The sequence below is a fragment of the Dryobates pubescens genome, chromosome W, assembly GCF_014839835.1.
Source record: "Dryobates pubescens isolate bDryPub1 chromosome W, bDryPub1.pri, whole genome shotgun sequence".
NCBI lineage: Eukaryota > Metazoa > Chordata > Aves > Piciformes > Picidae > Dryobates > Dryobates pubescens.
The window spans coordinates 3,306,014-3,594,371 of record NC_071656.1 but is presented as its reverse complement, the minus strand read 5'-3'; the positions used below and the strand labels follow the sequence as shown (position 1 = coordinate 3,594,371).

The window sequence follows — 288,358 nt, the reverse complement described above, 5'->3', positions numbered from 1 at the left end:
TTTTTCTTCCTTTTCTGGAGCAGCTACTGGTCAGCAAATTAAAATGGAAAACAGATAACTCAGTTTGGGTGGGACAATGTTTGCTCAGACAAAATAGGCTGCAAGTCGTTAAGACCCTAATAGAGAAAAACAATAGTAACTAGGGTACACCTTGCTAGCCACCCCCACCCCAACCACCCCCCCAGGACAAAGGCCAAATTTATGGTACGACTCTTGTCGACAACAGCTCTTCTCCGATTTAAAGTTCCAGTACTAATTTCTTCATTTCTTCATTTCTGATTGCAATGTCCTCAAGAGATTTGTTATTTAGAGTTTTGCTAAGTTTTCCTGGTAAGCATAATGAATGGTACGCATTTGGTACTTATAGGTGGTTAATATATAGTAATTGTACTAAGGTGTAAGGACTTAGTGATGAGTTCACCTTGTAAGATTTTCTTTTGGTTCGAACCTTCTTAGTTGTGTGCCTAGGCATTTCAAAGGAGCTCCATGTAATATTGTAATAATGTTAAGGTTTGTAGTGAATAGGTATTCATTTTCAAAGGTATTCTTTAGCTAATGTAACGTCTTTAGATTTCCTTCTTAGACATAGATTACAAAAAATACAAAAAATAAAAAAAAATGGTGAACAAAAAAGGTAACAAGTGCAAAGAACAAGAAATTTTAAAATGGTAAACAAAAAGGTGACAAGTGCAAAGGAAAAGTTTAAGCAAACCAAAATATAACAAAAGTCCAAAAACTCTGGATATAAAAAATAGAGTACTGAAAACAGAATAGAGTGCTAAATACCAAAAAAGAATAGAGTACTAAATAACAGAATAATAAACAAGAAGAGCAACAATAAAAGTAAAAAATATTAAAAACAAAATATGACAAATGAAAAAATCATAAGGATTACTGACAAAAATAGCTGTTAACAAAAACATAAGAATTGTCAGCAATAAATAAATAAAATAAGGATTATCAAGACTATTAGATTAAAACAAAAACTCTATAAAAAGAAGACATCAAGGCAGTTAAAATGCACAATAATAATAAAAAGCATTAATAGAAAAGCAGAAGGTTACAAAATATAATAAAAGGCAACAATACAAATTAAAATAGAAAATAGGTTAAATGAACTAAACATGCAAAATAAAAAATAATTACAATAAAGAATATAAGATCAAGCAAAATAAAAGATTAAATACTAGATAAAAAAAATACATTAAAAAATTAAAAAATAAAAATTGATTAGAATAACAAATTAGAATACAGATTAAAAATTACAACAACAAAATAATAAAGTAAAAAACAATAATAAAGTAAACAAGAAATAAAATTTAAAGAACAACAAAAATTTAGCCTAAAATACAAAACAACAAAAAATAATTAGAAATAATAAATATTTAAAGAATAACAACAACAACAAAAATTAGAGTAAAATATAAAATAACAAAAATTAGAAAAACTGTATAAAAGTTGGATTAGAGTTAGAAAAAAAAATAGAATAAAAAATGAATATGTCAAAATTGGGTTACAATTAACAACACAAATTAACAAAGAATAATTAAACAGTATAGATGAAAAATGAAATACAATGGAAAAAACAAAAATACATCAAAATGGTATAAAAATAATAAAACAAGCAAAATACAAAATTAAAAAAAAACCACATTAAAAATTACAAAATTAGCTATACAAATAATAAAAATAAATACAAAATTAGCTATAAAAATAATGAAAGCAAAAAAACAAAATGGTAACTAAAAATGACAAATAACAAGAAAAAAAAATACATTATAAAAGAAATACATTAAAAATACAATAGAAAATAAAATGAACCAGATTAGAATTAAAGAGAGAACAGATAAAAATAATTTACAAAAAATAAATTGGAATAAAAAGAAGCTGAAAATTGAACAAAATAATGAAAACTATGCAAAAATATTGGAAAAGACATATTCAAATTAAGCTTAGAAAACAATAATACTATACATAATGAAATCAAAACAACATTAAACAGGTTTATTAAAAATAGATTTTAAAATATACAAAAACCCCCAACCAAACAAAAAAAAACCAAAACACAAAATTAATTCAAAAATTTGACAATAGCTCACATTAAAAACAAACAAATATTTAGCTACAAAATATGTAGAATCGTAGACTCGTAGAATGAGTCAGGGTTGGAAGAGACCACAAGGATCATTTAGTTCCAACCACACTGCCATGGGCAGGGACTCCTCACACTGGGTCAGGCAGGCTAGAGCCTCGTCCAGCCTGGTCTCGAATACTTCCAGGCATGGGGCCTCGGCCACCTCCCTGGACAACCCATTCCAGGGCTTCACCACGCTCACGGTGAAGAATTTCTTCCTCACATCCAGCCTGACTCTTCCCATCCCCAGCCTTGTTCCATTCTCCCTAGTCCTGTCATTTCCTGACATGCTAGGATGTCCCTCCCCAGCGTTCTTGTAGGCTCTCTTCAGATACTGGATGGCCACAATTAGGTCACCTCGAGCCTTCTTTCCTACTACCTGCGATCATCGCAATGAACAATGGCAGAAGAATCAAGACCATGAGGAAACAGCATTTCCCATGAAGCTGAACATTGATCATCTGGGATCACAAACATCACTCAGAAGAATGTACCATGGCACCATGTGAATTAGGACTGAATATTATGGTTGTTTGATAACTTTGTGTTCTCTCTTGTTAACTAAGTGTGCCTCTGAATGCAGACATCCTAGGGGATAAAGTTTCATCTTTACATTTTACAAACAACCACCGAACCAAACCAAACCAAACCAAACCAAAACAAACAAACAAAAAAAAAAGGGGGGAAAAGAGAGAATACCCCATAGCAGAAAAAATTAGCTCATGATAACCCTAGAGATGCTGTAACCCTAGAAACATCAACCCTAGAAGTGCTGTAACCCTCTCACCACAAGACACACAGCACAACTGTCATGAAAATGACAACCAGCAAACCTGCTTAGCACTGACCTCAATGACTGTCACGATGATCCAAGATGTCAACAGAAAGCATCTAACTTCTAACCGAGTGTCATGACTGCTTAACTGTTGCGTGAACATTAAGAGATTAGAATTACTAGGATGAGCAAAAACACAGTATTATGTGTAATTTTTGGGCAAAGCAATGAAGCTCTTTTTGCTCTTGCTGTTTGCCTGCAAGTTTTCTGTCTGTGAAGCTAGAGCCTGGCCAGATCTACCTTTACAGATCAAAGAAATCTTGCTACCATTAAACAATTGATGATTTTTGACCATCCTAGAGAAAATAAAGATGCAACATAACCCTAAGGCAGATTGTAAAAGACAGTGCTAAGGATTACATTTGTGCCTCAATCTCTGTATGCAATGTGTTCAGGCATAATCAAGTCTTCTCTGTCTACAAGAGGAGTGAAATGTAAAGATCGGAACTATCAAGATCTAAGTTCTTCTTTACAATGTCTGTTATCTTTGACCATGTATTATGCCAGCTCTGTTAGAACGATGTAACTAGCTCCACTTAAGCTTTGTGCCTTGTGCAGGTTACATCAGTCTGTTAGACATGCTGCACTGCAGAACTCTTGCTTTTGCTCTACCGCTTAGCTTTACCTTGCTTGCTTCTGTGTATGCAAGTAATGTCCTGTATGGGATGAGAATAACTCCCTTGACCAGATTGCTCACAAAAACAAAAGGGGGATTTGTGGGAACACCAGTTATGAGTGGTGTGAGCAATCTGGCAGTTCCGGCCTAAGAGCCTGACATGGTGGTAGGCCATGCTCAGCAGAAGTGCAGAGCCAGCTACCAGTACGCCAAAACAGTGCTGTGCCTGCAGCACTGTAACTAAAACAAGACGCTGGTAGCTAGAAACATAGCGAGTTATCTCGGGACAACAGGACATGCACCTGCATCAACAAACCTCGTGTGTCATCCATAGTTGGACCAATAATCTACAATAATGTTGATGTGTGGTCACTCATAGAGGACCAATGAGTCCATGCCAACAAGGCATACCAAGGTTATATAAATTGTAGCAGTTTCCTTGCTACGCACTTCTTTCTTTTCCTGCCTGTCCTGTCTCTTCTCCTTCCATGCTTTCACCACAGGCCTGAGCCATAGGCCTGCAATACTGGAACAATAAAGGATCAATACCCGATCATATTGGTCAGCCGTATTGATTCCAAGAACCTCTGTCGTCGCCATATCTGGCTATAGTAGACTACATCCACAGGCCTCCCCACGTCCACCAGACGGGTCACCTGATCATAGAAGGAGATCAGGTTGGAGAGGCAGGACCTGCCATGTTGGCTGGACCTGAGCGATTACTCTACTGGACGCTGATACTTTGAACTGAGTGCTAGTGGATGGAAAGCACGTGGAAGATACTCTGTGGCTGTTGTTTGTAGCAAGGTGGAGATCTGGCAGAGTACTGTCACTGGACTGGTTCCTAGTCAAGTTGTACAGCGGTGTTGGGTTACTGTCTCCTCTCTCCACAGCAGTGGAGAGGGAATGATGGAACCTGGGCTTAGCGTGGAAGCAGGTTTCCTTCAGGACTCGGTCGATTCCCTCCAGACAATAGGGATCGGTCCTGGTCAGGGTCGGCCCGTGGGCTTGGCCCTCGGAGTCAGCTCGCACGGCAGGGCAGGGCGACGGTTGCCGGTAGGTGGGCTCAGAAGACACGGCAGCAGGTAGAGGCTACGGGGTCGACTGGCTATGGCGATTCTCGGGGCTGATGTAAACAGCCTCAGGGAGAGAATGCGGCTGCATTAGGCAGCGGATTCTCATTTACTGAGCTTAAAGGAATAGCGGGACGTTCGGAGTGGTCCCGGGTTTGGTGCAGTATAGGCACAAACAGTGTTTTAGTCTTCCCTGAGGTTTACAGGGCTCAGAGTGGCACACGTGGCGGCTCCTCTCCCACTACAGCTGGGCTAGGCATACGTGGACTCGGTCTTGATCAAGTCCCTTCTCCGCAGCAACTGGGCAGATCTTACCCTCGGGGGTTGGTCCAGTCCTCTGGTGGCACGGTGGGCTCTCCCGGTCGATATGACTGGCTGTAGCGACGCTAGGCTTCTCGAGCTCAGTGAAGGTCCTCCCTCTGGAGATGATCCTCACGATTGCTTCTCACGATGCAGAGGCTTTCAGTATGCGTGCATGTATGACAGAAGCTAACAACAATAAGCTCAATGGCAGAGGCTATGGCTCAAGAGTTGTTCTCTCGAGCAAGCACAGAGACAAAGTGAAAGTGGGGCAACTTGTTTACCAACTGGGGTGATACTTATAGATTCCGCAAGGCTGGGTTTGACCAATGGGCACTCTCATAAACAACTGGCTTCAGCCTATAGAAAGCGTGAAGCTAGAACTGTGCCCATACTTGGTATTTGCACGAGCACTGCATGCACTGTTTGCATGCTGGACTGGCTAATGCCTTGGCTTTTGTCTTCCTCCTGAAGTAGGGGGAACTTGTCCACATGCTGGGACAAGAATAGATATCTGGGCATAATGTGCCTTCACCACAGGCATTCAATACTAATCCAGATTTGACTCATGCTATGAAGGTAAAAACGCTGAATATTCTGGCATTTGACAATGCTAATGAAAAAAAATTAAACAGGTGCCACTGTCTCACGATTGCTGGATGCAGCAGAATGAATGAAGCACCAACAAACAGCAACATATCTAGCCACGGCCATAGAAGTAGTTGTGAAACCACCAGTACGACCACCGCACAAGGGAAACAACCTGGGTGGAAAACATTGTACTTCTGGAAACCTAGGTACCTTAAATCAAATTGTCCTACTGCTGGACAGACTCAAAAATGCTGTGCTCACTGTCACAGACCTAATAATTTTACTCAAGGTTGTCGTAGGTAGGGAAACTGCTCCCGCAGCGCAAGTACACCCCACGCGATGACACCAAACCAGGGTGATTGGACCGCCCCGCCCCCCCCCCCCCCCCCCCCCCGCAGCCACTGGCAACATGGAGCGGACCTGGCAACAGCAGTGGATATCACTCTTGAGTCCACAAAATGTTGTTGTCGAGTCCAATCAGCACGGTCCTCTGGGTCACAGACCCTGTGCTCTGTTAATTGGCAGATCGTCTACCTCTAGACAGGGCATCCTTATAATTCCTGGTTCAATAGATTCTGATTATGACTGGGCTATGAAAATTATGCTCTATACCATTACCCCTCCTGTTAGCACTCCTGTTGGGACCAAACATTGCTCAGCTAATGCCATTTGAGTCCCGAGTGCCTAAAACTTCTAACAAGATCCGAGGGCAAGAAGGCTCAGGTTCCACCAATATGCCTGATATCTCATTGGCCCTAGAAGTCCAAAAGGGAAAACTAGAACAGATTGTAACTATCAGACACCCTTATGGCCAAACTATACAATTTTCAATGATTGTGGATATTGGAGACGATGTCACTATTATACCTCGTCATAAATGGAATGGTCACTAGCCATTGCTCATGGCAAATGCTGGAGTCATGGGTTTAAAAGGTATCCAAACAACCTGGGTTAGCAAAGAGCCAGTGCAATTAGCTTTTAACGATGGTAAATCAATCACTGTAAGACCATACATGTTAACTCTTCCAGTTGCTCTGTTGGGCTGAGATGCCTTAAGCTAGCTAGGAGCAAAACTCGTTACTGTTCCTTTTCTGTAGCGGCTACTAGTCAGCAACCAACCCTCAAATTAAAATGGAACATGGATAATTCAGTATGGGTGGAACAGTGGTTGCTCAGACATGGTAGGCTGCAAGTTGTTAAGACCCTACTGTGCAAAAAAAAAATTGCAACTAGGGCACACCTTGCTAGCCATCCCCCTCACCCCACGCCCCACCCCACCCCCCTTTTCTGGTACGACTCTAGTCTACCAAAGCTCTGTTCTGATTTAAAGCAACAGTGCTAATTTCATAATTTCTGATTGTAATGTCTTTCAGAGATTTCAGTCAGTATCAGTCAGTCAGGGTTGGAAGGGACCACAGGGTTGGAAGGGATCATCTAGTTCCAAGCCCCCTGCCATGGGCAGGGACACCACACACTAGATCAGGCTGGCCTGAGCCTCATCCAGCCTGGTCTTAAACACCTCCAGGGACAGCATCCCAACCACTTCCCTGGTTTGTTATTTAGAGTTTTGCTAAGTCTTCCTAGTAAGCATAATGAATAGTAAGCATTTGGTATTTACAGGTACGTAGTACATAATAATTGTCGCAAGGTATGAGGAGTTCAAATTGTAAGATTTTCTTTTGGTTCAAACCTTCTTAGTTGTGTGTCTAGGCATTTCAAAGGAACTCCATGTAATATAGTTAAGGTTTGTAGTAAATAGGTATTCATTTTTTAAAAGTATTCCTTAGCTAATGTAACATCTTTCTATTTCCTTCTTAGACGTTGACTAGAAAAAATATAAATAATACAAAAAAATAGTAAAAAAAAAAGCAAGTACCAAAAAAATTTTAAAATACAAATATATAAACCAAAACAAAACCAAAATATTACGACTTAGATACAAAAAGGACAATTATAAAAAACCCAACAAAATAACAACAAAAAAGATACAGATAATAGAGTACAAAATAAAAAATAATAACAAAAATAATAATATAAAACAAATTAAAAACAAACAAACAAAAATTTAAAATAAAAACAATTTAACAAGATAATAATAAAGAACAACAAAATAAACAAACTAAAAAATCATAAGGAATACTAACAAAAAATAGCTATTAACGAAAAACATAAGGATTATTACCAAAAAACAAATAGGAATTATCAAGACTACTAGATTAAAACAAACAAAAAAACTATTTAAAAAAAGTCAAGAAAATTAAAATGAAAAATTATTTTTAAAAAAGAATTAATAGAAAAGAAGGTTAAGAAACAAATAAATAAAAATAAAAATTAATTAAAATAAAAAAATAAAATAAAAATTTCTAAAATTACAATAACAAAATAAAAGTAATAAAATTTAAAAAGTAAAAAAAAATAAAAATTGACAAAAAACTAAATTAAAATAATAATAATAAATAATTTTTAAAATAAAATACAAAATTAACAAAAATTAATTAGAAAAGAAAATTATAAAAATTAGATTAAAATTAACCATAAAAAACTTAACAAAAAATAATGTAAAAGTATAGATAAAAAAATACAATGAAAAAAACATTAAGATGGTATTTAAAAAATAATTAAAAATTAAACAAAATAACATAAAAATGGGATTTAAAATTAAAAATATTTAAAATATATTTAAAATTTAATTAATAATTTGAAAATAAAATAAAAAATAAAACAACTCAAAATAAGAATTAAAAAATAATTTTAAAAATATGAAAAAATAAATTACAAAAAATAACATAAAATGACCAAAAAAAAAAGATAAAATAAATTAAAGAAACTAGAAAAAAAATTAAAATGTGTAAAAATAATGAAAAAAAATTAAACTACAAAAATAATAATTTTTTTTTTAATGAAACACATGTATTAAAAAAATATATATATTATTTAACTTTTGAATCATCTACATTTTAGATTGCCTGGATGAAAGATGAACTGAAAATGTGAACTTTGTTACTCGTTATTGTATATACTGTTTTACATTAGATGGATAGTATTAGCAACCAATGGAATTATTTAGAAGGCATGGATTGTGGTAATTCTAGGTTGTGACTAGAAAATTTTCCACAGATCTTGAAGAGAAACTGGTAGAATGTAAATAAATCACCATTGAATGTGAAATGGAAAATAACTATAAGCTCTAAATAATGCCATTTGAGAAACAAAAACCCATAAGATAGTTGTGGACACTAACTTTTGCTCTTTATGCTCCCTCCACTCTGGCTGGTGCTTCTCCTGGCTTTGATGACCTTGGCTGTGTTATTTGTTCTGGCTAAGTACTAACAACCAACTCTCTGCTCTGTCTCTTGTCCCTTGTGTACAGGGGGGTAGAGGGAAATGGGCAGGGAATGGGGAAGCTATTATTAGCCCCCTGGTTTTGAACAGGGGGGTTCTTGTGCTGTTTAAAAATTGTAAATACCTGTAAATATATGTAAATATAATATATTTTGTACATATTTGTTGCATTTAATTTTAGATATTTGTTTTGCTTGTAAACGCAGTTTCATTTGCTTCCAACTGAACTGGTCTGGCAATTTTATGTTTTGGGGAATTTTCAGTCCACCGCAGGTGGTCAAAGGCTGCTTGTTGCTCAGGACCCCACTGGAAAATGTTTCTCTTTCAAGTCAAATCATAAAATGTTTTAACAATCTGACTGTATTCAGGAATGTGCACCCAAGAAAGAAAGAGTGTCTTCCTTATTTATGGGATTTGCCATAGTGGAGACTCTGTTTATCACATCCAGTGGAATGTGACAGTGACCATCCTGCCACCACACTCCCAGAAACTGGATTTCCCTAGCAGGTCCTTTTACCTTGTTCACTTAATGACAAAATGGTCTTTCAACAGAATGTCAATTAGTTTGTTACCGTCCTTGAAGACTTCTTCAGCAATTTTACCCCACATGATGACATCATCAATGAATTGAATGTGTACTGGAGCACCACATTTCTCCAAAGTATCATGGATCACTGCATGACAAATTCTTGAACTGTGTTTCCACTTTTCCACCCCTGGGGCAAACAACTGAATGAGTACTGTACGCCTCTGCAGGTTAAGGCAAACTGAAGCCTGTATTTCTCTGCTGTGGGAATAGAAAATGTTATAAATGCAATAGTGGTTTGTGATTTGTGTTACAAAATACAATATTCAAGGGGGGTAGTGGCAGTTGGTATGTTTTGAGAACAGAGGGTAAATGTTCAGATTGTTTTGACTTCAGACAGGAGCCTTATGACAACTTTCTCAGGACTGCAGAATGTTTACCTTAGATAAGTCCTGTGCTGTAGCTGTGCCTGTGTGAGAAGATGAATTGTTCAAAGGATACAGGAGAAAAACCTCCCCTGCCTCATCTGCAACCCCTACCACAAGGAAGAAGCATGCTCAAGAAACCTGAGAAGTTGCTAGAACTTATCATATTCCTGCCTTCTATTAAGCATAAGCATGCATATGTAGATGATGTAGCTATATAAAGAAAAGATAGTATTTATAAGGTGCTTTTTGGCAGAGACTGGAGGTGTCTGTGGCGGGGGAGTCTCTGCAGCCCAGCATGCTGCTTCCCTGCTGCTTGCTTGCTTCTTTTTTTCAATAAAACAGCTCTCACAAGAAACTTAGAAATTTTCTTGTGCAGCCTGTTTATAACAGAGAAGAAATCATTAGCAATGTCTATGGTATCATACCCTTTGACCTCTTTGGATTCCAGCTCATACTGGAGTTTCAGCATGTCCAGTACAGCCACAGTCATGGGTGGAGTTACTTCATTCAGGGCACAGAAGTCAACTGTTAGACACCATTCTCCATTTGGCTTTCGCACAGGGCAAATCGGACTGTTGAAAGGTGAATGAGCTCTGCTCATCAAGCTTGCTCCTTCTAATTATGCAAACATTCTGGCAAGCAGAATTGTGGCAAGAAATTATGGTGGAGCTCCTCCTACGGTTGGCCAATTCACCGATCAACTAAGACAATTGGATGATAGCATGACACGTGTTTCTTTGGTTTCAGCCATTGAAACTCTGTCTGGTGAAATAAAGAATTGCATGAAAGAGCTGAAGGATGAATTTAAGAACACCATATCCCAATTGGCACAAAGAGATAATTCCAATTCTTCCAGGTGGATGCAGGAGGAATAGGCGTCCTTCAAGGAGGTCATTCCATAACAGGCCAAACCAAAACAGACCACCAAGGCAATGACGTAAGACTATTTGGATTACCCTGCGTGATCAGTTTGGTGAGAACATGAACAGATGGGATGGTAAACCAACTTCTAATCTTTTCAGGAGACTGAGGGAACTGCAAAGTGGCAGAACCCGAGGTAGCAATACCAGAAGGGTAGCTGTTACTTCTACAGTTCCCCAGGACAACTCTAGTAGCTCCAACAGTGGCTCCAGTTCTAACACTGCACAGTGTGCTCGTTGCACCTGTGGACATGTTCCCCATAATTAGGGGTGCCCTGCCTCCCGCCAGGGGGGGGAGAGGGGTAATAGAGATAACAGAATCTATTGGGATGTGTACATCCAGTGGCCTGGCACTTCACACTTTCGGAAGTACAGGGCCTTGGTTGACACAGGAGCTCAGTGCACCATATTGCCATCAAATTATCAGGGATCAGAGTCCATAACTATTCTGGGAGTCACTGGTGGATATCAAGAGTTAAGTAAGGTGGAAGTTAATATAAGCTTAACTGGTAAACAGTGGAAAAAGCATACAGTTGTGACTGGACCTGATGCACCTTGTATTTTGGGAATTGATTTTCTGAGAGAAGGGCGTTTCAAGGACCCTAAAGGTTACAAATGGGCTTTTGGAGTAGCTTCTGTAGAAATTGATGGACAAAAGCTGAAGCTGTCAGCAAGACCTGAACTTTCTGATGACTCTGCAGTTGTGGGACAACACAAGATTCAGGACATTAAGTTGCCAGTTGCTTCTCGGACTGTGCATCACAGACAATACAGAACCAACCGTGACTCTTTGTTGCCCATTCAGAATCTGATTCGTCAGTTGGAGAGTCAGAAAGTCATCAGCAAAACTCATTCACCTTTCAACAGTCCAGTGTGGCCTGTGCGAAAGCCGAATGGAGACTGGTGTCTGACAGTGGACTACCAAGCCCTGAATGAAGTAACTCCACCTATGAGTGCAGCAGTACCAGACATGATGGAACTCCAGTATGAGCTGGAATCCAAAGAGGCCAAATGGTATGCTACCATAGACATTGCTAATGCCTTCTTCTCTATTCCCATAGCAGAGGAATGCAGGCCTCAGTTTGCTTTCACCTGGAGAGGAATCCAGTACACTTTCAACAGACTGCCAATGGGCTGGATCCACAGCTCCAGCATCTGTCATGCAGTAATCCACGATGCTCTGGAGGAAGGTGGTGCTCCAGAACACATCCAGTTCATCGATGATATCATCGTTTGGGGTAAAACTGCTGAGGAAGTCTTCGAGAAAGGTAACAAAATCATGGACATTCTTCTGAATGCAGGTTTTGCCATCAAGAGAGACAAAGTGAAAGGGCCTACCACAGAAATCCAGTTTCTGGGAGTGCAGTGGCAGGATGGACGCCGACACATTCCAGTGAATGTGGTAAATAGAGTCTCTACCATGGCAAATCCCATGAACAAGAAAGAAAGTCTATGTTTCTTGGGGATAGTGGGATTTTGGAGACTACACATTCCTTGATACAGTCAGATTGAGAAACCTCTGTATGATGTGACTCGAAAGAGGAACAGTTTCCACTGGGGACCTGAACAGCAAGCAGCCTTTGACCAGATAAAGCAAGAGGTAGTTCAAGCAGTGGGACTGGGACCTGTCTGAGATGGTCCAGACATTAAGAACATTTTGTACACAGCTGCAGGTGACAATGGTCCAACCTGGTGCTTGTGGCAAAAAGCTCCAGGTGAGACACGTGGACGACCTCTTGGTTTCTGGAGTCGAGGTTACAGAGGTTCAGAGGCTAATTATACTCCAGCAGAGAAAGAGATTCTAACTGCCTATGAAGGAGTGAAAGCAGCTTCTGAAGTAATTGGAACTGAATCACAACTTCTCTTAGCATCTAGATTACAAGTTTTGAATTGGATGTTCAAAGGCAAAGGTTCCATACCAAATCATGCCACAGATTCCACCTGGTCCAAGTGGATGGCTCTGATAACACAGAGAGCCTGAATGGGAAATCTTGAAAGACCTGGTCTGGTGGAGGTGATCTCAAGTTGGCCGGAAGATACCAACCGTGCTAAACCTCCAGAGGAGAGAGTAACTCGTGCTGAGGAAGCTCCTCCTTACAATGACCTTTCTGATGATGAAAAGAAATATGCTTTGTTCACAGACGGTTCCTGTCGTCTCGTCGGAAACAAGCGAAATTGGAAGTCTGCCGTGTGGAGTCCAACACGCCAAGTTGCAGAGGCGAAGGATGGAGAAGGAGAATCCAGTCAGTTTGCAGAGGTAAAAGCTGTCCAGCTAGCTCTCGACGTAGCTGAATGTGAGAGATGGCCAAAGCTTTATCTCTACACCGACTCATGGATGGTGGCCAATGCTCTATGGGGTTGGCTAAAGAACTGGAAAAAGAATGGCTGGAAGAGGAAAGGAAAACCCATCTGGGCAGCCGACCTGTGGCAAGACATTGCTGATCGAATCGAGAGAATTCCAGTGAAACTGAGACACATTGATGCTCACATTCCTAGGAGCAGAGCTACTGAGGAACAGCAGCACAACCATCAAGCAGATTTAGCTGCAAGAGTTTCTCAAGTAGACAAGGACTCTGAACTTGATCTCGACTGGAAACACCGAGGTGAGATATTCTTAGCTCGGTGGGCTCACGATTCATCAGGACATCAAGGCAGAGATGCAACCTACCAGTGGGCTCGTGACAGATCCATAGACATTTCCATGGATGCTATCACCCAAGTCATCCATGACTGTGACATTTGTGCTGCTATTAAGCAGGCAAAGCAAATTAAGCCCTTGTGGTATGGTGACAGATGGGCCAAGTACAGGTATGGTGAAGCCTGGCAGATTGACTACATCACTCTACCACGTTCTCGTTCTGGTAAGCCGTACGTGCTTACTATGGGTGAGGCAAACACCGGATGGCTGGAAACTTATGCGGTTCCACATGCAACTGCACGCAACACCATTCTCGGGCAGGAGAGACAGATCCTGTGGAGACGCGGAACTCCAGAGAGGTTTGAGTCAGACAACGGAACTCATTTCAAGAACAACCTTGTAAAGAGCTGGGCAAAAGAGCACGGTATTGAGTGGATTTTCCACATTCCTTTCTATGCACCAGCTGCAGGGAAGATTGAACGCTACAACGGTTTGTTGAAGACCACTCTCAAAGCCATGGGAGGTGGATCTCTGAAAAACTGGGAAAACATTTAGCACAAGCAACCTGGCTGGTGAATAGTAGAGGTTCAGTGAACCGAGCTGGACCGGCACATTCAGATCTGCTGCAGAAAGTTGAAGGTGATAGAGTTCCTGTTGTTAGAGAAAAGAATCTGTTAGGTAAAACTGTTTGGGTATTTTTGCCCTCAGGAGAGGCTAAACCTGTCTGAGGGGTGGTTTCAGCAGAAGGTCCGGGTCACACTTATTGGGTAATGCAAGAGAATGGTGAAATTCAGTGTATTCCACAAAGAGATTTAACTTTAGCTGAGAGAGTTTAATTTCAGACTGTTGTACAGCTACATCGCATCCAAAGGAAGAATCCCTGAGGAATCTACGGTGCACGAACCCTGAGAACCCTGAGAGTCCTGAGTCAACTGAGAGTCCCTGAGTCCCTGTTTCCCTTTTTCTTCGCTTCGTCTGTGGAGAGACAAACTGTTTTCCATTTTCTTGATTTTTGATTTTCTTGGACTTCTGAATCATCTGCATCTGAGTATAGCCGGAATGGACTATGAACTTGACTTACAAACTGTAAATATTGTTCTGGATTGGATGGACAGTACGAACAGCCAATGAAATTGTTTAGATAGGGGTGGACTGTGACCATTTGACACTGTGCCTTTAAGAACAAGCAGTGCTGAGACACTGGCTAAATGTTTTCGGTACTAGAACCAAAACATTCTGATATTCTAAACGAATTTCATTGGTTTATAAACAAAAATCCAGCTTTAGATTGTGAAGCAGTTGGAATTTTTTTTTCCTCAGTTGAGTTCAGTTTGGGGAGTTGGGGGGGAGTTTCAGCCTGTTCTCCCTGCCTGCTTATCTGTGAACTTCTGGAGTTGGCCTTCAGATAAGCAAAAACTAATCCTGCATGGGCTTTTGAAGCTTACTAACAACTCTTTTCCTTAGCAACTTGTCTTTCTTTCTCTCTAACCCCTTTTTGGGGAAAAAGGGAGGTAGGGGGGGAGAGAGGGGGTTCCAAGGAGGGGATCCCTCCCTCGGGGAGGGTTTTTTGTTGTGTTATTTCTCTTTGCTGTATATTTCTGTGTATATATTGTGTTATATATAACCTGCTTTCCATATATGCTTGTAAATATATAGCTTGCTCTTTTGTCTGGGCTAGTTGTGGTTTCTTACTCTGTGGAGGAGGGAGAGCTAAGCCCTCTCTCAACCTACCACAAGGTCTAATAGACAAGCTCCATTTTCCTCCATCAATTTCTACAGTTGCTATTCCAAAAGCCCATTTGTTACCCTTAGGGTCTTTGAAATACCCTTGTCTTAGAAAGTCAATTCCCAAATAACAAGGTGCATCAGGTCCTGTCACAACAGTGTGTTTCTTCTACTCTTTCCTAGTTAGACTTATGTCAACCTGCAACTTAGTCAAATCTTGAGATCCACCAGTGATTCCTAGAATACTTCCAGCCTCTGACCCTTGGTAATTTGATGGTATTATGGTGCACTGAGCTCCTGTGTCAACGACGGCCCTGTACCTCTGACATCTTGAAGTGCCAGGCCTATAAATGTACACATCCCAATAGATTCTGTTATCACCATGTGACAGTTTCAGGCTATGGCTTTAAAAGTTAGCTGCAGATTTTTGAGCAGAAGAGTGGAGAAATATAAACAAATCCACAGCTGGGTGTAAAAAGGAAAACAAGAGATTATGCTAAATTAATTTTATTGGCCAGATGTGAGGTGTACCCCTAGCAATATCTCACATTCCACTTCATTCCTTTCTTCCTTCGCTGGCATGCTGCTTTCTGATTCTGTTCCAGCTGGGAGGATTTATTGCTAATAGCTTGTGGTGGTTTGAAAGGAAAGGCTCTGCTTTCCCTCCCCCACTGAGAAAAAGACCACGGCTAAACCCAGTCAGAGAAATGAGAGTATATTTTACAAGGAAACAGATTCTATGTAACACAACAAATACAGGTATTTTACAATATATACAGGAATATACAGCAAATGAACTCAACCAGAAACCAGACCCCCCACAGAGGGGGCTTCCCCCTGTGCCCCCTTCACCCCCCTACCTCCCTTCTCCCCCAAAAGAGGTAGAAAAGAGATGTGGACGGTTAACAGGGCAGGAAAGGATGAAAGGCCTTGCACAGGGAGTTAGTATCTTATCTTAGTTGGCCAGAATCCCAGAAGCAGATCCAGCCGAGAGGGACAGCGAAGGAAGGAAGACTGAGAGAAAGTTCCCAGCTCCCCTGGGTCCAATCTCTCCTCCCACAATCCTACCAATGAAATTCGTTTAGAATACCAAAATATTTTATAAACATTTAGCCAGTGCGCCCCTTCCTTAAAGGCACAGCGTCAAACGGCCACAATCCACCCCTTCTAAACAATTTCATTGGTCGTTCGCACTGTCCATCCAATCAGAAACAATATTTACAGTTCGTGAGTAAAGTTCATAGTCCATTCCGGCTATACTCAGATGTAGATGATTCAGAAGTCCAAAAAAGTCAGGAAATAAGAAAATGGAAACCAGCTTGTCTCTCTGCAGACGAAGTGAAGAAAAGGTAAACAGGAACACAGGGACTCTCAGTTGACTCAGGGCTCTCAGGGCTCTCAGGGTTCATGCACTGTAGATTCCTCAGGGATTCTTCCTTTGGGCGCGTTGTAGCTGTACAACAGTCTGAAATTAAACTCTTTCAGCTAAAGTTAAATTTCTTTGTGGAATACACTGAATTTGACCATTATCCTGCATTACCCAATAAGTGTGACCCGGACCTTCTGCTGAAACCACCCCTCGGACAGGTTTAGCCTCTCCTGAGGGCGAAAATACCCAAACAGTTTTACCTAACAGATTCTTTTCTCTAACAACAGGAACTCTATCACCTTCTACTTTCTGTATCAGATCTGAATGTGCCGGTCCAGCTCGGTTCACTGAACCTCTACTATTCACCAGCCAGGTTGCTTGTGCTAAATGTTTCTCCCAGTTTTTCAAAGATCCACCTCCCATGGCTTTGAGAGTGGTCTTCAACAAACCGTTGTAGCGTTCAATCTTCCCTGCAGCTGGTGCACAGTAAGGAATATGGAAAATCCACTCAATACCGTGCTCTTTTGCCCAGCTCCTTACAAGGTTGTTCTTGAAATGAGTTCCGTTGTCTGACTCAAACCTCTCTGGAGTTCCGTGTCTCCACAGGATCTGTCTCTCCAAACAGAGAATGGTGTTGCGTGCAGTTGCGTGTGGAACTCCATAAGTTTCCAACCATCCAGTGTTCGCCTCTACCATAGTAAGCACGTATTGCTTACCAGAACGAGAACGTGGTAGAGTGATGTACTCAATCTGCCAAGCTTCACCATACCTGTACTTGGACCATCTGTCACCATACCACAAGGGCTTAATTCGCTTTGCCTGCTTAATAGCAGCACAAATGTCACAGTCATGGATGACTTGTGTGATAGCATCCATGGAAATGTCTATGGATCTGTCACGAGCCCACTGGTATGTTGCATCTCTGCCTTGATGTCCTGATGAATCGTGAGCCCACCGAGCTAAGAATATCTCACCTCGGTGTTTCCAGTCGAGATCAAGTTCAGAGTCCTTGTCTACTTGAGAAACTCTTGCAGCTAAATCTGCTTGATGGTTGTGCTGCTGTTCCTCAGTAGCTCTGCTCCTAGGAATGTGAGCATCAATGTGTCTCAGTTTCACTGGAATTCTCTCGATTCGATCAGCAATGTCTTGCCACAGGTCGGCTGCCCAGATGGGTTTTCCTTTCCTCTGCCAGCCATTCTTTTTCCAGTTCTTTAGCCAACCCCATAGAGCATTGGCTACCATCCATGAGTCAGTGTAGAGATAAAGCTTTGGCCATCTCTCACGTTCAGCTACGTCGAGAGCTAGCTGGACAGCTTTTACCTCTGCAAACTGACTGGATTCTCCTTCTCCATCCTTCGCCTCTGCAACTCGGCGTGTTGGACTCCACACTGCAGATTTCCACCTTCACTTGTTCCCGACGAGATGACAGGAACCGTCTGTGAACAAAGCATACTTCTTCTCATCATCAGAAAGGTCATTGTAAGGAGGAGCTTCCTCAGCACGAGTTACTCTTTCCTCCGGAGGTTTAGTACAGTTGGTACCTTCAGGCCAACTTGAGATCACCTCCACCAGACCAGGTCTTTCAAGATTTCCCATTCGAGCTCTCTGTGTTATCAGAGCCATCCACTTAGACCAGGTGGAATCTGTAGCATGATGTGGTGTGGAACCCTTGCCTTTGAACATCCAATTCAAAACTGGTAATCTGGGAGCTAAGAGAAGTTGTGATTCAGTTCCAATCACTTCTGAAGCTGCTTTCACTCCTTCATAAGCAGCTAGAATCTCTTTCTCTGTTGGAGTGTAATTTGCCTCTGAACCTCTGTAACCTCGACTCCAGAAACCAAGAGGTCGTCCACGTGTCTCGCCTGGAGCTTTTTGCCACAAGCACCAGGTTGGACCATTGTCACCTGCAGCCGTGTACAAAATGTTCTTAATGTCTGGACCATATCGGACAGGTCCCAGACCCACTGCTTGAACTACCTCTTGCTTTATCTGGTCAAAGGCTGCTTGCTGTTCAGGTCCCCAGTGGAAACTGTTCCTCTTTCGAGTCACATCATACAGAGGTTTCACAATCTGACTGTATCCAGGAATGTGTAGTCTCCAAAATCCCACTATCCCCAAGAAACGTAGAGTTTCTTGCTTGTTCGTGGGATTTGCCATGGTAGAGACTCTGTTTACCACATCCACTGGAATGTGTCGGCGTCCATCCTGCCACTGCACTCCCAGAAACTAAATCTCTGTGGTAGGACCTTTCACTTTGTCTCTCTTGATGGCAAAACCTGCATTCAGAAGAATGTCCATGATTTTGTTGCCTTTCTTGTAGACTTCCTCAGCAGTTTTACCCCAGACGATGATATCATCGATGAACTGGATGTGTTCTGGAGCACCACCTTCCTCCAGAGCATCATGGATTACTGCATGACAGATGCTGGAGCTGTGGATCCAGCCCATTGGCAGTCTGTTGAAAGTGTACTGGATTCCTCTCCAAGTGAAAGCAAATTGAGGCCTGCATTCCTCTGCTATGGGAATAGAGAAGAATGCATTAGCAATGTCTATGGTAGCATACCATTTGGCCTCTTTGGATTCCAGCTCGTACTGGAGTTCCATCATGTCTGGTACTGCTGCACTCATAGGCGGTGTTACTTCATTCAGGGCTCGGTAGTCCACTGTCAGACGCCAGTCTCCATTCGGCTTTCGCGCAGGCCACACTGGACTGTTGAAAGGTGAATGAGTTTTGCTGATGACTTTCTGACTCTCCAACTGACGAATCAGATTCTGAATGGGCAACCAAGAGTCACGGTTGGTTCTGTATTGTCTGTGATGCACAGTCTGAGAAGCAACCGGCAATTTAATGTCCTGAATCTTGTGTTGTCCCACAACTGCAGATTCATCAGAGAGTTCAGGTCTAGCAGACAGCTTCAGTTTTTGTCCATCAATCTCTACAGAAGCTACTCCAAAAGCCCATTTGTAACCTTTAGGGTCCTTGAAACGCCCTTCTCTCAGAAAATCAATTCCCAAAATACAAGGTGCATCAGGTCCGGTCACAACTGTACGCTTCTTCCACTGTTTACCAGTTAGACTTATATTAACCTCTACCTTACTTCACTCTTGAGATCCACCAGTGACTCCCAGAATAGTTATAGACTCTGATCCCTGATAATTTGATGGCAATATGGTGCACTGAGCTCCTGTGTCAACCAAGGCCCTGTACTTCCGAAAGTGTGAAGTGCCAGGCCACTGGATGTACACATCCCAATAGATTCTATTATCTCCATTATCCCTCTCCTCCCCCTGGCGGGAGGCAGGGCACCCCTAATTGTGGGGAACATTTCCACAGGTGCAACGAGCACACTGTGCAGTGTTAGAACTGGAGTCACTGTTGGAGCTGTCATCGTTGTCCTGGGGAACTGTGGAAGTAACAGCTACCCTTCTGGTATTGCTACCCTGGGTTCTGCCACTTTGCAGTTCCCTCAGTCTCCTCAAAAGATTAGAAGTTGGTTGGCCATCCCGCCTGTTCATGTTCTCACCAAACTGATCACGCAGAGTTATCCAAATGGTCCTACGTGATTGCCTTGGTGGTCTGTTTTGGTTTGGCCTGTTTTGGAATGACCCCCTTTGAGGACGTCTATTCCTCACAGCTGAAACCTGCCCCCACCTGGAGGAAGAATTGGAATTATCTCTTTGTGCCAATTGGCATATGGAATCTTTCAGCTCTTTCATGCAATTCTCAATTTTTCCAGACAGCGTTTCAATGGCTGAAACCAAAGAAACACGTGTCATGCTATCATCCAATTGTCTTAGTTGATCAGTGAATTGGCCAACCGTAGGAGGATCTCCACCATTATTTCTTGCCACAATTCTGCTTGCCAAAATATTTGCATAATTGGAAGGAGCAAGTTTGATAAGCTTTTTAGCAAGACCAGCTGCCACAGGAATGTCATCAGGATTCAGAGTATCATGGTCACCATAGAGTATCTCTCTAATGGCAAACTCTCTCAGACGCTTAATTCCCTCATCTATGGTAGTCCAGGGCTTAGGATTCCATGGAAGGTCATCTCGGGAAGGGTATCTCAGGGAAACCGCCATTAAAAGGCGTATCCACAGATTAACCTTACCGAGAATCTTGGCTAGATGTCTATCTATTCCATTATCCTTTGAGAGTGTTCCTAGCTGAGCTGCTGACTTGTCTCCAACTATTAGAGCTGGAGCACCTGTATCATAACACCTAGCAAGCCAAGATAGGATGGGTTCCTTTTCTGCTCTGAGGTAATCTTTGCGGACATTGCGAATCTCCTCCCTCGGTGACGAGCAGCTCTGCAGGTCATCCTCTTCTTCATCTATCACATCTTCCTGAACGTTTTGTCCCCATAATCCTGCTGTCACTCTCCTAAGGATCTCTTTAAGCTGAGAAGCACCACTGCCAGCTGCTGTCTTAGCTGCATCTCCATCCTGTGATGATCTCAATAACTCAGCTATATCTCTAAGACGAACCTTCTCTTCATCTCCAGCAGGCCCTTTCCTAGCAGAGGTTCCCTCACCAGGATCAGCCTGTCTAGCAGAGGTTCCCTCACCAGGATCAGCCTGTTTAGCAGAGGTTCCCTCACCGGGATCGGTCTCCTGCTCTTCTCCTCCATTAGCTCCACCAGCTCCTGGATCAGCTTTGGCCTTTCCGCCTCTGGTCTTTAAGACTGCTACTTGTTTAACTGGAGCTGTGTTTGAATTTACAGCCATCCTGATAGAAGCTGACAGGTCCTGATCTAAATCAGCCGCCGTGGGGGCCCCTTCAGGTCCTGTCATGGCGGACAGAAATGACCTTGCCTCACTACCGGTCGCCATCTTGGGAATGGGAACCGCCCCTGGCTGCTTGCCAAAGTCATAGAGTGGAGCATTTAACGCAGCTTTTCCAATAGGTTTTGCTATTTTTCTAACTGACGCAGTCCCTTCCTCGTCACTCGAGGACTCTGGGGCAGACTTAGAGGAACGCCTACGCTTTCTAGATTTTTGTTTAATCACAAAACATGGTCGAGAAACCTTTTTCTCTATATATAGAGCCCACAGCAGATAGACATTAATTATCAGCAACAGCAGGATTACACCCGTCAAATAAATCACCTTAAGATCCCAGCCAGCACTTAAAGTTACTCTTTGACCTCCTGAAGTGTTAAACTCCCTTATCTCGATCGGCAAAGTGGAAGACGTTCTATTGCCGTAATTAGTGAGCCGAAAAAAACCCAAACAGTGTTTATACAGCAGCTGGATCCTATGCATAAACCACAAATATATTTTACGCATTAAATATTTACCTATCTGGTCTAACATCAACCCGATGCAGTACCGGTAGACCAATATAGAACACATGGAAAACAGCCACTGCTTAAAAACCCACAACATCTTAATTTCGTTTCTCCGGCTGAGACAAGCAATAAATCAACTTAATTACTTAATTACCCTGCCCCACGTTGGTGAGCCAATAAAAAGAGTGTGGTGGTTTGAAAGGAAAGGCTCTGCTTTCCCTCCCCCACTGAGAAAAAGACCACGGCTAAACCCAGTCAGAGAAATGAGAGTATATTTTACAAGGAAACAGATTATATGTAACACAACAAATACAGGTATTTTACAATATATACAGGAATATACAGCAAATGAACTCAACCAGAAACCAGACCCCCCACAGAGGGGGCTTCCCCCTGTGCTCCCTTCACCCCCCTACCTCCCTTCTCCCCCAAGAGAGGTAGAAAAGAGATGTGGACGGTTAACAGGGCAGGAAAGGAAGAAAGGCCTTGCACAGGGAGTTAGTATCTTATCTTAGTTGGCCAGAATCCCAGAAGCAGATCCAGCCGAGAGGGACAGCGAAGGAAGGAAGACTGAGAGAAAGTTCCCAACTCCCCTGGGTCCAATCTCTCCTCCCACAATCCTACCAATGAAATTCGTTTAGAATACCAAAATATTTTATAAACATTTAGCCAGTGTGCCCCTTCCTTAAAGGCACAGCGTCAAACGGCCACATAGCTGACCATGCAGATAAGACTAACTGAGCTCTCTGACATCTCTTTTCTCTTTTCTTCTAATTAGAGTAAAAGGAGGGGGAGGTTAGCGGGCAAGCAGAGCAGTTGCCCCCACTCCTTTTGGGGGTCCCATTAGGGGTTCAGGGTGGTTTCCGTGTGGGAACACCAGTGACGAGCGGTGTGAGCAATCTGGCAGTGCAGGCCTGAGAGCCTGACATGGTGGTAGGCCATGCTCAGCATAAGTGCAGAGCCAGCTACCAGTATGCCAAAACAGTGCTGTGCTTCCAGCACTGTAACTAAAACAAGACGCTGGTAGCTAGAAACATAGTAAGTTATCTTGGGGACAACAGGACATGCACCTGCATCAACAAACCTCACGTGTCATCCATAGTTGGACCAATAATCTACAATAGTGTGATGTGTGGTCACTCATAGGGGACCAATGAGTCCATGCCAACAAGGCATACCAAGGTTATATAAATTGTAGCAGTTTCCTTGCTACGCACTTCTTCTTCTTCTTCCTTTCCTGCCTGTCCTATCTCCTTTCCTTCCATGCTTTACTGTGCCATGCTTTCACCATGGGCCTGAGCCATAGGCCTGCAATACTGGAACAAAAAAGGATCAGTACCGATCATATTGGTCAGCCGTATTGATTCCAAGAACCTCCGTCGTCGCCAAATCTGGCTAAATTTCCGTGCTATTTTCTGATTGTAAATACCTGTATAATATTGTAAATACTGTACATTTGTACATATTCGTTGCATTCCATCGTAGAGTGTAATTTTGATTGTAAATATAGCTTCCATTTGCTTTTCTGACTGAGTGAGCTGATTTTTTGTTAATGCTGGTGGGCCAAACCATCACATTACACAAAATAATTGGCTTCCAGATGTTGGGAATAGCACAGTGGAGTCTATGACAAGCACCAATACGGTTAAAGCATAGTTCAACTTTATTCCGATATCTCTTGTTTTTATAGACCTCTAAGGTCAGGCTTGTTTACCCAGTGCTTTGCATAGCTAGTTTCTGCGGTTAGCAACTCCTTCTTCCCAAGGTCAGGCAGCTGCAAAACCAGCTTTTTCATCAGCTGCCAAGTTTCCTTTTCTCAGCCTTCAAAGCTGCACCAAGGGCAAGTTGCCCGCTGCTCAAGCTCCTACACTTCTTCACAGGCCTCATAGCATGGATTGTTCATAACTCCCATTTGTGGTGAAGGTACATTGTGCCGAGACATTGAATCTTGCCCCAGCACGTGGGCAAGCTCCCCCTCCCTCAGGAGGAAGACAAAAGCCAGGCTAACACGCTGCTGGTGCATGCTGTGCTCTTGCATTCTCCAAATATGGAAGAATTCTAGCTTCATGCTTTCCCATAGGCTGAAGCCAGTTGTTTATGAGAATGCCCATTGGTCAAACCCAGCCTCGAGGTATTCTATAAATATTACCCCAGTGAGTAAACAAGTGCTTTTCCTGCCTTCCTGCCTTCCTCCTCCATTTCTGTCTCTGTGCTAGCTCGAGAGTTAAGTCCGAGCCACTGCCTCTACAACTGAGGTTATTGTTTAGCTTCTGTTACATACATGCACGCATATCAAGGCATCTGCATGTGAGAAGCGACTGGAGGAATTATTTCCGTAGAGGAAGGATACCACGCTAAGCTGAGAAGCTAGCGTTGTCACAGCCAGTCCCACTGACCGGGAGAGGAACCCCCCTGTCGCTACTGCATGGACTGGATCAACCCCCGAGGGTAAGATCTGCCTAATTATCGGGGAGAAGGGACTTGACCGTGCCAGGTCCCCGCGCAATTGCTTAACCCCACTATAGTGGAGAGAAGAGCGCCACGTGTCGCTCCGAGCCCTGTTAACTCCAGGGATTACTCAGCAGCATTCGTGCTTACACTGCACTGAACTCCCCCCCGGACCGCTCCGGGTATCCTGCTGTTGCTTTGAGCCCAGCAAACGAGAAGCTGCTGCCTGAGAGAACTTGCCGAGCCGGGGCCGCCCCTGCAGATCCGCGTACCGCCACGTCCCCCAGGCAAGTCTGCCGGCGATCGCCGTCCCGCCGTGTGGTGCGGATCAACTCTGAGGACCAGCTCGTCTCCGGACCAGCCCTACCAGCCCGTCCTCTCGTGCAAGCCAGCTCTGCGAGACCCCAGTCTCGGACCGGCGGCACACAGGACAGAGCTCCGTCTGAGCTCGACCAGAAGCCGCGCACGTCCCGTCGAGTCGCCATCTAGTGGCCAAGCGGTGGAACTGCACCCTTCTTGCATCTAAATATAGAAATAGCTTGTAATTAGCTCAAATAAGTTCTAATCATAATACTAAGCCAGTTATGGGATATATTTCACGAACGTGCACTAGAACATGTATATAAGTTGGTGATTCATCGGTTATTGACAATTTTATAATAATAATAAAAAATTAATTTTCATAAATCATAAGTCATAAGTAATAAAGTGATCACAGTATCACAGTATCACAGCAACCAAGGTTGGAAGAGACCCCAAGGATCATCAAGTCCAACCTGTTCCAACAGACCTCACAACTAGATCATAGCACCAAGCGCCACGTCCAATCTCCCCTTGAACACCTCCAGGGACGGCGACTCCACCACCTCCCTGGGCAGCCCATTCCAATGACGAATGACTCGCTCAGTGAAGAACTTCTTCCTCACCTCGAGTCTAAACCTCCCCTGACACAACTTGAGACTGTGTCCCCTTGTTCTGGTGCTGGTTGCCTGGGAGAAGAGACCAACCCCCACCTGGCTACAACCACCCTTCAGGAGGTGATAACCTCCCTCTTCACCACACCATTGGGTGTCCAAGTTCTGCTAAAAAGTCCTCCACATCCAGATGTGGGGCTAGATTGCTTGATTTATTTCTGCTCAGATAAGGGAAGCAAAATGAAGCGATTTTGGATTCTGTGACATTTGGTATACTCTGCTCTGAGTGTGATTGTTTACAAGTATATTATTGGGTTTATGTTTGATAAGCTGGCGAGATATTTGATGTATAAATTGTACCTTTGGTTTAAATATAAAATTCAACTTCTGTATGATCGAATCTTAGGGGTTTTTCGGGTTAAGAAATATGGACCACAAGTACTCTTCCTGCCCAAATGTATGAATTCAGTATTCCAGTAGGCAAAAAGGTCATCCTCAGTAATAGCTGGGATCCTAAAATGATTTATCTGCTGTGTGTAATCCTGCTGTCAGTAATAATGTGTTCTCTTTAATGGCTCTGTTCTGGGAAAGACGAGCGGCTAAGACATGTTTCATTTTTAAATGCAGACCCAGACATACGAGAAGCAGTTGTAACTCGAATCCAGAGATTTCTAGTCATAAGGAGATAGGAGAAGCAGATAGAAATAGACAGGAAGAAACTATTGGTAAGGCAGCTCTGAATGGGACCACCGCTAATTTTGGCAATCAGCCAGGAGCAGCAGCAGCACCTAAGATGGCAGCCGCAATGTCACTGGTAGCCATTAGAGAGGCAAAATAATTTCCTTCCTCATTGGCAGGACAGGCAGTGGCCTCTGCAACAGCTGCTTTGTCTCAAAACCTGTCTGCTACTGTTAAGCCTGCTGTAAATTCAAACAGCCCAAATTAAGCAAGTTGCAGCTTTAGATAAGAGAGGTAGGCAAAAGGCAGATGCAGGAGTTGATACAGGGGAGCAGCAAGATTCCTCTGCTGGTGAGGGACCTTCTGTTAAAAAAGATCCTTCTGAGGAAGAAGAGAAGGTTTGTCGTAAAAACATAGCTGAATTATTGAGATTATCACTGGATAGTAGACATACAGGACAGGATAAAGGTTCTGGTTGGGCAGCAGCTAATGGAGGTGCTTCTGAACTTAAAGAAATTCTTAGGAGAATAGCACCAGGATTACGGGGACAGCATCTTCAGGAATAGAATAGAATAGAATAGACCAGACCAGGTTGGAATAGACCTTCAAGATCATTGCGTCCAACCCATCATCCAGCACCACCTAATAGACTAAACCATGCAACCAAGCACCTCATCAAGTAACTTCCTAAACACCTCCAATGCTGGCAACTCCACCACCTCCCTGGAAGACCCATTCCAATGGGCAATCACACTCTCTGTGAAGAATTTCTTCCTAACATCCAGTCTAAACCTCCCCCGGCACAGCTTGAGACTGTGTCCTCTTGATCTGGTGCTGGTTGCCTGGGAGAAGAGACCAGCCCCCACCTGTCTACAACCTCCTTTCAGGTATGAACTCCTTTTCAGGTAGAACTACCCCCTCCTGGAACAGAGGGTAATTATGCTGCTCCCTGGCTCCTTCTGCCAGCTCTGCAGGCCAGCTGTCTGGAAGACATTCTGTCCTTCTAGTAAAAATTGAGGCAAAGAAGGTGTTAAGTAACTCTGCCTTTTCCTCATCCTTTGTTACAACGTTCCCCCCCGCATCCACCAAGGAGTGGAGGCTGTCCTTGCCCTTCCTCTTGCTATTACTATATTTATAGAAGGACTTTTCGTTGTCCTTCACAGCAGAGGCCAGTCTAAGCTCCAAATGTGCTTTTGCCTCCCTAATTTTCTTCCTACAAGACCTAGCAACATCCTTAAACATTCCATGGGTTGCCTCACCTTTCTTCCAAAGATAATACACCCTTGTGATGGCATCCATGGAAATGTCTATGGATCTGTCACGAGCCCATTGGTATGTTGCATCTCTGCCTTGATGTCCTGATGAATCGTGAGCCCACCGAGCTAAGAATATCTCACCTCGGTGTTTCCAGTCGAGATCAAGTTCAGAGTCCTTGTCTACTTGAGAAACTCTTGCAGCTAGATCTGCCTGATGGTTGTGCTGCTGTTCCTCAGTAGCTTTGCTCTTAGGAATGTGAGCATCAATGTGTCTCACTTTCACTGGAATTCTCTCGATTCGATCAGCAATGTCTTGCCACAGGTCGGCTGCCCGGATGGGTTTTCCTTTCCTCTGCCAGCCATTCTTCTTCCAGTTCCTTAGCCAACCCCATAGAGCATTGGCTACCATCCATGAGTCGGTGTAGAGATAAAGTTTTGGCCATCTCTCACGTTCAGCTATGTCGAGAGCTAGCTGGACAGCTTTTACCTCTGCAAACTGACTGGATTCTCCTTCTCCATCCTTCGCCTCTGCAACTCGGCGTGTTGGACTCCATACTGCAGACTTCCACCTTCGCTTGTTCCCGACGAGACGACAGGAACCGTCTGTGAACAAAGCATACTTCTTCTCATCATCTGAGAGGTCATTGTAAGGAGGAGCTTCCTCAGCACGAGTTACTCTCTCCTCTGGAGGTTTAGTACAGTTGGTACCTTCAGGCCAACTTGAGATCACCTCCACCAGACCAGGTCTTTCAAGATTTCCCATTCGAGCTCTCTGTGTTATCAGAGCCATCCACTTAGACAAGGTGGAATCTGTAGCATGATGTGGTGTGGAACCCTTGCCTTTGAACATCCAATTCAAAACTGGTAATCTGGGAGCTAAGAGAAGTTGTGATTCAGTTCCAATCACTTCTGAAGCTGCTTTCACTCCTTCATAGGCAGCTAGAATCTCTTTCTCTGTTGGAGTGTAATTAACCTCTGAACCTCTGTAACCTCGACTCCAGAAACCAAGAGGTCGTCCACGTGTCTCGCCTGGAGCTTTTTGCCACAAGCACCAGGTTGGACCATTGTCACCTGCAGCCGTGTACAAAATGTTCTTAATGTCTGGACCATCTCGGACAGGTCCCAGACCTACTGCTTGTACCACCTCTTGCTTTATCTGGTCAAAGGCTGCTTGCTGTTCAGGTCCCCAGTGGAAACTGTTCCTCTTTCGAGTCACATCATACAGAGGTTTCACAATCTGGCTGTATCCAGGAATGTGTAGTCTCCAAAATCCCACTGTCCCCAAGAAACGTAGAGTTTCTTGCTTGTTCGTGGGATTTGCCATGGTAGAGACTCTGTTTACCACATCCACTGGAATGTGTCGGCGTCCATCCTGCCACTGCACTCCCAGAAACTGGATTTCTGTGGTAGGCCCTTTCACTTTGTCTCTCTTGATGGCAAAACCTGCATTCAGAAGAATGTCCATGATTTTGTTGCCTTTCTCAAAGACTTCCTCAGCAGTTTTACCCCAGACGATGATATCATCGATGAACTGGATGTGTTCTGGAGCACCACCTTCCTCCAGAGCATCATGGATTACTGCATGACAGATGCTTGAGCTGTGGATCCAGCCCATTGGCAGTCTGTTGAAAGTGTACTGGATTCCTCTCCAGGTGAAAGCAAACTGACGCCTGCACTCCTCTGCTATGGGAATAGAGAAGAATGCATTAGCAATGTCTATGGTAGCATACCATTTGGCCTCTTTGGATTCCAGCTCATACTGGAGTTCCATCATGTCTGGTACTGCTGCACTCATAGGTGGAGTTACTTCATTCAGGGCTTGGTAGTCCACTGTCAGACACCAGTCACCATTCGGCTTTCGCACAGGCCACACTGGACTGTTGAAAGGTGAATGAGTTTTGCTGATGACTTTCTGACTCTCCAGCTGACGAATCAGATTCTGAATGGGCAACAAAGAGTCACGGTTGGTTCTGTATTGTCTGTGATGCACAGTCCGAGAAGCAACTGGCAACTTAATGTCCTGAATCTTGTGTTGTCCCACAACTGCAGATTCATCAGAAAGCTCAGGTCTAGCAGACAGCTTCAGCTTTTGTCCATCAATTTCTACAGAAGCTACTCCAAAAGCCCATTTGTAACCTTTAGGGTCCTTGAAACGCCCTTCTCTCTGAAAATCAATTCCCAAAATACAAGGTGCATCAGGTTCGGTCACAACTGTACGCTTCTTCCACTGTTTACCAGTTAGACTTATATTAACCTCCACCTTACTTAACTCTTGAGATCCACCAGTGACTCCCAGAATAGTTATGGACTCCGATCCCTGATAATTTGATGGCAATATGGTGCACTGAGCTCCTGTGTCAACCAAGGCCCTGTACTTCCGAAAGTGTGAAGTGCCAGGCCACTGGATGTACACATCCCAATAGATTCTATTATCTCCATTATCCCTCTCCCCCCCCTGGCGGGAGGCAGGGCACCCCTAATTGTGGGGTACATTTCCACAGGTGCAACGAGCACACTGTGCAGTGTTAGAACTGGAGTCACTGTTGGAGCTGTCATTGTTGTCCTGGGGAACTGTGGAAGTAACAGCTACCCTTCTGGTATTGCTACCCTGGGTTCTGCTACTTTGCAGTTCCCTCAGTCTCCTGAAAAGATTAGAAGTTGGTTGGCCATCCCGCCTGTTCATGTTCTCACCAAACTGATCACGTAGAGTTATCCAAATGGTCCTACGTGATTGCCTTGGTGGTCTGTTTTGGTTTGGCCTGTTTTGGAATGACCCCCTTTGAGGACGTCTATTCCTCACAGCTGAAACCTGCACCCACCTGGAGGAAGAATTGGAATTATCTCTTTGTGCCAATTGGCATATGGAATCTTTCAGCTCTTTCATGCAATTCTCAATTTTTCCAGACAGCGTTTCAATGGCTGAAACCAAAGAAACACGTGTCATGCTATCATCCAGTTGTCTTAGTTGATCGGTGAATTGGCCAACCGTAGGAGGATCTCCACCATAATTTCTTGCCACAATTCTGCTTGCCAAAATGTTTGCATAATTGGAAGGAGCAAGTTTGATAAGCTTTTTAGCAAGACCAGCTGCCACAGGAATGTCATCAGGATTCAGAGTATCATGGTCACCATAGAGTATCTCTCTAATGGCAAACTCTCTCAGACGCTTAATTCCCTCATCTATGGTAGTCCAGGGCTTAGGATTCCATGGAAGGTCATCTCGGGAAGGGTATCTCAGGGAAACCGCCATTAAAAGGCGTATCCACAGATTAACCTTACCGAGAATCCTGGCTAGATGTCTATCTATTCCATTATCCTTTGAGAGAGTTCCTAGCTGAGCTGCTGACTTGTCTCCAACTATTAGAGCTGGAGCACCTGTATCATAACACCTAGCAAGCCAAGATAGGATGGGTTCCTTATCTGCTCTGAGGTAATCTTTGCGGACATTGCGAATCTCCTCCCTCGGTGACGAGCATTCGGTGATGTCATCTTGCTCTCCATCTATCACATCTTCCTGAACCTTTTGTCCCCATAATCCTCCTGGCACTCTCCTAAGGACCTCTTTAAGCTGAAAAGCACCACTGCCAGCTGCTGTCTTAGCTGCATCTCCATCCTGTGATGATCTCAATAACTCAGCTATATCTCTAAGACAAATCTTCTCCTCATCTTCAGCAGGCACTTTCCTAGCAGAGGTTCCCTCACCAGGATCAGCCTGTTTAGCAGAGGTTCCCTCACCAGGATCAGTCTCCTGCTCTTCTCCTCCATTAGCTCCACTAGCTCCTGGATCAGCTTTGGCCTTTCCACCTCTGGTCTTTAAGACTGCTACTTGTTTAACTGGAGCTGTGTTTGAATTTACAGCCATCCTGATAGAAGCTGACAGGTCCTGATCTAAACCAGCCGCCGTGGGGGCCCCTTCCGGTCCTGTCATGGCGGACGGAAATGACCTTGCCTCACTACCGGTCGCCATCTTGGGAATGGGAGCCGCCCCTGGCTGCTTGCCAAAGTCATAGAGTGGCGCATTTAAGGCTGCTTTGCCAATAGGTTTTGCTATTTTTCTAACTGACGCAGCCCCTTCCTCGTCACTCGAGGACTCTGGGGCAGATTTAGAGGAACGCCTATGCTTCCTAGATTTTTGTTTAATCACAAAACATGGTCGAGAAACCTTTTTCTCTATATATAGAGCCCACAGCAGATAGACATTAATTATCAGCAACAGCAGGATTACACCCGTCAAATAAATCACCTTAAGATCCCAGCCAGCACTTAGTTACTCTTTGACCTCCTGAAGTGTTAAACTCCCTTATCTCGATCGGCAAAGTGGAAGACGTTCTATTGCCGTAATTAGTGAGCCGAAAAAAACCCAAACAGTGTTTATACAGCAGCTGGATCCTATGCATAAACCACAAATATATTTTACGCATTAAATATTTACCTATCTGGTCTAACATCAACCCGATGCAGTACCGGTAGACCAATATAGAACACACGGAAAACAGCAACTGCTTAAAAACCCACAACATCTTAATTTCATTTCTCCGGCTGAGACAAGCAATAAATCAACTTAATTACTTAATTGCCCGGCCCCACATTGGTGAGCCTATAAAAAGAGTGTGGTGGTTCGAAAGGAAAGGCTCTGCTTTCCCTCCCCCACTGAGAAAGAAACCACGGCTAAACCCAGTCGGAGAAATGAGAGTATATTTTACAAGGAAACAGATTGTATGTAACACAACAAATACAGGTATTTTACAATATATACAGGAATATACAGCAAATGAACTCAACCAGAAACCAGACCCCCCACAGAGGTGGCTTCCCCCTGTGCTCCCTTCACCCCACTACCTCCCTTCTCCCCCAAAAGAGGTAGAAGAAGAGACGAAAAGGGAGTTAGTACAGCAAGCGGAGGCCTATGCACAGGGAGTTAGTTCTTATCTTTTGGCAAGAAGCCCAGAAGCAGATCCAGCCGAGAGGGACAGTGAAGGAAGGAAGACTGAGAGAAAGTTCCCAGCTCCCCCGGGTCCAATGTGACCTCCCACAATCCTTGGCCAATGAAATTCGTTTAGAATACCAAAATATTTTACAAACATTCAGCCAGTGTGCCCCTTTCTTAAAGGCACAGCCTCAAACTGCCACAACCCTCTTTTTTTCCCTTAGTTCTTTTAGAAGTTCATTACCCAACCAGGCTGGCCGCCTGTCCTGGCGTCTCATCTTCTGGCACATTGGCACAGCCTGTTCCTGCGCCTACAAGAGTACTTCCTTGAAGTAGGTCCAGCTCTCCTGGACCCCTTTGTTTTTTAAGGGCTGTTTCCCAAGGAACCTTCTGAGTTAGTTCCTTGAATACATACATAGAATACATACATAGAATAAACCAGGTTGGAAGAGACCTTCAAGATCACCGCGTCCAACCCATCAAACAATCCAACACCACCTAAACAACTAACCCATGGCACCAAGCACCCCATCAAGTCTTCTCCTGAAAACCTCCAGTGATGGCGACTCCACCACCTCCCCAGGCAGCCCATTCCAATGGGCAATCACTCTTTCTGTATAGAACTTTTTCCTAACATCTAGCATGAACCTCCCCTGGCGCAGCCTGAGACTGTGTCCTCTTGTTCTGGTACTGGCCGCCTGGGAGAAGAGACCAACATCGGTCTGTCTACAACCTCCCTTCAGGTAGTTGTAGAGAGTAATAAGGTCACCCCTGAGTCTCCTCTTCTCCAGGCTAAGCAACCCCAGCTCCCTCAGCCTCTCCTCGTAGGGCTTATGTTCCAAACCCCTCACCAACTTTGTTGATCTTCTCTGGACTCGTTCCAGCAAGTCAACATCCTTCCTAAACTGAGGGACCCAGAACTGGACACAGGACTCGAGGTGCGGCCTAACCAGTGCAGTGTACAGGGGCAGAATGACCTCCCTGCTCCTGCTGGCCACACTGTTCCTGATGCAGGCCAGGATGCCATTGGCCCTCTTAGCTGCTTGGGCACACTGCAGGCTCATGTTCAGTCTACCGTCGACCAGCACCCCCAGGTCCCTCTCTGCCTGCCTGCTCTCCAGCCACTCTGACCCCAGCCTGTAGCTCTGCATGGGGTTGTTGTGGCCAATGTGCAGAACCCGGCACTTGGATGTGTTAAATCTCATACCGTTGGACTCTGCCCATCTGTCCAGTAGGTCGAGGTCCCTCTGCAGAGCCTCTCTACCCTCCAGCAGATCAACTCCTGCACCCAGCTTGGTGTCTGTGGAAGGTTGAGAGAGGGCTTAGCTCTCCCTCCTCCACAGAGTAAGAAACCACAGCTAACTCAGTCGAAGAGCAAAAGCTATATATTTACAAGCATATATGGAAAGCAGGTTATATATAACACAATATATACAGGTATTTACAATATATACACAGAAATACACAGCAAAGACAAATAACACAACAAAAATCCCTCCCCGGGGGAGGGATCCCCTCTTTGGAACCCCCTCTCTCCCCCCCTTACCTCCCTTTTTCCCCAAAAAGGGGTTAGAAAGAGAGAAAGGCAAGTTACTGAGGAAAAGAGTTGTTAGCAAGCTTCAAAAGCCCATGCAGGATTAGTGTTTGCTTATCTGAAGGCCAAGTCCAGCAGTTCGCAGAAGAAGCAGGCAGGGAGAACAGGCTGAAACACCCAACTCCCCCAACTCCCAAACCGAAATGAACTGAGGAAAAAAATTTTCCAACCGCTTCACAATCTAAAGCTGAATTTTTGTTTATCAACCAATGAAATTCGTTTAGAATATCAGAATGTTTTGGTTCTAGTACCAAAAACATTAGCCAGTGTGTTCCAGCAGTGTTTGTTCTTAAAGGCACAGCCTCAAACGACCACAGTCCACCCCTTTCTAAACAATTTCATTGGCTGTTCGTACTGTCCATCCAATCCAGAACAATATTTACAGTTCGTAAATTAAGTTCATCGTCCATTCCGGCTATACTCAGATGTAGATGATTCAGAAGTCCAAGAAAATCCAAAATCAAGAAAATGGAAAACAGTTTGTCTCTCCGCAGACGAAGCGAAGAAAAAGGGAAACAGGGACTCAGGGACTCTCAGTTGACTCAGGGCTCTCAGGGTTCTCAGGGTTCGTGCACCGTAGATTCCTCAGGGACTCTTTCCTTTGGACGCGCTGTAGCTGTACAACATTCTGAAATTAAACTCTCTCAGCTAAAGTTAAATCTCTTTGTGGAATACACTGAATTTCACCATTCTCTTGCATTACCCAATAAGTGTGACCCGGACCTTCTGCTGAAACCACCCCTCGGACAGGTTTAGCCTCTTCTGAGGGCGAAAATACCCAAACAGTTTTACCTAACAGATTCTTTTCCCTAACAACAGGAACTCTATCACCTTCTACTCTCCGTAGCAGATCTGAATGTGCCGGTCCAGCTCGGTTCACTGAACCTCTACTGTTCACCAGCCAGGTTGCTTGTGCTAAATGTTTCTCCCAGTTTTTCAAAGATCCACCTCCCATGGCTTTGAGAGTGGTCTTCAACAAACCGTTGTAGCGTTCAATCTTCCCTGCAGCTGGTGCATAGTAAGGAATATGGAAAATCCACTCAATACCGTGCTCTTTTGCCCAGCTCTTTACAAGGTTGTTCTTGAAGTGAGTTCCGTTGTCTGACTCAATCCTCTCTGGAGTTCCGTGTCTCCACAGGATCTGTCTCTCCAGACCGAGAATGGTGTTGCGTGCAGTTGCATGTGGGACTGCATAAGTTTCCAGCCATCCCGTGTTTGCCTCTACCATAGTAAGCACGTACTGCTTACCAGAACGAGAACGTGGTAGAGTGACGTAGTCAATCTGCCAAGCTTCACCATACCTGTATTTGGACCATCTGTCACCATACCACAAGGGCTTAATTCTCTTTGCCTGCTTAATAGCAGCACAAATGTCACAGTCATGGATGACTTGTGTCATGGCATCCATGGAAATGTCTATGGATCTGTCACGAGCCCATTGGTATGTTGCATCTCTGCCTTGATGTCCTGACGAATCGTGAGCCCACCGAGCTAAGAATATCTCACCTCGGTGTTTCCAGTCGAGATTAAGTTCAGAGTCCTTGTCTACTTGAGAAACTCTTGCAGCTAGATCTGCCTGATGGTTGTGCTGCTGTTCCTCAGTAGCTTTGCTCTTGGGAACGTGAGCATCAATGTGTCTCACTTTCACTGGAATTCTCTCGATTCGATCAGCAATGTCTTGCCACAGTTCAGCTGCCCAGATGGGTTTTCCTTTCCTCTGCCAGCCATTCTTTTTCCAGTTCTTTAGCCAACCCCATAGAGCATTGGCTACCATCCATGAGTCGGTGTAGAGATAAAGCTTTGGCCATCTCTCACGTTCAGCCACGTCGAGAGCTAGCTGGACAGCTTTTACCTCTGCAAACTGACTGGATTCTCCTTCTCCATCCTTCGCCTCTGCAACTCGGCGTGTTGGACTCCACACGGCAGACTTCCACCTTCGCTTGTTCCCAACGAGACAACAGGAACCGTCTGTGAACAAAGCATACTTCTTTTCATCATCAGAAAGGTCATTGTAAGGAGGAGCTTCCTCAGCACGAGTTACTCTCTCCTCTGGAGGTTTAGTACAGTTGGTACCTTCAGGCCAACTTGAGATCACCTCCACCAGACCAGGTCTTTCAAGATTTCCCATTTGAGCTCTCTGTGTTATCAGAGCCATCCACTTAGACCAGGTGGAATCTGTAGCATGATGTGGTGTGGAACCCTTGCCTTTGAACATCCAATTCAAAACTGGCAATCTGGGAGCTAAGAGAAGTTGTGATTCAGTTCCAATCACTTCAGAAGCTGCTTTCACTCCTTCATAGGCAGCTAGAATCTCTTTCTCTATTGGAGTGTAATTAGCCTCTGAACCTCTGTAACCTCGACTCCAGAAACCAAGAGGTCGTCCACGTGTCTCGCCTGGAGCTTTTTGCCACAAGCACCAGGTTGGACCATTGTCACCTGCAGCCGTGTACAAAATGTTCTTAATGTCTGGACCATCTCGCACAGGTCCCAGACCCACTGCTTGGACTACTTCTTGCTTTATCTGGTCAAAGGCTGCTTGTTGTTCAGGTCCCCAGTGGAAACTGTTCCTCTTTCGAGTCACATCATACAGAGGTTTCACAATCTGACTGTATCCAGGAATGTGTAGTCTCCAAAATCCCACTATCCCCAAGAAACGTAGAGTTTCTTGCTTGTTCGTGGGATTTGCCATGGTAGAGACTCTATTTACCACATCCACTGGAATGTGTCGGCGTCCATCCTGCCACTGCACTCCCAGAAACTGGATCTCTGTGGTAGGACCTTTCACTTTGTCTCTCTTGATGGCAAAACCTGCATTCAGGAGAATGTCCATGATTTTGTTACCTTTCTCGAAGACTTCCTCAGCAGTTTTACCCCAGACGATGATATCATCGATGAACTGGATGTGTTCTGGAGCACCACCTTCCTCCAGAGCATCATGGATTACTGCATGACAGATGCTGGAGCTGTGGATCCAGCCCATTGGCAGTCTGTTGAAAGTGTACTGGATTCCTCTCCAGGTGAAAGCAAACTGAGGCCTGCATTCCTCTGCTATGGGAATAGAGAAGAAGGCATTAGCAATGTCTATGGTAGCATACCATTTGGCCTCTTTGGATTCCAGCTCATACTGGAGTTCCATCATGTCTGGTACTGCTGCACTCATAGGCGGAGTTACTTCATTCAGGGCTCGGTAGTCCACTGTCAGACGCCAGTCTCCATTCGGCTTTCGCACAGGCCACACTGGACTGTTGAAAGGTGAATGAGTTTTGCTGATGACTTTCTGACTCTCCAACTGACGAATCAGATTCTGAATGGGCAACAAAGAGTCACGGTTGGTTCTGTATTGTCTGTGATGCACAGTCCGAGAAGCAACCGGCAACTTAACGTCCTGAATCTTGTGTTGTCCCACAACTGCAGATTCATCAGAAAGCTCAGGTCTAGCAGACAGCTTCAGTTTTTGTCCATCAATTTCTACAGAAGCTACTCCAAAAGCCCATTTGTAACCTTTAGGGTCTTTGAAACGCCCTTCTCTCAGAAAATCAATTCCCAAAATACAAGGTGCATCAGGTCCGGTCACAACTGTATGCTTTTTCCATTGTTTACCAGTTAAGCTTATATTAACCTCCACTTTACTTAACTCTTGAGATCCACCAGTGACTCCCAGAATAGTTATGGACTCTGATCCCTGATAATTTGATGGCAATATGGTGCACTGAGCTCCTGTGTCAACCAAGGCCCTGTACTTCTGAAAGTGTGAAGTGCCAGGCCACTGGATGTACACATCCCAATAGATTCTGTTATCTGTATTACCCCTCTCCTCCCCCTGGCGGGAGGCAGGGCACCCCTAGTTATGGGGAACATGTCCACAGGTGCAACGAGCACACTGTGCAGTGTTAGAACTGGAGCCACTGTTGGAGCTACTAGAGTTGTCCTGGGGAACTGTAGAAGTAACAGCTACCCTTCTGGTATTGCTACCTCGGGTTCTGCCACTTTGCAGTTCTCTCAGTCTCCTGAAAAGATTAGAAGTTGGTTGACCATCCCACCTGTTCATGTTCTCACCAAACTGATCACGCAGGGTAATCCAAATAGTCCTACGTGTCTGCCTTGGTGGTCTGTTTTGGTTTGATCTGTTTTGGAATGACCTCCTTGGAGGATGTCTATTCCTCACAGATGAAACCTGTACCCACCTGGAGGAAGAATTGGAATCATCTCTTTGTGCCAATTGGGAGATGGTGTTTTTAAATTCATCCTTCAGCTCTTTCATACAATTCTCCAGTTTTCCAGACAGAGTTTCAATGGCTGAAACCAAAGAAACACGTGTCATGCTATCATCCAATTGTCTCAATTGATCAGTGAATTGGCCAACCGTAAGAGGAGCTCCACCATAATTTCTTGCTACAATTCTGCTTGCCAGAATGTTTGCATAATTAGAAGGAGCAAGCTTGATGAGCTTTTTAGCAAGACCATTTCCTACAGGAACATCATCAGGATTCAGAGATTCATGTTCACCATAGAGTACCTCTCTAACAGCAAATTCTCTCAGACGCTTAATTCCCTCATCTATGGTAGTCCAGGGCTTAGGATTCCATGGAAGATCATCTCGGGAAGGGTATCTCATGAGAACCGCCATTAGAAGGCGTATCCACAGATTAACCTTACCAAGAGCCTTGCCTAGATGTCTATCTATTCCATTATCCTTTGAGAGAGTTCCTAGCTGGGCTGCTGACTTGTCTCCAACCATTAGAGCTGGAGCACCTGTATCATAACATCTACCAAGCCAAGCGAGAACTGGCTCCTTATCTGCTCTGAGATAGTCTTTTCTTACATTTCTAAGCTCCTCCCGGGGTGAAGAGCAGTCGGTTATGTCATCTTGTTCTTGCTCCTCTGCCTCCTGTTCCTCAACTTGTGGTCCCAACAACCTCTCAAAGATCCCTTTAAGCTGAGAAGCACCACCACTAGCTGCTGTCCTACCAAGAGATGCATCTCGATCCTCTGATGATCTCAATAACTCAGCTATATTTTTAAGACAGATTTTCTCTTCCTCCCCAGCAGAAGAACCTTGCTGTGCATCCCCGTCAGCTCCTGAATCAGCTTTAGTCTTACCCTTCCTTGTTGTTAAAACTGCTACTTGCTTTACTGGAGCTGTGTTTGGGTTTCCAGCTGCCTTATTATCAGAAGCTGATAAGCTTTGAGACAGATTAGTTGCTTTGGAGGACGCTTCCGCTCCTGCCATGGAAGAAGGAGGAAATGACTTTGCCTCGTTAATGGTGGCTGCCTGGGACACAGGAGCCGCCATGTTTGGGGCTACTGTAGCCCCTGGCTGCTTGCCAGAATCATCACCATTGCTATTCAGAGCTGCCTTGCCGATTGACTTTTTAGCTTTATCTTTAACTGACACAGATTCTCCATTATCATCCTCACTGGATGTTCCTGAAACAGAGCTAGGGTGGCGTTTTCGTCTCTTAACCCTCCGTTTTATAACAAAACATGCCTTGGACACTTTTTTCTCCCGGTACAGTGCTACCAACAAATACACATTAATTATCATCATCAGCAGGACTACACACATCAAGAAAATCAGCTTTGGATCCCAGCCATCACTTAAAATTACCCTTTCACCGAGCGGAATCTTAAACTCTTTTATCTCAATAGGGAGTGTGCTAGATGTAACATTCCTGTACTTTTTAACATAAAAGAATTCCAGGCACTGATCATACAGAAGCCGAATCTTGTACTTAAACCACAAATATAATTTTTGCATTATATATTTACCTATCTTATCGATAATCATACCCAGGCAATACTTGTAGATCAATACACTGAAGACCGAGAAGAGCAGACGCTCAAAAAGCCAAAACACCTTCATGTTTGCTCGTTCGACTTAAGCAAGCAATAAATCAAACTAATTTGTCAGCAAGCGCCACGTTGGGCGCCAATAAATGTGGAAGGTTGAGAGAGGGCTTAGCTCTCCCTCCTCCACAGAGTAAGAAACCACAGCTAACTCAGTCGAAGAGCAAAAGCTATATATTTACAAGCATATATGGAAAGCAGGTTATATATAACACAATATATACAGGTATTTACAATATATACACAGAAATACACAGCAAAGACAAATAACACAACAAAAATCCCTCCCTCAGGGAGGGATCCCCTCTTTGGAACCCTCTCTCTCCCCCCCTTACCTCCCTTTTTCCCCAAAAAGGGGTTAGAGAGAGAGAAAGGCAAGTTACTAAGGAAAAGAGTTGTTAGCAAGCTTCAAAAGCCCATGCAGGATTAGTGTTTGCTTATCTGAAGGCCAAGTCCAGCAGTTCGCAGAAGAAGCAGGCAGGGAGAACAGGCTGAAACACCCAACTCCCCCAACTCCCAAACCGAACTGAACTGAGGAAAAAAATTTTCCAACCGCTTCACAATCTAAAGCTGAATTTTTGTTTATCAACCAATGAAATTCGTTTAGAATATCAGAATGTTTTGGTTCTAGTACCAAAAACATTAGCCAGTGTGTTCCAGCAGTGTTTGTTCTTAAAGGCACAGCCTCAAACGACCACAGTGTCGTCAGCAAATTTACTGATGATGGACTCAATGTCCTCATCCAGATCATCAATAAAGATGTTAAAGAGCATGGGGCCCAGTACTGATCCCTGGGGCACATCACTAGTGACTGGCCGCCAGCTGGATGTGGCACCATTCACCACCACTCTCTGGGCTCAGCCCTCCAGCCAGTTCCTAACCCATTGCAGTGTGCTCCCATCCAAGCCATGGGCTGACAGCTTGGCCAGGAGTTTGCTATGGGGAATGGTGTCAAAGGCCTTGCTGAGGTCCAGGTAGACTACATCCACAGGCCTCCCCACATCCACCAGGCGGGTCACCTGATCATAGAAGGAGATCAGGTTGGTCAGGCAGGACCTGCCCTTCCTAAACCCATGCTGGCTGGGCCTGATCCCTTGGCCATCCTCTAAGTGTTGTGTGATTGCACTCAGGATGACCTGTTCCATAATCTTTCCTGGCACTGAGGTCAGGCTGACAGGCCTGTAATTCCCTGGCTCATCCAACCGGCCCTTCTTGTGGATGGGTTGGCCAGCTTCCAGTCATCTGGGATTTCTCCAGTGAGCCAGGACTGATGAAAAATCATGGAGAGTGGCTTGGCCAGCTCATCTGCCAGCTCTCTCAGCACCCTAGGATGGATCCCATCCGGTCCCATGGACTTGTGGGGGTCTAAGCTGCTGAGGAGAGCTCCAATCACTTGCTCATGGAACACAGGGAAACTGGCTCCCTGGCTTCTTCTGCCAGCTCTGCAGGCCAGCTGTCTGGTAGACGTTCTTTCCCGCTAGTAAAAATTGAGGTAAAGAAGGTGTTAAGTACCTCTGCCTTTTCCTCATCCTGTGATGCAACATTTCCCTCCATGTCAACCAAGGAGTGGAGGTTGTCCCTGCCCTTCCTCTTGCTATTAATATATTTATAGAAGGACTTTTTGTTGTCCTTCACAGCAGAGGCCCGTTTAAGCTCCAAATGTGCTTTTGCGACCCTAATTTTCTTCCTACATGATTTTGCAACATCTTTAAACATTCCATGGGTTGCCTCACCTTTCTTCCAAAGGTGATACACCCTCTTTTTTTCCCTTAGTTCTATTAAAAGTTCATTACCCAACCAGGCTGGCCGTCTGCCCCGGCGGCCCATCTTCCGGCACATTGGCACAGCCTGTTCCTGCGCCTTCATCAGTTCTTTCTTGAAGCAGGTCCAGCCCTCCTGGACCCTTTTATTTTTAAGGGCTTTCTCCCAAGGAACCCTCTGAATTATTTCCTTGAGCAACCTGAAGTCTGCCCTCCAGAAGTCTAGAGTGGAGGTCTTCTTGCTGCCCCTCTTAGTTTGACCAAATACTGAAAATTCAATTATCTCGTGGTCGCTGGCCCCTAAACAGCCTCCGACCACCACATCACCCACCAGCCCTTCCCTGTTGGTGAAGAGGAGGTCAAGCATAGCCTTGCCCCTGGTAGGCTCACACAGCACCTGGGATAAGAAACTGTCCTCCATGCACTCTAAGAACCTCCTAGACTGTCTCCTCTCTGCTGTGTTGAGATCCCAGCAGATGTCAGGCAGGTTGAAGTCGCCCATGAGGACAAGGTCAGGAGATCTTGAGACAGCCTTAAGCTGCCTATAGAATGCTTTGTCAACATCATCCTCCTGGTTGGGTGGTCTATAACAGACTCCAAACAGGATGTCTACCCTGACGGTCTTCCCTCTAATTCTTGCCCACAAGCATTCAACCCGATCGTCCCTAATCTCCAGCTCAATGGCATCTAGTGCCTCCCTGATGGACAGGGCCACCCCTCCACCCCTTCTTCCTTGCCTGTCTCTCCTGAAGAGCCTGTAGCCATCAATTGCAGCACTCCAGTCATGTGAGCTATCCCACCACGTCTCTGTGATGGCAACTACGTCATAACTTTCCTGCTGCAACAAGGCTTCCAGCTCCTCTTGTTTGTTTCCCATGCTTCGTGCATTAGTGTACATGCACCTCAGCTGGGCTGCTGGTTTGGCCTCTGACCCTAGCTTACTGCCCCCAGACTCTTGCCTGAGGGGACTAGCTTCAGCCCCTTCCCCCTTCGAAACTAGTTTAAAGCCCCGTCGATGAGAGCTGCCAGTTCCCTCCCCAGAATCTTTTTACCTTTGGGGGACAGGCCATTCTCATATACTGTGACCTTTCCCCTTCTTTGGGACAGATGTACTCCATCTGTTGCCAGGTGGCCTGGTGCAGTAGAAAGTTTACCAAGATCAAAAAACCCAAAATTCTTTTGGCTGCACCAGCCTCTAAGCCACTTGTTGACTATGGCTGCTGTCCTGTTCCTTGTGGTATTCCCTCCTGCAACTAAGGGTATTGAGGAAAAAATTATTTGAGCACCTGACCCCTCAACCAGATCTCCCAGGGCCCTGAAATCATTTTTGATAGCCCTGGGAGTTCTGACTACAACATCATCATTCCCTATCTGCATAAGTAGCAAAGGATAATAGTCAGAAGGCTGTACCAGCCTGGGCAGCCTTCCGGTAAAATCATTAACTTGGGCTCCTGGGAGACAACAGGGTTCCCTATGAGATGGGTCTGGCCGACAAATGGGGCCCTCCATTCCCCTCAGAAGTGAATCGCTAATAACAATTACCCTCCTCTTTTTTTTGAGGGAGCAGGTCCTGATGCCAGGGGAGGGTTGTTTAACCTTAGGTTGCTTTGCCTTAGGCTGTTTAACCTTAGGTTGTTTAACCTTAGGCTCTTTAGCCTCAGGGAGAACCCCAGATAATGTGTCCTCTGGCAACAGGACCACCTCACCCTCGCTCTCCAGTGCCCCATACCTGTTTGTCAAGAGCAGTGGGGAAGGTGCGGGAAGGCAAGGAGGTTTAACCTTGTGTCTTTTGAGAGGAACCTGTGTCCATTCCCCTCTGCTTTTTGGATAACCAGCCTCTGCTGGGGGAGCCTGCAGAGCCTGCTTACTCTGGTTCATATCTTTCCCCCTCTGGTTTATCTCTTTCCTCCTCTGGTTCATCTCTTCCCTACATTCCCTTACACTTTTAAGACTAGCAACCTCATCCTTCAGTCTGGCCACCAGATTAAGTAGGTAGTCAATCTGCTCACACCTTATGCAAGAGTTACCCCTACTACTCTGCATCTGAAGAGCCAGGCTCCAGCACTCTCTACAGCCAGATACCTGGACAGCTACTTGCTTGTCTTCTACCTCAGTCTGGGTAGACACTGACATTTTTAGGGAGTTTTTGCTACGAGTTACAACCATGATTGTCCCTGACCACAGCACCCACCAAAAAAAAAAAAAAAAAGGAAGTAGCAAAACTGTGATAATATGGGCTTCCCGATGAAAAGACCCTCGCGCACGGCAGCAAACCGCATTTAAATCAGACGGGGGTGACGTAGCGATCACGAGCCCCAGCGGTGCGAAGAGACGATTCCCGCCGACCTCGCAGAGTGTTCAGGGGATGTTCACAGTCCCAGCGGCTCCCGCAGCTCCAACAGGAGAGAATCAGATGATCCCCGGTGGCTGCACGTCCCGGCGCGGTCCTGATATGGCTTCCTGATGAAAAGACCCTCGCGCGCGGCAGCGTTTAAATCAGTAACCTGAATGAGTAACCTGAAGTCTGCCCTCCAGAAGTCCAGAGTGGAGGTCTTCTTGCTGTCCCTCTTAGATTGACTGTGTACTGAAAATTCAATTATTTTATGGTTGCTGGACCCAAGAGAGCCTCCAAACACCACATCTCCCACGAGCCCTTCCCTATTTGTGAAGAGGAGGTCAAGCAGAGCCTTACCCCAGTAGGCTCGAGCAGCACCTGGGCCCCTCAGTTTAAGAAGGACATCGAGACTCTTGAACGTGTCCAGAGAAGGGCAACAAGGCTGGTGAGAGGCCTTGAGCACAAGCCCTATGAGGAGAGGCTGAGGGAGCTGGGATTGTTTAGCCTGGAGAAGAGGAGGATCAGGGGTGAACTCATTGCCCTCTACAACTACCTGAAAGGTGGTTGTAGACGGGAAGGGGTTGGTCTCTTCTCCCAGGCAACCAGCACCAGAACAAGGGGACACAGTCTCAAGCTGTGCCAAGGGAGGTTTAGACTCGAAGTGAGGAAAAAGTTCTTCACCGAGCGAGTCATTCATCATTGGAATGGGCTCCCCAGGGAGGTGGTGGGGTCACCGTCCCTGGAGGTGTTCAAGGGGAGATTGGACGTGGCACTTGGTGCCATGGTCTAGTCATGAGGTCTGTGGAGACAGGTTGGACTTGATGATCCTTGGGGTGTCTTCCAACCTTAGTTATACTGTGATACTGTGAAATGTCTATGGATCTGTCATGAGCCCACTGGTAGGTTGCATCTCTGCCTTGATGTCCTGATGAATCGTGAGCCCACCGAGCTGAGAATATCTCACCTCGGTGTTTCCAGTCGAGATCAAGATCAGAGTCCATGTCTACTTGAGAAACTCTTGCAGCTAAATCTGCCTGATGGCTGTGTTGCTGTTCCTCAGTACCTTTGCTCTTTGGAACATGAGCATCAATGTGTCTCACCTTCACTGGAATTCTCTCGACTTGATCGGAAATGTCTTGCCACAGTTCAGCTGCCCAAATAGGAGCTTTCTCAGCACGAGTTACTGTCTCCTCTGGAGGTTTAGTACAGTTAGAATAGAATAGAATAGGATAGAATAGACCAGGTTGGAAGAGATCTTCAAGATCATCATGTCCAACCCATCATCCAACACCACCTAATAAACTAAACCATGCAACCAAGCACCCTGTCAAGCCTCGTCCTGAACACCCCCAGTGACGGCGACCTCACCACCTCTTCGGGCATCCCATTCCAATGTGTAAAACTTCCTCCTAACCTCCAGCCTAAAGCTCCCATGGCACAGCCTGAGACTGTATCCTCTTGTTCTGGTACTGGCTGCCTGGGAGAAGAGACTAGCCTCTGCCTGACTACAACCCCCCTTCAGGTAGTTATAGCCAGCAATAAGGTCACCCCTGAGTCTCCTCTTCTCCAGACTAACCAACCCCAGCTCCCTCAGTCTCTCCTCATAGGGCTTGTGTTCCAAGGCCCTCACCAACTTTGTTGCCCTTCTCTGGACACACTCCAGCAAGTCAACATCCTTCCTACACTGATGAGCCCAGAACTGGACACAGTACTCGAGGTGCGGCCTAACCAGTTGTGATCGTTTGAGGCTGTGCCTTTAAGACAAACAGTGCTGGGACACTCTGGCTGAATGTTTTCGGTACTAGAACAAAAACATTCTGATATTCTAAACGATTTTCATTGGTGGATGGATAAAATGCAACTTTGAATTGTAGAGCAGTTGGAATTTTTTTTTTCTCAGTTCAGTTTGGTTTTGGAGTAGGGGAGTTTGGGTTTCAGCCTGTTCTCCCTGCCTGCTTCTTCGCGAACTGCTGGAGTTGTCCTTCAGATAAGCAAAAACTAATCCGGCATGGGCTTTTGAAGCTTACTAACAACTCTTTTCCTTAATAACTTGCCTTTCTTTCTTTCTAACCCCTTTTTGGGGAAAAAGGGAGGTAGGGGGGGAGAGAGGGGTTTATAGGGAGGGGATCCCTCCTGGGGGAGGGATTTTTGTTGTGTTATTTCTCTTTGCTGTATATTTCTGTGTATATATTGTAAATACCTGTATATATTGTGTTATATATAACCTGCTTTCCATATATGCTTGCAAATATATAGCTTTGCTCCTCCGACTGGGTTAGCTGTGGTTTCTTACTCTGTGGAGGAGAGAGAGCTAGGCCCTCTCTCAACCTACCACACCAGTGCAGTGTACAGGGACAGAATGACCTCCTTGCTCCTGCTGGCCACACTGTTCCTGATGCAGGCCAGGATGCCATTGGCCCTCCTGGCTTCCTGTGCACACTGCAGGCGCATGTTTACCCTACCTTTTAAATCTCATGCTGTTGGACTCTGCCCATCTGTCCAGCCTGTTGAGGTCCCTCTGCAGAGCCTCTCTACCCTCCAGCAGATCATCTCCTGCCCCCAGCTTGGTGTCGTCAGCAAATTTACTGATGATGGACTCAATGCCCTCATCCAGATCATCAGTAAAGATATTAAAGGGCATGGGGCCCAGCACTGATCCCTGGGGCACACCACTAGTGACTGGCCGCCAGCTGGATGTGGCACCATTCACCACCACTCTCTGGGCTCGGCCCTCCAGCCAGTTCCTAACCCATCGCAGTGTGCTCCCATCCAAGCCATGGGCTGACAGCTTGGCCAGCAGTTTGCTGTGGGGAATGGTGTCAAAGGCCTTGCTGAGGTCCAGGTACACTACAGCCACAGGCCTTCCCACATCCACCAGGCGGCTCACCTGATCATAGAAGGAGATCAGGTTGGTCAGGCAGGACCTGCCCTTCCTAAATCCATGCTGGCTGGGCCTGATCCCTTGGCCATCCTCTAAGTTCTGTGTGATTGCACTCAGGATGACCTGTTCCATAATCTTTCCTGGCACTGAGGTCAGGCTGACAGGCCTATAATTCCCTGGCTCATCCAACTGGCCCTTCTTGTGGATGGGCACCATGTTGGCCAGCTTCCGGTCCTTTGGGATGTCTCCAGTGAGCCAGGACTGATGAAAAATGATGGAGAGCGGCTTGGCCAGCTCATCTGCCAGCTCTCTCAGCACCCTAGGATGGATCCCATCTGGTCCCATGGACTTGTGGGGATCCAAGGGGCTGAGCGGATCACCAACTGCCCCATTCTGGAACAGAGGAAGACTATGCTGCTCCCTGACTCCTTCTGCCAGCTCTGCAGGCCAGCTGTCTGGAAGACATTCTGTCCTTCTAGTAAAAATTGAGGCAAAGAAGGTGTTAAGTAACTCTGCCTTTTCCTCATCCTTTGTTACAATGTTCCCCTCCGCGTCCACCAAGGAGTGGAGGTTGACCTTGCCCTTCCTCTTGCTATTAATGTATTTATAGAAGGGCTTTTTGCTGTCCTTCACAGCAGAGGCCAGTCTAAGCTCCAAATGTGCTTTTGCCTCCCTAATTTTCTTCCTACAAGGCCTGGCAACATCCTTAAACTTTTCATGGGTTGCTTCACCTTTCTTCCAAAGATGACACACCCTCTTTTTTCCCTTAGTTCTTTTAGAAGTTCATTACCCATCCAGGCTGGCCATCTGCCCTGGCAGCTCATCTTCTGGCACATTGGCACAGCGTGTTCCTGTGCCTTCAAGAGTTCCTCCTTGAAGTAAGGCCAGCTGTCCTGGACCCCTTTGTTTTTAAGGGCTTTTTCCGAAGGAACCTTCTGAGTTCCTTGAGTAGCCTGAAGTCCGCCCTCCGGGAAGTCCAGAGTGAAGGTCTTCTTGCTGCCCCTCTTAGCTTGACCGAATACTGAAAATTCAATTATCTCGTGGTCACTGGCCCCTAAACACCCTCCAACCACTACATCACCCACCAGCCCTTCCCTATTGGTGAAGAGGAGGTCAAGCATAGCCTTACCCCTGGTAGGCTCATGCAGCACCTGAGATAAGAAGCTGCCTTCCATGCACTCTAAGAACCTCCTAGACTGCCTCCTCTCTGCTGTGTTGAGATCCCAGTGGATGTCAGGCAGTTTGAAGTCGCTCATGAGAACAAGGTCAGGCGATCTTGAGACAGCCTTAAGCTGCCTATCGAATGCTTCATCAACATCTTCCTCCTGGTTGGGTGGTCTATAACAGACTCCAACCAGTATGTCAACCCTGTTGGCCTTCCCTCTAATTCTCACCTGTTGGGGATTGGTTTGAGCAAGAGGGGACATGGGTCCCAGGAACACCTGTGCAAATTAGGCCTTGAAGGATTTTCTGTTATTAATATAGCAGTGGAGTAGGAGTTGTGGAAAAGTTCTGATTGCTTGGTATGCTGAAGTCAAGCTGCCCCTGAGAAGGAAGGCAAACAAGATAAGGTGTAGGCAAAGAGCTGGGAAAAAGAGCAATTAGACTGAGTAGAGAAAATCCACAGAATAGTGAAAACAATGATGTAACCTTTTAGAGAGAAACCAATAGCATATGTTAAATTAGAATAGAATTAACCATGTATAGGATAAGACTATAAATAATGAAGCGTGGAACAATCAAGTTGGATGATTTCTAGCACTCATATTGAGTGCTGTTGTCCCTGTCTCCGTTCTCATCTAGTGGCGCCTGAACCAGGGACCCGATTTTGCGGGTACTCTGAGCCGTGTCAGTGGGGACGACAGTGGAGACCGCACCTGGGAATTACGGGCAAGCCGACCGCGGAGGAAGGCTCGGGCGGGCCAGTCTTGGCGGGCCGATATTGACAGGCCTGTGGAAATGGTAACAGCGAATGGCTGTTACAGCGAATTTGTCAGAACGAGATGCAGCGCCAGTAGTATCTGAATTGCAACCAAACAATGTGTTTGAAATGTATCGCCCAGGGCCACCTCCAGCACAGCATACAATACCACTACCGTGCCCTGCAAAACCTGAGTTTCCACCTCCACCCCCACCGATGGAATTCAGTGAGGTGCCTGATAACCTAGCTCCAGGCGCAGCCTGCCTGGCTAAGGGAGCAGGAACTTCGGCTGAACTGAGCAACAACACAATTGCAAACTGAGACAGTGAATCAGAGGGAGACACCGTTATCGAGTATCGAGTATCACAAAGGTTGGAAGAGACCTCGAGGATCATCGAGTCCAACCTGTCACTGCAGACCTCATGACTAGACCATGGCACCAAGTGCTACGTCCAGTCCCCTTTTGAACACCTCCAGGGATGGTGACTCCACCACCTCCCTGGGCAGCCCATTCCAATGACAAATTTTAATCTTTATTGTTTCTAATCACCTACTCTTGGTCTGTCTCTACCTTCCTCTTCCTCCTCCAAAACCCCTCCAAAAAGTCAAACCAAACCAAATAAAAACATCACCACCACAAAAAAAATCCACCAACAAAAAACTCACCACCACCAAAAACCTCAAAACAAACAAACAAACCCAAATCCCCACAAACATGTGAAATTGTGACTGTGGGTTCATCTTTCAGCCACAAGTTCAGGGTACATATTTCTACGTTCTCAAGGAGGAAGTTGTCAAATTGTAGTGCCATACTCCTGTCTGATTCTAACTCCCATTAATAGTGAAGAATGAACTCATTCTGTGCAGCTTCATTTGCTTTTTTTTCCAGTGAAATGTATTTGGATGAACTTGTCTGTCTCTGACCCTAGCAATGTGTAATTTTACTTACGTTTCCATCTGCATAAAACAGTGTATACTTGTTCTAGAAGTCAGATGCATTATCTGACCTTTTTTTTTCCCCACAAAACTTTCCTTCTAGATGACAGTCAGCATCTATATGTTTGGAGGGAATAGTAAAACACTGGAGTAGAGTCTTTATGGTGGTGTAGAATAAATATAGACTTCAGACATCATGGTCTACTCATTCTGGGTTAGTGCACAGATTGCTGAATGGTGTGGACAAAGTACTTAACTTTTCTATGCCTTATTTTAACTCATTGTACAGTTGTGATAAACTAGTTGTTGTGGTCATTTGAGGCTGTGCCTTTAAGAACAAACACTGCTGGAACACACTGGCTAATGTTTTCGGTACTAGAACCAAAACATTCTGATATTCTAAACGAATTTCATTGGTTGGTAAACAAAAATTCAGCTTTAGATTGTGAAGCAGTTGGAAATTTTTTTTTCCTCAGTTGAGTTCAGTTTGGGAGTTGGGGGGAGTTGGAGGTTTCAGCCTGTTCTCCTTGCCTGATTCTTCTGCGAACTGCTGGAGTTGGCCTTCAGATAAGCAAAAACTAATCCTGCATGGGCTTTTGAAGCTTGCTAACAACTCTTTTCCTTAGTAACTTGCCTTTCTCTCTCTCTAACCCCTTTTTGGGGAAAAAGGGAGGTGGGGGGGGGAGAGAGGGGGTTCCAAGGAGGGGATCCCTCCCTCGGGGAGGGATTTTTGTTGTGTTATTTGTCTTTGCTGTGTATTTCTGTGTATATATTGTAAATACCTGTATATATTGTGTTATATATAACCTGCTTTCCATATATGCTTGTAAATATATAGCTTGTTCTTCGACTGAGTTAGCTGTGGTTTCTTACTCTGTGGAGGAGGGAGAGCTAAGCCCTCTCTCAAGCTACCACATCATTATTGGCTGCCCAACTCGGGGCTTGGTGACAAATTAGTTTATTGCTTGCTTGAGTCGAACGAGCAAACATGAAGGTGTTTTGGATTTTTAAGCAATTGCTCTTCTCAGTCTTCAGTGTATTGATCTACAAGTATTGCCTGGGTATGATGATCGATAAGATAGGTAAATATATAATGCAAAAATTATATTTGTGGTTTAAGTACAAGATGCAGCTCCTGTATGATCGGTGCCTGGAATTCTTTTGGGCGACAAGATGTTGAGGAATGGCTTGAATCGCAGGGGCATAGTTCTATGGAACAGCTGCTTGAACAAAGTGTGTAGGCCGTACTCCATCTTAATGTTTGCTGCTCGCAGTGAGCAGGTACGCTGATATTAGGGGATTACCACGGCCTTGAAGCCTGGAGGATGTGCTGGCAGCTGCAAGTGTGGATGGGGCATGGAGGGTCGTCGTGACCTTGGAGCTGTGCTTGCAGCTGTGAGTATAGATAAAGAATAAGTAAAACAAGTAGCTAATTAGAGAGGAATCTGCACGTAGACTCTAACTGTAGCTAGGCTGAATATTATGATGTAACCCTGGACTAATAGCCAATGAAATGATTACACTTGTGCATATTTAGATGAAATGCTATATAAGCCGTGCTTTCTAACAATAAAGTTGAAGCTTGCTTATCAATCATATTGATTGCTGCGAGTCTTTCCCTCACCCCCCTCGCCGATGGACTTCTCTTTCCGACATCTGGCGCCCGAACACAGGGACATGAAGGCTTTATAGGAACGGAAGAGTATCCGACGGCTGCTTCAGCAGGCTCAGGGTCTACGGCTGCTGGAGGAAGGAGGCACGGGTGGAGCCGGAGTGCGTCGATTGGGTATCCCCAGGTCTGTGCAGCGATCGACGGGCAAAAGTATGAACCCGATGCTGGCGTAGGGGGTTCGTACCGTGCCTGGGCAAGGATTCACTAGGAGGAATTCTGCTCGCCATCCGGGTAAGGGCTGCCGGCTCAGGTTCAAGGCTGCACTTAAGGAAATAATTAGGAAGGAAATCCCCCGGGGGTATGGAGAGCGAAGTAGCCCTTAATTTATTTAAAAGTTTCCTTGAGAAACGAAGAGTAGAGGATGTGGATTTAAAGAAGCATCCTGAACGTTTATTACAGTTTGGTAGGGAGCATAATCTTTTTAAATCGTCAGGAGATGTTTTTAATATTGATGTGTGGAAAGATTTAGGTAGTATCTTGTGGGACAAGGTTATTGATGATGACAAAGTTGCTCGTAAACTCATGAAACCGTGGAGGGCTGTTAAAAATTGCATAGATCAATATCAAACTGAAAAGCAGGTAGCGGCAGTCGCAACAGCTGCCCTAGATGGAGAGCAGGGATTGCATCAATTTGGCCATGACTATATACCTAGCCCACCATCTGGGAGCACTATTTTGGTTTCTAATCCTGTAAAAATCAGCAAGGAGCCCCTCCTAGACTCTATTAAAATAAGTTCAATACCGTCTGTTCCTGATCCACAGTGTCAGCCTGCTTCTCCTCCCCAGTCTCTTGTTGCTTCTCCCCCTCAGCCTGCTTCTTCCCCCCAGCCTGATTCTTTTTCTCAGCACCTTAAAGGTGCTGGGAAGGAATTCTTTTCTAATGCAGATGAGGAGGAGTTGAAGGAGGAGGCTGTACGGTATCACAGGGAGGAGGCATTTGTGGCATGTAATTCCTCTATAAAAGATTTGAAACTTAACAATGACAATTTTTTCCATGAACAGTCACAAAAGAATATGGAGAACAGCGTTAAACCAAAACAAACTGCTCCTTCTCAATCAAAACAGAACATTCCCTCTATAGTAAGGATTGATTGGTTATCTATCCAAAGGGAAGCCCTGCATAACAAGGACTTTGAACTTTGCAATTCTTTGGAAGGGCTTCAGGCATTTCCAGTTTCTTTTACTCAGGAGGGGGGCGAGGTTGTAGCTACATACATCCCTGTAGACTGGAAACTTTTGTCTCAACTCAGAGCTACAGTAAATGAGTGTGGATTGCATGGTGAACCCACTAAACAAATGTTAAATTATATATGGAGTTCAGGAATATTGTTACCTGAAGATGTTAAATCTGTTATGCGTATGATAACAACGCAATCTAGCCTCATGCTGTGGCAGGCGTATTGGCATCAATTGTGTGATAGATTTGTTGTAAATAATCCAAATTATGGCGTTACTGTAGAACAGCTGATGGGTTCAGGAAACTTTTCAACAGTAGAAATGCAAGCTCAGCTGGGTCCGGAAGGGTTAAAGATAGGAATGCGGCTCGCTAGAGAAGCCCTTAACAGGGTGAAAGTAACTCCTCCAGTACCTTCGTATATGTCTGTTAAACAAGGGAGAGACGAGCCTTTTGCAAAATTTGTAGACAGGGTAACCGAGGCTATAAATCAGGCAAATGTTCAGGACTGGATGAAAGGAGCCCTACTTCGTCAGTGTGTGATAGAAAACAGTAACGGTCCAACTACAAATGTAATTTCTACCATGTCTGCTGATGCTTCTATAGAAGAAATGTTAGAGCGTATGATTCGTATTCCTGCAGGGTCACAGGCTATGATAGTAGAGGCTTTAAAAGAGTTAGGGAAGGATATAGTGCAGGCTCAGACCCAAGCCTTTGCAGCCCTTACACCGTTGTTACCGGCAAACCAGGAGAATCAACAACCGAAAACACCTAAATGCTTCAGATGTGGCAGAACAGGACATTATCGCCGCGATTGCCAAACTAAATCCGTGTGGTGCAAAAACTGTCACACAAATAATCATACAACTGAGGTATGCAGATACTCGGGAAACTTCAAGCGGAGCGCAAAGGGCTGCGGCGCGAGGACCCCAACTGCAGCCCCTGTGTGGCAATCACCAGGCAACTGCAATCAGCCTCCAACCTCAAGCCAGCCACCCCAGGGAGCCTCGGGCTGGACCTGGCAGCAGCAATAGAAACGGTGTTGATAGACTCAAAGCCAGTCAAAATTGCTACGGGAATAATGGGACCTGTAAAATACAAAGGACAGCCGTGCGGAGCTTTGTTATTGGGACGCTCTTCAGCTGGTCTAAAAGGACTATTTGTTTTACCCGGAGTTATTGATGCAGATTTTACTGGAGAGATTTGTGTAATTGCTATGACATTTTTTCCACCACTGGTTATTCCTGAAGGCAGTCGCATTGCACAATTAGTGCCATCATTACAGCTTACAGAGGCAGCCACGGCAATTTCTCAAAACATCAGAGGCGATGCAGGTTTTGGATCAACAGGAGGAATGGCGTTATTGTCTATGTCCATGGATCAACGACCAAAAACTACCATTATGTTGGACAATGGACATGAACGACATCAGTTAAATGCATTGTTAGACACAGGAGCTGATATTACCATCATTGACCACTCAGTCTGGCCCGACAACTGGCCACTTACTCCTATGTTGACAAGTGTGGAAGGTGTGGGCGGCATAGCATCAGTCAGCAAAAGTCGAGACAAGATTCGAGTAATTATTGATGGCCGCACCTGTGTATCTTTTTTGACCATAATGCAATTACCTCCTAAGGTGGAAGCATTGATTGGCCGAGACATTCTTACTCAAATTGGAGCACGACTTGTAACTAATGCTTGTTTTTAACAGCGGTCACTACTTGGGCTTTCCCGATCCAGTTAACCTGGCTGACTGATGAACCAATATGGATCGAGCAGTGGCCGCTAAAGAGAGAAAGCCTGGAAGCGGCTCACCAATTAGTTTTTGAACAACTTCAACAAGGACACATCAAACCATCTGTTAGCCCATGGAATACTCCCATATTTGTTATTAAGAAAAAATCTGGAAAATATCGTTTGCTCCATGATCTTAGAAAAGTGAATGATCAAATGGAAGCCATGGGAGCCTTGCAACCTGGTATGCCAAATCCTGCAATGTTGCCAGCCGGATGGAACCTGCTTATCATAGACTTAAAGGACTGCTTTTTTACCATCCCTATTCATCCTACTGATACCAAGCGATTTGCCTTTACATTGCCAGCTTTAAATAGGGAGGCACCTGCTGCGCGCTATGAGTGGGTCGTGCTTCCCCAGGGAATGAAGAACAGCCCCACCCTGTGTCAGTTGTTTGTTGATGCAGCCCTGCAACCAGTACGACAAGCCTGGCCAGACACATTAATCTATCACTACATGGACGACATCCTTATTGCACAAGAGCAACCATTTACACAGCAACAAGAATTCTTCTTAACGGAGCAACTGGTAAAAAATTCCCTTGTAATAGCAGCGGGAAAAATTCAGCGCTCTGCACCTTGGAAATATTTAGGATGGTCAATATCAGACTCTGTTATACAGCCACAGAAAATTGTTATTCAGAAAGAACTCCGTACCCTGCATGATGTTCAAAAGTTTATGGGTGATATTCAGTGGCTTCGTCCTGTGATTGGCACTAGGAATTCACAACTGGAAATTTTAAGACCCCTTTTGAAAGGCACTGACCCTGCTACACCGGTCATGCTGACACAACAACAACAGAAAGCAATCAGTGACATTGCAGAGTCTATTTTACAACAATCAGTATCACGGCGAATTTTTGATTTACCTATAGATTTGACTATTTATGGGTGATGGTCTATTTCTGTTTGGTGCACTTACACAATCTGAAAACAAAGAGGGGAACAGAGTGTGGGTTTTAGAATGGATATTTGGGCCTTTGCAACCTCATAATTCAATTCAGACAAAAATGGAATCATTATCCCTGTTAATTCAGAAGGGTCGCAAACGAGTGTTACAAGTGACAGGACAGGAGCCGAATACAATCTTTGTACCTATTAAACAGGAAGATTTGAATTGGTTTTTACAACATTCAGTAGAGTTACAAAAAAGCCTTTTAGGATTAAGTGTACAAGTTGCTCTGTCATCAGTACCCTCTTTGTTAAAATGGGTTGCTAATCAGGAATGGATATCTGTACCAAAGCGAAGTGAGGATCCATTGATGGATGCACTTACTGTTTTTACAGATGCAGGGAAAAAATCTAGGAGAGCAGCAGTCACCTGGCAAGAAGATGGGCAATGGCAGCATGTTCTCCTGGAAGCTGTTCCAGGAGACTCGCTACAAACACTGGAACTTGCTGCCATAGTCTATGCTTTTACACGATGGTTACAGATTCCCCTTAATGTGGTTTCTGATTCCTTGTATGCAGTAGGGGTAGCACAGAGAATAGAGGAAGCCTTGTTAAAAGACACCAACAACCGCAGACTAGGTGAATTATTTTTACAATTACAGTTGGCTATTCGGCCAGTTGTCTATTTCATAGGGATGTTACAAGGACTAATACATTATTTATACAGTGCTTTTAAACACTGGTATAAGTAGGTGATGGGTATTAATGATGAAGATATTCAGATACAGAAATGGCACTTGAACACTTAACAGCCATTTCTGCCTCTGAAATTTTTCCCCTGGCTGTTGGTGATAGCAATTTGCTATAGCTTGTGACCTGGGGGAAGCTACTTAACTTCTCTGCCAGATGGGGCGGACCTCAAAGGCATTTAATCTACAAAGAGCTTTGAAATCTCAGACTAGAGGGGTGCCATCAGTGAGCTTATTAAAGTTGTCGTAAGTCATCTGAGTTTTTGGTAAAATGTTTCAGCTTGTACTCCACCATGCATGCTAAAGATGCTTTCTGTTTCTTTCTATTTTCATTTTATTGATTAACACATCCTGTACTATTCTCTGAAGTTACTTGGCAGAGAACTGGATGTGTGCTGAGTGTGCTGTCACTGAATCTTAGCACTGACACTGATTCATGTTCTTTTGTGACAGGTACCCACTGCATGGTAAAAAATACTTGACTTTGCAGTGTCTGCTTTTTCAGGATGTTCAGATGAGAAAACCAAATCAAACATCATATTGGAATGGGGGGATAAAGGAATGTATGAAGTGCTCGTTTAACATGCATCTTTACAACATAGCACCCACTCAGATGTTGACTGGCTGCCAGACATGACTAAAGTTAAAGATAGTGGTTGACAAATGCTGCCAGTCGGTTCTTCAATCTTGAAGAACTTAGAAGATGTCCAGATGATCAGAATTGAAAAGACTTGGAGTTGATAGAAAGGGGCCAAATTAGCAGCAGTGTAACCAAGTAGAGAATTCCCCTCAATATGGATTTTTGGTTTTCTGGCCAAAATTAGACTTTGAAAAAAGATGATCAGAGAACTTTTCACATCTCTAGTACAGCACTCCATGTGCTAACTCCACAGTATCGGTCAGTCAGCAGTTTTATTCACAGAATATCAGTCATGTTGGTGAACAGATGTTTTGGCATAGCAACAATAGGAGCACGCTGACCATGTTCTTAAAAAGTAGATTCCCTAAAATCTTTGCCTCATGATAGAGTGTTGCACCAAACATCTGTGGGTTAGCAAGATGATGCCAGCAGTAGCTTTAATTTTTCTTCATGAAGTATGGTTCCACTGCAATAACTTGTAAACAGCGTGATAAAACACTGAAAGGGAGAAAACACTTGTAAGGATACTTTAAAATGGTATTAAGAAAGTCAGTCCCTTGAAAGGTGGAGAAAATGGACTTCTATTAAATGATCTTCTTTCCAGAAAAATAAAACTGCTGCTTTAGTGTGAGTAGTCTTAACAGCTGATAAAAGGGGAAACGTACACACCTTCTCCTCCAGCTATTTTTGAGTGGTGGCTCAACCTTTCTGAGGCTTCAGGGAATAAGCCCAGTCACATCTGCAGCCATTACAATCTGTAGTTCTGTACCTAGTGTGTTTTTGGTGAAGCTAAAGCTTGAAAATGAACCAGGTGCAGAGAGAAATTTTTCTTTATGGAAAGATGAGCATCTACTAAGCAAAGCCTGTGTCAGGGCAGTATTCAGTGTTTAATCACAGTATCACAGTATAACTAAGGTTGGAAGAGACCCCAAGGATCATCAAGTCCAACCTGTCTCCACAGACCTCACGACTAGACCATGGCACCAAGTGCCACGTCCAATCTCCCCTTGAACACCTCCAGGGACGGTGACTCCACCACCTCCCTGGGCAGCCCATTCCAATGATGAATTACTCGCTCAGTGAAGAACTTTCTCCTCACCTCGAGTCAAAACCTCCCCTGGCACAGCTTGAGACTGTGTCCCCTTGTTCTGGTGCTGGTTGCCTGGGAGAAGAGACCAACCCCTTTCTGTCTACAACTCCTGTGGCCGTTTGACGCTGTGCCTTTAAGAAAGGGGCACACTGGCTAAATGTTTGTAAAATATTTTGGTATTCTAAACGAATTTCATTGGTAGGATTGTGGGAGGAGAGATTGGACCCAGGGGAGTTGGGAACTTTCTCTCAGTCTTCCTTCCTTCACTGTCCCTCTCGGCTGGATCTGCTTCTGGGCTTCTTGCCAAAAGATAAGAACTAACTCCCTGTGCATAGGCCTCCGCTTGCTGTACTAACTCCCTTTTCATCTCTTCTTCTACCTCTTTTGGGGGAGAAGGGAGGTAGGGGGGTGAAGGGGGCACAGGGGGAAGCCCCCTCTGTGGGGGGTCTGGTTTCTGGTTGAGTTCATTTGCTGTATATTCCTGTATATATTGTAAAATACCTGTGTTTGTTGTGTTGCATCTAACCTGTTTCCTTGTAAAATATAATCTCATTTCTCCGACTGGGTTTAGCCGTGGTCTCTTTCTCAGTGGGGGAGGGAAAGCAGAGCCTTTCCTTTCGAACCACCACACTCTTTTTTTTTGGCTCACCAACGTGGGGCCGGGCAATTAAGTAATTAAGTTGATTTATTGCTTGTCTCAGCCGGAGAAATGAAATGAAGGTGCTCTGGGTTTTAGAACGTTTATTCTTCTCGGTCTGTGGCATGTTGGTCTACCGGTACTGCATCGGGTTGATGTTAGACCAGATAGGTAAATATTTAATGCGTAAAATATATTTGTGCTTTATGCATAGGATCCAGCTGCTGTATAAACACTGTTTGGGTTTTTTTCGGCTCACTAATTACGGCAATAGAACGTCTTCCACTTTGCCGATCGAGATAAGGGAGTTTAACACTTCAGGAGGTCAAAGAGTAACTAAGTGCTGGCTGGGATCTTAAGGTGATTTATTTGACGGGTGTAATCCTGCTGTTGCTGATAATTAATGTCTATCTGCTGTGGGCTCTATATATAGAGAAAAAGGTTTCTCGACCATGTTTTGTGATTAAACAAAAATCTAGGAAGCATAGGCGTTCCTCTAAGTCTGCCCCAGAGTCCTCGAGTGACGAGGAAGGGGCTGCGTCAGTTAGAAAAATAGCAAAACCTATTGGCAAAGCAGCCTTAAATGCTCCACTCTATGACTTTGGCAAGCAGCCAGGGGCGGCTCCCATTCCCAAGATGGCGACCGGTAGTGAGGCAAGGTCATTTCCGTCCGCCATGACAGGACCGGAAGGGGCCCCCACGGCGGCTGGTTTAGATCAGGACCTGTCAGCTTCTATCAGGATGGTTGTAAATTCAAACACAGCTCCAGTTAAACAAGTAGCAGTCTTAAAGACCAGAGGTGGAAAGGCCAAAGCTGATCCAGGAGCTAGTGGAGCTAATGGAGGAGAAGAGCAGGAGACTGATCCTGGTGAGGGAACCTCTGCTAGGAAAGTGCCTGCTGAAGATGAGGAGAAGATTTGTCTTAGAGATATAGCTGAGTTATTGAGATCATCACAGGATGGAGATGCAGCTAAGACAGCAGCTGGCAGTGGTGCTTTTCAGCTTAAAGAGGTCCTTAGGAGAGTGCCAGGAGGATTATGGGGACAAAAGGTTCAGGAAGATGTGATAGATGGAGAGCAAGATGACATCACCGAATGCTCGTCACCGAGGGAGGAGATTCGCAATGTCCGCAAAGATTACCTCAGAGCAGATAAGGAACCCATCCTATCTTGGCTTGCTAGGTGTTATGATACAGGTGCTCCAGCTCTAATAGTTGGAGACAAGTCAGCAGCTCAGCTAGGAACTCTCTCAAAGGATAATGGAATAGATAGACATCTAGCCAGGATTCTCGGTAAGGTTAATCTGTGGATACGCCTTTTAATGGCGGTTTCCCTGAGATACCCTTCCCGAGATGACCTTCCATGGAATCCTAAGCCCTGGACTACCATAGATGAGGGAATTAAGCGTCTGAGAGAGTTTGCCATTAGAGAGATACTCTATGGTGACCATGATACTCTGAATCCTGATGACATTCCTGTGGCAGCTGGTCTTGCTAAAAAGCTTATCAAACTTGCTCCTTCCAATTATGCAAACATTTTGGCAAGCAGAATTGTGGCAAGAAATTATGGTGGAGATCCTCCTACGGTTGGCCAATTCACTGATCAACTAAGACAATTGGATGATAGCATGACACGTGTTTCTTTGGTTTCAGCCATTAAAGCTCTGTCTAGTGAGATAAAGGATTGCATGAAAAAGCTCAAGGATTCCATATACCAATTGGCACAAAGAGATAATTCCAATTCTTCCTCCAGGTGGGTGCAGGTTTCAGCTGTGAGGAATAGACATCCTCCAAGGAGGTCATTCCAAAACAGGCCAAACCAAAACAGACCACCAAGGCAATCACGTAGGACCATTTGGATAACTCTACGTGATCAGTTTGGTGAGAACATGAACAGGTGGGATGGTCAACCGACTTCTAATCTTTTCAGGAGACTGAGGGAACTGCAAAGTAGCAGAACCCAGGGCAGCAATACCAGAAGGGTAGCTGTTACTTCCACAGTTCCCCAGGACAACAATGACAGCTCCAACAGTGACTCCAGTTCTAACACTGCACAGTGTGCTCGTTGCACCTGTGGAAATGTTCCCCACAATTAGGGGTGCCCTGCCTCCCGCCAGGGGGAGGAGAGGGATAATGGAGATAACAGAATCTATTGGGATGTGTACATCCAGTGGCCTGGCACTTCACACTTTTGGAAGTACAGGGCCTTGGTTGACACAGGAGCTCAGTGCACCATATTGCCATCAAATTATCAGGGATCAGAGTCTATAACTATTCTGGGAGTCACTGGTGGATCTCAAGAGTGAAGTAAGGTAGAGGTTAATATAAGTCTAACTGGTAAGCAGTGGAAGAAGCATACAGTTGTGACTGGACCTGATGCACCTTGTATTTTGGGAATTGATTTTCTGAGAGAAGGGCGTTTCAAGGACCCTAAAGGTTACAAATGGGCTTTTGGAGTAGCTTCTGTAGAAATTGATGGACAAAAACTGAAGCTGTCTGCTAGACCAGGTAAAACTGTTTGGGTATTTTTGCCCTCAGGAGAGGCTAAACCTGTCCGAGGGGTGGTTTCAGCAGAAGGTCCGGGTCACACTTATTGGGTTATGCAAGAGAATGGTCAAATTCAGTGTATTCCACAAAGAAATTTAACTTTAGCTGAAAGAGTTTAATTTCAGACTGTTGTACAGCTACAACGCGCCCAAGGGAAGAATCCCTGAGGAATCTACAGTGCACGAACCCTGAGAACCCTGAGAGCCCTGAGTCAACTGAGAGTCCCTGTGTTCCTGTTTGCCTTTTCTTCACTTCGTCTGCGGAGAGACAAGCTGGTTTCCATTTTCTTATTTCCTGACTTTTTTGGACTTCTGAATCATCTACATCTGAGTATAGCCGGAACGGACTATGAACTTTGCTCACGAACTGTCAATATTGTTTCCGATTGGATGGACAGTGCGAACGACCAATTAAATTGTTTATAAGGGGTGGATTGTGGCCGTTTGACGCTGTGCCTTTAAGAAAGGGGCACACTGGCTAAATGTTTGTAAGATATTTTGGTATTCTAAACGAATTTCATTGGTAGGATTGTGGGAGGAGAGTTTGGCCCCAGGGGAGTTGGGAACTTTCTCTCAGTCTTCCTTCCTTCACTGTCCCTCTCGGCTGGATCTGCTTCTGGGCTTCTTGCCAAAAGATAAGAACTAACTCCCTGTGCATAGGCCTCCGCTTGCTGTACTAACTCCCTTTTCGTCTCTTCTTCTACCTCTTTTGGGGGAGAAGGGAGGTAGGGGGGTGAAGGGGGCACAGGGGGAAGCCCCCTCTGTGGGGGGTCTGGTTTCTGGTTGAGTTCATTTGCTGTATATTCCTGTATATATTGTAAAATACCTGTGTTTGTTGTGTTACATAGAATCTGTGTCCTTGTAAAATATAATCTCATTTCTCCGACTGGGTTTAGCCGTGGTCTCTTTCTCAGTGGGGGAGGGAAAGCAGAGCCTTTCCTTTCGAACCACCACAACTCCCTTTCAGGTAGTTGTAGAGGGCAATGAGGTCACCCCTGAGCCTCCTCTTCTCCAGGCTAAACAATCCCAGCTCCCTCAGCCTCTCCTCATAGGGCTTGTACTCAAGGCCTCTCACCAGCCCTGTTGCCCTTCTCTGGACACGTTCAAGTGTCTCAATGTCCTTCTTAAACTGAGGGGCCCAGAACTGGACACAGTACTCAAGGTGTGGCCTAACCAATGCAGAGTACAGGGGCACAATGACCTCCCTGCTCCTGCTGGCCACACTATTCCTAATACAGGCCAGGACGCCATTGGCCCTCTTGGCCACCTGGGCACACTGCTGGCCCATGTTCAGGCGGGTGTCAATCATCACTCCCAGGTCCCTCTCTGTTTGGCAGCTCTCCAGCCACTCTGACCCCAGCCTGTAGCTCTGCATGGGGTTGCCGTGGCCAAAGTGCAGCACCCGGCACTTGGACTTGTTAAATGCCATGCCATTAGACTCTGCCCATCTGTCCAGTCGGTCGAGGTCCCTCTGCAGAGCCCTTCTATCCTCAAACCGGCCAACATCTGCTCCCAACTTGGTGTCATCTGCAAACTTGCTGATGCCTGACTCAATCCCCTCATCCAGATCATCTATGAAGATGTTAAAGAGGACGGGGCCCAGCACTGATCCCTGGGGGACGCCACTGGTGACTGGCCGCCAGCTGGATGTGGCACCATTCACCACCATTCTCTGGGCTCGGCCCTCCAGCCAGTTCCTAACCCAGCACAGTGTTGTGGACCAAGCCACGAGCTGACAGCTTAGCCAGCAGTTTGCTGTGGGGGATGGTGTCAAAGGCCTTGCTGAAGTCCAGGTGGACCACATCCACAGGCGTCCCCACATCCACCAGACGGGTCATCTGATCCTAGAACGAGATCAGGTTGGAGAGACAGGACCTGCCCTTCCTAAATCCATGTTGGCTGGACCTGAGCCCTTGGCCATCCTTCAGGTGCGCAGTTATTGCCGCCAGGATAATCTGCTCCATCACTTTCCCTGGCACTGAGGTCAGGCTGACTGGCCTGGAGTTTCCGGGTTCCTCCATCCGACCCTTCTTGTGGATGGGCACCACATTGGCCAGTTTCCAGTCATCTGGGACCTCTCCAGTGAGCCAGGACTGGAGGAAAATGATGGAGAGCGGCTTGGCCAGCTCATCTGCCAGCTCTCTCAGCACCCTAGGATGGATCCCATCCGGTCCCATGGACTTGTGGGTGTCCAAGTGGCTCAGCAGGTCCCGAACTAATTCCTCATGGATTTCTGGGGCATTACACTGCTCCCCGACCCTATTACCCAGCTCAGGAGGCCACTCATCCTGGACTCCTACCTTGCTGTTAAACATCGAGGCAAAGAAGGCATTCAGGACCTCAGCCTTTTCCTCATCTTCGGTCACCGTGTTCCCCTCCAGGTCCAATAAGGAGTGGAGGTTCTTCTTGCCCTTCTTTTTAGTGTTGATATATTTGTAAAATTGCTTTTTATTGTCTTTCACAGAGGTGGCCAGTTTCAGTTCCAACTGGGCCTTTGCCTCTCTATTTTTATTCCTACATAATCTAACCACTTCCTTGAACATACCGGATCAGCTAGAAAAGTTAGTGGAGCGTATGTGTCAAAAACTGATTTTAGAAAGTTCCCAGGGAAGAGATATGCCATCAGAAAATAAAGGGGGTAAAATGGAGAAGAAACCGAGCTTGAAAGCAGTTGTGCGAATTAACTGGAAAGCAATTGCGCAGGAGGCTGTAAAAACTGGATGTTATGATGTGGCTGCTGAGTTGTCTGATGTACTGTGTTTTCCTGTAACGTATGATTATGCTAATAATCAAGGCCTCTATCAGGTTTTGGACTGGAAGATTTTGCAGCAATTGAGAGCAACAGTAGCTGAGAGTGGGCTACATAGCGAGCCTACCCGTCAAATGTTGCAGTATATTTGGGGTAATGATTTCTTGATTCCAGAGGACATTAAGACACTGATGAGAATGATTGTGGTGGGTTGAAAGGAAAGGCTCTGCTTTCCCTCCCCCACTGAGAAAGAAAGAAGCCACGGCCAGACCCAGTCGGAGAAAGGAGACTATATTTTACAAGGAAACAGATTATATGTGACACAACAAATACAGGTATTTTACAATATATACGGAAATATACAGCAAATAAACACAGTCAGAAACCAGACCCCCAACAGAGGGGGCTTCACCCTGTGCCCCTTTCACCCCCCTACCTCCCTTCTTCCCCAAAGAGGTAGAAAAAGAGAGACAAGGGGAGTTAGCAAGGAAAACAAAGGAAGGTCTGGTACAGGAGTTAGTTCTTATCTCTTGGCAAGAAGCCCAGAAGCAGTCCAGCTGAAAGGGACAGCAAAGGAAGAGAAACTGAAGGAAAGTCCCAGCTGCGCTGGGCCCAACAATCTCACCTCCCACAATCCTACCAATGAAATTCATTTAGAATATCAAAATATTTTTATAAACATTTGGCCAGTGTGCCCCTTCCTTAAAGGCACAGCCTCAAATGGTCACAATGATCTTGACTCCTTCTCAGGTGATTATGTTTGATAAGTTTTGGGGTCAATTTTGTCAACACACAACGGCGGCAGTGGGATCCTTTGGCTAGAGTCACGGTGCAACAATTAATGGGAACAGGACAATGGTTTGGTGTTGAACGTCAAATTCGAAGTGATCCTGCGGTCTTTCAGGAATTGATGGAGTGTGTCCAAAAGGCATTAAAAAGAGTTCAAGCAGACCCTAAAAAGCCACACTATATGTCCTTAAGACAAAAGTCAGAAGAGCTGTTTGCTGAGCAGTTTGGCTCGGTAGCCGGTCAGAACCGCTCCTTCGGGACAGCACCGCTCGCTTTGTGAGTTTCTGCTCGGCTTTTTGCCTTGCTTTCGGGGTTTAGCGGGTCGGGAGGACTCCTCGGGGGCAGGGATTGAGGCGGGCTCGTGCTCTCGCGAGCGTGCACGGGAGCTAGTGCCTGACGTCAGCCGCGGGAGATTTAAATCCCGGGCGGGCTGTGCGCGCGGCGCCAGTTTGGCTCGGTAGCTAGCCTTTCGGCTGCTTGGGAGGAAAAAAAAAAAAAAAAAAAAAAAATTTTTGGTTTTCACCCACACGTTGCACCATGGTCATTACTCGGACCAAGGGTAGAAAAACAGCATCTACCCAGACAGAGTTGTTTCTCCAGCATGCTGGAGTCCAGGCTGCCAGCTGCAGAGAGTGCTTCAGCCTGGCAGTTGGAATAGAGGAAGAGGGAGAGGGTGAGGACACCTGTGTCAGGTGTGAACAGGTGAACTTTCTCCTCAGCCTGGTGGCTGAGCTGAAGGATGAAGTGGCCGAGCTGAAGGAGGAGGTGTCTAGGCTAAGGTCAATAAGGGAAAGTGAAAGGGAGTTAGACTTGTGGGAGAAGGCTCTGCAGATCTCCCCTGCTGAGGGACGGGCCCCTGAAAACGGAGAGGGATGGACACAAGTCCCTGCCAAGGGTGGCAAGAGAAATCCACCCCGGCCATCTCCTCCTCCTCCGCTGCCCTTGCATAATAAGTATGAGGCCCTGCGGGCTGAGGGCGGTGGGGATGAGAGGGCTGAGGAGCAGCCATCCAGAGGGGAGACCAAGGCCAAGCGGTCCCCGCCAGCTGTAATGACCAGCTCCAGGGAGCAGCCTAAGGCCAAGCCTAAGGCCAAGCGGCCACTACCAGCTATAATGACCAGCTCCACAAAGAAAAGGAGAAGGGTTATAGTTGTTGGGGACTCTCTCCTGGGGGGTACTGAGGGACCCATATGTCGTCCCGACCCATCCCACAGGGTGGTCTGCTCTCTACCTGGGGCGCAGGTAAGGGACATTGCAAGGGGAATCCCCAAGCTCATCAGTCCCTCTGACTATTACCCTCTGCTGGTAATACAGGCTGGGAGTGATGAGATCGACAGGAAGGGCACCAGGGCAATTAAGAAGGAGTTCAGGGCCCTTGGACAATTGATTGATGGGGCAGGCGCACAAGTGGTGTTCTGCTCAGTTCCCTCAGTGGCAGGGGAGTACACTGAGAGGAACGGGAGAACCCACACTATCAACAAGTGGCTCAGGGAATGGTGCCAGCGGAAGAACTTTGGTTTCTTTGATCATGGGGCTACTTTTACGGCACCCGACCTCCTGGGTCCTGATGGGGTGCATTTATCTAGAAGGGGCAAGAGAGTCCTAGCACTAGAGTTGGCAGGACTCATTAGGAGGGCTTTAAACTAGGTCTGAAGGGGGTGGGTGAAGACATCGGTCCCTCTGCAGAGGTAAGAGTAGAGCACAAGGTAGGGTCAATTGAGAGCTCAGGAGCCCAGCTGCAGTGCATGTACACCAATGCACGCAGACTAGGCAATAAGCAAGATGAGCTGGAGGTCCTAATCCACCAGGGCAACTATGATATAGTTGCCATCTCAGAAACATGGTGGGACAACAGGCACAATTGGAGTGCTACACTGGGGGGCTACAGGCTCTTTAGGAGGGATAGGCGAGGGAGGAGAGGAGGAGGGGTGGCTTTGTATATTAGGGAGACACTTTCTGCCTCAGAACTCGAGGTGGAAGATGAGGGAATTGAGAGCCTGTGGGTTAAAATCAGAGGGCAGCCCAACAAATCTGACATCCTGGTTGGAGTCTGTTATAGACCACCCAACCAGGATGAGGAGGCTGATGAATTATTCTATAAACAACTGGAGGCTGTTTCAAGATCATCAGATCTTGTCCTCGTGGGGGACTTCAACCTGCCGGATATCTGCTGGGAACTTAATTCAGCAGAGAGAAGGCAGTCCAGAAGATTCCTGGAGCGGATAGAGGATTGCTTCCTGATGCAGCTGTTAAGTGAGCCTACCAGGGGACAGGCTCTGCTTGACTTGCTGCTCTCCAATAGGGAAGGGCTAGTGGGAGATGTGACCGTGGGAGGCTGCCTAGGGTGCAGTGACCACGAGATAGTGAAGTTTTCAATATGCAGGGAGATAGGGAGGAGTACCAACAGAACCTTCACCTTGGACTTCCGGAGGGCAAACTTCAGCCTCTTTAAGAAACTTATTTGTAAAGTTCCCTGGGTACCAACCCTCATGAACCGAGGGGTCCAGGAGGGTTGGACCTACTTCAAACAGGAGCTCTTGAAGGCACAGGAACTGGCGGTTCCCATGTGCCGAAAGATGAGCCGGCGGGGAAGGCGACCGGCCTGGATGGACAAGCAGCTCCTGAAGGATTTAAGGGAAAAAAAGAGGCTGTATCACCTTTGGAAGGAGGGGAAGGCTTCTCGAGGTATGTTTAAGGAAGTGGTTAGACTATGTAGGAATAAAATTAGAGAGGCAAAGGCCCAGTTGGAACTGAAGCTGGCCACCTCTGTGAAAGATAATAAAAAGCAATTTTACAAATATATCAATGCTAAAAAGAAGGGCAAGAAGAACCTCCACTCCTTACTGGACCTGGAGGGGAACATGGTGACCAAAGATGAGGAAAAGGCTGAGGTCCTGAACGCCTTCTTTGCCTCAATGTTTAACAGCAAGGTAGGAGTCCAGGATGAGTGGCCTCCTGAGCTGGGTAATAGGGTCGGGGAGCAGTGTAATGCCCCAGAAATCCATGAGGAATTAGTCTGGGACCTGCTGAGCCACTTGGACACCCATAAGTCCGTGGGACCGGATGGGATCCATCCTAGGGTGCTGAGAGAGCTGGCAGATGAGCTGGCCAAGCCGCTCTCCATCATTTTCCTCCAGTCCTGGCTCACTGGAGAGGTCCCAGGTGACTGGAAACTGGCCAATGTGGTGCCCATCCACAAGAAGGGACGGATGGAGGAACCTGGAAACTACAGACCAGTCAGCCTGACCTCAGTGCCAGGGAAAGTGATGGAGCAGATTATCCTGGCGGCAATAACTGCGCACCTGAAGGATGGCCAAGGGCTCGGGTCCAGCCAACATGGATTTAGGAAGGGCAGGTCCTGCCTCTCCAACCTGATCTCCTTCTATGATCAGGTGACCCGTCTGGTGGATGTGGGGAGGCCTGTGGATGTAGTCTATCTGGACTTCAGCAAGGCCTTTGACACCGTCCCCCACAGTAAACTGCTGGCTAAGCTGTCAGCTCGTGGTTTGGACCACAACACTCTGTGCTGGGTTAGGAACTGGCTGGAGGGCCGAGCCCAGAGAGTGGTGGTGAATGGTGCCACATCCGGCTGGCGGCCAGTCACCAGTGGCGTCCCCCAGGGATCAGTGCTGGGCCCCATCCTCTTTAACATCTTCATTGATGATCTGGATGAGGGGGTTGAGTCAGTCATCAGCAAGTTTGCAGATGACACCAAGTTGGGAACAGATGTTAGTCAGTTAGAGGGTAGAAAGGCTCTGCAGAGGGACCTTGACCGACTGGACAGATGGGCAGAGTCCAATGGGATGGCATTTAATAAGTCTAAGTGCCGGGTGCTGCACTTTGGCCACGGCAACCCCATGCAGAGCTACAGGCTGGGGTCAGAGTGGCTGGAGAGCTGCCAAACGGAGAGGGACCTGGGGGTGCTGATTGACATCCGCCTAAACATGAGCCAGCAGTGTGCCCAGGTGGCCAAGAAGGCCAATGGCATCCTGGCCTGTATTAGGAATAGTGTGGCCAGCAGGAGCAGGGAGGTCATTGTGCCCCTGTACTCTGCATTGGTTAGGCCACACCTTGAGTACTGTGTCCAGTTCTGGGCCCCTCAGTTTAGGAAGGACATCGAGACACTTGAACGTGTCCAGAGAAGGGCAACAAGGCTGGTGAGAGGCCTTGAGCACAAGCCCTATGAGGAGAGGCTGAGGGAGCTGGGATTGTTTAGCCTGGAGAAGAGAAGGATCAGAGGTGACCTCATTGCCCTCTACAACTACCTGAAGGGTGGTTGTAGCCAGGTGGGGGTTGGTCTCTTCTCCCAGGCAACCAGCACCAGAACAAGGGGACACAGTCTCAAGTTGTGTCAGGGGAGGTTTAGACTCGAGGTGAGGAAAAAGTTCTTCACTGAGCGAGTCATTCGTCATTGGAATGGGCTGCCCAGGGAGGTGGTGGAGTCGCCGTCCCTGGAGGTGTTCAAGGGGAGATTGGACGTGGCGCTTGGTGCTATGATCTAGTTGTGAGGTCTGTTGGAACAGGTTGGACTTGATGATCCTTGGGGTCTCTTCCAACATTAGTTACTGTGATACTGTGATACTGTGATCGTGTATGTGAGGCAATGAATAATTTTGATGTTCCTGACTATTTAAAGGGTTATATGTTAAAAAATGTAGCTTTTGAAGGAGCTAATGCAAAAACAAAGTCAGTATTGGCGAATTTACCACAGAGGGCCACAATTGAGGAGAGGTTGGAAAGGGCGGCTAACATACCTTCTGGTCCGCAGGCTTTTCTCATAGATCGTATGCATAAATTGGCTGAACGATCACTGAAATTGGAAGAGACTGCAGAGTCACAAACCCAAATATTGGCAGCCTTAGCTCCTTTAAAGGCTAATACAAGGGGGCAACAAGGGGATGTTTCTCAAAGGAAAATAACATGTTTTAAGTGTGGTAAAGAAGGTCATATTCGATCACAATGTAGAGTGAAATTTGTATAGTGTGATAATTGTAAGAATAATTTTCATTCCACCAATGCATGTCAAAGCTCGGGAAACGGCCGGAGCAGCGCGATGAGCCGCCACACAGGGACACAAGTGGCAGCTCCAGTGTATTACCAGCAGGATGCAGGAATGATAACAACACCTCAGCCTTGCAACCAGCAACCAGAGGGAGCATCGGCTTGGACGTGGCAACAGCAGTAGATGTTACCTTAATAGATAATCGGCCTATTAAAGTGGAAACAAATGTAAAGGGGCCTATATACATCAATAGTCAGCCTGTAGGAGCATTGTTGATGGGTCGATCATCTATGGGTGTTAAAGGGGTAATGATATTGCCAGGGGTAATTGATGCAGATTACAGTGGTGTTATTTGTGTTGTGATGTGGACTATGTAGCCTCCAATTTTTGTACAGCAAGGCAGCCGTGTAGCTCAATTGGTACCAGTTCCAAATTTAATTGCCGAAATGTCATACGATCGGCCTGTATGAGGTGACAAGGGCTTTGGATCCACAGGGGGACTTGCTCTCTTGACTATACCAATGAGAAAACGACCAGTCGCTAGTGTAGAATTTTGGTATGGGTCTCAGCATGTGAAATTAACTTGTCTGCTAGATACTGGTGCTGACATCACAATCATGAGTAATACACACTGGCCGGAACACTGGCCTTTAACACCAGCAGTAGGAGAGGTAGAAGGTGTTAGAGGAGCGCAAGCAGTAATGCAAAGTAGTCACAAACTTGTAGTGAAGATTGAAGGAAAACAGGCTTTAATCACAGTTACAGTTATGCCGTTACCTAATGGAATCAATGCTTTGATGGGCCGAGATGTGATGCAGCAATTGGGTGTGGTCTTAACTTCAGAAAAACATTTTTAATTGCGGCCATTGGGAGGCAGTCTTTCCCCATAAAATTACAGTGGCATGATAATCAACCTAGATGGGTCGAACAATGGCCACTTTCAACAGAGAGACTGCAACATGCTCGCATCCTGGTAAATGAGCAGTTGGCTGCAGGACATATAAGACCATCAACAAGTCCATGGAATACGCCTATTTTTGTAATTCCAAAGAAGTCAGGCAAATATCGTTTGTTACATGATTTAAGGGAAGTCAATGTTCAGATGGAAGATATGGGAGCCTTACAACTGGGCTTACCCTCACCTGCTATGATTCCAAAGGATTGGCATCTGTTGGTTGTAGACTTAAAGGATTGTTTCTTTACCATTAGGTTGCACCCTGATGATTGTAAGAGATTTGCTTTTACTGTACCCTCTATTAATAGGCAAGCACCTGCTATGCGGTTCGAATGGGTGGTACTGCTTCAAGGAATGAAGAACAGCCCCACTTTATGTCAACTTTATGTTGATGATGCACTCTCATCACTTAGAATAACATGGCCAGGGACACTTATTTATCACTATATGGATGACATCTTAATTGCACAATCAAAGCCTATTACACAAACACAAGAACAACAATTAGAGGTAACATTAAAATGCCGTGGCCTGGTTGTGGCTCCAGAAAAGGTACAACGGATATCTCCTATTAAATATTTAGGGTGGAAGATCACTGACAGTCATATTATGCCACAAAAGCTGAATCTGTGTACCAAGATCAAAACACTGCATGATATGCAGACATTTATGGGAGAGATGCAATGGTTGCATCCTGTAGTTGGCATCTCACCAGATGCTTTAGAAAAAGTAAGACCATTGTTAAAGGGTACTAATCCATCCTTGCCTGTAGCACTTACATCTGAGCAGAAAACAGTAATTCAAGAAATTGTAATGTAAGTTATGGAATGTAAAGTCCATCGTAGAGATCCTGGGTTGCCTATTTCAATTGCGGTATTAGGCCTAGATGTAACTGTCTTTGGTGCACTTGTTCAGTGCAAAGACAAAACAGGGGAGCCTTGGGTGTTGGAGTGGATCTTTCAAGCAATGCAACCAAAAGCATCTATTTTAACGCGAATGGAAGCTATAGCAAATATCATTTGCAAGGGTCGAAAACGGTTGTTGGAAATCTCTGGTGAGCATCCCCATTGTATTATGGTGCCAATGAAAAAAGATGCCTTGGATTGGGCTATGAATAATAGCGTAGCATTACAAATGGCATTGCTTAATGGTATCACTCTCATTCAAACTGTACCCATAAAATCAAGGACATTGCAGTGGGCAACTAATCAGCATTGGGTGACAATACCAAAGGGTCAAAGCAAGCCTATACAAGAAGCTGTTACAGTATATACAGATGCCGGAAGAAAGTCTAAGAAGGCAGTTGCTACATGTCAGGAAAAGGGAATCTGGAAAAAACAGCTGCTGGAGGGAATGAGTGGAGATTCATTACAAGTGTTAGAATTGCTGGCAGTGGTATGGTCATTTTTTAATAGGTGGAACCAACCATTAAATTTGGTATCAGATTCATTATATGTAGTGGGTGTAGTGCATAGGATTGAAGAGGCCATCATAAAGGAGATTAAAAATGAAAGGCTAAATGATCTTTTTAGACAATTAAAAGGAGCCATCAGACTGTGACAGGAGCCCTATTGTGTCATGCACATTCGTAGTCATAAGTGGAATGAAGGTTTGGGGGAAGGAAAACAAAGAGCAGATAAAATGGTATCATTGATGGTACCTCATAATCAGTTTGTAATGGCAAGAGAGCCACACTCTGTGTTTCACCAAAATGCTAAAGGTTTATATCGACAGTTTGGAATATCATTGTCTGATGCCAAAGGTATAGTTGCTTCCTGTCCTGTTATGTAGTCATTATGGACCAGGACTAGGTGTAGGGGTAAATCCCAGAGGAGCAGGACCACTAGAACTTTGGCAGATGGATGTGACTCATGTAGGAGAGTTTGGAAGGCTGAAGTATGTGCATGTGTCAATTGATACTTTTAGTGGATTCATCTGGGCAACACCACAGACAGGAGAAAAAGCAATCAATGTAAGGAAATGTGACCGTTTGAGGCTGTGCCTTTAAGAACAAACAGTGCTGGGACACACTGGCTAAATGTTTTCAGTACTAGAACAAAAACATTCTGATATTCTAAACGAATTTCATTGGTGGATGGATAAAATGCAACTTTAAACTGTAGAGCAGTTGGAATTTTTTTTTTCCCCTCAGTTCAGTTTGGTTTGGGAGTTGGGGGAGTGTGGGTTTCAGCCTGTTCTCCCTGCCTGCTTCTTCACGAACTGCTGGAGTTGGCCTTCAGATAAGCAAAAACTAATCCTGCATGGGCTTTTGAAGCTTACTAACAACTCTTTCCCTTAATAACTTGCCTTTCTTTCTCTCTAACCCCTTTTTGGGAAAAAAAGGGAGGTAGGGGGGGAGAGAGGGGGTTACAGGAAGGGGATCCCTCCTGGGGGAGGGATTTTTGTTGTGTTATTTCTCTTTGCTGTATATTTCTGTGTATATATTGTAAATACCTGTATATATTGTGTTATATATAACCTGCTTTCCATATATGCTTGTAAATATATAGCTTTGCTCCTTCGACTGGGCTAGCTGTGGTTTCTTACTCTGTGGAGGAGGGAGAGCTAAGCCCTCTCTCAACCTACCACATTATTGGCTGCCCAACTCGGGGCTTGGTGATAAATTAGTTTGATTGCTTGCTTGAGTCGGACGAGCAAACATGAAGGTGTTTTGTATTTTTAAGCAATTGCTCTTCTCTGTCTTCAGTGTATTGATCTACAAGTATTGCCTGGGCTTGATTATCGATCAGATAGGTAAATATATGATGCAAAAATTGTATTTGTGGTTTAAGTACAAGGTTCAGCTCCTATATGATCGGTGCCTGGAATTCTTTTGGATTAGGAGATACAGGAATGTTACATCTACTACTCTCCCTATTGAGATAAAGGAGTTTAAGATTCCAGTCGGTGAAAGGGTAATTTTGAGTGATGGCTGGGATCCAAAGCTGATTTTCTTGATGTGTGTAGTCCTACTATCGGTGATGATTAATGTGTATTTGCTAGTAACACTGTACCGGGAGAGTGTCTAAGGCATGTTTTGTTATTAGACAGAGGACAAAGAAAGGAAAACACCACCCTGGCTCTGTTTCAGAAACATCCAGTGATGATGATAATGGGGAATCTGTGTCAGTTAAAGATAAATCTAAAAACTCAATCGGGAAGGCAGCTTTGAACGGCAGTGTTCCTGATTCTGGCAAGCAGCCAGGGGCTGCAGCAGCCCCAAACATGGCGGCTCCCGCTCCCCGGCAGCCACCATGAACGAGGCAAAGTCATTTCCTCCTTCTTCCATGGCAGAAGCGGAAGCGTCCTCCAAAGCAGCTAATCTGTCTCAAAGCTTATCAGCTTCTGATAAGGCAGCTGGAAACCCAAACACAGCTCCAGTAAAGCAAGTAGCAGTTTCAACAACAAGGAGGGGTAAGACTAAAGCTGATTCAGGAGCTGATGGGGGTGCACAGCAAGGTTCTTCTGCTGGGGAGGAAGAGAAAATTTGTCTTAAAAATGTAGCTGAGTTATTGAGATCATCAGAGGATCGAGATGCAGCTCTTGGTAGGACAGCAGCTAGTGGTGGTGCTTTTCAGCTTAAAGGGATCCTTGAGAGAGTGACAGAAAGGTTGTTTGGACAACAAGTTGAGGAAGAGGAGGCAAAGGAAGAAGAACAACAAGATGATATATCCGACTGCTCTTCAACCCGAGAGGAGCTTAGGAATGTGCGAAAATACTATCTCAGAGCAGATAAGGAGCCAGTTCTCGCTTGGCTTGGTAGATGTTATGATACAGGTGCTCCAGCTCTAATGGTTGGAGACAAGTCAGCAGCCCAGCTAGGAACTCTCTCAAAGGATAATGGAATAGATAGACATCTAGGCAAGGCTCTTGGTAAGGTTAATCTGTGGATACGCCTTTTAATGGCGGTTCTCATGAGATACCCTTCCCGAGATGATCTTCCCTGGAATCCTAAGCCCTGGACTACCATAGATGAGGGAATTAAGTGTCTGAGAGAATTTGCTGTTAGAGAGATACTCTATGGTGAACATGAATCTCTGAATCCTGATGATGTTCCTGTAGGAAATGGTCTTGCTAAAAAGCTCATCAAGCTTGCTCCTTCTAATTATGCAAACATTCTGGCAAGCAGAATTGTAGCAAGAAATTATGGTGGAGCTCCTCCTACGGTTGGCCAATTCACTGATCAATTGAGGCAATTGGATGATAGCATGACACGTGTTTCTTTGGTTTCAGCCATTGAAACTCTGTCTGGAAAACTGGAGAATTGCATGAAAGAGCTGAAGGATGAATTTAAAAACACCATATCCCAATTGGCACAAAGAGATAATTCCAATTCTTCTTCCAGGTGGGTGCAGGTTTCAGCTGTGAGGAACAGACATCCTCCAAGGAGGTCATTCCAAAACAGGCCAAACCAAAACAGACCACCAAGGCAGTCACGTAGGACTATTTGGATTACCCTGCGTGATCAGTTTGGTGAGAACATGAACAGATGGGATGGCCAACCAACTTCTAATCTTTTCAGGAGACTGAGGGAACTGCAAAGTGGCAGAACCCGAGGTAGCAATACCAGAAGGGTAGCTGTTACTTCCACAGTTCCCCAGGACAACTCTAATAGCTCCAACAGTGGCTCCAGTTCTAACACTGCACAGTGTGCTCGTTGCACCTGTGGACATGTTCCCCATAACTAGGGGTGCCCTGCCTCCCGCCAGGGGGAGGAGAGGGGTAATAGAGATAACAGAATCTATTGGGATGTGTACATCCAGTGGCCTGGCACTTCACACTTTCAGAAGTACAGGGCCTTGGTTGACACAGGAGCTCAGTGCACCATATTGCCATCAAATAATCAAGGACCAGAGTCTATAACTATTCTGGGAGTCACTGGTGGATCTCAAGAGTTAAGTAAGGTGGAAGTTAATATAAGTCTAACTGGTAAGCAGTGGAAAAAGCATACAGTTGTGACCGGACCTGATGCACCTTGTATTTTGGGAATTGATTTTCTGAGAGAAGGGCGTTTCAAGGACCCTAAAGGTTACAAATGGGCTTTTGGAGTAGCTTCTGTAGAAATTGATGGACAAAAGCTGAAACTGTCTGCTAGACCTGAGCTTTCTGATGACTCTGCAGTTGTGGGACTGTCGGGAAGAGAAATCCATCGGCGAGGAGGGTGAGGGAAAGACTCGCAGCAATCAATATGATTGATAAGCAAGCTTCACTTTATTGTTAGAAAGCACAGCTTATATAGTATTTCAGCTAAATATGCACAAGTGTAATTATTCCATTGGCTATTAGTCCAGGGTTACATCATAATATCCAGCCTACCTACAGTTAGAATCTACGTGCAAATTCCTCTCTAATTAGCTCCTTGTTTTACTTATCCTTTATCTATACTCGCAGCTGCAAGCACAGCTCCAAGGTCACGATGACCCTCCATGCCCCATCCACACTTGCAGCTGCCAGCACATCCTCCAGGCTTCAAGGCCGTGGTAATCCCCTAATATCAGCGTACCTGCTCACTGCGAGCAGCAAACATTAAGATGGAGTACGGCCTACACACTTTGTTCAAGCAGCTGTTCCATAGAACTATGCCCCTGCGATTCAAGCCATTCCTCAACAATTTCCCCCTTTTTCTTCTGAACAAGAAAAGCTCGAGATGTTACCTCATTTACACTTCTCATAACACATCCATATGCAATGCGCAAAAGAATCAAAACCAACAAGACAATACCAATCCAGCGTAAACCTTCTTTAAGTAGGCCCAACAACCAAGGAGACAAATTACCAAACCAAGATTGAAGCCATTGATCAAAAGGATTAACATCTTTAACAACCAAATGAGTATGATTTTCTAACCAAGCAATCTTTTTGTGAATTGACTGACTATGATCAGACAAATTAAAACAACACATGCCTTCAAAATCTTTACAGCCATGACCGTGAGCTAAAAGCAAAAAATCAACAGCAGCTCTATTCTGTAAATATGCGTGTCGTAAACTATTTTGATCTACAAGCAATTTATCTAAAACTTCTGTGGTTACATTAGCTTGTTTAACTGACCAGCAAGCCAGTTTTTCAATTTGCCTTAAAGCTTGCTTAGCAGCAAGACTAGGAAGAAGCAAAGAAGCAAAAGTGTTTGCTGTAACTGACCACAAAGCTACATTATCATTACAACTATCATCCAGATACTGCAGAGACCGTTATTGTCGATGTTGCAGTATTGCAGTGATGTTTAACCAATCTCGATATTGAGGGGCAAATAGGGTAAGCTTGCCCAGATAACACGGACCTCCATAGGCATTTTTTGGTATTCCCTGCCATGCTCTGTCACCACAAATCAAAAAGATTCCAGGAGGCAGAGCCTTGGCTGTTGCATTGTTCCATAAAAGAGACAGATCTCCCCTTTTCTGTTTTTGAGGAGTCTGACCAGACCCTGGCGCTCCATAAGCACCAAACAGTGACCCATTGTTCATGTCCCTATCATTCCATCCACAATAAGTACCAAAAACCTGATAGTCCTCTTCAAGGAAAGGATTAACTATAGTCCAACCAGAAGTAAGGCCCAAGTTGTTGGGCAAATGATAAGAACCTCGTTGCTCTTGATACCCATCTCCAAAGACAAAACACGTACGAGTCCAGTTATGAGATGCATTGCCAATTCGCGCTGAGCCCAACAGTTGCAGTTCTTGTGGGTCCCATGGTAAGGTAACATTCAGTCCCCTAATAAGTCCTGCAGAACAATCCGAGGTGGTAGTATCTTTTGAACATTCACCATACACACTATAGTTCCAAAACATTTGGTAGCCAAAATCAGGAATACCCACCAAACATGTCTTAAAGGGTTCTGTAGCAGACTGCAGGCTTAAACAAAAATCCAGATTACCCGTCTGGTGAGCCCACGAGACCCACATATTAGTCCTTGGGTTTATCGATGTGATTGTCAGAGTCATGAGGGGCATCATCAAAAGCAAGAGAATTCTCATTATCCTGTGTAACTTGAGTAGCGGGAGGTGCCGGTCGAGTCCACTTGCTGGGAATCCACAAAGGACCTGTTGGAGTAGACACACACATATGACCTCGACCTAAATACTGAACAGGAGCAGGGCCCATCCAAAGTCCAGTTGTAGGATGCCTATACATAACTGACATTTGTGGACAGGGTTGTTGCTGAACTAAAGAGCCATGAACATGGGCAGGAGGGTTCTTCTGTTCTCCGAAAATACACAAATGGTTAAGAACAAAAAGAACTCTCCCTAGCTTTTCTTGTGGATCTTGTACATTGTCAAACTTCTCCAGATAACCTTTTAATGTCTGATTTGCTCTTTCTACAATAGCTTGCCCTGTAGGCGAATGTGGAATGCCAGTGAGGTGCCGTACACTCCATTGCTGCAGAAACCTATTAACTCTGTGTCCAGCATATGCCGGACCATTGTCTGTCTTAATCTGTTTAGGGACTCCCATTACAGCAAAACATAGTGTCAGATGCCTTATCACATGAATTGCCTTTTCACCAGGTTGTGCTGAGGCCCATATGAAATGACTAAAGGTATCAATGGTGACATGGACGTACTTGAGCCTCCCAAACCGTGCTACATGAGTGACATCCATTTGCCATACTTCATTCGGGCCGAGACCCCGGGGATTTCCCCAAGGCCGAGACCCGGACCTGCATTGGTGACTGCATTGTGGGCAGGCTCTCACAAGTCCCCGCGCTTCATCCATTGTGATACCAAAGGAGCGATGCAAACCTCTAGCATTCTGATGAAAGGTAGCATGTGCATTGCGAGCTTTAGTAAAGGCATCCATTGGTACTGTCAAAGATACCAATTTATCAGCTCTAGCATTACCTTCTCCCAGACCCACAGCACCTTGATGACTTCTAACATGTAATACTGCATAGGGAGCTTCTCGCTGCCGAATAGCCAACTGTAATTGTAAAAATAATTCACCTAGTCTGCGGTTGTTGGTGTCTTTTAACAAGGCTTCCTCTATTCTCTGTGCTACCCCTACTGCATACAAGGAATCAGAAACCACATTAAGGGGAATCTGTAACCATCGTTTAAAGGCATAAACTATGGCAGCAAGTTCCAGTGTTTGTAGCGAGTCTCCTGGAACAGCTTCCAGGAGAACATGCTGCCACTGCCCATCTTCCTGCCAGGTGACTGCTGCTCTCCTAGATTTTTTCCCTGCATCTGTAAAAACAGTAAGCGCATCTATCAACGGATCCTCACTTCGCTTTGGTACAGATATCCATTCCTGATTAGCAACCCATTTTAACAAAGAGGGTACTGATGGCAAAGTAACTTGTACACTTAATCCTAAAAGGCTTTTTTGTAACTCTACAGAATGTTGTAAGAACCAATTCAAATCTTCCTGTTTAATAGGTACAAAGATTGTATTCGGCTCCTGTCCTGTCACTTGTAACACTCGTTTGCGACCCTTCTGAATTAACAGGGATAATGATTCCATTTTTGTCTGAATTGAATTTTGAGGTTGCAAAGGCCCAAATATCCATTCCAAAACCCATACTTTGTCCCCTTTGTTGCTTTCAGATTGTGTAAGTGCACCAAACAGAAACAGACCATCACCCAAAATTGTCAAATCTATAGGTAAATCAAAAATTCGCCGTGATACTGATTGTTTTAAAATAGACTCTGCAATGTCACTGATTGCTTTCTGTTGTTGTTGTGTCAGCATGACCGGTGTAGCAGGGTCAGTGCCTTTCAAAAGGGGTCTTAAAATTTCCAGTTGTGAATTCCTAGTGCCAATCACAGGACGAAGCCACTGAATATCACCCATAAACTTTTGAACATCATGCAGGGTACGGAGTTCTTTCTGAATGGCAATTTTCTGTGGCTGTATAACAGAATCCGATATTGTCCATCCTAAATATTTCCAAGGTGCAGAGCGCTGTATTTTTTCTGTTGCTATTACAAGGGAATTTTTTACCAGTTGCTCTGTTAAAAACAATTCTTGTTGTTGCGTAAATGGTTGTTCTTGTGCAATGAGGATGTCGTCCATATAGTGATAGATTAATGTGTCTGGCCAGGCTTGTCGTACTGGTTGCAGAGCTGCATCAACAAACAACTGACACAGGGTGGGGCTGTTCTTCATCCCCTGGGGAAGCACGACCCACTCATAGCGTGCAGCAGGTGCTTCCCTATTTAGAGCTGGCAATGTAAAGGCAAATCGCTTGGTATCAGTAGGATGAATAGGGATGGTAAAAAAGCAGTCCTTTAAGTCTATGATAAGCAGGTTCCATCCGGCTGGCAACATTGCAGGATTTGGCATACCAGGTTGCAAAGCTCCCATGGCTTCCATTTGATCATTCACCTTTCTAAGATCATGGAGCAAACGATATTTTCCAGATTTTTTCTTAATAACAAATATGGGAGTATTCCATGGGCTAACAGATGGTTTGATGTGTCCTTGTTGAAGTTGTTCAAAAACTAATTGGTGAGCCGCTTCCAGGCTTTCTCTCTTTAGCGGCCACTGCTCGATCCATATTGGTTCATCAGTCAGCCAGGTTAACTGGATCGGGAAAGCCCAAGTAGTGACCGCTGTTAAAAACAAGCATCAGTTACAAGTCGTGCTCCAATTTGAGTAAGAATGTCTCGGCCAATCAATGCTTCCACCTTAGGAGGTAATTGCATTATGGTCAAAAAAGATACACAGGTGCGGCTATCAATAATTACTCGAATTTTGTTTCGACTTTTGCTGACTGATGCTGCGCCGCCCACACCTTCCACACTTGTCAACATAGGAGTAAGTGGCCAGTTGTCGGGCCAGACTGAGCGGTCAATGATGGTAATATCAGCTCCTGTGTCTAACAATGCATTTAACTGATGTCGTTCATGTCCATTGTCCAAAATAATGGTAGTTTTTGGTCGTTGATCCATGGACATAGACAATAACGCCATTCCTCCTGTTGATCCAAAACCTGCATCGCCTCTGATGTTTTGAGAAATTGCTGTGGCTGCCTCTGTGAGCTGTAATGATGGCACTAATTGTGCAATGCAACTGCCTTCAGGAATAACCAGTGGTGGAAAAAATGTCATAGCAACTACACAAATCTCTCCAGTAAAATCTGCATCAATAACTCCAGGTAAAACAAATAGTCCTTTTAAACCAGCTGAAGAGCGTCCCAATAACAAAGCTCCACACGGCTGTCCTTTGTATTTTACAGGTCCCATTATTCCCGTAGCAATTTTGACTGGCTTTGAGTCTATTAACACTGTTTCTATTGCTGCTGCCAGGTCCAGCCCGAGGCTCCCTGGGGTGGCTGGCTTGAGGTTGGAGGCTGGTTGCAGTTGCCTGGTGATTGCCACACAGGGGCTGCAGTTGGGGTCCTCGCGCCGCAGCCCTTTGCGCTCCGCTTGACGTTTCCCGAGTATCTGCATACTTCACTTGTATGATTACTTGTGTGACAGTTCTTGCACCACACGGCTTTAACTTGGCAATCGCGGCGATAATGTCCCATTCTGCCACATCTGAAGCATTTAGGTGTTTTCGGTTGGCGATTCTCCTGGTTTCCCGGTAGCAATGGTGTAAGGGCTGCAAAGGCTTGGGTCTGAGCCTGCACTATATCTTTCCCTACCTCTTTTAAAGCCTCTACTATCATAGCCTGTGGTCCTACGGGAATACGGATCATACGCTCTAACATTTCTTCTATAGAAGCATCAGCAGGCATAGTAGAAATTATATTCTTAGTTGGACCGTTGCTGTTTTCTATCACACACTGACGAAGCAGGGCCCCTTTCATCCAGTCCTGAACATTTGCCTGATTTATAGCCTCGGTTACCCTGTCTACAAATTTTGCAAAAGGCTCGTCTTTCCCTTGTTTAACAGACATATACGAAGGTACTGGAGGGGGTACTTTCACCCTGTTAAGGGCTTCTCTAGCGAGCCGCATTCCTACTCTTAACCCTTCCGGACCCAGCTGAGCTTGCATTTCTACTGTTGAAAAGTTTCCTGAGCCCATCAGCTGTTCTACAGTAACACCATAATTTGGATTATTTACAACAAATCTATTACACAATTGATGCCAGTACGCCTGCCACAGCATGAGGCTAGATTGCGTTGTTATCATACGCATAACAGATTTAATATCTTCAGGTAACAGTATTCCTGAACTCCATATGTAATTTAACATTTGTTTAGTGGGTTCACCATGCAATCCACACTCATTTACTGTAGCTCTGAGTTGAGACAAAATTTTCCAGTCTACAGGGATGTATCTAGCTACGACCTCACCCCCGTCTTGAGTAAAAGAAACTGGAAATGCCTGAAGCCCTTCCAAAGAATCGCAAAGCTCAAAGTCCTTGTTAAGCAGGGCTTCCTTTCGGATAGATAGCCAATCAATCCTTACTATAGAGGGAGTGTTCTGGTTCGATTTAGAAGGGGCAGTTTGCGTTGGTTTAATGTTATTCTCCATATTCTCTTGTGACTGTTCATGTAAAAAATTGTTAAGTTTCAAATCCTTTACAGAGGAATTACATGCCACAAATGCCTCCTCCCTGTGATACCGTACAGCCTCATTCGTCAATTCCTCCTCATCTGCATTAGAAAAGAGTTCTTTCCCGGCACCTTTAAGAGGCTGAGAAAGAGAAGCAGGCTGCGGGGGGGGGGAACAGGCTGAGGGGGAGAAACGGACTGAGGGGAAGAGACAGGCTGAGGGGAAGAAGTAACAAGAGAGTGGGGAGAATAAGCGGGCTGACACTGTGGATCAATATCTAAGGGAGGAGCAGTCGATGTTGTACTTATTTTAATAGAGTCTGAGAGGGGCTCCTTGTTGATTTTGACAGGATTAAAAACCAAAATAGTGCTCCCAGACGGTGGGCTAGGTATATAGTCATGGCCAAATTGATGCAATCCTAACTTTCCCTGTTCTCCATCTAGGGCAGCCGTTGCGACTGCTGCTACCTGCTTTTCTGTTTGATATTGCTCTATGCAATTTTTAATAGCCCTCCACGGTTTCATGAGTTTACGGGCAACTTTATCATCATCAATAACCTTGTCCCACAAGATAGTACCTAGATCTTTCCACACATCAATATTAAAAACATCTCCTGATGATTTAAAAAGATTATGCTCTTTACCCAACTGTACTAAACGTTCAGGATGCTTCTTTAAATCCACATCCTCTACTTTTCGTTTCTCAAGGAAACTTTTAAATAAATTTAGGGCTACTTCGCTCTCCATACCCCGGCCGGGGATTTCCTTAAGTGCAGCCTTAAACCTGAGCCGGCAGCCCTTACCCGGATGGCGAGCAGAATTCTTCCTGGTGAATCCTTGCCCAGGCACGGTACGAACCCCCTACACCAGCGTCAGGTTCGCACTTTTGCCCGTCGATCGCTGCACACACCTGGGAATACCCAATCGACGCACTCCGGCCCCACCCGTGCCTCCTTCCTTCAGCAGCCGTAGATCGCGAACTTGCCGAAGCAGCCGTCAGATACTCTTCTATTCTTATAAATCCTTCATGTCCCTGTGTTCGGGTGCCAGATGTCGGGAAGAGAAATCCATCGGCGAGGAGGGTGAGGGAAAGACTCGCAGCAATCAATATGATTGATAAGCAAGCTTCACTTTATTGTTAGAAAGCACAGCTTATATAGTATTTCAGCTAAATATGCACAAGTGTAATTATTCCATTGGCTATTAGTCCAGGGTTACATCATAATATCCAGCCTACCTACAGTTAGAATCTACGTGCAAATTCCTCTCTAATTAGCTCCTTGTTTTACTTATCCTTTATCTATGCTCGCAGCTGCAAGCACAGCTCCAAGGTCACGATGACCCTCCATGCCCCATCCACACTTGCAGCTGCCAGCACATCCTCCAGGCTTCAAGGCCGTGGTAATCCCCTAATATCAGCGTACCTGCTCACTGCGAGCAGCAAACATTAAGATGGAGTACGGCCTACACACTTTGTTCAAGCAGCTGTTCCATAGAACTATGCCCCTGCGATTCAAGCCATTCCTCAACATGGGACAACACAAGATTCAGGACATTAAGTTGCCGGTTGCTTCTCGGACTGTACATCACAGACAATACAGAACCAACCGTGACTCTTTGTTGCCCATTCAGAATCTGAAGTCATCAGCAAAACTCATTCACCTTTCAACAGTCCAGTGTGGCCTGTGCGAAAGCCGAATGGAGACTGGCGTCTGACAGTGGACTACCGAGCCCGGAATGAAGTAACTCCACCTATGAGTGCAGCAGTACCAGACATGATGGAACTCCAGTACGAGCTGGAATCCAAAGAGGCCAAATGGTATGCTACCGTAGACATTGCTAATGCATTCTTCTCTATTCCCATAGCAGAGGAATGCAGGCCTCAGTTTGCTTTCACCTGGAGAGGAATCCAGTACACTTTCAACAGACTGCCAATGGGCTGGATCCACAGCTCCAGCATCTGTCATGCAGTAATCCACGATGCTCTGGAGGAAGGTGGTGCTCCAGAACACATCCAGTTCATCGATGATATCATCGTCTGGGGTAAAACTGCTGAGGAAGTCTTTGAGAAAGGTAACAAAATCATGGACATTCTTCTGAATGCTGGTTTTGCCATCAAGAGAGACAAGGTGAAAGGGCCTACCACAGAGATCCAGTTTCTGGGAGTGCAGTGGCAGGATGGATGCCGACACATTCCAGTGGATGTGGTAAATAGAGTCTCTACCATGGCAAATCCCACAAACAAGCAAGAAACTCTACGTTTCTTTGGGATAGTGGGATTTTGGAGACTACACATTCCTGGATACAGCCAGATTGTGAAACCTCTGTATGATGTGACTCGTAAGAGAAACAATTTCCACTGGGGACCTGAACAGCAAGCAGCCTTTGACCAGATAAAGCAAGAGGTAGTTCAAGCAGTGGGACTGGGACCTGTCCGAGATGGTCCAGATATTAAGAACATTTTGTACATGGCTACAGGTGACAATGGTCCAACCTGGTGCTTGTGGCAAAAAGCTCCAGGTGAGACACGTGGACGACCTCTTGGTTTCTGGAGTCGAGGTTACAGAGGTTCAGAGGCTAACTATACTCCAACAGAAAAAGAGATTCTAGCTGCCTATGAAGGAGTGAAAGCAGCTTCTGAAGTAATTGGAACTGAATCACAACTTCTCCTAGCTCCCAGATTGCCAGTTTTGAATTGGATGTTCAAAGGCAAAGGTTCCACACCAAATCATGCCACAGATTCCACCTGGTTTAAGTGGATGGCTCTGATAACACAGAGAGCTCGAATGGGAAATCTTGAAAGACCTGGTCTGGTGGAGGTGATCTCAAGTTGGCCTGAAGATACCAACTGTGCTAAACCTCCAGAGGAGAGAGTAACTCGTGCTGAGGAAGCTCCTCCTTACAATGACCTTTCTGATGATGAGAAGAAATATGCTTTGTTCAAAGATTGTTCCTGTCGTCTGGTCAGGAACAAGCGAAGGTGGAAGTCTGCTGTGTGGAGTGCAACACGCCGAGTTGCAGAGGCGAAGGATGGAGAAGGAGAGTCCAGTCAGTTTGCAGAGGTAAAAGTTGTCCAGCAAGCTCTCGACGTAGCTGAACGTGAGAGATGGCCAAAGCTTTATCTCTACACCGACTCATGGATGGTAGCCAATGCTCTGTGGGGTTGGCTAAAGAACTGGAAAAAGAATGGCTGGCAGAGGAAAGGAAAACCCATCTGGGCAGCTGACCTGTGGCAAGACATTGCTGATTGAGTCGAGAGAATTCCAGTGAAGGTGAGACACATTGATGCTCACATTCCTAAGAGCAAAGCTACTGAGGAACAGCAGCACAACCATCAGGCAGATTTAGCTGCAAGAGTTTCTCAAGTAGACAAGGACTCTGAACTTGATCTCGACTGGAAACACCGAGGTGAGATATTCTTAGCTCGGTGGGCTCATGATTCATCAGGACATCAAGGCAGAGATGCAACATACCAGTGGGCTCGTGACAGATCCATAGACATTTCCATGGATACTATCACACAAGTCATCCATGACTGTGACATTTGTGCTGCTATTAAGCAGGCAAAGCGAATTAAGCCCTTGTGGTATGGTGACAGATGGTCCAAGTACAGGTATGGTGAAGCTTGGCAGATTGACTACATCACTCTACCACGTTCTCGTTCTGGTAAGCAATACGTGCTTACTATGGTAGAGGCAAACACCGGATGGCTGGAAACTTATGCAGTTCCACATGCAACTGCACGCAACACCATTCTCGGTCTGGAGAGACAGATCCTGTGGAGACACAGAACTCCAGAGAGGATTGAGTCAGACAACAGAACTCATTTCAAGAACAACCTTGTAAAGAGCAGGGCAAAAGAGCACAGTATTGAGTGGTTATTCCATATTCCTTACTATGCACCAGCTGCAGGGAAGATTGAACGCTGCAATGGTTTGTTGAAGAACACTCTCAAAGCCATGGGATGTGGATCTTTGAAAAACTGGGAAAAGCATTTAGCACAAGCAACGTGGCTGGTGAATAGTAGAGGTTCAGTGAACCGCGCTGGACCGGCACATTCAGATCTGCTACCGAAAGTAGAAGGTGATAGAGTTCCTGTTGTTAGGGAAAAGAATCTGTTAAGTAAAACTGTTTGGGTATTTTCGCCCTCAGGAGAGGCTAAACCTGTCCGAGGGGTGGTTTCAGCAGAAGGTCCGGGTCACACTTATTGGGTAATGCAGGAGAATGGTCAAATTCAGTGTATTCCACCAAGAAATTTAACTTTAGCTGAAAGAGTTTAATTTCAGACTGTTGTACAGCTACATCGCGTCCAAAGGAAGAATCCCTGAGGAATCTACAGTGCACGAACCCTGAGAACCCTGAGAGTCCTGAGTCAACTGAGAGTCCCTGTCTCCCTGTTTCCCTTTTCTTCGCTTCGTCTGTGGAGAGACACACTGTTTTCCATTTTCTTGTTTTTTGATTTTCTTGGACTTCTGAATCATCTGCATCTGAGTATAGCCAGAACGGACTATGAACTTTACTTACAAACTGTAAATATTATTTTAGATTGGATGGACAGTACGAACAGCCAATGAAATTGTTTAGAAAGGGGTGGACTATGACCGTTTGACACTGTGCCTTTAAGGACAAACAGTGCTGAGACACACTGGCTAAATGTTTTCGGTACTAGAACCAAAACATTCTGATATTCTAAACGAATTTCATTGGTGGATAGACAAAAATGCAGCTTTAGATTGTGGAGCAGTTGGAATTTTTTTTTCCTCAGTTCAGTTTGGTTGGGAGTTGGGGGGTTTTTCAGCCTGTTCTCCCTGCCTGCTCTCTCTGCGAACTGCTGGAGTTGGCATTCAGATAAGTAAAAAACAAACCTGCATGGGCTTTTGAAGCTTACTAACAACTCTTTTCCTTAGTAACTTGCTTTTCTTTCTCTCTAACCCCTTTTTGGGGAAAAAAAGGGAGGTAGGGGGGGAGAGAGAGGGTTCCGAGGAGGGGATCCCTCCCTCGGGGAGGGATTTTTGTTGTGTTATTTCTCTTTGCTGTGTATTTCTGTGTATATATTGTAAATACCTGTATATATTGTGTTATATATAACCTGCTTTCCATATATGCTTGAAAATATATAGCTTGCTCTTCGACTGGGTTAGTTGTGGTTTCTTACTCTGTGGAGGAGGGAGAGCTAAGCCCTCTCTCAACCTACCACAACCACCTTCTTCCAGACCATCGTGGATTTCTGCATGACAGATGCTTGAGCTGTGGATCCAGCCCATCGGCAATCTGTTGAAAGTGTACTGGATTCCTCTCCAGGTGAAAGCAAACTGAGGCCTGCACTCCTCTGCTATGGGAACAGAGAAAAATGCATTAGCAATGTCTATGGTAGTATACCATTTGGCCTCTTTGGATTCCAGCTCATATTGGAGTTCCATCATGTCTGGTACTGCTGCACTCATAGGTGGAATTACTTCATTCAGGGCTCAGTAGTCCACTGTCAGACGCCAGTCTCCATTTTGCTTTCGCACAGGCCACACTGGACTGTTAAAAGGTGAATGAGTTTTGCTGATGACTTTCTGACTCTCTGTAATGGGTTGGGGCAGATCCCCTCCCCACCACAGGCAGAAATAACAACTCAGATAAACGGATTGCAGAAGTGATGGAAAGTTTAAATCGGAGAACAATAAAAAACAACAATGAAAGTTTTACAGAGAACCACAAGCACCGTGACAAAAGACAGAGATCCCAGAACATACCCAAGAACATCCCATCCCCACCTGGGGGTACACCCAAACCCCCCAGGGCTCTTTCCTCCCCTGCCCCCAACCCAGTCTTGGGCCTGGGCAGGCCCAAGGGAGGCAGCTCATACCATTTTACCTAGGCAGCAGCAGGGGACGAAAGAGGAAGTGAAGACCCCGCATGGACATTTTATAGGGGAGCAGGGCATTATGGGAAATGGAATACCTGGTTCCCTGTGACCACCCCCCTGGGCTGGGCCCACCCCTTGGGACCTCCCAGGTGTGGCCTGTGCAGTGGCATCTGGGCCAGCATCCAGCCTAAACCACCACACTCTCCAACTGACGAATCAGATTCTGAATGGGCAACAAAGAGTCACGGTTGGTTCTGTGTTGTCTGTGATGCACAGTCTGAGAAGCAACTGGCAATTTAATGTCCTGAATCTTGTGTTGTCCCACAACTGCAGAGTCATCAGAAAGCTCAGGTCTAACAGACAGCTTCAGTTTTTGTCCATCAACCTCTACAGAAGCTACTCCAAAAGCCCATTTGTAACCTCTAGGGTCTTTGAAATGCCCTTCTCTCAGAAAATCAATTCCCAAAATACAAGGTGCATCAGGTCTGGTCATGACGAGATTTTTCCAGACAGAGTTTCAATGGCTGAAACCAAAGAAACACGTGTCATGCTATCATCCAATTGTCTCATTTGATCAGTGAATTGGCCAACCGTAGGAGGATCTCCACCATAATTTCTTGCCACAATTCTGCTTGCCAGAATGTTTGCATAATTAGAAGGAGCAAGTTTGATGAGCTTTTTAGCAAGACCATTTCCTACAGGAATTTCATCAGGATTCAGAGTTTCATGTTCACCATAGAGTATCTCTCTAACAGCAAATTCTCTCAGATGCTTAATTCTCTCATCTATGGTAGTCCAGGGTTTAGGATTCCATGGAAGATCATCTCGGGAAGGGTATCTCAGGAAAACCGCAAATAAAAGGCATATCCACAGATTAACCTTACCGAGAGCCTTGCCTAGATGTCTATCTATTCCATTATCCTTCGAGAGAGTTCCTAGCTGTGTTGCTGATTTGTCTCCAACTATTAGAGCTGGAGCACCTGTATCATAACATCTACCAAGCCAAGCGAGAACTGGCTCCTTATCTGCGCTGATGTAATCCTTACGCACGTTTCAAACCTCTTCGCGGGATGAAGAACATCCCTGAAGGTCATCTGCCTCTCCATCTATCACATCTTCCTCTACTTCTTGTCCCAATAATCCTGATGTCACTCTCCTAAGGATCTCTTTAAGCTGAGAAGCACCACCACTAGCTGCTGTCCTAGCTGCACCTCCATCCTGTGATGATCTCAATAACTCAGCTATATCTTTAAGACAAACCTTCTCTTCCTCCTCAGCAGGCCCTTTTCTAGCCGAGGTTCCCTCACCAGGATCAGTATCCGTTTGTTCTCCCCCATTAGCTCCTGGATCACCTTTGGCCTTTCCACTTTTAGTCTTTAAAACTGCTACTTGCTTAATTTGAGCTGTGTTTGAATATACAGCTGCCTTAACAGAAACTGACAGGTTTTGAGACAGATCAGCTGCTGTGGAGGACCCTTCCGGTCCTGTCGAGAAGGAAGCAGGAAATGACCTTGCCTCGTTAATGGCTGCTGTTGAAGACGGGGGAGCCGCCATGTTGGGAGCTGCCACCACCCCTGGCTGCTTGCCAGAATCCCAACAGCACTGTTCAAAGCAGCTTTTCCAATAGACTTTTTAGCTTCATCTTTAACTGACACAGATTCTCCACTCTCCTCATCACTAGAAGTCTCTGGGGCAGAGCCAGAGGGGTGCCTCCTCTTCTTTGATCTATGCTTAACAATAAAACAGGCCCTAGACACCTTCCTATCCCGGCGCAAAACATACAGCACATATGCAATCACTATCATCATCAGCAGATTCACACACATCAAATAAATCACATTTGGATCCCAGCCATCACTTAAAATTACTCTTTCACCTACTGGAATCTTAAATTCCCTTATCTCAATTGGCAGAGTACTCTCGAAGTAGAGAGGCAAAGGCCCAGTTGGAACGCAAGCTGGCCACCTCTGTCAAAGACAATAAAAAGCATTTTTACAAATATATTAACACTAAAAAGAAGGGCAAGAAGAACCTCCACTCCTTATTGGACCTGGAGTGGAACACTGTGATTGAAGATGAGGAAAAGGCTGAAGTCCTGAAAACCTTCTTTGCCTCAATGTTTAACAGCAAGGCAGGAGTTCAGGACGAGTGGCCTCCTGAGCTGGGCAATAGGGTTGGGGAGCAGTGTGATGCCCTGTAAATCCATGAGGAATTAGTTCAGGACCTGCTGAACCACTTGGACACTCACAAGTCCATGGGACCGGATGGGATCCATCCTAGGGTGCTGAGAGAGCTGGCAGATGAGCTGGCCAAGCCACGCTCCATCCTTTTCCACCAGTCCTGGCTCACTGGAGAGGTCCCAGATGACTGGAAACTGGCCAATGTGGTCCCCATCCACAAGAAGGGACGGATGGAGTAACCTGGAAACTACAGGCCAGTCAGCCTGACCTCAGCGCCAGGGAAAGTGATGGAACAGATTATCCTGGCGGCAATAACTGCTCACCTGAAGGATGGCCAAGGGCTCAGATCCAGCCAACATGGATTTAGGAAGGGCAGGTCCTGCCTCTCCAAACTGATCTCCTTCCATGATCAGGTGACCTGTCTGGTGGACGTGGGGAGGCCTGTGGATGTGGTCTACCTGGACTTCAGCAAGGCCTTTGACACCGTCCCCCACAGCAAACTCCTGGCTAAGCTGTCAGCTCGTGGTTTGGACCGCAACACTCTGTGCTGGGTTAGGAACTGGCTGGAGGGCTGAGCCCAGAGAGTGGTGGTGAATGGTGCCACATCCAGCTGGCGGCCAGTCACCAGTGGCGTCCCCCAGGGATCAGTACTAGGCCCTGTCCCCTTTAACATCTTCATTTATGATCTTGTGACCGTTTGAGGCTGTGCCTTTAAGAAAGGGGCACACTGGCTAAATGTTTATAAAATATTTTGGTATTCTAAACTAATTTCATTGGCCAAGTAAGGTGGGAGGTGAGATTGGACCCAGGGGAGCTGGGAACTTTCTCTCAGTCTTCCTTTCTTCACTGTCCCTTCCACACTGGACTGCTTCTGGGCTTCTTGCCAAGAGATAAGAACTAACTCCCTGTGCATAGGCCTCTGTCTGCTGTGCTAACCCCTCCTTTTTTCTCTTCTACCTCTTTGGGGGAGAAGGGAGGTAGGGGGGTGAAGGGGGCACAGGGGGAAGCCCCCTCTGTGGGGGGTCTGGTTTCTGGTTGAGTTCATTTGCTGTATATTCCTGTATATATTGTAAAATACCTGTATTTGTTGTGTTACATATAATGTTTCCTTGTAAAATATACTCATTTCTCCGACTGAGTTTTAGCCGCGGTTTCTTTCTCAGTGGGGGAGGGAAAGCAGAGCCTTTCCTTTCAAACCACCACAGATCTGGATGAGAGGATTGAGTCAGTCATCAGCAAGTTTGCAGATGACCCCAAGTTAGGAACAGATGTTGGTCAGTTAGAGGGTAGAAAGGCTCTGCAGAGGGACCTCGACCGACTGGACAGATGGGCCGAGTCTAATGGCATGGCATTCAACAAGTCCAAGTGCCGGATGCTGCACTTTGGCCATGGCAACCCCATGCAGAGCTACAGGCTGGGGTCAGAGTGGCTGGAGAGCTCCCAAACAGAGAGGGACCTGGGGGTGCTGGTTGACAGCCGCCTAAACATGAGCCATCAGTGTGCCCAGGTGGCCAAGAGGGCCAATGGCATCCTGGCCTGTATTAGGAATAGTGTGGCCAGCAGGAGCAGGGAGGTCATTGTGCCCCTGTACTCTGCATTGGTTAGGCCGCACCTTGAGTACTGTGTCCAGTTCTGGGCCCCTCAGTTTAAGAAGGACATTGAGACACTTGAACGTGTCCAGAGAAGGGCAACAAGGCTGGTGAGAGGCCTTGAGCACAAGCCCTATGAGGAGAGGCTGAGGGAGCTGGGATTGTTTAGCCTGGAGAAGAGGAGGCTCAGGGGTGACCTCATTGCCCTCTACAACTACCTGAAAGGTGGTTGTAGCCAGGAAGGGGTTGGTCTCTTCTCCCAGGCAACCAGCACAAGAACAAGGGGACACAGTCTCAAGCTGCGCCAGGGGAAGTTTAGACTCGAAGTGAGGAGAAAGTTCTTCACTGAGCGAGTCATTCGTCATTGGAATGGGCTGCCCAGGGAGGTGGTGGAGTCACTGTCCCTGGAGGTGTTCAAGAGGAGATTGGACGTGGCACTTGGTGCCATGGTCTAGTTGTGGCGTCTGTTGGGACAGGTTGGACTTGATGATCCTTGGGGTCTCTTCCAACCTTAGTTATACTGTGATTCTGTGAAGTTATGTTTCCATATCTACTAAGCCTAAAAAAACCCAGACAGCGGTCATATAGAAGCTGGATCTTATGCATAAACTATAAATAAATTTTACGCATTAGATATTTACCTATGTGATCGAGGATTAAGCCCAAACAATATTTGTAGAGCAGAACCCCAAAAACTGAGAAGAACAGACGCTCTAAAAGCCAAAACACCTTCATGTTTGCTTCTCTGACACAGGCAAGCAATAAATTAATTACTCTCAAGCCCCACATTGGGTGCCCAGAAGGAATGTGGTGGGTTGAGAGAGAAGGCCCAGCTTTCCTTCCCCCACTATGAAGGAAAAAATCCACAGCTAACTCACCCAGAAACGCAAAGGGAATGTTGCATTTTACAAGCAATGGGAAAATGCAGGATATGCACACAATATATACAGTATTTACAATATATATACAGAAATATACAGGAAAGAAGGATACAGGAACAGGCCCCCCACCTCCGGACAGAGCGGGGTTTCCCCCCTGTATCCCCTTCTCTCCCCCTACCTCCCTTTTTCCCCAAAGAGGGTTAGAGAGAGAAAAAGGTAGTTATTAAGAAAGAAGAATTTTAGTAGGCCTTCAATATTAGTGCTTATCTGTTATCTGCGGTCCTTCTGGCTAGATGCCCAGAAGCAGACAGGCTGGAAAGGGAGAGCAAAGAGGAACACACAAACACACACTGAACAAGATTCTAACTGCACTAAAACTTAAAGCTGCATTCTACCAATCTACCAATGAAATTCATTTAGAATATTTACAAAATATTCAGCCAGTGTGTCCCAGCACTGTCCCTTTCTTAAAGGCACAGCCTCAAACAGTCACAACAATACTTTGATCATATTGGTCTTCCGTATTAATTCCGATCTCCGTTGCCTACACCTCACCAACCTGATCTCCTTCTATGATCAGGTGACCTGCCTGGTGAATGTGGGGAAGACTGTGGATGTAGTCTACCTGGACTTCAGCAAGTCCTTTGACACCGTTCCCCACAGCAAACTCCTGGCCAAGCTGACAGCCTGTGGCTTGGACAGCAGCACTCTGTGCTGGGTTAGGAACCTGCTGGAGCGCCGAGCCCAGAGAGTGATGCCGAATGGTGCCACATCCAGCTGGAGGATAGTCACCAGTGGTGTCCTCCAGGGATCAGTGCTGGGCCCTATCCTGTTCAATATATTTATTGATGGTCTAGATGAGGGGACTGAGTCAGTCATCAGCAAATTTGCAGATGACTCTAGTGACCTGCCTGGTCATGGTCCCACCCCTGTGGTACACAAGGGCCAGGCTATATGTTTGTTTCCCTGTTTACGGTGTATGCTTATGCCATATTTGGTAAATATCAGTTCATTGGTTAATCTTTGTGTTAGCAACAGATGCTCATTGGACCAGTATTCATTGGGGCAAATGGTAAATAGGGGTTGTTTGGTAAACAAGTGCTCCACGCTCATTTCCATGCCTATGCCTGTATGCGTGTCAGTGTTGCTGTGGTCCACCTTGGACACGCGAGGTTGTTGATGCAGGTGTGTGCCCTGTTATTCCAAGATAACTTTCTGTGTTTATATCTACCAGTGTCCTGCTTTAGTTACATGCTGCAGGCACAGCACTGTTTTGCTACACTGCTAGCCACTTCTACATTTATGCTGAGCATGGCCTACCACCATGCCTAGGCCTACACTGCCAGATTGCTCACACTGCTCATTGCTGGCATTGCCACAAATCCCCCTTTTTGTTTTTGTGAGCAATCTGGTCATGGGAGTTACTCTCATCCCATACAAGATAATACTTGCATACATGGAAGCAAGCGAGTTAAAACTAAGCTGTATAGCAAAAGCAAGAGTACTGTAGCGCAGCATGTCTTACAGACTGATGAAACCCATACAGGGCATGAAGCTTAAGTTGAACTAGTTAGAATGTTCTAACAGAGCTGGCATAATACATGGTCAAATATAACAGACATTGTAAAGAAGAACTTAGTTCTCAATAGTTCCAATCTTTACATTTCACTCCTCTTATTGACAGAGAAGGCTCTGAACACATCGCACACAGAGATTAAGACACAAATGCAATCCTTAGCACTATCTTGTACAATCTGCTTTAAGGGCATGTTGCATCTTTATTTTCTCTAGGATGGTCAAAAATCATGAATTGTTTAATGGTAGCAAGATTTCTTTCATCTGTAAAGGTAGATCCGGCCAGGCTCTAGCTTCACAGATAGAAAACTTGCAGGCAAACAGCAAGAGCAAAAGAGCTTCATTGCATTGCCCAATATAAAATTACCCATAATAATGTGTTTTTGCTCATCCTAGTAATACTGATCTCTTAATGTTCACACAACAGTTAAGCAGTCACAACACTCAGTTATAAGTTAGATGCTTTCTGTTGACATCTTGGATTATCATGACAGTCGTTGAGGTCACTGCTAAGCAGGTTTGCTGATTGTCATTTTCATGACAGTTGTGCTGTGTGTCTTGTGGCGAGAGGGCTGCAGCACTTTGCAAGGTTGATGTTTCTAGGTGTTGACATGAGCTAATTATCTCTTATTGGTACCATTAAAAGACTTTTTTTTGCTATGGGGTATTCTCTCTTCCCCCCCCCTCGTTTTTTTTTTTCTTCTTCTTTCTTCTTTTTTCTTCTTTTTTCTTCTTTTTTTTTCTGTTAATAATCTCTAATAAGCAAAATGTAAAGATGAAACTTTATCACCTAGGATGTCTGCATTCAGAGGCACATTTAGTTAACAAGAGAGAAGACAAAGTTATGAGATTCACAGCCCTGTGACATTGTTTGTTGTTGTTTCCAACCTGAAATGGAAATGCATGTTGTGTTAAAATGAATTTTGATTTTCCCTCTAGGTGTGTAAAATTATAGCAAACTGGTGAGATAACATATAAGTCCATAGGAACAATTTCTCTAATTATACAACAATCAAACGACCATAATATACAGTCCTAATTCACATGGTGCTGTGGTACATTCTTCTGATTGATGCTTTTGATCCCAGATTATCATAACAGTTATTGTGATTAATGTTCGACGTCATGGGAAATGCTGTTTCCTCATAGTCTTGACTCTTCTGCTGTTGTTTATTGCAATGATTGCAGTTAGCAGAAAAGAAGGCTCTGTTGAGGAATGGCTTGTAAAGACATGGTTCTACGGAACAATGGTTTGAACAAGTATGTAGGCCGGACTCCATCTTGTTATTTACTGCTCACAGTAAGCTAGTGTGTTGATGCAGCCAGGCCACCATGGCCTTGTAGCTGTGCTTGCAGCTGCCTGCAAAGGATAACAGGATACCAAAGCAAGGTCACTACGCCCTTACAGGCGATAACAAGTAAAGAAGAATGTAAAACAGAATTCTTGTGATTATCTCATCAGGATGGGAAAGCAGGACGTTTAACCGCAGAAGGTGGGGTTGGCAGCTAGGCTACTGTATATAAGAAGTGTCTGATGCTCAATAAAGTTGGATTTCGTGGATCATATTGATCGTTTGCGACCCCTTCTTGCGGCAAGGCTCTGAGGTGACCTTATTGTGGCCATACAGTATGAGAAGAGAGCCTACAAGAATGCTGGGGAGGGACTCCCTAGCATGTCAGGAAGTGACAGGACTAGGGAGAATGGAACGAAGCTGGGGTTGGGGAGATTCAGGCTGGATGTGAGGAAGTTGTTCTTCACCGTGAGAGTGGTGAAGCCCTGGAATGGGCTGTCCAGGGAGGTGGCTGAGGCCCCATGCCTGGAGGTATTTAAGACCAGGCTGGATGAGGCTCTGGCCAGACTGATCTAGTGTGAGGCGTCCCTGCCCATGGCAGTGGGATTGGAACTGAATGATCCTTGTGGTCCCTTCCAACCCTGACTGATTCTATGAGTCTATGATTCCACATATTTTGTAATTAATTTTTTTGTTTGCTTTTAATGTGATCTATATTTTAACTTGTAATTTTTGTATTTCAGTTTTTAATATTTTTTAAATATATTTTTAATAAACTTGTTTCATTTTATTTTTATTTTCTTTTTTTTTTAGTTTAATTTTAATTTTTCTTTATTTTTACATGTTTAATTGGTTTTAGATAATTTTAAAATTTCTTTTTATTTCATTTTTAAAAAATAAATTATTTTTATATATATTTTTTAAATTATAATTTGAGTTGGTTTATTTTTTATTTTATTTTGAATGTTTTTCTTTTATTATTTTACTATTTTTTACATTTTCTTTTTTTATTTTTGTTTTAATCTAGTTTTATTTTTTGTTTAATTTTTAATTCATTTTTTATTTTTGTGCTTTTTAATGCATTTTTTACTGTATTTATTGTTATCTATACTTTTAAATATTTGTTGTTAATGTTTTTGTTAATTTAAATATAATTTTTAAAATTTTTTAATTTTATTTAAATGTTTTTCTTTTTTTGTTATTATTTTAAATTTACTTTGTTGTAATTTTATTTTTTTCCTTTTTTGATATTTTTATTTTGTTATTGTAATTTTAAAATTTTTATTTTATTTTTTTATTCTAAACAACTTTTAAAAAATATTTATTTCTTTATCTAGTTTTTAATATTCTTTTATCTTATATTTTTTATTTTAAATTTTTTTGCATGTTTGTTTTATTTATTCTATTTTCTATTTTTATTTTTTTATTTTTTATTATTTTTTAACCTTCTTTTCTATTAATTCTTTTTTATTATTTTTCATTTTAATTTTCTTGATTTTTTCTTTTTATAGATTTTTTTTGTTTGTCTTAATCTAGTAGTCTTGATAATCCTTATTTTTATTTTTTGCTAACAATCCTTATGTTTTTTGTTAATAGCTATTTTTTGTTAGTAATCCTTATGATTTTTTAGTGTGTCATATTTTGTTTTTATTGTTTTGTTTTTATTGTTGTTCTTTTTTATTATTAGTCTGTTATTTAGTACTCTATTTTTTGTATCTAGAGTTTTGTACTTTTTCTTATTGATTTTTATTGTACTTTTTTATCTAAGTTGTAATATTTTGGTTTTGTTTTGTTATATATTTGTATTTTTAAATTTTTTTTTTTACTTGTTACCATTTTGTTTACTTTTTTTTGTATTATTTGTATTTTTTTCTAGTTCATGTCTACGAAGGAAATAGAAAGACGTTACATTAGCTAAGGAATACTTTTTTTTAAAAATGACTACGTATTTACTACAAACCTTAACTGTATTACATGGAGCTCCTTTGAAATGCCTAGGCACACAACTAAGAAGGTTCGAACCAAAAGAAAATCTTACAATTTGAACTCATTATTAAGTATGTATACCTTGCTACAATTATTATGTATTAAGTACCTGTAAATATCAAATGCTTACCATTCATTATGCTTACTAGGAGAACTTAGCAAAACTCTAAATAACAAACCTCTGAAAAACATTACAATCAGAAATTATGAAATTAGCACTGTTGCTTTAAATCAGAACAGAGCTTTGGTAGACTAGAGTCGTACTAGAAAATCCTCCCTTTTCTGGGGGTGTGGGTAGGGGTGGGTTGAGGGTGGCTAGCAAGGTGTGCCCTAGTTGCAATTTTTTCTGCAGTAGGGTCTTAACAACTTGCATTCTATCTTGTCTGAGCGACCACTGTTCCACCCATACTGGATTATCTGTTTTCCATTTTAATTTGAGGGTTGGTTGCTGACCAGTAGCCGCTACAGAAAAGGATCAGTAACGAGTTTTGCTCCTAGCTAACTTGAGGCATCTCAGCCCAATAGAGCAACTGGAAGGGTTAACACGTACGGTCTTACAGTGCTTGATTTGCTGTCGTTAAAAGCTAATTGCACTGGCTCTTTGCTGACCCAGGTTGTTTGGATACCTTTTAAACCCATGACTCCAGCATTTGCCATGAGCAATGTCTAGTGACCATTCCATTTATGACGAGGTATAATAATGACATCATCTCCAGTATCCAAAATCATTGAAAATTGTATAATTGTCCACAAGGGTGTCTGACAGATACAATCTGTTCCAGTTTTCCCTTTTGGATTTCTAGGGCCAATGAGATATCAGGCATATCGGTGGAACCTGAGCCTTCTTGCCCTCGGATCTTGTTAGAAGTTTTAGGCACTCGGGACTCAAATGGTATTAGCTGAGCAATTTCTGTCCCAACAAGAGTGCTAACAGGAGGGGCAATGGTATAGAGCATAATTTTCATAGCCCAGTCATAATCAGAATCTATTAAACCAGGAATTATAAGGATGCCCTGTCTAGAGGTAGATGATCTGCCAATTAACAGAGCACAGGGTCTGTGACCCAAAGGACCGTGCCAATTGAACTCGACAACGCTTTGTGGATTCAAAAGTGATATGCGGCTGTTGTCAGGTCCGCTCTGTGCTGCCAGAGGGTGGCTATGAGGGGGGGAGTGTGTGTGGGGGGGGCACGGTCCAAGCACCCTGGTTTGGTGTTGTTGCGCGGGGTATATTCGCGCTAGGGGAGCAATTTCCCTGCCTACGACAATCTGGAGTAAAATGATTAGGTCACAGCACTTTTGAGTCTGTCCAGCAGTCAGGCAATTTGATTTAAGGTACCTAGGTTTCCAGAAGTACAATGTTTTCCACCCAGGTTGTTTCCCTTGTGCGGTGGTCGTACTGGTGGTTTCTGGACTGCTTCTATGGCCATGGCTAGATACATTGCTGTTTGTCGGTGCTTCATTCGTTCTGCTGTCATGAGACGGTGGCACCTGTTGATAAGATTCTGAAAACCTGTTTAGCTTTTTCATTAGCATTGTCAAATGCCAGAATATCCAGCATTTTTACCTTCATATCGTGAGTCAGATCTGAATTAGTATTGAATGCCATATGTATGGTATCAACAAAGGAACCAAGTGGCTCTGTTAGACCCTGCTGAGTAGTGAAAAGCACAGGATCAGAGTTATTGTCCTGGAGTCTTGACCGCTGTTTGATCGCTAAATCCTGACTTAATTGCAAAGCCTTATCAGGAAGCTGCAATTGCTGATATGATCTAGCAAAGGTCTCGCCCCAATGGGGTGGTTAGCAGTGACACCTTGTAAAGAGTCTGCTGACTACCGGGGCGTGGCTTCCAAGTGAATTACCACTTAATCGAGAAGTTTCAAGTTCTGGCATGGTGTTGTTTTTAACCCTCTGCTTGCTGACATGGGTTGAAACTCAGAGAGTATTGTCTTAGGATGTAACTTTTTTGCAATCAGGATATCATCCATAGAATTACAGATGAGAAAGTCACAATAAGTCTGCCTAAGTGGGAACAAAAGTCAAGCCAGAGAATTCTGGCATGCCTTGAGGCTACCCATTGATATCGGTGGGTGGAGTCTGCCTTAATCGATGACTCAGTAGATGCAGACTTTGTTGACTCCTCTGGATGTAAGTAAATTGTAAAGAAACAATCCTTCAGATGAATAATAATCAGGTCCCAATTTGTGGGGACTGGGAGTTGGGAGGCCAGGTTATAAGGCACCCATCTCCTCCAGGATCGAGTTCTCTCAGATCATGTAATAAACACCATTTGCTAACATACGTGTGTCAAAAGGGATTAGCAAATGTGTTGAAAACAACTGATTGATTACAGCAGTTGTGTATCCTGACTGTAACCCATAGGTAGCTATGGCTTGTCTAGCTTCCTTTAACATTTGTCAGTCCAGGGATTGCCACAGTCATTGTTCACCTTCTAATACCACAGGAAATGCATGTACCGACTGTGACTACATTTCCTACAATACCTTTCCACCAGCGCAACGGGACAGTTCCCTGTCCCTCCCACCTCCCGATTGTCCTATCGGAACTCGATTGGAACCGCCGTCGGAGTGCTATACTCTGCTGATAATGTCTGGAATGAAGGAGGTGGGGGGGGGGGCTGTAGCACAGCTGAAACTGTGGGGGAGAAGGGGCTGCAGGTGCAGGCCATTCCTGCCAGTGTCTCTGGTATCGGCGCTGGTATCTGCACTGCTATCGGCAGGAGCCGCCTTGTTCAGAGTCTCCGGTACTCGCGGGGGCTGTCGCCAGGAGAACTGCCGGGGTGGGGGGCGCCGCTGGTATGGGCGCTGCCGGGATGGGCACCGCTGGAATGGGCGCCACAGGGATGAGGGCCGCCACTGTGGTGGGAACCACTGCCGGGGTGGCCGGGGCTCGTGGGCGAGGCATGGCCGCAAAAATGCCGTAGTCGTGAGCCTCCAAACGCTCCATTTTTTCTAAGAGGAGTTGTAAAGCAGAGTCAGCACTGTCCGGTCCCCCAGTATAGGTCCTCTCGTCTTCCAAATCCAAGCCGTCGCTGGCGGTATTAGAGGAAGATGTTGATGAAGGGGATCAAAAACGCTGAATCACAAGTTTTGCTGCCTTTTTATTGCTGTCTCCGCTGGGGGCGGACGGCTGTGGTGGTGTCTAATAAACACGGTGTGCTCACCAAGATGGCGGACGCGGCGTCGTCTTTGCCTAATTCTTTATACGTAACGACCTCCATTTTGATTTTGCGTGCCTTATCAGTTTGATCAGGATTCACTTCTACTGCTATTGACGTGGCAGAAGCAGATTTTTTCGTGCAAAAGGATGGTAATAAGAGAGCCGCGATTCGTGTAGAAGGAGGAATAGCGGGCAATTGAAATTGTGAGGAGGATGCTGACGGAGCAGCAGACGATATGCGGGGGGGGGGGGGGGGCGTGGAGGGCAAGGGGTGCCTTCCGAGTCTCCCTTGTTCGTCTCGGTTAGAAACAAATGCCGCAGCAGCTGAATCGGGAGTAGACTGCTCTGCTTTTTTCGATTGCAATGTATGTGGAGGTCTGCCACACGGTGCTATAACGAAAAGCTTCTTTTTAAGTATTTAGCACCTCATCCCACAGCTGGGCTCTAATTTTGTCCCGTGCTTCGGAAGTAAAAGCTTAGTTGCTGTGGGGATGATTCCGGGCCCAGGCTAATAGCCCTTTTAAGATCCCAGAATCGCCAGTAACGCCTCTCACAGAGAGGATAGTTTAGAGGGCGTTTAGCACAGCCTCTTCTGTTTTGCAGAGTGCTCTCCCTTGCCCCTCCTCCGTTTGCTCACCAGATCCTGGTGAGATTCACTTTCTTTTCTGAGTGTGCGCTGCTTATTTGTCAGCACCGGGGCAGTGCTGGTTCGACCGTCTTTTCGTATTGCTCGGACGTACCTCTTTATGCTGAGTCAAGCAGCATTGTAGGCCGAGGATCCCAACTCACGAGTTTGGGTGCCACTTATAGACGACGACGGAGATTGGAGTCAATACAGCTGACCAATATGATCGAGTATTGTTCCTTTATTGTTCCAGTATTGCAGGCCTATGATGCACGCCTATGGTGCGAGTATAGCACAGTAAAGTAAAGCATAGAAGAAGAAGGGAAAGGAAAGGCAGAAGTGCGTAGCAAGGGAACTTCTACAACTTATATAAACTCGGAGTGCCTTGTTGGCATGGACTTATTGGTTCCCTATGAGTGACTACACATCGCACTATTATAGATTATTGGTCCAACTACTAACGACACACGAGGTTTGTTGATGCAGGTGCATGTCCTGTTGTCCCAAGATAACTTTCTATGTTTATAGCTGCCAGTGCTGTTATAGAGTTTTATTAAACAAAATACATCACCGAATAGAAAATTTTGACAATTTATTAAGTAGCAAGGCAGGAGCAAACACAGCGCTGGATGACAGGGGAGTCTCCGCTCCGCAACTGCCACACTTATGTCGAGTTCCCGTCCCCCTTTATAACCTTTCTCCTCTTGATTGACGCCCTCCTTCTCGAAACTTCGTGGCTCTACTCTGCGCATGTGTATTCAGTCTCTTCTAGGTCTCCCCTGCCTCCTTTTGGTGAAGATCGGCAGTTCTCCTCAGCTGTTCCCCAGATGACAGCCTTGGTCCCGCCCCATGGGCGGGCCCATGCACACAGAGCAAGGTTTTATGGACAAAACTAATCAGATGGACAAAACCAATCAGGATGTACATCCCACTCTATCACAATTCCCCCTCTGTCTTCATCCTGATTTGTTTTGTCCATTATATAACTCCAATAGCCTCATAAAATGGTGGCCTAATATAATAACATAACCAGCACCCTTCAAACCAGGGCACATTTAACATCTGATTACAATGGTCAGTATTAGTCATAACCAAAACCACTTGTAAGGACTATAAGGGTCTACAACATCAAAAATCCACTCCATGGTCCTGCTTTAAATGATTATTAGGGGTTCTTGATCTCCACTATTTTCTACTCCTCTGCCTCACTCGTCGACTCGGGTGCCTCGAGCCACGAGAGGTGTCATCTTCTCGGCAGCAAGAGTATTCTTCAGGAGTCCCCAGAATAACTGTCTCTGTTATTTGTTACAGAGGTTTGAGGATTATGGAGGGATTTTCTGGTTATGTCACCCTTTGCCCTTTACAAAATATTAGATTTCAATGTTTTAACAAATACAGATGGGATTTGACTCAGGTCAGTTCCTTTTCTTATGTATAGTAAGCCGCAAGTCCCCTGGTCCTTGGGTTACTTGCCACTCTGGTCCTGAATCAAAGGCTTCCTTTTGGTCTGGTCCCCGCACTGGTCCTTTAATTCTGCTAGCATGTGTCCATCCCTTACAAGGTAAGGTCCCTCCCATCGTGGAGCTAGGGTAGTTTCTTTCCAAGTCTTAATCAGTATGCAATCTCCTGGTTGGATGCGGTGCAGTTTTAGGTCCAATGGGGCCCTTTGTGCCAAAGCCCCTTTCTTCCACAATTGTTCTCTATACCTCATCAAATTTGTTATATAAATGTTTAAGTCTTGTTCTTTTAGTACTGGATGATCCAGAGGTCTCTCAATATTATAGGGCATTCCATACAGCATTTCAAAAGGGGGAAAGTCCCATATCAGTTCTAGGCTGTGTTCTAATATTCAACAGGGCCAGAGGCAGACACTTTAGCCATGACAATTTGGTTTCCATCCCCATTCATTCTCTCTACTCGTCCCGAACTCTGTGGGTGCCATGGGGTATGGCGATACCATCGAATTCCCAAAGTAGCCATAGTTTCCGTACACAAAATGCAGACCTCTGTCTGAATCAATAGATTCCACCACACCATACCGGGGACTTGTATCGCCCACTCTTTGGTAGTTTAGTGAAATCTACCTGTATCTTTTTGCTGCTGGCCGCCCTCCCTTCAGGGGTTGTCTAAGGCCAGCCTTATTAACCTTCAGACAGGTGATACATCCCCGTACTATTTGTTTTGCCAGATCATCCGCCCCAAAGCACATATATTTTATAGTAAATTGATCAACAAGTGCCTGCGACCCCCAATGAGTTGTGCTGTGTGTCTTCCTCATAATATCCATAGCAACTGGTTTGGGTAAAACTATCCTGTCACTACCCGGAAGCTTCCATTCCCCTTTTAGGTTTTCTTGTAAACCCATTTTATGCATCTTCTCTTTTTCTTGTGTGGTAAAACTGTACAATTTCCATGGAGGAGGTTCCTCTGTCTCCGGGGCCCAATCCTCATATCCTGGATCCTTGCATACACAGTCTACAACATCTCCCACAGTTCCCGCACCTTATTCCCTGCTGTACGTGTCAGCAATTCCCGATGTATTAGGCCCTTTCCTTGTGACTTTATCAGTCCTCTTTCCTCCCAAATCTACTACCCCATAGGCATATTTGGAATCAGTATAGATGGTACCCTCTTTAGAATAGAATAGAATAGAATTAACCAGGTTGGAAGAGACCTTCGAGATCGTGTCCAACCTATCATCCGACACCACCCAATCAACTAAACCATACAACCAAGCATCCTGTCAAGCCTCGCCCTGAACACCCCCAGCGTCGGCGACCCCACCACCTCCTCAGGCAGCCCATTCCAATGGGCAATCAATCTCTCTGTGTAAAACTTCCTCCTAACCCCCAGCCTAAACCTCCCCTGACGCAGCCTGAGACTGTGTCCTCTTGTTCTGGTACTGGTTGCCTGGGAGAAGAGACCAACCTCTGCCTGTCTACAACCCCCCTTCAGGTAGTTGTAGAGAGCAATAAGGTCACCCCTGAGTCTCCTCTTCTCCAGACTAAGCAACCCCAGCTCCCTCAATCTCTCCTCATAGGGCTTGTGCTCCAAGCCCCTCACCAACCTTGTTGCCCTTTTCTGGACACGCTCCAGCAAGTCAACATCCTTCCTAAACTGAGGGGCCCAGAACTGGACACAGTACTCAAGGTGCGGCCTAACCAGTGCAGTGTACAGGGGCAGAATGACTTCCCTGCTCCTGCTGGCCACACTGTTCCTGATGCAGGCCAGGATGCCACTAGCCCTCCTGGCTGCCTGGGCGCACTGCAGGCTCATGTTCAGTCTACCATCAACCAGCACCCCTAGGTCCCTCTCAGCCTGACTGCTCTCCAGCCACTCTGACCCCAGCTTGTAACTCTGCATGGGGTTGCTGCGGCCAATGTGCAGAACCCAGCACTTGGATGTGTTAAATCTCATGCCATTGGACTCTGCCCATCTGCCCAGCCTGTCGAGGTCCCTCTGCAGAGCCTCTCTACCCTCCAGCAGATCAACTCCTGCCCCCAGCTTGGTGTCATCAGCAAATTTACTGATGATGGACTCGATGCCCTCGTCCAGATCATCAATAAAGATGTTAAAGAGCATGGGGCCCAGCACTGATCCCTGGGGCACACCACTGGTGACTGGCTGCCAGCTCGATGTGGCACCATTCACCACCACTCTCTGGGCTCGGCCCTCCAGCCAGTTCCTAACCCATCGCAGTGTGCTCCCATCCAAGCCATGGGCTGACAGCTTGGCCAGGAGTTTGCTGTGGGGAACGGTGTCAAAGGCCTTGCTGAGGTCCAGGTAGACTACATCCACAGCCTGCCCTGCATCCACCAGACGGGTCACCTGATCATAGAAGGAGATCAGGTTGGTCAGGCAGGACCTGCCCTTCCTAAACCCATGCTGGCTGGGCCTGATCCCTTGGCCATCCTCCAAGTTCTGTGTGACTGCACTCAAGATGACCTGTTCCATAATCTTGCCTGGCACTGAGGTCAGGCTGACAGGTCTATAATTCCCTGGCTCATCCAACCGGCCCTTCTTCTGGATGGGCACCACGTTGGCCAGCTTCCAGTTGTCTGGGATGTCTCCCATGAGCCAGGACTGCTGAAAAATGATGGAGAGCGGCTTGGCCAGCAGATCTGCCAGCTCTCTCAGCACCCTGGGATGGATCCCATCTGGTCCCATGGACTTGTGGGGATCCAAATGGCTAAGCAGATCACCAACTACCCCATTCTGGAACAGAGGAAGACTATGCTGCTCCCTAACTCCTTCTGCCAGCTCTGCAGGCCAGCTGTCTGGAAGACATTCTGTCCTGCTAGAAAAAATTGAGGCAAAGAAGTTGTTAAGTAACTCTGCCTTCTCCTCATCCTTTGTTACAATATTCCACTCCGTGTCCACCAAGGAGTGGAGGTTGTCCCTGCCCTTCTTCTTGCTATTAATGTATTTATAGAAGGACTTTTTGTTGTCCTTCACAGCAGAGGCCAGTCTAAGCTCCAAATGTGCTTTTGCCTCCCTAATTTTCTTCCTACAAGACCTAGCAACATCCTTAAACTTTTCATGGGTTGCCTCACCTTTCTGCCAAAGATGATACACCCTCTTTTTTTCCCTTAGTTCTTTTAGAAGCTCATCACCCATCCAGGCTGGCCGTCTGCCCCGGCGGCTCCTCTTCCGGCGCATTGGCACAGCCTGATCCTGTGCCTTCAAGAGTTCCTCCTTGAAGTAGTCCCAACTCTCCTGGACCCCTTTCTTTCTAAGGGCTGTCTCCCAAGGAACCTTCTGAGTTAGTTCCTTGAGCAACCTGAAGTCCGCCCTCCGGAAGTCCAGAGTGGAGGTCTTCTTGCTGCCCCTTTTAACTTGACCAAATACTGAAAATTCAATTATCTCGTGGTCGCTGGCCCCTAAACAGCCTCCGACCACCACATCACCCACCAGCCCTTCCCTGCTGGTGAAGAGGAGGTCTAGCATAGCCTTACCCCTGGTAGGCTCACTCAGCACCTGGGATAAGAAGCTGTCCTCCATGCATTCCAAGAACCTCCTGGACTGTCTCCTCTCTGCTGTGTTGAGTTCCCAGCAGATGTCAGGCAGGTTGAAGTCGCCCATGAGAACAAGGTCAGGCGATCTTGAGACAGCCTTAAGTTGCCTAAAAAATGCTTCATCAACTTTTTCTTCCTGGTTGGGTGGTCTATAACAGACTCCAACCAGGATGTCAGCCCTATTAGCCTTCCCTCTAATTCTCACCCATAGGCACTCAACCTGATCGTCCCTAATCTCCATCTCAATGGCATCTAGTGCCTCCCTGATGTACAGGGCCACCCCTCCACCCCTTCTTCCCTGCCTGTCTTTTCTGAAAAGCCTGTAGCCATCAATTGCAGCACTCCAGTCATGTGAGTCGTCCCACCACGTCTCTGTGATGGCAACTACATCATAACTTTCCTGCTGCAGCAAGGCTTCCAGCTCTTCTTGTTTGTTACCCAAGCTTCGTGCATTAGTGTACATGCACTTCAGCCGGGCTACTGGTTTCACCTCTGGCTCAAGCTTATCACCCCCAGACTCCTGCCTGGGGGGACTGGTTTCAGCCCCTTCCCCCTTCGAATCTAGTTTAAAGCCCTATCCATGAGACCTGCCAATTGCCTTCCTAGAATCTTTTTCCCTTTGAGGGATAGGCCAAAGGACAGTATCTGTAATGCTTCAAATCTAACAGAGGTCTTCTAATTCTATGTTCCAGTATGTCAGGAAAGCTACTGGGAATGCACCTGATAGGGAGCCCAGCACCTGAAATGAGTAACCAACTTCCACTTTACACTGATGATGTCAGAGGGAAATATTACCACACACAGAAGAAAACTGGGAATTTTGGGACAGTGTGGAATATTAGCTGCTGCTGTTACAGAAAAGGTTAAGGCATGCCACTATCAAGCTAGGGCGGTTACCTCCAAAGATAATTTGGGGGAGTCAAGCAATATTTCTCCCTGCCCAATGCTGGGTTAGTACCCCATACGCAGTTCCGTCTTCTATATTTACAAACAAGTAAAAGGGTCTCTTTGTATCCGGTAAGCTCAATACCAGTGCATTGACCAAATCCTGCTTCAATTCATCCAAACTGTTTTCATCTTCTTTACTGCATTTCAATAATCCTTCCTGATTTTGTTATACAGAAACTTTATTTTTGCACTATAATTTGCAATCCATTGTCGGCAGTATCCAACAAGCCCTAATGATTGCCTCACCTACCTTTTATTTCTGGGAGCTGGCATCTCTAAAATTCCTTTTACCCTTTCGGGGTCTATCTTCTTCTCCCCCTTTCTAAGATAATGCCCTAGATACTTCACCTCTTCCTCAACAAACTGTAATTTGGCCTTCGATACCTTTAATCCCTTTATACTCATAATTCAATAACTGAATACTTTCCTCAAGGACGACTTCTGTGTCACCGGCAAGGAGTAAATCATCTACATACTGGATAAGAACCACCCCTTCCCTGGTCTGGTATTCCTGTAAGATTTGCTCCAAAGCTTGTCCAAACAAATTCGGGGATTCTGTAAACCCCTGGGGAAGCACCGTCCACCTCAACTGCTGCCTTAGATGTGAGATAGGGTCTTCCCATTCAAAGGCAAAATAATCCCTACTTCTTTATACGGATTAGCTACCACTGGAAAACGAGCAACGGTTCTTTCCCTCAGGGGAAATAGGGTATTGCTTTAAAAAGGGGTTATATTCAATTTTCCAACACTTTCATGGGTGTACCAGACCTCTGGGTTAATCCTCGCCTCATCCTCCACCCTTAAGGGGCAAAGTCTAATCTTTATTTCCTTATTCACTACCTCTATCTTAATACCTAACTCAATAATTAAATCTCTACCTAGCAGATTAAAATCCGCTTCTGGAACTAGCAAAAAGTTTCCTTTATTCCTGAGACCATAAAGGGTTTGCCCTTAGCTCCCACTACTTGAGCCCCTTCCTTAGATAAGCTACTCCCTTTTGGTAATTTTTGCACAGTTGATCTTTCAGCCCCCGTGTCCACTAAGAACTCAACCTCCTGTTGCTGGGGACCGATCTTCAATTTTATCAAGGGCTCCTGATGTCTCTGGGTCCCCAGCAAATAGAGCCCCTGACCCCTCTAATCTTCCTGAAACTCTTTTTCATGTCCTTTTTCCCCACAGTAATAACACACACTAACTTCTCTCCTTTCTGCCGACATTTCCTTTCCCCGCCTTTGTCCCCCACCCGATCTTGTCCTGTAAGAAGCTCCAGCCTTTTCAGCCTCCTTAATCATCGCTATCATTATCCTAGCCTGCCTGCGCTGACTCTCCTAGTCCCGTCTTAAAGGTGTCTGAGGGGGAGGGGGCGGGCGCCGGAACGCTCTTAAAGCGGCGATGGCCGCGGTGGGGCCCACAGGAGAGGCGCTTGGAAGGGGTTTAAGGGGAACCAAGCTGGGGGGGGAGGGGGTTATTTGGGGGAGGAAGAATTAATGACTCCTCCTCCTCCTTTCTATGTTTAATCTCTCACCTCCTGATTTACAGGAGTTTTATCATTCACCCACAGATTAAGTCTCAGCTTCACCCTGTCTTCCGATGACCCAAACATTGGCCAGAAAACATTTGGGGAGATTTCTTTCCCTCCCCAAATAACCGCACAGTAGTGAATCATTTTTTCCTTCGTCTTGTTTTTAATATTTGGATAATGTTCCCAATTTTCCAACATGAATCCTAACGGACTGTCCCCGGGTATCGGGGGGAGTTCTATAAGGGTTAAGGACTTGCTCCTCCCCTGTCCCATCTTCTGGAGTACCCCTCAATCAATCGATGTTCAGTCGCTTCCCCCGTTTCATGGCTCACGCTCTCGCGAGCAATGAGAACCGCACTACTGAGGGTCCACACTCGCTTGGGGAATCCGAGCTGCTGGTTCCCCTCTCACACTCACACACAGTCACTGCAACTCCAGGATCACTGACCCAGACCGAACGGTTCCCGCAATTACTCACGCATCCCCGCGTCTTCGTCCGGACCTTTGTGCACAAAGTTTATAGGGTCTGCCGGCTTCCCTTTGCTCCTGTACCTTGAATTTAGGTTCGTCGGTACAACCAGGGTGAGATTGGGCCACCAAGGCCACTAAAAAATCAAGTGGGGCGCCCCCTTGGAATGGTCACAAGCCCAACCACTTAAGTTCCATCTGAGTCACGGCACCAAATTTGTTATAGAGTTTTATTAAACAAAATACATCACCGAATAGAAAATTTTGACAATTTATTAAGTAGCAAGGCAGGAGCAAACACAGCGCTGGACGACAGGGGAGTCTCCGCTCCGCAACTGCCGCACTTACGTCGAGTTCCCGTCCCCCTTTATAACCTTTCTCCTCTTGATTGACGCCCTCCTTCTCGAAACTTCGTGGCTCTACTCTGCGCATGTGTATTCAGTCTCTTCTAGGTCTCCCCTGCCTCCTTTTGGTGAAGATCGGCAGTCCTCCTCAGCTGTTCCCCAGATGACAGCCTTGGTCCCGCCCCGTGGGCGGGCCCATGCACACAGAGCAAGGTTTTATGGACAAAACTAATCAGATGGACAAAACCAATCAGGATGTACATCCCACTCTATCACAGTGCCTTGTTTTAGTTACATGCTGCAGGCACAGCACTATTTTGCTACACTGCTAGCTGGCTCTGCACTTATGCTGAGCATGGCCTACCACCATGTCAGGCTCTATGCCTGCACTGCCAGATTGCTCACGCTGCTCGTCGCTGGCATTGCCACATTCCCGTGTTGTGAAATTAGAGGCACAAATGAGGCCAAAATATCATAGAATACATAGAATAAACCAGGTTGGAAGAGACCTTCAAGATCATCGCGTCCAACCCATCAACCAATCCAACACCGCCCAAACAACTAACCCACGGCACCAAGCACCCCGTCAAGTCTTCTCCTAAAAACCTCCAGTGATGGCGACTCCACCACCTCCCCAGGCAGCCCATTCCAATGGGCAATCACTCTTTCTGTATAGAACTTTTTTCTAACATCCAGCCTGAACCTCCCCTGGTGCATCCTGAGACTGTGTCCTCTTGTTCTGGTACTGCTTGCCTGGGAGAAGAGACCAACATCCGTCTGTCTACAACCTCCCTTCAGGTAGTTGTAGAGAGTAATAAGGTCACCCCTGAGTCTCCTCTTCTCCAGGCTAAGCAACCCCAGCTCCCTCAGCCTCTCCTCGTAGGGCTTATGTTCCAAACCCCTCACCAACTTTGTTGCTCTTCTCTGGACTCGTTCCAGCAAGTCAACATCCTTCCTAAACTGAGGGGCCCAGAACTGGACACAGTACTCAAGGTGCGGCCGAACCAGTGCAGTGTACAGGGGCAGAATGACCTCCCTGCTCCTGCTGGCCACACTGTTCCTGATGCAGGCCAGAATGCCATTGGCCCTTTTAGCTGCCTGGGCACACTGCAGGCTCATGTTCAGTCTACCGTCAACCAGCACCCCTAGGTCCCTCTCAGCCTGACTGCTCTCCAGCCACTCTGACCCCAGCCTGTAGCTCTGCATGGGGTTGCTGTGGCCAATGTGCAGAACCCGGCACTTGGATGTGTTAAATCTCATGCCGTTGGACTCTGCCCATCTGCCCAGCCTGTTGAGGTCCCTCTGCAGAGCCTCTCTACCCTCCAGCAGATCAACTCCTGCCCCCAGCTTGGTGTCGTCAGCAAATTTACTGATGATGGACTCGATGCCCTCGTCCAGATCATCAATAAAGATGTTAAAGAGCATGGGGCCCAGTACTGATCCCTGGGGCACACCACTGGTGACTGGCTGCCAGCTGGATGTGGCACCATTCACCACCACTCTCTGGGCTTGGCCCTCCAGCCAGTTCCTAATCCATCGCAGTGTGCTCCCATCCAAGCCATGGGCTGACAGCTTGGCCAGGAGTTTGCTGTGGGGAATGGTGTCAAAGGCCTTGCTGAGGTCCAGGTAGACTACATCCACAGGCCTCCCCACATCCACCAGGCGGGTCACCTGATCATAGAAGGAGATCAGGTTGGTCAGGCAGGACCTGCCCTTCCGAAATCCATGCTGGCTGGGCCTGATCCCTTGGCCATCCTCTAAGTGTTGTGTGATTGCACTCAGGATGACCTGCTCCATAATCTTTCCTGGCACTGAGGTCAGGCTGACAGGCCTGTAATTCCCTGGCTCATCCAACCGGCCCTTCTTGTGGATGGGTACCACGTTGGCCAGCTTCCAGTCATCTGGGATCTCTCCAGTGAGCCAGGACTGATAAAAAATAATGGAGAGGGGCTTGGCCAGCTCATCTGCCAGCTCTCTCAGCACCCTGGGATGGATCCCATCTGGTCCCATGGACTTGTGGGGGTCTAAGCTGCTGAGGAGAGCTCCTATCACTTGCTCATGGAACACAGGGAAACTATGCAGCTCCCTGGCTCCTTCTGCCAGCTCTGCAGGCCAGCTGTCTGGTAGATGTTCTTGCCAGCTGTCTGGTAGATGTTCTTTCCAGCTAGTAAAAATTGAGGTAAAGAAGGTGTTAAGTACCTCTGCCTTTTCCTCATCCTGTGTTACAACATTTCCCTCCATGTCAACCAAGGAGTGGAGGTTGTCCCTGCCCTTCCTCTTGCTATTAATATATTTATAGAAGGACTTTTTGTTGTCCTTCACATCAGAGGCCAGTTTAAGTTCCAAATGTGCTTTTGCCTCCCTAATTTTCCTCCTACATGCCCTAGCAACCTCTTTAAACATTCCATGGGTTGCCTCACCTTTCTTCCAAAGATTGTACACCCTCTTTTTTTCCCTTAGTTCTATTAAAAGTTCATTACACAGCCAGGCTGGCCGTCTGCCCCGGCGGCTCCTCTTCCGGCGCATTGGCACAGCCTGATCCTGTGCCTTCAAGAGTTCCTCCTTGAAGCAGTCCCAACTCTCCTGGACCCCTTTGTTTCTAAGGGCTGTCTCCCAAGGAACCTTCTGAGTTAGTTCCTTGAGCAACCTGAAGTCCGCCCTCCGGTAGTCCAGAGTGGAGGTCTTCTTGCTGCCCCTCTTAGTTTGACCAAATACTGAAAATTCAATTATTTCATGGTCGCTGGCCCCTAAACACCCTCCGACCACCACATCACCCACCAGCCCTTCCCTGCTGGTGAAGAGGAGGTCAAGCATAGCCTTGCCCCTGGTAGGCTCACGCAGCACCTGGGATAAGAAGCTGTCCTCCATGCAGTCTAAGAACCTCCTAGACTGTCTCCTCTCTGCTGTGTTGAGATCCCAGCAGATGTCAGGCAGGTTGAAGTCGCCCATAAGGACAAGGTCAGGAGATCTTGAGACAGCCTTAAGCTGTCTATAGAATGCTTCATCGACATCATCCTCCTGGTTGGGTGGTCTATAACAGACTCCAACCAGGATGTCAGCCCTACCGGTCTTCCCTCTAATTCTTGCCCACAAGCATTCAACCTGATTGTCCCTAATCTCTAGCTCAATGGCATCTAGTGCCTCCCTGATGTACAGGGCCACCCCTCCACCCCTTCTTCCTTGTCTATCTCTCCTGAAGAGCCTGTAGCCATCAATTGCAGCACTCCAGTCATGTGAGCTATCCCACCACGTCTCTGTGATGGCAACTACGTCATAACTTTCCTGCTGCAACAGCTAGACTATTTATTACATAAATAAAGTGGATGGATCAGAAGGGGAGAGAGGGAAAATAAAAGAGAGAGAGAAGAGGAAGGGCAGGGACAACCTCCACTCCTTGGTGGACACGGAAGGGAACATTGTAACAAAGGATGAGGAGAAGGCAGAGTTTCTTAACAACTTCTTTGCCTCAATTTTTTCTAGCAGGACAGAATGTCTTCCAGACAGCTGGCCTGTAGAGCTGGCAGAAGGAGTCAGGGAGCAGCATAGTCTTCCTCTGTTCCAGAATGGGGTTGTTGGTGATCTGCTTAGCCACTTGGATCCCCACAAGTCCATGGGACCAGATGGGATCCATCCCAGGGTGCTGAGAGAGCTGGCAGATCTGCTGGCCAAGCCGTTCTCCATCATTTTTCAGCAGTCCTGGCTCACTGGAGACATCCCAAAGGACTGGAAGCTGGCCAACGTGGTACCCATCCAGAAGAAGGGCCGGTTGGATGAGCCAGGGAATTATAGACCTGTCAGCCTGACCTCAGTGCCAGGCAAGATTATGGAACAGGTCATCTTGAGTGCAGTCACACAGCACTTAGAGGATGGCCAAGGGATCAGGCCCAGCCAGCATGGATTTCGGAAGGGCAGGTCCTGCCTGACCAACCTGATCTCCTTCTATGATCAGGTGACCTGCCTGGTGGATGTGGGGCAGGCTGTGGATGTAGTGTACCTGGACCTCAGCAAGGCCTTTGACACCGTCCCCCACAGCAAACTCCTGGCCAAGCTGTCAGCCCATGGCTTGGATGGGAGCACACTGCGATGGGTTAGGAACTGGCTGGAGGACCGAGCCCAGAGAGTGGTGGTGAATGGTGCCACATCCAGCTGGCGGCCAGTCACTAGTGGTGTACCCCAGGGATCAGTGCTGGGCCCCATGCTCTTTAACATCTTTATTGATGATCTGGACGAGGGCATCGAGTCCATCATCAGGAAAGGTGCTGCAGGAGATACTGGGTCTGTAGAGAAACGGTGCTGAGGCTTTGGCTGTAGAAGCAATGTGGTCCTCTGAGCAGCCTCTTCAGCTCCATGAGTTGCAGCAGGCAGAACTTAGAACACGGAGAGCGGGTTCAGTCTGCTTCTTCCAGGCTCCATGGCCTCTTTTCTTCGGAGCAGCATTGTGTAGTGAAGGATGCTTATGGTCAGGATTGTGCCCCAAACATTTCTAGAACATACTTCTCTGAGTGTTAACCCCCCTTTTGTTCCCCCTCCTTTCTGGAGGCAGCAGGGGGGGATCCTGGCGCCACTGAGTCCAGGTAAACAGCCTGCCTGGGCGTGGTCTCACCCCTGTGGTACGCAAGGCCCAGGCTATATGTTTGTTTCCCTGGGTATAGCATATACTTATGCCGTATTTGGTAGGTGTTAGTTCATTGGTTAATCTTTGCATTAGCAACAGATGCTCATTGGACCAGTATTCACTGGGGCAAATGGTAAATAGGGGTCATTTGGTAAATGAGTCCCCCCACATCGTGTTGGAGCCTGTGTCTGAGTGTGTGCCAGTGCTGCCGTGGTCCACCTTGCCCGGGACTCAAGCCAGTGCCCCAAGAGGCCTCACGCTCCTTTGCCACCGTCACCCAGCTGCGTGCGGTGGCGTGGACAGTACCCCGTGGGATCAACCGCTGCGCGATCCATTGCTGCAGGAGAAAACCCGGTAGCCCGTGTGAACCAGCGTCACTGACCTGCCACTGCCCCCCCTCGAGCGGGAGACCTTTGTGTCCTGGGAGAAGCAGCAGCCACGCGGTGCAGCCACACAGCCAGCACCATTTCCTGTCTTCGTCTTACGGCACATCCATGCCACGTCCCCTGGACTATAAACATTATTAAGGGGAGACTTCACAAAGTTCTCAGCTTGTAAGTCAAGCCTTTCTTTATAGAGTTTTCCGTTAGGGTAGCGTTTGGATTGCTCTGGGTGGAGGATTGCCGGTCACTGACCAACCCCCCCCCCCCCACCGCTTTCTGAATTCATTTCGATTCTAAGTTCTGTGAATCATTTAAGTGCCCATACACAAACATTCTGTAAAGATAGTTTCACTAACTGAATATTGATACCTGTGAAGGGTGACTGTAAATACCCCGTTACAGAGTTTGTATATATATATATAAAAAATAAACTTAAAATATATTTTCATTGATATATCTGCCGCTCATTTCTGAGGGCATATTCACAACACATTGTCCTGGGCTTTTCCTTCTCTCGTGCTTTCTTTCTCAGCGGCATTGTCCTTCTCCTGTGTTTTCCTTCATCTGTGTTTTTGGTTCTCCATTTTTCTTCTGCTAAGCCAGTAGTTGCTCAAGTCTTTTATACAGTTTTTTAGTCCTTAGCTATGTATCCAGGTATTATCCCTCAGGAAATCATGGGCCAGGAAATCATCCCTATGCTCTTCCCATGATACCTGTTCCTGCTTGAACTGCCTGTGCATTTCCTTCTTGCCCTTTATTTGACCAGCAGGTCTTGACTCAGCCACGCTGGTCTCTTGCCTTCCTTACCTGATCTCTTACATCTGGGGACTGAGAGCTCCTGCACTCTGTGGAAAGTGTCCTTAAGGATCTGCCAGCTCCGTTTTGCTCCCTTGTCTCCGAAGGTTGTTTCTCAGGGGGTCTTATTGACAAACTCCTTGGAGTTTCCCCACTGGAAGTTTGCTTTCCTAAAATTCAGGGTCCTGACTTTAGTTTTTGCCTGACCCATATTCATATTCATCAGGACTGAATTCCACCAGTGCACCACTGCAGCCCAGGCTGCCTCCAGTCTTGATGTCATTGTTACTTGGTGCTTTCCTCTCACTATAGTTTGGAGATCTCCTTTCATACAGATGAAATGAAGGTCAAAGATTTGTTTGTCTGAATACTATCATGTGGGGGACTGTGATGAATCTGTGGACCTTCTGAAGAGCTCTGGTGAGTTCAGTATTGAAAACATCACCGTGTTCCCATGAGAAGTTGGAAACTCCCTGGACCGGATGTTGGAGGATGAAAAACTGCAAGATGAGATAGAGTGCCACCTGGACTAGCTTAACGAGTAACTATAGCAATGCTATCACTAAACCAAAAGAATCTTGAAAAAAGTTTGTTAACCAATCACATGCAGCCACACTAACAAGATAGATACAAATATGTGTTGCTTGCTGGAATAAATGGTGTCTTTTGTCTTTCTCTATACTTTCTCTATGCGTTTTATCTTCGTCACTCTGGCCGTCATCCCTATCCCTATACAGCAACACTGTCATGCAATTTTTGTCTATGATATCAATTAGATGCATTGATCTTTGGACAAATAGAGTAGTTTTGTGTTCCAGTGTATGTTTTCATTCTGGGAGTTCTTGGCTGTTCTTCTGTAATCTTAATAGGAACAGATGGAGAATTTTTTTTCATATTAAAAAAAATAAATCCATTTGGATATTCCACTAAAGCTTTCCTGCCTTTCTCTCTCTGTGTCACAGGATTTGCACTTTATCACTCCATTTATTTTTTTTCCAGTTATGGGTACAGAAATAAATAAAGTTCCAAATGCTCTAAAGGATCTAATCTAAATTTATTATGTTTTCATTTGGAAGCATATCTGATACATGTCTTACAGAGATGCTATCTTATTTTATAACTCACTGAGGTTGTTATGAATCTGATCTATCATCACTATGAATCTGATCCTGTGAGCTAGTAGTAATAATAATGTAATAGTTCACAGAATCACCAGAAATCATCAGGCTCTTATCAGGAATCTGCTAAGGGAAAGACTTGCATAATACCACTATTTGTGTGTGTGTAGTCCAAGAAAAATGGGAAACCTTAATTATTCTGTTGTCATGCTTACTAAGTGTGGCTTGTCATAAAGTATCTTGTAATCTTTTTAGAGTGATATATGCACTGAAGATTTGATATGCAAAATTCAACTGGAAAATTAATTTGAAACTTCTGCTGAAATTGCAGCTGAATCAAGCTGCCAAACAGAAGCTTCTGTGCAGATATATGCAGGACTGAAGTCAGAAGATATAGTGGAATATTTGAATTGGAATGACTAGAAATTATTTGGACAAAAATAGTTATGAAACTTAAGACAGAAATCTGTATTGTGAAAAAGAAAGTTTTTGGTTTTTTTCCCCTCACCTTTTGGAGCCAAAGACTGAAGATGGTAAATATTCCAAATTCAACTCATCAATCTAAAAGGAATAGGAAAGTGCAGGCCTACCCACTCGCAAACTATAACTTTAGTGATACAGTGTTAAAAGGTGTATGAATGTCTGTGTGTGTGTGTATATAGATTCTTGTATTTTGAATGAAATGTGTATTGAATATGTATGTTAGTATATTGGAAGGTTTATAACTGAAATATCTTGAAAGATGGTGGAACAAAGAAAATTTGCATTTCCTTTTTGTCCAACTACTATGATCCAATAGTGAACAATTTTTTGTAAAAACAAGGAGTGGAGAGTATAGATATCTCATTCATGTGTCCCGGGTCCACTGAGGTTCTTGTGGTCATGCCCTCTCCTACAGAAGATTTGTGTAGAGCCCTCTCCTAAAGTGGTCTTGCATATAGCTTCAGGATTATGACTGCAGGTGGATATCTGCTGTGGACCTCCATGTGCTGCAAGGGGACAGCCTGCATCACCATGGTCTTAACCATGGGCTGCAGGGGAATCTCTGCTCCAGTGCCTGGAGTACATCCTCCCATTCCTTCTGCAATGAGGATGGTGTCTGCAGAGTTGCTTCTCTCACATATTCTCTCTCCTCTCTCTCTCAGATGCTGTTGTGCAGCAGTTTTTTCCCCGACTCTTAAATATGTTGTCACAGAAGCACTACCACCATTGCTGATTGGCTCAGCTTTGGCCAGCAGTGGGTCTGTCTTGGAGCCAGCTGGCATTGGCTGTGTCAGATGTGGGGACAGCTTCTGGCATCCTGTCACAGAAGCCACCCCTGTACCCTCCCCCCAAAACCTTGCCACATAAACCAAATAGAAGCTACAAAAGTGTAAGCTTTAGATGATAAATAACTTTCCTCTTGTTTGTTTTATGAGATGCTTAATATGATTGATGGTACTGTGGGATAAGGGAAACCCATGTTTTTGTGAGGACTGTGGGAGATACCAGTCAGGAATGATTTTAATATATGTGGCTTATGGAAAACAAATACTTTTAAAATTATCACTTTTGAATTAATCCAGGAGCAAGTGTTTTATGAGTCTTGATTAGTTTAGATGATTACAAAAGTGCACATCTAGTGAGGATAAAGTGCACAAATGAGGTGCAAGTATTTAAGGATTTAAGTTTTGCTTTGTTCAGAATTTTGGAAGCATCCACTGCTCAGAGGGAAAGTAGAATGGGGTCATGGGAAACATGCAAATTCTGTGACTTTGAACAGGAGGCTACTGTGCTGACTGTAATATACTGCCCAACAGTTTTTAGGAGCAGTCTGATGGATTGCTGGTTCCTAGAAACTTCAGATAAATGGGCCCCATACAAGTGAGGCTTTACTTCACATACAATGAGAACTATTGCACAATTTATTTCTGGATGTTCATTAGCTGTGGTGCCATGGGCACAGTTTAGACAATGTGCATATGGCTTTAGCTGAATGACAGCTAAGTTTCTCTTCAGATGTGGTACACGCTGGGGCCCAGGTGAATCTAAAACTGGTTGCAAGTTTAGACAAGTCCTAGTTCTTGCTGTGAACTCTGAACATGTGCACTTAGCCACAGGTACTGCCTTCTAGCTCCATGGTCTTGCAAGCATGCTAGCTAGGTACCTGCTGTGTATGTGTGTCTTCAGCTGACAACGTGCTTGTGTGGGGAAGCTGGTAAATAAATACTTACACGTGCAGTATGCATGTGGGGGCAAACACCAGTATGTGTCAAGGGTAGTAGTGACCCGTTTCACCTAGTTTTCTGTTACCTGAGCTACCTACAGCCATGTGCAGCACCTTTGCAGGCTAGAATGAGAAACCAACCCTATCTTTACAATATGAGTCCACAGGTACAGGTGTGGTGTGACTGTAAGTGCAGAACACAGGATAATGGAGGGAGAAAGAAAGGGAGCTGGCGGTGCTGCTCCTCTGAGAGCAGCTCTCCCTTGCGCCTGGGCCTCAGGGAGAGGGACTACATCTCCCAAGAGCCTTTGCACATCCCGCACATGTGCATGTGAGGATTTGCGCCTCAAGCGTGGCAGTGGCTATCGCGGTACTAACTATATTCTTCTGCGGGCGGGTGTAGTCGTAGGCTGGACTACAACTTCCAGCGGCCTTTTACATATCTCGCGTGCACGGCTACGACCCGGTTGTAGTCCGCCGTTGTCGCCGTAGGTGTGTGGGGGGAAGGGAGCGAGCGCGGTGTTGAGGAGGTGGTAGGAGGAGGAGGGGGTGAGAGTTGCGAGTTCAGCGTTCGACTACCCTTGTCGCTACCAGCTTGGACTCATGATTCCTATATGCCCAGTAGTTTCGTTTACTTATGGTAAGTAATGGCGCTCGGTGCTTATATATGTCCGTGGTCATGGGAGGGCGGCGGGATGCGGTCTGTTCGCGAGGCGGGGGAATGGGGAGGGAGGTCCTGAGGCGCCTGTCTGACCTGATGCTCGCCTGTCTCTTGTCTGTTTGTTCCCTTCTTCTCCCCCCCCCCCCGCACTTTATCTTCCTTTACCTTTCTCTTTCTGCCTGGACTCCTGTCATGGCCTCGACTACCGTCGCCGCTGCCTCTTGGTTATCGTCACCTCAGTGCCCAGCCGGCTGGGAGAAAATGCGAAAATGGCCACCAGCAACTACTTTGGTTTCACCCATAGCGGGGCTGCTGCTCAGTATAGGTAACTGCCACGACTCAGCTCCGCCCCACCCTTCCCCTCCCTCTGCATCCAGAGCCCCCTCTCCCCTCTTCGTCTCCGGTCTCGTGTCCTTGACCGGAATCTCCCCATCCTCTTGAGGGTGCGTGCTCAGGACTGCTCCCTTCCCTCCTCGCCCGTTGTAGGGGGCCTTTCCTGCACCTCACTCCTTGGGGATGGTTGTTCTTGGGACCCTTCTGCTTGTCTGCCCTGCCCGCGGGTATGTTATCTTATCCTTCTGGTAAGGGTCCTCCTATATCCGTAGTGGTGTGAGGGTGGGGAGGTGGAGCCAGGCATGGAGAAGGAGTAGCAGCATCAGGTCCCAAGGCCCTTAAAATAGCCACTTGCAGTCAAGACCACCAGTGAGTTACCATCTGCTGTCCCTGGGTCCTTGCCCTTCAGGGAAGATGGAGCTTTGTAGTGGTTTGAACCATTACAAGTTTGCTCCCCAAATCTTTGCCTGCCCCTGTGTTACCTCTATGTGGGTGTGGGAGGATGGAATCCTTTTTAACATAGGTTAAAATGACACCAGCCTAACCTATTGGAGACTGGATGGGTAAGAGAAGAGCTGAAGCACCAAAAAAATACTGGGAACACCCATTACACTGAAGCAATGTTATCATTTAATGTATCTCAGAAAGTAGAGAAGGTACTTCTAGAGCAAGGCACATTTAAAAATATTTCCTACTTGGATATCTAAGACCGGGAGCAGGTCTTGTAGTAGAGCTTAGGGACCTGTAACTGTACATCTTGTGTAGACATGCTGCCTTAAATCTTTGTACTCTGCATCCAAATTGTGTATTGGAATGTTAAAAAGCAATCGGTAGTGTCAGTTATCTCACTCTTCTGAAATTGAATTGATTAATTTGACAAAACCCAGATACAGTCAGGAACATCTTAACAATTTTGGTTTGTATTGGAGTAGCACCTTGAAGTCCACATTTGAATTTACATTATTTCATAAATCTATAATATAGACCTTCCTTGACTCCTAAGTCTTGCTAATGGGGAAAACCAGAAAAATAAAGCAAATATGTGAGCGGTTATTAATGAATGTAGTTGTGTGCTACTCTTAGCTAGCTAATCAGAATTGCATACCTGACAGTTTCAGGAATATACTATTTTATGGGAGTCTTGGAATTACTCTAATTCTGTTCTTTTCTGGAAATGGGCACAAAGTACATTAATTATCATTGGGGATTGGACTAGATGACCTTTAAAGGTCCATTCTAATCCAAAACATTATGTTACTCCATGATTAAACTTAGCTTGTCTTCTTGTTCTCTTAGATGCTCACAGTATGGTTATGTTATACCCAACAGTTAGTGAAATTTGAAACTGGGTAGTCATGAGGTATGAAGGAGTTTCTAAGTAGCATAGAGGGGATTAATATTTTTTTTGGTAAGTTTAAGTGAATAATAAACTGAGATTCATATATTTGCAAATTTGAAATGGAGATTAATTTTTAAAAATTATTTGTTTTACTGTGGAACTGAGATGATCTATGAATTTAAGAACCTAAACTAATTTGAAGGGTTGTGTGTGTTGTGTTTTTTTTTTAATTGTATTATAAAAGTGTATAATTGGAATAAAGTTCAAGTTCAAAACTATTTTCATAGTTAATCTTAAACACATTCTTGAAAAAAAGAAGAAATGGATTGGAAGAAGCCTTTTCTTTTTCCTATCATAAGTGCAAGATACTATTCCATTTGCATATCAGTAAAAGACTGCACCCTATAAATGATTTGTATATCTACCACATCTGAAAATAAAGAGAGACAGTAGTGTTAAAGCAATCATTTTATATGAATGATTTTAATATTTTGATCAGAAAACACAAGGATCACTTAAAATACTAAAAGGGAGCTTATCTTCATAAAGCACGTTTGGCAGGTCCAAATAGTAGCTTGTTTACAGAGTGCTACAAAATGTATATTCTGCTCTAGTATATTTGAGAAAGAGATGATGATGTCAGTAGAAGATAAGATTTAATATCTCAACAAGTCCTTAAAGATTGTTACTAGTATTCAAAGTAATAGTTTATAGACTAACAAAATTCTTTTGTCATTAGAAACTAGGGAAACAGAGAATACAAATGGATGTTTATCTGTATTTAATACATAAATGAGTCTCAAATCTGAGGGGGAAGAAAAAAATAATTCTAGCTGTAGGACTAATCCATAGATTTTAAAGTTGCTCAAAATAGCAAGTTGTTTTAAGAAGGCAAATCAGACCCTTGAAGCTGAAGACCTTAGGTTTTTGGTATATGCCATTTAGAAGTCCTAGTGCTGTAGTTTTCATAGCAACCAACAGGAACTTTCATAATAAACACTTTAGCCCCACTTCTTTGGGTTCTCTCTTGACAAAATGTCTGTCAAAAGTTCTGATGCATTGGGAGAATGTTAGGCTGTAACTTCAAAGGACTCTGTCAGTGCTTTCTAATGATAATCTATAGAATCCCATTGATTTCAGCACTTCAGCTAAGTGCAAAAAGTCTGTGCAATTCTTTTTAGGATGCAAGCCTTTCTTGGAATATCTCAGTATGAAGTTGTTAAATCTTCAACTGGAGACATGCAGAAGGAAAAAAAAACCAACAAAACAACAAACCACAATTTTGTATCAAAGAAGAGAGACTAAATAATTTCTGATAAATAATTTCAAAGGAGAAAAATCTGCTATGCTATTTGAAAGATGATTGTTGTAAAGATTTTCTGTATTTAATTTTAGAGTTGTAGACCAGTATAGAATAGAATAGAATAAACCAGGTTGGAAGAGACCTTCGAGATCATCATGTCCAACCCATCATCCAACACCATCTAATCAACTAAACCATGGCACCAAGCACCCCCTGTTGGAATTCCAATTTCTCAAAATGACAATAGTCATAGAATGGTTTGGGTTGGAAGGGACCTTTAGAGGTCATCTAGTTCCAGCCCCCTGCCATGGGCAGGGACACCTTACACTAGACCAGGTTGCTCAAATCCTCTATTTTCTAGAGTATGAGGCTCAAAGCCTCATATTCTAATTTAATAATCTAATTCTAATAATAATTAAGGGACAATGTATTAGAACTGTTAGATTCAAGGAAATTGCCAAGTGAAAAGATGGTGAAGCTATTTTTGGCATATGAATTTGCTGTGTCTTCCTGTGATTCTAGTTTTTGTGTGATGATGTTGCATCATTTAAGTACTCCCTCATCCTTCATATAAAGGATAAAGTAAAAGTTGTCCAAGGAATATAGCTTTGACATTAAATACTGATACTTGAAGCAATTTTAAAGGCCAGATTGGTGGCTGCTGAGTTGTTAGATCTTGGATTTGGGAAATTTGCAAGTAGTGTGTGTGGGAGTTGATAACACATTTACTGTTGTAATGGTGTAAGCAGTTCCTTGAATTGACTAGATAGATTGGCACAGAAGTCCTGCACTGCATCAAAAGAAGCACGGCCAGCAGATCGAGAGAGATGATTCTGCCCCTCTGCTCTGGTGAGACCTCACCTGAAGTACTGTGTCCAGCTACGGGACCCCCAACACAAGAGAGACATGGACCTGCTGGAGCAGGTCCAAAGGGGAGGCCATGAAGATGATCAGAGGCTGGAGCACCTCTCCTATAAAGACAGACTGAGAGAGCTGGGGCTGTTCATCCTGGAGAAGACTCTGGAGAGACCTTATAGCAGCATTTCAATATCTGAAGGGGGGGACTTACAGGAAGGCTGGGGAAGGACTGTTTAGAAAGGCTTGTGGTGATAGGACGATGGGCAGTAAGTTGAAACTGAAGCAGGGTAGATTTAGGTTGGACGTTAGGAAGAAGTTCTTTACAATGAGAGTGGTGAGACACTATAACAGGTTGCCCAGGGATGTGGTTGAGGCCCCCTCCCTGGAGACATTTAAGGTCAGACTTGATGTGGCCCTGGGCAGCCTGATCTAGTTGGAGGTGTCCCTGTTGACTGCAGGGGGGGTTGGACAAGATGATCTTTGAGGGTCCCTTCCAACCAAATGCAATCTGTGAATAAAAAAAGGGAATGGATGTCAGTTTTTTAGTTCATAAATTCTAGTTTTCATAATGCACATTTGAAATGTTAACTTGTTTCATATTTAATCAAAGATGGAAAAAGAGCTAAGTGCCCTTTAAACTTGTAAATAATGGATTAGAAGCATTCTTATTCCTTTCAGTGTTGTCACTGCATAAAATTTCCTGCTGCCTTGCTCATTCAAAATTCTTTGTGTGCACTACCCACTAATAATGCCATGACTTAATGAGAGAATCATTAGCGTGTGCAAATACTGATACAGGAAATTTCTCTGAATATTGCAATACCTTTATGCTTTCTGCTAGTGGCGGTATTGGGGTCTAAGGTTATAAACCTGCATGCAATGCAAAACTCATCTGTTACTTCAGTAACTGTATTATTCCATCTATTTATGAGCCTGAAATAAATGTGGAGTTAGGTGATACAGTATCACAGAATGGTAGGGGTTGGTACTAGTCATCTTTACTTTGTGTGTGCATGTGCTCTGTAGGCCACCTGAACCACTATGTCTATTCAGTTTTTTTTCATGTGTAAAAAATATCATTATCGATTCAATGCTAGAGAAGAGGCATAGTTATGCCTGACATTGAGAAATAGTTGGATAGAGAAGTGTGTAAATGTGGTCTCATTTAATTAAACCTTGTGTTAAGATTTTGGTTTCTGTTAAGAAAAGAATCTTTGTCCAAGTTTCATCTTAGTGATGTTCATAATGTGTTACTGCTCTAATGAGTTAGGTCACAGATGCGAGATTCTTGGGTAGTTAGGAGTGATTTATTAATTTTGAATTGCTATCAAGTAGCATGTATATTATAAGCCTTCAACTAGATAGATAGTGGTTTCAAAAGTATTCAGTCTTGCAGAGATGTTAGGGCTGTAATCCACACAGGCCTACTATCCCAAGCTTGAAGTATCCCTAAACATAATTCAGACTTGTACTGGTGGACAACAGGAAGACAGGGACAATACTGAATAGGATTTAAGGCTCATTCTGAAGTGAAAATGTGCCACTAGACTTAAACTTATTTTAAGAAAAACATCTGTGGTAGGTTGAGAGAGGGCTTAGCTCTCCCTCCTCCACAGAGTAAGAAACCACAACTAGCCCAGTCGAAAGAGCAAGCTATATATTTACAAGCATATATGGAAAGCAGGTTATATATAACACAATATATGCAGGTATTTACAATATATACACAGAAATATACAGCAAAGAGAAATAACACAATAAAAATCCCTCCCCGAGGGAGGGATCCCCTCCTTGGAACCCCCTCTCTCCCCCCCTACCTCCCTTTTTCCCCAAAAGGGTTAGAGAGAGAGAAAGGCAAGTTACTAAGGAAAAGAGTTGTTAGTAAGCTTCAAAAGCCCATGCAGGATTAGTTTTTGCTTATCTGAAGGCCAACTCCAGCAGTTCGCAGAGAAGCAGGCAGGGAGAACAGGCTGAAACACCAAACTCCCACAACTCCCCAAACCGAACTGAACTGAGAAAAAAAAATTCCAACTGCTCTACAATCTAAAGCTGCATTTTTTGTCTATCAACCAATGAAATTCGTTTAGAATATCAGAATGTTTTGGTTCTAGTACCGAAAACATTTAGCCAGTGTTTCAGCACTGTTTGTCCTTAAAGGCACAGTGTCAAACGGTCACAACATCTTAAAATATTGTGTTATACACCCCTCATTCTAAAATGCATAGAGAATAGAATAGAATAAATGAATGTAATAATAATTTTATCATAAGATGGATGCCCATGCTATCTTGAGTTGGATCACATCTTAAAGGATATGCATTTTTTAGCAAAAGGGACTTATTTGAATAAGATTATGCTACATGATGTTGATTTTCCTTTGTTCAATCTGTTAGTCTTAAGTGCTATCTTAAACATGCTGTTCTAGCTTGTACGCAAGAAGCCTCCAGTAAGTTACTGCTGTTTATAAAAAGATTGTGATAGACTTGTTTTCAGATCAGTGAGATCTCACTCTCAAAGGAGATATGCCAGTATTAGAAAGGCAATAAGGGGTTTGTTAACGTGGGCTGTATGCCAGTATTGCAGTTGACTCGTGATGGGGAGACAGAGGAGGTGGTGCTTATTTGGTACAAAAAGTGTCTCACTAATCAGAAGCCTTTGTCATTTTTAGGAAGGAAATCTGCCAACTAATCTAAATTTGCAACAGGCTCATGTCTTTAGAAACAGAGAAATTAGGAAAGCTTTTCTGTTAATGGTATAATTATGTTCTTTGTAGTTGTAACCTGAAAATGAATTGATGGTTATAAGCTCAATTCTAGGATGTTAAATTTATGTGTAAAATTTTGTCTGCTACTTAAATGCAGCAATGGTAGGTTCAAGTGTAGTTATTATTGGTACCTAGAAAAGCAAAGTAGTAGCTTAAGGCAGGAAATATAGAATGTTTTAAGAATTGAATACAATTTTCCATACTAGTGAAGTGTCTTTCCTTTTATATGGAACTTGCCAATTTTAACATTATTTTCTGTGTAACGTCTTCATTAATGATCTGGATGATGGGGCAGAGTACCCTCAAGCATGTTTGCTGATGACATAAAACTGGGAGCAGTGGCTGATGTGACAGACAGCTGGAGAAATGGGCTGATGGGAACCTTGTTCAATGGGGGAAGTGCAAAGTCCTGCACTGGGAGGGGAGCAACCCCATGCACCAATATATGCTGGGGGCCACCCAGCTGGAAAGCTGCTTGGCAGAAAAGGACCTGGAGGGTCCTGGTGAACACCAAGTTGAGCTTGAGCCAACAATGTGCCCTTCCAGTAAAGAAGGCAAATGATATCCTGGGCTGCATTAGATAAAGTATTGCCACCAAGTTGAGGGAGATAAAGCTGAAGTGAATTGCTTGCTTTGTTGTGAAGAACAACACACATGTGGTTTGTTAACATAGCTCAGCTGACATACTGTATTTCATTATTGCTCTAATAACTTTATCAGGTGCCTAAGTCTTTTGGACTCTTATTTATTGGGACTAAGTTCAAATACTTGATGTGATGCAGTATGGAAAATTACTACTTCAGGTAGAAATTAGTAAAAATTATTGTAGAAGAGGAGTTGGTAGATGTGTGGTTGGTAGAATTAGAAGAGTGATTATCAAATGGGAATAATTACAGCATAGTACCCTAGAGATTGGTCTTGATTCTTAGTATTTATATAAGTATGGTGTGTCATGGTGTTTGATGCAAAGGAAATAGTCAATACACAAGTAACTTTAAAAGAAGCTGCTCTGAGGAAGCTAGACTGTTTGGAAAGAAAGTAGTGTGAGTAGCACAGCTGAAACTTCATCTGCAATGATGCATATGGTTCTTGCCATCTGTAGTAAAGACAGAAAAGTAGATAATAGTAGGATAGTTGCAAAGAGCAACTGCAAGAAATATCACTAGGATAGGGAGTCAGGCAAGATAGTCTGGGAGGAGGTAAATTCATATCAGCAAATGTGATGAGGTACTAATCATTAAAGGGTTTAAACTCTTGTAAGTTAAATGAAGGTGGCACAAAAATATTTTGATATAAATTAATTACATGAAAGTGTCTAGTCATCTTAAAAGATCTTGTGACCATGAGGAGAAAAGGAAATGCCATAAATTAAGAAAAAATATTGCCGTGACTTTCTGTAACATAACTTTTTAAAATGAAGAAGCAGTCAATTCTAGAATATATTTCTTGTAAGACTACAAATTTGATTACTAACTCTGTGTGATGTTGCAGAAGCAAGGGGAACAGGTTTGCTAAAGTAAACATGGTCACAGAACTATATTAGCCTTTGTGGTGGTTTGGCCCTGGCTGGAGGCCAGATGCCCACCAAAGCTGCTCTATCACTCCCCCTCCTAGATAGACAGGGAAGAGGGGAAATATAACCAAAAGCCTGTGAGTCAAGACAGAAGCAATTTAATAGGATGAAAAGCAAAAGCAAAGGCCACTTGTGGAAGAAAGAGTAAACAAAGATATTATTCTCTGCTTCCCTTCAGCAGACAATGTTTGGTCACTTCCAAAGAAGCAGGGTTTCAATACACATAGCAGTTGCTCTGGAGGACAGATGCCATCAACAAAATCCCCCATGCTTGCTTCCTTCTTTCCCTTAGCTTTTATATCTGAGCTGACATCAGTTTGGGTCAGTTTGCCCAGATGTGACCTCTCCCAAGATCTTGCCTGTCCTTCAGCCTGCTGTTTGGGGGGGGGAAAGTTGGAAAAGCACAGCCTTGGCACTTGGCTCGGCAGTAGCCAAAATACTGGTGTATTATCAACGCCCAGCTACATCACTGCAAAACACAGCACTATGAAAGATTCTGGGGAGAATCAACTCCAGCTCAACCAAACCCAACGCAGCCTTAGAAAGCAAATTATTTGGGCTACTAATTCTATACCATGATAAGGAAGTTAGATACAAAAATAGCACAGAAGAAAAGAAACTATCTGTAGTAGTGTCTTGTTAATAGTCTTCCTCATAATGATCACAATCTCTTCACAATATTAAATACTAAAAACTGTCAGGCAGTTTTAACGATATATATTCTGAGAGCAAAAGCATTTTCTTTGATAAGCTGACTGATACTGTTACCTCATAGTGTGTTGTGAGCACTGTATTGTATTTTGTAGTAGTAACTTAAGCATGATTTCATGAAACATGAAGAGCCAAATTAATGCTTCCTGGACAGGTCCCTGTTCTTTGTTTACCATTTTTCCCCCTGCTTCCATATGTTAAGCTTATGTGACTTCTGGCACTCAGCAGATTGTTGTGAGCTCTGTTTCCAACATTTCTATGAACCCAGCAAAACCAAAAATCTTACTTTTTTTACTGGATGAGTGAGTTAAATCGGTGCACTGAATAACTTGAAAAGTAGCAGAACTAGCACTAGGGATGGAATAGAATGGCACACTTCCATACTGTTAGATATGTAGATAATGCAGACCTTTATTGTTTGTCATTCACTTTCACCATCATAAAATAGTCATCCTGAATTTTTCTGGTAGAGTTTGATTTCTCATTTTAAACTGACAAAACAGAGAAACCACCTGTATACATCAAGTAGGAGGAATTATTTCAAGCAGTGGTGAGAGCTGCACCAGAGTGGTTCAGGTATTTTCCTTCCACTGTTACGCTGAGAAGCTGAAAATTAAAATGAAACATAATTGTGAGTACAACTCAACTGAATTAAATTTTTTAAGGAGAGGCCTAAGATGGGAAGAAGGCCGAGTCCAGGCATGTAAGTCCAATAACATTTTCTCTGTCTCTGCTGTAAGAATGTTTGGTGGGGTGGTGTTTGGCTGATTTTGTTGGGTTTATGTTGTTTTGTTGTTTTTAAAATATACTGAAATTAATGAATTCTGCTGTAATTAAAATGACAACATTCGTTTTTCTTAAAAAAAAACACAACAAAACTAAACACAAGGGAGTTACAGGAATTTCTTTTGCTAATATAATAGTATCTATAGTTAGAAAGTGCTTTTTTTCTGGTAGTTATGTCAGAGAGAATATTGTAGTCTTTAGGAAAAAAATACTGTAATTCTTGTTCCTTTTGTTTTTGAGCATAACCATGCTGCAAGTTCACTTTACCACTAAGTATGATTCATTTTTCTATTCTACAAAATAAAGGATGCTACCTTCTTGATAGGTGTGGAATTGGTTTTGAATTGTCTTTCAGTAGTGCTATGGAGATGTGAAACCCTCTAGAGATTCTTAAATATTATTGAAATGCAGTGCAGAAAGTGTACTAACAAAATCAGAATAATCACTTAATCCTCATTTCATATCATTGTTCCAGATAATGATATTTTGCCTGGTTTACTTTAAAAAAAAAAAAAAACCAACAAAAACTATTGTGGGCTTTTATATCATAATGCAGTTATAGATCAATATAGGACAATAAGTATCAGTTCAAATAATTAAGCCTTCAAAACAATTATTTTTTTATTTCTACTGTTAATATTTACTCATTCCTAGTAAATAGCCACATAAGATGGGGGGGAATGGCTTTAAACTGAGAGTAAATTTAGACTGGCTATTAGGAAGAAATTCTTTACAGTGCAGGTGGTGAGACACTGGAGCAGATTGCCCAGAGAGGTTGTGGATGACCCTTCCCTGGAGGTGTTCAAGGCCAGGTTGAATAAGGCCTTGAGCAACCTGGTGTAGTGGAAGGTGTCCTTGCCCATGGCAGGGGAGTTGAAACTAGGTGATCTTGAAGGTCCCTTCTAACCCAGACCAGTCTGTGATTCTATGATTAATGTCCTAATTGCAAATTCAAGAGAAGGAGATTAGTCTCTGCACGTGCCTGGAAGATTACTAGTGTAGCAGTCTTCTTGCTCTGTCTGTTTTTCTGATGCTTCATGTTGTGAGGCAGTAGACTTCCGTATGAGTGAGTGGGCCTAGATGTATAATTCTAACTTTTTGTGGGCAAAGTCCCTTATCAGAGGTCTGTTTTTAAAGTGTCTCTGTCTTGAAGAGTTGTGAGCTAATGTTCATGGAAGTCTCTAAAATCTCAATGTGATTTATTGAAAAACATCAAACAAATGTCAGTAATGAGCTCTTAATTTTTCTTAATTTGATAAGTATGTCAGTTTTATTGAAGAACTACTAAAACACTTTTCAGTCATGAAAAGATAACAGTGTAAGACTTCTGTATTATTTTGAATGAAAAACTTGGGTTCTTTTCAAGTAGTGGAACACAACATACACACCCTCTTACTAAGAAGAAAGTCATCACCTGCATGGTATGTCTGCATTTACAGAAACTTCAAAATGATACAGCCTTTTTAATGGGAGTGGAAGAGAGATAATAAACCATTAAAGTGTGTGATAACTGTTCCAGGTCTGTTTGTAGAACAGACAAGTATTAATCAAATCTGGGATTTTTAAATGCTTAGGCATTATCTTAATATGTTGAATTAATCTATTTACTTAATGTCTTTTTCCAATATAGCCAGCAGCCAGCTTCAGGTGTAGCCTATTCCCATCCAACTACAGTTGCTAGCTACACTGTCCACCAGGCACCAGTTGCTGCGCACACTGTTACTGCAGCCTATGCTCCAGCAGCAGCTACAGTTGCAGTAGCCAGGCCTGCTCCAGTAGCTGTTGCAGCTGCTGCAACAGCTGCTGCTTATGGAGGCTATCCTACAACACACACAGCTACAGATTATGGTTATACACAGAGGCAACAAGAAGCTCCACCACCACCACCTCCTGTCACTACGCAGAATTACCAGGTGTGTCTAAAAAAAAATTGTGTGTGTTTTGTTTTTTAATGATACATTTAAAGAAGGCAACCTATTTGGTTTAGAGAATGTGTTGTTATTTATATTTTTCTTCCATGATTCACAGTTCTAATGCAACTCAAATTATTTAGAAGCTAAAACTATAGTCTCAAATTGTGTATATAGAGGTTGTCAGCAGTAGTACTGCAGGAGTTAAGATTTAGACATTCACTCAATAAGCAATAAATTGATGTTTATCTCCAAATGATTTTGTGAATTACTTCTGAATTATGTCTCAGGTAGCCTAAATGTTCAAGTGGCACGTGGTAAACTGGGTCATGGAACTGATTTAGATGAAAAAATTGTTCCAATAAAAATTTCCAGTATGAGATAGAAATAGTTTCTTCTGTCAGATTCCTGTGTGCCTCATGAGCTGGAGGGCCGAGCCCAGAGAGTGGTAGTGAATGGTTGCCACATCCAGCTGGCAGCCAGTCACTAGTGGTGTGCCCCAGGGATCAGTACTGGGCCCCATGCTCTTTAACATCTTTATTGATGATCTGGACGAGGACATTGAGTCCATCATCAGTAAATTTGCTGATGACACCAAGCTGGGGGCAGGAGTTGATCTGCTGGAGGGTAGAGAGGCTCTGCAGAGGGACCTCGACAGGCTGGGCAGATGGGCAGAGTCCAACGGCATGAGATTTAACACATCCAAGTGCCGGGTTCTGCGCATTGGCCACAACAACCCCATGCAGAGTTACAAGCTGGGGTCAGAGTGGCTGGAGAGCAGTCAGGCTGAGAGGGACCTAGGGGTGCTGGTTGACGGTAGGCTGAACATGAGCCTGCAGTGTGCCCAGGCAGCTAAGAGGGCCAATGGCATCGTGGCCTGCATCAGGAACAGTGTGGCCAGCAGGAGCAGGGAGGTGATTCTGCCCCTGTACACTGCACTGGTTAGGCCGCACCTCGAGTACTGTGTCCAGTTCTGGGCCCCTCAGTTTAGGAAGGATGTTGACTTGCTGGAACGAGTCCAGAGAAGAGCAACAAAGTTGGTGAGGGGTTTGGAACACAAGCCCTACGAGGAGAGGCTGAGGGAGCTGGGGTTGCTTAGCCTGGAGAAGAGGAGACTCAGGGGTGACCTTATTGCTCTCTACAACTACCTGAAGGGAGGTTGTAGAGAGACGGATGTTGGTCTCTTCTCCCAGGCAGCCAGTACCAGAACAAGAGAACACAGTCTCAGGCTGCGCCAGGGGAGGTTCAGGCTAGATGTTAGGAAAAAGTTCTATACAGAAAGAGTGATTGCACATTGGAATGGGCTGCCTGGGGAGGTGGTGGAGTCGCCATCACTGGAGGTTTTCAGGAGGAGACTTGATGGGGTGCTTGGTGTCGTGGGTTAGTTGTTTGGGTGGTGTTTGATTGGTTGATGGGTTGGACGCGGTGATCTTGAAGGTCTCTTCCAACCTGGTTTATTCTATGTATTCTACCAAACAAAAGAGGATAGAAGATTATCCTAAGAGAGGAGCTACCCTTTGGGTAGATTTTGGGCACCCTTTGTGAGACCACTGCCTAAACTTGTGTGGATAGAATAGAATAGAATTAACCAAGTTGGAAAATACATTTGAGATCAAGTCCAACCTATCGCCCAACACCATCTAATCAACTAAACCATGGCACTAAGTGCCTCATGCAGTCTCTTCTTAAACACTTCCAGTGATGGTGACTCCACCTCCTCCCTGGGCATCCCATTCCCATGGCCAATCACTCTTTCTGTGAAGAACTTTTTCCTAACATCCAGCCTAAACCTCCCCTGGCACAGCTTGAGACTGTGTCCTCTTGTTCTGGTGCTGGTTGCCTGGAAGAAGAGACCAACCCCCACCTGGCTACAACCTCCCTTCAGGTAGTTGTAGACAGCAATAAGGTCTCCTCTGAGACTGAGTGTGGCTGCAGACTTCTACAAAAGGAAACTGTTGTCTGTTTCCATCTTGCTGTGAGCTTTACTGATGCTTCCTTGTGTTCAGTCCTGTAGTTGTCAGCATTTGGGTGGGTCAGTTCAGGATAAGGATCCCCCTAAAAACTAACCAACCAAAAAAAGGAGTAACAGCTTTCCATGGATTGATAGACTTACCTGGTTCAGCACAGCTGTAATGCCACTGAAACAGATGGAGGTGGGATTGTGTAGGGCTCTGAGGAGAGATTTGGTGGTACCTCAGTTCCCATTCCTGTGCTGGCTTAAATGACATATGAAACAACATCCTGTCAGTGATGTGTATTCCTCTTTAGTTCCGGAATAAAGAAACTTAGCATTATAAATCAGTGCTGCATCAATTTTGCAGTTGGAAGATTTCAGTCTGTAGAGGTTGTGGTGGTTCGAAAGGAAAGGCTCTGCTTTCCCTCCCCCACTGAGAAAGAAACCACGGCTAAACCCAGTCGGAGAAATGAGATTGTATTTTACAAGGAAACAGATTAGATGCAACACAACAAACACAGGTATCTTACAATATATACAGGAATATACAGCAAATGAACTCAACCAGAAACCAGACCCCCCACAGAGGGGGCTTCCCCCTGTGCCCCCTTCACCCCCCTACCTCCCTTCTCCCCCAAAAGAGGTAGAAGAAGAGACGAAAAGGGAGTTAGTACAGCAAGCGGAGGCCTATGCACAGGGAGTTAGTTCTTATCTTTTGGCAAGAAGCCCAGAAGCAGATCCAGCCGAGAGGGACAGTGAAGGAAGACTGAGAGAAAGTTCCCAACTCCCCTGGGTCCAATCTCTCCTCCCACAATCCTACCAATGAAATTCGTTTAGAAAACCAAAATATTTTACAAACATTTAGCCAGTGTGCCCCTTCCTTAAAGGCACAGCGTCAAACGGCCACAAGGTTATCTTGTGACTTATCTAGCATAAGTGTTTACTCCTGTTCAATTTTTAAGAGAGTGAGAAGTTGCAGTTTTTCCTGTCTGTCTAGATTCATACAATGCAAGTGTATATTCACATCAATAATCCTAGCCCATTGGCTTCAATCGGACAGCTTAAATGCAGAAAGATGAGGGGTTCTACATGACCAGGTAGTTTCCCATTGGAAATAGAAGCTTTATTTGTATTTTTTGTCAGCTTTTTTGCTATGTTATTGTTGTTTAGTCTTCAGTGGGTATTTCTAGGCTGGTGTGTTTACACACCAACTATCAAACTCTTATGATGTGGCTCATAGTTAAAATGTGCATTTACTATGAGATGGAGGACATTGAAATAGTATGTTCCTTGTAACAATTCTTTAACTTTTTAGTTCTAAATTTGTCAAGGCATTATCTAGATTCTAATTAGTATTTTTGCTCATTTAAAAAGACTATAACTGTTGTTATACATTATAAATTCCTTTGTACAACTTTTGTAATTTGTTAAAAATCAAAATGTAGGGGTCTTTCCCGTAGCATGTTTACTCAGTTACAAAATGATTAAACTAGGCATTTATTAGATGCATTCAGAAAGAAAAGAACTCCCTAAACTAAAGAAAAATAATTATTTTACACAAGTTGGATGGAAAAAATATTTTATTTCAAAGAAATGTAACAATAAAAGGAACTTGTATATATTGGTACATTTCAACTAATCTGGTTCATGCCTTGCTATCCCTCAGTTGATCAACTCTTTACCATAAATATCACAAGGATGGGAGAATATATGTACATGCATATAGCCTCTTCCAAGCCCCTCCCCTTCTAAGCTTACTGTATCCTGATTTCTGGAGGTTTAGAATGGGATACAGTCATTATGAAGAACTAGCGAGAATAGTTGTTTTACAGTAATAAAAATAATTTGGAAGGGGAAGTGATTTAATAGCATGAAGTTAACCTTTGTCAGACTTTATATAGTAATTATCAGGATTGTCTTCAGGCCTGAAGTGTCTGTAAATGTAAATTTAATTTCTTTAATGCATATATCAGTGTATACCCTATCTGTAAATATTTTTTTAAATCTACGTTAGTATAATAGAAGAAAATTCTTTGACTCTGCTAATGGTTTTTATTACTCCAGATAAATACTTACAGAAAAATTTGCTGGTTTTTCTTTTTTGAATTTTTAGGATTCCTATTCTTATGTTCGCTCTACTGCCCCAGCTGTAGCTTATGACAGCAAACAATACTATCAACAACCAACAGCAACTGCTGCAGCTGTGGCTGCTTCTGCCCAGCCTCAACCTTCAGTAGCTGAATCATACTACCAGACAGGTGGGTGGCATGATTCAAACTCCTGTCATTATACACAATCTGTATACTACTATAATATCTTAAAAATATGTCTTTGAATAGTTTACATTATCCAGTGTGTGTTTTGGGGTTTTTATGGGTTGTTTTTTTGTTTGTTTGGTGTTTTTTTTAGTTTTGACATGTAATGTCAGCGTGTGGAAAAATTTGTTGCACCTTAAACCTTATTGTGTCATTGCCATAAGTAACTATCTGAGGTTTGGATTGTTATTGAAGACACTCAAAGCATCCTTACAGGCAAACTTTTCCTGAAGTAGATTCAGAAAGTCAATGGTAGGTTCCTATAACTTGGTTTGGAAGACTTTTAAAAAATTCTTTAATTACTTTATGTAATTCTTCTAATGGTATAATGAATGCTATGCAGCATAAATTCTATTTACTATTTTACTATAATTGGGAATAATAGAAAAGTTTAGATATACTTTAGCTTAATGCATTCTATTAAAACCATTGAACAAGAAGGTTGTTTAAAAACATGGCAGCACAGTTAAATAAATCTGAGACTTACTAGTGTGAGCTGTGACATGATTAAACTGCTGTGTGATATATATGGTTGGTGATGCATAACCGTTACTGGAAAAAAACCCACCAAAACACCCACCCAAAACAAACAAAAAAGCAAAAGAAAACAGCCAAACTAAAACAAAACCAAACCCCACTTGTTATGTGTTTATTCCCCAGCATATAATTAAGTATCACTTAATATGGTTTGTTTTTCTGTCAACTAAACATGTCAACATTTTTACATTTGTATTTTCTATCCTAATTAGCTCCAAAAGCAGGATATACCCAAGGGGCAACTCAGTATACCCAAGCCCAACAAACACGACAAGTGACAGCTATAAAACCTGCAACCCCAAGTCCAGGAACAACTACATTTTCTATATATCCTGTATCCTCTACTGTGCAGCCAGTAGCAGCTGCAGCTACTGTTGTTCCATCCTATACTCAAAATGCAACATACAGTACAACAGCGGTTACTTACTCTGGTAAGAATTTTGTGTATTATGTTGCTGGGATCTCTGCAATTGTTACAGGAGAGAATTTAAATACTCAGAATTTTAGTAGTTTGTGTTCAATGACATCATAATCTAGTGAGAAGTATCAACCAGTTAAATCATCATAATGGCAAAATATTTTGATGTATCTTTAAAAGAGGTTTGATGCTTGTATGTGCTCATTTTATTACATATGATAATATACTCCCATGTAACAAAATACTGTGTCACCAAGGCAAGCAGGTCCAGTCCACAGCAAAAGACTCAAACATGGTGCACAGGGGGTTTCTCAAACTGGAGGAGCCTCAGGGGGAGCAGAGAGAGCTGTCAGGAGCTTGACCAACTACAGCTGATAGGACCTGGGCAGAGCCAATGGTCACTGAGCTCCCCCCACATATATAAGTAGCTCCTGGGGAGTGCTAGTGATCAGGGTGGGCTAACAAGGTGTGGTGTGTCAGTAAGGATGTGGCATGGGAGGCGGGGAGAGGGAGGAGGGTGGAGGGCTGTGGCGGCAGCAGCAGCAAGTGGAAGAGAGACTGAATGAATGACCTGGAACAGGCCCAACAGACAGATAGGATTCCCTGTCCTCTCTCTGCCTGGCTGAACATAGTGACTTAAGGGATGGAGGGCAGTGATGACGAGTTCCTGCTCGGTTCAGCAGGCATGGCCCCACTGTGACTACCCTACCTTTCCAGGTGCCCTTGCATAATAGGTGGAACTGAACAATAAGGATAATCATGGTTCATTTAACTTGGAGGTGTTGCTGAGGTTAAGTTGGTCTATGCTCTGTGTCAAAACTGCTTCCATAAAGAAAAAACAGATGAGTCATTGCAATAGGAGACTCCCTTCTGAAGGGAACAGAAGGCCCAATATGCTGACTCAACCCATATTTTAGGGGAGTTTGCTGTCTTCCTGGGGATTAGAGGTGTGAAGAGAAAGCTTCTTACCCTGATATGGCCCTCAGATTAATATCTGTTATTGATTTTACAGGTAGACAGTGATGATCTTGCAAAAAGATGTCCAAGGGCAATCAAGAGAGAATTCAGGGCCTGGGAATGACTGGTTAAGGAATTAGGAGCACAAGTGGTGTCTTCTTCTATCCTTCCAGTTTCAGGGAATAATGAAGGAAGAAATAGGAAGAGTCAGCAGATCAATATCTGGCTCTGATCCTGGTATCACAGACAGAACTTTAGGGGAGGTTGTAGATGCCTCCTACCTGGGGGTGTTCAAGGCCGGGTTGGATGAGGCCTTGAGAAGCTGAGTCTAGTTGAGAGGTGTCCCTGCCCATGGTGGGGAGGTTGGAGTAGATGATCTCTAAGGTCCTTTCCAACTTGAACCATTCTATGGTTTTTGATCATGTGTTTGTTTACAGGACACCAGATCTGATGGCAACAGACAAGGTACACATTTCTCAAGGAGGAAAAGGATTGATAGCCCAGCAGATGACAGGGCTCACTGAAAGGGCATTAAACTAGATTGGAAAAGGGAAAGAGAGAAAACCAGGCTCACTGGATATAAGCCTGGGGCAGCATATCAATGTTTGTGGGATGGTGTGCAAGCAAGGTCCTTTGGTCTGCCATCCCAGTGGAGGTAGGGGATGGAGTGCCATGTAGCAGAAAAGGCTGTTTGAGAATGGTCACATAGGAATTAGGGCTTCTCCTGCCAAAAAGGTGGCAGGATCAATAGCCCAACTTAAGTGCATCCACACTAATGCATGTATCATGGGAAACAAGCAGGAGGAGCTGGAAACCATTGTGCAGCAGAAAAACTATGATATAGTGGCCATCACAGAAACATAAGATGGCTCACACAATTTGAGTGCTGCTATGGATGACTATAAACCCTTCAGAAGGGACAGACAAGGAAAAAGAGGGGGTGGTGTGACCCTGTATGTCATGGAGTGTTGATTGTTTTCAGGTTAATGATGGTGATGACAGTTGAGTATTTATGGGTAAGAATTGTGGGAAGGTGTGACAGTTTTAGGCTGTGCCTTTAAGAAAAGGACAGCTACAGAATTCTCTAGCTGAATGTTTTGGTGTACAAAGGAAAAACAAAGATAATTCTAAACGAATTTCATTGGTAGATCAGTAGAATGTTGCTTTAAGAACTTACAGTCTGTCTTCAGGTTCTTTCTTTTCTGTTCCTGGCCAGCCTGCATGCAACTGACCTTGGACTGAAACTTATGAGATAAGAAAACTAACTCTCTTAACAACTGCTTTGAACTAATGATTTTCCCTTAATATCCATTTCTCTTTTAATCATTTTTCCGTCCATTTAGCTTGGACAAGAAAGGGGGGGAAGAGAGGGGATTTGGGGGAACCTGAGGGGGGATTCTCCTCCGTAGGGTTTTTTCTGTGTGATGTTCTTTCCTGTGAATTTTGTATATACTGTAAATACTGTATATTTTGTATATATACATTGCATTTCATACTGCTTGTAAAATACAGCTTTTCATTCGCTTCTCTGACTGAGTTTAGCTGTGCTTTATGTGGTGGGAGGATTAAACCTTCACACTACCACATAAAATAATTGGCATGTGTAATGGGTTGGGGCAGGTCCCCTCCCCACCACAGGCAGAAATAATGACTCAGGCAAACGGATTGCAAAAGTGATGGAAAGTTTAAATAGGAAAAACAATAACAAACAACAATGAAAGTTTTACAGAGACCCACAAGCACCATGACAAAGAGAGAGATCCCAGAACATACCCAAGAACATCCCATCCCCACCTGGGGGTACACCCAAACCCCCCCAGGGCTCTTTCTTCCCCCCCCAACCCAGCCTTGGGCCTGATCAGGCCCAAGGGAGGCAGCTCACACCATTTTACCTAGGCAGCAGCAGGGGACGAAAGAGGAAGTAAAGACCCCACATGGCCTTTTTATAGGGGAGCAGGGCATTATGGGAATGGAATACCTGGTCCCTGTGACCACCCCCTGGGCTGGGCCCACCCCTTGGGACCTCCCAGGTGTGGCCTGCGCAGTGGCATCTGGGCCAGCACCCAGCCTAAACCACCACAGCATGCCAGTGTGCGGCTCGGAATAATTGCTTTCCAGAAGCAGGGCAAAATTTGCTTGATTTATTTCTGCTCAGATCGGGGGGGAGAGCATGACGATGCTGTGGATTTTAAAACATCTAATCTTTTCAATCTTCAGCATCTTGGTCTACAAATATTTAATTGGACTGCTGTGTGATTGTTTAGTCAGATACCTAATGTACAAATTATACTTATGGTTTAAGTATAAAATTCAGCTTCTCTGTGATTGGTTTTTGGGATTATTTTGGCTTAAGTACGGGAATGTGACTGCTACGACACTGCCCATTGAGATCCATGAGTTTAAGATCCCAGTAGGTGAGAGAGTAATTCTAAGTGATGGCTGGGATCCAAAAGTGATTAATTTGATGCGTGTAATTGGGCAGCTGGTACTGATCAATGTGTTCTTGTTAGTAGCTCTGATACGGGAGAAGAAGGTATCTAAGACCTGTTTCATTTTCAAGCGTAGACCAAGGCGAAGGAGACATACCTCTAACTTGAGTCCAGAGATTTCTAGTGATGAGGAGAGTGGAGACTCTGAATCAGTTAAGAACAGACCTATACAGGCTATTGGGAAGGCTGCTTTGAACGGTGCTGTTGGTGATTCTGGCAATCAGCCAGCGGCAGCTCCTAAGATGGCGGCCCCCATGTGCTTGGCAGGCATTAGAGGGGCAAAGCCATTTCCTCCTTCATTGTCAGGACCAGAAGTGTCCTCTGCAGCAGCTGTTTCGTCTCAAAACCTGTCGGCTTCTGTTAAGGCAGTGTGAATTCAAATACAGATTCAATTAAGCAAGTAGCAGCTTTAGATAAGAGAGGTGGTAGATGCAGAGCAGATGCAGGAGCTGATGGGGGAGAGCAACAAGATCCCACTGCTGCTGACGAGGGAACTTCTACTAAAAAAGATCCTGCTGAGGAGGAAGAGAAGGTTTGTCTTAAAGATATAGCTGAGTTATTGAGACCATCACTGGATGGAGATCCAGCAGGGCAGATTGCAGGTTCTGGTAATGGAGATGCTTCTGAGCTTAAAGAGATCCTTAGAAGAGTAGCAGCAGAAACATGGGGAAAACATATTCAGGAAGATGAGACAGATGAGGAAGAGGATGATATTCAGCACGCTAGCACCCTCAGGCAGGAGATAAGACATGTGATGAAGGATTACATCAGAGCAGAGCATGAGCCAATTCTAGCTTGGCTTGGTAGATGTTTTGGTACAGGTGCACCAGCTCTAATAGTGGGAGACGAGTCAGCATCTCAGTTAGGCACTTTCTCGAAGGATAATGGAATAGATAGACATCTAGGCAGGTGTCACGGTAAGGTTTCTCTGTGGGTATGCCTTTTACTGGCAGCTCTTATGAGATACCCATCCTGAGATGATCTTCCATGGAATCCTAAACCCTGGAATACCATAGATGAGGGAATTAAGCGTCTGAGAGAATTTGCTGTCAGAGAGGTACTCTATGGTGACCATGGAACTCTGAATCCTGATGAAATTCCTATAGGAACCGGTCTTGCTAAAAAGCTCATTAAACTTGCTCCTCCTAATTATGCAACTATTTTGGCAAGCAGAATTGTGGCAAGAAATTATGGTGGAGATCCTCCTACGGTTGGCCATTTCACTGATCAAATGAGACAATTGGTGGATAGCCTGACACGTGTTTCTTTGGTTTCAGCCACTGAATTGCATGAAAGAGCTGAAGGATGAATTAAAAAATTCCATATCCAAATTGACACAAGGAAATAATTCCAATTCTTCCTCCAGTTTCATCTGTGAGGAATAGATGTCCTCCAAGGAGGTCATTCCAAAACAGATCAAACCAGAACAGACCCCCAAGGCAATCACGTAGGACTATTTGTGTGGTGGTTTGAAAGGAAAGGCTCTGCTTTCCCTCCCCCACTGAGAAAGAAACCGCGGCTAAAACTCAGTCGGAGAAATGAGTATATTTTACAAGGAAACAGATTATATGTAACACAACAAATATAGGTATTTTACAATATATACAGGAATGTACAGCAAATGAACTCAACCAGAAACCAGACCCCCCACAGAGGGGGCTTCCCCCTGTGCCCCCTTCACCCCCCTACCTCCCTTCTCCCCCAATGTGGTGAAGAGGGAGGTTATTACTTTATTACTTATGACTTATGAGTTATGAAAATTAATTTTTTAAATTATTATTATAAAATTGTCAATAACTGATGAATCACCAACTTATATACATGTTCTAGTGCACGTTCGTGAAATATATCCCATAACTGGCTTAGTATTATGATTAGAACTTATTTGAGCTAATTACAAGCTATTTCTATATTTATATGCAAGAAGGGTGCGGTTCCGCCGCTTGGCCACTAGATGGCGACTCGACGGGACGTGCGCGGCTTCTGGTCGAGCTCAGATGGAGCTCTGTCCTGTGTGCCGCCGGTTCGAGACTGGGGTCTTGCAGAGCTGGCTTGCACGAAAGGACGGGCTGGCAGGGCTGGTCCGGAGACGAGCTGGTCCTCGGAGTTGATCCGTACCACGCGGCGGGATGGCGATTGCCGGCAGGCGTGCCCGGGGGACGCGACGCTACGCGGGTCTGCAGGGGCGGCCCCGGGAGTGAGGAATATCGGCGGGGCGGGCCCGACAGGGGTCGGCCCGGCTCGGCAAGTTCTCAGGCAGCGACTTCTCGTTCGCTGCCGCTTAGAGCAACAGCAGGATACCCGGAGCGGTCCGGGGGGAGTTCAGTGCAGTGTAAGCACGAATGCTGCTGAGTAATCCCTGGAGTTAACAGGGCTCGGAGCGGCACGTGGCGCTCTTCTCTCCACTATAGTGGGGTTAAGCAATTGCGCGGGGACCTGGCACGGTCAAGTCCCTTCTCCCCAATAATTAGGCAGATCTTACCCTCGGGGGTTGATCCAGTCCATGCAGTACCGATGGGGGGGGGTTCGTCTCCCGGTCAGTGGGACTGGCTGTGGCAACGCTAGCTTCTCAGCTCAGCGTGGTATCCTTCCTCTACGGAAATAATTCCTCCAGTCGCTTCTCACATGCAGATGCCTTGATATGCGTGCATGTATGAAACAGAAGCTAAACAATAAACTCAGTTGCAGAGGCAGTGGCTCGGACTTAACTCTCGAGCTAGCACAGAGACAGAAATGGAGGAGGAAGGCAGGAAGGCAGGAAAAGCACTTGTTTACTCACTGGGGTAATATTTATAGAATACCTCGAGGCTGGGTTTGACCAATGGGCATTCTCATAAACAACTGGCTTCAGCCTATGGGAAAGCATGAAGCTAGAATTCTTCCATATTTGGAGAATGCACGAGCACAGCATGCACCAGCAGCGTCCTAGCCTGGCTTTTGTCTTCCTCCTGAGGGAGGGGGAGCTTGCCCACATGCTGGGGCAAGATTCAATGTCTCGGCACAGTGTGCCTTCACCACACCCAAAGAGGTAGAAGAAGAGACGAGGATGGTTAGCAGGACAGGGAAAGAAGCGGACAGGCCTGTTATAGGAAGTGAGTTAGTTCTTATCTGTTGGCAAGAAGCCCAGAAGCAGATCCAGCCGAGAGGGACAGCGAAGAAAGGAAGACTGAGAGAAAGTTCCAGCCGCGCTGGGACTAACCTCGCCTCCCACCTTAACTTGGCCAATGAAATTTGTTTAGAATACCAAAATATTTTATAAACATTTAGCCAGTGTGCCCCTTCCTTAAAGGCATAGCGTCAAACGGCCACAGTCCACCCCTTCTAAACAATTTCATTGGTCGTTCGCACTGTCCATCCAATCGGAAACAATATTTACAGTTTGTGAGTAAAGCTCATAGTCCGTTCCGGCTATACTCAGATGTAGATGATTCAGAAGTCCAAAAAAGTCAGGAAATAAGAAAATGGAAACAGGAACACAGGGACTCTCAGTTGACTCAGGGCTCTCAGGGTTCGTGCGCTGTAGATTCCTCAGGGATTCTTCCTTTGGGCGTGATGTAGCTGTACAACAGTCTGAAATTAAACTCTTTCAGCTAAAGTTAAATTTCTTTGTGGAATACACTGAATTTGACCATTCTCCTGCATTACCCAATAAGTGTGACCCGGACCTTCTGCTGAAACCACCCCAAGGACAGGTTTAGCCTCTCCTGAGGGCGAAAATACCCAAACAGTTTTACCTAACAGGTTCTTTTCTCTAACAACAGGAACTCTATCACCTTCTACTCTCCGTAGCAGATCTGAATGTGCCGGTCCAGCTCGGTTCACTGAACCTCTAGAGGAGACTCAGGGGTGACCTTATTACTCTCTACAACTACCTGAAGGGAGGTTGTAGACAGACGGATGTTGGTCTCTTCTCCCAGGCAAGCAGTACCAGAACAAGAGGACACAGTCTCAGGCTGCGCCAGGGGAGATTCAGGCTGGATGTTAGAAAAAAGTTCTATACAGAAAGAGTGATTGCCCATTGGAATGGGCTGCCTGGGGAGGTGGTGGAGTCGCCATCACTGGAGGTTTTTAGGAGAAGACTTGACGGGGTACTTGGTGCTGTGGGTTAGTTGCTTGGGCGGTGTTGGATTGGTTGATGGGTTGGACGCGATGATCTTGAAGGTCTCTTCCAACCTGGTTTATTCTATGTATTCTATTCTATGTATTCTATTCACCAGCCAGGTTGCTTGTGCTAGGTGTTTCTCCCAGTTTTTCAAAGATAGAATAGAATAGAATAGAATAGAATAGAATAGAATAGAATAGAATAGAATAGAATTAACCAGGTTGGAAGAGACCTTCGAGATCATCATGTCCAACCTATCATCCAACACCACCTAATCAACTAAACGATACAACCAAGCATCCTGTCAAGCCTCGCCCTGAACACCCCCAGCGATGGCGACCCCACCACCTCCTCAGGCAGCCCATTCCAGTGGGCAATCACTCTCTCTGTGTAAAACTTCCTCCTAACCTCCAGCCTAAACCTCCCCTGACGCAGCCTGAGACTGTGCCCTCTTGTTCTGGTACTGGTTGCCTGGGAGAAGAGACCAACCTCCGCCTCACTACAACCCCCCTTCATGTAGTTGTAGAGAGCAATAAGGTCACGCCTGAGTCTCCTCTTCTCCAGACTAAGCAACCCCAGCTCCCTCAATCTCTCCTCATAGGGCTTGTGCTCCAAGCCCCTCACCAACCTTGTTGCCCTTTTCTGGACACGCTCAACATCCTTCCTAAACTGAGGGGCCCAGAACTGGACACAGTACTCAAGGTGCGGCCTAACCAGTGCAGTGTAAAGGGGCAGAATGACCTCCCTGCTCCTGCTGGCCACACTGTTCCTGATGCAGGCCAGGATGCCATTGGCCCTCCTGGCTGCCTGGGCGCACTGCAGGCTCATATTCAATCTACCGTCAACCAACACCCCCAGGTCTCTCTCAGCCTGACTGCTCTCCAGCCACTCTGACCCCAGCCTGTAGCACTGCATGGGGTTGCTGTGGCCAATGTGCAGAACCCGGCACTTGGATGTGTTAAATCTCATGCCGTTGGACTCTGCCCATCTGCCCAGCCTGTCGAGGTCCCTCTGCAGAGCCTCTCTACCCTCCAGCAGATCAACTCCTGCCCCCAGCTTGGTGTCATCAGCAAATTTACTGATGATGGACTCGATGCCCTCATCCAGATCATCAATAAAGATGTTAAAGAGCATGGGGCCCAGCACTGATCCCTGGGGCACACCACTAGTGACTGGCTGCCAGCTGCATGTGGCACCATTCACCACCACTCTCTGGGCTCGGCCCTCCAGCCAGTTCCTAACCCATCGCAGTGTGCTCCCATCCAAGCCATGGGCTGACAGTTTGGCCAGGAGTTTGCTGTGGGGACGGTGTCAAAAGCCTTGCTGAGGTCCAGGTAGACTACATCCACAGCCTGCCCCGCATCCACCAGGCGGGTCACCTGATCATAGAAGGAGATCAGGTTGGTCAGGCAGGACCTGCCCTTCCTAAACCCATGCTGGCTGGACCTGATCCCTTGGCCATCCTCCAAGTTCTGTGTGACTGCACTCAAGATGACCTGTTCCATAATCTTGCCTGGCACTGAGGTCAGGCTGACAGGTCTATAATTCCCTGGCTCATCCAACCGGCCCTTCTTGTGGAGGGGCATCACGTTGGCCAGCTTCCAGTCGTCTGGGATGTCTCCAGTGAGCCAGGACTGCTGAAAAATGATGGAGAGCGGCTTGGCCAGCACATCTGCCAGCTCTCTCAGCACCCTGGGATGGATCCCATCTGGTCCCATCGACTTGTGGGGATCCAAATGGCTAAGCAGATCACCAACTACCCCATTCTGGAACAGAGGAAGACTATGCTGCTCCCTAACTCCTTCTGCCAGCTCTGCAGGCCAGCTGTCTGGAAGACATTCTGTCCTGCTAGAAAAAATTGAGGCAAAGAAGTTGTTAAGTAACTCTGCCTTCTCCTCATCCTTTGTTACAACATTCCCCTCCGTGTCCACCAAGGTGTGGAGGTTGTCCCTGCCCTTCTTCTTGCTATTAATGTATTTATAGAAGGACTTTTTGTTGTCCTTCACAGCAGAGGCCAGTCTAAGCTCCAAATGTGCTTTTGCCTCCCTAATTTTCTTCCTACAAGACCTAGCAACATCCTTAAACATTCCGTGGGTTGCCACACCTTTCTGCCAAAGATGGTACACCCTCTTTTTTCCCCTTAGTTCTTTTAGAAGCTCATCACCCATCCAGGCTGGCCGTCTGCCCCGGCGGCTCCTCTTCCGGCGCATTGGCACAGCCTGATCCTGTGCCTTCAAGAGTTCCTCCTTGAAGTAGTCCCAGCTCTCCTGGACCCCTTTGTTTCTAAGGGCTGTCTCCCAAGGAACCTTCTGAGTTAGTTCCTTGAGCAACCTGAAGTCCGCCCTCCGGAAGTCCAGAGTGGAGGTCTTCTTGCTGCCCCTCTTAACTTGACCAAATACTGAAAATTCAATTATCTCGTGGTCGCTGGCCCCTAAACAGCCTCCGACCACCACATCACCCACCAGCCCTTCCCTATTGGTGAAGAGGAGGTCTAGCATAGCCTTACCCCTGGTAGGCTCACTCAGCACCTGGGATAAGAAGCTGTCCTCCATGCATTCCAAGAACCTCCTCCCATGGCTTTGAGAGTGGTCTTCAACAAACCGTTGTAGCGTTCAATCTTCCCTGCAGCCGGTGCATAGTAGGGAATATGGAAAATCCACTCAATACTGTGCTCTTTTGCCCAGCTCTTTACAAAGTTGTTCTTGAAGTGAGTTCCGTTGTCTGACTCAATCCTCTCTGGAGTTCCGTGTCTCCACAGGATCTGTCTCTCCGGACCGAGAATGGTGTTGCATGCAGTTGCATGTGGAACCGCATAAGTTTCCAGCCATCCAGTGTTCGCCTCTACCATAGTAAGCACGTATTGCTTACCAGAACGAGAACGTGGTAGAGTGATGTAGTCAATCTGCCAAGCTTCACCATACCTGTACTTGGACCATCTGTCACCATACCACAAGGACTTAATTTGATTTGCCTGCTTAATAGCAGCACAAATGTCACAGTCATGGGTGACTTGTGTGATAGCATCCATGGAAATGTCTATGGATCTGTCACGAGCCCACTGGTATGTTGCATCTCTGCCTTGATGTCCTGATGAATCGTGAGCCCACCGAGCTAAGAATATCTCCCCTCGGTGTTTCCAGTCGAGATCAAGTTCAGAGTCCTTGTCTACTTGAGAAACTCTTGCAGCTAAATCTGCCTGATGGTTGTGCTGCTGTTCCTCAGTAGCTTTGCTCTTAGGAATGTGAGAATCAATGTGTCTCACTTTCACTGGAATTCTCTCGACTCGATCAGCAATGTCTTGCCACAGGTCGACTGCCCAGATGGGTTTTCCTTTCCTCTGCCAGCCATTCTTCTTCCAGTTCTTTAACCAACCCCATAGAGCATTGGCTACCATCCATGAGTCGGTGTAGAGATAAAGCTTTGGCCATCTCTCACATTCAGCTACGTCGAGAGCTAGCTGGACAGCTTTTACCTCTGCAAACTGACTGGATTCTCCTTCTCCATCCTTTGCCTCTGCAACTCGGCGTATTGGACTCCACACTGCAGACTTCCACCTTCGCTTCTTCCCGACGAGATGACAGGAACCGTCTGTGAACAAAGCATATTTCTTCTCATCATCTAAAAGGTCATTGTAAGGAGGAGATTCCTCAGCACGAGTTACTCTCTCCTCTGGAGGTTTTGTACAGTTGGCATCTTCAGGCCAACTTGATATCACCTCCACCAGACCAGGTCTTTCAAGATTTCCCATTCGAGCTCTCTGTGTTATCAGAGCCATCCACTTAGACCAGGTGGAGTCTGTAGCATGATGTGGTGTGGAACCTTTGCCTTTGAACATCCAATTCAAAACTGGCAATCTGGGAGCTAAGAGAAGTTGTGATTCAGTTCCAATCACTTCAGAAGCTGCTTTTACTCCTTCATAGGCAGTTAGAATCTCTTTCTCTGTTGGAGTGTAATTAGCCTCTGAACCTCTGTAACCTCGACTCCAGAAACCAAGAGGTCGTCCACGTGTCTCACCTGGAGCTTTTTGCCACAAGCACCAGGTTGGACCATTGTCACTTGCAGCCATGAACAAAATGTTCTTAATGTCTGGACCATCTCACTGTATCCAGGAATGTGTAGTCTCCAAAATCCCACTATCCCCAAGAAACATAGAGTTTCTTGCTTGTTTGTGGGATTTGCCATGGTAGAGACTCTGTTTACCACATCCACTGGAATGTGTCGGCGTCCATCCTGCCACTGCACTCCCAGAAATTGGATTTCTGTGGTAGGACCTTTCACCTTGTCTCTCTTGATGGCAAAACCTGCATTCAGAAGAATGTCCATGATTTTGTTGCCTTTCTCAAAGACTTCGTCAGCTGTTTTACCCCAGACGATGATATCATCGATGAACTGGATGTGTTCTGGAGCACCACCTTCCTCCAGAGCATCATGGATTACTGCATGACAGATGCTGGAGCTGTGGATCCAGCCCATTGGCAGTCTGTTGAAAGTGCACTGGATTCCTCTCCAGGTGAAAGCAAATTGAGGCCTGCATTCCTCTGCTATGGGAATAGAGAAGAATGCATTAGCAATGTCTATGGTAGCATACCATTTGGCCTCTTTGGATTCCAGCTCATACTGGAGTTCCATCATGTCTGGTACTGCTGCACTCATAGGCGGAGTTACTTCATTCCGGGCTCGGTAGTCCACTGTCAGATGCCAGTCTCCATTCGGCTTTCACACAGGCCACACTGGACTGTTGAAAGGTGAATGAGTTTTGCTGATGACTTTCTGACTCTCCAACTGACGAATCAGATTCTGAATGGGCAACAAAGAGTCACGGTTGGTTCTGTATTGTCTGTGATGCACAGTCTGAGAAGCAACCGGCAATTTATTGTCCTGAATCTTGTGTTGTCCCACAACTGCAGATTCATCAGAAAGTTCAGGTCTAGTAGACAGCTTCAGCTTTTGTCCATCAATTTCTACAGAAGCTACTCCAAAAGCCCATTTGTAACCTTTAGGGTCCTTGAAACGCCCTTCTCTCAGAAAATCAATTCCCAAAATACAAGGTGCATCAGGTCCGGTCACAACTGTATGCTTCTTCCACTGTTTACCAGTTAAACTTATATTAACCTCTACCTTACTTAACTCTTGAGATCCACCAGTGACTCCCAGAATAGTTATAGACTCTGATCCCTGATAATTTGATGGCAATATGGTGCACTGAGCTCCTGTGTCAACCAAGGCCCTGTACTTCCGAAAGTGTGAAGTGCCAGGCCACTGGATGTACACATCCCAAAAGATTCTGTTATCTCCATTATCCCTCTCCTCCTCCTGGCGGGAGGCAGGGCACCCCTAATTATGGGGAACATGTCCACAGGTGCAACGAGCACACTGTGCAGTGTTAGAACTGGAGCCACTGTTGGAGCTGTCATAGTTGTCCTGGGGAACTGTGGAAGTAACAGCTACCCTTCTGGTATTGCTACCCTGGGTTCTGCCACTTTGCAGTTCCCTCAGTCTCCTGAAAAGATTAGAAGTTGGTTGACCATCCCACCTGTTCATGTTCTCACCAAACTGATCACGCAGAGTTCTCCAAATGGTCCTACGTGATTGCCTTGGTGGTCTGTTTTGGTTTGGCCTGTTTTGGAATGGCCTCCTTGGAGGACGTCTATTCCTCACAGCTGAAACCTGCACCCACCTGGAGGAAGACTTGGAATTATCTCTTTGTGCCAATTGGTATATGGAATCTTTCAGCTCTTTCATGCAATTCTCAATTTTTCCCGACAGCGTTTCAATGGCTGAAACCAAAGAAACACGTGTCATGCTATCGTCCAATTGTCTTAGTTGATTGGTGAATTGGCCAACCGTAGGAGGATCTCCACCATAATTCCTTGCCACAATTCTGCTTGCCAAAATATTTGCATAATTGGAAGGAGCAAGTTTGATGAGCTTTTTAGCAAGACCAGCTGCCACAGGAATGTTGTCAGGATTCAGAGTATCATGGTCACCATAGAGTATCTCTCTAATGGCAAACTCTCTCAGACGCTTAATTCCCTCATCTATGGTGGTCCAGGGCTTAGGATTCCATGGAAGGTCATCTCGGGAAGGGTATCTCGGGGAAACTTCCATTAAAAGGCGTATCCACAGATTAACCTTACCGAGAATCTTGGCTAGATGTCTATCTATTCCATTATCCTTTGAGAGAGTTCCTAGCTGGGCTGCTGACTTGTCTCCAACTATTAGAGCTGGAGCACCTGTATCATAACACCTAGCAAGCCAAGATAGGATGGGTTCCTTATCTGCTCTGAGGTAATCTTTACGGACATTTCAAATCTCCTCCCTCGGTGACGAGCAGCTCTGCAGGTCATCCTCTTCTTCATCTGTCACATCTTCCTGAACGTTTTGTCCCCATAATCCTGCTGTCACTCTCCTAAGGATCTCTTTAAGCTGAGAAGCACCACTGCCAGCTGCTCTCTTAGCTGCATCTCCATCGTGTGATGATCTCAATAACTCAGCTATATCTCTAAGACGAACCTTTTCTTCATCTCCAGCAGGCCCTTTCCTAGCAGAGGTTCCCTCACCAGGATCAGCCTGTCTAGCAGAGGTTCCCTCACAGTATCAGTATCACAGTATCACAGTATAACAGTATAAGCAAGGTTGGAAGAGACCCCAAGGATCATCAAGTCCAACCTGTCCCAACAGACGCCACAACTAGACCATGGCACCAAGTGCCACGTCCAATCTCCCCTTGAACACCTCTAGGGACGGTGACCCCACCACCTCCCTGGGGAGCCCATTCCAATGATGAATGACTCGCTCGGTGAAGAACTTTTTCCTCACCTCGAGTCTAGACCTATCTTGGCACAGCTTGAGACTGTGTCCTCTTGTTCTGGTGCTGGTTGCCTGGGAGAAGAGACCAACCCCTTCCCGTCTACAACCACCTTTCAGGTAGTTGTAGAGGGCAATGAGTTCACCCCTGATCCTTCTCTTCTCCAGGCTAAACAATCCCAGCTCCCTCAGCCTCTCCTCATAGGGCTTGTGCTCAAGGCCTCTCACCAGCCTTGTTGCCCTTCTCTGGACACATTCAAGTGTCTCGATGTCCTTCTTAAACTGAGGGGCCCAGAACTGGACACAGTACTCAAGGTGTGGCCTAACCAATGCAGAGTACAGGGGCACAATGACCTCCCTGCTCCTGCTGGCCACACTATTCCTAATACAGGCCAGAATGCCATTGGCCCTCTTGGCCACCTGGGCACACTGCTGGCTCATGTTTAGGCGGGTGTCAATCATCACCCCCAGGTCCCTCTCTGTCTGGTAACTCTCCAGCCACTCTGACCCCAGCCTGTAGCTCTGCATGGGGTTGCCGTGGCCAAAGTGCAGCACCTGGCACTTGGACTTGTTAAATGCCATGGCATTAGACTCTGCCCATCTGTCCAGTCGGTCGAGGGGCAGCAAGAAGACCTCCACTCTGGACTTCCGGAAGGCAGACTTCAGGCTACTCAAGGAACTAACTCAGAAGGTTCCTTGGGAAACAGCCCTTGAAAACAAAGGGGTCCAGGACAGCTGGCCTTACTTCAAGGAGGAACTCTTGAAGGCACAGGAACACGCTGTGCCAATGTGCCAGAAGATGAGCTGCCGGGGCAGACGGCCAGCCTGGATGGGTAATGAACTTCTAAAAGAACTAAGGGAAAAAAAGGGTGTGTCATCTTTGGAAGAAAGGTGAAGCAACCCATGAAAAGTTTAAGGATGTTGCCAGGCCTTGTAGGAAGAAAATTAGGGTGGCAAAAGCACATTTGGAGCTTAGACTGGCCTCTGCTGTGAAGGACAGCAAAAAGCCCTTCTATAAATACATTAATAGCAAGAGGAAGGGCAAGGTCAACCTCCACTCCTTGATGGACGCGGAGGGGAACATTGTAACAAAGGATGAGGAAAAGGCAGAGTTACTTAACACCTTCTTTGCCTCAATTTTTACTAGCAGGACAGAATGTCTTCCAGACAGCTGGCCTGCAGAGCTGGCAGGAGGAGTCAGGGGGCAGCATAGTCTTCCTCTGTTCCAGAATGGGGCAGTTGGTGATCTGCTCAGCCCCTTGGATCCCCACAAGTCCATGGGACCAGATGGGATCCATCCTAGGGTGCTGAGAGAGCTGGCAGATGTGCTGGCCAAGCCGCTCTCCATCATTTTTCAGCAGTCCTGGCTCACTGGAGACATCCCAGACGAATGGAAGCTGGCCAACGTGGTACCCATCCACAAGAAGGGCCGGTTGGATGAGCCAGGGAATTATAGGCCTGTCAGCCTGACCTCAGTGCCAGGCAAGATTATGGAACAGGTCATCTTGAATGCAATCACACAGAACTTGGAGGATGGCCAAGGGATCAGGCCCAGCCAGCATGGATTTCGGAAGGGCAGGTCCTGCCTGACCAACCTGATCTCCTTCTATGATCAGGTGAGCCGCCTGGTTTATGTGGGAAGGCCTGTGGCTGTAGTGTACCTGGACCTCAGCAAGGCCTTTGACACCATTCCCCACAGCAAACTCCTGGCCAAGCTGTCAGCCCATGGCTTGGATGGGAGCACACTGCGATGGATTAGGAACTGGCTGGAGGGCCGAGCCCAGAGAGTGGTGGTGAATGGTGCCACATCCAGCTGGCGGCCAGTCAGTAGTGGTGTGCCCCAGGGATCAGTGCTGGGCCCCATGCCCTTTAATATCTTTACTGATGATCTGGATGAGGGCATTGAGTCCATCATCAGTAAATTTGCTCACGACACCAAGCTGGGGGCAGGAGATGATCTGCTGGAGGGTAGAGAGGCTCTGCAGAGGGACCTCAACAGGCTGGACAGATGGGCAGAGTCCAACAGCATGAGATTTAAAAGGTAGGCTAAACATGTGCCTGCAGTGTGCACAGGAAGCCAGGAGGGCCAATGGCATCCTGGCCTGCATCAGGAACAGTGTGGCCAGCAGGAGCAAGGAGGTCATTCTGCCCCTGTACACTGCACTGGTGTGGTAGGTTGAGAGATGGCCTAGCTCTCTCTCCTCCACAGAGTAAGAAACCACAGCTAACCCAGTCGGAGGAGCAAAGCTATATATTTACAAGCATATATGGAAAGCAGGTTATATATAACACAATATATACAGGTATTTACAATATATACACAGAAATATACAGCAAAGAGAAATAACACAACAAAAATCCCTCCCCCAGGAGGGCTCCCCTCCCTATAAACCCCTCTCTCCCCCCCTACCTCCCTTTTTCCCCAAAAAGGGGTTAGAAAGAAAGAAAGGCAAGTTATTAAGGAAAAGAGTTGTTAGTAAGCTTCAAAAGCCCATGCCGGATTAGTTTTTGCTTATCTGAAGGCCAACTCCAGCAGTTCGCGAAGAAGCAGGCAGGGAGAACAGGCTGAAACCCAAACTCCCCTACTCCAAAACCAAACTGAACTGAGAAAAAAAAAATTCCAACTGCTCTACAATTCAAAGTTGCATTTTATCCATCCACCAATGAAAATCGTTTAGAATATCAGAATGTTTTTGTTCTAGTACCGAAAACATTCAGCCAGAGTGTCCCAGCACTGTTTGTCTTAAAGGCACAGCCTCAAACGATCACAACTGGTTAGGCCCCACCTCGAGTACTGTGTCCAGTTCTGGGCTCATCAGTTTAGGAAGGATGTTGACTTGCTGGAGTGTGTCCAGAGAAGGGCAACAAAGTTGGTGAGGGCCTTGGAACACAAGCCCTATGAGGAGAGACTGAGGGAGCTGGGGTTGTCTGGAGAAGAGGAGACTCAGGGGTGACCTTATTGCTGGCTACAACTACCTGAAGGGGGGTTGTAGTCAGGCAGAGGTTAGTCTCTTCTCCCAGGCAGCCAGTACCAGAACAAGAGGACACAGTCTCAGGCTGTGCCAGGGGAGCTTTAGGCTGGAGGTTAGGAGGAAGTTTTACACATTGGAATGGGATGCCCGAAGAGGTGGTGAGGTCGCCGTCACTGGGGGTGTTCAGGACGAGGCTTGACAGGGTGCTTGGTTGCATGGTTTAGTTTATTAGGTGGTGTTGGATGATGGGTTGGACATGATGATCTTGAAGATCTCTTCCAACCTGGTCTATTCTATCCTATTCTATTCTATTCTAACTGTACTAAACCTCCAGAGGAGACAGTAACTTGTGCTGAGGAAGCTCCTATTTGGGCAGCTGAACTGTGGCAAGACATTTCCGATCAAGTCGAGAGAATTCCAGTGAAGGTGAGACACATTGATGCTCATGTACCTAAGAGCAAAGGTACTGAGGAACAGCAACACAGCCATCAGGCAGATTTAGCTGCAAGAGTTTCTCAAGTAGACATGGACTCTGATCTTGATCTCGACTGGAAACACCGAGGTGAGATATTCTCAGCTCGGTGGGCTCACGATTCATCAGGACATCAAGGCAGAGATGCAACCTACCAGTGGGCTCATGACAGATCCATAGACATTTCACAGTATCACAGTATAACTAAGGTTGGAAGACACCCCAAGGATCATCAAGTCCAACCTGCCTCGACAGACCTCACGACTAGACCATGGCACCAAGTGCCACGTCCAATCTCCCCTTGAACACCTCCAGGGACGGTGACCCCACCACCTCCCTGGGGAGCCCATTCCAATGATGAATGACTCGCTCGGTGAAGAACTTTTTCCTCACCTCGAGTCTAAACCTCCCTTGGCACAGCTTGAGACTGTGTCCCCTTGTTCTGGTGCTGGTTGCCTGGGAGAAGAGACCAACCCCTTCCCGTCTACAACCACCTTTCAGGTAGTTGTAGAGGGCAATGAGTTCACCCCTGATCCTTCTCTTCTCCAGGCTAAACAATCCCAGCTCCCTCAGCCTCTCCTCATAGGGCTTGTGCTCAAGGCCTCTCACCAGCCTTGTTGCCCTTCTCTGGACACGTTCAAGAGTCTCGATGTCCTTCTTAAACTGAAGGGCCCAGAACTGGACACAGTACTCAAGGTGTGGCCTAACCAATGCAGAGTACAGGGGCACAATGACCTCCCTGCTCCTGCTGGCCACACTATTCCTAATACAGGCCAGGATGCCATTGGCCCTCTTGGCCACCTGGGCACACTGCTGGCTCATGTTTAGGCGGGTGTCAATCATCACCCCCAGGTCCCTCTCTGTTTGGCAACTCTCCAGCCACTCTGACCCCAGCCTGTAGCTCTGCATGGGGTTGCCGTGGCCAAAGTGCAGCACCCAGCACTTGGACTTGTTGAATGCCATGGCATTAGACTCTGCCCATCTGTCTAGTCGGTCGAGGTCCCTCTGCAGAGCCTTTCTACCTTCTAACTGACTAACATCCGTTTCCAACTTGGTGTCATCTGCAAACTTGACCCTGGGGCAGATTTAGAGGAACGCCTACGCTGTCTAGATTTTTGCTTAATCACAAAACATGGTCGAGAAACCTTTTTCTCTCTATGTAGAGCCCACAGCAGATAGACATTAATTATCAGCAACAGCAGGATTACACCTGTCAAATAAATCACCTTAAGATCCCAGTCAGCACTTAAAGTTACTCTTTGACCTCCTTGTGGTAGGTTGAGAGAGGGCTTAGCTCTCCCTCCTCCACAGAGTAAGAAACCACAGCTAACTCAGTCGAAGAGCAAAAGCTATATATTTACAAGCATATATGGGAAGCAGGTTATATATAACACAATATATACAGGTATTTACAATATATACACAGAAATACACAGCAAAGACAAATAACACAACAAAAATCCCTCCCCGGGGGAGGGATCCCCTCCTTGGAACCCCCTCTCTCCCCCCCCTACCTCCCTTTTTCCCCAAAAAGGGGTTAGAGAGAGAGAAAGGCAAGTTACTAAGGAGAAGAGTTGTTAGCAAGCTTCAAAAGCCCATGCAGGATTAGTGTTTGCTTATCTGAAGGCCAGCTCCAGCAGTTCGCAGAAGAAGCAGGCAGGGAGAACAGGCTGAAACCTCCAACTCCCCCAATTCCAAACCGAACTGAACTGAGGAAAAAAAAAAAAAAAATCCAACTGCTCTACAATCTAAAGCTGAATTTTTGTTTATCAACCAATGAAATTCGTTTAGAATATCAGAATGTTTTGGTTCTAGTACTGAAAACATTAGCCAGTGTGTTCCAGCAGTGTTTGTTCTTAAAGGCACAGCCTCAAACGACCACACTCCTGAAGCCTTAAACTCCCTTATCTCGATTGGCAAAGTGGAAGACGTTCTATTGCCGTAATTAGTGAGCTGAAAAAAACCCAAACAGCGTTGATACAACAGCTGGATCCTATGCATAAACCACAAATCGATTTTACGCATTAAATATTTACCTATTTGGTCTAACATCAATCCGATGCAGTACCGGTAGACCAATATAGAACACATGGAAAACAGCAACTGCTTAAAAACCCACAACATCTTAATTTCGTTTCTCCGGCTGAGACAAGCAATAAATCAACTTAATTACTTAATTACCAGGCCCCACGTTGGGCGCCAATAAAAGAGTGTGGTGGTTTGAAAGGAAAGGCTCTGCTTTCCCTCCCCCACTGAGAAAGAAACCACGGCTAAAACTCAGTCGGAGAAATGAGTATATTTTACAAGGAAACAGATTATATGTAACACAACAAATACAGGTATTTTACAATATATACAGGAATATACAGCAAATGAACTCAACCAGAAACCAGACCCCCCACCAAAGGGGGCTTCCCCCTATGCCCCCTTCACCCCCCTACCTCCCTTCTCCCCCAAAGAGGTAGAAAAGAGACGAAGATGGTTAGCAGGACAGGGAAAGAAGCGGACAGGCCTGTTACAGGGAGTTAGTTCTTATCTCTTATCAAGAAGTCCAGAAGCAGATCCAGCCAAGAGGGACAGCGAAGAAAGGAAGACTGCGAGAAAGTTCCAGCCAGGCTGGGACTAACCTCACGTCCCACCTTAACTTGGCCAATGAAATTCATTTAGAATACCAAAATATTTTATAAACATTTAGCCAGTGTGCACCTTCCTTAAAGGCACAGCGTCAAACGGCCACCCTGAGTGATCAGTTTGGTGAGAACATGAACAGATGGGATGGTCAACCAACTTCTGATTTTTTTCAGGAGACTAAGGGAACTGCAGAGTGGCAGAACCTGAGGTAGCAATTCCAGAAGGGTAGCTGTTACTTCCAGAGTTTCCCAGAACAACTCTAATAGGTCCAACAGTGGCTCCAATTCTAACACTGGACAGTGTGCTCGCTGCACATGTGGGCATATTCCCCATAACTAGGGGAGCCCTGCCTCGCACTGGGGGGAGGAGAGGGATAATGGAAATAAGAGAATCTATTGGGATGTGTACATCCAGTGGCCTGGCACTTCACACTTTCGGAAGTACCGGGACTTGGTTGACACAGGAGCTCAGTGCACCATAATGCCATCAAATTATCAGGGATCAGAGTCTATAACTATTTTGGGAGTCACTGGTGGATCTCAAGAGTTTACTAAGGTAGAGGTTGATATAAGTTTAACTGGTAAACAGTGGAAGAAGCATACAGTTGTGACCAGACCCGATGCACCTTGTATTTTGGATGGCCAAGGGAATTGATTTTCTGAGGGAAGGGCGTTTCAAGGACCCTAAGTGTTACAAATGGGCTTTTGGAGTGGCATCTGCAGAAATTGATGGACAAAAACTGAAGCTGTCTGTTAGACCTGAGCTTTCTGATGAATCTGCAGTTGTGGGACAACACAAGATTCAGGACATTAAATTGCCGGTTGCTTCTCGGACTGTGCATCACAGGCAATACAGAACCAACCGTGACTCTTTGTTGCCCATTCAGAATCTGATTCATCAGTTGGAGAGTCAGAAAGTCGTCAGCAAAACTCATTCACCTTTCGCCAGTCCAGTGTGGCCTGTGCGAAAGCTGAATGGAGACTGGCGTCTGACAGTCGACTTGTGAGCCCTGAATGAAGTAACTCCACCTACGTCACCAGCGGCAGATTTAAAAAGTCAGCCGCAGCTTGCAAAGGCTTCCATTTCAGTGGGAAGCTCTCTCGGTACCGCACCGAGAGCAGCAGCCTCGGAAGGCATCCACTGCTCTCCTTTTCAGGCTATGGGAACCGCCAGAACCTCGGCGATCCCCTAGGCACGCTTTGAGGATTGGCGGAGCCGTCTTTTCACATGCCTGCTGCTCGTGATCCCTACGTCACCAGCGGCAGATTTAAAAAGGCAGCCATGGCTCACGGGGACTTCCATTTCAGTGGGAAGCTCGTATTTCTCTCATTTTCTCTCATGCTCTCACTCGGCGGCAGCCAGCCGCATGTGCCACCACACTTTTTCTGATTTTTTTGTCCAGTAGGTCACGTGGCCAGGGATAAGGATGGCTGTGACTCACAGCAAAAACTCCTTCAAAAAATCAGTGTCGACCCAGACTGAGGTGGAACACAAGCAGATAGGTGTCCAGGTATCTGGCTGCAGAGACTGCTGGAGCCTGGCTTTTGAGATGCAGGGTAGTAGAGGCAACTCCTACATTAGATGTGAGCAGATTTACTGTCTGCTTAACCTGGTGGCCAGACTGAAGGATGAGGTTGCTAGACTTAGAGCTGTAAGGGAATGTAGAAAAGAGATGAACCAGAGTAGGAAAGAGATGAACCAGAGTAACTAGGCTCTGCAGGCTCCCCCAGCAGAGGCTGGTTATCCAAAAAGCAGCGAAGAATGGATGCAGGTTCCTCTCAAAAGATGCAAGGTTAAACCTTCTTGCCTCCCCTCACCTTCCCCGCTGCCCTTGGAAAACAAGTATGGGGCACTGGAGGTCGAGCGTGAGGTGATTCTGATGCTAGAGGACACACCATCTGGGGTTTTCCCTGAGGCTGAACAGCCGAAGGTTAAACAGCCTTCCCCTGGCATCAGGACTTGCTCCCTCAAAAAAAAGAGGAGGGTAATTGTTATTGGTGATTTCCCTCCTGAGGGGAACGGAGGGCCCCATATATCGGCCAGACCCTTCTCGCAGGGAACTTTATTGCCTCCCAGGAGCCCAAGTTAATGATGTTACCAGAAGGCTGCCTAGTCTGGTGCAGCCCTCTGACTGCTATCCCTTAGTAGTTACGCAGTTAGGGAATGATGATGTTGCACCCAGAACTCCCAGGGATATAAAAAATGACTTCAAGGGCCTGGGAGATCTGGTTGAGGGGTCAGGTGCTCAAATAATTTTTTCATCAATACCTTTAGTTGCAGGAGGGAATACCATAAGGAACAGGTCAGCAGCTATAGTTGACAAGTGGCTTAGAGGCTGGTGCAATCAAAAGAATTTTTGGTTTTTTGATCTTGGAGAACTTTCTACTGCACCAGGTCAGCTGGCAACAGATGGAGTACATCTGTCACAGAGGAGGGGAAAGGTCACAGTATATGAGAATGGCCTGTCCCCCAAAGGTAAAAAGATTCTAGGAAGGGAATTGGCAGGTCTCATTGATAGGGCTTTAAACTAGTTTTGAAGGGGGAAGGGTCTGAAACCAATCCCCCCAGGCAGGAGTCTGGGGGGGGATAAGCTGGAGCCAGGGGTGAAACCATCAGCCCAGCTGAAGTAAACGTACACTAATGCACAAAGTATGGGCAACAAACAAGAGGAGCTGGAAGCCTTGTTGCAGCAGGAAAGTTATGATGTAGTTGCCATCACAGAGATGTGGTGGAACGACTCACATGACTGGAACACTGCAATTGATGGCTACAGGCTCTTCAGGAGAGACAGGCAAGGAAGAAGGGGTGGAGGAGTGGCCCTGTACATCAAGGAGGCACTAGATGCCATTGAGCTGGAGATCAGGGCAGCAGTCCTAGCTCACTGGAGACATCCCAGATGACTGGAAGCTGGCCAACGTGGTGCCCATCCACAAGAAGGGCCGGTTGGATGAGCCAGGGAATTATAGGCCTGTCAGCCTGACCTCATTGCCGGGAAGATTATGGAACAGGTCATCTTGAGTGCAGTCACACAGCACTTTCAGGATGGCCAAGGGATCAGGCCCAGCCAGCATGGGTTTAGGAAGGGCAGGTCCTGCCTGACCAACCTGATCTCCTTCTATGATCAGGTGACCCGCCTGGTGGATGTGGGAAGGCCTGTGGCTGTAGTTTACCTGGACCTCAGCAAGGCCTTTGACACCGTTCCCCACAGCAAACTCCTGGCCAAGCTGTCGGCCCATGGCTTGGATGGGAGCACACTGCGATGGGTTAGGAACTGGCTGGAGGGCCAAGCCCAGAGAGTGGTGGTGAATGGTGCCACATCCAGCTGGCGGCCAGTCACCAGTGGTGTGCCCCAAGGATCAGTGCTGGGCCCCATGCTCTTTAATATCTTTATTGATGATCTGGATGAGACGACACCAAGCTGGGGGCAGGTGTTGATCTGCTGGAGGGTAGAGAGGCTCTGCAGAGGGATCTTGACAGGCTAGAGAGATGGTCAGAGTCCAACGGCATGAAATTTAACACATCCAAGTGCCGCGTTCTGCACATTGGCCACAGCAGCCCCTTGCAGTGCTACAGGCTGGGGTCAGAGTGGCTGGAGAGCGGCCAGGCAGAGAGGGACCTGGGGGTGCTGGTCGATGGTAGGCTGAACATGACCCTGCAGTGTGCCCAGGCAGCCAAGAGGGCCAATGGCATCCTGGCCTGCATCAGGAACAGTGTGGCCAGCAGGAGCAGGGAGGTCATTCTGCCCCTGTACGCTGCACTGGTTAGGCTGCACCTCGAGTACTGTGTCCAGTTCTGGGCCCCTCAGTTTAGGAAGGATGTTGACTTGCTGGAATGTGTCCAGAGAAGGGCAATGAAGTTGGTGAGGGGTTTGGAACGCAAGCCCTACAAGGAGAGGCTGAGGGAGCTGGGGTTGCTTAGCCTGGAGAAGAGGAGACTCAGGGGTGACCTTATTACTCTCTACAACTACCTGAAGGGAGGTTGTAGAGAGACGGATGTTGGTCTCTTCTCCCAGGCAGCCAGTACCAGAACAAGAGAACACAGTCTCAGGCTGCGCCAGGGGAGGTTCAGGCTAGATGTTAGGAAAAAGTTCTATACAGAAAGAGTGATTGCCCATTGGAATGGGCTGCCTGGGGAGGTGGTGGAGTCGCCATCACTGGAGGTCACAAACGCCATTCAGAAGAATGTACCATGGCACCATGTGAATTAGGACTGAATATTATGGTTGTTTGATAACCTTGTCTTCTCTCTTGTTAACTAAGTGTGCCTCTGAATGCAGACATCCTAGGAGGTAAAGTTTCATCTTTACATTTCGCCAAACAAAAATTGAACCAAAAGAAAATCAAAACAAAAAAAAGGGGGGGAATAGAGAGAATACCCCCATAGCAGAAAAAAAATTAGCTCATGGTAACCCTAGAGATGCTGTAACCCTAGAAACATCGACCCTAGAAGTGCTGTAACCCTCTCACCACAAGACACACAGCACAACTGTCATGAAATGACAACCAGCAAACCGGCTTAGCACTGACCTCAATGACTGTCACGATGACCCAAGATGTCAACAGAAAGCATCTAACTTCTAACTGAGTGTCGTGACTGCTTAACTGTTGCATGGATGTTAAGAGATTGGAATTACTAGGATGAGCAAAAACACGTTATTTTGTGTAATTTTATATTGGGCAAAGCAATGAAGCTTTTTGCTCTTGCTATTTGCCTGCAGATTTCTGCCTGTGAAGCTAGAGCCTGGCCAGATCTACCTTTACAGATTAAAGAAATCTTGCTGCCATTAAACATTTGATGATTTTTGACCATCCTAGAGAAAATAAAAATGCAACATACCCCTAAAGCAGATTGTAAAAGAGTGCTAAGGATTGCATTTGTGTCTTAATCTCTGTGTGCAATGTGTTCAGGCATTATCAAGTCTTCTCTGTCAATAAGTGAAATGTAAAGATTGGAACTATTGAGATCTAAGTTCTTCTTTACAATGTCACGAAATCCAACTTTATTGAGCATCAGACAGTCCTTATATACAGCAGCCTAGCTGACAACCCCACCTCCTGCGGTTAAACATCCTGCTTTCCCATCCTGATGAGATAATCACAAGAATTCTGTTTTACATTCTTCTTTACTTGTTATCGCCTGTAAGGGCGTAGTGACCTTGCTTTGGTATCCTGTTATCCTTTGCAGGCAGCTGCAAGCACAGCTACAAGGCCATGGTGGCCTGGCTGCATCAACACACTAGCTTACTGTGAGCAGTAAATAACAAGATGGAGTCCGGCCTACATGCTCTTGTTCAAACAGTTGTCCCATAGAACCATGTCTTTGCAAGCCATTCCTCAACAAACATCCAGCCCAAACCTCCCCCAGCACAGCCCGAGACTATGTCCTCTTGTTCTGGTGCTGGCCGCCTGGGAGAAGAGAGCAACATCCACCTGTCCACAACCTCCCCCAAGGTAGTTGTAGACAGCAATAAGGTCACCCCAGAGTCTCTTCTCCAGGCTAAGCAACCCCAGCTTCCTCAGCCTCTCCCCATAGGGCTTGTGTTCCAAACCCCTCACCAACCTCGTTGCCCCTCTCTGGACACACTCCAGCAAGTCAACATCCTTCCTGTACTGAGGAGCCCAGAACTGGACACAGGACTCAAGCTGTGGCCTAACCAGTGCAGCATACAGGGGGAGAATCACCTCCCTGCTCCTGCTGGCCACACTGTTCCTGATGCAGGCCAGGATGCCATTGGCCCTCTTGGCTGCCTGGGCAGGGAGCAGAATGAAATCCCTCTTATCTGGGTAAAAAACTGTCTGGATGGCCTGGTCCAAGGAGTTGTGGTGAATGAACTTATCTAATCTAATTGGTGGTTGGTCACTAGTGGTGTTCCCCAGTGCTCAGTACTGGGGACAACTTTGTTTAATATCTTTATAAATTATTTGGAGGAGGGGCTGGAGGCATCCCCAGTATGTTTGCAGATGACACCATATTGGATGTGAATATTGATCTATTTGAGTGTAGGGAGGCTCTACAGAGGGATTGGGCCAGGCTGGATTGATGGGGTGAGGCTGATGGGATGAGATTCAACAAGGCCAAGTGCTAGGTCCTGCACTTGGATCACAACTCCATGCAGTGCTTCAGGCTTGGGGCAGAGTGGCTGGAAAGCTGCCTGGCAAAAAAGGACCTGGGGGTGTTGACTGACAAGCTGTGAGAGTTGGGGCTGTTCAGCCTGGAGAAAAGAAGGCTCTGGGGAGACCTTAGATCAGCCCTCCAGTACCCAAAGGGGGCCTAAAAGAAAGCCAGGAAAGGACTTTTTATAAGGCCTTGTAGTGATAGGATGAGGGGCAATGGCTTTGAGGTGGAAGAGGGAAGATTTAGACTGGTTATTAGGAAAAAATTCTTTACAGTGAGGGTGGTGAGACACTGGAACAGGTTGCCCAGAGAGGTTGTGAATGCCCCTTCCCTGGAGGTATTCAAGGTCAAGTTGGATAAGGCCTTGAGCAACCTGGTGTAGTGGAAGGTGTCCCGGTCCATAGCAGGGGGTTTGGGACTAGATCATCTTTAAGGCCCCTTCCAACTGAAACCATTCTTGTATTCTATGAACTGGGATTGTTTAGTCTGGAGAAAAGGAGGCTGAGGGGAGACCTCATTACTGTCTACAACTCTCTGAAAGGAGGTTGGATTGAGGTAGGTGTTAGTATTTTGTCCTGAGGAGCAAGTGATAAAACAAGAACAAAGAGCATCAAGTTGCACCAGGGCAGGTTTAGGTTGGACTTGATGAAATTTTTCTTCCCTGAAAAGGTTGTCAAGCACTGAAAAGGCTGCCCAGGGAAGTGGCTGAGTCACCATCTGTGGAGGTATTTTTAAAAAACGTATAGACATGGTGCTGAGGGCCATGATTTAGTGATGGACTTGGCAGTGCTGGGTTAATGGTTGGACTTGAGTTTAATGGTCTTTTCCAACAAAAACATTTCTATGATTTTATACAAAAAAATTGGCATTGTTACATACATGGTGGTTTGTGACTTACTGTAAGGTTTTGTATAGAAAAAATAAGGAAATGCATCCACATAAATATAACCCATGGAAATTTGGAACATACTGCTGCCAAATAGTTACAGAGACAGAGAGGAGGTGTCCAAAATGCATCTTGTAATTTTGGGTTGTCTTGACCCAAAATGGGAGGAGAAATGGTGCTAAAAGAAAATACTTTCTTGACATGTTAGAAATCCAAAAAGTAATTAAAGATTAAAAGACATTAACTTTATGACCAGATGGTAATCAACTGGCATATTATAACTACCTTGAACTTTCTATTTTGTTTTCTGTTTAAAAAGGATTTTAAGACTGCCTTGAAACAGAGCCTGATCAGAGGATTAAAATAGTTGAACCAATAGATGTAGAAAGTTTATGGGAAAGCTGGCTCAAAGGTATGAAAGCCCAGTTTCCTTGATTTATTCAACTTTGATACTAGAAATCAAGGAATTTGTAGACAGGGAGTGCTGTAGAGGTTTTATTGGTCAAGCAGCTTCTATGCACTAAAATAATATAATAAAACTTGGTGAAATAGAGTTGTGGTGGTGAGAGAAAGTTCAGTTCTCCCACGCACACAAAGAAACCATGGCTAACTCAGTCGGAGAAGCAAAAAAATGGATAAGCTATATTTACAAGCAGGATGAGATACAGTGAATATATATACACAATATACAATATCTACAATATATACAAAAATATACAGCAAAGAACATAACACAGAAATCCTGGCCTCCTCCAGCAAGGAGGGGTCCCCCCAAAACCCCCCTTCTTACCCTTCCTTCCTTTTTTCCCAAAAAGGGTTAGAGAGAGAAAAGGTAGTTGTTAAGGAGGAAATTCTGTTAGCTCAAAGCATATGCAAGAATTAGTTTCTTATCTGGTTAGTTAAAGGTCAGCACCCGCCAGCACAGACAGAAGACAGCTGTTCAGAGAGACTGAAAACAGACTGAACTGAGGTTCAAACTGAACTAAAGCTAAAATTTAAAGTTGCATTCTACCAATCTACCAATGAAATTCATTTAGAATATCTTTGTTTTCCTTATTACACCAAAACATTCAGCCAGAGTGTCTCAGTAACTGTCCCTTTCTTAAAGGCATAGCCTAAAAAGGGCACAAGGTTGTAATAGCACTAGCCATCCTGTCTTTTTTCCTTCCTTTTTTCCTTTTCTTTTTCCTTTCTCTACATGATATCTGTCTTGCTTTTCATTTTAGAACTTGAAATCTGATTCTGGAAGACTGCTTACTTCAAGTAACTTCTCATAAATCTTTTATTGAAATTCTTGTTATATCATACTTGATCTTACCAGAAAACTTAACATATTCTTTAGGGATACTTTGATACATCTAACAGAACTGTGTGTCTGTAAAGATATGTCTAAAATAAAATATTTCTGGTAAAAGTGGTATGCTATGTATTCAAGTACTGTAAAACATCAAGAAAAAATCAGACTAACAATATCCAAATTATTTTTATTGTGATATGCCTCCCCCCAATTCTGCTATGCATCATGCTTAGAATTAATGTATTATATAATTGATAAATGATGTACAATGATATAGCATTAATTTTTTTTTTTCATCTTTGAGGTACCTCTTATTCTGGCTATGAAGCTGCAGTGTATTCAGCTGCATCATCCTATTACCAGCAGCAGCAGCAGCAGCAACAGAAACAGGCAGTGGCAGCAGCTGCTGCTGCTGCAACAGCTGCTTGGACAGGGACCACGTTTACTAAAAAGGCACCATTCCAAAATAAGCAACTGAAACCAAAGCAACCTCCAAAACCACCCCAGATCCACTACTGTGATGTTTGTAAGATCAGCTGTGCTGGACCACAGGTACCTGTATTATATAATATTCTTCTATATGCTTTAGTCATTTTTTTTTCAGCTAAAAAATTGACCCTGTTAAGAATATTTGTGAATTTTTAAAAACCTGATTCTATATTTTTCCTAAATTAATAATTAAATGAAAATGTGTGCTATTACAGAAAGAGGTCCTATGAGAAGACAAAAAACATGCATCCCTGTAGCTTGTACAGAGAAGCTTCAGCTGTGCTTTGGCCTCTAGAAGTGTTCTAAACTTTTAATTTGATTTGCTTTTGTAGCATAGCAAACTTCTTAGAAAATACTTTTCAGTCTTACCATTCTCAAAGTTTTGAAAAAAAATATTTTTCATTGTATTCCAGCTTCCTAGTTAAATTTCACAGTAGATATCAATTAATGCAGAATATTTGTGTCTGTGTTTGGCAAAACAGTTCTTGTTCTTTAGGTAAACTTGCCATTATTTCCCTCTGTATTTGTTCTATGAATTGACAGTGTTGATACAGGAACAAATGGCAACTTCTGCATTTTATTTTCAGCATGGCTTTATTTATGCAATACATTCTTTTGAATTTATATTTTAATTCTTTGGATACAATTAATAACTGTGGTGTTGCAGTTTGAGGAAAATTAAAATTCAGGAATAATTCAATGTGATGAAGGAAACTAAACTGCAACTGAGACAGTTTTCTGATCTTATTGAGCTTTCAATAGTAATAGCTGTTGACCAGTACTTAAGTGAGAAGGTAGAAGAGAAAAGACCATATTGTATTACCTAAAAGTTGGAATCCTGGTGGTGAAGAAAATTTCTTGGTCTTAGAAGTGACCTGCCTTATTATAGCATGTCATATGGAAGAAATGTTGTGTAGGAAGTATTTCTCATACAAAGCACATTTTATGCTATGTTCTATATTACATGTATTCATTTGAATGATGAATGAGCAGTCCAAAGACAGCTTACTGTGTGTATACTTGTGGTGGTGAGAGAAAGTTCAGTTCTCCCCCCCCCCAAAGAAACCACGGCTAACTCAGTTGGAAAAGAAAAAAAATGGATACTCTATATTTACAAGCAGGATGGAATGCAGATGAATATATACACAATATACAGTATTTACAATATATACAGAAATATACAGCAAAGACAGAAAACCTTCCCTCCTCCAGCGAGGAGGGTCCCCCCAACTATACCCCCTTCTCTCCCTTCCTCCCTTTTTTCCCCAAGAAGGGTTAGAGAGAGAAAAGTAGTTATTAAGGAGGAAATTCTGTTAGTTAAAAGCGTATGCTAGAATTAGTGTCTTATCTGGTTAGTTGACAGGTCAGCACCTGCCAGCACAGACAGAAGGCAGCTGTTCAGAGGGACTGAAAACAACAGACCGAACTGACTGAGATTCAAACCAAACTAAAGCTAAAATTTAAAATTGCATTCTACCAATCTACCAATGAAATTCATTTAGAATTATCTTTGTTTTCATTCTTACACCAAAACATTCAGCCAGAGTGTTCCAGTAACTGTCCCTTTCTTAAAGGCATTGCCTAAAATGGTCACAATACTGTTTATTTAAACAGACTTATAAAGAACACTTAGAAGGCCAGAAGCACAAAAAGAAAGAAGCCACATTAAAAGCTTCCCAGAACACCAATAACAGTAGCACTTCTGCTCGTGGAACTCAGAATCAGTTGCGCTGTGAGCTTTGTGATGTGTCTTGTACAGGAGCAGATGCTTACGCTGCCCATATCCGTGGAGCCAAGCATCAGAAAGTAAGAACTTTTTCTTGTCCTTATTGTACAAGTCAGTTATATAATTTCTTTTATATGGAGAAGTAATATAATTTGAATGATTTTATTTTAAAGATGTTTAGTTCTGGTTTTTGTTTCAAAGCTATTGTTAAGCTCACTATCAGAAAGGCCTTTTTGGGAGAAAGGAGGGAAGAAATATTGCCATGGCATTGATAAGAAGAAGGGAAAGTATGTAAATCATAGGAAGAAGGTGTAGAGTAAGATAGGGAAAAGTGTCATTGAGGATATGCAATAGTATGCTTTTGCCCCCTCTTTTCAAGACTTTTCTCAACATTCTTTGTCTAGTGCTGTGAAGTACACTTTGAAACACTGTAAGCTGAGTCGGTGCCAAGGGACAGAACTATTATGCATCACTTTTTGGTATTTCTTCCAGATAAAATTGGCATGTGTGAGCAAGGAACAATGTCCTGTAGTAGACTTCATAATGAATATGTTTGGATGAGTTTTGGTAAACATGCTTTCACAGTATCACAGTATAACTAAGGTTGGGGATTGGCAAGAGGGGATTGGACATGGCACTTGAAGCCATGGCTTAGTTAGTCATGAGGTGTTGGGTGACAGGTTGGACTTGATCTCTGAGGTCTTTTCCAACCTTATTTGATTCTATGATTCTATAATTTAGGGAGGCTTTCCTAGCCTTCCTTCATTAATGAAACTGAACTATTTTTGGGTTGTGCCCAGTAACTCCATAAGTATATGGAGTATGGTATATACTATCTTTTATATATTTGGATGTTGGTCTCTCTTCCTCATAGGTAGTTGCTAACTAATGCTAATTAAATTATCATTGGTGTAAAAAAGAAATCTCAAAAGGCTCTATTTCTTTGGTATGCTGAAGAATCTTGTGAATTCTACTGGAAAAAATAATTGTAAAGAGTTGCTCCAACTTAATTTTATAGTATTATGTGGACAAGATGCTTAAAAATAAAGAACAAAAAAATAGTAAGTGTATGTATACAGTTGTATGTGTATCATGATTGCATACACATATTTTCATTAAAGGCATCTAGCATATTTATCTTCTTTACTGCTACTTTCAAACCCAGTCATTAGATTTCATTTTGCATGTTTTGTTCTTATGAACTACATGCACTGCTTTTTCAGATGATGGTCAGTTGTCACCAAAACCAAGTATTCTATCTCAAGTGTGTTGTGAAAAGGCTTCTACTTATTATTTCTGAGAATAAACATTTACCTATTCACTTTCTATGAAATACTGAAGAGTTCTGAAATATGCCTCATGCATCCTCCTTAACTGTCTCTGCAGATGTATTTACAAACAAACAAAAAACCACCAACCAAAACCCCTGTATTGGCTTTGGCTGAGCTGGAGTTAATTCTCACAGCATCTTTGTAGTGCTGTGTTTTGTAGCAGTAGTTGATAACACAGCAGTGTTTTGGCTACTGTTGAATAAGTATCCAGGCTGTGTCCTTCCAACATTTCCCTGCCCGAAGAGTATGTTGAGGGGTGGGCAAGATCTTGGGAAGCGATATGGCTGAGCCAGCTGACCCAGACTGGTCAAAGAGGTATTCCATGCCATATGACGTCAGCTCAGATATAAGAATGACGTGGGGGGGGATTCGTCCATGGCACCTATCCTCCCCAAGTAACCACCAAGCTTAGAGAGCCCTGCTTTCCGAGTCCGACCATCATCCTGCTGATGGGAAGTAGAGACTAACATCACTCTCTCCGCTTTTGCTTCCATGCAGTCTATTGCTTTTTTCCTTATTATTGTTATTAAAATTGCTTCTATCTTATTACTGGCTTTTGTTATATTTTTTGCCCTTCTCCACCTGTCCATTTAAGAGGGGGAGTGATAGAGTGGCTTTGGTGGGCTTCTGGCCTCCAGGCCAGGGCAAAACCACTGCAACCCCCCAAAAAACCCACAAAACCCCAAACCTTTTTCTAGGGTATTTTTTCAGTTTTTTTAGGTATCCTGTGAAGTCTTTTGATATTTATATTCTTAAAGTATAGTGATCAAAAAAGGGTGTCCTTGAATCTTAGTTAACTGTTTTTTACAAATATTATTTGGAGCCAAAATAATTCAATGTACTACAATTTTGGGGGACAAAATAAAAAGCAAACAGGCAACAAAACAGTCACATTGATACTGTTTGAGCAAAATGTTTCCTTGAGTTTTACTGATTTATGAGTTTATTTGTTTTCTGTTTTCTTCTACACAACTATTGGGGTAAATGTCTGAATTTCTAATAGAAATAAGCAATCTGAGATTATTATTTCCTTGTTACAGCTTTTACATGTTATTTCTTTTCTCCCAAGATCATGTTTTGTAAAGAAGCAATTTTGTGTGTGAGTGATATTGATGTTTAGAAGTTTAAACAAGTTAATTTTTTTAATATATAGTTATTCCAGGGAGATCATAGTATTAATTTCTCTTTATTCTTATAGGTAGTGAAGTTGCACACAAAACTTGGCAAACCCATTCCTTCAACTGAACCAAATGTGGGTATACAAGCTACTTCCTCAACATCTGCATCTGTTTCCAAACCAACTGCCTCTGTGTCAAATATAGCAACTACCAGCAGTACTGTGAACTCCTCTGTTGTATCCTCTGCCGTGAAAGTTCTTACTCCTGCAGCACATGCACCACTTAACATGGCATCCAGCAACAAAACATCTTCAACCACTCCTCATATAGCTGTAAAGAAAATATCTACACCGAAAATAAACTTTGTTGGCAAGTACAGAAATCAGTCTTTATTTTTAAACCTATCCTAGTCTTTTTTTTTTTTTTTTTAAGATCTTAGTGCAACAAATATATTTAGTTAACTTTGGAACTCTGTGGTTAAGAGAATTAGTGATGGGTGAAAATAAGAATGTGTATGAGTGTAGCTTCACAATTTATGGGGTTTTCTGCCCTTTTGTCTACACCTGATATCTCCCAACTTCATAAGAAGCCTCTTCTATCTTTTTCTTTTCTTATGTAGTAGCTGTTGGAGTACTGCAATTTATAGTCCAATTGGTCCTAATTTCATTTTACATCTTGGACTGTTAAGGCAACCTGTAGTAGGTTGGCAGTTGATAACTGAGCAACCTGAAATGTCCTTGTAATACTGGAAATATAAGAGTAGAAAGTTTTGAAATAAGCATGACAGACATTTAGAGATAGGAAGCAGTTGCTCAACAATAAGCTATCCTGCTCTGGAATTAAAGACCTATACAGTTGCAACACTGGGAGTATACTTCATTTGTTAGTGCAGACATTATAAGGTTTGAAGGTATTTTTTGGATCTATATACAAAAACCCCAATCTGATGACAAAAAAAAAAAAGGAGGTGATTAAAATATATTTGCTGAGTTGTTCCCATTCAGTTCTGTCTCTTGAAAAAGCATGACAATGAATGATGAAAATTGCAACTATATAAAAGGAAAGGATTTTTTTTCTAAAAGAAGTGCTTAAATTTTTGTTAAACTTCATGTAATCATTCTCATTTTATGGAAGTTCATGATTTAACTTTTTTGATTTTCAGGTGGTAATAAGCTTCAAACAACAGGAAGTAAACTGGAAGAAATGAAATCTGCTGAAAGTTTTAAAACAGCCGCTGCTACAGTACAAACACAGGAAGTAAAACTAGACACAGCAGCTGAACCAGTGACTCCTACAGCTCTTGCTGCCTTGCAAAGTGATGTCCAGCCAGTGGGCCATGACTATGTGGAGGAGGTATTGATATGGAAATGTAGATTATTTTTTAATTATTCCAGTGAAAATGTATTCAACTTGAAAATAATCAAAGAATGGTTGAGGTTGGAAGGGACTTCTGGAGGTCATCTAGACCAACTCATCTGGTCAAGCAGCCAGTTCTTCAGGGCCATGTTCAGACAGCTTTTGAATATCTCCTAGGAGGGAGATTACTTAAGTTCCCTGGGCTACCTGTACTAGTACTCAGTCACCCTCACAGTAAAAAAAAGCGTTTCCCAATGTTTAGAGGGACCACCTGTGTGTTGGTTTGTGCTTGTTGCCTCTGGTCCTGTCATGATAACACTGAAAAGAGCCTGTTTCTGTCCTCTTTGCACCCTCTCTACAAGTATTAATTAATAAGATCCCCCCCAAGCCTTCTCATCTCCAGTCATCATCTTTGTGTTTTTTCGTTGGATTTTCTCCGGTATGTCCATGTCTCTCTTGCACTGGGGAGCCCAGAACTGGACAAAAGACTCCAGGTGTGGTCTCACCAGTGCTGGGTTAGAAAGGAAGGATAGGTTCCCTTAGCCTGTTGGCAATACTTTGTCTAATGCAGCCCAGGATGCCATTTGCTGCCTTTGCTGCTGTCAAGGGTTAGGGCTGGGACAGCCACTAAACAAGTGATGGATGCTCTCTATTAATCTCTCCTCCTTCCTAAAGGGGAAAAGAAAGGGAATAAGGGAGAGAGAATTATGCATTGGAAAACAAAGCTAAAAGTACATAAATAACAATTAAATGAAATATATACAAATTCAATTTCTAACCCAACACCCCCCCCCCCCCCACTGGCAATTATGTCACTATCACCACTGATGCTGTGGCAAGCACTGGGGAAGTCTCAGACTGGACTCAGTGGCAGATGGGAACTGGATTCAGGAACACACAGATCAGGATTAAAGACAGAATGGACAAAGTCCTCCTTGGATGCTGGCCATTGAAGAGAGCTTGGCCCTCGTAATCCCTCAGTTTTATGCTGAATATGACATATATTGAATGGAATCCCTTGTTGGTCAGTTTTGGGTCACCTGTCCTATCTGCTCTTCCCCAATGATGCGGCCTTTTACTTTCTGCACCCCCAACTTAGTACACAAGATTGAGCAGTGAACTAGTGACCTTGGCCTGCACACCAGTCCTTGGCACTGACTAGAAAGATCAGGGTTATCACTGCTAGAAGCAGCCACTGTCTGTGCAAATGTTAACTGCAGAAAGTGCAGTTACGGGGACTGAGCTGAAAAGTAAAATCACTGAACAGAACTAGTTCTGTTCTAACTCAAACCAGGACATTCCATTCCTTATTCCATACCATTTACATCATATTTATCACTAGTTTATGATTTCTTTCTACAGAAAAGTTCAGTTCATGACTGTAAATTTCTATTATAGCAGGTTCTCAGGGCAGGACGTGTTAAAGAATTTTTCTGAAGCAGGAAATACCCACACAGTCTTCCCTGACAGATTCCTTGCATATACCACGGGGACTTTATCCTCTTCTACTGTATGTAAAGGGTCTGACTTGAGTAGAACCAGCTCGATCCTCTGGTGTGAACTAACCAGGTGGCTTGTGATAAATGCTTGTCCCAATTTTAGAATGTTCTACCTCCCATTGCTTTCAGAGAGGTTTTTAATACTTAATTGTACCATTCATTTTTTTCAGAGGCTGGTTCATGATTGGGGGATGTGATATATTCACTTGATACTATGTTCTTTGGCCCAATTGTCTACAAGATTTTTTTTTTAAATGAGTCCAATTATCTGACTCAGTTCTCTCTGGAGTACCACATTGCCACAAGATTTGCTTTTCAAGGCCCAGGATGGTGTTTTGGACAGTGGCATCAAATCACAGGATATGTTTCCAGCCATCCAGTGGTTGCTTCCACCATTGTGAGCACATAGTGCTTACTCCGGCAGGTTTGAAGGAAGTGTGATATAATCAATCTGCCAAGCCTCCTCATACCTATATTTTAACCATCATCCTCCATACCACAAAGGTTTTAACCATTTAGCTGCTTGATTTTTGGTGCACATTTCACAGTTGTGGATAACCCGTGCAATAGTGTCCATAGTCAAATCTACCCCTTGGTCATGAGACCATTTGTATGTTGTATCTGATGTCTTGAAGTGTCATGGGCTCACCGAAGTAAAAATAGTTCACCTTTATGTTTCCAGTCTGTCCATTTGGAACACTTTAGCAGCCTGATCCACTTGCTGATCATTTTGATGTTCCTCAGTGGCCTGACTTTTAGGTATGTGGGCATCTACACAATGTACTTTTACAATTAGCTTCTTTATCCAAGAGGCAATATCTTGCCACAATGCAGCAGCCCAAATAAGTCTACCTCTGTGTTGCCAGTTATTCTGCTTCCACTGTTTAAACCACCCCCACAAGGCATTTGCTGCCATCTATGAGGCCACTTTCCTTGTTCGGCAATGTCTAAAGCCAGCTGGATGGCTTTTACCTCTGCAAACTGACTTGATTCACCTCTGTCAGCTGCCTCTGTGACTCATCCTGTGGGACTCCACACAACATGTTTCCATTTCCAATGCTTTCCTACAAGATGGCTCCAATTGTCACTTCACAGAGAGGTTTTACAGTCTAACTGTAACCAGGAACACACATTGTCCAGAAACCTACAATACCAGTGTCTTGTTTTAGTTACAGTCCTGCAAGCACAGCACTGTTTTGGCATACTGGTAGCTGGCTCTGCACTTATGCTGAGCATGGCCTACCACCATGTCAGGCTCTAGGCCTGCACTGCCAGATTGCTCACACCGCTCGTAACTGGCATTCCCACACTGTGCACCAGTGTCTACTAAAGCTTTATACTTTTGTGGTTGTAATGTGCCAGGACATTGAATCTACACAGTTCAATAAACTCTGTTGTCCCTCTCCTCTGTCCAGCTGGTGGCAGGGCCACTTTAATTCTGAGTGTAGTACTTGCTATTGACAACTGAGTTTGTGTGGTTTACCAGGTTTACATGGTTTATGTGGTTTGCAGGGATTACACAGTTCACAGGATTTATGTGGTTCACAGGCTTTGTGTGGACTTCAGACATTACATTTTCATTCCCCCTACTCACATTTGGATCTGAGGCCCATGTATTTTGACCAGAGAACTGCTCACAGTAGACTGGAGAAGTACTCCTCCTCCTGGAAGAATGCTCTTTTCTCTTCATTTTACCTTGTAACCAGCTTACTCACACCTGTAGAGAAGAGGTAGGTTTTCCATCCCATCTAATCATGTTCTCTCCGTACTCATGCAGGAGAGACTGCAGGGTATGTTGTGGCATGTACTGTTCCTGTTCAGTTGGTCTCATAGAATCATAGAACGGTCTGGGTTGGAAGGGACCTCCAAAGGTCATCTAGTCCAACCCCCTCTGCAGTAAGCAGGGGCATCCTCAACTAGATCAGGTTGCCCAGAGCCCTGTCGGGCTTCACTTTGAATGTCTCCAGGGATGGGGCCCCAACCACCTCCCTGGGCAACCTGTTCCAGTGTTCCACCACCCTCATGGTAAAGAATCTGTTCCTAATATCCAGTCTAAATCTGGTCTTCTCTACTTTGATGCCATTGCCCCTCATCCTCTCACTACAGGCCTTTGTAAACAGTCTTTCTCCATCCTTATTGTAGGCCCCCTTCAGGTCCTGGAAGGCCGCTATTAGGTCTCCCCAGAGCCTTCTCTTTTTCAGGCTGAACATCCCCAGATCCCTCAGCCTGTCATCATATTAGAGGTGCTCAACCCCCCTGATCATTTTCGTGGCCCTCCTCTGGACCTGCTCCATTAGCTCCGTGTCCTTCCTATATTGAGGGCTCCAGACCTGGACACAGTATTCCGGGTGAGGTCTCACCAGAGCAAAGTGGCAGAATCACTTCGCTCAATCTGCTGGCCACACATCTTTTGATGCAGCCCAGAATGTGATTGGCCTTCAGGGCTGCAAGCACATATTGACTGCTCATGTCCAGCTTCTTGTCCATCAGCACCCCCATGTCCTTTTCCACAGGGCTGCTTCTATTACCTCATTCCCTAGTCTGTATTGGTAGTGAGGATTGTTCCGGTCCAGGTGCAGAATCCTGCACTTGCTCTTCTTGAAACTCATGAGGTTCACCTGGGCCCACCTCTCCAGTTTGTCTAGGTCCCTCTGAATGACATCCCATCCGTCTGGCATATTGGCAGCACCACTCAGCTTGGTGTCATCTGCAAACTTGCTGATGGTGCACTTGATCCCACTGTCTATATAATTGATAAAAATAGTGAACAGTACAGGTCCCAGTATGGACCCCTGAGGGACACCACTTGTCACTGTTCTCCATCTGGACTTCAAGCCATTGAGCACTACCCTCTGGATGCAACCATCCAGTCAATTCCTTATCCACTGAACAGTCCACCCATCAAAATCATATCTCTCCAGCTTGGTGAGTAAGATGTTGTGGGGGGACCAAGTCAAAGACTTTGCAGAAGTCCAGATAGATCACATACATAGGTTGTCCCTTATCCACTGATATAATCACTTTATCATAGAAAGCCACTAGGTTGGTCAGGCAGGATTTGCCCCTAATAAAGCCATGCTGGCTGTCTTGAATCATCTCCCTGTCCTCCATGTGCCTCAGCATGTCATCTAGGAGGATCTGTTCCATGATCTTCCCAGGTATGAAGGTGAGGCTGACATGTTGGTAGTTCCCAGGGTCCTCATTTCTACCCTTTTTAAAAAGGAGTGTAATGTTTCCTTTCTTCCAGTCACCCAGGGACATCACCTGACTGCCATGACTTTTCAAATATAATGGAGAGTGGTTTGGCAACTAGATCAGCCAATTCCCTCAGGGCTCTGGGATGTATTTCATCAGGTCCCATGGATTTGTATATATTCAGGCTGCTCAGATGGTCATGCACCTTATATTCACTTAATGTGGGAGGGACTTTGTCTCCCTGGTCTCCATCTTCTGGGCCATCAACATGAGAGCCATGAGGAGAGGGGTTGCAAGTGAAGACTGAGGCAAAAAAATTGTTGAGAATCTCGGCCTTTTCCTCATCCGTTGTTACTAGTTCACCACTGTTGCTCACCAAGGGGGTACGCTTTCTTTAACCTTCCTTTTCTGGTTAACGTACCTGTAGAAGCCTTTCTTGTTTTTCTTTCCTGCCTGACAAACCTGGTTGCCTTCTATGAACAGGTGACAACATTAATAGATGAGGGGCGAACAACTGATGTCGTTTACCTGGACCTGAGCAAAGCCTTCGACACTGTCCCACACCACATCCTGGTCTCCAAACTGGTGACACATGGGTTTGATAGGTGGACCACTAGATGGATAAAGAACTGGCTTGATGGCCACACCCAAAGAGTGGCTGTCAATGGGTCCATGTCCCAGTGGAAGCCAGTGACAAGTGGAGTCCTTCAGGGATCAGTCCTGGGACCAGTCTTGTTCAACATCTTTGTCGGTGACATGGACAGTGGCATTGAGTGCACCCTCAGCAAGTTTGCTGATGGCACCAAGCTGTGTGGTGCAGCAGACACACTGGAGGGAGGGAATGCCATCCAGAGGGACCTTGACAGGCTGGAGAGGTGGGCACAAGCCAACCTCATGAGGTCCAACAAGACCAAGTGCAGGGTCCTGCATCTGGGTTGAGGCAATCCCAGGCACAAATACAGGCTGGGCAGTGACTGGCTGGAAAGCAGCCCAGAGGAGAGAGACTTGGGGGGGCTGGTGGACGAGAAGCTCAACATGAGCTCTCAGTGGGCATTTGCAGCCCAGAAAGCCAATCAGATCCTGGGCTGCATCAAGAGAAGTGTGGCCAGCAGGTCAAGGGAGGTGATTCTCCCCCTCTACTCAGCTCTGCTGAGACCCCACCTGGAGTACTGCATCCAGTTCTGGAGCCCCTATTACAAGGGGGGTATGGACATGCTGGAACGTGTCCAGAGAAGGGCCACGAGGATGATCAGAGGGCAGGAGCACCTCTCCTATGAGGACAGACTGAAGGAGTTGGGGCTGTTCAGTCTGGAGAAGAGAAGGCTCTGAGGTGACCTTATTGTGGCCTTCCAGTATCTGAAGGAGGCCTACAAGAAGGCTGGGGAGGGACTTCTGAAGATATCAGGTAGTGATAGGACTAGGGGGAATGGAATGAAGCTGGAGGTGGGGAGATTCATGCTGGACGTGAGGAGGAAGTTCTTCACCATGAGAGTGGTGAAGCCCTGGAATGGGTTGTTCAGGGAGGTGGTTGGGGTGCCGTCCCTGGAGGTGTTTAAGACCAGGCTGGATGAGGCTCTGGCCAGCCTGATCTAGTGTGGGGTGTCCCTGCCCATGGCAGGGGGCTTGGAACTAGGTGATCCTTGTGGTCCCCTCCAACCCTGACTGACACTATGAACTTTACATCTCTTGATGTGTTCAGTTCCAGATGGGTCTTGGCCTTCCTGACTTCATCCCTATACAACCAGGCAATGTCCCTATACTCTGTCCCTTCTTCCATTTCCTGTGTAGTCCTAACTTGTCCTTTAGTTTGACCAGCAGGTCACAGGTCAGCCATGGTGGTCTCTTGCCTTCCTTGCCTGATTTCTTACGTGTGGGGATTGAGATCTCTTGTGCTCTATAGGAAGCATCCTTAAAGATCTGCCAGTTTTGTTCTGCTCCCTTGTCCCTGAGGGCTGTTTCCCACAGGGTCCTATTTACTAACTCCTTGAAGAGCTGGAAGTTTGTTTTCCTAAAATTTGGAGTCCTAACTATGCTTCTCATGGGCTTCATACTCCTTAGGACAGTGAACTGCACTAGCACATGGTTGCTGCAGCTCAGGCTGCCTTCGACTTTGATATCCCAAATGACTTCACTAGCATTTGTGACCAACAGGTCTAATAATGCATCCCCTCGTGTAGGGCTGTTAATGTCTTGTCTTAAGAAGTTGTCATCTAGGCACTCTAGGAGCCTCCTGGATTGCCTACAGCTAGCTGTGCTACTTTTCCAATAGATGTTGGGGATGGTTAAAATCCCCTAGAAAGATGAGAACTTGTGATTGCAATGTCTCCTCAAGCTGGAGTAAGAAGGCTTCATCAATAGGCTCCGCTTAATCAGACAGCCTCTAGACAACTCCTACCACAAGGCTCCCTTTGTTGTCCTGATCCCAAATCTCTACCCATAAGCTGTTGACCTGCTTGTGGCAATTCTTTAGTGACAACTCTTCACACTCTATCCACTTCTTCACATAGAGAGCAACACCACCATCCCTTCTTCCTGTCTTGTCCCTTCTGAACAGCTTGTAGCTATTGATAGCCACACTTCAGTCATAAGATTCATCCCACCAAGTTTCTGTAATTGCCACTATGTTGTAGCTTCCCTGTATCAGGGTAGCTTTCAGCTCCTTCTGTTTGTTGCCCATGCTGTGTGCACATTGGTGTAGAGGCACTTCAGTTGGGCTGCTGGCCATGCCACCTTCTTAGAGAGGTTCCCCCAAGGAGCTCCCATGGGAGCTACCTGTTGTTTTTAATTATTCCCCCAATACAGGGGCCATTGAGTGAAGGCAGGTATAAACCCCATTGCTGTATAGCAATGAGATTACAGAAATGCAGAGAGCAGAGAATCACAGTAGTTCTCCCTAGAAGTCCTTTATTGCTGTGTTGTAGAATCCCCAGCATTACAGAGTCTGAGTCACACTTACAGCAGAAGTCCTGGAAGCCCTTAACAGACGAAGCAGCTAGCAGAAGTCCAGAGCATGTCCCTCACAGTATCCCTACACTGAAGCCCTTGCCAGAAGAAGTAGCAAACTAACAGAAGCAGAAGTCCCTAGCAGCCCTAACTGAAGATCCCTAACCTAAGTCCCTAACTGAAGCAGCAGTAGTGAAAAAGCAACTATTGCTCAGAGTTGCTGGGTTTTATACTCTTTGTTCTCAATCCTCTAACCAGTAAAACCCAACCACATATATAAGCTAAAATCTTTTCCCAATAAGAGGTGCCAACATGTCCAGGAGGTGGCTTCTGCAGCGTGTTCCAATCAAAGGGTGCCAATGTGAGGATGTTGTTCTTGGCACACATGGAATGTTATTGTTTTGCTCTATGCAGCTAAGGAATGGGTCAGCTAAGGAATCATGCACACGTCTAGCAGCTGCCCTCTGAACAGTGGCTGCAACAGCTACCCTCCTGTCTCCTATTACCTCAGAGGCCCCTGACGCAGCTCTGTAAGACCTTGCCTTTGCTACAGTGTTCGCAGCATGTTTCAGGGCAGCAGGTTCAAGGCCCTTACTATCACACCATCCTTCCAACCCTGGTGTGCATTCCTGCCACTTGTCACAGACAATTTTGATATTATTGTCACTGTGTCCCACTTCAAGTGACATGGTAGACTGAAGGCTGCCCTTAGGCTCATCTCTAGTGTGCCTGGTTTTAACCCCTTCCACCTTCAAGCCTAGTTTAAAGCCCTTTCAATGAGTCCTGCCAACTCAGATGTCAGGATCTTCCCCCCCCCCCCCGAGACAGATGTATTCCATCTTTATATGGCAGATCAGGTGCCATATAAAGTTCCCCAAAATAAGAAAAAAAGAAAAAGGCAAAATTCTCTTGGTGGCACCAACCTCTGAGCCACTTATTAATCATGCATGATTTCCTGTTCCTTTCAGTATTTCTTCCTGCCACTGTAGGTATTGATGAAGAAGAGGGTCTTCTAACCGCTTCAACACAGGTCCATTCAGGAGAAGAATAGAATCAGTTCTCCTTTCTGTCTAGTTTTTCAATCATTTTTTTTCAACTGATTTATTTGTTTTCTTAGCCATTTTCTCCAGGGCTGATACACAGGCCTGGAGGAAACTACAGACACTGTCTCCATACTGTTGTACTCTGTTAGCCACTTCAGTCATAGTTCATGTCTCACCATCTGTTCCCCAGATCATTGCTGACAGTATATGGGAATATACTGATGGTGCACTCTGCACAAACTTCCCCAACATGGCATTTGTGGTGGGTTGAAATTACCCCCCCCAAATAAAATTGCCAGACCACCTCAGTTTGGGATGGAAGCAATCTAGAAATATGAAATGCAATGAATATGTACAAAATATACAATATTTACATATATTTACAATTTATAAACAGCACAATGACTCCCCCTGGACAAAACCGGGGGGGGGGGGGGTGGTTACCAATAGCTTCCCCCTTTCTGCCTCCTTCCCCCCTGTGAAAGGGAAAAGAGAAAAGACCAGAGTAGTTTGCTTGTTAGTTAGCCACAACAAGAACGCAGCCAAGGTCAACAACAGTCAAGCAAAAGCCATCAGCTAGAGTGAAGAGCCAAAAAAGAGATGGAATATTTTATACAACTAACTTTATGTTAGTTATCAGACTAATGGGATTATTTAGACCTTATAATTATTTTCCCTTTACATCCAATGGTAATTTATTTACATTCTACCACTTTCCACTCAAGATCTGTGGAAAATTTCCTAGGCATCAGCCTAAACCTGCCACAGTGTTGCATCAGGGTTTACTCTTCACCTGTCACCATAAATCACTTGTCACACAGCTAATTCTCTCAGGTACTGTATACCTTTGTTCATAGTGGTCCATTTGCTTGTGTGGCATTCACTGTCATCCCTGAAGGAATACCTGGTCTTTACAGCTGATAAGATTCCACCTCCAGAGGCTGGGAATGCTGTTCTTTCTCACAAGTGCTTTGTCAATGCCTTCATGTCTGACCAGGGATTTCAGCTGCCTGGCTTCTTTACCATTCAGGTGGATGGAACCAGCTCCATTATCCCAGCATGGAAGCAGCCAGGCAGTTGTCACAACCCAGTATCCCAAGCCAACCCTGGGCAGCAGAGGAGGTCGTGCTAAGATTCAAAAATTCCCATCACGCTCTCTATTCAGGCCAGGTATGTCATGCATTGTTTTGAGACAATAGTCATTACACTCTCACTCTTCACCCCCTGGCTCAAACATTGTGTGCTGTTTCTTCTATCTTTTTGTCTTCAGGGTGGTGATATGAACACAGTGTACAGGAAGAGAGCGAGAAAATGAAATAAAGCAATTGGTATTCAGTGAATAAAAGTAATACTGTTTACATAAACCATATTCCCCACCCCATGAGTCTCAAAGATTTTCCAATGCAATGCATGATGCTGGGGCCAGTCTGTTGAACCAGTCCTTTTGGTTTTCATGGTTCAGGAACAATTCTATGGTCTAGTTGGAGATTTCTTTCAGCTCGGCCTCATGAATAGAGGCGGCGGAGCAATGTAACATTCCTGTAACAGTAACATCTTGTCTCTGTCCAGAGAGGGCAAGAGACTCAGTTCATTTGAATATTCCTGTGTTATGAAATTAGAGGCACAAACGAGGCCAAAATATCAACAGCTAGACTATTTATTACACAAATAAAGTGGATGGATCAGAAAGGGAGGGAGAGAAAATAGAGAGGGAGAGAGAGAGGAGAGAGAGAGAAGAGGAAAGGAATTATTTTACCACACCCCTCACCCCCCAAGACAGTTTGAGTCTGTAGAGGAAGGGTGCTGCAGTTTTGGATGTAGAAGAGATGTGGTCCTCTGGGCAGCCTCTTCAGCTCCATGAGTTGCAGCAGGCAGAACTTAGGACATGGGGAGAGGATTTGGTCTGCTTCTTCCAGTCTCCATGGTGATGTCTCTGTCATTTTTCCTCTCTTGGCATTCTCTCCATTTTTCTTCAGAGCAGCATTGCCCTGGGCATTTCCTTCTCTCATGATTTCCTTCTCAGTGGCATTGTCCTCCTGTGTTATTCTTCATCTGTGTTTTCCTTCTACTGAGCCAGTAGTTGCTCAAGTCTTTTATACAGGTTTTAGGACGATTTGCCTCTACCCATTTCCAGGACAGCTGCAGTCCAGTGAGCAATCCTTTGTTGGGGCACATCTCAGTTCATGATACAATCACAAGGTGATTTGCATCCAGGAATGGTCCTGATGGGTGGAGATGATCTTGTATGCATATTACCAAAGGTATAGATGGCTGTGGCCTTGGTTCCATTGTCTGGGCCAGCAGCAAAGGTGATTTTATCTTTGTTGAGTCACATCACTAACATGATGTTGAGTCACATCACTAACAGAACTAATTCCATGAGGAATTAGTTCGGGACCTGCTGAGCCACTTGGACACTCACAAGTTCATGGGACCGGATGGGATCAATCCTAGGGTGCTGAGAGAGCTGGCAGATGAACTGGCCAAGCCGCTCTCCATCATTTTCCTCCAGTCCTGGCTCACTGGAGAGGTCCCAGATGACTGGAAACTGGCCAATGTGGTCCCCATCCACAAGAAGAGTCGGATGGAGGAACCTGGAAACTCCAGGCCAGTCAGCCTGACCTCAGTGCCAGGGAAAGTGATGGAACAGATTATCCTGGAGGCAATAACTGCGCACCTGAAGGATGGCCAAGGGCTCAGGTCCAGCCAACATGGATTTAGGAGGGGCAGGTCCTGCCTCTCCAACCTGATCTCCTTCTATGATCAGGTGACCCATCTGGTGGATGTGGGGAGGCCTGTGGATGTGGTCTACCTGGACTTCAGCAAGGCCTTTGACACCGTCCCCCACAGCAGACTGCTGGCTAAGCTGTCAGCTCGTGGTTTGGACCGCAACACTCTGTGCTGGGTTAGGAACTGGCTGGAGGGCCGAGCCCAGAGAGTGGTGGTGAATGGTGCCACATCCGGCTGGTGGCCAGTCACCAGTGGTGTCCCCCAGGGATCGGTGCTGGGCCCCATCCTCTTTAACATCTTCATTGATGATCTGGATGAGGGGGTTGAGTCAGTCATCAGCAAGTTTGCAGATGACACCAAGTTGGGAACAGATGTTGGTCAGTTAGAGGGTAGAAAGGCTCTGCAGAGGGACCTTGACCGAGTGGACAGATGGGCAGAGTCCAATGGGATGGCATTCAACAAGTCCAAGTGCCGGGTGCTGCACTTTGGCCACGGCAACCCCATGCAGAGCTACAGGCTGGGGTCAGAGTGGCTGGAGAGCTCCCAAACAGAGAGGGACCTGGGGGTGCTGGTTGACAGCCGCCTAAACATGAGCCAGCAGTGTGCCCAGGTGGCCAAGAGGGCCAATGGCATCCTGGCCTGCATTAGGAATAGTGTGGCCAGCAGGAGCAGGGAGGTCATTGTGCCCCTGTACTCTGCATTGGTTAGGCCACACCTTGAGTACTGTGTCCAGTTCTGGGCCCTTCAGTTTAAGAAGGACATCGAGACACTTGAACGTGTCCAGAGAAGGGCAACAAGGCTGGTGAGAGGCCTTGAGCACAAGCCCTATGAGGAGAGGCTGAGGGAGCTGGGATTGTTTAGCCTGGAGAAGAGGAGGATCGGGGTGACCTCATTGCCCTCTACAACTACCTGAAAGGTGGTTGTAGACGGGAAGGGGTTGGTCTCTTCTCCCAGGCAACCAGCACCAGAACAAGGGGACACAGTCTCAAGCTGCGCCAGGGGAGGTTTAGACTCAAGGTGAGGAGAAAGTTCTTCACTGAGAGAGTCGTTCGTCATTGGAATGGGCTCCCCAGGGAGGTGGTGGAGTCACCATCCCTGGAGGTGTTCAAGAGGATTGGACGTGGCACTTGGTGCTATGGTCTATTCGTGAGGTCTACCGAGACTGGTTGGACTCGATGATCCTTGGGGTCTCTTCCAACCTTAGTTATACTGTGATCCTGTGATCAGGAGAGAGAAGATTTAGTCTCACACATCTTCAAAACAACCTGTTCTGCAAAGTCATTTTAGATGAACCTTCCCAGTCCAATTTACTTAACCTGTGCAATTGTCAAGTAAACCATGTCAGTTGAGGGTGTGTCTCCATGTCCTTTTCAAAAGGGGACTTTCCTCCCACCTTTCAAATATAATGCCACTGTGAAACAGGATTCCAGATTTTAAAAGTGAGTTTTGAAAAATATAAAAATATGGTAATTTTACTGCCTTCTCCCACAAAAGGGAGGGATTTGTCCAAACGGTGTAGTTAAAAGTATTGAATTCAGTAGGAAGCATCCCCATTGGACATTTCTGGCATTCCAATCTCTTTTGAGATTTGTCATAGATAAATGACAATTTTACAAAGTGACATTAAAAAATCTTAATCATCTGCTAGGCAAAGTTTGGTGTCCCATCTCTTCTGCCATCTGCAATAAGGGCAAATAGAAGGGTACTCCAAACCATCAATTAAAACAATTACATGTATACAGGAAATAACAAAACAAACCAACAACTTAATTTTTGAACAAATGATGAAGTTAAGCATAATTATCACATAGATTGTGTTTTCAAAAGGAAGAACAGAGTCTTGAACTGGTGAAGGTTGATCTCCTTTCTCTGTAAAGGGAAGAAAGAAAACTTGTTCCCTTTTCAGATTGGTCTTAAAAAGAGGGGACAATCCAATAAGTATTTATTCTGCGATCCTTGCTGTGGGCATCAGTGGCTACCCAGGCATGCATATTCAGGTGGTTTCAATGCCAAGAGAACCTGTCCCATGTTAGGGAGGTCCCCTTTGGAGTTTTCAGTGAGCCTCAGGGTGCAGCCCTCAGGTGATCCTGGATTTGAACGGCATACAATTTCAAAGAGTCAGGGAGCCTTCTTATCACTAATGTCATTCAATCTGGGCATTGGGGAGGGCTGCTGCGGAATCATTTGCTGTTCATGAATTAGCTGAAGACAAGCTGCTTTATGCACACTTTCAGTTAATTGATTTAGACAAAAAGTGGGGATGGCTACTGAGTCTCCTCTTTCCAAGGGGTTCAGCCCAATATGACACTCACTGAGTCAGGGACCAGGTTGCACGCTTAGACAGAATACAGAATTAACCAGGTTGGAAAAGACCTTTGAGATCATCAGATCATTGAGTCCAACCTATCACCCAACACCATCTAATCAACTAAACCATGGCACTAAGTGCCTCATCCAGTCTCATTTTAAACACCTCCAGTGATGGTGACTCCACCACCTCCCTGGGCAGACCATTCCAATGACCAATCACTCTTTCTGTGAAGATTTTCTTCCTAACATCAGCATAAACCTCTCCTGGCATGGCACAGCTTGAGACTGTGTCCTGTCATTCTGTCAGAGGTTGTCTGGGAGAAGAGACTGACCCCCACCTGGCTACAACCTCCCTTCAGGTAGTTGTAGAGAGCAATAAGGTCTCCCCTGAGCTTCCTCTTCTCCAGGCTAAGCAACCCCAGCTCCCTCAGCCTCTCCTCATAGGGCTTGTGCTCCAAACCCCCCACCAGCTTTGTTGCTCTTCTCTGGACACCTTCCAGCAACTCAACATCTTTCTTAAACTGAGGGGCCCAGAACTGGACACAGTACTCAAGATGTGGCCTAACCAGTGCAGTGTACAGGGGCAGAATGACTTCCCTGCTCCTGCTGGCCACACTGTTCCTGATACAGGCCAGGATGCCATTGGCCTTCTTGGCTACCTGGGCACACTGCAGGCTCATGCTCAGCCTACCATCAACCAGTACCCCCAGGTCTCTTTCTGCCTGGCTGCTCTCCAGCCACTCTGACCTCAGCTTGTAGCACTGCATGGGGTTGTTGTGACCAATATGTAGAACCCAGCACTTAGATGTGTTAAATCTCACGCCATTGGACTCTGCCCATCTCTCTAGCCTGTCAAGGTCCCTCTGCAGGGCCCTCCTACCCTCTAACAAACCAACACCTGCCCCCAGCTTGGTGTTGTCAGCAAATTTACTGATGATGGACTCAATCCCTTTGTCCAGGTGTTGTGAAGAGGTTATTAAATGTATGAATATGAAATATGAATTATGAAAATATTATTGTTATTAATTATCAAATTATTAATAACCGATGAATTACTAACTTATATACATGTTCTAGTGCACGTTTGTGAAATACATTCCATAAGTGGCTCAGTGTTATGATTAGAACTTAATTGAACTATCTACAGACTATTTATATATTTATATAATGAAGGGTGCAGTTCCACTGCTTGGCCACTAGATGGTGTCTCATCAGGACGTGGGTGGCTTCTGGCTATATACAGCAATATTATAATCTTTTTATGCATCAGTGATTACTCTGCTAGATGCGGATACTTTGAACGGAGTACTAGTGGATGGAAAGCACATGGAAGATACTCTGTAGCTGGTTTTTGTAGCAAGGTGGAGGTCCAGCAGACTACTGTCGCTGGACTGGTTCCTAGTCGAGTTGGAAGGTGGTGCTGGGTTACTGTCTCCTCTCTCTGCAGCAGTAGAGGGGGAATAATGGAACCTGGGCTTAGCTAGGAAGCAGGTTCCCTTCAGGACTTGGTCGATTCCCTCCAGACAACAGGGATTGGTCCTGGTCGGGGTCGGCCCATGGGGTTGGCCCTCAGATTTGGCTCGCACGACAGGGTGGGGTGACGGTTGCCGATAGGTGGGCTCAGAGGACACTACAGCAGACAAGCTACGGGGTAGGCCCGACTATGGCAATTCTCGGGGCTGATATAAAACAGCCTTGGAGAGAGAATGCGGCTGCGTTTAGCAACAGCTTATCGTTTACTGGGCTTAAAGGAATAGCGGGACACTCGGAGTGGTCCCGGGTTTGGTGCAGTATAGGCACAAACAGTGCTTTAGTCTTCCCTGAAGTTCACAGGGCTCAGAGCGTAACACATGGCGGCTCCTCTCCCGCTACAGCGGGGCTAGGCATATGTGGACTCGGTCTTGATCAAGTCCTTTCTCCCCGGCAACTGGGCAGATCTTACCCTCGGGGGTTGGTTCAGTCCTCCAGTGGCACGCTGGGCTCTCCCGGTCAGTGCGACTGGCTGTGACGACGCTGGGCTTCTCAGGCTCAGCGAAGGTCCTCCCTGTGGAGATGATCCTCACGATTGCTTCTCACGATGCAGAGGCTTTTAGTATGCGTGCATGTATGATAGAAGCTAACAACAGTAAGCTCAATGGCAGAGGCTATGGCTCGAGAGTTGTTCTCTTGAGCAAGTACAGAGACAAAGTGAAAGAGGAGGCAACTTGTTTACCAACTGGGGTGATACTTATAGATTCCTCGAGGCTGGGTTTGACCAGTGGGCGGTCTCATAAACAACTGGCTTCAGCCTATAGAAAGCGTGAAGCTAGAATTATGCCCATACTTGGTATTTGCACGAGCACTGCATGCGCTGGGTGCGTGCTGGCCTGGCTAATGCCTTGGCTTTTGTCTTCCTCCTGAAGGAGGGGGAACTTGTCCACATGCTGGGACAAGATTAGATATCTGGGCATAATGTGCCTTCACCACAGCAGGTCATCAATAAAGACATTGAACAAGATGGGGCCCAGCCCTCATCCTTGTGGCACAGCACTAGTCACTGGCTGCCAGCTGGATGTGGCACCATTCACCACCACTCTCTGGGCTCGGCCCTCCAGCCAATTCCTAACCCAACACAGTGTGCTCCCATCCAAGCCATGGGCTGACAGCTTGGCCAGGAGTTTGCTGTGGGGGACGGTGTCAAAGGCCTTGCTGAAGTCCACAGGCCTCCCCACATCCACCAGGCGGGTCACCTGATCATAGAAGGAGATCAGGTTGGTCAGGCAGGACCTGCCCTTCCTAAATCCATGCTGGCTGGGTCTGATCCCTTGGCCATCCTGTAAGTGCTGTGTGATTGCACTCAAGATGAAATGTTCCATAATCTTGCCTGGCATTGAGGTCAGGCTGACAGGCCTATAATTCCCTGGCTCCTCCTTCTGGTCCTTCTTGTGGATGGGCATCACGTTGGCCAGCTTCCAGTCTTCTGGGATGTCTCCAGTGAGACAGGACTGTTGAAAAATGATGGAGAGTGGCTTGGCCAGCTCATCTGCCCTCTCTCTCAGCACCCTAGGATGGAACCCCTCTGGTCCCATGGACTTGTGGGGATCCGAGTGACTGAGCAGGTCTCTAACTGCTTCCTCCTGGATTACAGGGGAACTACACTGCTCCCTGCCTCCATCTGCCAGCTCTGGAGGCCCATTGTCTGGAGGACAACCTATCCTGCTATTAAAAATTGAGGCAAAGTTGTTGTTAAGTACCTCTGCCTTTTACTCATCTTTTCTTACAATATTCTCCACAGTCAGACATACACCTGGACCCCAATACCCCTGGGCTTCATCCTCAGTCAGCTTTATCCCATCTCCCCCAGTAATAGAGACTCTACATATACTTAGTCTCAAGCTCCCAAGGGAGCCGCCTGTATTTCTCTTGTAATTTTGCCAGTTCAGTTGCATTATAGTCTATCTCCTTAGTTACGACCTCTGGCCCACCCCCATTGTTCCTGTCATCCTGGAACTCAGTTTTAATAGGTAGGCAAAACTGAGGAGTTATGTTATCTCTCTGCTTGGGCTTTGCTTCTTCCATTCCAGTCCTGGGATAATGACAAGCCACTTCCCCAGCAACTAAACCATGCTCTTTAGCCATACTATTGAATCTGCAATTGCTCTCAAGGACCCCCATTCAAACTCGGCTAGTTCTAACCACGTCTCTCCCTCATGAAAGCACTGCATAGCTGGCTCTGTAGGGCATCTGCAATCCTCTCAGCTTGCAGCCACTTTCATTACTTAGCCTCCAATTCTGTCCTGGCTCACAGTTGCTTTTCCTGAACAGCCCCCAATTCTGTTTCAGCTTGCAGATGCTTTTTCTGCTCAGCCCTCAATTCTGTTTTGTTTTGCAGCCATTTTTCCCACTCAGCTTCCAGCTTCACCTGCAAGTCCTCAACCAATTCCTGTAATACCTTTTTCTTTTCTGGCCGTGTTTGATTTACAATATGCCTGTTTTCTGTGCTGCCATCAGCACTGCCCCTAAAACTGCAAAGATCACTGCCATCAAGTTTTCTAATAAGATGGAGAAGTTAACATCAAGCTGAATCTGGGAAAACATGATCAATTGCCAGGGAACTCAGACTCAGCCAATTAAACTCCTTCCTTTTTTCAAAACCCCACAGTGGAGCTGAAAATAAAACTCTTGAACCCCCTTTGTGGGGGATGTGAGCCAAAGCTGCTGAACCCCCTCCATGGGGGTCTGTCTCGGTCTGGAGAAGAGAGACTTGTTCTTTTTTATAACATTCCTCTGTGTGAAATTAAGGCACAAATGAGGCCAAATATCAAAAGTGAGGCTATTTATTGAAGGATAAATCACTCCACCTAGCTCATATAACATCAACTGGCACAAGCCGTTATTTATGTTACAAAAGCATACACATTCATTAGGTTTCCAAAGATAAGTGTAGCTCATGCAAATTGCTTTCAGGAAAACATTAACATAGGTGTCCTCCCATTCTCCAAATGTAATAAAACCTGGCCGGGAACTCACTAGGTTGCTACAAAGCAGAACCCCACCTTCAAGGAATAGGGATACTCCCATCCCATCCCATCCCACCTTCTCAGAGGTTCTGCCTGCCTAACTTCTACTGTTGGTCTTATCAGTTGTTCTGTCTGCCTGGCCTTGCGAGTCCCTGGAGGGCAAGGAGGTTCTTACCACCTAAAGACAGGATTCTTGTGTGCTTAAACTTAACCACACACACCCACCCCCCCGCTCCGGGTTTATTGGGCCAGTATGTTTTGTCTCTGTTGCTTATTTCATGCAGTCTTTTCACCACCCCCCCCCAGGCAGCTTGTGGCCATTTGACGCTGTGCCTTTAAGGAAGGGGCACACTGGCTAAATGTTTGTAAAATATTTTGGTATTCTAAACGAATTTCACTGGCCAAGTGGAGGTGGGAGGTGAGATTGGACCCAGGGGAGCTGGGAATTTTCTCTCAGTCTTCCCTTCTTCGCTGTCCCTCTCGGCTGGATCTGCTTCTGGGATTCTGGCCAACTAAGATAAGATACTAACTCCCTGTGCCAGGCCTTTCTTCCTTTCCTGCCCTGTTAACCATCCACATCTCTTCTCTACCTCTTTTGGGGGAGAAGGGAGGTAGGGGGGTGAAGGGGGCACAGGGGGAAGCCCCCTCTGTGGGGGGTCTGGGGTCTGGTTGAGTTCATTTGCTGTATATTCCTGTATATATTTGTAATGGGTTGGGGCAGATCCCCTCCCCACCACAGGCAGAAATAACGACTCAGACAAACGGATTGCAAAAGTGATGAAAGTTTAAATAGAAAGCGGTGAATGTTACAGAAAACGCAAAGCGCAGTGACAAAGAAAGATCCCATCCCCACCTGAGGGTGCATCCAAAACCCCCAGGGCTCCCTCTTCTCCCTACCTCTGCTGGGCTAGTCTCAGCTGGCCAGGCCTGAGACTGCCCATCCCCCTGTGGCCTTGGGCCCAATCAGGCCCAAGGCCGGGAGATCTCTCCCCCAGTTACCAAGTCTCGGAGAGGGAAGGAAAAGAGGAAGTGCCAGACCCCACCGCAAAATTTCTAGTGGTGCAAGGGATTATGGTAGAAATACCTAATTTCCTGAGTCCACCCACTGGGATGGACTTCTGGACACAGGAAACACCCCTGTAGCAGAGGGCACCCAGCCCAAACTATGACAGGAGCCACCCCTTATTTCATACCATAATCCCTGCACCCAAACACATCATCAGATCAGAAAACTTCTGATGACATGTCCGGCGGAGTCCATATCTTCATCTGGGCGTCCACTCAAACAGTCTCTCATTCAGGCTCAAGCATCAGTCCATTCCAGTTGTTCTTCCTCATGTGATGGAACCTCCCAGCGACGCAGTCCTTCTCCTGCAGTGTGAATTCCTTGTGGACTCCTTGGGACATCCTGGTCACCTGGAAATACCTCACAACTTCTCAGCTAAGCCTTTACTCTCATATTCAGTGGCAAATTCTCCACCCCTGGGGCAGGCCAGTCGGAACAATCTAGCTCCACGACTGCCTTTTTCAATCCATCCAGGGTGCCGCAGCCAACCGCTTTCACGCGGACCAAAGCTACACGGATGCATGTCAGAGGCACTCCGCACCCCCCACTGGGCGCTCGCGTACCGAGGCAGGACAGCATCCGGCTGCACAACCTCCACCCCCGGAAGAGGGAGGAGCTGCGCCACAGCCCGCTGAAGAAGCAGGGAGGTGGAGCCAGGTGCTCGGCGCCATTTTCGGAACACGTCCGAAAACACCAGGGAAAGATTTACAGCTGCCGCCGCCGCCTGAACGCAGCCCGGCTCGGGCGGTGCCGCCGCCGCCGCTTGAACGCGGCCCGGCCCGGCCCCCGCCGTCTCTGTCGCCGCGATGCAGAGTCCAAGTCACCTCCAGCAGTCGCTTGCCCGCTCGCCGCAGGTGTCCGCTCCCCGCAGCGGCCGCGGGCCGACCACGCTCTGCTTGCCGCTGCCCCTCCTCCACTCCCTGCCGCTCCACAGAGAACGAGGAGAAGGCAGGTCTCGCCTTCTTAGGCTACTCGAGCATTCTTAAGCCACCCTGGGCAGAAAGTCACAGAAAGAGCCACCCCTCGCTGTTCCCAAACAACAGGAGGGACTTCCATGCCATCAGCCACGCACCAGGTATCCTTCTGCAGTCCACAGGAGTTCACACAGTCGCCCCGGCAACAAAACCTGAGCCCCAACTTTCCAAACCCAAACCGACGCCCAGAACTAAATTTAAACTCTCTATCTTTTGCAATCCGAGCTGCAGTTGGCCCCACGTTGGTGCACCAAAAATGTAATGGGTTGGGGCAGATCCCCTCCCCACCACAGGCAGAAATAACGACTCAGACAAATGGATTGCAAAAGTGATGAAAGTTTAAATAGAAAGCGGTGAATGTTACAGAAAACCCAAAGCGCAGTGACAAAGAAAGATCCCATCCCCACCTGAGGGTGCATCCAAAACCCCCAGGGCTCCCTCTTCCCCCTACCTCTGCTGGGCTAGTCTCAGCTGGCCAGGCCTGAGACTGCCCATCCCCCTGTGGCCTTGGGCCCAATCAGGCCCAAGGCCGGGAGATCTCTCCCCCAGTTACCAAGTCTCGGAGAGGGAAGGAAAAGAGGAAGTGCCAGACCCCACCGCAAAATTTCTAGTGGTGCAAGGGATTATGGTAGAAATACCTAATTTCCTGAGTCCACCCACTGGGATGGACTTCTGGACACAGGAAACACCCCTGTAGCAGAGGGCACCCAGCCCAAACTACGACAATATTGTAAAAATACCTGTATTTGTTGTGTTACATATAATCTGTTTCCTTGTAAAATATACTCTCATTTCTCCGATTGGGTTTAGCCGTGGTCTCTTTCTCAGTGGGGGAGGGAAAGCAGAGCCTTTCCTTTCAAACCACCACACAGCTGTTGTCTGAGGAGCAAAGGTGATTTTATCTTTGTTCCACACTCCATAGGGTCTTCCACCACAACCCCCCCAGGGCAGCTACTGTCTAGTGAGCACATCGTATACTCAGGGAGATCTGGTTGAGGGGTCAGGTGCACAAATAATTTTTTCATCAATACCCTTAGTTGCAGGAGGGAATACCATAAGGAACAGGTCAGCAGCCATAGTCAACAAGTGGCTTAGAGGCTGGTGCAATCAAAACAATTTTTGGTTTTTTGATCTTGGAGAACTTTCTACTGCACCAGGTCAGCTGGCAACAGATGGAGTACATCTGTCCCAGAGGAGGGGAAAGATCACAGTATAGGAGAATGGCCTGTCCCCCAAAGGTAAAAAGATTCTAGGAAGGGAATTAGCAGGTCTCATTGATAGGGCTTTAAACTAGATTCGAAGGGGGAAGGGGCTGAAACCAGTCCCCCCAGGCAGGAGTCTGGGGGGGGATAAGCTGGAGCCAGAGGTGAAACCAGCAGCCCAGCTGAAGTGCATGTACACTAATGCACGAAGTATGGGCAACAAACAAGAGGAGCTGGAAGCCTTGTTGCAGCAGGAAAGTTATGATGTAGTTGCCATCACAGAGACATGGTGGGATGACTCACATGACTGGAGCACTGCAATTGATGGCTACAGGCTCTTCAGGAGAGGCAGGCAAGGAAGAAGGGGTGGAGGGGTGGCCCTGTCCATCAGGGAGGCACTAGATGCCATTGAGCTGGATATCAGGGACGATCGGGTTGAGTCCTTGTGGGTGAAAATTAGAGGGAAGACCGGCAGGGCAGACATCCTGTTTGGAGTCTGTTATAGACCACCCAACCAGGAGGAAGATGTTGATGAAGCATTCTATAGGCAGCTTAAGGCTGTCTCAAGATCTCCTGACCTTGTCCTCATGGGCGACTTCAACCTGCCTGATATCTGCTGGGATCTCAACACAGCAGAGAGGAGACAGTCCAGGAGGTTCTTAGAGTGCATGGAGGACAGCTTCTTATCCCAGGTGCTGTGTGAGCCTACCGGGGATAAGGCTATGCTTGACCTCCTCTTCACCAATAGGGAAGGGCTGATGGGTGATGTGGTGGTCAGAGGCTGTTTAGGGGCCAGTGACCACGAGATAATTGAATTTTCAGTATTCAGTCAAACTAAGAGGGGCAGCAAGAAGACCTCCACTCTGGACTTCTGGAGGGCAGACTTCAGGTTGCTCAAGGGAATAATTCAGAGGGTTCCTTGGGATAAAGCCCTTAAAAACAAAGGGGTCCAGGTGAGCTGGACCTAATTCAAGGATGAACTCTTGAAGGTGCAGGAACAGGCTGTGCCAATGTGCCGGGAGATGAGCCGCTGGGGCAGACGGCCAGTCTGGATGAGCAATGAACTTCTAATAGAACTAAAGGAAAAAAAGAGGGTGTACCATCTTTGGCAGAAAGGTGTGGCAACCCACGGAATGTTTAAGGATGTTGCTAGGTCTTGTAGGAAGAAAATTAGGGAGGCAAAAGCACATTTGGAGCTTAGACTGGCCTCTGCTGTGAAGGACAACAAAAAATCCTTCTATAAATATATTAATAGCAAGAGGAAGGGCAAGGACAATCTCCACTCCTTGGTGGACATGGAGGGGAACGCTGTAACAAGGGATGAGGAGAAAGCAGAGGTACTTAACACCTTTTTTGCCTCAATTTTTACTAGCAGGATGGAATGTCTTCTGGACAGCTGGCCTGCAGAGATGGCAGAAGGAGCCAGGGAGCAGCACAGTTTCCCTCTGTTCCAGGAGGGGGTGATTAGAGCTTTCCTCAGCTGCTTGGATCCCCACAAGTCCATGGGACCAGATGGGATCCATCCTAGGGTACTGAGAGAGCTGGCAGATGAGCTGGCCAAGCCACTCTCCATCATTTTTCAGCAGTCCTGGCTCACTGGAGACATCCCAGAGGACTGGAAGCTGGCCAATGTGGTACCTATTCACAAGAAGGGCCGGTTGGATGAGCCAGGGAATTACAGGCCTGTCAGCCTGACCTCAGTGCCTGGCAAGATCATGGAACAGGTCATCTTGAGTGCAATCACACAGCACTTAGAGGATGGCCAAGGGATCAGGCCAAGCCAGCATGGATTTCGGAAGGGCAGGTCCTGCCTGACCAACCTGATCTCCTTCTATGATCAGGTGAGCCGCCTGGTGCATGTGGGGAGGCCTGTGGATGTAGTCTACCTGGACCTCAGCAAGGCTTTTGACACCGTCCCCCATGGCAGACTCCTGGCCAAGCTATCAGCCCATGGCTTGGATGGGAGCGCACTGCGATGGGTTAGGAACTGGCTGGAGGGCTGAGCCCAGAGAGTGGTGGTAAACGGTGCCACTTCCATCGCAGCCAGTCACTAGTGGTGTGCCCCAGGGATCAGTGCTGGGCCACATGCTCTTTAACATTGATGATCTGGATGAGGGCATTGATTCCATCATCAGTAAATTTGCTGATGACACCAAGCTGGGAGCAGGAGTTGATCTGCTGGAGGGTAGAGAGGCCTTGCAGAGGGACCGTGACAGGCTGGACAGATGGGCAGAATCCAACGGCATGAGATTTAACACATCCAAGTGCCGGGTTCTGCACATTGGCCACAGCACATTGGCCACAGCAACCCCATGCAGTGCCACAGGCTGGGGTCAGAGTGGCTGGAGAGCAGCCAGGCAGAGAGGGACCTGGGGGTGCTGGTTGACAGTAGGCTGAACATGAGCCTGCAGTGTGCCCAAGTAGCTAAGAGGGCCAATGGCATCCTGGCCTGCATCAGGAACAGTGTGGCCAGCAGGAGCAGGGAGGTCTTTCTGCCCCTGTACACTGCACTGGTTAGGCTGCACCTCGAGTACTGTGTCCAGTTCAGGTAGTTGTAGAGGGCAATGTGGTCACCCCTGATCCTTCTCTTCTCCAGGCTAAACAATCCCAGCTCCCTCAGCCTCTCCTCATAGGGCTTGTGCTCAAGGCATACCCAGCTTTTCTTTCTCCCTGGATCACAAAACTGGTTCCATCGGTGTACCAGTTATGGTCTGCCTTTTCCAGGGGTTCCTCCTTCATGTCAGGTCTGCTGGAGTAAGAAGCCTCAATTGTTTCCAAACAATCATGGATAACTGGTTCTCCATCACCTCCCTGGAGGAAAGAGGGTGGATTGACAACATTAGTAACTTTAATTTCTACATCATCCTGTTCCACTAGGATGGCTTGGTATTTGAGAAATTGTTGTGCGTAAAATCTATTTGTGGTTTATGCATAGGATCCAGCTGTTGTATAAACACTGTTTGGGTTTTCTTCGGCTCACATTCCTAAGAGCAAAGCTACTGAGGAACAGCAACACAACCATCAGGCAGATCTAGCTGCAAGAGTTTCTCAAGTAGACAAGGACTCTGATCTTGATCTCGACTGGAAACACCGAGGTGAGATATTCTTAGCTCGGTGGGCTCACGATTCGTCAGGACATCAAGGCAGAGATGCAACATACCAGTAGGCTCGTGACAGATCCATAGACATTTCCATGGATGCTATCACACAAGTCATCCATGACTGTGACATTTGTGCTGCTATTAAGCAGGCAAAGCGAATTAAGCCCTTGTGGTATGGTGACAGATGGTCCAAGTACAGGTATGGTGAAGCCTGGCAGATTGACTACATCACTCTACCACGTTCTCGTTCTGGTAAGCAATACGTGCTTACTATGGTAGAGGCAAACACCGGATGGCTGGAAACTTATGCAGTTCCACATGCAACTGCACGCAACACCATTCTCGGTCTGGAGAGACAGATCCTGTGGAGACACGGAACTCCAGAGAGGATTGAGTCAGACAACGGAACTCACTTCAAGAACAACCTTGTAAAGAGCTGGGCAAAAGAGCACGGTATTGAGTGGATTTTCCATATTCCTTACTATGCACCGGCTGCAGGGAAGATTGAACGCTACAACGGTTTGTTGAAGACCACTCTCAAAGCCATGGGAGGTGGATCTTTGAAAAACTGGGAGAAACATTTAGCACAAGCAACGTGGCTGGTGAATAGTAGAGGTTCAGTGAACCGAGCGGGACCGGCACATTCAGATCTGCTACGGAAAGTAGAAGGTGATAGAGTTCCCATTGTTAGAGAAAAGAATCTGTTAGGTAAAACTGTTTGGGTATTTTCGCCCTCAGGAGAGGCTAAAGCTGTCCGAGGGGTGGTTTCAGCAGAAGGTCCGGGTCACACTTATTGGGTAATGCAGGAGAATGGTCAAATTCAGTGTATTCCACCAAGAAATTTAACTTTAGCTGAAAGAGTTTAATTTCAGACTGTTGTACAGCTACAACGCGCCCAAAGGAAGAATCCCTGAGGAATCTACAGTGCACGAACCCTGAGAACCCTGAGAGCCCTGAGTCAACTGAGAGTCCCTGTGTTCCTGTTTGCCTTTTCTTCACTTCGTCTGCAGAGAGACAAGCTGTTTTCCATTTTCTTATTTCCTGGCTTGTTTGGACTTCTGAATCATCTACATCTGAGTATAGCTGGAACGGACTATGAACTTTACTCACGAACTGTAAATATTGTTTCTGATTGGATGGACAGTGCGAACGACCAATGAAATTGTTTAGAAGGGGTGGATTGTGGCCGTTTGACGCTGTGCCTTTAAGGAAGGGGCACACTGGCTAAATGTTTGTAAAATATTTTGGTATTCTAAACGAATTTCATTGGTAGGATTGTGGGAGGTCAGATTGGACCCGGGGTAGTTGGGAACTTTCTCTCAGTCTTCCTTCCTTCGCTGTCCCTCTCGGCTGGATCTGCTTCTGGGATTCTGGCCAACTAAGATAAGATACTAACTCCCCGTGCCAGGCCTTTCTTCCTTTCCTGCCCTGTTAACCGTCCACATCTCTTTTCTACCTCTTTTGGGGGAGAAGGGAGGTAGGGGGGTGAAGGGGGCACAGGGGGAAGCCCCCTCTGTGGGGGGTCTGGTTTCTGGTTGAGTTCATTTGCTGTATATTCCTGTATATATTGTAAAATACCTGTATTTTTTGTGTTACATAGAATCTGTTTCCTTGTAAAATATAATCTCATTTCTCCGACTGGGTTTAGCCGTGGTCTCTTTCTCAGTGGGGGAGGGAAAGCAGAGCCTTTCCTTTCAAACCACCACAGCCAGTGTCCCCCCTTGGCTTCTAGAACAGCAGAGATAGTATGTGATACTAGGACTGTGATCTTCTGTCCCATTGTGAATTTGTGAGACTCTTGAATGTTAATTGCAACTGCTGCCACAGCCCTCAGGCATCCTGGCCATCCCTTGCTCACCTCATCCAGTTGTTTAGAGAGGTATGCCACCGCTCTTCGGTAGGGTCCTAAGGTTTGTGCTAGGACTCCGAGTGCTATTCCTTGGCTTTCATGGGAATACAATAAAAAGGGGGTGGTGATATCAGGTAGACCTAGTGCTGGTGCCCTCATCAATTCCTTCTTTAAAGTATGGAAAGCTTGTTCAGCTTCTCCACTCCATTGCAAGTCCTTATCAGTCTCTTTCAATAATTAATAGAGAGGTTTAAAAAGCAGGCCATAATTATAAATCCACAACTGGCACCACCCTGCCATTCCCAAAAAGGTTCGGAGTGCCTTTACTGTGTTTGGAAGTGGAATAGAACATTTGGCCTCCTTTCTTTCAGGACCCAGTACTCGCTGTCCCTCAGTCAACTCATATCCCAAGTAGGTTCCTTGCTGCTGTACCATTTGGGCCTTCTCTGGGGAAACTCGATACCTATTAAGTCCCAAAAAAATCAGCATACTCACAGTCCATCTTTCACATTCTGCTGGGGGTGCTTAGCCTGGAGAAGAGGAGGCTCAGGGGAGACCTTATTGCTCTCTACAACTACCTGAAGGGAGGTTGTAGCCACGTCGGGGTTGGTCTCTTCTCCCAGGCAACCAGCACCAGAAAAAGAGGACACAGTCTCAAGCTGCGCCAGTGGAGGTTTAGGCTGGAGGTTAGGAGGGAGTTCTACACAGAGAGAGTGATTGCCCATTGGAATGGGCTGCCCAAGGAGGTGGTGGAGTCGCCATCATTGGAGGTGTTTGGGAGGAGACTTGATAGGGTGCTTGCTTGCATGGTTTAGTTGATTAGGTGGTGTTGGATGATAGGTTGGATGTGACGATCTTGAAGGTCTCTTCCAACCTGGTTTATTCTCTTTTCTCTCCTCTTCTCTGGTCTGGGTGGCCAGCAGGATGTCGTCTACATACTTTAGCAGAACTCTGTTGCCTTCTGGCTTGTCCCACTTTTGTAACTCTTTTGCAAGCTGGTTTCCAAAGATAGTGGGACTGTTCTTAAATCCTTGGGGCAAGACTGTCCAAGTTAATTGACACTTTTGGTTAGTTTCTGGGTTCTCCCATTCAAAGGCAAACAATGGCTGGCTCTCAGGGACCAGTGGTAAGCAGAAAAAGGCATCCTTTAGATCCAAGATGGTAAATCATTCTAATTCTGTTCTTAATTGCGTCAAGAGGGTATATGGGTTTGCCACCACTGGATGAATATCCTTTGTTATTCTATTTATGGCCCTTAGGTCCTGCACTAACCAATAACCCCCAGCTGTTATTTTTTACAGGTAAGATTGGTGTGTTATAAGCTGATTCACATTCTGTTAGCAGCCCATACTTTAGGAATTTTTCTACAATACACAAAACTCCTTCCCTATCTTCTTTCCTTAAGGGATACTGTTTTAACCTAACTGATTGAGCTCCAGGCTTAAGGTCTATTATCACAGGTAGAGCATTTTTAGCCCTTCCAGGCTGCTCAGTGTACCAAACCCCAGGATATACTTGATCTTTTATGCTTTCCCTTATTTTGTTTTTCTCTTGTTGAGGGCTCATTAATGCAAGACTTAAGACCTCAATTAACTGTTCCTCCCTTACTCTGAATTCTACCTCCCCCTTATCAAATTTAATTACAGCTCCCTATGTTCTGACAAATCCCTTCCTAGCAATAACTTTGGGACGTTTGGCATATATAAAAACTTATGTAAGCCGCAGGTTTTACCATATTTATATTTAAGAGTGTGGTGGTTTGAAAGGAAAGGCTCTGCTTTCCCTCCCCCACTGAGAAAGAGACCACAGCTAAACCCAGTCGGAGAAATGAGAGTATATTTTATAAGGAAACAAATTATATGTAACACAACAAATACAGGTATTTTACAATATATACAGAAATATACAGCAAATGAACTCAACCAGAAACCAGACCCCCCACAGAGGGGGCTTCCCCCTGTGCCCCCTTCACCCCCCTACCTCCCTTCTCCCCCCCAAGAGGTAGAAGACGAGAAAAGAGGGGTTAGCACAGCAGACAGAGGCCTATGTACAGGGAGTTAGTTTCTTATCTCTTGGCAAGAAGCCCAGAAGCAGATCCAGCCGAGAGGACAGCGAAGAATGGAAGACTGAGAGAAAGTTCCAGCTGCGCTGGGACTAACCTCACCTCCCACCTTAACTTGGCCAATGAAATTCGTTTAGAATACCAAAATATTTTATAAACATTTAGCCAGTGTGCCCCTTCCTTAAAGGCACAGCCTCAAACGGTCACAGTCCACCCCTTCTAAACAATTTCATTGGTCATTCGTACTGTCCATGCAATCAGAAACAATATTTACAGTTCGTGAATAAAGTTTATAGTCCGTTCCGGCTATACTCAGATGTAGATGATTCAGAAGTCCAAAAGAGTCAGGAAATAAGAAAATGGAAAAAAGCTTGTCTCTCTACAGATGAAACAAAGAAAAGGCAAACAGGAACACAGGGACTCTCAGTTGACTCAGGGCTCTCAGGGTTCTCAGGGTTCGTGCACTGTAGATTCCTCAGGGATTCTTCCTTTGGGCGCATTGTAGCTGTACGACAGTCTGAAATTAAAATCCTTCAGCTAAAGTTAAATTTCTTTATGGAATACACTGAATTTGACCATTCTCCTGCATTACCCAATAAGTGTGACCCGGACCTTCTGCTGAAACCACCCCTCGGACAGGTTTAGCCTCTCCTGAGGGCGAAAATACCCAAACAGTTTTACCTAACAGATTCTTTTCTCTAACAACAGGAACTCTATCACCTTCTACTTTCCGTAGCAGATCTGAATGTGCCAGTCCCGCTCGGTTCACCGAACCTCTACTATTCACCAGCCACGTTGCTTGTGCTAAATGTTTCTCCCAGTTTTTCAAAGATCCACCTCCCATGGCTTTGAGAGTGTTCTTCAACAAACCGTTGTAGCATTCAATCTTCCCTGCAGCTGGTGCATAGTAAGGAATGTGGAAAATCCACTCAATACCGTGCTCTTTTGCCCAGCTCTTTACAAGGTTGTTCTTGAAGTGAGTTCCGTTGTCTGACTCAATTCTCTCTGGAGTTCCGTGTCTCCACAGGATCTGTCTCTCCAGACCGAGAATGGTGTTGCGTGCAGTTGCATGTGGAACTGCATAAGTTTCCAGCCATCCGGTGTTTGCCTCTACCATAGTAAGCACGTATTGCTTTCCAGGACAAGAACATGGTAGAGTGATGTAGTCAATCTGCCAGGCTTCACCATACCTGTACTTGGACCATCTGCCACCATACCACAAGGGCTTAATTCGCTTTGCCTGCTTAATAGCAGCACAAATGTCACAGTCATGGATGACTAGTGTGATAGCATCCATGGAAATGTCTATGGATCTGTCACGAGCCCATTGGTATGTTGCATCTCTGCCTTGATGTCCCGATGAAACGTGAGCCCACCGAGCTAAGAATATCTCACCTCGGTGTTTCCAGTCGAGATCAAGTTCAGAGTCCTTGTCTACTTGAGAAACTCTTGCAGCTAAATCTGCCTGATGGTTGTGCTGCTGTTCCTCAGTAGCTTTGCTCTTAGGAATGTGAGCATCAATGTGTCTCACCTTCACTGGAATTCTCTCGATTCGATCAGCAATGTCTTGCCACAGGTCAGCTGCCCAGATGGGTTTTCCTTTCCTCTGCCAGCCATTCTTTTTCCAGTTCTTTAGCCAACCCCATAGAGCATTGGCTACCATCCATGAGTCGGTGTAGAGATAAAGCTTTGGCCATCTCTCACGTTCAGCTAGGTCAAGAGCTAGCTGGACAGCTTTTACCTCTGCAAACTGGATTCTCCTTCTCCATCCTTCGCCTCTGCAACTCGGCGTGTTGGACTCCACACGGCAGACTTCCACCTTTGCTTGTTCCCGACGAGACGACAGGAACCGTCTGTGAACAAAGCATATTTCTTCTCATCATCTGAAAGGTCATTGTAAGGAGGAGCTTCCTCAGCACGAGTTACTTTCTCCTCTGGAGGTTTAGCACAGTTGGCATCTTCAGGCCAACTTGAGATCACCTCCACCAGACCAGGTCTTTCAAGATTTCCCATTCGAGCTCTCTGTGTTATCAGAGCCATCCACTTAGACCAGGTGGAATCCGTGGCATGATGTGGTGTGGAACCTTTGCCTTTGAACATCCAATTCAAAACTTGTAATCTAGATGCTAAGAGAAGTTGTGATTCAGTTCCAATTACTTCAGAAGCTGCTTTCACTCCTTCATAGGCAGCTAGAATCTCTTTCTCTGTTGGAGTGTAATTAGCCTCTGAACCTCTGTAACCTCGACTCCAGAAACCAAGAGGTCGTCCACGTGTCTCACCTGCAGCTTTTTGCCACAAGCACCAGGTTGGACCATTGTCACCTGCAGCCGTGTACAAAATGTTCTTAATGTCTGGACCATCTCGGACAGGTCCCAGACCCACTGCTTGAACTACCTCTTGCTTTATCTGGTCAAAGGCTGCTTGTTGTTCAGGTCCCAAGTGGAAACTGTTCCTCTTTCGAGTCACATCATACAGACGTTTCACAATCTGGCTGTATCCAGGAATGTGTAGTCTCCAAAATCCCACTATTCCCAAGAAACGTAGAGTTTCTTGCTTGTTGGTGGGATTTGCCATGGTAGAGACTCTATTTACCACATCCACTGGAATGTGTCGGTGTCCATCCTGCCACCGCACTCCCAGAAACTGGATTTCTGTGGTAGGCCCTTTCACTTTGTCTCTCTTGATGGCAAACCCTGCATTCAGAAGAATGTCCATGATTTTGTTACCTTTCTCGAAGACTTCCTCAGCAGTTTTACCCCAGACGATGATATCATCGATGAACTGGATGTGTTCTGGAGCACCACCTTCCTCCAGAGCATCGTGGATCACTGCATGACAGATGCTGGAGCTGTGGATCCATCCCACTGGCAATCTGTTGAAAGTGTACAGGATTCCTCTCCAGGTGAAAGCAAACTGAGGCCTGCATTCCTCTGCTATGGGAATAAAGAATGCATTAGCAATGTCTATGGTAGTATACCTTTTGGCCTCTTTGGATTCCAGCTCATACTGGAGTTCCATCATGTCTGGTACTGCTGCACTCATAGGTGGTGTTACTTCATTCCGGGCTCGGTAGTCCACTGTCAGACGCCAGTCTCCATTCGGCTTTTGCACAGGCCACACTGGACTGTTGAAAGGTGAATGAGTTTTGCTGATGACTTTCTTACTCTCCAACTGACAAATCAGATTGTGAATGGGCAACAAAGAGTCACGGTTGGTTCTGTATTGTCTGTGATGCACAGTCCGAGAAGCAACCGGCAATTTAATGTCCTGAATCTTGTGTTGTCCCACAACTGCAGATTCATCAGAAAGTTCAGGTCTAGCTGACAGCTTCAGCTTTTGTCCATCAGTTTCTACAGAAGCTACTCCAAAAGCCCACTTGTAACCGTTAGGGTCCTTGAAATGCCCTTCTCTCAGAAAATCAATTCCCAAAATACAAGGTGCATCAGGTCCGGTCACAACTGTATGCTTCTTCCACTGTGTACCAGTTAAACTTATATTAACCTCCACCTTACTTAACTCTTGAGATCCACCAGTGACTCCCAGAATAGTTATGGACTCTGATCCCTGATAATTTGATGGCAATATGGTGCACTGAGCTCCTGTGTCAACCAAGGCCCTGTACTTCCAAAAGTGTGAAGTGCCAGGCCACTGGATGTACACATCCCAATAGATTCTGTTATCTCCATTATCCCTCTCCTCCCCCTGGCGGGAGGCAGGGCACCCCTAATTATGGGGAACATTTCCGCAGGTGCAACGAGCACAGTGTGCAGTGTTAGAACTGGAGCCACTGTTGGAGCTGTCATAGTTGTCCTGGGGAACTGTGGAAGTAACAGCCACCCTTCTGGTATTGCTACCCTGGGTTCTGCCACTTTGCAGTTCCCTCAGTCTCCTGAAAAGATTAGAAGTTGGTTGACCATCCCACCTGTTCATGTTCTCACCAAACTGATCACGCAAAGTAATCCAAATAGTCCTACGTGATTGCCTTGGTGGTCTGTTTTGGTTTGGCCTGTTTTGGAATGACCTCCTTGGAGGACGTCTATTCCTCACAGCTGAAACCTGCACCCACCTGGAGGAAGAATTGGAATTATCTCTTTGTGCCAATTGGTATATGGAATCCTTGAGCTCTTTCATGCAATTCTCAATTTTTCCCGACAGCGTTTCAATGGCTGAAACCAAAGAAACACGTGTCATGCTATCATCCAATTGTCTTAGTTGATCAGTGAATTGGCCAACCGTAGGAGGATCTCCACCATAATTTCTTGCCACAATTCTGCTTGCCAAAATATTTGCAGAATTGGAAGGAGCAATTTTGATGAGCTTTTTACCAAGACCAGCTGCCACAGGAATGTTGTCAGGATTCAGAGTATCATGGTCACCATAGAGTATCTCTCTAATGGCAAACTCTCTCAGATGCTTAATTCCCTCATCTATGGTAGTCCAGGGCTTAGGATTCCATGGAAGATCATCTCGGGAAGGGTATCTCAGGGAAACCGCCATTAAAAGGCGTATCCACAGATTAACCTTACCGAGAATCCTGGCTAGATGTCTATCTATTCCATTATCCTTCAAGAGAGTTCCTAGCTGAGCTGCCAACTTGTGTCCAACTATTAGAGCTGGAGCACCTGTATCATAACACCTAGCAAGCCAAGATAGGATGGGTTCCTTATCTGCTCTGAGGTAATCTTTACGGACATTGCGAAGCTCCTCCCTCGGGGACGAGCATTCGGTGATGTCATCTTGCTCTCCATCTATCACATCTTCCTGAACGTTTTGTCCCCATAATCCTGCTGTCACTCTCCTAAGGACCTCTTTAAGCTGAGAAGCGCCACTGCCAGCTGCTGTCTTAGCTGCATCTCCATCCTGTGATGATCTCAATAACTCAGCTATATCTCTAAGACAAACCTACTCCTCATCTCCAGTAAGCCCTTTCCTAGCAGAGGTTCCCTCACCAGGATCAGCCTGTCTAGCAGAGGTTCCCCCACCGGGATCAGTCTCCTGCTCTTCTCCTCCATTAGCTCCACTAGCTCCTGGATCAGCTTTGGCCTTTCCACCTCTGGTCTTTAAGACTGCTACTTGTTTAACTGGAGCTGCGTTTGAATTTACAGCCATCCTGATAGAAGCTGACAGGTCCTGATCTAAACCAGCCGCCGTGGGGGCCCCTTCCGGTCCTGTCATGGTGGACGGAAATGACCTTGCCTCGTTACCGGTCGCCATCTTGGGAATAGGAGCTGCCCCTGTCTGATTGCCAAAGTCATAGAGCGGAGCATTCAGCGCAGCCTTTCCAATAGGTTTTGCTATTTTTCTAACTAACGCAGATTCTCCCCCTTCCTTGTCACTTGAGGACTCTGGGGCAGATTTAGAGGAACGCCTACACTTCCTGGGTTTTTGTTTCATCACAAAACATGGTCGAGAAACCTTTTTCTCTATATATAGAGCCCACAGTAGATAGACATTAATTATCACCGACAACAGGATTACACACATCAAATAAATCACCTTAGGATCCCAGCCAGCACTTAAAGTTACTCTTTGACCTCCTGAAGCCTTAAACTCCCTTATCTCGATCGGCAAAGTGGAAGACGTTCTATTGCCATAAGAGCCGAAAAAATCCCAAACAGCGTTCATACAACAGCTGGATCCTATGCATAAACCACAAATAGATTTTACTCATTAAATATTTACCTATTTGGTCTAACATGAACCCGATGCAGTACCGGTAGACCAACATGCCACAGACCGAGAAGAATAAACGTTCTAAAACCCAGAGCACCTTCATTTCGTTTCTCCAGCTGAGACAAGCAATAAATCAACTTAATTAATTGCCAGGCCCCACGTTGGTGAGCCAAAAAAAAAAAAGAGTGTGGTGGTTTGAAAGGAAAGGCTCTGCTTTCCCTCCCCCACTGAGAAAGAGACCACGGCTAAACCCAGTCGGAGAAATGAGAGTATATTTTACAAGGAAACAAATTATATGTAACACAACAGATACAGGTATTTTACAATATATACAGGAATATACAGCAAATGAACTCAACCAGAAACCAGACCCCCCACAGAGGGGGCTTTCCCCTGTGCCCCCTTCACCCCCCTACCTCCCTTCTCCCCCCCAAGAGGTAGAAGACGAGAAAAGAGGGGTTAGCACAGCAGACAGAGGCCTATGCACAGGGAGTTAGTTTCTTATCTCTTGGCAAGAAGCCCTGAAGCAGATCCAGCCGAGAGGACAGCAAAGAAAGGAAGACTGAAAGTTCCAGCCGCGCTGGGACTAACTTCACCTCCCACCTTAACTTGGCCAATGAAATTTGTTTAGAATACCAAAATATTTTATAAACATTTAGCCAGTGTGCCCCTTTCTTAAAGGCACAGTCTCAAACGGTCACAAAGAGGTTTGAAAAAATATGCCTTCTCAGTTTGACCTGTAGCCCCTACCACAGCTCTCATCCCAAGGTAACAGTGCTTGAGTTAAGACTGAAAAGGTCACTCATGTGTCAACTAGGCATTCCAGTTTATTTTCTTTTTCCCCTAGCTTCATTATAACCAGAGGGTCTGCTAGGGTATTTATAGTCTCCTCCAGTCCTTCCTAATCATCCTCTTCTAGTTGTACCTGTATCCTATTTTTCTTTTTCCTTTCTGGACATTCTTTTTTCCAGTGTCCCTTTTTACAAATCACACACTGATCCTTTTCCAACCGTGCCCTATTAGGCCCTTTAGTCTCTCTACTTTCCTGTAATGCTGCTACCAACATCCTCTTTTTTCCTATTCTCCACCAAACATACCACCAGCATTCTCTTTTCCATACTCCTCCTCTGCCTTTTCTACAGTATACCACCAACATTCCCACATGAAGTCTGTCGCTCAAACTTTCACAAACACTTTCACAGTATCACAGTATCACTAAGGTTGGAAGAGACCTCGAGGATCATCGAGTCCAACCTGTCTCCACAGACCTCATGACTAGACCATGGCACCAAGTGCCACGTCCAATCTCCTCTTGAACACCTCCAGGGATGGTGACTCCACCACCTCCCTGGGCAGCCCATTCCAATGACGAACGACTCTCTCAGTGAAGAACTTTCTCCTCACCTCGAGTCTAAACTTCCCCTGGCGCAGCTAGGCACTGTGTCCCCTTGTTCTGGCGCTGGTTGCCTGGGAGAAGAGACCAACCCCTTCCTGTCTACAACCACCTTTCAGGTAGTTGTAGAGGGCAATGAGGTCACCCCGATCCTTCTCTTCTCCAGGCTAAACAATCCCAGCTCCTTCAGCCTCTCCTCATAGGGCTTGTGCTCAAGGCCTCTCACCAGCTTTGTTGCCCTTCTCTGGACAGTCACAAGTCCATGGGACTGGATGAGATCCATCCTAGGGTGCTGAGAGACCTGGCAGATGAGCTGGCCAAGCAACTATCCATCATTTTCCACTAGTCCTGGCTCACTGGAGAGGTCCCAGAAGACTGGAAACTGGCCAATGTGGTCCCCATCCACAAGAAGGGACTGATGGAGGAACCTGGAAACTACAGGCCAGTCAGCCTGACCTCAGTACCAGGGAAAATTATGGAGCAGATTATCCTGGAGGCAATAACTGCGCACCTGAAGGATGGCCAAGGGCTCAGGTCCAGCCAACATGGATTTAGGAAGGGCAGGTCCTGCCTGACCAGCCTGATCTCCTCCTATGATCGGGTGACCTGCCTGGTGGATGTGGGGAAGGCTGTGGATGTAGTCTACCTGGACTTCAGCAAGGCCTTTGACACTGTCCCCCACAGCAAACTGCTGGCTAAGCTGTCAGCTTGTGGCTTGGACAGCAACACTCTGTGCTGGGTTAGGAACTTTGGCCACAGCAACCCCATGCAGAGCTACAGGCTGGGGGCGGAGTGGCTGGAGAGCTGCCAAACAGAGAAGGACCTGGGGGTACTGATTGACAGCAGCCTAAACATGAGCCAGCAGTGTGCCCAGGTGGCCAAGACAGCCAATGGCATACTGGCCTGCATTAGGAATAGTGTGGCCAGCAGGAGCAGTTAAGTCACTGTCATTCTGCCCCTGTACTCTGCATTGGTTAGGCCACACCTTGAGTAGTGTGTCCAGTTCTGGGCCCCTCAGTTTAAGAAGGCCACTGAGACACTTGAACGTGTCCAGAGAAGGGCAACAAGGCTGAGGGAGCTGAGATTGTTTAGCCTGGAGAGGAGGAGGCTCAGGGGAGACCTCATTGCTCTCTACAACTCCCTGAAGGGTGGTTGTAGCCAGGAAGGGGTTGGTGTCTTCTCTAGCAACCAGCACCAGAACAAGAGGACACAGTCTCAAGCTGCGCTAGGGGAAGTTTAGGCTTGAGGTGAGGAGAAAGTTCTTCACTGAGACAGTCATTCACCATTGGAATGGGCTGTCCAAGGAGGTGGTGGAGTCACCATCCCTGGAGGTGTTCAAGAGGGGATTGGATGTGGCACTTGGTGCCATGGTCTAGTCATGAGGTCTGTGGTGACAGGTTGGACTCGATGATCCTCGAGGTCTCTTCCAACCTTGGTGATACTGTGATACTGTGAAAAGAATGCCATTCTTCATACAACTGAAATGACACTTTCTTTTTCCACATCAATTTACATATCAAACAAAATTAAATGTTGGTACTTCTTTAGACTCTCCAATTTATCAGCTTTATCAGAATTTCATTTCATGTCCTTTCTGTTTCACCAAAACTACTGAACACACAACTTTTCACAGCCACAAAGCCTTTCAGGCTAGAGTGCCTGAGCAAAGACCTTTGCCTAATTATCTGCAAAGTTTACACTCCCTTCCTCACAAGAGAGCTCTTACTCCGCTGTTAAGAACTGTCGTGTTTAGCACACAACTGACATTGTTATTGCTACCATAAATTCACACCCCCACAAATATTTGCATCTCCGAACCTTTCGGGTGTTCTCCACTCAACCTTATGTCCTAGATGGTAAGACAATTACAACAGATCCTACAACCCTGTCCCCACAACCCTGCTGTAAATGCATTTGATGAACTCTTGTGTTTTCCCCATGCCCTGAGGCAATCCCCCTCTTCTGGTGCTCCCTCCTCCCTGGTGTCAGCAAGCCCTCCTGGAGGGCTTGCAATTTCCTCATTGGCATAAAACCAAGTGGGGTATGTCTTGGGAGATCTGGTTGAGGGTTCAAATAATTTTTTCATCAATACCTTTAGTTGCAGGAGGGAATACCATAAGGAACAGGTCAGCAGCCATAGTCAACAAGTGGCTTAGAGGCTGGTGCAGCCAAAAGAATTTTGGGGTTTTCGATCTTGGTAAAGTTTCTACTGCACCAGGCCACCTGGCAACAGATGGAGTACATCTGTCCCAGAGAAGGGGAAAGGTCACAGTATATGAGAACGGGCTGTTCCACAAAGGTAAAAAGATTCTAGGAAGGGAATTGGCAGCTCTCATCGGCAGGGCTTTAAACTAGTTTCGAAGGGGGAAGGGGCTGAAACTAGTCCCCTCAGGCAAGAGTCTGGGGGCGATAAGCTAGAGTCAGAGGTCAAACCAGCAGCCCAGCTGCAGTGCATGTACACTAATGCACAAAGAATGGGTAACAAACAAGAGGAGCTGGAAGCCTTGTTGCAGCAGGAAATTTATGATGTAGTTGCCATCACAGAGATGTGGTGGGACGACTCACATGACTGGAGTGCTGCAATTGATGGCTACAGGCTCTTCAGGAGAGACAGGCAAGGAAGAAGGGGTGGAGGGGTGGCCCTGTACATCAGGGAGGCACTAGATGCCATTGAGCTGGAGATTAGGGACGATCAGGTTGAATGCTTTTGGGCAAGAATTAGAGGGAAGACCGTCAGGGCAGACATCCTGGTTGGAGTCTGTTATAGACCACCCAACCAGGAGGAAGATGTTGATGAAGCATTCTATAGACAGCTTAAGGCTGTCTCAAGATCTCCTGACCTTGTCCTCATGGGCGACTTCAACCTGCCTGTCATCTGCTGGGATCTCAACACAGCAGAGAGGAGACAGTCTAGGAGGTTCTTAGAGTGCATGGAGGACAGCTTCTTATCCCAGGTGCTGCATGAGCCTATCAGGGGGAAGGCTATGCTTGACCTCCTCTTCGCCAACAGGGAAGGGCTGGTGGGTGATGTGGTGGTCGGAGGCTGTTTAGGGGCCAGCGACCATGAGATAATTGAATTTTTGGTATTCGGTCAAACTAAGAGGGGCAGCAAGAAGACCTCCACTCTGGACTTCTGGAGGGCAGACTTCAGGTTGCTCAAGGAAATAATTCAGAGGGTTCCTTGGGAAAAAGCCCTTAAAAATAAAGGGGTCCAGGAAGGCTGGACCTGCTTCAAGGAAGAACTGATGAAGGCGCAGGAACAGGCTACGCCAATGTGCCGGGAGATGAGCCGCTGGGGCAGACGGCCAGCCTGGTTGTGTAATGAACTTTTAATAGAACTAAGGGAAAAAAAGAGGGTGTATCGCCTTTGGAAGAAAGGTGAGGCAAACCACGGAATGTTTAAGGATGTAGCCAAATCATGCAGGAAGAAAATTAGGGTGGCAAAAGCACATTTGGAGCTTAGACTGGCCTCTGCTGTGAAGGACAACAAAAAGTCCTTCTATACATATATAAATAGCAAGAGGAAGCATAGGGACAACCACCACTCCTTGGTTGGCATGGAGGGAAATGTTGTATCAAAGGATGAGGAAAAGGCAGACATACTTAACACCTTCTTTGCCTCAATTTTTACTAGAAGGACAGAATGTCTTCCAGACAGCTGGCCTGCAGAGCTGGCAGAAGGAGCCAGGGAGCTGCATAGTTTCCCTCTGTTCCAGGAGGAGGGGGTAGTTAGAGCTCTCCTCAGCCACTTGGATCCCCATAAGTCCATGGGACCAGATGGGATCCATCCTAGGGTGCTGAGAGAGCTGGCAGATGAGCTGGCCAAGCAACTATCCATCATTTTCCAGCAGTCCTGGCTCACTGGAGACATACCAGATGACTGGAAGCTGGCCAACGTGGTACCCATCCACAAGAAGGGCCAGTTGGATGAGCCAGGGAATTATAGGCCTGTCAGCCTGACCTCAGTGCCTGGCAAGATCATGGAACAGGTCATCTTGAGTGCAATCACACAGCACTTAGAGGATGGCCAAGGGATCAGACCCAGCCAGTATGGATTTCAGAAGGGCAGGTCCTGGTTAGGCCGCACCTTGAGTACTGTGTCCAATTCTGGGCCCCTCAGTTTAGGAAGGATGTTGACTTGCTGGAATGAGTCCAGAGAAGAGCAACGAAGTTGGTGAGGGGTTTGGAATACATGCCCTACGAGGAGAGGCTGAGGGAGCTGGGGTTGCTTAGCCTGGAGAAGAGGAGACTCAGGGGTGACCTTATTACTCTCTACAACTACCTGAAGGGAGGTTGTAGCCAGGTGGGGGTTCGTCTCTTCTCCCACGCAGCCAGTACCAGAACAAGAGGACACAGTCTCAGGCTGCGCCAGGGGAGGTTTAGGTTGGACGTTAGGAAGAAGTTCTATCCAGAGAGAGTGATTGTCCATTGGAATGGGCTGCCTGGGGAGGTGGTGGAGTTGCCGTCATTGGAGGTTTTCAGGAGGAGACTTGATGGGGTGCTTGGTGCCATGGGTTAGTTGTTTGGGCGGTGTTGGATTGGTTGATGGGTTTGACGCGATGATCTTGAAGGTCTCTTCCAACCTGGTTTGTTCTATGTATTCTATGTATTCTGTGTTCTATGTATCTCACTACTTTGTCTCCCTCCCATTTTACCCAATACAGCATGGTACTGTCTTTTTACAACACACAGAACACAAATACAACTACAACAATAATGATCGGTCCTAAATACACAATTATTGGCCACACTTCTATTCACAATTTTCACTTTATCCGTCTCTGGCGGAGAGAAGGAACTGCAGATTGAGACTCCCACTCACTTCATAGATTTTTCTGTGTCTCAATCGCACACACACTCAGCCATACATTCAAAACATAAATAATGTTTCTAGTGCTTTTAGTTCTTTAGGAACCCCCCTGGCCTCACACACGTTTAAAATAGAAACAACGCTTATGATTCTCTTTGGGACCCTCCTGGTCTGCCACACTACAAACAATGCTTATAGTATATAAACAATGCTTATAGTTCCTTTCGGAACCCCCCGGTCCCGACCCAAGAGCTCTTTTACCTGGGGGTGCAATAAATGCCTCTCTCCTGCATAGGGCATCCCCTCACGACTTATGGAGTTACCCCTTTTATAAAAGCAATACCTTCTCTTTGCTGGCAGTCTTGTCTGTCCCTGCGGTGATCTGATGAGTACGGGAGCTCTCCTCGAGAATATCTCGAGGGGGCCCTGAGAGATCCCGTTCCTCAGCAGGTCCTTCAGCCGAACAGAGTTCTCCTGCCTGGCTCGCCAAAATGATTTAGAGAAGGATGATAAATGCAATAAGTTTCACATATTATGCTTTTATTACAGCGCTGGACACAGGCAGGATCCTTCCCAAAGACCTGTGTATCTTCAGACAGTTCGGTACAGACTTATATGCTAAAAGTTATCTATCTAAAATAACAGAGGTATGTTAATATTTCACAGAAAGTCCTGGTGCCTCCTATCTTTGCAAAGGTTATCTATCTAATCCTCCCCTCCTTAATGTCTATCCACCCCCCTCCTGCATTCCAGCTAACAATGACAAAGGGAGTTCCTTATCAACTCTGTTAAACTCAATAAGAATTTAAAAAGAATTTTCTGCTCATCAACTCCTAGAATTTTCTACTTATCACTACCAACTGCGTCAATTAAAATGTCACGACCTGGCTTCCTGAGCCAACCCTGGGCAGCAAGGAAGGTCGTGCTAAGTTTCAAAAATTCCCTTGGAGACATTTAAAGTAAATCAACACCAAATAGCTGATGAGGTGGATTTATTAGAGCCAGTGAAAACTCTTGGTAGTGGACTGGAGCAGAGGGAAAATGAGAAGAAAAAGGAGAGGGGGAATAAGAGAGAGTGAGAGAGAGTTATGAAGTAAGAGAAAAAAAAAAAAGAACATCCACTGACGTTTTCACAGGAATAGTTCAAGTCCTTCAAGTGGTGAGTGTACATCCCAGCAGGGTCTTCTGTGGTAGATGCAACAACCCAAATCCCAGAAGTTGTGTTACTTTTATACCCTTTTGGCAGGGCAGGGCGGCAGTCTCTAAATCGTAAAGGGAGGTGTGCAGAGTGAGGTGTGTACAGAGAGGTGAACGCTCCAATGCAATGTCTACCATAGGCTTTTCTGTGGTGGTGTTGCAGTGTTTTTCAAATAAGGAAAGACAGAATTCCTGCCTCTGCAGAAATTATCTCTTAATTGTTAAACTATCTGCTAGGCCAAGCAGCTCTCCTGGAGAGCTATTAAGGGCCATCAAATCCATCCCCCTGTCTAGTCAGACCAGGTATGTCACACATTGTTTTGAGACAATAGAGTCATTGGACTCACACAGCAGTAAATGACTCGTTTTCACAACCTCTAAAGTTCTCTCTCACATTTCATAACTCCTTCATAGATAAAGGTTTTATGTTGGCCTCTGCATGTGATGATTCTCCATCTGATGGCTTTGCTCTAGAACAACCTGCTCCCAGTGAGTTTACTTTGGAAGGACCTGCTCCTTCATCATCTGACACTGGGTGATCTGTAATTGTTAGGTGTTTTTTCCCAATCACAGGGGCATTAGCCTTCACATCTGGTTCTGACTCCTCCCATGCTTCAGCTTGAGAAGGGCCTTCTCCCTCATCACTGGGTGAAATGGGCCATATGTGCAATATACCTGTTTAGTTTGTTGTTTTTCTTCTCATGGGCAAATTATACTAGTGCAAATTGAGTGGGAGTGGTCACAGTGGCTATCAGTGTATCTTTGGTATTCATTGCTGGAATTGGAACAGTGGTAGTGTTCTTTGGAGTGGCCACAGAAGCTGTCAGTGTAGCTACAGCATTTGTTGCCTGAGTTGAGATAGCTACAGTGCTCATTATTGGAGATGGAGTAGCAGCAGTGCTTGTTGCCAGAGCTGAAGCAGTGGCAATGCTTGTTGGGGGAGCTCGCAAAGTGCGAGTAGTTGTGGTACTTGTTGCAAGGGCTTGTGGAATGTGACTAGTTGCAATGCATGTACTACATGTTATAAAACTTTGAGGGGTCTGAATAGTAGCACCTGCTCTAGGAGTTGAGGTGGCTGCCTGATACCTATATCAGCACTGATGTTTAATTTGATGCCACACAGTAAAAAGAATCAAGAATAAAATCACTGATAATAATAGAATATAATATTTTAATTGCAGTAGCCACATCCTAAATCCTCAGAATTTAATGGAGTCTCAGAATCTAGTGGTGTCAGATCAGCATAACAGGGAGAAGTATAACTTCCCAATGTAAAACCAATAGTATACTTAGTAATAAAATCGTCTATGTGACATCTGTAGTACATAGATGGGTTTGCTGCCCAATTTAGCACAGCATATATCAGTGATGAACACAACGTAACTATGAGTTTTGCTGAGCACACAGAAGGGATAGCTTTCAAATACACACTAAGAACAAGTAAACAATAACATAATAACATAAATATGCTAAAGTAAGGTGATACTAGGACACTTAACTCTAAAACAAATTCTAAAAATTCACAATATAATTTTATGATTGCTCTCAGTAAAACCATAAAGTAAGCTGTCTGTTTTAATTTCCAACCCTTAAAGACTTGGAGAAAAAGATCTGATATTCTCTCAGCTTGAATGAACTGGAATTTGAACTATTCAGGCAGTTTATCAGAGCTCCAGTTGAGCCCCACATTGGGCACCAATAAATCTGTCCCTTGTTTAGTGGCCAGCCACAGTATCACTAAGATTGGAAGAGACCTCAAAGATCATCGAGTCCAACCTGTCACCACAGACCTCATGACTAGACCATGGCACCAAGTGCCACATCCAATCCCCTCTTGAACACCTCCAGGGATGGCGACTCCACCACCTCCCTGGGCAGCCCATTCCAATGGTGAATGACTGTCTCAGTGAAGAACTTTCTCCTCACCTCAAGCCTAAACTTCCCCTAGTGCAGCTTGAGACTGTGTCCCCTTGTTCTGGTGCTAGTTGCTAGAGAGATGAGACCAACCCCTTCCTGGCCACAACCACCTTCCAGGTAGTTGTAGAGAGCAATGAGGTCTCCCCTAAGCCTCCTCTTCTCCAGGCTAAGCAACCCCAGCTCCCTCAGCCTCTCCTCATAGGGCTTGTGCTCAAGGCCTCTCACCAGCCTTGTTGCCCTTCTCTGGACATGTTCAAGTGTCTCGATGTCCTTCTGAAACTGAAGGGCCCAGAACTGGACACAGTACTCAAGGTGCAGCCTAACCAATGCAGAGTACAGGGGCACAATGACTTCCCTGCTCCTGCTGGCCACACTATTCCTAATGCAGCCCTAACCCTTGATAGCTGCAAGGGCACATTGTTGGCTCAAGTTCAACCAGGACCCCCCCCCAGGTCCTTTTCTGCCAAGCAGCTTTCCAGTGGTGTGGCCCCCAGCATATATTGGTGCATAGGGTTGTTCCTCTCCATGTACAGGAATTTGCACTTCCCTCCACTGAACTTCACAACGTTCTCATCAGCCCTCTGGCACATCAGTCACTGCTCCCAGTTTTGTATCATCAGTAAACTTGCTTGAGGGTACACACTGCCCCATCTTCCAAATGTTAAACAGGACTGGACTTAGTATTGACCCCCAAGGTACATAGTTAGTTACTAGTATCCAACAAGGTTTCATTCTACTGATCACCACCCTCTGGGCCTTGCCATTCAGCCAGCTTTTAATCCACCTCACTATATTCTTGTCCAGCTCATACATCAACAACTTGTATTTGAGAATATTATGGTGAGACCACATCAAAGGGCTTACTGAAGTCCAGGAAAACAATATCAACTGCTCTCCCCTCATCTATCAGGCCAGTTATTTCATTGCAGAAGTTTATCAAGTTCATCAAGCACACCTTGTGAAGATATGCTGACTACTGATGATTTTCTTGTCTTCAATGTGCCTGGACATGGTTTCCAGGATTAGCAGCTTCATCAGCTTACCAGGGATCAAGGTGAGGTTGCCTGTCCTGTAATTCCCTGGATCCTCTTGAAGATAAGAATGACAAGACATTGAACCTGCAAAGGCTTGTGCATATGTTTACATTTTTGTGTTGTGCACATTTCCTTTGGGCTCAGTGGGGCATTACCAAACAGTGGTGCATGTCAGAATTGAAAGTTCTATTTTGCCTTCTTTCAGTTACTGTGCAAACGTTTTAGCAAGTTTTGAGATGGATAGAAATTATCCATTGTCACTGAATTAGATTAATTTTTGCATCTGCTTTGTTTGTTTTTTTTTAAAAACAACCAGCCAAAAGTTAATGCATTATAACTTTATTTTCCAGGTAAGAAATGATGAAGGAAAGGTCATCCGCTTTCACTGTAAACTTTGTGAATGCAGTTTTAATGATCCTAATGCCAAGGAGATGCATTTAAAAGGGAGGCGGCACAGACTTCAGTATAAGGTTGGTAGAAATGCTAATGCTTCTATCTGAAAATCCACCAGATGTCAGCTGACTGAGTACATTTACATTTAAAGACTAGTCAAAAGTAGGTACTCTGAGTAAGCAGTATATAAAAAAGGATGCAGAGAGATATTTCTTATGAAGTATTCTCTTTAAAAGTAGTAATACTTTATTAAAAAATAGTAATGCCGACTGTGAAACTGCATTTTGGTTTGTGGGGTGTTTTAAAACATTTTGAACATTACTTTCAGGCAACCTTTGCAATATTAAAACATTGTACAATGCAAGCAACACTAAGTGTTTTATGTTGTTTACTATGAATTTCATATAGTGTAAAATAATGGTGCTCAATTTTTTCGGTAGGGCAAACCACATAAACCCTATGTAGAGATATTTAACAAACAATATTGCAGATTTTTTTGTCATGAATGGAAAGACACCTGTACTGATATATGGTGTGTGTTTTGATTATTTTAAGATTATATGGAAGAATATACTGTGGTCACAGGAGATACAATGGGCCTTGCATAATCATGAAAGGGATGAAAGAAAAATTTGCCAGAAAAATGTATTTGGTAACTCATGCCCCTGTATGAGGGACCATTCAGGAACAGGGCATCAGGAAGTACATTGTAGTTAAGATGAAGTCTATTTTTTCAGGGTATAGAGTAGTCATCCTGCTACAGAATGAACATCAAATTACTTAGGAGTTCATGTAACATTTTAATCTTTAATTCCTTATTTTCTCATATAGTTGAAGATGGAATTCATGCTATTTGTAATACGTTGCTATGTCTTTAAAATACTGGACACAGATGGTTTTCTTCTTCAACTATTCATTCAGTGAAGTTCTAAAACCATTTTACTCTCCTTGATTTTATTGTGGACTTATAGATGGAGTGACACACTTCACTCATAAGAGAGAAGTAGCAATATGTTTATTGATATAAAGCAGTGATTTAATAAAGTTTGACAGTAAATGTGAGAGTTTTAACAGGGTTTCAATGGTAAGGTACCCTCAGTTATTTACTGTATTGAGGGCAAGGTCAGACAAAACTGTCAGTGAGACCCTCCTATTGAGTAATGAAGTTTAAAAAGGACCCCCTTGCATTCTAGGTTCCTTTTCAGAGGGAAATTTAGGTGTGGGTGGATCCAGACTTAGTTCTAGACTTGGTCAGTGTTTTATGTCAGTGGTTAGTTTCTTCCAAATGGCTTGAGTCAGACAACAACCAGCACTGTGGTTAGGTGAGCATATTGCTCAAATTAGCCCTTAGCTATTGTGTTATCTGTTTCCTCCAAATTCACACCACCAGACACATCCATTATGACTACCACTGGTGGTTATCACTTGAGCAGAGTTATGGGAAATAGACCATTAGTGTGTGTTAAACATGTCAGAATAACTCTGTAACCTTGAGATGAGGAGGCAAACAAACATTTCATTCATTATTTTTTGGAACTAGAAAAAAGTAAACCCAGACTTACAAGTAGAAGTAAAGCCCAGTATTCGAGCAAGAAAAATTCAAGAAGAGAAGATGAGGAAACAGATGCAGAAAGAAGAATACTGGAGAAGACGAGAAGAGGAAGAACGCTGGAGGATGGAAATGAGGTAATGCATTTTTGTTTCATCAGTGAATGATCTTCAGTCAGATTATCTAAGACTCTACTTCTGTAGTTAGTTACTTTGAATACTTTTTTGGGGAACTCTGTACTGTCTTGGTTTAAATTAAATTGTCATTATTGTTGTGAATATGCCCTCAGAAAATGAGCGGCAGATACACCAATGAAAATATATGTTAAATTTATTTATAAACTCTGTAACGGGGTATTTACAGTCACCCTTCACAGGTATCAATATCCGGTCAGTGAAACAATGTTTACAGAATGTTTAAATATGGGCACTTGAATCAAACAATTCACAGAACTTAGAATCGAAACTAATTCAGAAAGCGGCGGGGGGAGGGGTTGGTCGGTGACCTGCAACCCTCCACTCGGAGAAATCCAAACGCTACCTTAACTGGGAACTATAAAGAAAGGCTTGACTTACAAGCTGAGGACTTCGTGAGATCTCTCCTTAATAATATTTATAGTCCAGAAACGTGGCACGGATGTGCCGTAAGACGGAGACAGGAAATGGCGCTGGCCGCGTGGCTGCACCATGTGGCTGCTGCTTCTCCCAGGACACAAAGGTCTCCCGCTCGAGGGGGGCTGTGGCAGGTCAGCGACGCTGGTTCACACGGGCTGCTGGCGTTCCTCCTGCGGCAATGGATCGCACAGTGGTCGATCCCACGGGATACTGTCCACGGCACCGCACGCAGCTGGGTGACGGTGGCAAAGGAGCGTGAGGTCTCTTGGGGCACTGGCTTGAGTCCTGGGTAAGGTGGACTACGGCAGCACTGGCACGCACACACTCACAGGCTCCAACACGATGTGGGGGGGCTCATTTACCAAACGACCCCTATTTACCATTTGCCCCAGTGAATACTGGCCCAATGAGCATTCTGTTGCTAACACAAGGTTAACCAATGGACTAACACCTACCAAATATGGTGTAAGTATATGCTATGCCCAGGCTGTTTACCTGGACTCAGTGGCACCAGGATCCCCCCTGTTGCCCCCAGAAAGAAGCGGGAAACAAAAAGGTTTAACACTCAGAAGAGTATGTTCCAGAAATGTTTGGGGCACAATCCTGACCATAAGCATCCTTCACTACAGTTATCACTCTGGATTTTTATTCATTATTGTTTATTAGCGTTCAATTCCTCTGAGGAATGTAGACTTACTAGAATTATTTGCTATAAATTCAGGCCCATTTTCAAAATAGCCATTCATTTTAGTTACCCTCTGAAGTTCACTGGTATTTGCTCTTGACTACCAAAAATGTTAGTGAGGACATCCAAGAATTTATTTAGAATGGCTGGAGGTATTAACTGCTATTTAAAGAGAAAGCTTTAATGCACTTCAGGCGATATGAAGAGGACATGTACTGGAGGAGAATGGAGGAAGAACAGCATCACTGGGATGACCGTCGCAGAATACCAGATGGAGGATATCCTCATGGTCTTCCGGGACCTCTAGGTCTGGTGGGAGTTAGACCAGGAATGCCACCTCAGCCCCAAGGACCCACTGTGAGTTTCTTAATTTGAGGGGGAAAAAAAGGAATACTTACTAGGAGGCACAGTTAAGAACTATAAATTATTCAGTGCTACTTCAGTTGTCCCCAGTGTTTCTTAAAGGCTTTGGAAAACTGAAGAAAAAATTATATACTAATGAAACTGTGTAGATGGACCTGTTTTACAAAATTAGTCCACTTATTTCATGAAAGGATGCCTTGAAGACAAATACTGTTTCATCTGAAATATAAGTCACTCTGGATTTGTGTACTACTTTTTATTGTGTATGGGTAAAAAGTGGTTGAATTGTCAGTCTCAGAGGATGATGATTAGTGGTGGGTCATACTCTACCTGGAGGTCAGTAAGAAGTGCAGTACCACATGGGATTTTTCTTATTAGCACCTTATCAATGATCTGAAATGTGATGGAGCGAGTGCACACTCATCAGGTTTGCAGCTGACACAAAACAATCAGTTCAGGGTGGGGAGAACAGTTGATACCATTGAGGGCAGGGCTGCCATCCAGAGGGACCTAGGTAGTCTGGAGGAATGGACCAAAAGGAACATTATAGCATTCTGCAAGGCCAGATGCCTAATGCTGCACTTGGGAAGGTATAACCCCTTGCACCAAGGGACTGGGGAGTGACAGGATGGATAGCAGCCTTGCTGAAAGGCACCTGGGGTTCCTGGCAGATAGCAAGCTGAGCATGAGCCAACCATGTGCCCTGGCAGTAAGGAAGGCCAACAGCATCCCGAGTGATATTAACAGGAGCATAATCAGTAGATAAAGGGAAGTGATCAGCTTTTGTTAGACCAAACTTCAATACCACATTCAATTTTGGGTTTTCCAGTACAAGAAAGATTAACTGTATAAACCATAGCAGGTTCAGTGTGAGGCTACTGGGATGGTCAGGTGCCTGGAGTGCATGCCCTTTGAGGAGAGACTTGAGGGATCTGAGCTTGTTCAGCTTGGAGAAGAGAGAGCTTCAGTGGGATGTAATAGCCTTCTAATATCAGTGCATTGTAAAGACAGTGGAGCCAGGCTCTTTACAATCATTAGGGGGCGAGATACAATCAGCTTAAGCTGTGACAAGAGGTTTGAACTGAATATAGGAATTTTATTCCCCCCCCCCTCACACCTTCAATCTTTGCCAGTTTTCAAGAAGAAATTGAGTAAAGTCCTGAGCAACATTATATGGTCTTATAACTGACAATGGTTTGAACCGGAAGTTGAACTAGAGGACCTCCTGAGGTCCCTGCCTATTTGAATTCTTCTGTGAATCTATGAAAGCAATCATGGATACATTATTTTGCAACAGTCTGCAAGTATTTCCCAGCTAACAGAATGACAGTACATATTTATGTTGGTGAGGTACTTTTATTCACAGATTCACAGATTGCATTTGGTTGGAAGGGACCCTCAAAGATCATCTTGTCCAACCCCCCCTGCAGTCAACAGGGACACCTCCAACTAGATCAGGCTGCCCAGGGCCACTTTGATCTTGGAACTTCATAATGTATTTATTTTGATACATTTCATTTTTTTTCAGACATGATTGATTGTGACCAGTGTAAGTTCATGTAATGGGTTGGGGCAGACCCCCTCCCCACCACAGGCAGAAATAACGACTCAGGCAAACGGATTGCAAAAGTGATGAAAGTTTAAATAGAAAGCGGTGAATGTTACAGAAAACCCAAAGCGCAGTGACAAAGAAAGATCCCATCCCCACCTGAGGGTGCATCCAAAACCCCCAGGGCTCCTTCTTCCCCCTCCCTCTGCTGGGCTAGTCTCAGCTGGCCAGGCCTGAGACTGCCCATCCCCCTGTGGCCTTGGGCCCAGTCAGGCCCATGGCCGGGAGATCTCTCCCCCAGTTACCAAGTCTCGGAGAGGGAAGGAAAGAGGAAGTGCCAGACCCCACCGCAAAATTTCTAGTGGTGCAAGGGATTATAGTAGAAATACCTAACTTCCTGAGTCCACCCACTGGGATGGACTGCTGGACACAGGAAACACCCCTGTAGCAGAGGGCACCCAGCCCAAACTATGACAGGAGCCACCCCTTATTTCATACCATAATCCCTGCCTCTAAACACATCATCAGATCAGAAAACTTCTGATGACATGTCCGGCGGAGTCCATATCTTCATCTGGGCGTCCACTCAAACAGTCTCTCATTCAGGCTCAAGCATCAGTCCATTCCAGTTGTTCTTCCTCATGTGATGGAACCTCCCAGCGACGCAGTCCTTCTCCTGCAGTGTGAATTCCTTGTGGACTCCTTGGGACATCCTGGTCACCTGGAAATACCTCACAACTTCTCAGCCAAGCCTTTACTCTCCTATTCAGCGGCAAATTCTCCACCCCTGGGGCAGGCCAGTCGGAACAATCCGGCTCCACGACTGCCTTTTTCAATCCATCCAGGGTGCCGCAGCCAACCGCTTTCACGCGGACCAAAGCTACACGGATGCATGTCAGAGGCACTCCGCACCCCCCGGCTGGGCGCTCGCGTACCGAGGCAGGACAGCATCCGGCTGCACAACCTCCACCCCCGGCAGAGGGAGGAGCTGCGCCACAGCCTGCTGAAGAATCAGGGAGGCGGAGCCAGGTGCTCGGCGCCATTTTCGGAACACGTCCGAAAACACCAGGGAAAGATTTACAGCTGCCGCCGCCGCCTGAACGCAGCCCGGCTCGGGCGGTGCCGCCGCCGCCGCTTGAACGCGGCCCGGCCCGGCCCCCGCCATCTCTGTCGCCACGATGCAGAGTCCGAGTCACCTCCGGCAGTCGCTTGCCCGCTCGCCGCGGGTGTCCGCCCCCCGCAGCGGCCGCGGGCCGACCACGCTCTGCTTGCCGCTGCCCCTCCTCCGCTCCCCGCCGCTCCGCAGGGAACGAGGAGAAGGCAGGTCTCGCCTTCTTAGGCTACTCGAGCACTCTTAAGCCACCCTGGGCAGAAAGTCACAGAAAGAACCACCCCTCACTGTTCCCAAGCAACAGGAGGGGCTTCCATGCCATCAGCCACGCACCAGCTATCCTTCTGCAGTCCACAGGAGTTCACACAGTCGCCCCGACAACAACACCTGAGCCCCAGCTTCTCAATCCCAAACCGACGCCCAGAACTAAATTTAAACTCTCCATCTTTTGCAATCCGAGCTGCAGTTGGCCCCACGTTGGCGCGCCAAAATGTAATGGGTTGGGGCAGACCCCCTCCCCACCACAGGCAGAAATAACGACTCAGGCAAACGGATTGCAAAAGTGATGAAAGTTTAAATAGAAAGCGGTGAATGTTACAGAAAACCCAAAGCGCAGTGACAAAGAAAGATCCCATCCCCACCTGAGGGTGCATCCAAAACCCCCAGGGCTCCTTCTTCCCCCTCCCTCTGCTGGGCTAGTCTCAGCTGGCCAGGCCTGAGACTGCCCATCCCCCTGTGGCCTTGGGCCCAGTCAGGCCCATGGCCGGGAGATCTCTCCCCCAGTTACCAAGTCTCGGAGAGGGAAGGAAAGAGGAAGTGCCAGACCCCACCGCAAAATTTCTAGTGGTGCAAGGGATTATGGTAGAAATACCTAACTTCCTGAGTCCACCCACTGGGATGGACTGCTGGACACAGGAAACACCCCTGTAGCAGAGGGCACCCAGCCCAAACTATGACAGTTCAGTTCATATTTTGTTACATTTCAATCATTTGGGATTTGAATATTCTGTTGTTTAGCCACATGTTTGAATTTTGGTCACATATTTGCGAATTTGGAAGTGTACCCAAATTTTAGACATGTACTTTTTCATCTGTTTAGCCTCTACGCCGCCCTGACTCCTCTGATGATCGCTATGTGATGACTAAGCATGCAGCTATATATCCAACAGAGGAGGAACTTCAAGCAGTTCAAAAAATTGTTTCTATTACTGAGCGTGCCTTGAAACTTGTTTCTGACAATATGATTGAACATGAAAAAAGCAAGAGCAAAGAGGAAGATGACAAAAAAGATGGCAGTAAAGACAGGTATTTTTTTTTCATGTTATTTTTAAAGAATTTCACCACTTATTTCTGAAGGTATTTTATGCTTTTCCTTGCACTGTTATCAGTGGTTCCAGGGATTCCTTTCTCTTTGGGTTTTGATATTGCATATGTCACTATGGCCTCAAGAGTATGTGGAATACTCTTATTTTATTTAATTTTGTTTTATGATTTTTATATTATTTAAAATGCAACTTTTAACTATAATTCACAGAGCTTTGAAAGGAGTTTTACGGGTAGGTGTTTTGGCTAAAGGTTTGCTACTCCGTGGAGACCGAAACGTCAGTCTTGTCTTGTTATGCACTGAGAAGCCTTCAAAGATGTTACTCAGTCGTATTGCTGAAAGTCTTCCCAAACAACTTGCAGTAAGTAGTATTTAGATGTTTGGATTTGATTTTTTTGTAAAGATACTGTAAAAATCTGTCCTCAAGTCAAATGTCTACAGAGCTGACTGTGCTACATTTCATAGCTCAGGCTCAGTTTTAGTTTCGAGTGTTTCTGTCTGAATTCAGGGACTATGCTTCATGATTTGCTTTCTGTGTATTGTGTCTGTGCAAGTGTCTAGGTGTTTATGCTAGTGGTTGGTTGTTTCACAGATTTCACAGATTGCATCAGGTTGGAAGGGACCCTCAAAGGTCATCTTGTCCAACCCCCCTGCAGTCAGCAGGGACACCTCCAACTAGATCAGGTTGCACAGGGCTAAGTCAAGTATGACCTTGAATGTCTCTAAGGATGGGGCCTTAACCGCATCCCTGGGCAACCTGTTCCAGTATTTCACTGCTCTCATTGTAAAGAACTTCCTTCTAATGTCCAACCTAAACCTACCATGCTCCTGTTTCAAGCCATTGACCCTCATCCTATCACTATAAGCCCTTCTAAACAGTCCTTCCCTATCCTTCCTGTAGGTCCTTTTCAGATATTGAAATGCAGCTCTAAGGTCTCCCCAGAGCCTTCTCTTTTCCAGGCTGAACAGCCCCAACTCTCTCAGCCTGGCCCCATAGGAGGAGTGCTCTAGCCTCTGATCATCTTCATGGCCTCCCCTTTGGACCCGCTCCAGCAGCTCCATGTCTCTCTTGTGTTGGGGGTCCCATAGCTGGACAGCTTCAGGTGCGGTCTCACTAGAGCAGAGTAAAGCATCAGAATTACCTCTCTCGATCTGCTGGCTACACTTCTTTCAATGCAGTGCAGGATCCCATTGGCCTTCTGGGCTGCAAGTGCACATTGTTGGCTCATGTCTAGCTTCTCATCCACCACTACCCCCAAGTCCTTTTCTGCAGGGCTGCTCTCAATCTCATCATCCCCCAGCCTGGATTTATATCTAGGATTGCCCTGACCTAGCTGCAGGACCTTGCACTTTGTCTTGTTGAACCTCATGAAATTCTCAACCCATTTCTTCAGTCTATCTAGGTCTCTCAAATGGCTGAATCTCAATAAACAAAGCTGCAGGTTTGGTGACAGAAAGGGCATTCTGATGAGCTTGTGATGGCCTGTGCAGTCTTGGGGAAGTAGTGGAGAGCAAGGTCCCGGGTGCAAGAGAGAGTAAACTTCCAGATTTAAAAGCTAATAAGCAGCATTTGGAAAGGAAAAGGGATTCTAGATTACAAAGAGCCACAGAGCTTTTGCAAGCAGATAGTAAATATATGGTGAAAGCATAAACAAGATATTGAGCAAGATTGCTTCCAAGACAAATGCCACATTCCTTGGAGTAGAAAAACACCAGAGGTGTTTTGCATGTCTGGGAAAATGTCTTGCATGTGCCTGCCTGGATGTACAAATAGTCATCCAGCAAAATATCCAGCTCTTTCCCAGAGAAGTGTTCACAGTGTAGGCTGAAAGGCAGTTTTGCACTGCCCTGCTCACTGTTGTAGCCTGTGAACTGCTGCATGCATCTCCAATACAGCTACTGGTGGATGAATTTAGTTACCACAGCCAAATCCATTTCTTTTTGCAATCCTGCTGCTGCAGGCTGCTGGTTTGTTTGTTTTAGTTTGGCACTTAAAACCAAACAAAACCTCACAACAAAACAAAAACCCCAAAGTGCATGCAGTCTTAGCCCATTCAGCAGAATTAATAAAAATCATTTGCTATGTTTCTACAAGAAATGAAAGTACAGAATGAAATCTTTAGCTCGAGTGCGCTCTACTGAAGAAATCCTCCCCACCATCATTATCGAATGCTTGTCACAGGGCTGCCTGGGAATAATTGGTGTTTATACCTGGGTGCCTGGGAATGCTTGGTGTTTGATCAGAAGCTCCCAGGTGCACGATAAGAGTAACAAATAACATGTATCTGTGGGTTCCTCTGTTTATAAAACTAAGTGGGGACAGGAATCTATTGAATGTGTTGACATCCTGAGCTAACCGCAAAAGACCTTCAAGCCCTTGTTTGACCACTGATGGACCTGAGGAAGATGAAGATGAGGAAGGCTATTGCTGGGCAGGGGACGTACGACACCCTGAGTGGGCTGTGCACATGAGCAATAGGGTGAGAAGTTACATAACACAATTGTGAAATATGGAAGGGGCTTTGTCCCCAAGACCCAGCCTCCTGTGATGTCTTGGACCGACGTCATGGGACGCAGGACCCTTAAAAAACTGAAGATCGCTACTGGTGTGGGTGCTGCCATTTCTCCGATCCAACAAGACAAGATTTGGTTCTGCGGGGACACCTGCCCAGATGGAAGACGGCCACCTCCGCCATTTCACGATCTTTGGTACCACCATATTTCTTATAGGGTGTTTAGGGTAAGTTAGTTACGCTTTGCTTGGAATAAGGCTCTGCTTTTGGGTTGTGGGTGATGAGCGGGTATGTACCTTGCTCTATGGTTTCGTGCCTTACAGTGCTCTGGCGCAACCTCATTTGCCTTTAGAAAGATGTACCTACTGGCACCTGTGGTATGTGTAATTAATTCCTCATTGAAAAGGCCTCACTAGAACATCTTGTTTAAAATTTTAAAACTGCACATCTTGGTCTGGCTTTGTGGAGAAGTCACTTGACCTTCCAGTTTGCATTTCTGTCTTTCTCTTAGAGAGACTTATGTTGAAATCTATTTTCTTCCCAATACTTTTCTTGACCACATGCTAACATAAACTTATGTTTTTTTGATTTTCAGGTAATAAGTCCTGAGAAATACAATATCAAGTGTGCAGTCCCGGAAGCAGCAATAATTTTAAATTCATGTGTGGAGCCCAAAATGCAAGTTACCATCACACTGACATCTCCAGTCATTCGGGAAGAGAATATGAGGGATGGAGGTTGGGAAGTTGTTAAAAGATGTTACCTCTTTCTCACCAATATTTATATGTTTATCTATTCTGCTTAAAGTCAGTCCTAGAAGGCAACATGCTGGCACAACTAATGTATTTGATCAAAACCTTGTTTTTCAACAACCAGTCTTGGTAGAGAACAGTTGGTTAAAATAAATGCTTATATGATGTGTTTATTTAACCTTTTAAAATTCTAACTTTATGTCCAACCTCAGCTTTCTGGAAAAGGTAGAAACTTGATTTGGGCTTTTTTTGTGTTGGTTGTTCCTCCCCCCCACTATAAAATTTTGTGGAAAACTAAATATTTTGTAGCAAATGGCTATAAACCAGCTTTCTAGAGCAGTCTTGCCCTAAGTGAAAGATTATATGGTTTTAGAAAAATCACAGGGTTTTGGGTTTCAACTGGATCAGTATTGCTATCACTCATACATTCCAAATAGCAGTGCCACTTAAAATGCACTTTTATAATACTTCTAACTTGAAAGAACAATGTAATTTAATTTTTTCCAGCTTTCTGAGGTTGCTTTTTGGTCTAGAATGCTTTTTTGGTGTATATTTAGGCTCCTGGTATTACAATCAGTGTTCTATCCAACTGACAAATCCAGACTAGTACAATAAGAATTGGCTTTGTTGTTGAGCTGAAGCAGAAAGTAAAACTTGTAAATCAAATTGTTTCTGAATTTCAGTTTCTCTGGTGCCAGCAGTGTTGCTTTAGGGTATGTTCTGTAACACTTCCAAAGCTCCAAAAGCTTTTAAGCCAACAAGTGTGATTAAAGTCTGCAGTAAATTGGTTCTTTTTGTTTATGGGTCAGATAAAATTAACTTTTGTTTCCTTTTAATCCTGTATTTTCATAGGCAAAAGAGATCATGGCAAACATGACACATCTTTAACACTTCTCATAATGCAGGTTGAAAAATATGTATGTGTGTATATATACATGTTCTGGCTTCTTTATTTCAGCTCATCATTACATGTTTTCTAAAATACTTGAGATTTTTATATTGCATTAGTAAATATTCTATAGCTATGACTAGCTCATTGTAAGCAAACTGTGTTAACAAAGTCATCCTACATAATCAGAAAGAAAAATTTCAAGATACGTTCTCTAGTTTGGATGACTTCTGAAGAGTCTTTCTGAGTGCTTTGTACATGATTTTTCAGCTGTGTGTATTATTCTTAGCTATAAAGGATTTGTACATGTGCTGTCACACCCAACCAATTCTCCTTGTATTTTGACAGTCTAAGTGTAGCATAACTACTGAATCTACTTAATCAGACTTCCCATATTATTTAAGTTTGTAAAGGATACTTTAACTTAAAATAATTATTAAATTATGTTAACTATTAAATTAAATTAACCTTAAACACAGTGTTTGATTTTTAATGTAGTGTACAAAAGTAAAATATTGCTTCCCACCACAATACTCATTTTAAATTTTCTGACCTGAAATTCTATAATGTAGACTAAAAAGAAAATACATTTCAAATTACTACAATGAATCCCTTAATTTATGTTACCTAAAGGAAACAAATCTGTATTTTTGTCTGACCCACACTTGAATTTAAATTATCATTGCAAGTTTATTCACTGCTGAATGCAGTACTGCCTCTAGGCAAGCAAAATCAAGTTAGATTTCTTTTCAAGACACTGAGCAGTATAAAATGGATGTTTAGAAAAGTTCACTTTTGAAACAGCAAATAGAAGGACTATGTTGCAAATTAGTGCAGCAAAGAAAGCCTTATTATGAAGACTGCTGCTTATTTGCTTCAGAGCAATAGTATGCATTTGTGGGTTTTTCATTTCATGCAGCTTTTCATGCTCTGTGTCTTAGAATGGTTTAAAATTTTCATTATTTTCTTTTGTTTTTAGCCTGCTCGGAGAGCTAGTTCAGGTGATAAGGAACCAGTTTGAGTAAAGACAAGACTGAGACTTGCATGTGGAGTAGAATCATGTTTGATGTGTAATGATCCCATTACATGATAAAAGGCTTAAAAAAAATACAGTGTGAAACAGAATTGTTAACTGCATAGCTACTGTTCCTTACAGTATAGTGCATTTGACAGTTTACCAAATCTGTTATAATCAAACTGCTCTAACCCCTGCTGTGGAATCTTTCCTTCAGCAAGCAGTGTACATGCTTATAAACACATATGTGTGCATCTTCTTTTTTTGTTTGTTTTTTTATCCTTAGCTAACAACCCCAATCCAAAGACTACTAGCAGAGGAACTTGATTCCTGTCAGGGGTTGCTGCCAAGATATTGGAAGGATTTTTGACCAAGGTTTTCTAAAGCTCAATGTCACACCTGCCATGCTTTAAAAAGGAATGGTTTTGGATGCATAGTCCTAGCACCTACTGTTACTTTGTGTGTGGTTTGGGGTTTTTTTGTCTTTGTCCCTCTCCTAGACTTAAGCAGTGTTCACACTAGTCTTGAAATAGTTGACTGGGCAAAATGTATTTCACATAATAAAACTTGCCAAAATTCATATACCCATTAACTTACAATGAAGAGGTAGTGTGGACACATGTCTAACTAATGATTAACCCCTTATATTTAGACTAGTAATAAATTGCATTATACAGAGTAAAAATTCTTGCTTGTATTTTGTAAATGAATTCAGACTTTTTTGTCTTAGCTTAACAGGGTGGTAGGTTAGGCATCTGAATTTAAATAGACTTTAAGGGGTTAATCCTGAAATGTGAAATATATGCAAAAATCCACAGATTAAATATTACAAGAATTTCCTTGATGTGGTTTTTTTTTTCAATCAATGTATTCAGTGGAATAGGTGCCTTGAAACTTCTGACAGTCTTTTTAAGTTTCAAGGGTACTCCTATGATACCTGTTAGGAGTATATTTTAGATCAACATTTCCAGCACTGAGTAAAAGTGTCTTCTGTAATTCTTTTTAGTAAAATTATTTTCCAAATTGATGTTTTTCCATTGAGATGAAAGTTTGCACAGCATCATTTAATTCCATATCAGTTTTAGAAGAATGGAATAAGTTGACTGATTAGGCTACTCAACCAAATAGACTCATAGTTCTTTTTTTTTTACCTTCTCAACCTTACTTTGCCTCTTATCTGCTGTGAGTTTTCTCTAAATATACACTTTGTCTTTCATATCCAAGTTGTACTTGTTTCATCAATTATCTTACCTTGGCACCCTATTATGTAGGTTTCACAGAATCACAAAATGGTAGGGACTGGAAGGTTGCACAGGAGTTCATCCAGGTAGGTTTTGAAAGTCTCCAGAGAAAGAGACTCCACAACTTCTCTGGGCAGCCTGTTCCAGGGCTCCAGCCACCTCACAGCAAAGAATTTTTCCTCCTGTTCTGATGGAACCTCCTGGGTTCCCATTTGTGACCATTGCCCCTTTTCCTATCACAGGCCGCCACTGAAAAGAGACTGGTCCCATCCTCTTGCCCCCCACCTTTCAGCTTTTTCTAAGTATCAAGAAGATGCCCTCTCAGTCTTCTCTAGGCTAAACAACCCCAGGTCTCTCAGTCTCTCCTCATAAAACAGATGCTTCAGTCCCCTCCTCATCTTCATATCCTTCTACTGGATTCTTTCCACTAGTTCCCCATCCCTCTTGAACTGGGAAATCCAGAACTGGACACAATACTCCAGGTGCAGCCTCATTAGAGGGATAACCTCCCTTGACCTGCTGGTCACACTTTTCTTGATCCATCCCAGGATAACATTTGCTTTCTTGGCCACAAGAGCCCATCTCATGGTTAAATTGTCCACCAGCACTCCCAGGTCCTTTTCTGTGAAGCTGCTTTCCAGCAGGTCAACCCTTAACCTGTACTGGTGCAGGTTATTCCTCCCTAGGTGCAGGACTCTACACTTGCCCTTGTTGAACTGTCCAACTTTACAGCCTGTCCAGGTCTTGCAAATGGCAGCCTAGCTGATGGGGTGTCAGCTACTCCTCCCAGTTTTGTGTCATCAACAAATTGGCTGAGGGTCCATTGTCCCTTCATCCAGGTTGTTGACAAGTGTGTCAAACAAGACTGGACCTAGTACTGACTCCTGGGGAACACCACTGGTCACAGGCTTCCAACTAGACTGCACTGCTGATCACAACCCTCTGAACTCTGTCCTTCAGCCAGTTCTCAATCCACTTCACTGTCCACACTTCCTAATCTTGCCTATGAGGACCTTATGGGGGACAGTGTCAAAAGCCTTGCAGAAGTCAAGGCTCTCCCCTCATCTACCCAGCTGGTCACACCATCATAGAAAGTTATCGGATTGGTCACGCATGATTTCTCCTTGGTGAATTCATGCTGGCTACTTCTGATAATCTTTTTTTTCTCCACATGCTTAGAGATGACCTCCAGAATGAGTTGTTCTATCACCTTTCCAGGGATAGAGGTGAGGCTGACTGGCCTCTAGTTTCCTGTAGTCATCCTTCTTTCCCTTTTTGAAGACTGGAGTGGCATTGGCTTTCCTCCAGACATCTCCCCTGTTCTCCAGGACCTTTCAGAAATGATGGAGAGCCAGCTCCTTCAGCACTTGTGGGTGCATCCCATCAGGACCCATGGATGTGTGGGTGTCCAGCTTGTCTAGGTGACCTCTAACCCAGTCCTCCTTGACTAAGGGAGAGCCTTCCTTCCTCCAGACTTTCTTTCTTCCCTCCAGGGACTGAGGACCAGCCTTAGCAGTGAAGACTGAAGCAAAGGCATCATTCAGGAACTTCATCTTCTCTGTATCCTGTCACTAGGTCACCCACCTCATTCAGCAGTGGGCCCATGTTTTGCCTGGTGTTCCTTTCCCTGCTGATGGAAGTGATGAAGCCCTTCTTGTCTTTCACACCCTTTGCCAAATTTAATTCCAGGAGGGCCTTAGCTTCCCTTGCTTAAACCCTACATACTCTGGCAATATTCCTATATTCTTCCCTAGTGGCCAGTTCCTTTTTCCACATACTGTTGACTTCCTTCTTCCATTTGAGTTTTTCCAGAAGCTCCTTGCTCATCCATACAGGTGTCTTGCCTCCCCTGCTCAATTTCTTACTCATGGGGATGCACAGATCATGAGCTAGGAGGAGGTGGTGCTTGATTATTAACAAGCTCTATTCAGTTCCCCTATCTTCTAGAGCCTGAACCCATGGGATTCTTCCAAGAACATCTCTGAAGAGGTCAAAGTTGGCTCTCCTGAAGTGCAGGGTTGTATTCATACTTATCCTGCTACTTCCTTGCATGATCCTGAACTCCACCATCTCATGGTCATTGCAGCCAAGGCTGACCCCAGCCTTCACATCCCCAACTAGTCTTTCATTGTTTGTTAGCACTAGGTCAAGCAGCACGTCTGTCCACGTTGGCTCCTCCACCACCTGTGTCAAAAAGTTATCCTCAATGCACTGCAAGAACCTCCTGGCCTGTTTGTGCCTCACTGTGTTGTCTTTCCAGTAAATATTGGGGTGGTTTAAGTCCCCCATGAGAACCAGGGCATGTGATCATGAGGCTACTTTCATCTCTATGTAGAAAACCTCATCAACTTCCTCTTCCTGATCAGGTAGCCTGTAGTAAACACCCACTACAGTGTCACTCATAGTAGCCTGCTCCTTGATTCTTACCCATAATCTTTAAACATGTTCGTCATCCCCACTTAGGCAGAGCCTGAATTTGGGGGTTTTGTGTTGGGTTTTTTGGTTTGTTTTAAATGAAATACCACTTGACATGTCTTAATTTCTTCTGCAAATGACTTGTTAGTGTATTTTTTCTTCTTTCAACTTATGGTCCATAAGTTTGAATATCTGCATGAGAAGATATCCTATGCTCTTTTTAGCTTTATTCTTATTCTGAGATCCTCCCCCTTTAAGCCCTACGCAGAGCAATGGGCCTATACTATATAAAAATAAAAGCTCAAATTACAATGTTGTGATCGTTTGAGGCTGTGCCTTTAAGACAAACAGTGCTGGGACACTTTGGCTAAATGTTTTCGGTACCAGAACAAAAACATTCTGATATTCTAAATGAATTTCATTGGTGGATAGATAAAATGCAACTTTAAATTGTAGAGCAGTTGGAATTCTTTTGGGGGAGTTTGGTTTGGGAGTTGGGGAGTTTGGGTTTCAGCCTGTTCTCCCTGCCTGCTTCTCTGCGAACTGCTGGAGTTGGCCTTCAGATAAGCAAAAACTAATCCTGCATGGGCTTTTGAAGCTTACTAACGACTCTTTTCCCTTAATAACTTGCCTTTCTTTCTCTCTAACCCCTTTTTGGGGAAAAAAGGGAGGTGGGGGGGGAGAGAGGGGTTTGCAGGGAGGGGATGCCTCCTGGGGGAGGGATTTTTGTTGTGTTATTTCTCTTTGCTGTATATTTCTGTGTATATATTGTAAATACCTGTATATATTGTGTTATATATAACCTGCTTTCCATATATGCTTGTAAATATATAGCTTTGCTCCTCCAACTGGGTTAGCTGGGTTTACTCTGTGGCGGGGAGAGAGCTAGGCCCTCTCTCAACTACCACAAATGTAGTTCTTCAAATTAAATTTAATGATTGTATTGCAAAGTTGTGGCACCATGTTCTTCATGGCTTTTTATGTGTCTGTAAAGTATCCTACTATTTATTTTACATTTGTGTATAACTAGGTGGTTTTGAAGTTGTGTCTCTGCATCATCTCTAGAAGTTTCTACTTGGTGCTCGATGGCATGTTCCATGAGACTGAAAAAAACCCCACGCTCACACACCAAAATTTGTTCTTTGACTTGCCTAAATTTATATCTTGCTGGAGCAAACTATGTTGTTCCATACAGTAATGAAATGAGGGCTTTATCTTTCATCTTATCTGTTATATCATGAGCTAAACAACCAATATACTTGGTCACTAGTCACAATAGACATTTTCATAACTACTAAACCAAAGAACATCTAAAGCTGATCATTGTATTATATCCCTATAAATTTTGAATAACTCAAAAGATACAATTTCTTATTGTTCAGTGGTTCCACTTTCATTGGCTGAACCACTCACAAGAGGGCTTTGTGATCTTGTCCTTTTTGGTAACAAAGCAATCATCTTGGTAATTTAATTAATCCTGTTCTGAATATTTAAATATATAACATCTACTATGTTTTATGTATATTTCAGGCATTCCCTGTTGTGTTTTAAAGTATTCCTTGCTTTTTCCTGATGAATCTTAAGTAAAGCATGTTGAGGAATGGCTTGCAAAGACATGGTTCTATGGAACAACGGTTTGAACAGAGTATGTAGGCCAGACTCCATCTTGTTGTTTACTGCTCACAGTAAGCTAGTGTGTTGATGCAGCCAGGCCGCCGTGACCTTGTAGCTGTGCTTGCAGCTGCCTGCAAAGGATAACAGGACACCAAAGCAAGGTCACTGCGCCCTTACAGGCGATAACAAGTAAAGAAGAATGTAAAACAGAATTCTTGTGATTATCTCATCAGGATGGGAAAGCAGGATGTTTAACCGCAGAAGGTGGGGGCCGGCAGCTAGGCTACTATATATAAGAAGTGTCTGATGCTCAATAAAGTTGGATTTCGTGGATCATATTGATCATTGGCGACCCCTTCTTGTGACAAGTGGCACCCGAACAGGGACCCCACAGAGAGGGTTCGACCCCACAGAGAGGGTCATAGACTCACAGAGAAGTCTGAAGAAGTTCCTCGACGACTAGGTGTACGTTCATGAGCGTGGAGGCAAGAAGCCGGCCCAGGATAGCAGTACCGGAGGCTGATCACTCGGACAAAGAGAAGGAGGACAGCCTGGGAGCCGAAGACGCTGTAGACCTGGAACTGCTGATATAGAGACTGTGCGCACAGGTACTAACGCTAATATGGGCAGGCAGGCAGCGTATTATTTAAGTGCTTTTTAGAAAAGCGAAATATTAAAGGCATTGATTTAAAGAAAGAATTAGAGCCTTTGTTAGAATATGCTGAGAAGTTGGGATATCTTAAAGATCCCAACAATGTTTTTGATAGAACACTGTGGAAGGAATTAGGACAAGATTTATGGATAAAAAGTATAGATGATGATAAGGTTGCTAAAAAGAATAGTAAGCCATGGAGAGCGGTTATGGTAACACTCGATCAGCATGCTGCAGAACAAAAAGCTGCTATTCAGGCATGGCAAAAATTACAACCAAATGGGGAAGAGGAGCAAGGGGCAGAGTCGGCAGGCCGACGGCAAACTCGGGCGAGCCGGCATCGGCGGGCCTGAGGAAAGGAGCAGCGGACACCGGCGGGTAATGGATCGCGGCAGTGAAGTTCGCGGACGTTGGTGAATATGGAACAAGAGGTAGCGCTCTCCTTATTTCGAGGCATTTCAAGGCATTTCAAAGGAGCTCCATGTAATATTGTAATAATGTTAAGGTTTGTAGTGAATAGGTATTAATTTTCAACGGTATTCTTTAGCTAACGTAACGTCTTTAGATTTCCTTCTTAGACATAGACTACAAAAAATACAAAAAATACAAAAAAAGGGTGGGAAAAAAAAAAGGTAACGAATGCAGAGAACAAGAAATTTTAAAATGGTAAACAAAAAAGGTAACAAGTGCAAAGAAAAAGTTTAAACATACAAAATATAACAAAGGTACAAAAACTCTGGATGAATTATTGGGACAGGGCAGGTATGAACAAATGGAATTGCAAGCTCGTATTGCTCTGGTTAGATTATAAGCATCAGTAACCATTGCAAAAATGGCTTTGGAGAAAATTAGGGATAATAATCAGTCTCCTCATTATATGTCAATTAAGCAAGGAAAAAACGAACCTGTAGAAAGCTTTGTTGACAGGCTAGTGACCACATTAAAGGCAGCACAGGTTGGGGATCATATTCATGAGCCAATTTTGAAACAGTGTTTAATTCAGAATGGTAATGTGCAGACAAGGCAAGTGATTAGTACACTAGGACCTGCCTGGGAAGTAGCAGAATTGTTGGAAAAGGCACTGAATCTTCCAGATGGTCCTGTGGCAATGTTAGTAGAGGCAGTAAAAGATCTAAAGGTAGGATTAGAGGAACAAGCGAAAGGGGTAGCGCAGTCGAATCAGCAAGTAATGGCTGCTTTAGTGCCTTTGCGTACATCTCAAAGAAGGCAGCAACGGTCCAATGATCCGCCAGCAAGCAGGCTGCAATGTTATCACTGTGGAAATACAGGACATATGCGCAGAAATTGTCGGGCCCAGAATGTATGGTGCCAGAAATGCAAATCTAACACGCACAATGCTGCTGCTTGCCGTGATTCGGGAAACGTGACACAGAACGCGAGAGGTCACCGCATGATGACACAAATAGTAACCGGCCTCAACAGCGATCAGGTCTCAGACCAGCAACTGCCGGCAGCCTCGTATTGGACCTGGCAACAGCAATAGAAGTCACCCTGATTGACAAAAAGCCACAAAGGATCAGAACAAATATATATGGACTGTGGTCGTTTGAGGCTGTGCCTTTAAGAACAAACACTGCTGGAACACACTGGCTAATGTTTTTGGTACTAGAACCAAAACATTCTGATATTCTAAACGAATTTCATTGGTTGATAAACAAAAATTCAGCTTTAGATTGTGAAGCGGTTGGAAAATTTTTTTTCCTCAGTTCAGTTCGGTTTGGGAGTTGGGGGAGTTTGGTGTTTCAGCCTGTTCTCCCTGCCTGCTTCTTCTGCGAACTGCTGGACTTGGCCTTCAGATAAGCAAACACTAATCCTGCATGGGCTTTTGAAGCTTGCTAACAACTCTTTTCCTTAGTAACTTGCCTTTCTCTCTCTCTAACCCCTTTTTGGGGAAAAAGGGAGGTAAGGGGGGGAGAGAGGGGGTTCCAAAGAGGGGATCCCTCCCTGAGGGAGGGATTTTTGTTGTGTTATTTGTCTTTGCTGTGTATTTCTGTGTATATATTGTAAATACCTGTATATATTGTGTTATATATAACCTGCTTTCCATATATGCTTGTAAATATATAGCTTTTGCTCTTCGACTGAGTTAGCTGTGGTTTCTTACTCTGTGGAGGAGGGAGAGCTAAGCCCTCTCTCAACCTACCACAATTATTGGCTGCCCAACTCGGGGCTTGCTGACAAATTAGTTTGATTTATTGCTTGCTTAAGTCGAACGAGCAAACATGAAGGTGTTTTGGCTTTTTGAGCGTCTGTTCTTCTCGGTCTTTGGTGTATTGATCTACAAGTATTGCCTGGGTATGATTATCGATAAGATAGGTAAATATATAATGCAAAAATTATATTTGTGGTTTAAGTACAAGATTCGGCTTCTGTATGATCAGTGCCTGGAATTCTTTTATGTTAAAAAGTACAGGAATGTTACATCTAGCACACTCCCTATTGAGATAAAAGAGTTTAAGATTCCGCTCGGTGAAAGGGTAATTTTAAGTGATGGCTGGGATCCAAAGCTGATTTTCTTGATGTGTGTAGTCCTGCTGCTGGTGATAAGTAATGTGTATTTGCTAGTGACACTGTACCGGGAGAGAAAAGTTTATAAGGCATGTTTTGTTATTAGACGGAGGACAAAGAGACGAAAACGCCACCCTAGCTCTGTTTCAGGAACATCCAGTGAGGATGATAATGGAGAATCTGTGTCAGTTAAAGATAAAGCTAAAAAGTCAATCGGCAAGGCAGCTCTGAATAGCAATGGTGATGATTCTGGCAAGCAGCCAGGGGCTACAGTAGCCCCAAACATGGCGGCTCCTGTGTCCCAGGCAGCCACCATTAACGAGGCAAAGTCATTTCCTCCTTCTTCCATGGCAGGAGCGGAAGCGTCCTCCAAAGCAACTAATCTGTCTCAAAGCTTATCAGCTTCTGATAATAAGGCAGCTGGAAACCCAAACACAGCTCCAGTAAAGCAAGTAGCAGTTTTAACAACAAGGAAGGGTAAGACTAAAGCTGATTCAGGAGCTGACGGGGATGCACAGCAAGGTTCTTCTGCTGGGGAGGAAGAGAAAATCTGTCTTAAAAATATAGCTGAGTTATTGAGATCATCAGAGGATCGAGATGCATCTCTTGGTAGGACAGCAGCTAGTGGTGGTGCCTCTCAGCTTAAAGGGATCCTTGAGAGAGTGACAGAAAGGTTGTTTGGACCACAAGTTGAGGAACAGGAGGCAGAGGAGCAAGAACAAGATGACATAACCGACTGCTCTTCACCACGTGAGGAGCTTAGAAATGTGAGAAAAGACTATCTCAGAGCAGATAAGGAGCCAGTTCTCGCTTGGCTTGGTAGATGCTATGATACAGGTGCTCCAGCTCTAATGGTTGGAGACAAGTCAGCAGCCCAGCTAGGAACTCTCTCAAAGGATAATGGAATAGATAGACATCTAGGCAAGGCTCTCGGTAAGGTTAATCTGTGGATACGCCTTCTGATGGCGGTTCTCATGAGATACCCTTCCCGAGATGATCTTCCATGGAATCCTAAGCCCTGGACTACCATAGATGAGGGAATCAAGCGTCTGAGAGAATTTGCTGTTAGAGAGGTACTCTATGGTGAACATGAATCTCTGAATCCTGATGATGTTCCTGTAGGAAATGGTCTTGCTAAAAAGCTCATCAAGCTTGCTCCTTCTAATTATGCAAACATTCTGGCAAGCAGAATTGTAGCAAGAAATTATGGTGGAGCTCCTCTTACGGTTGGCCAATTCACTGATCAATTGAGACAATTGGATGATAGCATGACACGTGTTTCTTTGGTTTCAGCCATTGAAACTCTGTCTGGAAAACTGGAGAATTGCATGAAAGAGCTGAAGGATGAATTTAAAAACACCATCTCCCAATTGGCACAAAGAGATGATTCCAATTCTTCCTCCAGGTGGGTACAGGTTTCATCTGTGAGGAATAGACATCCTCCAAGGAGGTCATTCCAAAACAGATCAAACCAAAACAGACCACCAAGGCAGTCACGTAGGACTATTTGGATTACCCTGCGTGATCAGTTTGGTGAGAACATGAACAGGTGGGATGGTCAACCAACTTCTAATCTTTTCAGGAGACTGAGAGAACTGCAAAGTGGCAGAACCCGAGGTAGCAATACCAGAAGGGTAGCTGTTACTTTTACAGTTCCCCAGGACAACTCTAGTAGCTCCAACAGTGGCTCCAGTTCTAACACTGCACAGTGTGCTCGTTGCACCTGTGGACATGTTCCCCATAACTAGGGGTGCCCTGCCTCCCGCCAGGGGGAGGAGAGGGGTAATACAGATAACAGAATCTATTGGGATGTGTACATCCAGTGGCCTGGCACTTCACACTTTCAGAAGTACAGGGCCTTGGTTGACACAGGAGCTCAGTGCACCATATTGCCATCAAATTATCAGGGATCAGAGTCCATAACTATTCTGGGAGTCACTGGTGGATCTCAAGAGTTAAGTAAAGTGGAGGTTAATATAAGCTTAACTGGTAAACAATGGAAAAAGCATACAGTTGTGACCGGACCTGATGCACCTTGTATTTTGGGAATTGATTTTCTGAGAGAAGGGCGTTTCAAAGACCCTAAAGGTTACAAATGGGCTTTTGGAGTAGCTTCTGTAGAAATTGATGGACAAAAACTGAAGCTGTCTGCTAGACCTGAGCTTTCTGATGAATCTGCAGTTGTGGGACAACACAAGATTCAGGACATTAAGTTGCCGGTTGCTTCTCGGACTGTGCATCACAGACAATACAGAACCAACCGTGACTCTTTGTTGCCCATTCAGAATCTGATTCGTCAGTTGGAGAGTCAGAAAGTCATCAGCAAAACTCATTCACCTTTCAACAGTCCAGTGTGGCCTGTGCGAAAGCCAAATGGAGACTGGCGTCTGACAGTGGACTACCGAGCCCTGAATGAAGTAACTCCGCCTATGAGTGCAGCAGTACCAGACATGATGGAACTCCAGTATGAGCTGGAATCCAAAGAGGCCAAATGGTATGCTACCATAGACATTGCTAATGCCTTCTTCTCTATTCCCATAGCAGAGGAATGCAGGCCTCAGTTTGCTTTCACCTGGAGAGGAATCCAGTACACTTTCAACAGACTGCCAATGGGCTGGATCCACAGCTCCAGCATCTGTCATGCAGTAATCCATGATGCTCTGGAGGAAGGTGGTGCTCCAGAACACATCCAGTTCATCGATGATATCATCGTCTGGGGTAAAACTGCTGAGGAAGTCTTCGAGAAAGGTAACAAAATCATGGACATTCTCCTGAATGCAGGTTTTGCCATCAAGAGAGACAAAGTGAAAGGTCCTACCACAGAGATCCAGTTTCTGGGAGTGCAGTGGCAGGATGGACGCCGACACATTCCAGTGGATGTGGTAAATAGAGTCTCTACCATGGCAAATCCCACGAACAAGCAAGAAACTCTACGTTTCTTGGGGATAGTGGGATTTTGGAGACTACACATTCCTGGATACAGTCAGATTGTGAAACCTCTGTATGATGTGACTCGAAAGAGGAACAGTTTCCACTGGGGACCTGAACAACAAGCAGCCTTTGACCAGATAAAGCAAGAAGTAGTCCAAGCAGTGGGTCTGGGACCTGTGCGAGATGGTCCAGACATTAAGAACATTTTGTACACGGCTGCAGGTGACAATGGTCCAACCTGGTGCTTGTGGCAAAAAGCTCCAGGTGAGACACGTGGACGACCTCTTGGTTTCTGGAGTCGAGGTTACAGAGGTTCAGAGGCTAATTACACTCCAACAGAGAAAGAGATTCTAGCTGCCTATGAAGGAGTGAAAGCAGCTTCTGAAGTAATTGGAACTGAGTCACAACTTCTCTTAGCTCCCAGATTGCCAGTTTTGAATTGGATGTTCAAAGGCAAAGGTTCCACACCACATCATGCCACAGATTCCACCTGGTCTAAGTGGATGGCCCTGATAACACAGAGAGCTCGAATGGGAAATCTTGAAAGACCTGGTCTGGTGGAGGTGATCTCAAGTTGGCCTGAAGATACCAACTGTGCTAAACCTCCAGAGGAGAGAGTAACTCGTGCTGAGGAAGCTCCTCCTTACAATGACCTTTCTGATGATGAAAAGAAATATGCTTTGTTCACAGACGGTTCCTGTCGTCTCGTCGGGAACAAGCGAAGGTGGAAGTCTGCAGTGTGGAGTCCAACACGCCGAGTTGCAGAGGCGAAGGATGGAGAAGGAGAATCCAGTCAGTTTGCAGAGGTAAAAGCTGTCCAGCTAGCTCTCGACGTGGCTGAACGTGAGAGATGGCCAAAGCTTTATCTCTACACCGACTCATGGATGGTAGCCAATGCTCTATGGGGTTGGCTAAAGAACTGGAAAAAGAATGGCTGGCAGAGGAAAGGAAAACCCATCTGGGCAGCTGAACTGTGGCAAGACATTGCTGATCGAATCGAGAGAATTCCAGTGAAAGTTAGACACATTGATGCTCACATTCCCAAGAGCAAAGCTACTGAGGAACAGCAACACAACCATCAGGCAGATCTAGCTGCAAGAGTTTCTCAAGTAGACAAGGACTCTGAACTTGATCTCGACTGGAAACACCGAGGTGAGATATTCTTAGCTCGGTGGGCTCACGATTCGTCAGGACATCAAGGCAGAGATGCAACATACCAATGGGCTCGTGACAGATCCATAGACATTTCCATGGATGCCATCACACAAGTCATCCATGACTGTGACATTTGTGCTGCTATTAAGCAGGCAAAGCGAATTAAGCCCTTGTGGTATGGTGACAGATGGTCCAAATACAGGTATGGTGAAGCTTGGCAGATTGACTACATCACTCTACCACGTTCTCGTTCTGGTAAGCAGTACGTGCTTACTATGGTAGAGGCAAACACTGGATGGCTGGAAACTTACGCAGTCCCACATGCAACTGCACGCAACACCATTCTCGGTCTGGAGAGACAGATCCTGTGGAGACACGGAACTCCGGAGAGGATTGAGTCAGACAACGGAACTCACTTCAAGAACAACCTTGTAAAGAGCTGGGCAAAAGAGCACGGTATTGAGTGGATTTTCCATATTCCTTACTATGCACCAGCTGCAGGGAAGATTGAACGCTACAACGGTTTGTTGAAGACCACTCTCAAAGCCATGGGAGGTGGATCTTTGAAAAACTGGGAGAAACATTTAGCACAAGCAACCTGGCTGGTGAACAGTAGAGGTTCAGTGAACCGAGCTGGACCTGCACATTCTGATCTGCTACAGAAAGTAGAAGGTGATAGAGTTCCTGTTGTTAGGGAAAAGAATCTGTTAGGTAAAACTGTTTGGGTATTTTCGCCCTCAGGAGAGGCTAAACCTGTCCGAGGGGTGGTTTCAGCAGAAGGTCTGGGTCACACTTATTGGGTAATGCAAGAGAATGGTGAAATTCAGTGTATTCCACAAAGAGATTTAACTTTAGCTGAGAGAGTTTAATTTCAGAATGTTGTACAGCTACAGCGCGTCCAAAGGAAAGAGTCCCTGAGGAATCTACGGTGCACGAACCCTGAGAACCCTGAGAGCCCTGAGTCAACTGAGAGTCCCTGAGTCCCTGTTTCCCTTTTTCTTCGCTTCGTCTGCGGAGAGACAAACTGTTTTCCATTTTCTTGATTTTGGATTTTCTTGGACTTCTGAATCATCTACATCTGAGTATAGCCGGAATGGACGATGAACTTAACTTACGAACTGTGAATATTGTTCTGGATTGGATGGACAGTACGAACAGCCAATGAAATTGTTTAGAAAGGGGTGGACTGTGGTCGTTTGAGGCTGTGCCTTTAAGAACAAACACTGCTGGAACACACTGGCTAATGTTTTTGGTACTAGAACCAAAACATTCTGATATTCTAAACGAATTTCATTGGTTGATAAACAAAAATTCAGCTTTAGATTGTGAAGCGGTTGGAAAATTTTTTTTCCTCAGTTCATTTCGGTTTGGGAGTTGGGGGAGTTTGGTGTTTCAGCCTGTTCTCCCTGCCTGCTTCTTCTGCGAACTGCTGGACTTGGCCTTCAGATAAGCAAACACTAATCCTGCATGGGCTTTTGAAGCTTGCTAACAACTCTTTTCCTTAGTAACTTGCCTTTCTCTCTCTCTAACCCCTTTTTGGGGAAAAAGGGAGGTAAGGGGGGGAGAGAGGGGGTTCCAAAGAGGGGATCCCTCCCTGAGGGAGGGATTTTTGTTGTGTTATTTGTCTTTGCTGTGTATTTCTGTGTATATATTGTAAATACCTGTATATATTGTGTTATATATAACCTGCTTTCCATATATGCTTGTAAATATATAGCTTTTGCTCTTCGACTGAGTTAGCTGTGGTTTCTTACTCTGTGGAGGAGGGAGAGCTAAGCCCTCTCTCAACCTACCACATGGACCTATAAGAATTAATGGACAGGCGGTTGGTTGTCTATTGATTGGTAGATCATCTGCATCGATGTCTGAAATACAAGTGTTAGCAGGGCTGATAGATGCAGACTATACAGGAGAGATTCAGATAATGGTACAGACTTTGTTTCCACCTCTTGTTATTCCATCACAAAGTAAAATAGCGCAACTGATACCCTTGCCACAATTGACAGCAGGATTGCAGCCTTGTAATCGCTTGGACAGAGGAGATGGGGGCTTTGGATCCTCCACGGCTCCTTTGGCACTGTTGACGGCCTCAATGGAGAAACGGCCACAGATGGAGGTCACGGTGGAATATCAAGGACAAATCAGAAAGCTCACCGCTCTTCTAGATACCGGAGCAGATGTGACAGTGATCTCAAAGCACTGTTGGCCTAAATCCTGGCTGTCGACCACTGCAACGGCCTCGCTGTCGGGAGTGGGTGGTATCACGGTTGCAGAGACATCGCCACCAGTCAGAGTCACTTGTGATGGAAAGACAATGACAATAGCATGTTCTTTGTTACCGTTACCTAACCCTGTCCAAATGTTGATTGGAAGAGACGTATTGCAGCAGATGGGAGCTGTGTTGACAACAAAAAACATCTAGTAGCAGTCATTGCATGGACTTTCCCGATTCAACTGCAGTGGACAACAAATGAGGTCGTTTGGATCGAGCAGTGGCCACTGAAAGAGGAAAGTCTCAAAGCAGCTCATCAATTAGTACAGGAACAGCTTCAACAAGGACACTTAAAACCATCAACTAGCCCTTGAAGTACAACAATATTTGTGATTAAAAAGAAATCAGGGAAGTATAGACTGCTGCATGACTTGAGAGCAGTCAATGATCAAATGCAGTCTATGGGGGCGTTACAACCGGGATTGCCTAGTGCCTCTATGCTCCCGGAATCATGGCACCTGTTGGTAATAGATTTGAAAGACTGTTTCTTCACCATCAAGTTACACGAACAAGACACTTGTCGATTTGCATTCACTTTACCTTCTATTAATCGACAAGAGCCAGCGCAGCGCTTTGAATGGACTGTATTACCACAAGGCATGAAGAATTCTCCGACGCTCTGCCAATTGTACGTTGCAGTAGCGTTACAACCACTGCGCCAAAAGTGGCAGCATGTGTTTATATATCATTATATGGATGATATTCTATTTTGCCAGCAACAGCCATTTGAAGAACAACAACTAGCTGAGATTCAACAGGAAATGGAATCTATGGGATTAAGAGTTGCAACCGAAAAGATTCAACATGAAATCCCAATCCAGTATCTGGGGTGGACCATCACAGAACAACAAATCAGTCCACAAAAGTTATCACTGAACACTGAGATGCAGACTTGAAATGATGTACAGAAGTTTATGGGAGACATTCAATGGTTAAGGCCTGTTGTAGGCATTACTAATGATATGTTAGAACCATTAAGACCCTTGTTAAAAGGATCAGATCCAACAACCCCAGTGTCAGTCTTGACAGACCAGGCAGAAGCCATTGATGTAATAGTACAACAAGTTTTACAAGGCGTGGTATCACGGAGGGTTTTGGATTTGCCTATTGATATAACAATTGTCATGGGTAAACAACACCTAGTCGGGGCGTTAACTCAGTGTGTTAAGAAAACAGGGGAGAGTGTCCGTACTATAGGTTTAGAATGGATATTTCCTCCATTACAACCAAAAAGAACAATTCAACAAAAAAATTTTGATTTTGGCAGACTTGATTAAGACATGTCGACTACGACTTAGTAGTATTGCAGGTTGTGCACCTGGCACTATTTATGTGCCAATAAAGCAACCTGATCTGGATTGGTTCTTGATAAACTGTATGGAGTTAGCAGGTGCATGTCTTGATGATAGTGTGCCAATTCGGGCGGCACCTTTAGCAGATAAGGTGTTGAGCTGGATGACAAACTATGATTGGCTTGAAAAACCAAAGTTTAGGTAGCAGCCTTTACCTAAAGCTTTGGCAGTCTTTACTGACGCAGGAAAGAAATCAATGAAGGCTGTAGTTGTGTGGCAAGATGGCAAAGATTGGAAACATCATATGTTAGATGCAGAAACAGGAGAATCACTGCAAACCCTGGAGCTGTGGGCCGTAGTGTGGGCTTTGCAGACATGGCTTCATATACCCTTGAACATTGTATCAGATTCTTTGTATGTTGTTGGCATAGTTAAGAGGATTGAGGACTCTATGATTAAAAAGGTTACCAACAATAGATTGTGGGAATTGTTGTTACAGCTCAGGAGGGCTGTCAAGCTTAGGTCTGCCGAATATGCAATCATTCATGTTTGCAGTCATAAATTTGATCAAGGCCTAGGAGAAGGCAACGCGAGGGCAGATAAACTAGTGTCACTGGCTGCTCCTGTATCAGCATTTGCCAAAGCAAGAGAGTCACACTTACAATTTCATCAAAATGTAAAAGGACTGGTGAGAAGTTTTGGTATTCCTTATGCAGAAGCCAGAGCAATAGTACAAGCATGTCCAACGTGTAGCTTCCATAACAAAGGGCAAGGACTAGGGTTGGGAGTCAACCCTCAAGGCCTTGCTAGCAATCAGATTTGGCAAATGGATGTCACTCATGTGCCAAGCTTTGGTCGATTGAAGTATGTGCACGTCTCTATAGATACTTACAGCCATATGATCTGGGCCACAGCTCAATCAGGAGAAAAAATGAAAGATGTTAGGAAGCATTTAATGGCTTGTTTTGCAGTGATGGGTGTACCTCAGACATTGAAGACAGACAACGGACCAGCTTATATAAGCAAAGGGATGCAACAGCTGTGCATACAATGGGATATTAAACATATAACTGGCATACCACATTCCCCAACTGGCCAGGCTGTTGTAGAGAGAGCAAATCAAATCTTAAAAATATACTTGGAAAAACATAAGGAGGGAGAACCTAAGGAAAGGTTAAGTAGGGTATTGTTTGTGTTAAACCACTTATATATTTTGGGGTCTGATGACATGCCACCCATAATGAAACATCAAAACAATCAAACTAATCGAGAAACTCAGATGAAAGTGTTCTATCGTGATATAAAAACTGGCCAATGGTTAGGGCACTGTTGATGTCATCTTTGTAGGTCGTGGTTGTATCTGCGTTTCTACCCCTGAAGGACCATACTGGGTGCCCAGCCGATGGACGAAACCAGCGCCACTCGATGCGCAGAATCCAGAAGATGGAACCGAGGATAACATGGGTTGTGATGATAATCAGCCTGAGAGTATTAACCTGTGAAGTACTACACCACATCGACGATCGTATCAATATGACATGGTTGTGAAGATGTGGATGGAATGTGTTGCTTCAATTTGTCTGATCATGGCGAATCGGTCCACGCAAAATTGGATTGGCTGGAAAAACACTCGGTCAAGATCCAAGAAGATGATAGTGTGATTGACTCTTGGCTACGCTCTATGTTTGGTAGTTGGTTTAGCTGATTAGGACCTTTAGTTAAAGAAATCGTACGCTTTTTGCTTATTGGTATTATAGTTGTTATAGCTGCCTGTATAATTTTTGGTTGTATTATGAAACATATTAATCGTACTATTGAATCTTTTATAGTTATCAAAGGAAATGTAGATATTGTAGAAGAATGGAAGAAAGAAAAGGGTCTGAACGACTGTGTTGTCTCTTTTGCTAAGGACTTGGAACGCCATAGAACACAGTGAATGTAATTGATCTATCACCAAGGGAGGTTAATAAAAGGATATTACAACCTGTACCTGTAAATTTGGAAAATGTAAACTGAATGCATTATGAGAGTTACTAGGATGAGCAAAAAACATGTTGTTTTGAGTAGCTTTATATTGGGCAAAGCAATGAAGCTCTTTTTGCTCTTGCTGTTTATCTGCAGATTTCTAACTGTGAAGCTAGAGCCTGGCCAGATCTACCTTTACAGTTTTTTAAGAAATCTTGCTGCCATTAAACACTTCATGATTTTTGATCATCCTAGAGAAAGTAAAAATGTAACATGACAGACAATGGATGAGATAATTGATAAAGAAGTTTTAATGTTTTTTTTTTAGGTGTTACTGTATTAATTTTGATTATTGTTAAGCCTGATTGTATATGTAAGATGTTCAAGGAATACCCTTAAGGCCTTATTTGTAAAATAAAAACGGGGGAATTGTTGAGGAATGGCTTGCAAAGACATGGTTCTATGGAACAACGGTTTGAACAAAGTATGTAGGCCAGACTCCATCTTGTTGTTTACTGCTCACAGTAAGCTAGTGTGTTGATGCAGCCAGGCCGCCATGACCTTGTAGCTGTGCTTGCAGCTGCCTGCAAAGGATAACAGGACACCAAAGCAAGGTCACTGCGCCCTTACAGGCGATAACAAGTAAAGAAGAATGTAAAACAGAATTCTTGTGATTATCTCATCAGGATGGGAAAGCAGGATGTTTAACCGCAGAAGGTGGGGGCCGGCAGCTAGGCTACTGTATATAAGAAGTGTCTGATGCTCAATAAAGTTGGATTTTGTGGATCATATTGATCGTTGGCGACCCCTTCTTGCGACAAAAGCAGTCCCTTTTCAGGTCCGTCCTTGTATCCTAAAAGACACCGGAACACATATATCATAGTCTGAAGAATTTATTTACAAGAATAGGAGAGAGAGTACTAAAAAATAATGGAACTCTAAATACTGAAAAGTATTTCATATTCCTTTAGTCAGTTTTTTTAAAGTAAAATAATTTCCTTTTTATGTTTAAGGTATGATAAAAATAACATCATTACTAAACATCTAGTGCTTTAAAGATTTTTTTATATATATACACACACCTAGTTTTTCTTTTAAAAAGTATATCCCAAATAACATGTGACAATTATAATTTGCAAGAAACCAAGTTTGAATGTTTCTACTTGGTTAGAGTGGATTTTTGTGTTCCTTCTGTCTTGTGTTCTCTGTGCTGGTATGTTGTGTCCAAGCATTCTTCTTCCTTCAGTATTTATTTTGCATTTTTGCAGTGTTAGTTTAAATAAAGAAGTACCATGTATTGCATAATCTGAAATGCATTTGAAAATAACCTGAGATCTAAATAGGATCTTGGTATTTGTACTGGATTGATGCTTTTAATCCTAATCAAATGACTTTTATTGAATATTTACATTTGCTGTTCAAATGTTTAAACTTTAAATGGCATGTGTGACACTGAAGCTACTTAAAGGAAGTGTCTTGCTCACCTGGTCAAACACCCATTCCTCACTGCATTTTGCCAATTCAATCCATTTTAGATATAACTTCGGGTATGGTGAAAGACCCACCTGATGTCTTGGACAGGCAAAAATGTCTTGACGCCCTGGCTGCTCTACGCCACGCTAAGTGGTTCCAGGTTTGGAACATCATTTTACTTACTTTTTGTAGCCTTATGAGAAATTTGTTCAGTTGCAATATAAACATTTAACTGTGTGAAAACCCTCAGTGTTATTCATGCTAATACTTAACCTTTTTCTGGTCCCTAAATTTAAATGTAGAAGGTTAAGTATGGAGGAACTGCTTTATGCAGCTATTGTTCATTTGACGTGATTTTAATTTTTTTTTTCCCAATCATTGAGAAGGTGATGTTGAAAGCTTCACTCGCTTTGGGTGATCATATGTTGTATATTTGTTATATATTGCATAAGGCTGCAGAGTAACTTTAAATAGTGGTATATGTGTTTAAAACTTTTTCCTATTTCTTTAGGTTTATTAAGTGTAGGGAATGAAAGGCAAGAAGCAACTATTTGGTTTAGTCACTTGCATTCTGGCAAAGGCACAATACAGAAACCAAACAGATTCCCTTGACCTTTCAGTCTCTATACCTATTTCTTAGACCTTTATTATTTTTATTTATAATATTGAAAGATACTGTATTTATTGTTACAAGTGAACATAGGTCAAAGTGTACAGGACATCAAGAAATACTATTCTTGTATAACCTGTGCACTTTGACTTCTGCCACCTTAAATTACTAATCCTATATAAAATACTGCTGTAAATGGCAGCTCATGGACTAAATTTGTAGAATGATTGGTTTTAATTTTGTATCTGAGCTTCCACTGAACAGTGGTGTTTTAGTCTTTCGACAAGTCCTATTTGCTGTAGGTGCTGGGATTAATTTGATTTTGTATTGCTCTCAAGGCTAGAGCAAATGGCCTGCAGTCCTGTGTGGTTATCATACGTATTCTTCGTGATCTCTGTCAACGAGTTCCAACTTGGTCTGATTTTCCAAGCTGGGTGAGTAATGTTCTTTTGGATTAGGTTTTTTTAATGCACATAATACTGCAAGTAAAATATAGGAAAGCATTACAACATTTTTTTAAAATGTAGACTTTTTCAAGGAGTACTATCCTATTTTTTGGTGTAGGGCAGAGTTATTTTTTCCCCAACAAAATGACCCAGATACTCCTGAAATTTTAATTTTTCTAAGGTTTTGTCATTCGGAACTGGAATTGTTTTTTCAAAAGGAATTTTCTTGTTCTTTTGACTTCTTTGAGAGTAGCATTCTTATTCTAGTGTTAAGTATTTTTTTCCTTTATACAAAAGAATCTATTTTTTTCTAACCACCTACTCCAAATTGCTTGGATTTTGCTGAAACTGATTGAAAATTATGTCAGCTGTGCCCAGATAACTTTGTCATAATGGAAAGGCTACTCGAAAGAAGAAATCCAAGCAATTCCTGCAATTGCTAATATATTCTGTGCTGGGTTGAGGCATCCCCCTCTCCCCACCACGGGCAGGAATAAACACTCAAGACAAACGGATTGCAAAAGTGATGAAAGTTTAAGTAGAAAGCGGTGAATGTTTACAGAAAACCCAAAGCGCAGTGACAAAGAGATCCCAAAACAAACCCAGAGACATCCCATTCCCACCTGAGGGTACACCCAAGACCCCCAGGGCTCCTTCTTCCCCCTCCCTCTGCTGGGCTAGTCTCAGCTGGCCAGGTCTGAGACTGCCCATCACCCCGTGGCCTAGGGCCTAGCAGGCCCAAAGCCAGCAGACATCTCCCCCAGTTACTGGCTGAAGGAGGAGGAAGAAGAAAGTGCTAGACCCCACACTGGATCTTATAGTGGTGCAAAGAATTATGGTAGGAAATACACACAATTTCCTGTGTCCACCCCTCTGGGCTGGACTTCTGGACACAGGAAGCGAACACATCAGGGGGCACCCAGCTCAAACTGCAACATATTCTTTCTGCAAGATTAAATGTCATGGTACTAGCCTGTGAATGTGTCACCACTGGCATTTAAATTAGTGTCACTTAGAAACAGATCTCTAGGTTGTACCCAAGTTGCCTCTCTCAATTCTTGCAGCTGAATGTTATTGGAGCATTCCTTTTACATTGACTGTCTTAAAGGATGCTCTCGAGGAGTGCAGCTTATGCTCTATCTATTCTCTTATGCTATTCTATTCTATTCTATTCCCCAAATAATAACAGATGTTCAGTCTGTGGACTGGACAAAGTTAGACTGAAGCAAAATCACTGAAAAATATATATGTAGATGTAAACTCAGCTCTGACTGTTTTGTTTCATACAGCAAATTCTATTGTGCTGTACTGCTTCCTAATATAGACTTTTCTATTTTGGCAGGAAGAGTACTAACATTGTCAAGACAGTTACAGTAAATGGCACTATTTCAGTGAGAAGTGTTTTAGAATAGAATAGAATAGAATAGAATAGAATAGACCAGGTTGGAAGAGAGCTTCAAGATCATCGTGTCCAACCCATCCTCCAACACCACCTAATCAACTAAACTATGCAACCAAGCACCCTGTCAAGTCTCCTCCTGAACACCTCTAGTGATGGTGACTCCACCACCTCTTCAGGCAGCCCATTCCAATGGGCAATCACTCTCTCTGTGTAAAACTTCCTCCTAATATCTAGCCTAAACCTCCCCTGGTGCAGCCTGAGACTGTGTCCTCTTGTTCTGGTACTGGTTGCCTGGGAGAAGAGACCAACCTCTGCCTGTCTACAACCCCCCTTCAGGTAGTTGTAGACAGCAATAAGGTCACCCCTGAGTCTCCTCCAGGCTAAGCAACCCCAGCTCCCTCAGCCTCTCCTCGTAGGGCTTATGTTCCAAACCCCTCACCAACTCCGTTGCCCATCTCTGGACATGCTCCAGCAAGTCAACATCTTTCCTAAACTGAGGAGCCCAGAACTGGACACAGGACTCGAGGTGCGGCCTAACCAGTGCAATGTACAGGGGCAGAATGACCTCCCTGCTCCTGCTGGCCACACTGTTCCTGATGCAGGCCAGGATGCCATTGGCCCTCCTGGCTGCCTGGGCACACTGCAGGCTCATGTTCAGCCTACCATCGACCAGCACCCCCAGGTCCCTCTCTGCCTGGCCGCTCTCCAGCCACTCTGACCCCAGCCTGTAGCACTGCATGGGGTTGCTGTGGCCAATGTGCAGAACCCGGCACTTGGATGTGTTAAATCTCATGCCGTTGGACTCTGCCCATCTGTCCAGTCTGTCGAGGTCCCTCTGCAGAGCCTCTCGACCCTCCAGCAGATCAACTCCTGCCCCAAGCTTGGTGTTAAATTATTTCTGATATTGCTTCTGGAAAAATGCGAAGCAGTTACTTCTGTTATTTAAAGTAAAAAAAAAAAGTTCCATTTTCTGTACTACACTGTACAAATATAGCTTAAAACATGCCAAAAAGTATGTAAGTGCCCTCAATATCACTATCATACCAAGTTGCCAAAGAATAAACCCTGGCATACATTTAGAATAGCATACTTAGATCTATGGTAACATGCATCATGTTGTTTTTTATTTCTCATAATATCTATTCTAATGCACAGCCAGAAGGGAAGAGAGCTGTATCTCAGTCCTCTCCAAAAATGCTTCCTTGCTTGCTCCTGGTACCTAATGCATCGCTAGTGACATGAATCAACACTGAATTTTGTGTAGTCAGTTGTTCTTTTGGCCTGTTGGCAAAGTCTTACTGACAAAAACCATGACAGAATGAAAATGGTGATTTTAAAGATACATAGTTTCTGACAGTCATAGATGAAATTTTGTAGATGGAAGAAATATTTTTCTGGATACAGAACTTCTACTGACCTGTATGTTTGAAGGCTGTAAAGCTAAAGAGATCACAGAGCTTTTAAAAAAGAGCCTAAGTAGCTGTAATTATAGAAAATATTAGGAAGTCTAAACACAGACACTAGTATATATACTAGTCTTTACACTCTATATACCTAAAAATAAAAGCTAAATTGGAAAAATTTTGCTGAGTTCCTACCAGTTAAAAGGAACTCATATTCAAAGTTGTTTTTTTTTCAAACTTGAAATCCAGCCTTTTGTGCACATTGGCCTGCATTAGGAATAGTGTGGCCACCAGGAGCAGGGAAGTCATTGTGCCCCTGTACTCTGCATTGGTTAGGCCGCACCTTGAGTACTGTGTCCAGTTCTGGGCCCCTCAGTTTAAGAAGGACATCGAGACACTTGAATGTGTCCAGAGAAGGGCAACAAGGCTGGTGAGAGGCCTTGAGTACAAGCCCTATGAGGAGAGGCTGAGGGAGCTGGGATTGTTTAGCCTGGAGAAGAGGAGGCTCAGGGGTGACCTCATTGCCCTCTACAACTACCTGAAAGATGGTTGTGGCCAGGAAGGGGTTGGTCTTTACTCCCAGGCAACCAGCACCAGAACAAGGGGGCACAGTCTCAAGCTGTGCCAGGGGAGGTTTAGACTCGAGGTGAGGAGAAAGTTCTTCACTGAGCAAGTCGTTCGTCATTGGAATGGGCTGCCCAGGGAGGTGGTGGAGTCACCATCCCTGGAGGTGTTCAAGGGGAGATTGGACGTGGCACTTGTTGCCATGGTCTAGTCATGAGGTCTGTGGAGACAGGTTGGACTCGGTGATCCTCGAGGTCTCTTCCAATCTTAGTTATACTGTGATACTGTGATACTGTAAATCCCAAGGCATCATAACTCACATTTTCTTACAATGTAATTGCAGACTTTTGTGGTTTGTATGAGGATCCAAAAGAACTAGACTTGAATAAATGAAATAACTTGATCTACTTTTTTTCTTTCCTGCTGTATTTTGTTTCATTCATGAAAACAACTAAATTACTGTTGCTAAAACTCAAAACCTTGATCCTGAGTGATACAGTGGGAGTATGGAAATACCATGCTCAAGAATTGAAATTTGTCTGTTAAACTGAGATAAAATAGAAAAGAATGGACACTCTTAGTGAAGGACTGTGTAATCAACACTGCCTATAATTATTTGCATGCATTAGAATAGACATTTACTCTTGAAAAATAAAAATAAAAGCAATTTGAACAACTAAACTCAAGGGAGGAACCAAACTACAAACTCTGAAACTCCACCAAAAAGCAAGAGACACACATTGTTTGAAAATAAAACTTGCCAGAGAGGTGATATTGAACCATCCATTTAATGATGAAAAAACTATGGAAAGATATTCTTTATTTTTGAAAATATATTTTATTTTTTTGGGGGGGGGAAAGGAATCTAATAAAAGGAAACAATAGAAATATCCACAGGCAAAAAACAATATTTGAAATACAGCTAATCATTTAAACTATTTTAACTAATATCAAATAATGTATAAACTTTACAAAACCTGTTAATCATCAAGGATTCTTTTACATTTAACATCTGAGTTAGTGTTAACTTATATCTAGGAAAAACCTTACTGTGAAGTTGTTTTGCCAAACTGAAGAACTAATAACCACTTTAATGTTAAAAGGCCATTACATTTTTGATGCTTTATGTTTCTGTGTTCTTTTATAAAAAAAGATTTTTTTTTCTGCAGCATCCTGTTAATTTCATTAGACAAATCAAATAAATTATTTCATACTCATACGCTGTGCTGTTCATTTGTGTGTTTGACAGATTCTTGTGTCTCAAAAAATGGCTGGAGAATGGCTGCATATGTAGGCTACTACTGTATAAATTTCTACAAAATTTTTAGACAACTTGTGATGAGAAACAGCATATCATTATTGGTGCTTAATGTTAATCTTGCAGCAGCTGTCTTTTCATTCATCATTATAAAATATCTGACTTTTTTCCATTTTAACTGAAAGCATTGCAATGTGTAATGTTCTTCAAAATTCCAGTATCAAAAGTTGCATTAAAACAACAGTAGTAGATTTTTTTTGTTTTCTTTTAATAAATCTTTTCAATTGGTTGTATTTTCTTATTGTTGGTCTAGGCTATGGAGTTGCTTGTGGAAAAAGCAATTAGCAGTGCCACTGGACCACAGAGTCCTGGGGATGCACTGAGAAGAGTTTTTGAGTGTATATCTTCAGGAATCATCCTTAAAGGCAAGTTATATTTGAGCAGTGACTGTATACTTACCCTTAACTAATGTAAAATCTGTAATCTTGGTTGAAATAAGGTAGAGGTGTGCTACTAAATAGCCTAACCATTGTAGGTGGTCCTGGCCTTCTGGACCCTTGTGAGAAAGATCCTTTTGATACACTTGCTGTAATGACAGATCAGCAACGAGAGGATATTACTTCAAGTGCACAGGTAAGGAAAAATACATGTGAAGTAACTAAATTTGCCTGCGGGTTTTTTTGGCTTTTTGTGGATTTTTTTTTTTTTAAACGGAGCTATAATGGTGGACATGAATTTTCCTTTCTTAGAATATAGTCTGGTCTTTGAAATGATCAGTCTTAAGCTAGACAATGAAAACATCAAAAAAGAGGATGTTTTATAGTGTTCATTTTTGCACTAAAATTAATGTATTTTCCTGAAAAGTTTGAAGCACTTCCATCTATATATATATCTGATGCTCACTCTACAGATTAGATTCAAAATTATGCTAGCATTTAATATTGTATAAATAAATCTATGTATGTTTAATTTTTAACATTTATTGTATCCACTTACAGTATTTACCTTCACACTTGCAGCTTAAGAGGTTTACTGCCCCTACCTCTTCTTTTGATCCTTTGGTAAAGATTACTAATGCATAATGGGACATGTGACAAACCGCTTCAGCAGCTAAAACACATTTATATTATTTTTAAGCTAAAATGATGTACTTTGTACAGAAGCAGCAAATGTGATATACACAATTTTATTGTATTGACCTTGGGGGAAGAAAGAGGGGATAAGAGCTAAGTACTTAACAAAGTACTTAAAATTGACATTTGATTCTAAGAGAAATCTCTTCTTTCTACTGTTTTTCTAGCTTGCGCTGCGACTCTTTGCATTCCGTCAAATATACAAAGTTTTGGGAATGGATCCATTACCACAGATGAATCAACGCTTCAACATCCATAATAATCGTAAAAGGAGAAGGGACAGTGATGGGGTTGATGGATTTGAAGCAGAGGGGAAAAAAGACAAAAAAGATTATGATAACTTTTAAAAGTGTTTGTCATCAGTGCTAAGATGGAAGGTGATAAAAATTCCATTTGTTGCCTTGCTTTTATATAGTCATAATGTCTGTTTAAAATATCCAAACCCAACTTGGTAATTAGAATGGAAGAAAATAACCTAGCTCTTCTGTGAGATTCTGAATTTTAATAGATGTACTGTATCAGACAAATTATGAATGGAAGGACTGCAAGTGGAAACTTGTCATTGGAAATTTTTTTTTAATATATTTTCCTCATAACATTTTCTTTAACTGTGTTGCTAACTTTAGTAACTTTTCTTTTTTGGTCTTCTTTTTATTAATAAGTGCATTGTCTTCTTATCTTGACTATTCAATGAAGCATTTGTGCTGTTGTTGCTATGTGTATTTTGGCTTTTTATTTAGAATTTTTTTGTTTGCCTTTGGCATTAGTTGCATACGTTACTTTGTGTTAGATAGCATAAGCTGTTCCCCTCCCAGTTTATATTTTACAGAACTTTATTTTGTAAAGTGAGACTGCAGGATTATGTGGGAGAGGTTTCCTAAATGTGAAGGGATTACAGCTCATAATTATCCTGCCATTTAAGTAGTCAGAATTAAATGGTTTTGCCATTTCTTGTTAGTGTGCTATAACAGTGTAATTAAGAAAATTTCTGTTAATCTAATCAAGTTTGCTGTTAGTTGTGCATTACCAGTATAAAAGTTAATATATACAGTATGGTCTTACAACAATCTTAAAGCAACTGCATAACTGATCAGTTTCACATGATACTTTTTGTTTTAATAGAAAAGCTTTGAAAACTATCATTTTAGGTTGTGTGTAGGTCTTTGTATGTTTGACTTTGTGCTACAGCAAGGCCAAAAAATAACTTTCTGAATTTCTTTTCTCAACATACAAGCAGAGGCAGGCATTTCCCATTTAGACAAAGTTAATAATTCTTTTCAGCCAACTTTGCTGATATGATATTAATGCTTCTCAACCCTTAAAATCAATGTTTAGCATATCAGCATCTGTGAGGTTATTCCTTTATATTCCATTTCAGCGGGAAGCTCTCTCGGAACTGCGCTGAGACCGGCAGCCACGGGGGGCATCCACTGCTCTCCTTTTCAGGCTATGGGAACCGCCTGGACCCCAGAGATTCCTAGACACACTGCGAGGCTCGGAGGAGCCGTCTTTTCATGTGCCTGCGGCCCATGATCCCAGCGTCATCAGCGGCAAATTTTAAAACGGACACCCGTGGCTCACGGGGCTTCCATTTCAGCGGTATTCTCTCATATTCTCTCGTGCTCTCACTTGGCGGCAGCCAGCTGCACGTGCCGCCACACTTTTTCTAATTTTTTTGTCCAGTAGGTGCTGTGGCCAGGGATACGCATGGTTGTAACACGCAGCAAAAACTCCTTAAAAAAATCAGTGTTGACCCAGACTGAGGTGGAACACAAGCAGGTAGGTGTCCAGGTATCTGGCTGTAGAGAGTGCTGGAGCCTGACTATTGCGATGCAGGGTGGTGGAGGGAACTCTTGCATTAAGTGTGAGTAGATTGACTATCTGCTTAGCCTGGTGGCCAGACAGAAGGACGAGGTTGCTAGACTTAGAGATGTAAGGGAGTGTAGAAAAGAGATGAACCAGAGGAGGAAAGAGAGGAACCAGAGGATGAAAGAGATGAACCAGAGTATGCAGGATCTGCAGGCTCCCCCAGCAGAGGCTGGTTATCCAAAAAGCAGAGGGGAATAGACACAGGTTCCTCTCAAAAGACACAAAGTAAAACCTCCTTGCCTCCCCTCACCTTCCCCGCTGCCCTTGGAAAACAGGTATGGGGCGCTGGAGATTGAGGGTGAGGTGATCCTGATGCCGGAGGACACACCATCTGGGGTTTTCCCTGAGGCTAAACAGCCGAAGGTTAAACAGCCTAAGGCAAAGCAGACGAAGGTTAAACAGCCTTCCCCTGGCATCAGGACTTGCTCCCTCCAAAAAAAGAGGAGGGTAATTGTTATTGGTGATTCCCTCCTGAGGGGAACAGAGGGCCCCATATGTCGGCCAGACCCTTCTCATAGGGAAGTTTGTTGTCTCCCAGGAGCCCAAGTTAGAGATGTTACCAGAAGGCTGCCTAGACTGGTGCAGCCCTCTGACTACTATCCCTTACTAGTTATGCAGTTAGGGAATGATGATGTTGCAACCAGAACTCCCAGGGCAGTCAAAAATGACTTCAGGGCCCTGGGAGACCTGATTGAGGGGTCAGGTGCTCAAATAATTTTTTCATCAACACCCTTAGTTGCAGGAGGGAATACCATACGGAACAGGTCAGCAGCCATAGTCAACAAGTGGCTTAGAAGCTGGTGCAGTCAAAAGAATTTTGGGGTTTTTGATCTTGGAGAACTATCTACTGCACCAGGTCAGCTGGCAGCAGATGGAGTACATCTGTCCCAGAGGAGGGGAAAGATCACAGTATATGAGAATGGCCTGTCCCCCAAAGGTAAAAAGATTCTAGGAAGGGAATTGGCAGGTCTCATTGATAGGGCTTTAAACTAGTTTTGAAGGGGGAAGGGGCTGAAACCAGTCCCCCCAAGGCAGGAGTCTGGGGGTGATAAGCTAGAGGCAGAGGTGAAACCAGCAGCCCAGCTGAAGTGCATGTACACTAATGCACAAAGAATGGGTAACAAACAAGAGGAGCTGGAAGCCTTGTTGCAGCAGGAAAGTTATGATGTAGTTGCCATCACAGAGATGTGGTGGGACGACTCACATGACTGGAGTGCTGCAATTGACAGCTACAGGCTCTTCAGGAGAGACAGGCAAGGAAGAAGGGGTGGAGGGGTGGCCCTGTCCATCAGGGAGGCACTAGATGCCATTGAGCTGGAGATCAGGGACGATCGGGTTGAGTGCATGTGGGTAAGAATTAGAGGGAAGACCGTCAGGGCAGACATCCTGGTTGGAGTCTGTTATAGACCACCCAACCAGGAGGAAGATGTTGATGAAGCATTCTATAGGCAGCTTAAGGCTGTCTCAAGATATCCTGACCTTGCCCTCATGGGCGACTTCAACCTGCCTGACATCTGCTGGGATCTCAACACAGCAGAGAGGAGACAGTCTAGGAGGTTCTTAGACTGCATGGAGGACAGCTTCTTATCCCAGGTGCTGCGTGAGCCTACCAGGGGCAAGGCTATGCTTGACCTCCTCTTCACCAATAGGGAAGGGCTGGTGGGTGATGTGGTGGTTGGAGGGTGTTTAGGGGCCAGTGACCACGAGATAATTGAATTTTCAGTATTCAGTCAAACTAAGAGGGGCAGCAAGAAGACCTCCACTCTGGACTTCTGGAGGGCAGACTTCAGGTTACTCAAGGAACTAACTCAGAAGGTTCTTTGGGACACAACACTTCAAAATAAAGGGGTCCAGAGAAGCTGGAGCTATATCAAGGAAGAACTGTTGAGGGTGCAGGAACAGGCTGTGCCAATGTGCTGGAAGATGAGCCGCCGGGCCAGATGGCCAGCCTGGATGGGCAATGAACTTCTAATAGAACTAAAGGGAAAAAAGAGGGTGTATCACCTTTGGTAGAAAGGTGAGGCAACCCATGGAATGTTTAAGGATGTTGCTAGGTCATGTAGGAAGAAAATTAGGGAGGCAAAAGCACATTTGGAGCTTAGACTGGCCTCTGATGTGAAAGACAACAAAAAGTCCTTCTATAAATACATTAATAGCATGAGGAAGGGCAAGGACAATCTCCACAGCTTGGTTGACACGGAGGGAAATGTTGTAACAAAGGATGAGGAAAAGGCAGAGGTACTTAACACCTTCTTTGCCTCAATTTTTACTAGCAGGACAGAATGTCTTCCAGAAAGCTGGCCTGCAGAGATGGCAGAAGGAGCCAGGGAGCTGCATAGTTTGCCTCTGTTCCAGGAGGAGGGGATAGTTAGAGATATCCTCAGCCACTTGGATCCCCACAAATCCATGGGGCCGGATGGGATCCATCCTAGGGTGCTGAGAGAGCTGGCAGATGAGCTGGCCAAGCCACTCTCCATCATTTTTCAGCAGTCCTGGCTCACTGGAGACATCCCAGAGGACTGGAAGCTGGCCAACATGGTTCCCATCCACAAGAAGGGCCGGTTGGAGGAGCCAGGGAATTACAGGCCTGTCAGCCTGACCTCAGTGCCAGGAAAGATTATGGAACAGGTCATCTTGAGTGCAATCACACAGCACTTAGAGGATGGCCAAGGGATCAGGCCCAGCTAGCATGGATTTCAGAAGGGCAGGTCCTGCCTGGCCAACCTGATCTCCTTCTATGATCAGGTGACCTGCCTGGTGGATGTGGGAAGGCCTGTGGATGTAGTCTACCTGGACCACCGCAAGGCCTTTGACACGGTCCCCCACAGCAAACTGCTGGCCAAGCTGTCAGCCCATGGCTTGGATGGGAGCACACTGCAATGGGTTAGCAACTGGCTGGAGGGCTGAGCCCAGAGAGTGGTGGTGAATGGTGCCACATCCAGCTGGCGGCCAGTCACTAGTGGTTTGCCCCAAGGATCAGTGCTGGTCCCCATGCTCTTTAACATCTTTATTGATGATCTGGATGAGGGCATTCAGTCCATCATCAGTAAATTTGCGGATGACACCAAGCTGGGGGCAGGTGTTGATCTGCTGGAGGGTAGAGAGGCTTTGCAGAGGGACCTCAATAGGCTGGACAGATGGGCAGAATCCAACAGCATGAGATTTAACACATCCAAGTGCCAGGTTCTGCACATTGGCCACAACAACCCCTTGCAGTGCTACAGGCTGGGGTCAGAGTGGCTGGAGAGCGGCCAGGTAGAGAGGGACCTGGGGGTGCTGTTTGATGGTAGGCTGAACATGAGCCTGCAGTGTGCCCAGGCAGCCAGGAGGGCCAATGGCATCCTGGCCTACATCAGGAACAGTGTGGCCAGCAGGAGCAGGGAAGTCATTGTGCCCCTGTACACTGCACTGGTTAGGCCACACCTTGAGTACTGTGTCCAGTTCTGGGCCTCTCAGTTTAGGAAGGATGTTGACTTGCTGGAGCGTGTGCAAAGAAGGGCAATGGAGTTGGTGAGGGGTTTGGAGCACAAGCCCTATGAGAAGAGGCTGAGGGAGCTGGGGTTGCTTAGGACTCAGGGCTGACCTTATTGCTCTCTACAACTACCTGAAGGGAGGTTGTAAACAGACGGATGTTGGTCTCTTCTCCCAGGCAACCAGTACCAGAACAAGAGGACACAGTCTCAGGCTGCACCGGGGAGGTTTAGCCTGGATGTTAGGAAGAAGTTCTATACACAGAGAGTGATTGCCCATTGGAATGGGCTGCCCAGGGAGGTGGTGGAGACACCATCATTGGAGGTGTTCAGAAGGAGGTTTGATGGGGTACTTGGTGCTATGGTTTAGTTGTTTAGGTGTGTGGTGGTGAGAGAAGGCCCAGCTCTCCCTCACACAAAGGAAAAAAAACCACGTCTGGCTCAGTCAGAGAAGCGAAGGATATGCTATATTTAGAAGCAATATGGTATGCTGGTTGTATATACACAATATATACAATATTTGCAATATATGCAGAAATATACAGCAAAGAAAATAATACAGGAACAGAACTCCCTCCTCCGGACAGAGGCGGGTTCCACCCCTGTGCACCCTCTCTCCTCCCACCTCCCTTTTTTCCCAAAAAGGGTTAGAGAGAGAAGAGGAAGGTAATTTTTAAGGAATAAATTCTGTTAGGCTCTAAGTGCATGCAAGGATTGGTTCTTATCTGGTATTCAAGGTCAAACTCCGGCTATGTGGTGGGTTGAAAGGAAAGGCTCCCCTTTCCCTCCTCCACCGAGAAAGAAACCGCGGCTAGGCCAGTCGGAGGGAAAAAGCCCTGTATATTTACAAGCATATATAGGAAGCAGATTACATGTAACACCACAAATACAGGTATTTTACAATATATACAGAAATATACAGCAAATAAAGACAGTCAGAAACCAGACCCCCCAACAGAGGGGGCTTCCCCCTGTACCCCCTTCACCCCCCTACCTCCCTTCTCCCCCAAAGAGGTAGAAACAAAGAGAGACAAGGGAAGTTAGCAAGGAAGACAAAGTAAGGCCTCGTACAGGAGTTAGTTCTTATCTCTTGGCAAGAAGCCCAGAAGCAGTCTAGCCAACAGGGACAGCGAAGGAAGGGAAACTGAGAGAAAGTCCCAGCCCCGCCGGGCCCAACAATCTCACCTCCCCCTTAATTAGCCAATGAAATTCATTTAGAATACCAAAATATTTTTATAAACATTGGCCAGTGTGCCCCTTCCTTAAAGGCACAGCCTCAAACGGTGATAGTCCACCCCTTCTAAACAATTCCATTGGTCTTTCGTATTGTCCATCCAATCTGGAACAATATTTACAATTCGTGAGTAAAGTTCATAGTCCATTCCGGCTATACTCAGATGTAGATGATTCAGAAGTCAAAAAAATTCAGGAAATAAGAAAATGGAAAACAGTTTGTCTCTCCACAGACGAAGCGAAGAAAAGTGAAACAGGAACACAGGGACTCTCAGTCGACTCAGTGCTCTCAGGGTTCTCTGTGCACTGTAGATTCCTCAGGGACTCTTCCTTTGGACGCGATGTAGCTGTACAACATCCTGAAATTAAACTCTCTCAGCTAAAGTTAAATTTCTTTGTGGAATACACTGAATTTCACCATTCTCCTGCATTACCCAATAAGTGTGACCCGGACCTTCTGCTGAAACCACCCCTCGGACAGGTTTAGCCTCCCCTAAGGGTGAAAATACCCAAACAGTTTTACCTAACAGATTCTTTTCTCTAACAACAGGAACTCTATCGCCTTCTACTTTCTGTAGAAGATCTGAATGTGCCAGTCCAGCTCGGTTCACTGAACCTCTACTATTCACCAGCCAGGTTGCTTGTGCTAAATGTTTTTCCCAGTTTTTCAAAGATCCACCCCCCATGGCTTTGAGAGTGGTCTTCAACAAACCGTTGTAGTGTTCAATTTTCCCTGCAGCTGGTCCATAGTAAGGAATGTGGAAAATCCACTCAATACCGTGCTCTTTTGCCCAGCTCTCTACAAGGTTGTGGAAGTAACAGCTACCCTTCTGGTATTGCTACCCTTCTGGTATTGCTACCCTGGGTTCTGCCACTTTGCAGTTCCCTCAGCCTCCTGAAAAGACTAGAAGTTGGTTGACCATCCCATCTGTTCATGTTCTCACCAAATTGATCACATAGATTTATCCAAATAGTCCTACGTGACTGCCTTGGTGCTCTGTTTTGGTTTGGTCTGTTTTGGAATGACCTCCTGGACTTTTGTTTAATCACAAAACATGGTCTAGAAATCTTTCTTTCTCTATGCAGAGCCCACAGCAGATACACAATAATTATCACCGATAGCAGGATTACACACGTCAAATAAATCACCTTAGGATCCCAGCCAGCACTTAAAGTTACTCTTTGACCTCCTGGAACCTTAAACTCCCTTATCTCGCTCGGCGAAGTGGAAGACGTTATATTGCCGTAATTAGTGAGCTGGGAAAAAACCCAAACAGTGTTCATATAACATCTGGATCCTATGCATAAACCATAAATAGATTTTACGCATTAAATATTTATCTATTTGATCTAACATCAATCCGATGCAGTACCGGTAGAACAACACCCCAAAAACCGAGAAGAATAAACGTTCTAAAACTCATAGTACCTTCATTTCGTTTCTCCGGCTGAGACAAGCAATAAATCAACTTAATTACCAGGCCCCACGTTGATGAGCCAAAAAGGAATGTGGTGGGTTGAAAGGAAAGGCTCCCCTTTCCCTCCTCCACTGAGAAAGAAACCGCGGCTAGGCCAGTCGGAGGAAAAAAAAAAAACCTATGTATTTACAAGCATATATAGGAAGCAGATTACATGTAACACCTCAAATACAGGTATTTTACAATATATACAGAAATATACAGCAAATAAACACAGTCAGAAACCAGACCCCCCAACAGAGGGGGCTTCCCCCTGTGCCCCCTTCACCCCCCTACCTCCCTTCTCCCCCAAAGAGGTAGAAACAAAGAGAGACAAGGGGAGTTAGCAAGGAAGACAAAGGAAGGCCTGGTACAGGAGTTAGTTCTTATCTCTTGGCAAGAAGCCCAGAAGCAGTCCAGCCGAAAGGGACAGCGAAGGAAGAGAAACTGAGAGAAAGTCCCAGCCCCGCCGGGCCCAACAATCTCACCTCCCACAATCCTACCAATGAAATTCATTTAGAATACCAAAATATTTTTATAAACATTTGGCCAGTGTGCCCCTTCCTTAAAGGCACAGCCTCAAACGGTCACAGGCTAGATGCTCAGAAGCAGACAGGCTGGAAAAGCAGAACAGAGAGGAATGGAGAAAGATTCCAACTGAACTAAAACTTTAAGTTGCATTCTGCCAATCTGAAATGAAATTCGTTTAGACCTATCTTTGTTTTCAAAATATGCATCCAGAGTGTTCCAACACTGTCCCTTTCTTAAAGGCACAGCCTAAAACAGTCACAAGGTGGGTTGGATTGGTTGATGTGTTGGACGCGATGATCTTGAAAGTCTCTTCCAACCTGGTCTATTCTATTCTATTCTATTCTGTTCTATTCTATTCTATTCTATTCTATTCTATTCTATTCCATTCCATTCCATTCCATTCCATTCCATTCCATTCCATTCTATTGCTATTCCTCTAGAAACTTTTTTATTTTCTTTTTCAATAATTGAAATTTTAAGAAGTTACGTATTACTGAAAAACTGATGCTTCTTGAAGAAAAAACAAACAGAAAATTATTTGATGTGGCCACAGTGAACACTTATGTCTATTTCAATAAACTAAATGTTGCAGTGGTGTATTAAAGTTACATCATACTGTAGATGTGTGCTCTGGTACATAGGTGTGATTTGTTCTTACAGCACTATAATGGAATACTCAAAACCTAAAATGTATTAAATAACTAAAATTCATTATATGCTGGAAATTGGATTTTCAGTCTTTCTGTTCAATGTGCATTATGCTTTGTTGCAAAACTATAAAATGCACAGATTCATATAGACTAAAATTATGGTAACTCCTTTATTAGTGGCTGTAGGAGAGTATTGCATTTTACAAAGATCATTTGTTATTTCTAGTACAATTTATTTTAAAAAATCCTTTTGTTCCATTTTGACATTGAATGTATCTTGAAACTTTTTAATAAATGGCTCTTGGAGTAGGGAATTTTTTTTTTCTGCAACACCTACTGTCAACAGCATGGAATAAACATACTATATTTTAGAAAAATAGGAGACTTTAAAAATTTTAATACAGTGTTCTTCAAGCAGCAGAATGTAATTTCAAAAGGAGTCATTATTAGTTGTTAGCAAATAAAAGGAAAGCTTTCACACTGTAGGAAAGTTTTCTTACCAATTTCAGCATCGGAAATACAACACCATATGTTAAATCTCAAAGTTCCGAACACTATAGTCATAATACACAAATGAGTAATGTCCACAGCAAGAATTTTCAGCTCAGTGCTTGCTTTAGAAGAACAATTTGGTAAAATTAGAGCTGTTCTGTTTTGAAGATTTTCAAGCTTTGACCTGTCTTCCTAGTTTTTAGGTATGTCCTGTTGTGGGTTGAACTTCCCCCCCCAGCATTAACTTTGCCAAAACAACTCAGTTAGAAGCAAATGAAGCTATATTTAAAAGCAAGAACTACACTCTACAATGGAATGCAATGAATATGTAAAAAGAATACAGTATTTACAATATTATACACATATTTACAATTAGCAAGCACCACAAAACTCCCCCTGGTCAGAGACCAGGGAAGCCATTCCACTGGCCCCCACCACCCTCACCCCCTACAAAGGAGTGGAGAGAAAGCAGTGGGTTAGATTTAACTAAACAGCTCAGCCAAGGCCAGCTGACAAGCAGGTTAATCTCTCCCGAGCGAAGCAAAACAGCACAGATCAGGAAAGAGGAGAGAGAATTGTTATGGTACAGCTCCTCTTATCCAGGACATTTATCTGATGAATTTGTTTAGTTTTCCTTTTTACACCCAATAGTGATTTATTTATATTTTTCTACTTTTCTGCTCAAAATCTGTAACTAAATGTTAATGGCATAGCCTAAAACCACCACAATCCACCCCTTCTAGCCAATTTCATTGGCTGCTAATACCATCCATCTAATCTAAAACAATATCTACAATAATGAGTAAATAAAGTTCATAATCTATTCTTATAGTTTATTAATTCATTGGCCAGAAATATGATAAAATATGAATATTATTTATGAAATATAAAAAATTGTTTTCCTGCTCCAATTTATTCAGGTTTGTTTGCCCGGTAGATAACAGGTTAATTACACACAGTAGAAGGCTAATAAACAGTATATTAACAGTCTAGAACAATCAGAACTTGGAATACAGAGGAACAAACTGGAATCTCCCTGTGCATGCAAAACTAAACAGCAATACTGCCTTGAGTGGCATAGACGAACCACCATCGAGTTCACAACGGAGCTCACTAAGAGGTAACAAGCTATAAACCTCAGAAATAACCAGGTAAAATAGCGTATTTTACTCATGAACTGCTGAGCTGCTAACTACCAAAACCTTTGCCGAATGAAGAGGTATTTGAATTTGTAGTTATAGTCCGAAGGGCAGTATCCACAGATTTAGAGGAAATGAGAGGGCAGGCTGCTGTAGTGAAGGCCCAACTTTAGCATTGCGCTGCTAAAACAAAATAAGCTAATTGCTCTGAAGATAGGAGCAAGTAGGGTGCTTGTCACCACCTTCAATCCCATTAACAAACAGGGGAGAGAGGTGAGAGAGTAACTAGCATGCAAGCTATGAGTGTGATGTGTAAGGAGGTCTTCCTCTATAAATTCCCTTTTCAAAAACTGAACGTCCCAATGGCACATTAGCCATTCAAATCCCGCCAATCAATTGAAAGTGTTTAGGTGGCGAGTAAACTGCACACACCTTCTTTCATGGTGTCTGACACGTGCAGTTGCCTCTCTGAAATGTGAGGCTCGGGGATCAGCTTCCACTCCCCTCCAGGCAGCCTTAACGGCGCCTGCCTAATAGGCTCCTCAACCTCAATCCGGACCCTGTAACAGAGAGGGAGGAGAAAGGAGCAGTGGCTCAAAACAGATTTAACTGTGTTATTAATGCCTCTTCCAGGACAATTCTGGCTATTCAGAAGTCCAAAAACCAAGAAACAAGAAAACAGTCTGTCTCTCTGCAGATGAGGAGAAGAAAAGGAACAGGGACTCTCAGGTGACTCATGACTCTCAGGGTTCTTAGTGTTTGTGCACTGTAGATTCCTCGTGGATTCTTCCTTTGGGCACGATGATGTATTTGTACAACACTCTGAAATTAAAGTCTCTCAGCTAAAGTTAAATTTCTTTGCAGAATACACTGAATTTCACCATTCTCTTGCATTGCCCAGTAAGTGTGACCAGGACCTTCAGCAGAAACCACCCCTCAGACAGGTTTGGCCTCTTGAATGAGAAAATACCCTAACAGTTTTATCTAACAGATTCTTTTCTCTAACAACAGAAACTCTATCTCCTTCTACCTTTTGTAGCAAATCTGAGTGTGCAGGTCCAGCTTGATTCACTGAACCTCTACTATTTACCAGCCAGGTTGCTTGTGCAAGATGTTTTTCCCAGTTTTTCAAAGACCCACCCCCCATGGCTTTAAGAGTGGTCTTCAACAAACTGTTGTAGCCTTCAATCATTCCTGCAGCTGGTGCATAGTAGGGGATGTGGAATATCCACTCGATGCCATGCTCTTTGGCCCAGTCTTTTACAAGATTGTTTTTGAAACGAATTCCGTTGTCTGACTCAATCCTCTCTGGAGTTCAATGTCTCCACCGGATTTGTCTCTCCAGACCAAGAATGGTGTTACGTGTTGTAGCATGAGCATCCATGGAAATGTCTATGGATCTGTCACAAGCCCACTGGTAGGTTGCATTTCTGCCTTGATATCCTGATGAATCGTGAGCCCACCAAGCTACTAACAACTCACCTCAGTGTTTCCAGTCAAGATCATGATCAGAGGTTCTTGCAGCTAGATCTGCCTGATGGTTGTGTTGTTTCTCAGAAGCTTTGCTCTTAGGAATGTGAGCATTAAGGTGTCTCACTTTCACTGGAATTCTCTCGACTCAATCAGCAATGTCCTGCCACAGATCAGCTGCCCAAATAGGCTTTCCTTTCCTCTGCCAACCATTCTTTTTCCAGTCCTTTAGCCAACCTCACAGAGCATTGGCTACCATCCATGAGTCGGTGTAGAGATAAAGCTTTGGCCATCTCTCACGTTCAGCTACGTCAAGAACTAGCTGGACAGCTTTTACCTCTGCAAATTGGCTGGATTCTCCTTCTCCATCCTTTGCTACTCGGTGTGTTGGACTCCACACTGCAGACTTCCACCTTCGCTCGTTCCCGACGAGATGACAGGAACTGTCTGTGAACAAAGCATATTTCTTTTCATCATCTGAAAAGTCATTGTAAGGAGGAGCTTCCTCAGCACGAGTTACTCTCTCCTCTGGAGGTTTTGTGCAGTCAGTGCCTTCTGGCCAATTTGTGGTCACTTCCACAAGACCAGGTCTTTCAAGATTCTCATTTGAGCTCTCTGTGTTATCAGAGCCATCCACTTAGTCCATGTGGCATCCGTTGTACGATGTGGTGAAGAACCTTTACCTTTGTACATCCAATTCAAAAATGGCAATCTGGGAGCTAGAAGAAGTTGTGTCTGAGTTCCAATTACTTCAGAAGCAGCTTTTAATCCTTCATAAGCAAACTAATATCTCTTTCTCTGTTGGAGTATAATTTGCCTCTGAGCCTTTGTAGCTATGACTCCAGAAACCAAGTGGGCATCCACGTGTCTGACCTGGAGCTTTTTGCCATAAGCTCCAGGTTGGACCATTGTCACTTGCAGCCGTGTACAAAATGTTCTTAATGTCCGGATCAGCTCAAACAGGTCCCAAACCCATTGCATGGATTACTTGCTTTATCTGGTCAAAGGCTGCTTGTTGCTCTAGACCCCATTGGAAACTGTTTCTCTTCCAAGTCACATCATACAGAGGTTTCACAATCTGTCTGTATCCAGGAATGTGCAGTCTCCAAAATCCCACTATACCCAAGAAATGTAGAGTTTCTTTCTTGTTCATGGGATTTGCCATGGTAGAGCTCTGTTTATCACATCCATTGGAATGTGACGGTGACCATCTTGCCACCGCAGTCCCAGAAACTAGATTTCTCCAGCAGGTCCTTTCACCTTTTATTGCTTAAGGGTGAAACCTGCTTTCAAGAGAATGTCTGTGGCAATGGTAGCAGTGAGCGGTGTGTGCAATCTGGCTGTATAAGCTTAGAGCCTGACATGGTGGTAGGCCATGCTCAGCATAAATGCAGAAGTGGCTAGCAGTGTAGCAAAACAATGCTATGCCTGCAGCATGTAACTAAAGCAGGACACTGGTAGCTATAAACACAGAGCGTTATCTGGGAATAACAGGACGTGCACCTGCATCAACAACCCCATGTGTTAGTAGTTTGACCAATAATCTATAATAGTACGATGTGTGATCACTCATGGGGAACCAATGAAGCTATGCCAACGATGCTCTCCGAGTCTATATAAGCTGTAAAGGTTCCCTTAATACGCACTATACTCGCACTATACTCGAACAATACTGTTGCAGTTTGGGCTGGGTGCCCTCTGCTATGTGAGGTGCTTCCTATGTCCAGAGGTCCAACCCAGTGGGCGGACACAGGAAATTAGGTATTTCTACCATAATCCCTTGCACCACTATAAATTTTGCAGTGGGGTCTGGCACTTCCTCTTTCCTTCCCTCTCCGAGACTTGGTAACTGGGGGAGAGATCTCCCGGCCATGGGCCTGATTGGGCCCAAGGCCACTGGGGGATGGGCAGGCTCAGGTCTGGCCAGCTGAGACTAGCCTATCAGTGGGGGGGGAAGAAGGAGCCCTGGGGGTCCTGGGTGTACCCTCAGGTGGGGATGAGATGTTCCTGGGTTTGCTTTGGGGTTTCTCTTTGTCACTGTACTTCTGGTTTTCTGTAAACATTCATTGCTTTCTATTTAAACTTTCATCACTTTTGCAATCCGTTTGTCCGAGTTGTTTATTTCTGCCCATGGTGGGGAGAGGGGGCTGCCTCAACCTGTCACAAATACTCGTACAATAAAGGAACTATACTAGAATGATACTAGATCATATTGGTCATCTGCATCGACTCCATTCTCCGTCGCCGACATCTGGCGCCCAAACTCGTGAGGGGATCCTCAGACTACAATGCTGCTTGACTCAGCATAAGAGGTATGTTTCGAGAGATATGGAAAGCTGGTCGAACCAGCACTGCCCTGGTGCTGAAAAAATAAGCAGCGTGCGTTCAGAAAAGGAAGTAAATCTCCCCGGGGCCCGGTGAAGTGGCCGGGGAGGGTAGGGGGTAGCACTCAGCAAAGAAGAAGAGGCTGTGCTAAAAGCCCTCCAAACTATCCTCTCCATGAGAGGTATTACTTATGATTCTGGGATTTTCAAAGGGCTATTAGCCTGGGCCCGGGATCATGATTTTATCCCCACAGCAACCGAAGCTTTCACTTCCGAAGCATGGAACAAAATTGGAGCACAGCTGCGGAATGAGGTGCTAAATACTTAAAAAGAAGCTTTTCACTATAGCACCTTGTGGTACATTGTCACATACACTGCAATCTATAAAAGCAGAAATGTCTACTCTCGATTCAGCTACTGCGATTACAGCAGCCCTGACCGAGGCGGCCCTGACAGCCCCGACTGAGGCGGCACAGACTGCCACACCACCAACACCAGCAGCACTGACCGTAGCGGTGGCCCCAGCGGCCCTGGCACCCCCCCCCCCCCACACACACACACAGTGGCGGCCACGGCAGCAGTCATGGCAGCGCCCTCCCCTCCAGCTGCGCTACCCCCCCTGCTTCTCAGGTCCCAGGCATTATCAGCCGACAATATCACTGCGATGGAGGCTACAATCAAATTCCGAAGGGACAATAGTGTAAGGGATCGGGAGGTGGGAGGGACAGCGAACTGTTCCGCTGCGCCAGTGGAAAGGTATTGTGAGAAATGCAGTAATAGATGGAGAATCTGTAGATTTTCCTATACACACACTTCCTGTGGTATTAGAAGGTCAACAAAGAATATGGCAATCTCTGGACTGGAAAATGTTAAAAGAAGCTAGACAAGCCATAACTACCTATGGGTTAAAGTCAGGATACACAACTGCTATAATCGATCCGTTGTTTTCAACACACTTGTTAACTCCCTTTGAATCATGTATGTTGGCAAATGGCGTTTACTACATGATCTGAGAGCAATCAACTCGATCATGGAGGAGATGGGTGCCTTACAACCTGGCCTCCCAACTCCTACTATGATCCCCCAAAATTGAGACCTGATTATTATTGATTTGAAGGATTGTTTCTTTACAATTTACTTACATCTGGAGGATTCAAAAAAGTTTGCATTTACTAGGCCATCAAGGCATGCAGAATTCTCCCACCCTTGCCAAATGTATGTGGCTTGGGCTTTGTCCTCATTTAGACAGACTCGTCGTGACTTCCCCATCAATCATTATATGGATGGTATTCAAATTGCAGGGGGAAAAAGTTAGATCCTAAGACAATACTTGTGGTGGTTTGGCCCTGGCCTGGAGGCCAGATACCCACCAAGCCGCTCTATCACTCCCCCTCTTAAGTGAAGAGGGGAAGAAGGGAAAGAAAATATAACAGAAGCCGGGGATAAGATTAGAGCAATTTAATAACACTAATGAGCAAATAGCAATAGACCGCGCGGAAGCAAAGAAAGCAGAGAGAGAGAGATGTTAGTCTCTACTTCCCATCGGCAGGACGGTGGTCGGTCTCGGGAAGCAGGGCTCTCTAAGCTTGATGGTTCCTCGGGAGGATAAACGCCATAGACGAATCCCCACACTTCCTTCTTTCACTTCCTACTTATACCTGAGCTGACGTCATATGGTATGGAATACCTCTTTGGCCAGTCTGAGTCAGCTGGCTCAGCTGTGTCCCCTCCCAAGATTTTGCCCACCCCTCAATGTACTCCTGGGGCAGGGAAATGTTGAAAGGACACAGCTTGAATACTGGATTTAGCTGTAGCCAAAACACTGCTGTGTTATCAACTACTGCTGAAAAAAGAAACAAAACACCACAGCACTAGAACAATACTGCGAGGAGAATTAACTCCAGCTCAGTTCAACCCAATACAATACTATATGAGCTTCAACCCATATTAGCAAGCAGAAGGTTGAAAATAACACCATATCAGACCTTGAAATTTCTCGATAAGTGGCAGTTTGCTTGCAATGCCACAGAAGCCACGCCCCGGCAGACAGCAGACCTTTTACAAGGTGCGTGACCGTTTGAGGCTGTGCCTTTAAGGAAGGGACACTCTGGCTAAGTGTTTGTAAATATATTGTATTCTAAACTAATTTCATTGGTTAATAGGTGGGAGTATGGTTTTAAGATTCAGTACAGCTGGAACTTTCGGTCAGTTTCGTTTCCTTCGCTCACCCTTCTAGCTGACCGCTTCTGGGCAAATAACAGATAAGCATTAATAAGCTACTAACCCTCTTGTACTTAGGCGGCTTCTGTCTTGTTAACACTCCTTTGCTCTTTCTACTCCTCTTTGGGGAAGAAGGGAGGTAGGGGGGGTGAAGGGGGCACAGGGGGAAGCCCCCTCTGTCGGGGGTCTGGTTTCTGATTTTGTTTCTTTGCTGTATATTTCTGTACATATTGTAAATTTTGTATATTTGTGTACATAAATTCCCTGCAATCATTGCTTTGTAAATATAGCAGATTCCCTTTCGCTTTACTGGTTGAGTTTGGCTGTGGCTGTTTCTTCTTAGTGGGGGAGGGGAAGCTGGGCCTTTCCTTTCAACCCACCACAAGGTGTCACTGCTAACCACCGCGTTGGGGCAAGACTTTTGCTAGATCAGATCAGCAAATACAAATTCCTGATGAGGTTTTACAATTAAGTCAGGATTTAGTGATCAAAGAGTGGTCGAGAATCCAGGACAATAAATCTGTTCCTGCGCTTATCACTACTCGTCAGGATCCCACAGAGCCATTTGGTTCCTTTGTCCATAGATTACATACGGCATTAAATACTAATCCATATTTGACTCATGATATGAAGGTAAAAATGCTGGATATTCTGGCATTTGACAATGCTAACAACAAAACTAAACAGATTCTGAGCATTTTACCAACAGGTGCCACTACCTCACGACTGCTGGATGCAGCAGAACGAATGATGCACCATCAAACAACAACATATCTAGCCACGGCCGTAGAAGCAGCCGTGAAACCACCAGACAACCACCGCAAAAGGGAAACCACCTGGGTGGAAAACATCGTACTCCTGGGAAACCTAGGTACCTTAAATCAAATTGCCTGAGTGCTGTACAGACTCGAAAGTGCTGTACTCACTGTTAAACACCTAATCATTTTACTCAAGATTGTCGTAGGCAGGGAAACTGCTACCGCAGCGCGAGTACACCGGTGAGTGGTCCTACATGGAGCTTGTGGCAGAAGGCTCCTGGTGAAACCAGGGGCAGGCCCCTAGGTTTCTGGAGTAAGGGGTACAAAGGCTCCGAGGCCAACTACACCGCAACATAGAAGGAAATCCAAGCTGCCTATGAGGGTGTCTGGGCTGCCTCTGAGATAATTGGGACTGAGTCACCTCTATTTCTAGTTTGAAGGCCGCCAGTCCTGACCTGGATGTTCAAAGGGAGAGGCTCAACCCCACATCATGCCACAGATGCCACCTGGAGGAAGTTGTCTCGGTCCGGAGAGGGAAGAAGACTAGTTCTTTTTATTATTCCTGTGTTGTGAAATTAAAGGCATAAGCGAAGCCAAAATATCAACAGCTAGACTATTTATTACATAAATAAAATGGAAATAAGAAGGGGAGAGGGAGAAGATAGAGAAGGAGAGAGAGAAGAGCGGGAGAGAAGAGGAAAGGAGTTATATTACCACACCCCTCACACACCCCCCCCCCAAGGCAGTTTGAGTCTGTGGAGGAAAGGTGCTGCAGGAGATGCTGGGTTTGTAGAGAAAGGGTGCTGAGGCTTTGGCTGGAGAAGAGATGAGGTCCACTGGGCAGCGTGGGTCAGCTCCATGAGTGGCAGCAAGCGGCACTTAGGACACGGAGAAAGGGTTCAGTCTGCTTCCTTCCTTCTCAGCGGCATGGTCCTCCTTCAGTGTTTTTCTCTCCTGTGTTTTTCTTCCTCCGCATTTTTCTTCCCTGCATTTTTCTTCCAACTGAGCCAGTAGTGGTCAAGTCTTTTATACAGTTTTTAGTCCTTAGGTATGTATCCAAGCATTGTCCCTCAGGAATTCAGGAGCCAGAAAGTCCTCCTTAGGTAAATATCCAGGTACCATTCCCCAGGAAATCTTTTTTGTGTATTCATGTGAGTTTGGACAGTGGTCTGGATGGAGGGGGGGGGGGGGCCCTCCGCCTCCTTCCTCTCCATCTCCCTGCCTACCCACTTATCACACATCAGGAGACAGGTGGAGAGTCCATTGACTCATCACCCTCCCTTCCTGGGGGTATCTGATAGCTAGGAAATGATAGGTGTGATGGCTGGGTCCTTGGGTCATTGTTGTAAGCCAACTGCAGTCCAGTGTTATCATGATGCAATCGCAAGGTGATTTGCATCCAGGATTGGTATTGTCTGGGCAAGCAGCAAGTGATTTTATCTTTGTTGAGTCATACAAGGAATTTAGACTCTCACAGAAGTGGATGGCCCTGAGAACTCAGTGAGCTTGGATGGGGAGCTTCAAACGGCCTGGCATAGTGGAAGTGATCAACAACTGGCCAGAGGGTGCTGACTTTGGAATGCCACCAGAGCAGACAGTGACCCGTGCTGAGGAGGCTCCCCCATACAACGATCTCCTTGACAATGAGAAGGAAGGCAGCTGTCTGGGGCCTAACAAGGCAAGTGGTGGAAGCAAGGGATGGAGAAGGCGAATCCAGTCAGTACGCAGAGGGAAAAGCTGTCCAGCTGACCCTGGATATAGCAGAACGGGAGAAATGGACAGTGCTGTACCTCTATACTGCGTCCTGGATGGTAGCCAATGCCTTGTGGGGGCGGCTGAAGGAATGGAGGAGGAACGGGTGGCAGAGAAAAGGGAGGCCTGTTTGGGCCTGTGGCAAGACATCGCTGCCCGCCTGGACAGGCTGCCAATAAAGGTACAGCACATTGATGCACACATCCCCTGCCGCGATTAAGAGACGGGACTCAGCCTGATGCAGGCCAGGTGTCCACTTTATTATGCAAAATTCTTCTTTATAAAACTAATACAACACAGAAGCAGTTTACGACAGGACCAGGGACTCTGTTACATCAATCTGCTATATGCATGAAGTCTCACACTCTCAGGTCGTAACAACCACTCGTAATCAAATATCTGCCCTCCTCCAACAGCACTACTGCACCGTATTCCCATAATTCACAAGCCATCAAGGCCAACACTGTCTCCTTCTTATCAGTCCAGCAGTGCTTGGATCTCGGCTCTCCAAGATTTAACCCTTCAATCCCCAAGAGCAGAGCCACAGAGGAGCACGAGCACAACCACCAAGCAGATCTAGCTGCTAAAATCTCCCAAATAGACTTGGACTGAGAACACAAGGGTGAACTGTTCTTAGCTCGCTGGGCCCATGACACTTCTGGCCACCAAGGGAGAGATGCCACATACCAGTGGTCTCAGGACAGAACAATGGACATCTCTATGGAGGCCATCTCACAGGTTATCCATGAGTGTGACATCTGTGCTGCCATCAAGCAGGCCAAGCACATGAAGCCTCTGTGGTATGGGGGGAGATGGTCAAAATATAAGTACGGAGAGGCCTGGCAGATTGCCTACATCACCCTTCCTCTGTCTAATAGTGGCAAACAGCACATACTGTCTATGGTGGAGGCAAATGCAGGGTGGCTGGAAACCTACCCAGTACCTTATGCCACTCCCCACAACACCATCCTGGGCCTAGACAGACATGCCCTGTGGAGACATGGCACCCCCAGGAGGATTGAATCAGACAATGGTACCCATTTCAAGAACCATCTCATAAGGGACTGGGCAAAGGAACATGGCATTGAGTGGATTTACCACATCCCATACCATCCACCAGCTGCGGGGAAGGTCGAGCACTACACTGGCTTGCTAAAGACCCCCCTAAAAGCCATGGGGGGTGGAACCTTTAGGAACTGGGAAAGATACCTAGTTCAAGCCACTTGGGTAGTGAACAGCAGAGGATCTGTGAACCGAGCTGATCCTGCCCAGTCCGACCTGCTGCAAATGGTGGATGGAGATGGAGTTCTTGTGATTGCTGAGAAGAACCAGCTGGGGAAGTCAGTGTGGGTTTTCCCTGCTGCTGGTTATTGTGAAGGGGGGGTGGGTGAAGACATTGGTCCCTCTGCAGAGGTAAGAGTAGGGCACAAGGTAGGGTCAATTGAGAGGTCGGGAGCCCAGCTGAAGTGCATGTACACCAATGCACGCAGCCTGGGCAATAAGCAAGATGAGCTGGAGGTCCTAATCTACCAGGGCAACTATGATATAGTTGCCATCTCAGAAACATGGTGGGACAACAGGCACGATTGGAGTGCTACACTGGGGGGCTACAGGCTCTTTAGGAGGGATAGGTGAGGGAGGAGAGGAGGAGGGGTGGCTTTGTATATTAGGGAGACACTTTCTGCCTCAGAACTTGAGGTGGAAGATGAGGGAATTGAGAGCCTGTGGGTTAAAATCAGAGGGCAGCCCAACAAATCTGTCATCCTGGTTGGAGTCTGTTATAGACCACCCAACCAGGATGAGGAGGTTGATGAATTATTCTACAAACAACTGGAGGCTGTTTCAAGATCATCAGATCTTGTCCTCGTGGGGGACTTCAACCTGCCAGATATCTGCTGGGAACTTAATTCAGCAGAGAGAAGGCAGTCCAGAAGATTCCTGGAGCGAATAGAGGACTGCTTCCTGACGCAGCTGTTAAGCGAGCCTACCAGGGGACAGGCTCTGCTTGACCTGCTGCTCTCCAATAGGGAAGGGCTGGTGGGAGATGTGACCGTGGGAGGCTGCCTAGGGTGCAGTGACCACGAGATAGTGAAGTTTTCAATCTGCAGGGAGATAGGGAGAAGTACCAACAGAACCTTCACCTTGGACTTCCGGAGGGCAAACTTCAGCCTCTTTAAGAAACTTATTTGTAAAGTTCCCTGGGTACCAACCCTCATGAACCGAGGGGTCCAGGAGGGTTGGACCTACTTCAAACAGGAGCTCTTGAAGGCACAGGAACTGGCGGTCCCCATGTGCCGAAAGATGAGCCGGTGGGGAAGGCGACCGGCCTGGATGAGCAAGCAGCTCCTGAAGGATTTAAGGGAGAAAAAGAGGCTGTATCACCTTTGGAAGGAGGGGAAGGCTTCTCGAGGTATGTTCAAGGAAGTGGTTAGATTATGTAGGAATAAAATTAGAGAGGCAAAGGCCCAGTTGGAACTGAAACTGGCCACCTCTGTGAAAGACAATAAAAAGCAATTTTACAAATATATCAATGCTAAAAAGAAGGGCAAGAAGAACCTCCACTCCTTACTGGACCTGGAGGGGAACACGGTGACCGAAGATGAGGAAAAGGCTGAGGTCCTGAACGCCTTCTTTGCCTCGATGTTTAACAACAAGGTAGGAGTCCAGGATGAGTGGCCTCCTGAGTTGGGTAATAGGGTCGGGGAGCAGTGTAATGCCCCAGAAATCCATGAGGAATTACTTCGGGACCTGCTGAGCCACTTGGACACCCACAAGTCCATGGGACCGGATGGGATACATCCTGGGTGCTGAGAGAGCTGGCAGATGAGCTGGCCAAGCCGCTCTCCATCATTTTCCTCCAGTCCTGGCTCACTGGAGAGGTCCCAGATGACTGGAAACTGGCCAATGTGGTGCCCATCCACAAGAAGGGACGGATGGAGGAACCCGGAAACTACAGGCCAGTCAGCCTGACCTCAGTGCCAGGGGAAGTGATGGAACGGATTATCCTGGAGGCAATAATTGCGCACCTGAAGGATGGCCAAGGGCTCAGGTCCAGCCAACATGGATTTAGGAAGGGCAGGTCCTGCCTCACCAACCTGATCTCCTTCTATGATCAGGTGACCCGTCTGGTGGACGTGGGGAGGCCTGTGGATGTAGTCTACCTGGACTTCAGCAAGGCCTTTGACACCGTCCCCCACAGTAAACTGCTGGCTAAGCTGTCAGCTCGTGGCTTGGACCGCAACACTCTGTGCTGGGTTAGGAACTGGCTGGAGGGCCGAGCCCAGAGAGTGGTCGTGAATGGTGCCACATCCAGCTGGCGGCCAGTCACCAGTGGTGTCCCCCAGGGATCAGTGCTGGGCCCCATCCTCTTCAACATCTTCATTGACGATATGGATGAGGGGGTTGAGTCAGTCATCAGCAAGTTTGCAGATGACACCAAGTTGGGAACGGATGTTAGTCAGTTAGAGGGTAGAAAGGCTCTGCAGAGGGACCTCGACCGACTGGACAGATGGGCAGAGTCTAATGGCATGGCATTCAACAAGTCCAAGTGCCGGGTGCTGCACTTTGGCCACGGCAACCCCATGCAGAGCTACAGGCTGGGGTCAGAGTGGCTGGAGAGCTGCCAAACAGAGAGGGACCTGGGGGTGATGATTGACACCCGCCTAAACATGAGCCGGCAGTGTGCCCAGGTTGCCAAGAAGGCCAATGGCATCCTGGCCTGTATTAGGAATAGTGTGGCCAGCAGGAGCAGGGAGGTCATTGTGCCCCTGTACTCTGCATTGGTTAGGCCACACCTTGAGTACTGTGTCCAGTTCTGGGCCCCTCAGTTTAAGAAGGACATCGAGACACTTGAACGTGTCCCGAGAAGGGCAACAAGGCTGGTGAGAGGCCTTGAGCACAAGCCCTATGATGAGAGGCTGAGGGAGCTGGATTGTTTAGCCTGGAGAAGAGGAGGATCAGGGGTGACCTCATTGCCCTCTACAATTACCTGAAAGGTGGTTGTAGCCAGGAAGGGGTTGGTCTCTTCTCCCAGGCAACCAGCACCAGAACAAGGGGACACAGTCTCAAGCTGTGCCAGGGGAGGTTTAGACTCGAGGTGAGGAAAAAGTTCTTCACTGAGCGAGGCGTTCGTCATTGGAATGGGCTGCCCAGGGAGGTGGTGGAGTCACCGTCCCTGGAGGTGTTCAAGGGGAGATTGGACGTGGCACTTGGTGCCATGGTCTAGTCGTGAGGTCTGTGGAGACAGGTTGGACTCAATGATCCTTGGGGTCTTTTCCAACCTTGGTTATACTGTGATACTGTGATACTGTGAATGTGCCCTCATAAATGAGCGGCAAAGATGTCAGTGAATATATGTTAGTGGTTTATTTTTATATACAAATTCTGCAATGGGGTATTTACACTCAACCTTCACAGGTGTGATGAATATACTAGTGATTTATGTTAAAAGTATAAGATTCAGAGTGCACTGGGATTAAGGCTCAGGAGCTTGTGGGGCCTGTTTTGAGGACAAAGGGGACGTTACATGTTTTGCAGACTTGCACAGAGACTGTGTCTGGTTAATTGGAGACATCAAGGCTGAGAAGGAGCTGTCTTAAAGATAAACATTCAGAACTAGGAATTTGTTTTCTTCAGATAAGAAGCCTGGACGACTGAGCATGCGTGAAAGTGGATGCTTTGACCCTTACCACACAGAATGTAGGGAGCAGGGATTTGATCACCTATTCTGAAAACTCATTATCATATGCCTGCCTTCTGTTTAGCATAAGCCTGTTTATGTAGATGATGTAACTATATAAGATGAAGAAAGCTAGTGTAAAGGTGCTGTGGGGGTGTAGTTTTGTCCCTTCTCAAGCCCAGCGCACTGCTTTGCTTGTCTTTTATTGCTTTTGTTGCCTTTTATTACCTTTTTATGATCTTTTAGTGCCAATAAAACTGTTACCAAAAACTTTTATCTGGAGTCTTCTATAACAAATGGTGCATTGGCCGGGAAATCATCTGAACCTCCACGTCTTTTGAACTCCAAATGAAGGGACGCCCCATCGCATTTGCAGTGGCTTCATTGTAGTCAGAAGATGAAAAGGTCAGCATGATCAGAACTCAAATAAAAGCAAGCAAAGATTTATTTTTTGTTGTTGTTTTGTTGTTTGTTGTCCAATTGGAATACGTGCACCCTGTAAAACTTTGTATATGAGATCCAAGCGATGACAATGATGGTGGTGAGAATACCGCTGGGGGGGGGAAGATTCGGCTGCATTAGTATTCGGTTATGTTAGTTTGAACGTTTGAGTTCCGCTGTTTCAGGGTCTGTGAGGGGGGAGGCGCGGTGGATCTGGTGTGGTGTAGGATAGTTGTGATAGCCAGGAGGTGAATTGATAGTATTCACGAGTAGGAATTATTTGGACTGTTCCACTTGCATGAATATTTGTGGCAGTAAGGAATAGTATTCATGAATAGGAATCATTTGGATTATTTCACTTGCATAAATATTTGTGGTAGCCAGGAGAAAATGGGACAAAAGAAGAGTAAGTCATCAAAGTAGGACAGAGAGAAGACTTTACCTTCTATTCCTCCAGAGAGTCTGTTAGGGATCCTCATTCAATATTGGGAGTACGATGGACTGAGAAAAGGGAAATCAAAGGAAAAAATTATTCACTACTGTATGGAGGTATGGCCAAAAGAACCATTAAGACCACATGTGTTTTGGCCTATCTTTGGATCTTTTGAGGATTGGATTTGCCAAGCCTTAAATTTACATGTGAACTCTAAAAAGCCTTTTAATCAAGAAGAGAGTGAATATGCTGACATTTGGATTAGGGCTTCACAGCCTTCTTCTGTTCCAATACTAGCATTAAAAACTGAGGATAAGGACAAAGAAAAGGAGAAGGGGAAATGGGAACCCTTGGATAACTTACCACCACCTTCTCACCAGAATAGGGGTTCAGATCCCCCAAATCCTCCTCCTCCTCCTCCTCCTCCTTCACTTCCCCAAACAAGAGGTAGGGCTAGGAATGACAGGAATGAAGAGGACAATGTAGGGTTACATCCATTACGGGAAGTGCCTATGGGAGGAAACCAGGGAGGAATAGGGTTTGTGACGGTACCTCTCAGTACATCAGATGTTCGCAGTTTCAAGAAAGGGATGGGTACCTTGTTAGATGATCCCTTAGGTGTAGCTGAGAGGCTGGATCAATTTTTGGGCCCTAATACATATACTTGGAAAGAGATGCAGTCTATTTTGAGTATTTTATTCACTGCAGAGGAGAGAAACATGATCAGACAGGCTGGGATGAGAATATGGAAGAGGCAGAATCAGGGGGGGCCACCAGGATATCAGAAGTGGCCTAATCAGGATCCTGGGTGGGACCATCAGCAGCCCCAAGGGAGACAGAATATGAGTGACCTGAGAACTATAATAATACAAGGAATTAGGGAAGCTGTTCGTAGAGGACAGAATTTTGATAAAGCCTTTAGTGAAAAACAGAAGAGAGATGAATCTCCTATTGAGTGGATGGAAAGATTGAAGAAAAGCTTGCAGATGTATTCTGGAATAGATCCCAGCTGCAGTGACCCTTATCAGGATACAGTTTGTAGCAAAATCATGGGGAGATATTAGGAAGAAATTGGAAAAAATTGAAGACTGGCAAGACAGGGGATTAGAGGAGTTACTATGGGAAGCTCAGAAGGTATATGTATGGAGGGATGAAGTGAAACAAAAATCAAAAGCTAAACTGTTTGTAACTGCTGTAAGAGAGAGTCAGAAACCACAGGAAACAACAAAGGAGTGGAAACGAGATAACAGGGTTCAGAAAAACGAAGCCCCCATTTGCTATTACTGCAATAAGAAGGGACATATCCAGAGAAACTGTAGACAAAAGGAGAGAGATGAGAAAGTGTTTAAAGGAAGATTAGGGGTGTCAGGGGCTGTATATTTTGGGGACAAGAACATCAAACGAGCCCTTGATAAAGTTATTGGTAGGTCCCCAGAAGGAGGAAATTACCTTTTTGGTAGATACAGGAGCAGAAAAATCGACTACACAGAAAATTCCTAAGGGGGTTGAGAAGGGGAAAAAATCCAGCAACAGTAATTGGAGCTAAAGGGGAACCTTTTAAGGTGTCACTGCTTGAAAATTATAGAAATAGAATCTGAAAAAAGGATTTGTCTAAATGACTTCTTAGTTGTTCCAGAGGCTGAATACAATCTCTTGGGAAGAGATTTAATTATAAAATTGAAACTGAATCTAGAAAGTCAGGGAAATGGTTTGAACATTCGATTATATAAATTAACTGAGAATATGAAAAGGATATAAGTCCAGAAGTTTGGTATAAATATGGGAGTAGAGGAAAAATTGATATGGATCCAATAAAAATTCAAATAACAGACCCAGGTAATCCTATATGGATCAAATAATATCCCATACCATAAGAAGGAAGAAAGGGTCTGAAACCTATCATAGATGAATTAATAAGCAAAGGAACATTGGAACCCTGTATGTCTCCTCATAATACCCCAATTCACAGTCCACCACTTCTAAACAATTTCATTGGCCGCTTGTACTGTCTATCCAATCCAGGAAAATATTTACAGTTCGTAAGTAAAGTTCATAGTCCATTCCGGCTATACTCAGATGTAGGTGATTCAGAAGTCCAAGAAAGTCAGGAAATAAGAAAATGGAAAACAGTTTGTTTCTCCGCAGACGAGCCGAAGAAAAGTGAAACAGGAACACAGGGACTCTCAGTTGACTCAGGGCTCTCAGGGTTCTCTGGGTTCGTGCACCGTAGATTCCTCAGGGATTCTTCCCTTGGGCGCGATATAGCTGTACAACAGTCTGAAATTAAACTCCTTCAGCTAAAGTTAAATTTCTTTGTGGAATACACTGAATTTCACCATTCTCTTGCATCACCCAATGAGTGTGACCCAGACCTTCTGCTGAAACCACCCCTCGGACAGGTTTAGCCTCCCCTAAGGGTGAAAATACCCAAACAGTTTTACCTAACAGATTCTTTTCTCTAACAACAGGAACTCTATCACCTTCTGCTTTCTGTAGCAGATCTGAACGTGCCGGTCCAGCTCGGTTCACTGAACCTCTACTATTCACCAGCCAGGTTGCTTGTGCTAAATGTTTCTCCCAGTTTTTCAAAGATCCACCTCCCATGGCTTTGAGAGTGGTCTTCAACAAACCGTTGTAGCATTCAATCTTCCCTGCAGCTGGTGCATAGTAAGGAATATGAAATATCCACTCAATTCCGTGCTCTTTTGCCCAGCTCTTTACAAGGTTATTCTTGAAATGAGTTCCGTTGTCTGACTCAATCCTCTCTGGAGTTCCGTGTCTCCACAGGATCTGTCTCTCCAGACCGAGAATGGTGTTGCGTGCAGTTGCATGTGGAACTGCGTAAGTTTCCAGCCATCCAGTGTTCGCCTCTACCATAGTAAGCACGTATTGCTTACCAGAACGAGAACGTGGTAGAGCGCTGTAGTCAATCTGCCAAGCTTCACCATACCTGTGCTTGGACCATCTGTCACCATACCACAAGGGCTCAATCCGCTTTGCCTGCTTAAGAGCAGCACAAATGTCACAGTCATGGATGACTTGTGTGATGGCATCCATGGAAATGTCTATGGATCTGTCACGAGCCCATTGGTATGTTGCATGTCTGCCTTGATGTCCTGACGAATCGTGAGCCCACCGAGCCAAGAATATCTCACCTCGGTGTTTCCAGTCGAGATCAAGATCAGAGTCCTTGTCTACTTGAGAAAACTCTTGCAGCTAAATCTGCCTGATGGTTGTGTTGCTGTTCCTCAGTAGCTTTGCTCTTAGGAATGTGAGCATCAATGTGTCTCACCTTCACTGGAATTCTCTCGACTCAATCAGCAATGTCTTGCCACAGGTCGGCTGCCCAAATGGGTTTTCCTCTCCTCTGCCAACCATTCTTTTTCCAGTTCTTTAGCCAACCCCATAGAGCATTGGCCACCATCCATGAGTCAGTGTAGAGATAGAGCTTTGGCCACTTCGCACGTTCAGCTACATCGAGAGCTAGCTGGACAGCTTTTACCTCTGCAAACTGACTGGATTCTCCTTCTCCATCCCTCGCCTCTGCAACTCGGTGTGTTGGACTCCACACTGCAGACTTCCACCTTCGCTCATTCCCGACGAGACGACAGGAACCGTCTGTGAACAAAGCATATTTCTTTTCATCATCTGAAAGGTCATTGTAAGGAGGAGCTTCCCCAGCACGAGTTACTCCCTCCTCTGGAGGTTTAGCACAGTTGGTATCTTCAGGCCAACTTGAGATCACCTCCACCAGACCAGGCCTTTCAAGATTTCCCATTCGAGCTCTCTGTGTTATCAGAGCCATCCACTTGGACCAGGTGGAATCTGTGGCATGATGTGGTGTGGAACCTTTGCCTTTGAACATCCACTTCAAAACTGGTAGAATAGGAGCTAAGAGACGTTGTGATTCACTTCCAATCACTTCAGAAGCTGCTTTTACTCCTTCATAGGCAGCTAGAATCTCTTTCTCTGTTGGAGTGTAATTAGCCTCTGAACCTCTGTAACCTCGACTCCAGAAACCAAGAGGTCGTCCACGTGTCTCACCTGGAGCTTTTTGCCACAAGCACCAGGTTGGACCATTGTCACCTGCAGCCGTGTTTCTTGCTTGTTAGTGGGATTTGCCATGGTAGAGACTCTATTTACCACATCCACTGGAATGTCTTGACGTCCATCCTGCCACCGCACTCCCAGGAACTGGATCTCTGTGGTAGGACCTTTCACCTTGTCCCTCTTTATGGCAAAACCTGCATTCAGAAGAATGTCAATGATTTTGGTACCTTTCGCAAAGACTTCTTCAGCAGTTTTACCCCAGACGATGATATCATCGATGAACTGGATGTGTTCTGGAGCACCACCTTCCTCCAAAGCACCATGGATTGCTGCATGACAGACGCTTGAGCTGTGCAATGGTGTGGTAGGTTGAGAGAAGGCTTAGCTCTCCCTCCTCCACAGAGTAAGAAACCACAACTAGCCCAGTCGAAAGAGCAAGCTATATATTTACAAGCATATATGGAAATCAGATTATATATAACACAATATATACAGGTATTTACAATATATACACAGAAATATACAGCAAAGAGAAATAACACAACAAAAATCCCACCCCGAGGGAGGGATCCCCACCTTGCAACCCCCTCTCTCCCCCCCTACCTCCCTTTTTCCCAAAAAGGGGTTAGAGAGAGAGAAAGGCAAGTTACTAAGGAAAAGAGTTGTTAGTAAGCTTCAAAAGCCCATGCAGGATTAGTTTTTGCTTATCTGAAGGCCAACTCCGGCAGTTCGCAGAAGAAGCAGGCAGGGAGAAACCGGCTGAAACTCCCCCCCAACTCCCCAAACCGAACTGAACTGAGGAAAAAAAAAAAAAATTCCAACTGCTTCACAATCTAAACCTGCATTTTTGTTTATCAACCAATGAAATTCGTTTAGAATATCAGAATGTTTTGGTTCTAGTACCGAAAACATTTAGCCAGTGTCTCAGCACTGCTTGTTCTTAAAGGCACAGCCTCAAACGACCACAAATGGGCAGGCTGTTGAAAGTGTACTGGATTCCTCTCCAGGTGAAAGCAAACTGAGGCCTGCATTCCTCTGCTATGGGAAGAGAGAAAAATGCATTAGCAATGTCTATGGTAGCATACCATTTGGCCTCTTTGGATTCCAGCTCATACTGGAGCTCCATCATGTCTGGTACTGCTGCACTCATAGGCGGTGTTTCTTCATTCAGGGCTCGGCAGTGCACTGTCAGATGCCAGTCTCCATTCTGCTTTCACACAGGCCACACTGGACTGTTAAAGGTGAATGAGTTTTGCTGATGACCTGACTCTCCAACTGACGAATCAGATTCTGAATGGGCAACAAAGAGTCACGGTTGGTTCTGTATTGTCTGTGATGCACAGTCTGAGAAGCAACCGACAATTTAATGTCCTGAATCTTGTGTTGTCCCACAACTGCAGATTCATCAGAAAGCTCAGTTCTAGCAGACAGCTTCAGCTTTTGTCCATCAATTTCTACAGAAGCTACTCCAAAAGCCCATTGTACCTTTAGGGTCCTTGAAACGCCCTTCTCTCAGAAAATCAATTCCAAAATACAAGGTGCATCAGGTCCGGTCACAACTGTATGCTTCCTCCACTGTTTACCAGTTAGACTTATATTAACCTCTACCTTACTTACCTCTTCAGATCCACCAGTGACTCCCAGAATAGTTATAGACTCTGACCCCTGACAATTTGATGGCATTATGGTGCACTGAGCTCCTGTGTCAACCAAGGGCCTTGTACTTCTGAAAGTGTGAAGTGCCAGGCCACTGGATGTACACATCCCAATAGATTCTGTTATCTCTATTACCCCTATCCTCCCCCTGGCGGGAGGCAGGGCACCCCTAATTATGGGGAACATGCCCACATGTGCAATGAGCACAGTGTGCAGTGTTAGAACTGGAGCCACTGTTGGAGCTATTAGAGTTGTCCTGGGGAACTGTGGAAGTAACAGCTACCCTTCTGGTATTGCTACCCTGGGTTCTGCCACTTTGCAGTTCCCTCAGCCTCCTGAAAAGATTAGAAGTTGGTTGACCATCCCATCTGTTCATGTTCTCCCCAAACTGATCACGCAGATTTATCCAAATAGTCCCTGCATGATTGCCTTGGTGGTCTGTTCTGGTTTGGTCTGTTTTGGAATGACCTCCTTGGAGGACGTCTATTCCTCACAGATGAAACCTGCACCTACCTGGAGAAAGAATTGGAATTATCTCTTTGTGCCAATTGGGATATGGAATCTTTCAGCTCTTTCATGCAATTCTCAATTTTTCCAGACAGAGTTTCAATGGCTGAAACCAAAGAAACACGTGTCATGCTATCATCCAATTGTCTCAATTGATCAGTGAATTGGCCAACCATAGGTGGATTGCCACCATAATTTCTTGCTACAATTCTGCTTGACAAAATGTTCGCATAATTGGAAGGAGCAAGTTTGATGAGCTTTTTAGCAAGACCAGCTGCCACAGGAATATCATCAGGATTGAGAGTTTCATGTTCACCATAGAGTATCTCTCTAACAGCAAATTCTCTCAGACGCTTAATTCCCTCATCTATGGTAGTCCAGGGCTTAGGATTCCAGGAAGGTCATCTCGGGAAGGGTATCTCAGGAAAACTGCCATTAAAAGGCGTATCCACAGATTCACCTTACCGAGAGCCTTGCCTAGATGTCTATCTATTCCATTATCCTTTGAGAGAGTTCCTAGCTGAGCTGCTGACTTGTCTCCAACTATTAGAGCTGGAGCGCCTGTATCATAACATCTACCAAGCCAAGCGAGAACTGGCTCCTTATCTGCTCTGCTGTAATCCTTACGCACGTTTCTCAGTTCCTCGCGAGGGGAGGAGCGTTCCGAAATGTCATCTGCTGCTTCCTCTGCTCCTTCCTCCTCAGCCTGTTGTCCCCATAATCTTGCGGTCACTTTCCTGAGGATCTCTTTAAGCTGGGAAGCACCACCGCCCGCTGCTGTCTTAGCTGCATCTCCATCCTGTGATGATCTCAATAACTCAGCTATATCTCTAAGACAAACCTTCTCTTCCTCTCCAGCAGGCCCTTTTTTAGCAGAGGTTCCCTCACCAAGATCAGTCTCCTGCTCTTCTCCCGCATTAGCTCCTGGATCAGCTTTGGCCTTTCCACCTCTAGTTTTTAAAACTGCCACTTGCTTAACTGGAGCTGTGTTTGAATTTACAGCCACCTTAATAGAAGCTGACAGGTCTTGAGCCAAATCACCCGCTGTGGGGGCCCCTTCCGTTCCTGTCATGGCAGATGGAAATGACCTTGCCTCGCTATTGGTGGCTGAAGACAGGGGAGTCACCATGTTAGGAGCAGCCATGTTAGCCCCCGCCCTGGCTGCATGCCAGAATCAGCAACAGTAGCATTTAAAGCAGCCTTTCCAATAGACTTTTTAGCTATATCCTTAACTGACAGATTCTGCACCATCACTGGAGGTTTCTGGGGCAGACCCAGAAGCATGCCTCCGCTTCTTGGATCTATGCCTAATGACAAAGCACAGTCTGGAAACTTTTCTCTCCCAGCGCAGAGCCCACAGCAGATACACATTAATTATCACCGACAGCAGGATTACACACGTCAAATAAATCACCTTTGGATCCCAGCCATCAGTTAAAGTTACTCTTTCACCCACTGGAACCTTAAACTCCCTTATCTCAATTGGCAAAGTAGTAGAAGTGGTATTGCCCTAATTACTAAGCCGAAAAAACCCCAAACAGTGGTAATATAGCAGCTGGATCCTATACATAAACCATAAATAGATTTTATGCATTAAATATTTACCTAGGTGGTCTAAAATCAATCCGATACAATACTTGTAGGTCAATACAGAACACACTGAAAAGAGCAATTGCTTAAAAATACACAGCACCTTCATTTCGCTTCTCCAGCTGAAGCAAACAATAAATCAACTTAATTACCAGTCCCCAGGTTGACGAGCCAAAAAGGAATGTGGTGGGTTGAAAGGAAAGGCCCAGCTTTCCCTCCCCCACTAAGAAGAAATAGCCACAGCCAAACTCAGCCGGTAAAGCGAAAGGAAATGCTATATTTAAAAAGCAATGATCGCAGGGAATTTATGTACACAAATATACAAAATTTACAATATATACAGAAATATACAGCAAAGAAACAAAACAGGAATAGGACCCCCTATCAGAGGGGGCCTCCCCCTGTACCCCCGTCACCCCCCTACCTCCCTTCTTCCCCAAAGAGGGTTAGAAAGAGAACAAGGGGAATTAGCAAGGCAGAAGAGGCCTAAGTACAGGAGGGTTAGTAGCTTATTAATGCTTATCTGTTATTTGGCCAGAAGCCCAGAAGCAGTCAGCTAGAAGGATGAGCAGAGGGAAGTGAAATTGCTCGAAGTTCCAGCTGCCCCCGGGACTTAAGACCTTGCTCCCACCCATTAACCAATGAAATTCGTTTAGAATACAATATATTTACAAACATTTAGCCAGAGTGTCCCTTCCTTAAAGGCACAGCCTCAAACGGTCACACCAACCTGATCTCCTTCTGTGATCAGGTGACCTGCTTTAGTGAATGATGCTTATGGTCGGGAAGCTGCGCCGGGACTGCACCGGGACCTGCAGCCACCGGGGACCGTCCGACTCTCTCCTGTTGGGGCTGCGGGGGTCGCCGGAGCTGAGAACGTCCCCTGAGCACGCCGCGAGGTCGGCGGGAATCGTCTCTTCGCGCCGCTGGGGCTCGTGATTGCTACGTCACCCCCGGCTGATTTGAACGCGGTTTGCTGCCGCGCGCAAGGGTCCATTTGTCGGGAAGCCTGTATTATCACGGTTTCGCTCCTTTTTTTTTTTTTTTTTTCCCCCTAGTGGGTGCTGTGGTCAGGGACAATCATGGTTGCAACTCTTAGCAAAAACTCCCTAAAAAAGTCAGTGTCGACCCAGACTGAGGAAGAACACAAGCAGGTAGCTGTCCAGGTATCTGGCTGTAGAGAGTGCTGGAGCCTGGCTCTTGAGATGCAGAGTAGTAGGGCTAACTCTTTCATAAGGTGTGAGCAGATTGACTACCTACTTAATCTGGTGGCCAGACTAAAGGATGAGGTTGCTAGTCTTAAAAGTGTAAGGGAATGTAGGAAAGAGATGAACCAGAAGAGGAAAGAGATAAACCAGAGGGGGAAAGATATGAACAAGAGTAAGCAGGCTCTGCAGGCTCCCACAGCAGAGGCTGGTTACCCAAAAAGCAGAGGGGAATGGACACAGGTTCCTCTCAAAAGACACAAGGTTAAACCTCCTTGCCTTCCCACACCTTCCCCACTGCTCTTGAAAAACAGGTATGGGGCACTGGAGATCGAGGGTGAGGTGGTCCTGTTGCCAGAGGACACACCATCTGGGGTTTTCCCTGAGGCTAAAGAGCCTAAGGGTAAACAACCTAAGGTTAAACAGCCTAAGGCAAAGCAGCCTAAGGTTAAACAACCCTCCCCTGGCATCAGGACCGGCTCCCTCAAAAAAAAAGAGGAGGGTAATCGTTATTGGCGATTCACTTCTGAGGGGAATGGAGGGCCCCATTTGTCGGCCAGACCCATCTCATAGGGAACTCTGTTGTCTCCCTGGAGCCCAAATAAATGATGTTACCAGAAG

At 45.2% G+C, this 288,358-nt stretch overlaps 1 protein-coding gene and 1 non-coding gene across 2 annotated transcripts; both read left to right on the top strand.

Moving 5' to 3' along the window:
- The first annotated feature begins 118,555 nt into the window (after nt 1-118,555).
- LOC104299612 (zinc finger RNA-binding protein-like) lies at nt 118,556-254,373 on the top strand. Its single transcript, XM_054177720.1, has 20 exons — nt 118,556-118,634; nt 118,896-118,980; nt 129,953-130,235; nt 134,300-134,444; nt 135,251-135,469; nt 164,488-164,735; nt 166,287-166,478; nt 168,928-169,228; nt 170,010-170,200; nt 215,051-215,170; nt 216,634-216,779; nt 218,136-218,298; nt 222,064-222,269; nt 222,499-222,649; nt 225,397-225,538; nt 247,059-247,156; nt 247,945-248,040; nt 252,993-253,104; nt 253,215-253,312; nt 253,980-254,373. The coding sequence occupies exons 1-20, from the start codon at nt 118,598-118,600 to the stop codon at nt 254,157-254,159; spliced, it is 3,213 nt and encodes a 1,070-aa protein (XP_054033695.1). The 5' UTR covers nt 118,556-118,597; the 3' UTR covers nt 254,160-254,373.
- Nucleotides 126,707-126,814, top strand: LOC128899333 (small nucleolar RNA SNORA66). Its single transcript, XR_008463066.1, has one exon. It is a non-coding gene; the product is annotated as a small nucleolar RNA SNORA66 (small nucleolar RNA).
- Nucleotides 254,374-288,358: the final 33,985 nt, after the last annotated feature.

What these genes read in the sequence shown, in the direction of transcription:
- LOC104299612 (XM_054177720.1), top strand. Translation starts at nt 118,598, where the DNA reads ATGATTCCTATATGCCCAGTAGTTTCGTTTACTTATG. An exon ending in GGGGCTGCTGCTCAGTATAG is followed by an intron (nt 118,981 to 129,952) that starts GTAACTGCCACG and finishes TTTCCAATATAG; the next exon opens with CCAGCAGCCAGCTTCAGGTG. An exon ending in AACAGCGGTTACTTACTCTG is followed by an intron (nt 135,470 to 164,487) that starts GTAAGAATTTTG and finishes TTCATCTTTGAG; the next exon opens with GTACCTCTTATTCTGGCTAT.